The sequence below is a fragment of the Homo sapiens genome, chromosome 9 (assembly GCF_000001405.40).
Source record: "Homo sapiens chromosome 9, GRCh38.p14 Primary Assembly".
Classification (NCBI taxonomy): Eukaryota; Metazoa; Chordata; class Mammalia; order Primates; family Hominidae; genus Homo; species Homo sapiens.
Genome location: NC_000009.12, coordinates 89,888,720 through 90,177,077, shown reverse-complemented (window position 1 = coordinate 90,177,077; position 288,358 = coordinate 89,888,720). Strand labels below are relative to the sequence as shown.

At 43.2% G+C, this 288,358-nt stretch overlaps 3 long non-coding RNA genes, 1 other non-coding gene and 1 pseudogene across 4 annotated transcripts, besides 19 other annotated features; 3 read left to right on the top strand and 2 right to left on the bottom strand.

The window, feature by feature from the left end:
* Positions 1,016 to 1,075: a silencer, noted in NCBI's record as "silent region_20020". NCBI's record gives its function as "represses an Ori minimal core promoter by ATAC-STARR-seq in GM12878 lymphoblastoid cells {active_cell/tissue: GM12878}" and the evidence as "EXISTENCE:reporter gene assay evidence [ECO:0000049][PMID:35858748]".
* On the bottom strand, positions 15,850 to 18,268 carry LOC105376142 (uncharacterized). Its single transcript, XR_930109.1, has 3 exons — positions 18,091 to 18,268; positions 16,576 to 16,762; positions 15,850 to 15,883 (listed from the first exon to the last, which is right to left on the bottom strand). It is a non-coding gene; the product is annotated as an uncharacterized LOC105376142 (long non-coding RNA).
* Positions 26,571 to 27,203: an enhancer, noted in NCBI's record as "NANOG-H3K27ac-H3K4me1 hESC enhancer chr9:92912157-92912789 (GRCh37/hg19 assembly coordinates)". NCBI's record gives its function as "activates a minimal SCP1, AML or CMV promoter by ChIP-STARR-seq in primed H9 embryonic stem cells {active_cell/tissue: H9 hESC(primed)}" and the evidence as "EXISTENCE:reporter gene assay evidence [ECO:0000049][PMID:30033119]".
* Positions 81,159 to 81,208: a silencer, noted in NCBI's record as "silent region_20019". NCBI's record gives its function as "represses an Ori minimal core promoter by ATAC-STARR-seq in GM12878 lymphoblastoid cells {active_cell/tissue: GM12878}" and the evidence as "EXISTENCE:reporter gene assay evidence [ECO:0000049][PMID:35858748]".
* Positions 81,269 to 81,388: an enhancer, noted in NCBI's record as "active region_28569". NCBI's record gives its function as "activates an Ori minimal core promoter by ATAC-STARR-seq in GM12878 lymphoblastoid cells {active_cell/tissue: GM12878}" and the evidence as "EXISTENCE:reporter gene assay evidence [ECO:0000049][PMID:35858748]".
* Positions 83,425 to 83,594: an enhancer, noted in NCBI's record as "experimental_108944 CRE fragment used in MPRA reporter constructs". NCBI's record gives its function as "activates a minimal promoter by MPRAs in K562 erythroleukemia cells, with activity observed for the non-introgressed 9:92855851 or rs7857974 variant allele {active_cell/tissue: K562}" and the evidence as "EXISTENCE:reporter gene assay evidence [ECO:0000049][PMID:34662402]".
* Position 83,509: a transcriptional cis regulatory region, noted in NCBI's record as "Neanderthal adaptively introgressed variant 9:92855851 (GRCh37/hg19 assembly coordinates) or rs7857974 in the experimental_108944 CRE". NCBI's record gives its function as "modulates activity of the experimental_108944 enhancer by MPRAs in K562 erythroleukemia cells {active_cell/tissue: K562}" and the evidence as "EXISTENCE:reporter gene assay evidence [ECO:0000049][PMID:34662402]".
* IL6RP1 (interleukin 6 receptor pseudogene 1) lies at positions 94,392 to 95,808 on the top strand (annotated as a pseudogene).
* Positions 99,248 to 99,307: an enhancer, noted in NCBI's record as "active region_28568". NCBI's record gives its function as "activates an Ori minimal core promoter by ATAC-STARR-seq in GM12878 lymphoblastoid cells {active_cell/tissue: GM12878}" and the evidence as "EXISTENCE:reporter gene assay evidence [ECO:0000049][PMID:35858748]".
* Positions 113,642 to 114,841: an enhancer, noted in NCBI's record as "BRD4-independent group 4 enhancer chr9:92824519-92825718 (GRCh37/hg19 assembly coordinates)". NCBI's record gives its function as "activates an origin of replication core promoter dependent on BRD2, P300/CBP, MED14 and CDK7 cofactors, and independent of BRD4, by STARR-seq in HCT116 cells {active_cell/tissue: HCT116}" and the evidence as "EXISTENCE:reporter gene assay evidence [ECO:0000049][PMID:35650434]".
* Positions 115,647 to 116,846: an enhancer, noted in NCBI's record as "CDK7 strongly-dependent group 2 enhancer chr9:92822514-92823713 (GRCh37/hg19 assembly coordinates)". NCBI's record gives its function as "activates an origin of replication core promoter dependent on BRD2, BRD4, P300/CBP, MED14 and CDK7 cofactors, with strong dependence on CDK7, by STARR-seq in HCT116 cells {active_cell/tissue: HCT116}" and the evidence as "EXISTENCE:reporter gene assay evidence [ECO:0000049][PMID:35650434]".
* On the top strand, positions 135,579 to 156,424 carry MIR4290HG (MIR4290 host gene). The gene is made up of 4 exons (NR_038882.1): positions 135,579 to 135,785; positions 140,947 to 141,030; positions 150,979 to 152,515; positions 155,533 to 156,424. It is a non-coding gene; the product is annotated as an MIR4290 host gene (long non-coding RNA).
* Positions 142,357 to 142,894: an enhancer, noted in NCBI's record as "NANOG hESC enhancer chr9:92796466-92797003 (GRCh37/hg19 assembly coordinates)". NCBI's record gives its function as "activates a minimal SCP1, AML or CMV promoter by ChIP-STARR-seq in primed H9 embryonic stem cells {active_cell/tissue: H9 hESC(primed)}" and the evidence as "EXISTENCE:reporter gene assay evidence [ECO:0000049][PMID:30033119]".
* Positions 152,142 to 152,191: an enhancer, noted in NCBI's record as "active region_28567". NCBI's record gives its function as "activates an Ori minimal core promoter by ATAC-STARR-seq in GM12878 lymphoblastoid cells {active_cell/tissue: GM12878}" and the evidence as "EXISTENCE:reporter gene assay evidence [ECO:0000049][PMID:35858748]".
* Positions 153,543 to 153,637, top strand: MIR4290 (microRNA 4290). The gene has a single exon (NR_036253.1). It is a non-coding gene; the product is annotated as a microRNA 4290 (primary transcript).
* Positions 156,765 to 156,934: an enhancer, noted in NCBI's record as "experimental_108919 CRE fragment used in MPRA reporter constructs". NCBI's record gives its function as "activates a minimal promoter by MPRAs in K562 erythroleukemia cells, with activity observed for both the introgressed and non-introgressed 9:92782511 variant alleles {active_cell/tissue: K562}" and the evidence as "EXISTENCE:reporter gene assay evidence [ECO:0000049][PMID:34662402]".
* Positions 162,032 to 163,231: an enhancer, noted in NCBI's record as "BRD4-independent group 4 enhancer chr9:92776129-92777328 (GRCh37/hg19 assembly coordinates)". NCBI's record gives its function as "activates an origin of replication core promoter dependent on BRD2, P300/CBP, MED14 and CDK7 cofactors, and independent of BRD4, by STARR-seq in HCT116 cells {active_cell/tissue: HCT116}" and the evidence as "EXISTENCE:reporter gene assay evidence [ECO:0000049][PMID:35650434]".
* Positions 177,124 to 177,213: an enhancer, noted in NCBI's record as "active region_28566". NCBI's record gives its function as "activates an Ori minimal core promoter by ATAC-STARR-seq in GM12878 lymphoblastoid cells {active_cell/tissue: GM12878}" and the evidence as "EXISTENCE:reporter gene assay evidence [ECO:0000049][PMID:35858748]".
* Positions 177,264 to 177,313: an enhancer, noted in NCBI's record as "active region_28565". NCBI's record gives its function as "activates an Ori minimal core promoter by ATAC-STARR-seq in GM12878 lymphoblastoid cells {active_cell/tissue: GM12878}" and the evidence as "EXISTENCE:reporter gene assay evidence [ECO:0000049][PMID:35858748]".
* Positions 177,324 to 177,393: an enhancer, noted in NCBI's record as "active region_28564". NCBI's record gives its function as "activates an Ori minimal core promoter by ATAC-STARR-seq in GM12878 lymphoblastoid cells {active_cell/tissue: GM12878}" and the evidence as "EXISTENCE:reporter gene assay evidence [ECO:0000049][PMID:35858748]".
* Positions 177,434 to 177,603: an enhancer, noted in NCBI's record as "active region_28563". NCBI's record gives its function as "activates an Ori minimal core promoter by ATAC-STARR-seq in GM12878 lymphoblastoid cells {active_cell/tissue: GM12878}" and the evidence as "EXISTENCE:reporter gene assay evidence [ECO:0000049][PMID:35858748]".
* Positions 189,592 to 207,662, bottom strand: LOC101927847 (uncharacterized). Its single transcript, NR_109791.1, has 3 exons — positions 207,595 to 207,662; positions 198,646 to 198,802; positions 189,592 to 189,897 (listed from the first exon to the last, which is right to left on the bottom strand). It is a non-coding gene; the product is annotated as an uncharacterized LOC101927847 (long non-coding RNA).
* Positions 207,573 to 207,622: an enhancer, noted in NCBI's record as "active region_28562". NCBI's record gives its function as "activates an Ori minimal core promoter by ATAC-STARR-seq in GM12878 lymphoblastoid cells {active_cell/tissue: GM12878}" and the evidence as "EXISTENCE:reporter gene assay evidence [ECO:0000049][PMID:35858748]".
* Positions 255,733 to 255,902: an enhancer, noted in NCBI's record as "experimental_108797 CRE fragment used in MPRA reporter constructs". NCBI's record gives its function as "activates a minimal promoter by MPRAs in K562 erythroleukemia cells, with activity observed for both the introgressed and non-introgressed 9:92683543 variant alleles {active_cell/tissue: K562}" and the evidence as "EXISTENCE:reporter gene assay evidence [ECO:0000049][PMID:34662402]".

Genomic DNA, 288,358 nt, shown 5'->3' with positions numbered 1-288,358 from the left:
GTATTCAAACAAGTGGAGTAGAGGCGGGAGCAAAAGGCCTGCTGGGATGGTGTACATAAAGGCTTGCTAGTAGGAAGAAGCAGATGTGTGTTCCAATTATTCATAATGTCCAATTCGACAGTTGTATTAAGTGCAGGGTGGCTGGTAAGATGATGCTATGGTTTAAATATGGTTTGTTTGATTTGGCCAAGTCTCATGTTGACACATATTCCCAATGTTGCAGGTGGGACCTACTGAGAAGTGTTTGGGTCATGGGCTGGATCCCTCATGAATGGCTTGGTGCCATCCTCATGGTAATGATTCTTGCTGTATTCGCTCTTGCAAGAGCTGATGGTTAAAAAGAGCCTGACACCTCCCACCATCCCCTCTTGCCTTTTCTTTCATGTGATCTGCACGCTGGCTCCTCTTCACCTTTCACCATGAGTAGAAGCTTCCTGAAGCTCTCAACAGAAGTAGATGCCAGTGCCATGCTCCTTGTACAGCTTACACAACTGTAAGCCAAATAAACCTCTTTTCTTTGTAAATTACCCAGCCTCAGATACCCCTTTATGGCAACACAAACGGACTAAGACAGATGAAGCTACTTTCCTCACACATAAAAAATAATACGTTTGTTTTTTGAATAGCCTTTCTTTGAAGAAAGGTGAGCATACCATATACTTTTGTAACTCATAAATGTTTTACATTTAATTATAGCTCAGTTTATTAAATCAAAATAAACTAAGTCAAATAAGATATAAACAGAAAACATTGCAGATTCTTTTTATGTGAACAAAACTTCAAATAAGTTACCTGTGCTTGGGTTTTCCACAAGACTGACAAGATTGCACTTAGTCAAATGCAGGAGTTCAGTCCCATTCCTGGGTGCTTCCCCGAACCAGCCCACACTGGCCTCAACAACAGAACATACGCTGAATACACATCACACACGACTGTGCCAGAGAATGAGCAGGTAGCTGTGGCAAAGCAGACCAGCACTCATAACTGCTCATGGGACCAATGCAACCTCTAGAGAGAACAGCTTCTCACATCCTCCTCACCTGCAAGGGACGCCCACATTCACCACCCACCACATGACCAGAAAACCCCCAAGCCAATCTTAGGAGACTAACAGCAGAATCTGCCCCCAGCTACATGATCTGGATTTTGAGTTACATTTTTCTAAAAAGAAAAGCCAAGCTATACTGATGGTTTCAGGTTCTATTTATTTTCATGGGAGCATCTCCAAGGCAACAAACTATTGGTTGCACCCAATTTATAAATCGTATTTTAATATCTCATTGGAGAATTAAGCTTATACACACTCTGCGTTTGTCCTTAAAATCCTGGAAAGAGAATAGAGCGGGAAGGTGGAGGCAGAATACAAGCAGAAAAATTGTTAAGAGAGAGAGAACACAGTCTTAATCTCTTGCCAATGAGGCCTCACATTCCAGAAGAGCTTCAGCCACAAGCCTGACTGGTCCTGAGGAGTATTTCCCCCACTCAAGGCAAGGTTTCTTTCCTTTCTAAGCCTGGGATTCTGAGCCCAGAGTCTCTGCACTGTTTACCCACCCACACTCATCCGCCCCTACCCACCAGACCCACCCATCTCCCCAACCCCCAGATACTCCCAACTCCCACCCTCCAGATACACGCAATCCCTACCTTCCAAGGCTCATCCAACCCCAACCTTCAGGCACAGCAACCCCATCCCCCAACCCAAGGGCAGATGGTTGAAGTAAGATTGAGGGATGATTAGTGTAGGTATCATTGAATAAGCAATGCAGAGCGGTGGGAAGTTTGCTGCCCCATCCTCCTACTTGTGGTTAGAAAAAACAGGGCATGTGGAAGGAGCTGGAGCTGAGTTGGGGACACTGCCAGGGTCAGCAGAGAGAGACAGCAGCAAGGAGAGGAAAGGAGCTTCCCACTGTGGGAGAGGTGGCCCATCCTATAGTGATAATCCAAAGAGAGAAATTCTTTTTTTTTTTTTTTTTTTTTTGAGACATAGTCTCGCTCTGTTGCCCAGGCTGGCATGCAGTGGCAGGATCTCGGCTCACTGCAAGCTCCAGCTGCCGGGTCCACACCATTCTCCTGCCTCAGCCTCCCAAGTAGTGGGGTCTACAGGCACCTGCCACCATGCCCAGCTAATTTTTTTTTGTATTTTTAGTAGAGACGGGGTTTCACCGTGTTAGCCAGGATGGTCTCGATCTCCTGACCTCGTGACCTGCCCACCTTGGCCTTCCAACATGCTGGGATTACAGGCATGAGCCACCGTGCCCAGTCTCCAAGGAGAGAAATTCTAATGAAGACTTTGCTTTAATAAAAATCGCATTAACTTTAGCAGCTGTCTAGCATGAGTCGGTAATAGAAAAATAAATTAGAAGGAAGTTATGTACCTGATGAAGTGATTTTTACATCTGTAGCATATTTCAGGTATCCTGACTTTTTATCCATCCACACACCCCTGATACGTTCACCCAGTGTGGACTATCAGCAATCCTGAAACCGAGAGCCATAAAAGTGACACCTCATGCCATCAGGCTGACAAGTGAGTACAGGCTCTGCCTAGTTTCTCTTTGGTTGGCGAGCACCTTCAGAAGGAAGTAGGAGGTGGAGGCCGGGTGCAGTGGCTCACACTTGTAATCGCAGCACTTTGGGAGGCCGAGGTGGGCAGATCACCTGAGGTGAGGAGTTCAAGACCAGCCTGGCCAACACGGCGAAACTCCGTCTCTACTAAAAATACAAAAATTAGCCGGGTGTGGTGGCGCATGCCTGTAACCCTAGCTACTCAGGAGGCTAAGGCAGGAGAATTGCTTGAACCCAGGAGGCAGAAGTTGCAGTGAGCCGAGACCATGCCACTGCACTCCAGCCTGGGCAACAGACCAAGACTCTGTCTCAAAAAAAAAAAAAAAGAAAAAGAAAAAAAAAAGAAGGAAGTAGGAGGTGGTGCTGGCAACTGCCTGGAAGTGCCTGCATCTTGACAGCCATCAGCTCCAGTTCCTCTATGCACAGCGGTAAACACACCTCTGGACAGAAGCTCTAGTCCGTAGAAATGACAAAGGATATGCATATACTATCCCATTTCTTCCAGGAATTAAATGACCATCTCTGCAAACCTCACTTAAAAGTGTGTGCATCAAAAACTTGCAGAGAACAGATGTCTGAATACAGCCAGCCCACCTCTCTGCCCACTCCACCACCCACTAAGCAAGGAACTCTGGGAGGACTCTGGAGGCCAGCTTCATGGCCACGATGAATCTTCTACATAGCAATAAGGATACACTGGCGGCCGGGTGCAGTGGCTCACACCTGCAAACCCAGCACTTTGGGAGGCAGAGGTGGGTGAATCACCTGAGGTAAGGAGTTCAAGACCAGCCTGACCAAGATGGCGAAACCCTGTCTCTACTAAAAATACAAAAAAAATTAGCTGGGCGTCGTGGCACGCACCCGTAATCCCAGTTACTTGGGAGGCTGAGGCAGGAGAATCGCTTGAACCTGGGAGGCAGAGGTTGCAGTGAGATGAGATGGTGCCACTGCACTCCAGCCTGGGCGACAGAGTGAGACTCTGCCTCAAAAACAAAAACAAAAAAAACGAGAATACACTGGCTTCTCTTCATACCATATTCTACATCACATTATTCTCTAAAGTTCTGATTAGAACAAGTTTCTAAAGGAATTTTCACATCCATGAATGAAATGAAAAGTAAAGTGGCAAAGAAAACCGTTTATGCTGCAGGACAGTTCAACTTATTTTCTCCTGGATCTAGTACCTAAAGTTTTATAAGGCAGGCTCTGTGTTCTGAGACTTCTCTGAGAAAAAAAAAAAAAGTTGAATCTCCCCTACATACTTCTTTGAATTTCATGTTTGCTTTTTATAATCAGATTTTAGATGTTTCTTTTCTCCTTTGAAAGTATTTCTCTATGAAAGTCTTAAAGGCAACTGGCCAAGATTGAACATATCAAATTAACCAAAACCTGTGTGATTGATCAGCCATCTGGAACAACTAAGTAGGCCCTTCAGAGAATCATCTTCCAGTGGAAACATCAGGCCTGATCTGTGCTCCTAAACGCTACATTTATCTAGGCTACTTTGAAGCCTGGATAGCTCTTGTCAAGGATCCATCTTCTACACAACCATTTTAATCCAATATCTGAGTGCATAATATTAGGGCAAGAAATCAGGAATAAATGTTTCTTCTTAGTTAAACAAACGCCCTTTTCATTCACAGACAGAAAAAATTTTTAAAGATTTTCATTTTTTAAAAAATATTCATGACCTGAGGATAACATATCTAGGTCATTAGACTAAATATGTTAATCATGTTATTATTTGGCCTTTTTGTAAAATCGAAGGTCCGACTAAAAGGAGTGCTCTATAGTTTTATTTATCAATGGATGTCTAACCCCAGGCAGGACACAGATGGGGCTCAAAAAGTACTTGTTGGCTAATTGGTAAAGTTACATGAGACTCTGAGAGTCCTAAGCCCCATCCTGAAGCTTGCTGCCAGGTAATAAAAGAGCAAAGTCTGGAACTGGAATCCCACTCCTCTTTGCCAGGTTTGACTTAATGGCTCCGTAAGCCTAGCCCAGTAGACTAGAAAGCCTACCAGGACCCAAGCTACCCTGCCTGTCTTTGAATCAACATGATTGTTTACTGACCATATGAATACATTGTTTTATTTTACTGATTCCTCAAAGTAATTTTTGTCCAAGTATATTTGTTATTTCTTTCTTTGATTTTCATTGAAGAGCTAACCACTATTTTTTTAATGTTAGCCTTGTATTTGATGAGTAGCTTCAATTTTTTTTAATTGCACTAAGACAAGACCTTCCCCAGGTATTTGCTGAGGTCCATACCTCTCTTACCTCACTCAGGATCCATGTTTCTTTCTATTTCAAAGTATAAGGAAGTGTCACCATGTCAGCTTAGACTCCATTCTTTCTTCTGCCCACCAAAAGATTGAGGAATACATTGCCCTGACCAAAGACAGTCTTCTACTCTACCAGAGTGTCTTCTAAAATGTTGGCAGCCAGACTTATTATCAGTTTTACCCCTGCATACAAAAACACACTCCAAGAAAAAGTGATGAAACAACGGAAAGAAATCCCTGCAGATTAAAAAATCTGACCCGTCTCATTACTGCCACGCACAAAAGTTCTGCAATGACTAACTCACCCATGCCCATGGAGTTAAGGATTGATGTTTTACTGCCTTACACTTAAATAAAAACCAACAAATAAGAGTCACCAGAACTTGAGGAGAACCTTTAACAAAACCTCTAACAAAAAATATGGAAATGAAGACAAACAGAAAAAACATAGAAAACTCAGAAGAGAGATATTGTAGGGAGCCAAAGAAATCTTCAAATTAACAATAATTCTACTCCTAAGCAAGGCAAAATAAGATAATGTGTCCTTGGAAAAAGAAAGATGAAGACATGGGTTTTGGGAACCAGGATCCAATGTAGGAGAGCGGAAAAGGGAATTCCCAGGATGAAACTGGGATGTCCAGGATTGAATCTGTGCAGTAGGCCTGTGACATCAGAGAAGGGAACAGGGGCTTTTGAAGAAATGTCTCCAAGGGGGAAAAGTAATCTGACAGCTTAATTAATATGTTTGACTTTATTTGAAGGAGCTTTTCAGTTTAATCAAAGGGTTTAGGAACGATATACACATTGGGATTCATAGACTCTTAAGTGTTTCTATTATCTACAGTTGTGTAACAAACCCCAAAGCTCAGTGGTTTAAAATCATAACTTATTGTTACCTCTCAAGCTTCTGTGGGTTGACAGGGCTTGACAGGGCTCAGCAGGGCTCACTTGAGGGCCTCTCCTGTGATTATAGGCAGATATTGCTGAGGCTGGAGTCACCTGAAAGGTCAATGGCTGAAGATACCAAATGATTCACTCACATGTCTGTGCCTGGGTGCTTCCTGGAACAGCCAGAGAATGGCCAGTCTTCCGTTTCTGTTCACACAACCTCTCCACATGCTGACTTGGGCTTCCTCACAGCATGGCTGCCAGGCATCTCTTTCTGTGCACACAGTCTCTGGACATGGTAACTTAGGCTACCTTCCACTACAGCTATGGGTGGGAGGGTAGTCTCAAGGTAGTCATAATCCATCACAGCAGCTTCCTCCAGTGTATTCAAGGCACCTGCAAAGTGCCTTGTGATGTAGCCTCAGAAGGCCCGGAAGGTCACCTCCACTACACTCTTTGGTCAAAATCTAGCTCTGATTCAAGAGGCAGACTACACAAAGGCAAGAAAACTGAAAGGTGTAGTTCATTGGAGGCCATATTTGTAAACAAGCTCCAGTATTAACTGAATAATCAAATAATACAATTACCCCAAAAAATATAATGTTAATGTGAAAGAATATGTACATATGATTGCATAGATTAGGACAATTTTTACAGGAACTAAGTAAACACTAAATATTGATTTAACTTAAAAAAATGCTGTGGTTATACTGACAGAATGGGGTTAAGGATGGCATCTGTGAGGGAAGGGAGGTGGAGTGCAGCATAGAGGACCCAGAGAGGATGATGCCAGGGAGACCAGCAGGGCCCAGAATTGAGGGGGCCCATTCTCAGGTTCACACAGGGGCAGGGCGAGCACCGAGTGACCCCTTCTTCCATTCTGCTCCAACACCGTAACTGCCTTGTATTAGTCCCTGCCTAAGCAGTGAGAGGAGTTTATTTCTGATTTTCACCTTCCATGTAAGAAATCAGTAGGCCATAATAAAATTTAAAAATTAAGGAATATGGGTACAGGGTTTCAGTTTTAGAAGATGAAAATGTCCTAGAGATGGAGGGTGGTGATGGCTGCACAACATGTGAATGTACTTAATGACAATAGGCTGTCCACTTGAAAATGGTTAAAGTGACCAATTTTATAGTATGCATATTTCACTCTCTATATAAGTAGCATCTTATCTAGCATTAAGTAAAATATTAATATATTTAAATTCATCTATTTGAATATTTTTAATGGTTTTAAAAGCTTCCAACAGAAATAAAGATACCATGGGGAGAGGAAAATCCAGGAATATCTAATAAGGTATGTTATCTAAGTAAAAAAAAAAAAAAGGTAAATAGCTAAAATGGTTGAAAATTGCCTTCTCTAGAAAGAGAGAATCAGTAGTATGGCAAGAGATTACTGTTTCTTGTTCCAACATTTGTGGCACTGTTTAAGAATTTAAGCCATTTTCATGTATTACTTTGATAAAAACAAGAACTTACAATGAAAGTTAAAACTAAATCATTTGAATAGTAGGATAAATCATCCTGGTTTCTATACTTTATCTCTAGGAAAAACAAATGACCTGGATAATCTAGAAAGGGTTAATTTAAACTTTTGACTCCATTATCTCTGCTATTTACTTTCACTTACGTGGATGCTATTTCAAGGGCCTACTCCAGAACAATGACCTTCACTCTCTGGAAGACACACCTTGGTAGATGTATAATAATTTACAGAAACAAGCAAGTTGAAGAGCACAGTACACGATTCATAAGAGCAATGGGCAGCACTTAGAAAAATAAATAAATCCTTCATGGTAAAATAAGATGCTTTTCCTCATGAATTTCAAGTTTTTTTTTTAATGACAGTTATAGTGGATATATGCATTTTACTAAGAAAAAAAGATAAAGCTTCATAAACTTGCTGAAGGAGATACCAATTATTGTGATCAGTCGTATGCCATGAATCAATCCCTAAATATCATAAATCCACTCAATAAAATGGAAGTTTACCCGAATCTAGTTGGATTTTACAACATTTGCATGGCTTGGTGAATTATACCTGAAAGAATTGTGGAGGGTTTTATTACTAACAATGTTTCTAAGTGTCACACTAGGGAAGAGCACATTCTTTCTAGAGTTGATTTACCTCATAAAAGTCTATTATCTGGGAAGAGGATTGTCAATCACAAGTTGCACTTTATTAATTACTAAGTCAAACTGAAACTTTATTCACTTAATGTGGTCACAAAAACATATTCCTACCTGAAATTGAAAGGATTTAAACACAATATAGCATCCAAATATATACATTTTATAACAGTCTATTAATATTTATCATTGTCAAAAGAACATATTTCCAGGGAGACATATAAACAAACGGTACTAAACTAAGTTATATTTGCCTGGCTTGAGTATCTGTATAATCTATTCACAAGCCTGTGTAAATTTTCAATTCCAAGGGCTATATGGTTTTCATTAATAAAGGGAAATTATACTCTTTTTTACAAAAATTTTAACTAGTAAATCTCAGTACTATTCTTCCCCTGATTAAAATGGGGCAAACACATTCCAGTCTGTCTCTCCCACTGAATACAATATTGACAATAGCAAAGAGGTGGAAGCAACTCAAATGTCCATCCAGGGATGAATGCACTGCAAATGTGGTTATTAAGCATGCAACGGAATGGTATTTAAAAAGAAGAAAATCCTATTAACTTTCTCCAAAATGAATGAACCTGGAGGACATTATACTAAGGAAAATGTACCAATCACATAAAGGCAAATAATATGTGATTCTACTTATACGGAGTATCTAAAATAGTCACATTTCTAGAGACAGAAAGTGGAATGGTCATTTCCAGAGGATAGAGAGAGGGATGAATGGGGAGTTGGTGTTGAATGGGTACAGAGCCTTAGATTTGCAGGTGAAAAATTCTGGAGATTGTTGCATACTTATGTAAAGATACTTAATACTGCTGAACTATACACTTTATTATGTATGGTTAAGATGGTAAATTGAATGTAATGTGTTTTTAACTAAAATAAATAAGTAGTAAAGGGTAGCTGGCAGATTGAGAAAGTAGACCAAAATTCCAAGTACCACAAAGCTGGTGGAGAGTTTCCCATTTTTTCTCTAATATTGCCCAGCCTAAACTCAAGGGATCCTTAAGCTCAGAAGTGGGAGCTAGAGCATGGAAACAACGAGCTCCAGGAAATGCACAGCAGAGTGGTATAATTGACACTCCAGTTTCTGGCTAGGGTGCAAGAGGACTGCTGCAAAACCAGAAATTACCAGGGAGATTGTGGAGAGGAAGTAGCATGAGAAAAGATTCCATAAACTTGTTTATGAACTCTTGGCCGCATCCTCAGGAATTGCACAAATGTGGATCTGATCCTAACTAGCAGAACAAAGCCTTTGAGAACTAAACTACAGGATAAAACAACACACAGGTCCTCGGCTGGTCCCTGGGTGGTGCATGCACAGGAAATGTCTGAATGTAATGCAAAGTCTCTGATAACTGGACTTGTATAGGAATCAAAATCCAGAGGAGGCCAGTAGGAACCTGCAGCCTGAACCCAAACACGTGTGATGTCTACCAGAACACATATATGAACTATCCTGATAAGATATAAACAAGATCCAGAGTTTCATAACATAATACCCCAAATGTCCAGGATACAATAAAAACTTACATTGCCTAAAAAGAGTCAAGAAAATCTCAACTTGCATGAGAAAAAGCAATCAACAGATATTCATGTCAGGATAACATAAACGTTGAAATTATCTGGCAGTTACTTTAAAATCATTAATACAAATGTTCCAATAAGAAAAGGTGAACATTCTTGAAACAAATGGAAAGGGAAAATGGCCCAGCAAAGGAATAGAAGATATAAAGAAGAACCAAATGTAAATTTTAGAACTGAAACATATGATAACCAAATTTTAAAAATATATTGGATGTCAAATAACACGGAAGTCAGAAAGAAGTTGATGAAATTGAAGATAGAGCAAGAAAATTACAAATCTTAACAACACCAAGAAAAAAGATGGAAAAAAATAATAGAGCTTCAAAAACTTATGGGACTAAAGTGGGCCAGCCCCTCCGCACCTGTGGGTATTTCTCATCAGGTGAGACAAGAGACTGAGAAAAGAAATGAGACACAGAGACAAAGTATAGAGAAAGAACAGTGGCCCAGGGGACCGGCGCCCAGCATACGGAGGACCCATACTGAGGCGCCAGCCTCAGTATTTATTGATCATTATTTTTACTATCTTAGCAAGGGGAGTGTAACAGGGTTTATTGATCATTATTTTTACTGTCTTAGCGAGGGGAGTGTAGCAGGGCAACAGGTGGGGAGAAGGTCAGCAGGGAAACATGTGAGCAAAGGAATCTATATCATGAATAAGTTTAAGGAAAGGTACTGTGCCCGATGTGCATGTAGGCTAGATTTATGTTTCTCTTTACCCAAACATCTCAGTGTAGCAAAGAGCAACAGAGCAGTATTGCTGCCAACATATCTTGCCTCCAGCCACAGGGCGGTTTTCTCCCATCTCAGAATAGAACGAATGGGAATGGTCAGCTTTACACGGAGACATTCCATTCCCAGGGACAAGCAGGAGACAAAAGCTTCCTCTTACCTCAACTGCAAAGAGGACTCCCTCTTTCACTACTCCTCCTCAGCACAGACCCTTTACAGGTGTCAGGCTGGGGGATGGTAAAGTCTTTCCTTTCTCATAAGGCCATATCTCAGGCTGTCTCAGTGGGGGGAAAACCTTGGACAATACTCAGGCTTTCTTGGGCACAGGTCCCTGCTGCTTTCCGCAGTGCATTGTGTCCCTGGTTAATCGAGTATGGAGAATGGTGATGACTTTTACCAAGCATACTGCCTGCAAACATATTGCTAACAAGGCACATCCTGCACAGCCCTAAATCCATTAAACTTTGATTCAATACAGCACATGTTTCTGTGAGCACAAGGTTGGGGCTAAAGTGACAGATTAACAGCATCTCAAAGCAGAACAATTTTTCTTACTACAGATCAAAATGGAGTTTCTTATGTCTTCCTTTTCTACATGAACACAGTAAAAATCTGATCTCTCTTTTCCCCACATGGGACAATAACAATCTAACAATGGAGTCATTGAAGTCCCACAAGAAAAAAAGTGGAGTGAAGAAAATAATATTTCAAGAGATAATGATTAAAAATTTCCCAAATTGAGCCAAAGGTTTGAAAATTACAGGTAAAAGCCCAGCAAATGCCAAACCAGATGAACTCAAATAGTTCCACATCTAGACACATCATAAAAAACTACTGAAAAATAAACACATAGGAAATGGTCCTAAATGCAGCCAGAGAAAAATAATGCATTACTATTTTGTTTGTATGACCTTGGATTTCACACCAAAAACCAGGAAGGCCAGAGGGAAGAGGAACAGTTTTTGTTAAATGTGTTGAAGGAAAAAAACTGCCAATTCAGAACCTATATGCAGTAAAAATATTCTTCAGGAATAAAACTGAATGTAGACACTCTCAGATGAAGGAAAATCACCAGAATGTATTGCCAGGATCCTGCTGTAAAGAAAGTACTAATGTCAGAGGTTAGGGATTTGGCAGGAGGGAAGTGAGTAGGATTATAAGAGGGCAACATAGGAAATCCTCGTGCTGTGGCACTGTTTTGTATCTTGACTCTGTGCCCGCATGAACCTATAAAGACAATAAAATTGTATGTAACTTACACACTCACATATACACACTGTCACACAGATGCGTGCAAGTGAACTGGGGAAATCTGAAGGAGACGAGTGGCTTGCATCATTGTCAAGCACACCACATACCTACCACACCACACACACACACACGCACTCACACACACTCATATATTATATACTGTCTCCCCACTTCCCTGTCCCAGCAATCAAGAGACAGACTTTGAACCCTGCCCTCAGCAGCCATGAATGCACCCCACCAAATCCTTCCGTCACATCCACCCACGTTATTTTGCATTTGATTGGTCCTTCAGTGAGACCAATGGTCAGAAAGTCAGCAAAATGTTACATTGGAGGAAAATGGGCAAAGTATACAAAATACTTCTCTGTAGTGCTTCTTCCAACTACATTTTAATCTACAATGATTAATAAAATGTTAATTTTAAAATGTAATTTTTTTTTAAAAAAGTAAAAGAACAGTAACTGTCCAAGAGGCTGTCCAAAAGGAGCCTGGGGAGGCATGGTAACTGAATGCAATGCTGTATCCTGGATTCGACCCTGTGACAACAACACAGACAGACAGAAGTTAAAACAAAGGAAATCTGAATAAGTTACAGATATTAATAATTATGTATCATATGGACTCATTAAGTGTAACAAATCTACCATACTCATGTATGACATTAATGATAAGAAAAACTGTGTTTGTGGGTGGGGGGGGTTGTATATGGGAATTGTCTAACATCTTAGCAATTTTTCTGTAAATCTGAAATTGCTCTAAAATAAAAAGTTTATTTAAAAAAATAAATGGATATATATGGGCCGGGCATGGTGGCTCATGCCTGTAATCTCAGCACTTTGGGAGGCCAAGGTGGGCGAATCACCTGAGGTCAGGAGTTTGAGACCAGCCTGGCCAACATGATGAAACCCCCTCTCTACTAAAAATACAAAAAAATATTAGCCGGGAGTGATGGCGCGCACTTGTAATCCCAGCTACTCGGGAGGCTGAGGCAGGAGAATCACTTGAACCCAGGAGGCGGAGATTGCAGTGAGCTGATATCACACCACTGCACCAGCCTGGGCAACAAGATTGAAATTCTGTCTCAAAATATAAAATAAAAAATATATAGACTGGGTGTGGTGGCTCACGCCTCTAATCCTAGCACTTTGGGAGGCCAAGGTGGGCAGATCACGAGGTCAGGAGATCGAGACCATCCTGGCTAACATGGTGAAACCCCGTCTCTACTAAAAACACAAAAAAATTAGCCAGGCGTGGTGGTGGGTGCCTGTAGTCCCAGCTACTTGGGAGGCTGAGGCAGGAGAATGGCGTGAACCCGCGAGGCGGAGCTTGAAGTGAGCAGAGATGGCACCACTGCACTCCAGCCTGGGTGACAGAGCAAGACTCTGTCTCAAAAATAAATAAATAAAAAATAAAAATAAAAAAATTTATATTTTTTCTAAAAACAATCTTGCGTGGCTATACTAATATCAGACTAAGTAGACTTTAGAGAAAAGAAATTATCCAGGACAAAATGGGATAGTATATAATAATAAAAGTGTCAATTCACCAAAAAAAACTATTGTAGCCATCCTAAATGGGACACACCTGACAACAGAGCTTCAAAACACATGGAGCAAAAACTGGAAGAACAGAAAGGATAAATAGTCAAATCCACAATGGTGAGAAATGCCCACATTCCTCTCTCAGTAAATTGATAGAACTAGTACACAAATATTATTAGCAGTTCTACTCAGGATTACCGAAAACTGAATCCTTTACATGACATTCTCAAAAAGACAAAGTTATCGTGACAGATAAAAGATCGGTGGTTGCCAAGGCTTAGGGGACGGGGGAGGATATGATTAGAAAGGGGTTGTACAAGGGACTCTGGCGGTGGTCCTGTCCTGTATCCTGATTGTGGTTGTGGGTACATGATACTGTGCAATGTGCTAAAATTCATGGAACCCTACATCCAATAAAGGTCAATGGTATTATTTAATAATTCAAACATTTTTTAAAATGTTAATACAATTGGACAGAAGCTGCCTTCATACAGAGTAATTCTAAATTGTTTGACCTGCCTGGCATCTAGTAGGCACAGAGCAGAGGCTCAACAAACACTAGTGCACTCACTACTCACTCTGCCCATTCCATCAAGGTCGATGAAATATTAAGGTTCTTTCCAGCTTCTTTTGCTTTCCCTGGGGGACCTCTCTCACTCCTGGGCTTTCAATGCCATCCACATTAACATTACATATAATAATAAAATACTACGATTCTGCAAGAAGAGGCATTCTTAGATTGGGTTGGCTTATTCTATTTCAAAGGGTGGGGAAGGAGACAAGGTGAGGAAGCAACCACTGGGTTAAGAATGAGTTCCCTCCCCTCTCCCCCTCCATTCCTCTTCCTTCCTCTCGCCCTTCTTCCCCTTCTTCCTTCCTCCCTTCCTCCTGCCCTTTCTTGTTTCCTTCCTTCCTTCCTATGTTTATTTTCGTAAAGACAGCTGACTTTCTGGCCATTGCTCTCACTGAAGAAGGACCAATCAAATGGAAAATAACGTGGGTGGATGTGAGTGAAGGATTTGGTGGGGTGGAGCCGTGGCTGCTGAGGGCAGGGTTCAAAGTCTTTCTCTTGGTTGCTGGGACAGGGAAGTGGGGAGACAGTATATAACATGTGTGTGTGGTGGGGGGGTAGGTATGTGGTGTGCTTGTGTGTGTGATGTGTATGTGTGGTGTGTGTAGCATATACATATGTGTGTGGCATGTATCTGTATGTAGGGTTTGTCTGTGTGCAGTATGTCTGTGTGTGTGGTGCATGTTTGTGTGGGGTGGGTGTGTGGTGTGTGATATGTGTCTGTGTGTGTTGTGCATGTGGTACACATATATGGTGTGTGTGTGGTGTATATGTTTGTGTTGTGTTTGTATGTGCTGTGTGTTGTGGTATTTCTGTGTGTATGGTGTGAATGTGTGGCATGTATGGTGTGGTGTATGTGGTATGTGTGTTTGTGGTGTATGCGCTGTTTGTGTGTGGTGTGGGTGTTGTGTGTATAGTGTATTGTGTGTGGTGTGTGGTGTGTTCGTGTACATGTGTGGTGTGTGGTATACATGTGTGTTGTGTGTGTATTGTATGTGGTGTGTGTGTAGTATGTGTGTGGTGTGTGTGTGTGGTCCGTGCATGTGCATTGTATGGTGTGCGTGTTGTGTGTGGTATGTTGTATGTAGTGTGTATGCGTGCATGGTGTGTTTGTGTGTGGTGTGTGTGGTATATGTGTGTGTGGTTTGTGCATGTGTATTGTGTGGTGAGTGTGTGTGGTATGTTTGTGTGTACAGGATGCTCCTGTGGAGGAAGAGTTGGACCCATGAACTCTGGGGATAATCCTCTAGCTCATGGTTGGCTTTTGTTGTGCTTTGCGGTGTATTTCCCTTCCACTGATGCCAAAGACCCATTAATGTTTTTGATCAGGCTTTCGGTCAGGTGTTAGCATACAGTGGAGGACTCAGGAAGGGGCCTGTGTCTACTACTGATGTCGTGCAGGAGACTTCCTTATGTCCGACACCCTCCTCTACAGCCAGTGTAGGAAGCCATGAAGTGGAGGAAACATTTGCAAGGCGATGATGCTCCAGGTGTCTCACGACTCCCATCAAGACTGAGGAGAGGGCCAGAGTGCACACCATGGTTTGGGCAGCTGGAGGAAATGCATGACTTCCTCCCATGCCCACCTCAGATACAGGAAGAAGTAAGCAACTGGCCAGATTGGAGACAGGCTGTAAGGTGCAGCCAGCCGACTATGAGCTGCCCACACAGGAAAACGGCAGCTCCGAGGTGGTTAAACGTACCTGGGTTCCAGTGCCTGTCTTTGCTACTTACTAGCTGCGGGATCTTGGCCAAGTTAACTTCTTCTCTGTGCTTCAATATATTCATTTGTAAACAGAGACGGTAATGAGGGTCCACTACCTTTTTAGGTAGTTATGAAAAATAAGTGGGTTAACGTGCAGCAAATGGGTCAGAAGAGTCCTGAAACTCTATTACTTGTATTATTGTTTTGCAATCATAACTCTGATTTTAAATCTTTTTTTTTTTTTTTTTGAGCCAGAGTCTTGCTCTGTGGCCCAGGCTGGAGTGCAATGGCGCCATCTCGGCTCACTGCAACCTCCGCCATCCAGGTTCAGGCGCTTCTCCTGCCACAGCCTCCCAAGTAGCTGGGGTTACAGGCATGTACTGCCACGCCTGGCTACTTTTTTGTATTTTTAGTAGGGATGGGGTTTCACTGTGTTGCCCAGGCTGGTGTCCAACTCCTGAGCTCAGGCAATCAGCCGCCTCACCCATCCAAAGTGCTGGTGTGTCCGGAGTTTGTTCCTTCTGGTGGGTTCACGGTCTCGCTGACTTCAAGAATGAAGGTTACAGCTCTTAAAGATGGCACAGAACCAAAGAGTTAGCCGCAGCAAGATTTACTGTGAACAGCAAAAGAACAAACCTTTCACGGCAGGGAAGAGGACTTGAGCGGGTTGTCACTGCTGGCTGGGGTGGCCAGCTTTTATTCCCTTATTTGTCCCTGCCCATGTCCTGCTGATTGGTCCATTTTACAGAGCGCTGATTGGTCCATTCTACAGAGCACTGATTGGTCCATTTTACAAACCTCTAGCTAGCTACAGAGTGCTGATTGGTGCGTTTTACAATCCTAGCTACAGAGTGCTGACTGGTGCATTTTACAATCCTCTTGTAAGACAGAAAAGTTTTCCAAGTCCCCACTCGACCCAGAAGTCCAGGTGGCTTCACCTCTCAGTGGGATTACGTTAACTCTTTATTTATAACTCAGTTTCTTAGTCTCCCCTTACTAACTTGTGAGCTCCTTAGAGGAGGAAACAATGTGTTCTTTTTCTTTGTATGTCGACTTTTAATTATTGCCGGCATTTGGAAGGTGATCAGTAGAAATGGACTAAGTGTCAATTGTATTATTGTAATATGGATTGTACGGGCATCTATGTATATGTGTAATGTGTGATGTGTACATATTACATATATGGAATATGCATTGACTGTTATATTTCAATAAGGGATGATTGTCAACAGATTAATCTCACACTGCCTGAGTTTGTCTTTTTAAATGATGGGCTCTGAGTTAGCCAGTGCGGTGGAAACATACCCCCACCTCCAACATCCTGCTGTCACAGGGGTGTTCACTTTCTGAGACAGGATGGGCTGGTCTGGCCTGCCAGTTTCCCATGAATGATGAAAGCTGTGGATCCTTCATTGACATTTTCTATGTTCCAATCCGAGATCGATATCTCTTGTGCACTGCATTCATCCCTCCTTTATCAGAACAGCAAAGACTAAACCAGGAAGAAGCAAAGACAATGAGCCAGGCAATTCTCTCTCTCTATGAGATGATGCTAGAACCTTGGGTGCAGAGTGCACATTTATTAATAATATCTAAATGTCTGTAGGTGTGCAGCTATTTTTTCTTACAAAAATGGGAATGAGATTTAGAGCTTGCCACTGCAATGCAGCTGTCCTCATTGTTCCCTTAGCTCTTTGTAGACTCCCATGTTTTAAAGTCAGCCTCATTGACTTTTCCTTGCCTACCACCTGCTAACAAATTCTCTAGAAGAACTAAGAATCCGTTGTTGCACTGCCTTGGAAATCAATCCAATTAGATCATTCAGCAACTCTCAGAGAATAAAATACTGAATGCTTTTTTAAAATTTATTTTGAATAAACGAAGGTTTTATATCTTTATGGTATACAATATTATGTCTTGATATATGTATACCTTGTGGAATGGCTAAATCAAGCTCATTAACATATGTAGCTTATATATTTATCTTTTCCTTTTGTGGTGAGAACACTTAAAATTACTCTCAACCATTTTCAAAAAATATAATTTTTATTAACTATAGTCACCATAATGTACAGTAGATCTCTTAAACCTTACTAAAAATTTGTTATCTTTTGACTGTCTCCGCAATCCCCCCAGCCCTCGGAATTTTTGCAATTCACATTTTTCATTACTACTTTTTCTTTTCCTATGCAATAAAGTGATTACAGATTTTTAGAGAATCATGCACGTGTGCATTTGGCTCTAGTTCTTACAGAACTAAAAAAATCAGAATCTCTGAGGATAGAACCGAAGATGGATGGATAGATAGATAGATGATAGATGGATAGATAGATAGATAGATAGATAGGCAGTATGCTCATTAAGTGAGTGACTTGCCTTAAAGTCTGGGAAGGAAGAGAGGGAATTCATGTGTTGAAAAGACTCTTGGAGTCCCTGAGGTGGAATTTAAAATTAATTTCCTACACAGATACTTTTCCTCATGGAAACAAGTTCTTTTCATAAGTCTTTCAGGTCCACTTTAAAATCTTGTTTTTCTATTCATAAAACTAATAACTGTTTAAAATAATAGTGATTTATTTTTCTGACTAATTAATTTATATAGCTATTTAAGAAATTAAGTTCCCCTAAACAAGTAACCTTGACTATGAAAGTTTTTAAATAAATTTTCTTAAAATATTAAAACCATATGGACAAGTAATTTGACCCTGTAATGGTAGACCCAGATAGTTCATTACTGATATCTTGGTATGGCATCCATGGTTTTTCTGTCATTTGGGGGTTTTAGAGATGTCATTGCATAATATAAGACTCAGTTCTGACCATTTCTAAGGCACCACGCTGCCCTCCTATTTCATTTCAGATTCTTCCCCCAACCCCTCACTGGTGTGGTTGGGGTAGGGTTGCTCTGAAGTGGCCAGTCCTTCTCCCTCTAGGCGCCTGCTCCTCCAGGCCAGGAGCAGGGAGGAGGGCTCTGGAAGGAGGCAGTGAGTGCCTCACATGGCTGCTCGCCTGCTAGGGGATGGAGGTGGTCCTAGTCCTTCTCTGTTTCCTACTGGGTCTGTGTGATGTCACAAGCGTCTACTGATGTGCAGTGTGACAGCACAGTGCTGATGCCCTCCCCACTAGGATGCCTTCCAGAGAGGCAGTCACGGCTCTCTTTGGCCTGACCAGAGCATACACACCCCAACTCCTTCTTCTAGTTGGATACCCCATTTGTGTGTTCAGTTCTGAGTTTCTCTTCTGCACTGTCCTGTGCTTTTGTAGAACTGGGAAGGGAGGAGTGATACCCCCATCTTCCCTGGCACATATTTATCATCCTTCAGATCCTCCTAATACAGCCTCCTCCAGAACACTGTGACCTTCAGCAATCTTGAGACAGTGCATTGTCAGTAGCCTTAGTGTTGAATGCCACCAAGCCCCAAGCGATGCAGGTCAAGCTCCCCATGAACTCCATCGCCGGGCTACTTCATGTCTTGGCACCAGAGACTTACAGATCCCAGTAGTCAGCAAGAACTCAGCTGAGGATGGAGGTGCCAGTCTCTGCTTCTTGCAGAACACTCTGATGTTGACAAGTGATTTTCTCAATGTTCCAACAGGGCCACAGGGAGAAAACACTTCCCTTTCTCCCCTTCCATGACATGGAGAGGAACAAGAATGGCCTCCAACTGTGAACACAGCATGCCCCTCACTGTAGCCCACTTCCCAGTCTCCCTTTTATTTCGTCTAGAAGCCAGGCATGAAGCTCTGATCTATAATCTGTGAATAAACTCTTGGGAAAGCGGCTGCTTCCGTGCACTGGCTGTTCTCGTGAAATACAGAGTGGTTTTTGCCTTTAGCCTCAGCCTTATCTATCATTTCAAGACAACATGAGAAATCCCAGTAGACGTTATGCTAAAGAATTGAGTCAAATTCTTATAGCTTTCAAACCGATATCGCAAATCTAATATCAATTACCTAGTTTACATTTAAGTCACAATTCTAATTTGACAGATTATCCAGTAGCTTTGATACATTCAAATAATGTAAGTAACAATTACACAGACAGTATCCCAATGGAGATCATGCATGCCCCTAAAGTTAACACAGTGGAAACAATGCCTTTAATTGGAATAACTTCATCAGTTCCATATTCTTATGCCTTCTGAGAGTTATAAACTAAAAAGAGACTTGCCATCTTATGTGGGCTGAGGTTCCTACTCCACGGGGTGATGATAAGTTTATTTACAGGCAGATTTTGTGCTGCGATGAACTTGGAAGCTTCTCACTCTCGGTATAATTCTTCCTAAGCTGCAGATGGACATGCCCCTTCTTATAGCTCACCCTTCTGTTCTGTCAAAGGGAAACGCTCAGCTCATGCCTTTACTCAGGGTTTAATTTCACAACCCAATGCATTCTGTACACCAGGTAACATTTTCAACTTCGTGCTTATCCAATTCTTATTGTAATCTCTCCTGAATTTGGTTAGATAAAAACATGCACCTCTATCTAAGGCGCAGTTATCCTCCATGACTCGATGCAATTCAACTGACCTCTTTACTGCAGTAATTACAGGTTGCATTCTTCTTTCTAATTTCTTGTCTAGTATAATTTGTTGTCATCTTGTCTATTGCTTGCACACCACAGTTTGACAGAAATCACATTAGATATTTTGTGTACCTATTAAACCATTGATTAAAACTGATATTTAGGTAGTGGCAATCTGAAAATATCAGTAGCCTTTGGTTCACCTTCTTATCCAAATTAATTCTATTTAGTCAGAGTGTGATGCTAATAGAGACAGGCCCATGGCCAGATCTTGCTGCTACACACAGCTTCCTCTTGAAGAATGTAGTATAATAATTCAGTCACAAATCTAGCCTGTAAATATGTTTTCTTTCACCCACCTAGTGTTTTAAACATGTCTAAATTGGACCCCAGGTGACCACAGTTCCCTTCATGGCATTTTTGACTCTTTTAAGTGTCTGGCAGCCTGCTACTTACAGGAATTTCACTTTGTGACTCTCAGATTATGACGGAAAGTAGACATTACTGGTTTTCACACTTCAGTGTATGTAAGAATGACTTTGAAGAGCTCTTCATATATAAATTTTCTGTATTCTAAGGCAGTAGATTTGGAGTGGGGCTTGGAAACACATTTTTAAACTAAAATATCAGGGGATTCTGATGTCAGTTGTCAACAGAGCAAACTGCAGAAAAATTCTGCAGCACAGGCTTTGGACTTGAACAGATCTGATTAGAATTTTTATCTTCTGAGTTATTTGCTTACTGTCCTAGTGTCCTTGAGTATATTATTTCAACATGACACAGAAGCCACTAATTTCTTTGGAACTACGTAGGGCAACATGACCTCTCCATCTTCATTCTAGGAGGATGACGCTTGCTATTTTACAAACAAAGTAGGAACAATTTTAGGAAATTTTCTACCTCCTCCCCATCATACCCACTGTTTTCTGCTGCCTTAGCATTAAACTCCTGAAAGACTTAATTATAAATGCAGTCTTGCTTTCCTCTCCTTCTATTCTCTCCTAAACCCACCATGATCATGTTTATTTGACCATGGCATCAGTAAAAATCTAAAGAATGGTTTTTAGTACTCTTTTACTGTTTTTAAGCAGTATTTGACACAGTTAATCATTTCATTCTATTTTTAAGTATAATTTGGAAATATATATGTAAGTATATATGTCAATATAATACACACATACATATACTTTCCTAGAGACATATATTTTGTACATAAACATGTTTTAAAGTATGAAAGAATGTATAAAACACAACAATTACCTTGGTTTTCTTTTAGGAGTGGTTGGCATTGATAATTTGGGAAAAAGGCACTTTGGCTTATCTGTAACTTTACTTTGATAAAGAGAATAGGTTCATACATTATTTCTGCAATTAAAAATGCTTTCGATGCTGAGAAAACCAAAGCTTTCCCACTAAGATCAGAAACAAGGCAAGGATATCCCCTGTCACCACTGCTTCTCAATATCATACCAAAAGTCCTAGCTAATGCAATAAAACAAGAAAGGGGATAAAAGGTATACTGATTGAAAAGAAAGAAAGAAAACCCTCTTTGTTTGCAGATGATGTAATCTTTATGCAGAAAATCTGGAAGAATCAACAACAACAAAAAGCCTGGCAATAAGAAGCAATTTTTTTTTTATTTTATTTTATTTTATTTTTTTATTATACTCTAAGTTTTAGGGTACATGTGCACATTGTGCAGGTTAGTTACATATGTATACATGTGCCATGCTGGTGCGCTGCACCCACTAATGTGTCATCTAGCATTAGGTATATCTCCCAATGCTATCTCTCCCCCCTCCCCCGACCCCACCACAGTCCCCAGAGTGTGATATTCCCCTTCCTGTGTCCATGTGATCTCATTGTTCAATTCCCACCTATGAGTGAGAATATGCGGTGTTTGGTTTTTTGTTCTTGCGATAGTTTACTGAGAATGATGGTTTCCAATTTCATCCATGTCCCTACAAAGGATATGAACTCATCATTTTTTATGGCTGCATAGTATTCCATGGTGTATATGTGCCACATTTTCTTAATCCAGTCTATCATTGTTGGACATTTGGGTTGGTTCCAAGTCTTTGCTATTGTGAATAGTGCCGCAATAAACATACGTGTGCATGTGTCTTTATAGCAGCATGATTTATACTCATTTGGGTATATACCCAGTAATGGGATGGCTGGGTCAAATGGTATTTCTAGTTCTAGATCCCTGAGGAGTCGCCACACTGACTTCCACAATGGTTGACCTAGTTTACAGTCCCACCAACAGTGTAAAAGTGTTCCTATTTCTCCACATCCTCTCCAGCACCTGTTGTTTCCTGACTTTTTAATGATTGCCATTCTAACTGGTGTGAGATGATATCTCATAGTGGTTTTGATTTGCATTTCTCTGATGGCCAGTGATGATGAGCATTTCTTCATGTGTTTTTTGGCTGCATAAATGTCTTCTTTTGAGAAGTGTCTGTTCATGTCCTTCGCCCACTTTTTGATGGGGTTGTTTGTTTTTTTCTTGTAAATTTGTTTGAGTTCATTGTAGATTCTGGATATTAGCCCTTTGTCAGATGAGTAGGTTGCGAAAATTTTCTCCCATGTTGTAGGTTGCCTGTTCACTCTGATGGTAGTTTCTTTTGCTGTGCAGAAGCTCTTTAGTTTAATTAGATCCCATTTGTCAATTTTGTCTTTTGTTGCCATTGCTTTTGGTGTTTTGGACATGAAGTCCTTGCCCACGCCTATGTCCTGAATGGTAATGCCTAGGTTTTCTTCTAGGGTTTTTATGGTTTTAGGTTTAACGTTTAAATCTTTAATCCATCTTGAATTGATTTTTGTATAAGGTGTAAGGAAGGGATCCAGTTTCAGCTTTCTACATATGGCTAGCCAGTTTTCCCAGCACCATTTATTAAATAGGGAATCCTTTCCCCATTGCTTGTTTTTCTCAGGTTTGTCAAAGATCAGATAGTTGTAGATATGCGGCATTATTTCTGAGGGCTCTGTTCTGTTCCATTGATCTATATCTCTGTTTTGGTACCAGTACCATGCTGTTTTGGTTACTGTAGCCTTGTAGTATAGTTTGAAGTCAGGTAGTGTGATGCCTCCAGCTTTGTTCTTTTGGCTTAGGATTGACTTGGCAATGCGGGCTCTTTTTTGGTTCCATATGAACTTTAAAGTAGTTTTTTCCAATTCTGTGAAGAAAGTCATTGGTAGCTTGATGGGGATGGCATTGAATCTGTAAATTACCTTGGGCAGTATGGCCATTTTCACGATATTGATTCTTCCTACCCATGAGCATGGAATGTTCTTCCATTTGTTTGTGTCCTCTTTTATTTCCTTGAGCAGTGGTTTGTAGTTCTCCTTGAAGAGGTCCTTCACATCCCTTGTAAGTTGGATTCCTAGGTATTTTATTCTCTTTGAAGCAATTGTGAATGGGAGTTCACCCATGATTTGGCTCTCTGTTTGTCTGTTGTTGGTGTATAAGAATGCTTGTGATTTTTGTACATTGATTTTGTATCCTGAGACTTTGCTGAAGTTGCTTATCAGCTTAAGGAGATTTTGGGCTGAGACGATGGGGTTTTCTAGATAAACAATCATGTCGTCTGCAAACAGGGACAATTTGACTTCCTCTTTTCCTAATTGAATACCCTTTATTTCCTTCTCCTGCCTGATTGCCCTGGCCAACACTTCCAACACTATGTTGAATAGGAGCGGTGAGAGAGGGCATCCCTGTCTTGTGCCAGTTTTCAAAGGGAATGCTTCCAGTTTTTGCCCATTCAGTATGATATTGGCTGTGGGTTTGTCATAGATAGCTCTTACTATTTTGAAATACGTCCCATCAATACCTAATTTATTGAGAGTTTTTAGCATGAAGGGTTGTTGAATTTTGTCAAAGGCTTTTTCTGCATCTATTGAGATAATCATGTGGTTTTTGTCTTTGGCTCTGTTTATATGCTGGATTACATTTATTGATTTGCGTATATTGAACCAGCCTTGCATCCCAGGGATGAAGCCCACTTGATCATGGTGGATAAGCTTTTTGATGTGCTGCTGGATTCGGTTTGCCAGTATTTTATTGAGGATTTTTGCATCAATGTTCATCAAGGATATTGGTCTAAAATTCTCTTTTTTGGTTGTGTCTCTGCCCGGCTTTGGTATCAGAATGATGCTGGCCTCATAAAATGAGTTAGGGAGGATTCCCTCTTTTTCTATTGATTGGAATAGTTTCAGAAGGAATGGTACCAGTTCCTCCTTGTACCTCTGGTAGAATTCGGCTGTGAATCCATCTGGTCCTGGACTCTTTTTGGTTGGTAAACTATTGATTATTGCCACAATTTCAGAGCCTGTTATTGGTCTATTCAGAGATTCAACTTCTTCCTGGTTTAGTCTTGGGAGAGTGTATGTGTCGAGGAATGTATCCATTTCTTCTAGATTTTCTAGTTTATTTGCGTAGAGGTGTTTGTAGTATTCTCTGATGGTAGTTTGTATTTCTGTGGGATCGGTGGTGATATCCCCTTTATCATTTTTTATTGTGTCTATTTGATTCTTCTCTCTTTTTTTCTTTATTAGTCTTGCTAGCGGTCTATCAATTTTGTTGATCTTTTCAAAAAACCAGCTCCTGGATTCATTGATTTTTTGAAGGGTTTTTTGTGTCTCTATTTCCTTCAGTTCTGCTCTGATTTTAGTTATTTCTTGCCTTCTGCTAGCTTTTGAATGTGTTTGCTCTTGCTTTTCTAGTTCTTTTAATTGTGATGTTAGGGTGTCAATTTTGGATCTTTCCTGCTTTCTCTTGTAGGCATTTAGTGCAATAAATTTCCCTCTACACACTGCTTTGAATGCGTCCCAGAGATTCTGGTATGTGGTGTCTTTGTTCTCATTGGTTTCAAAGAACATCTTTATTTCTGCCTTCATTTCGTTATGTACCCAGTAGTCATTCAGGAGCAGGTTGTTCAGTTTCCATGTAGTTGAGCGGCTTTGAGTGAGATTCTTAATCCTGAGTTCTAGTTTGATTGCACTGTGGTCTGAGAGATAGTTTGTTATAATTTCTGTTCTTTTACATTTGCTGAGGAGAGCTTTACTTCCAACTATGTGGTCAATTTTGGAATAGGTGTGGTGTGGTGCTGAAAAAAATGTATATTCTGTTGATTTGGGGTGGAGAGTTCTGTAGATGTCTATTAGGTCGGCTTGGTGCAGAGCTGAGTTCAATTCCTGGGTATCCTTGTTGACTTTCTGTCTCGTTGATCTGTCTAATGTTGACAGTGGGGTGTTAAAGTCTCCCATTATTAATGTGTGGGAGTCTAAGTCTCTTTGTAGGTCACTGAGGACTTGCTTTATGAATCTGGGTGCTCCTGTATTGGGTGCATAAATATTTAGGATAGTTAGCTCCTCTTGTTGAATTGATCCCTTTACCATTATGTAATGGCCTTCTTTGTCTCTTTTGATCTTTGTTGGTTTAAAGTCTGTTTTATCAGAGACTAGGATTGAAACCCCTGCCTTTTTTTGTTTTCCATTGGCTTGGTAGATCTTCCTCCATCCTTTTATTTTGAGCCTATGTGTGTCTCTGCACGTGAAATGGGTTTCCTGAATACAGCACACTGGTGGGTCTTGACTCTTTATCCAACTTGCCAGTCTGTGTCTTTTAATTGCAGAATTTAGTCCATTTATATTTAAAGTTAATATTGTTATGTGTGAATTTGATCCTGTCATTATGATGTTAGCTGGTGATTTTGCTCATTAGTTGATGCAGTTTCTTCCTAGTCTCGATGGTCTTTACATTTTGGCATGATTTTGCAGCGGCTGGTACCGGTTGTTCCTTTCCATGTTTAGCGCTTCCTTCAGGAGCTCTTTTAGGGCAGGCCTGGTGGTGACAAAATCTCTCAGCATTTGCTTGTCTATAAAGTATTTTATTTCTCCTTCACTTATGAAGCTTAGTTTGGCTGGATATGAAATTCTGGGTTGAAAATTCTTTTCTTTAAGAATGTTGAATATTGGCCCCCACTCTCTTCTGGCTTGTAGGGTTTCTGCCGAGAGATCCGCTGTTAGTCTGATGGGCTTTCCTTTGAGGGTAACCCGACCTTTCTCTCTGGCTGCCCTTAACATTTTTTCCTTCATTTCAACTTTGGTGAATCTGACCATTATGTGTCTTGGAGTTGCTCTTCTCGAGGAGTATCTTTGTGGCGTTCTCTGTATTTCCTGAATCTGAACGTTGGCCTGCCTTGCTAGATTGGGGAAGTTCTCCTGGATAATATCCTGCAGAGTGTTTTCCAACTTGGTTCCATTCTCCACATCACTTTCAGGTACACCAATCAGACGTAGATTTGGTCTTTTCACATAGTCCCATATTTCTTGGAGGCTTTGCTCATTTCTTTTTATTCTTTTTTCTCTAAACTTCCCTTCTCGCTTCATTTCATTCATTTCATCTTCCATTGCTGATACCCTTTCTTCCAGTTGATCGCATCGGCTCCTGAGGCTTCTGCATTCTTCACGTAGTTCTCGAGCCTTGGTTTTCAGCTCCATCAGCTCCTTTAAGCACTTCTCTGTATTGGTTATTCTAGTTATACATTCTTCTAAATTTTTTTCAAAGTTTTCAACTTCTTTGCCTTTGGTTTGAATGTCCTCCCGTAGCTCAGAGTAATTTGATCGTCTGAAGCCTTCTTCTCTCAGCTCGTCAAAATCATTCTCCATCCAGCTTTGTTCTGTTGCTGGTGAGGAACTGCGTTCCTTTGGAGGAGGAGAGGCACTCTGCGTTTTAGAGTTTCCAGTTTTTCTGTTCTGTTTTTTCCCCATCTTTGTGGTTTTATCTACTTTTGGTCTTTGATGATGGTGATGTACAGATGGGTTTTCGGTGTAGATGTCCTTTCTGGTTGTTAGTTTTCCTTCTAACAGACAGGACCCTCAGCTGCAGGTCTGTTGGAATACCCTGCCGTGTGAGGTGTCAGTGTGCCCCTGCTGGGGGGTGCCTCCCAGTTAGGCTGCTCGGGGGTCAGGGGTCAGGGACCCACTTGAGGAGGCAGTCTGCCCGTTCTCAGATCTCCAGCTGCGTGCTGGGAGAACCACTGCTCTCTTCAAAGCTGTCAGACAGGGACACTTAAGTCTGTAGAGGTTACTGCTGTCTTTTTGTTTGTCTGTGCCCTGCCCCCAGAGGTGGAGCCTACAGAGGCAGGCAGGCATCCTTGAGCTGTGGTGGGCTCCACCCAGTTCGAGCTTCCCGGCTGCTTTGTTTACCTAAGCAAGCCTGGGCAATGGCGGGCGCCCCTCCCCCAGCCTCGTTGCCGCCTTGCAGTTTGATCTCAGACTGCTGTGCTAGCAATCAGCGAGATTCAGTGGGCGTAGGACCCTCTGAGCCAGGTGTGGGATATAGTCTCGTGGTGCGCTGTTTCTTAAGCCGGTCTGAAAAGCGCAATATTTGGGTGGGAGTGACCTGATTTTCCAGGTGCGTCCGTCACCCCTTTCTTTGACTCGGAAAGGGAACTCCCTGACCCCTTGCGCTTCCCAGGTGAGGCAATGCCTCGCCCTGCTTCGGCTCGTGCACGGTGCGCACACACACTGGCCTGCGCCCACTGTCTGGCACTCCCTAGTGAGATGAACCCGGTACCTCAGATGGAAATGCAGTAATCACCCGTCTTCTGCGTCGCTCACGCTGGGAGCTGTAGACCGGAGCTGTTCCTATTCGGCCATCTTGGCTCCTCCTCAATAAGAAGCAATTATAGCAAGGTGCAAGATTAATATACAAAAGTCAAACACTTTTCTATGGATCAGCAATAAATACATAAAATTTGAAATTAAAAACATATTACTATGTACATTTGCACCCCTAATAATGAAATTCTTAGGTATAAGCTGTAAAAAATATGTATAAGATCTATATGAGAAAGACTACAAAAAGATGATAAAAGAAACCACAGAATAACTAAATTAATGAAGAGATATTCTGTGTTCATGGAAAGAAAGAGTCAATATTGTCAAGATGTCAGTTCTTCCCAACTTCTTTCTAGAGACATATATTTTGTACATAAACACGTTTTAAAGTGTGAAAGACTATATCAAACACAACAATTACCTTGGTTTTCTTTTAGGAGTGGTTAGCATTGACAATTTGGGAAAAAAGGCACTTTGGCTTATCTGTAACTTTACTTTGATAAACAGAATAGGCTCATACATTATTTCTGCAATTAAAAATGCTTTCTATAGATTCAATGCAATTTTCATCAGAGTCACAGAAAGTAATTTTGTGAATATCAGGAAATTAATTTTAAAGTTTATTTGCTTTTAATTTTAATTTTAAAGTGTATATGCTTTAAATTTTAATTTTAAAGTTTATATGTTAAATTTTAAAGTTTATACAGTTTATATAAAAAGGAAAAGGACTCAGAATATTGAAGGAGGAGAATAAAGTTGTGGGACTGATACTGCACAACTTCAGGACTTACACTGATCAAGACCATGTGGTACTGGCAAAAGAAGATCCAAATAGATCAATGGAACAGAATAATAACAAGCCCAAAAATAAACCCACATAAATACAGTCAAATGATCTTTCACAAAGGGGCAAATATAATAAAGCAATGGAGAAAACACAGTCTTTTCAACAATTGGTGCTGGAACACTTGGACATTTACATGCAAAAAAATAAATAATGAGTCTTGACACAGACACCCTTCACAAAATTAACTCAAAATGAATCACATAAATAAGTATAAAAGACAAGACTATAACACTTCTCAAGGGTAACTTAGAAGAAAATCCAGATGACTTTAATTTTTGTGATAACTTTTTAGATAAATCACCAAAAGCATAATCCATGGAAGAATTTATAACCTGACTTCATTAAAATAAACAAAGTCTACTCTGTAAAATACACTGTCAAGAGAATAAAAAGACAAGCCACACACTTGGAAACAATACTTGTAAAAGAGACATCTGATAAAGGATTGTTATCCAAATATACAAAGAATTTTTAAAACTCAACAATAAGAAAAAAATCTGGTTTAAAAATGGGCCAAAGACCTTAACAGACACCTCAACAAAGAAGAGATACAGATGGTACATAAGCATATGAAAAGATGTTTCACATCATATGTCACTGTGAAAATGCTGATTAAAACAATGAGATACCACTATACACATATTAAAATAGCTAAAATCCAGAACAGTGACAGAAAATGATAATGAGGATGTGCAACAACAAGAATTCTCATTGCTGGTGGGAAGGCAAGACAGTATAGCCACTTTGAAAGATAGTCTGGCAGTTTCTTACAAAACTATATACACACTTACCATAAAATCCAACAATCATGCTCCTCGAGATTTTACCAAATGATCTGAAAACTTACATCGACACAAAAACCTTCACACAAATGTTTATGGAAGCTTTACTCAGAATTACCAAAACTTGGAAACAACAAGATGTCCTTCAGCAGATGAATAGATAAGTAACCTGTGGTATATCTAGACAATGGAATATTATTCAGCACTGAAAATAAATAAGCTATCAAGCAATAAAAATACACTGCAAAATCTTAAATACATATTAACAAATGAAACAATCCAATCTGAAAAGGCTACATGCTGTATGATTTTAACCGTATGGCATTCTGGAAAAGGCAGAACTACAGAGACTATAAAAAGATCAGTGCTTGCTGGGGTTGTGGGGAAGGAGGGATGAATCAGCAGAGCACAGGGGATTTTTAGGGCAGTGGAACTACTCTGCCTCTTAATGGTGAATAAATGTAATTATACATGTGCCAAAACTCAAATATACAATACCAACAGTGAACTCGAATGTAAACTATGGATTTCAGGTGATAACGATGTGTCACTCACTGTAGTTTAACCCATAGTAACAAATATTCCACTCTTGGTGCAGGATATTGATAGTGATAGTGAGGGTGCAGGATATTGATAGTGGGATATTGATACAAATATGTGGGGAGGGGTACATGTGAAATCTCTGTATCTTTTGCTCAATTTTGCTGTGAACCTAATCTGCTCTAAAAATAAAGTCTATTTTAAAAATATATATGGAGAAACCTTAAAAACATATGCTAAGTGAACAAAAGCCCACATAAAAAGACAATACACTGTATAATTCCAACTATATGACATTCTGGAAAAGGCAAAACTATGAGGACAGTTAAAAAAAAAAAAAGTTCAGCGTTTGCCAGAGGCTTGTGAGAGATATAAATAGTGAAGCACAGGGAATGTTTAGGGCACTGAAACTGTTCTATCTGATACTGCAACGATGCACACATGTCACTGCACATTTGTCAAAGTGTATAGAACACACAACACAATGAGCAAACCCTAAAGTCATCTATTTACACTATTTAATAATAATATATCAATATTAACCCATCAATTATTTTTAAAAGTACCACCCTAATACAAAATGTAAATAATAGAGAAAACTGAGTGTGTGGGGGGGATTAGGAACTTTCTAGACATTCTACTGATTTTTCTATAAACTTAAAACTTCTCAAAAAATTAAAGTCTTTTAAAATTATCTATAAAAATAAAAATAAGAATAGAAAGAAGCAGATAAGCATGACAGATAATGAAGAGAAAAATCAACCAATCAAAACTGATGCAGGTATTAGAATTAGTAGACAAGGACATTGAAACACTTATTATAAATGGATTGTATACATTCAAAATGTTACAAACATGAAAGACACAAGAACCACCCAATCAAACTTCTACAGATGAAAGCAGCATTGTGTAATGAAATTGTACTGAATTAGGCTAATGTGGATTAGATGTTGCAGAAGATTGACAGGTGAACTTGAAGAAATGAAAACAGAAATCAGTCCAGGCATGGTGACTCATGCCTGTAATCCCAACCCTTTGGGAGGCCAAGGTGGGTGGCTGACCTGAGGTCAGGAGTTCAAGACCAGCCTGGTCAACGTGGTGAAATCCCGTCTCTACTAAAAATACAAACTTAGATGGGCACAGTGGCACGTGAGAGGCTGACGTGGGAGAATCACTAGAACCTGGGACGTGGAGGTTGCAGTGAGCAGAGATCGTGCCACTGCCACTGCACTCCAGCCTGAGTGACAACAGGGAAACTCCATTTCCAAAAAAAGAAAGAAGAAAGAAAGAAAGAAAGGAAGGAAGGAAGGAAGGAAGGAAGGAAGGAAGGAAGGAATCATACAAAATAAAACACAAAATGAAAGAAAAAAATAAAAAATGTATAAAGCATCTATCAGCTATAGGAGTGTCAACTAGCCTAGTATACATGTAATCAGATCCCACGAATGACAGAATAAAGTGCAGAAAGAGACAAAAATATTGTTTAAAAAATCCCTTAAAATCTTATATATATATGATAAAAACTAAAATTCCACAGAAGCAAACAAACTTCAAAAACAAGATATGAAGAAAACAATAGGAGTTTCAGTTCTTTGACACCTTTTTTGAGAGGCCAGAAGACCATTTCCCAAGGAAGGGACTCAGATAAAACAAAAGTTTCAAGCTTTAAGATCAGGGAGTCAATTTCTATGATAAAACAAACAAACAAAAACTATCTATGGGGCTATTAGGTTGAGTTTCAAAATCATGGCAAGACAGGCATGTCCACATTCACAACTTCTATTTAACATTATACTTGAGGTATACTTGAGGTTTCAGCCAGTGTAGTAAGATAAGAAAAATAAATAAAATGCATTTATATTGGAAAGAAAAACATAAAACTATCATCATTCACAGAAGCATGATTATCTATGTTAGAAAAGGTAATGAAATATACAATTCTACAAAAGTAATAAGTGATTTAACAAGATTCAGGATACAAGATACAAAAATCAATTGTCTGGAAATACAAAGAACCTAGACCATCCAAAACAACCTGAGAAAAGAATAAAGACAGAGGAATCACAATATAGAATTCAAAGAATTATTATAAAACTGCAGTAACCAAGACAGTGTGGTTTCAGCAAAAACATGAATACTCTTTTCAGAAAATCATGTTGGAATAATTTTATATTCATACACAGGAAAGAAAAATTGGCCTATAATTTGCTCCATAAAAAAAGAACTCAAAATTGTTAATAGACCAAAATTGTTAATAGACCAAAACTGTAAACCTAAAACTATAGAACATTTTAGAAAAAAAAATAGGAGAAAACCTGTGACTTTGGCTTAGACAAAGATTTCTTAAATACGACACCAAAAATAACATCCATAAAAGAACAACTTGATAAATTAGTTTTCACCACAATTAAAACTGTCTGTTCTTCAAAGGATACTCTTACAGATACTGTCAAGAGAATGAAATGACAGGCCATAGACTAAGAGAATACATTTTCAAAACATATATACAGTAAAGAAGTTTACTCAGTAAATATAAAAAAACTCTCAAACTCGATACTAAAAAATAAATAACCTAATTTTTTTAATGGGCAGAAGATTTAAACAGATACTTCACCAAAAAAGATGCATGTTTTGCAACCAAGCAAATGAAATATCATTAGTCATAGGAAAAATCAAATTAAAACCACAATGAGAGGGTAGTATGCACCTAATACAATGGCTCAAAGTAAAAGCACGGACCACACCACATATTGGAAGAGGTAAAGGAGCTGGAACTCTCCTGCTGGTAGAAATGTGAAATAGTATAACTGCCATCAGAAACTTTCTGTTGATTTATGAAAAGGTTAAATGTTTCACATTGTTAAAAAGATTCTACATGTAAGTGAGATGTAATGTTTTTCTTTCTATATAAAAAAATGCAAGTATACAGAGACAGAGAACAAAATAGTGGTTACCAGGGGCAATGGGTGGGGGGCAGGGAGACATGGGGGTCGGGGGAGTGGTAATGGGGAGATGTAGGTCAGAGGATACAAAGTAACAGATATGTAGGATGAACAAGTCTAGGGATCTAAGGGAGAACATGAGAATTATAGGTAATAAAATCGTGCGATATATGGAATTCATGCTAAATGAGTAGATTTTAGTTGTTCTTGCCATGCACACACAAAAAAATGGGTAACTATGTGAGATGATGGACATGTTACTTTGCTTCAGTACAGTACCCTTTTTACTGGCTATATGTGCCCCAAAATGTAATGTATATCTTAAATATGCACAATAAAATTTATTTTTAAAAAAATTGAATGTGCACTTAATATATGATCCCTCTCCAAAGCATTTCCCTCAAGGGCAAAAAAAAAAAAATGGGTTTGTACAAAGACTTTCACACAAATACTTACAACAGCTTTTTGTAAATACTAAAAACATTAGAAGCTATCTAAATGTTCATCAAAAAGTGAAAGGATAAACAAAATGTGCTCTATCACACAATGACACAAAGGAATGAAATATTAATACATGCAACCATAAATGAATCTCAAAAGTGAAAGAAGACAGACATAAAAGTATATATGTAAAATTCTAGAAAAGCAAAATTAATTCATAATGAAAGAAAACAGATCAGTAGTTCCTTGGCCATGGAAGTAGGAGAAAGGAGGGAGGTACAAGGGGTACAAAGAGGTACAAGGAAAGTTTTTGGGGTGTAGTTATGTCAGCAATCTTGATTACGGCGATTGATTTATAGGTGTGTACTTCTGTCAAGGCTTTTTAAATTGTACACTTTAAATATATGTAGTTTCTTGCATATCAATTATACCTCAAAAAATTATAAAACCATAAAAAAAAGCACTGGGAAATTTTCATTTGCTAGTTTCTAATAATCACATTTTGAAGGCAAGGGTGCTTACCAACAGGGATTTTGTAAAACAGCCACAAAAGAGAGCACTATGAAGCTTTAAAGAATGATAAATATCTCTAGACTTCCACTTGTAACTGTGATAAAATAGGTTTATCAGATCACCATTGCCACCAGGAACAACCAGAAAACCTAAAATGAATATGTGTCGTTCATATATTACACAGATGTTGATACATAGATTCTATCCATCTATCTCTATATATCTATCTCTAGACAATGATGATCTGATAAAACTTATTTTATCATGGTTACTAGTGAAAGTTTAGAGATATTCATCATTTTTAAAGCTCCATAGTGCTCCTTTATTGGATCCTACCATATCTTTAAGAAGGGAAATTGTAATTTTAATACCTGTACTACAGAGAAGACATATTGTAAGCACAGATATTAGATTTTCTACTTAGTATATGTGTAAAGCCCTTGGGTCATGGTAGGAGGAACAATGCCTCACAAAAGACAGAAAATATGAGCTTGAGGAGGCCTGACTAGGAATGAAGACCTCGACTCATCATTGCTCTCGGGTCCTCACTAGGAAAGCATTCAAACTCCTACCTAAGCCGGCAAACATAAATGTAGCACAGCCAAGTGTTAAATTTTGAACATTTTCAACTTTCTGTACTCCCGTGGATGGATTCCTGCTAAACCATTGCATTTTCTTAACTCTGAGCATTGGCTGTTTTTATTCTTAACAACTTCCTTACAGCATACGTATGTCAAATTCAACCATTGCTTAGAGAGAAATCATGGCAAGAAAAATCAACATTTCTTCATCTACCTCTGTTTTATTCTAGGGCGCCATCTGCTGGCCAATACCTTTCTTCTTACTTTCAAAAATTGTTCTGATTAATGACACTGGGCAAATTCACAAAGAAGAAAAATTAGTTTGGTTGAGTCCATCAGCGTCCATCCAGGAATCTGGCCAAGCTGTTTTACCATTACCTCTTTGGAAGTAAAGTCAGAAGACTAAGACTCCTTAACGAGAAAAAGACACTGATCTAGATTTGGCGAGGGTGGCGGGGAGAGGGGGGTGGGAATGAGAGGCAGGGACCTCTCAGATATAGCTGTGACAAGCAGGTACATGCTTCATCCATTTTGTAAACAATGCAACAGATCAAGAGTCCTAAAAATGTCCATTCCTTTTGATTCTCAAATAAAATTCTGTGAATCTATCTTTCAAAAGGCCAGAGATGCGGGCAAACAGGTACATGTATGACTATAAATGTCTTATTTATAAAACCTTCACTATATCTATGGAGATATAGAGGCATATACAATATACATCAATTATAATTTTATATTACAATTTTAAAGTCTTGAGAATAATGTAGAAAAATGTCTAGGATACAGTGGTAGGTAAAATAAATTAGGGAACTAAACGATTTTTTAAGTATGATGCCAATTAACTACAAAATATATGAATTTAAAATAAATTGCAGAGAAAGAGTGGTTAGCTATGAATGTGGTATAGGCATTACAGTTTAATTTTAGTTTGTTTATCTGACTTTTGATATTTCCAAAAGGATATATAATAAATATTTTCCACTTTTGTAAAAACTCATATATTTAATGTGAGCCCGTTTACATTTGAAACACGTTGCAATGGTATGGGAAAAAGAAAATTGCATACTTTACTTCCACCTAGTGGATTTAGGAGAAGTTGCAATCAGAAACCCAACGCTTTCTTTAAAAGGTAAAACATTTAAAAACAAAACCAAATGTAAGAGCAGAGAGGATAGTGCAGAAAAGGGGAGAAGAGGGGAGGGAAGGGGAAAGGAGACTCAAGGTGGGCAGGAGAGGGGAAGGGAACAAAAAAGGTCATGTGCGCAGCGGCTGTATAGAAACATGCAAAATCTAAAAACATTAACATTTTAAGCAAAATGTCACCACTGGTATTTATACAGATTAAACAAGCTCTGTTTAAATAACAAGTCTCAATACATCTTCTTTAATATGATACTAGATTACCTCTACTTGTTCCGTCCGCAACCCCCAGCCCCCACTATCCAGCAACTGCTCCCTACTGGCTGCCCCAGTCTGCCCAGGCCTAAACAACAACGCCCTGCTGCCTCTGTCCTGACCTGTCACTTTTTGCTGGGGTGCCTGGCCTTCTTCACATCTCCTTTAAATATCCTGCTGCCCGAATGAGTTTTCTTTTGAGAGTTCTCTGTGCCCTTAAAAAGATCAAATCTATATTCTAACACGAATCCTTTCAAGTCGTTCCCTTGTTTAAAAATCCTCAAATGGTTCTTGTCACTGAAACTAACATCTAAATTCCTTAGAGTACTATCAGGGGCACGGGATGACCTCAACCTTGTCTCCGTTTGCAGATCCACCTCCCTTTACCCACGGTCCCCATCACAGCAGGCTCTCTCCAGCTTCAGGTGCTTGCCTGCGCTGTGCACTTTGCCTGGAATGCCTTCTCACTTTACCAACTTGTCATACCCCTGTGCACAGGCACCTGCTCCTTTGTGAAAACGAGTCACCTGGAGAATTGTAGATGTATCTATAATGATGGAACCCTAAGATATGATCTTTCCAATGGCTAGAACTAAGGGAAATTTTATGTGCATGTCTGTATCTATATAAAGATCTATATCAAGATCTACATGTATACTGACAGAACTAACTTTGGAATTAGAAGCTATGCTGCTGACAGGTTACATATTTCTGGAAAGTTATTTGCTAATTAGTGCCAGATATGATGTTAACATATCTGACAAAAAAAAGTGCGTTTTTTTTTCTTTATACCTGCAGGTTTTACACTTGGCTTAGAAATGAAAGCCAAGGTTATAAATTTGAGTTATAAGTACCTGACCGGGGAGAAAAACACAGAAGTGTTCAGAGAAGAAGGATGAAAACCAGGAGCCGAGAGTCCTAAGAACCAGGGAAGGGTTCCATTAAGCAGAGAGGAAGTGGTGATCCATGACAAAGCCAGGGCCCAGGAGGCAGGGCTGAGAACTCTGCACTGGGCAGCTGGTGGCATGCACAGAGAGAGGAACCTGGCAGAGAGATTAACGCAGGAGCAGATTCAGCAGGATAGGAGAGCGGCAGCTGAGGAAACCAAGGCAGCCAACGTGGGTCCCTTGCTCAAGAAGCAGGGCGGAAGGAAACAGTTCCCTTCCAGGCTGAAAGGACTATCTGAAAGATCAGGAAGAAGAGCAGTCTCTGGCCCGACTCCACTCCTCTGTCAGGGTGGGATGTGCAGAGCTCAGTGTCCCCCAGCCCTGGCTTGCAGGGGCAGGGGCTGTGCCAAGGTGGGGGCCACAGTGAGTGTAGGCAGCTCCAGAGTCCTGCAGCCCAGGCCTCAGCCCTCTGCCCAGACCCAGGCACAGCTCATAACTTCCTTGAGATTTAAAAAAATAAAAGGCCCCTGAGGGACACACAGAGTGTGTGAGGTACACTTACTGCCACCACCAAGGAAAAACAGTGAAAGAAAAAAAAAAAACTTTTACCTCTCTACCCCAAAAATGTCTTCCTTCCTTAGTATTCTCCAATCTTCACTCCCTTCACCACTGAATAAGAGGAGTGAAGACAGCCCCAAGAAGCTGCACATGATCTGTTTAAACAAGAGCTCGCTTGAAATTCAGAAAGAAGCCAATGGCCTTTAAAAAGCCAAACAACCGGCCAGCCTCCGTGGCTCATGCCTATAATCCCAGCACTTTGGGAGGCCGAGGCGGGCGGATCACCTGAGGTCGGGAGTTCGAGACCAGCCTGACCAACATGGAGAAACCCTGTCTCTGCTAAAAATACAAAAATTAGCTGGACATGGTGGTGCATGCCTGTAATCCCAACTACTCGGGAGGCTGAGGCATGAGAACTGCTTGAACACGGGAGGCAGAGGTTGCGGTGAGCTGAGATCACGCCATTGCACTCCAGCCTGGGCAACAAGAGTGAAACTCCGTCTCAAAAAAACCAAAAAACCAAAAAACCAAACAACCAAAGCACCCTATCCTGTCCCTTCTTACCTGAGGTACCTCCCTGTATTAGGCAACCACATACTTTGAAAATAATGACTTAGGAGGAAAGGAAGGAAAGAGCAACCCACGTTTCTTTTCCTTGAGTGCTTCTCACTCATTAGTCAGCCAAAGGTAGAGAGTTGGTAGAAAGTGTGCATATCATGAAGTGAAATAAAAGCAATTGACTTTATTTTGTGCAGCATTTCCACCATTCTGGTAAGAATGAAATACATATGCATGTATGAGCTACAAAATGCAACTGCCAATTTTATGTAAAGATGAATGGTAAAATGCATGCTAATAATTAATAATGGTAATTTGTCTTTACTTATTATGACATTAAATAGCACATTTGAAAACATCATGATAAGTCAAGAGAAAAACTATGGAAAATGTAAAAACATGATATGTTAGCACCTTTAACGGCACTTTTATTCATGTATTTTGTAAAAGTGTTCATATTTTCATTTTGTTCTGAATAAATTACGCATTCAGTTCTGTCCACAATCAGCTTCTTACCAAAGCCACCAGGAGCCGTACTATGTTCTTTTACGGAAACAAACACAGAGCATTACAGACAAATCCTCACTCTTGCCACATGAAATATTGGCCACAAATCCCTATCTATTCTCTTGGCTGTGAATGAAGCTGCACCACGGGTGACTTTGAGAAACTCTTAGATTAAGGCCCGCATTAAAACATTCGTGCATGCAGCCTGCTCCTTGCCTACTCTATGTGGAGCTCCACCATTCCCACTTAGCTTCCAAAAGGTGAGGGCATCTTGAAGATGAGAGGCACCTCCAGGCCCCATTTTATCACTCAGCTGCAAAGATGGCAGGACAAACTTCAGTACCCAAATGACAACCCAAGAAAGAAGTTGCCCTTGACCATTTCTATTTACAATCTCTTTCCTCTGTCCACTAAAAATACCACCACCTGCCACATCAGCTACATTATATATCCTTTTTAAATACTAATGTTATGTATTTTGGAACAGATAATATATAAGCATGATTCAAAAGTACTGATTTTAGAGGAAATTTTCTCTGACCACAGTAAAATTAAGGTAGAAATCACTAATTTCAAAAAAAACCTGAGTTTCTTTATAATTGGAAATTAAGTAATACAATAGTTATATTTTGAATTCCCCCAAAAGCAGATCTGGAGATAAGAGCATAGTATAGAGAGTCTATTTGGAAGGTGCTCTCTGGAAGCAGCAATGAGAGAATGGGAAAATCCAGACAAGGAATCTGGGAAACCCAATGATGTAAAGTATCTGGTTTGTCCAATGATGACTTGATTGCTTAGGAACCTGTGACAGGCATAAAGCACCCCAGAACTTACCAGTGAAGGAAAGAAGGCTGAGACATTTATATACCAGCTCCACTTGACCATGGATTGAGTGGCCTTAGAGGTCAATTTCCCTCCAAGGAAATTTGAAAAAGGCAAACTCCTCCAAGGAGTTTGAAAATGGTAGATAGAGATTGACTTCCCTGTATTGGACAACTGGATTTGTGCACAAGTCAAGCAGCCTCCCAGAGAATCTGAGTTGTCCTGGAGCAGAAGTAGAGAGTTACACGGGTCACACTTGAGGTGAGAGGCTGTCAACAAGAAAGGAGCTCACTGCAGCTGCAGCTGAAACCAGAGCAGACTGGGAGATGAAATGTTGGCACCAGAAGCATCAGACACAGCTTCTAAATCATCTACTGGTCAGAGAAAACAATAACAAAGGAAACTAGAAATGCTTTCAACTGAATGGTGATAAAAATACAGTGTAGAGCTTGTGAGACACAGCTAAAGCTGTATTCACATGAATATATTATAAAATTAGAAATTTTAGAAATTAAGGGGTTTAATATCTAACACTGAAAGTTATAAAGTGAAGATCAAATTAAATCAACGATAGTAGAAGGGAGGAATTAATAAAGATGCAAACTTACACTCTGGTTTCTCTCCAGATCATATAAATTTCTCGCCTTTTCTAAAGATGCAAACAAAAAATAACAACATAAAAAATAACTGCAATAAAATAGAAAATAACTACAAACAAATTCAAGAAGAGAAAGAATGTACAAATTACCAATTTGGGGATTAAAAATGGAATACTACTACAGACCCTACATACATTTAAAAGACAAAATGATTGTATGCAAAACTTTACACCAATGAGTTTGAAAAAGGTAGATAGAAATTGACTAAGGTCCAGAAAGCCTCAATTATAAAATTAACACAAGAAACATAGAACCTCTGAATAGTACTAAATCTATGAGAGAAAATTTATCAACAATTAAACATTTTTTTCTACAGGAAAAGAAATTCAGGCCTAAATGCTTTCACCAGTAAATTTACTAAAATTTTAAGATAGAAATGATACCAAATTATTCTCTATTTCTTTTATGCAAAAACATAACTTGATATCAAATCTGACAAGTACATTACAAGAAGGTGAAATCACAGATCAATCTTCTTCATAAACATAAATGTGAAATGCAAAAATCTTATAATATTGGCATCATATAGACATCATAACAAAGCTGAGTTTATTTCTAAGACTGCAATAATGGTTGAACATTGCTAATCAGTCAATGTAATTCATTAATGGAATGACAGATAATTCATCATAATTATATTATTAGATGCAGAAAATACATGTGAAAAAATTCAACATCTGTTCATCATTTTTAAATTAATAAAAAATAACCTAGCAGACTGGTAATAGAAAAGAATGCCCATAATCTGATAAATGGTATCTACATAAACCTACAACAAACATCACACTTAAGTATAAAAAGTTGAAAGCTTGCTCATTTGAAATAAAGAGGAGACAAAGATTACTTCAATTTGACATCATCTTTGAGGCTTTAACTGGTGCAATATGGCCAGGAAAAGAAATTAAAATTGCAAGAATTAGAAAAGAAGAAACACAACTGTCATTATTTGCAGACAATATGTTTGGGTATGTAGAAAATAAAAGTGACTCTACAAGCAAATTATTAGAATTTAGAAGTATATTTAGCAAGGATGCTGAATACAAGAATAATTAGCAAATACCAATTGCATTACTATATACTAACAAGAACATTAGAAATTAACGTAAGCTATTACTTATAAACCATCCTAAACTTGCAAATAGATCCAGTGAAGCAAGATTGCCTCACAACAAGCTATAAGGTATTACTTGTAATACCTTACTTAAGTAAATGGCAGGCTATACTGTATTAATGGATTTGATGATTCAATTGTATATAGAGGCCAATGGTCCCCCCAAATTATTTATAGATTCAACACCATCCAAATTATAATATCAGCAAGTAGTTTTTATAGTTATTATCTAGCTGATTCTAAAATTTGTATGTGTATAAAGTGTCAAGAATAGCCAAGGAAATATTGAAAAATAATAAAGTTGGAAAGCTTCTTCAAATATCAAAATGTATGATAAATTTACCTTAGTTAATAAAGTATAGAAATTGGCACCAGGAAAACCAAATAGATGAATGCAAGAGACCAGGGAGTATAAAAACACAACTGCACATATGTAAATTTACTTATAAAAAAATGAAACTGCAATTCAGTAAAGGGATGATATGCTTTCAGTAAATTTGATGAGTCAAATGGTTATCTGCACAGAAAAAAAAAGAAAACATAACCCACCTCATACCATTCAAAAATCAAAAATCAACTCCAGTTTATTTGCAGGTCTAAATGTAAAACGTAAAAAATATGAAAGTTCTGAAACACAACATGGAGAAATATCTTCACAATATTGTTATGAGGAAATGTTTTAACCTGACAGGAAGCAGTGAACATAAAGGAAAAGATCGATAAATTGGATTACTTTCAAGATTAAAAAGTTCTGTTCATCAATTAAGAGAATGAAAAGGCAGGTCACCAAGTGGGAAAAGGTATTAGCAACATATAATACCAAAAAAGACTGGTATCCAAACTACATAAATTGTTTATAAATCAATAAAAATACAACTAAATAGATAAATAGGCAAGAAATTTGAACAGGCACATGACAAAAGTGAATATTCAAATGACCCCAACAAATCTTGTTAATCTGTAAGGAAATGAAAACTAAAACCGCAATGAGATACTGCTACATACCTAAGGCAAAGTTTAAAATTATAAAGACTGAAAATTGTCAAGGATGTAAAGCAACCGAAACTCCCATAAACCTCTGGTGGTAATGTAAATCTGTTTAACGACTGGAATTGTTGGAAAAAATTGGAATTACCTTGTAAATTTGAAGAGTAACATACCTTAAGCCACAGCAATTTTATTGCTTGTAATATACCTTAATGCTAATTGAATACCTAATATATGCCAGAAATTCAGTTAGAGTTTCATAAATGTATACTCATTTATACATCCTAAGAAAGCTTTACCATGTATGAAGCAGCTAAATAGCTGGTTGAATGTCATACTGCTAGTACCAATAGGAGGGAAATTCCAACTTAAATCTGTCCAACTTCAAAGCTCAAGCATTACCCTGCATTCGCTACATGTGTGAATTTAATTATATGAAACGAGCATTTTCTTAATATGTTATTTGTAACAAGCAGCTATGGTGCTCACCCATATCCCTGCTCTACTCCAGCTCGAGCCTCTGCAGCTCCATCCCTGAGGGCTTCCTCTTGGCCTTCACGTGGAGCAGAGCAGAAGAGCCACAGAGCTGAAGCCTTGCCAGCAGCCCGCAGCCAGCGGGATGGGAGTTGGAGGATGATCTTCCTGCTTCCTTGTCCCGGGGGTGGGTCACGTCAGGTGTGCTCCAGTCTCCCTGAAGTACTGGAGCCCCGGTGGCCGGGCGCGGTGGCTCACGCCTGTAATCCCATCACTTTGAGAGGCCGAGGCGGGTGGATCACGAGGTCAGGAGATGGAGACCCTGCTGGCTAAAACGGTGAAACCCTGTCTCTACTAAAAATACAAAAAATTAGCCGGGCGTGGTGGCGGGCGCCTGTAGTCTCAGCTACTCAGGAGGCTGAGGCAGGAGAATGGCGGGAACCTGGGAGGCGGAGCTTGCAGTGAGTCGAGATCGCGCCACTGCACTCCAGCCTGGGCAACGGAGCGAAACTCCGTCTCACAAAAAAAAAAAAAAAAAAAAAAAAAAAAAGGAAGAGAAAGAGCCCGGGTTACCTGCTTCCCTCCCATCCTTGTCTCACCCCTCCCCTACTGTGCTTTCCGGGTATCACCTACCAAATCAACCCCTTGACTGGAATTGCTGTCTCAAAGTCTGTGTAGGAACCCAACCCAAGAAAACAATCTGACTTAAGGATAGTAACCAACTCTTTAGATTAACACGTTAAGTATTTTAAAATGCTGCACACCATTTTATATTAATAGATATCAAGACCACATTACTCATTATACATTGAAGGAATAAGAGTAATCTGTGAATTATCACCCTTTGTTCCTGTAATATCTCCTCCAGAAGTTTGTCAACATGCCTAAAATTTCTACGAAAATGTATGATGTTGGCCGGGCACCATGGCTCACACCTGTAATCCCAGCACTTTGGGAGGCCAGGGCAGGTGGATCACGAGCTCAGGAGATTGAGACCATCCTGGCCAACCTGGTGAAACCACATCGCTACTAAAAATACAAAAATTAGTTGGGCATGGTGGTGCATGCCTGTAATCCCAGCTACTCAGGAGGCTGAGGCAGGAGAATCGCTTGAATTAGGGAGTCGGAGGTTGCAATGAGCCAAGATCGCACCACTGAACTCCAGCCTGGGTGACAGAGCAAGACTCCGTCTCAAAAAAAAAAAAAAAAAAAAGAAAGAAAGAAAAGAGAAGAAAACACGAAAAAGTAAAGGTATGATGTTGCCCTTAAACAAGTAGTTTTTAAAGTTTTTTAAAGTAACATACACCTTTCAAAAAATGTAAGCAAAACCTCGATATATAATTCATAGAAAAGCAGTGATTCTTTCTTTTTTAGAAAAGAAAGTGAGGGCTCAGCATTTCAACCACTAAAGCATCATTCTCTTAAAACTCCTCTATTCCAGGGTATAAAGTCAGAACACCTCTGTGTTTGGAATTACATGACTAAGAAACTTTTGTTTTTAATGTGATACTTCTGGAAGAGTTAATGCCTTTATCTGTTAAAATGTAAAACTCCAAAGGAAAAGAGAGAGAACATTGACCACTGTGCTGATGGAATTATTACCAGAATCTTTGTTCTTTTGCACCTAAAAACTCTGCAGGATGAAAATTATCATTAAATAGTTACAAATAAGAAACAAGTCTGGGAGGGATTAAGAAACATGCCCAAGATAACATGGATGATAAAGTGAGAGTGAGACTTGGATTCTATTCTTTGCAGTTTCAAAGCTTATCTGCTTGATATTACACCACAAGAAAGCTAACTATTGTATTAGCAAGAACATGGGGAAAGGAGACCATTAGACTTAGCTTGTTATTGGGGTGATTGAGCAAACATGGAGCCAGAATTGAGCTGAAATGGGAAAGCTGAGAAAGGAAAAGGTGAGAAGGCTGGACATCAAGAGTTCTATTTTGTCTAGATGCCCCCAGGCAGACACATGAGATGCAGGATAGGCTGTTGGAAGCAGCTGTGGAGGAAGAAGGGGTCAAGGAAGATTTGTTGTTACAATGAACAATACTTAACCCAGTAGAGGAGCAGAAATGATGATGTAGGGCAAAGAGCAGATAATTGTTTGTAGAGTCTCACTTGAGAAGCTGAGGATGTAGGGCAGCCAAGATGTAAGTGTGCATTCAGAAAGGAGCAGAGATGGATCCATCATCACAGGAAATAAGTGAGAAGGCATAGCAGGCACTGATGCAGATAGGTTGGTGGATGAACAGTGCAAGTAGAAGGAGTTTTATCTTATTGCTTCATATTTATCCTACATAAATAAGGCAAAGTTATCAGCCCAGAATCAGCAGCGGAAGGAAGGTGGTGTTGAAGGATGGAGGAACAGAGAGGTGTGGAAAGTTGTTTTGGAAACTGGGTGAATGAGCACCCTAGGGTTTGTAGCAGAATGGCTTGGCAGTCGGAGAACTTACTTAAATTTGAAGTAAAAAGTTTGAAAATAAAACCATTGACTACTGACTTATTTTTTCCCAACAAGTCCAGGTCATTTGGTGTATATCTGCAATAGTTAGACAGTCAACAAGTATGACAGAAGGAGAGTGGAGGGAGGAAGTTAAAGGAGTTTTTCAGGAGTAGGTTAAGGACAGTACCATAGACTGATCTGAGTAAGGAAGAAGTGAATATCTTGGTGAGGCTAGCAATAATAAAGCCTAGACATCATCCCACTTAGATCTCCATCTCCAAGGGCTGGAGATGGAAATGAGGTCTGGGAACTGCCGGTGGAAGTATGAGGGAATGTGAGCTGGAGACTAGGGGAAAAGGTAATGGAAGGGGATTGGAGCTCTGTTCTCAGGAGTGGTGATGTGATGGTGTGAGTTGTCATACTGGAGTGAGGAGCTGATGTGGGCCGGGGAAGAGGCACTGGGAAATTATTGTGTGGGTGACTGAAGCCTGGGGACACTGAGGTTATGAAGCATGGTGGCCAGAGCTGAACAGAGAGGAAGACGCTGATTCCAACATCGTCCTTGTGTGATGAGCAGTGACCGGGCTGTGTGGGCAGTGAGGAAAGAGAGTGGAAGGGGATGTGTGTGTCAAGGAAGCTGTCACATGAAGGGGTGCGGAGGAGGAAATTGTGGACACTTACCTGTGTCTGTGACTGGAGGGATGTGGGGTGGAAGAGCAAAAATATCTCCACTTGCATGAGGGGACGCTACAGTTTCAGCTGACATGAAAAGGAAAATCTGAAAAGAAACTGAGGATACCAGATAGCCGTTGTGGACCATGTGGAATTCCAGGCTGTACAGCAGCATAGCACGTGGCAGGGAAGGGTGGGGCATGACGTCTGATGACCGTATTTCAGAATAGAGTAGGTAAAGCTCTTAATTGCGATAAAGGTGACCCCCAAGGTTTAGATTTGTGGTGGGGACTGAGGTGAACACAGACCAAAGATGCAATTAGTCTCAGAAGTCTTATTTTGAGAAGGTGAAAGTCTAAGTTTGGGGCAGCGAGGTCTCCTCACTGGGATGGCCCTCCTCTCCTCCTCTAGGCAGACCAGGGAGGCAGGATGGAGCAGGAGGGCTGCTGCGGACACTTGCATCCTGCAGAGAAGAGTTAGTGGCTCTCGAGAGCCACCACCCTGGAACGAGGTGATTTTGATATCTCACCTACATTGTACAACGTGACAGCCACTCACCACATTTGTCTTTTTACTTTTTTTTTCCTTTTCTTTTTTTTGAGACACGGTCTAGCTCTGTCATCCAGGCAGGAGTGAAGTGACACAATCTCGGCTCACTGCAGCCTTGACCTCCCAGACTCAAGAAATCCTCCCACCTCAGCCTCCTGGGTAACTGGGACTATAGGTACATGCCACCACAGTCGGCTAATTTTGTTCATTTTTGTAGAGACAGGGTCTCACTATGCTGCCCAAGCTGGGCTTGAACTTCTGGATTCAAGCAATCTTTCCGCCTCGGCCTCCCAAAACACTGGGATTGCAGGCATAAACCACCTCACATTTAAAATAATTTCAATCCTCTGTCTCACTAGCCTCATTTTGAGCACTCACTAGTGGCACACGGTGCTAGTGGTTACCACGCTGGGCAGTGCAGAAGGGACATTTCCATCACCCCACAAAGTTACACTGGATAGCACTGCTGTAAATCTATGGGCTTCTTTATCATTCCAGGGATGTTCAGAAGTCACCTAGCTGTCCTCATTTCTCTTTTCTAATTTAAAATTGCATATGTACACTGTGGAATACTATACAGCCATAAAAAGGATGAGTTCATGTCCTTTGTAGGGACATGGATGAAGCTGGAAACCATCCTTCTCAGCAAAGTAACACAGGAACAGAAAACCAAATACCACATGTTCTCACGCATAAGTGGGAGTTGAACAATGAGAACACATGGAAACAGGGAGGGGAACATCACACACCAGGGCCTGTCGGGGGTTGGGGGTGCTAGAGGAGGGATAGCATTAGGAGAAATACCTAATGTAGATGACTGGTTGATGGGTGCAGCAAACCACCATGGCACGTGTATACCTATGTAACAAACCTGCACGTTCTGCACATGTACCCCAGAACTTAAAGTATAATAATAATAATAATAATAAAACTACTTTGCACTCATTGATTTGTTTTTCATCCCCCCTCGCTTTTCCAAGGTTGGCATGCATGCTCATGCTACTTATTTCTGACCTCTCAATCCTGGGTGCTAATGTGTCAGTTAGGCCAGGCTGCCTCCCTTCCCTCTCCTCCTTCATATGTTATCTTCATGTTGGGTTTCTCCTTCCCCGTTGTGCATGGTGTCTCCTGTGTAAATTATGCTCAGGACTGTTCTAAAAGGCCATGAAAGCAGTTCTAAAGTGAACATTTTTCACGTCCTGATGCCTGTCTCCTGATAGCTTCTCCTTCCTGTCCAAATATTAAAGTAGTTATCTGCATTCATTTCAGCTTCCTCCCAATCTGTCCTCCAGCTCTGCAGTTTGATTGAAATTCTTCTTCCAGAATTGGACAGAAACCTCAACAAGGGCAGAACTTTCCCCAGCCCTCCTGCTCCTTTCCTCCTCTGGTGACTAGGCACACACGCAGCCTCCATGGATCTCTGTTTCGTGGGTTCTCCTCCATTCTTTCTGCCTCCTTTCTTGACCTGCTGCCTCTTTTGGTCTTCTTATTGCATGGTCCCCAAAGCCTCTTTCCCTCATTTCCTGAATATTCTCTAATGGAATCCTGCCAAATCCCTGCCTTTCCCTGGATTTCACTCCTGAGCACCCAGCCAGAACTTTCCTGTTGGTTTAATCATCTGGATGTGCCAGAGTGCCACCAGCTCATATACCCTCCTCTCCATGAATCTACCTTGCATTGAATGGGCCACTCCGCAGCAATGCCAGCCTGTTTTCTCTCAGCAAACATGCCCTCTGCTCTTCTGTTTCCAGAGCCGAGCCATCTGTCCTTCAGATATGGAAGCCAGAAGATCACTTCCATCGGCACAATGTCCACTTTACTGCTGACCATAAGACGAGTGGTCTCTGTGTTTGCTAATCTGTGTTATCAAGCTGTTCATGCATAAGGACCTCCATGATGCTAGATTCCATCCATTTGCACACAGTTTACCACTCCATTACTAGTTATCACTGCAGAAAGAACTTGGTCCAGGTTCTATTCCATCTGGAGCATAATTTTGAAAGACCTTCATATTCCCAGACAATCAGTCCTGAGGAATGAACAAATACATGCCCTCTATGGCCTGAGATGGCCACTAATAAGGGTCAACCCCACATGGCTGGCGCCTAGCTACAAAAGAAGGTCACACTAATCAAGGCCAGGTAGTGGTCAGACAGGAGGAGCCCAGCCCTTCTTGGGGAAGGACATGCAGACCTCTGGAATTAGGTCAGAGTGAGAGAACTAGATTGTGGGTTGTTATACAACCACAAATAAAGAGGAACAATTCCCAACATGTCATAAATAGCAACTGAAAACAAATATGTCAACTTCGATTTCCTGGGAAATACTGTCCTTTTTATCTGCTGTTTATTGTGTGCTCCAAAACGCTCGCCTGAAGACATTTTTAAAGGGATTTTTTTTAGAGTACTCTAAACAATGTAAAACTGAATACATTCTATATTTTCAACCCCTATGCCAATCTTCAATTGGAAAAAGCTTTCAGGTTAATCAGCAGGAATGTTCCCAATTCAACAGGCGATTCAGTGACTGTTTATATGGGTTGCTTTTTATAGCACACGGCTTACTATGTACATGGGCAGTGGGAACAGTAGTCCATACCAGGGACAGAGCATCCTGTCGCTGGCACTGAGGAGCCTCCTCCAGGAGAGGAGAAGGGCTGCTTTCCCACCTATCTCTTCATGCCTTGGGGCAGGATGTGGGATTTGAGTTGCTTCTCCATTTATGGGGACAGGTCACACCAAACTTTGTGCACCCTCTTGCCCTGCCCTGTTTGTGATTGAGGCACTGACCGGAATCATGTCCTTCATCACACCCAAACCCTTGGCACTGGGGACCTAAGAGACCCTCTGAGCCCCCTCCTTTCATGTGTGCTGGGGGGTGGGGAGGCTGCTAAACTCATTCAGAATAGAGAGGCTGAAAACCTCTCAGAATGGCACTGTGAGATCAAGCATTTAATCCTACCTCCTTCGCCCACATAGAAATCATAGGTAACACAAAAAATAAGGTAAAAACAGGCACACATAGTTTCATGGATCAGAAATGGGTCAGAAACATAGAGGGAAGCTTGAGGCCTGAGACAGCAAGCTGCAGCCTCATAGCCTTCAGAAGTGGAAAGAGACAGAGGTGTGATCTCTTACACTCCTGAGAGACAACCACACTGAAAGCACGCTGTTTGTGTGGAGGATGAGAACTAGGTGTACTGCATAAGGCTGCTGAAGCTAGCGCTGGTGACACAGGCCATACCCGGGGAGCGGAGGGCACAGGCTGCTCAGCAGACACATGCATAGTGCCAGGACCTGGCCAAGCCACTGCTACCTCGAGAACTTGATCTCAGATATACTGAGTGTCACTCCAGGACAGGAAGCTCAGGCTGTCCATACAGGAACTGTGGCCTTTATGAAGCCATAGGGATAAGGTGATGAGAGCAATAATGAAGCTTCTAAAACATCTGGGGTGATTACAGAGAAAAAACTAAAATTTCTTCTTCAAGATGCATTTGCAAAATAAAATTCTGACCACACAGCAGAAACCAACACTAACCAGGCAGCAAATACAGCAGAGTATTCACTCAAGACTAGCAAAGTAGCCCAACACAGCTGTATATTACAGCTGTAATATAATTTTTTCATATCTTCTGAAAGACAAAAGAGGGATATAGCTGCATTGAAAAATATTATGAAGGAAAGCACAGGGAACATGTGTACCTAAAAAGTAATCAATTAGAAATGTTAGAAATGGCAAATATAGTCATTGAAATTTAAAAAACTCTTGAAAGACAGTATAAACATTATCTATCATTTTTCTCTTTAAAAGAAAGAATATTCAGGCCAGGTGTGGTGGCTCACTCCTGTAATCCCAGCACTTTGGGAGGCCGAGGTGGGTGGATCACGAGGTCAGGAGATCGAGACCATCCTGGCTAACATGGTGAAACCCCATCTCTACTAAAAATTCAAAATAATTAGCTGGGCATGGTGGTGGGTGCCTGTAGTCCCAGGTACTCAGAAGGCTGATGCAGGAGAATGGCATGAATCTGGGAGGCGGAGCTTATAGTGAGCCAAGATCGCACCACTGCACTCCAGCCTGGGCAACAGAGCGAGACTCCATCTGAGGGAAAGAAAGAAAGAAAGAAAGAAAGAAAGAAAGAAAGAAAGAAAGAAAGAAAGAAAGAGAGAGAGAGAGAGAAAGGAAGGGAGGGAGGGAGGGAGGGAAGGGAGGGAATATTCAGTAAATAAGAAGATAAACTAAATAATATCTGCCTACACAGCACAGAAAGAGAAAACAGTTGAAGATATAAACTCATGTTTGAAAAACTCACTGAGAATTTTTCAGACTGGAGGAAGAAATGAATAACAAGGTAAAGAAAAATTAGCCTAGTCATATTGGGGTAAAGCAAAAGGCTATTAAAGAAAAAAAAGTTTTTAAAACTACCAGAGAAAAAAGACCCACAAAGGACTGGCAATTAGCAGATTTGTCATTAGTGGCAATAGATACCAGAAGACAATAAAATCATTTCAGTCTTAAAATCACCACTTCCAATCTAGAATTCTGTATGTTGAATAGAAAGCATTAACCAGAGAAAAATCTGTTGAACAGGAGAAGGGAAAAATGCATCAGGATTAGAGAAGAGAAACTGAGAATTAAAATACATAAATTCAAGAGAATCTAATCTTGGAAAGGGAGAGAAAAAGCAAGGAGGGAAAATAGGCGAAACTGGAGAGTGCCTCTCATTCTTTTCATCACTATAGAGATGGTCCCCAACAGCATATAGCGTCTCATGAAGCTTTATTACATATTCACGCTCTTTTTGACCTTGTAACTTGACCCTGCACCTTACTATAAAAGCATTATAATAATAATATGTCCACATGAAAATGAACCAAACAATATTTGGGAATTAAGCAGCACTCTGGAGAAAGGTCTAATTTGGAAGACGTTCATATCGTAGACCCAGAAGGAGATCATAAGGAAATGATATAATGTATGTGGCAAAAGGGGTAATTAATTCTCAGTGCTTGCTCACCTGCTTCATGTTTAGACAGAAACTTCAGGGCTCAGGGACAGGAAAATTCAGCTGCTTCTCTCCTGGGGCTTTGTGGAGGATTCAGAGCAATGCAAGTAGCCTGTTGTTTGAATTGCATTCTAGGGTCAGGGTTTGTCAAGAAATACAGAAGTAGAGAGCGTCATTGTTAACCCTGTACCTACTTAAACTATCTTTCAAGAATGAGGATGAAGTAGAAACATTTTCAAACATAGAAAGATACAAAGTAGATTAACATCCAGAAAACCTTCCTAAAGAGAGGGTAGAGAGTTCCAGAGAAATGAGTGAAATACAGGTAACACAAGAAAGAAAAGATTTTGTAAACCTTTTTGTAACATCTAATGAGCTCATCATAGTTTAAAAAATAGTAATAACAGCAATTTTGTTTCGAAGAAACAGTAAAATTAAAATTTTTTGAAGTAATAAGAAGATTTAGTGGATAGTAAAAGCACATAAAGTTCCTTGTTTGCTCAGAAGAAGGATCAAGGATCTAAAATAAAAATATGTTTCCCCATTTAGGCATGCCTTAAAATCTCATCAGCGACTGTTTTCTAGGTAGAACATTTAAATTTCATAGAATGAATATCTATCTGTATCTATATAGATATATATCTCATACTTTGGTTAATGTTTATATGAATAAAACTTGTATTTAGATTCCCTAAATTCAACATAGTATATTAACCAAAATGATATATAGCAAAAGCCTTGGGTTCCCTTCCAAATACAATTGGTCTAACATGATAGTCATCTTTAGCCATTTTAAAAACCCTTCAATGTGCACTAGAGATGTTGCAAATGCCAAGCAAAGACATAATGCTGAATTCAAAGCAACTGTTTGCTAATTATCATGTTAATTAGTAATCCAAAAGCAATACTTTAACAATTTTGCATCTTAACACCAACTTCATTATTTATTGGATGTGTGTGTGTGTGTGTGTGCACTTTGCTTTAGGACATTCACTAGTGGTTTTAGTTGATGTGTAACATCTTATACTTTTACCGAATGGAAATAATGAAAAGGAAAATTTGGAGAAGATGTAAGAGTAGGAAGTGCCAGAAATCTGTCTTCTCACTAGACAACAATTTCACTGGCAGAATCTGTCTGATGTAACTATCTTGCAACTCTGGAATCAATTAGAGGCTTGCAGCTTCCAGGGGAAGGCTTGGATGGTAATTTGCAGTTAATTTATGTCAACTGTAGCTCTTAGCACTGTAGCAGCAACCCATCCTCCACCCCACAGCTGTCCAAGTGTTTCTCTGCCAATTTGCACACAGCTTGCAGAAGCCAGTGTGGTCAAAAAGGACCCTGTCCTCCAAATGTTAATTTAAGAATCTATGGTCTGATCACTAGTTGCTGCTTCTGATTACCAAAGTGCAGACAAAGAGTCCAGTGGCCATGGTTGTTGCACCTTCATGGTTTGGGTCACTTTTTTCTATGGCTGAAGTGACTTTCTGGGAGTTTAAAAGACCAAGTCCCCTTGTACCTCTTTATTTCCTCTTTTGGTAGACAGATACTGAAGATTAGGAGATTCAAAAGTCTCCACTTACATGAGGGAAATTAGGGAATAACCACAAATCTCCAGAGGAAGATGAAGGCTCAGAAAAGACCCAAGATGACCTTAAGTTTATATGTCAAGATAATCCTTAGCAAAGACACAAGCTACACCAACTTTTTAAAGTAGCAAAGCCTGGGGAAGGGAGTGAATCTGATTTTCAGAGTTAACACATTATTAGATTCAAATATGCAATTTTGACAAAAAAATCACAAAGTATACAAAGAAGCAGGATAATATGGTCCACTCAAAGATTAAAAAAAAGTGAGCCAACAGAAATTGTCCCTGAAAAAGACCTGATGGCAGAGCTACAAGAAAAACTTCAAAACATTTGTACTAGAGAGTCTCAAAGAACTAAAGTAGGACATACAATGGTCAAGAAAACAATGTATGAGCAAAATGGAAATATTAATACAGAGATTGAAAACCTAAAAAGAAGCCAAAAAGAAATTCGGAGCGGCCGGGCGCGGTGACTCACGCCTGTAATCCCAGCACTTTGGGAGGCCGAGGCGGGCGGATCATGAGGTCAGGAGATCGAGACCATCCCGGCTAAAACGGTGAAACCCCGTCTCTACTAAAAATACAAAAAATTAGCCGGGCGTAGTGGCGGGCGCCTGTAGTCCCAGCTACTTGGGAGGCTGAGGCAGGAGAATGGCGTGAACCCGGGAGGCGGAGCTTGCAGTGAGCCGAGATCCCGCCACTGCACTCCAGCACTCCAGCCTGGGCGACAGAGCGAGACTCCGTCTCAAAAAAAAAAAAAAAAAAAAAAAAAAAAAGAAATTCGGAGCTGAAAAGTGTAATAACTCAAATAAAAAATTTACTAGAGGGCAGATTTGAGCAGGTAGGGAAAGAATCTGTGAACATAAAGACAGAACAATGGAAATTATCCAGTCTGAGGAACAGAAAGAGAATATTCAAGAAGTGAATGAAGCCTAAAGACCCTGTAGGATACCATCAAGCGGACCACATATGCATTGTGGGAAGCCTAGAAGGGGAAAAGACAGAGAAAGAATCAGAGAGAATATTTGAAAAAATAATGGTCCACAGCTTTCTAAATTTGATGAAAGACATTAATATAAATATCTAAGAAGCTCAGAAAACACAAATTGGATGAACTCAAAGAACCCACACCAAGGCACATTGTAATCAAATCATCAAAAGACAAAGAGAATTTTGAAAGTGGCAAGAAAGGTGGCTCATTATATATAAGGGGCCCTCAATAACACCATCATATTTTACATCAGAAACTTTGATAGACAGAAAACAATGGGCTAGTATATTTAAAGTGCTGAAATGAACAATGGCAACAACCCCCCCCCCCAAGAAAGCTGTCAACTAGGAATTGTATATCCAGCAAAACTGTCCTTCAAAAATCAAGGAAAAACTAGTCGGGTGCAGTGGTTCATGCCTGTAATTCCAGCATCTGGGGAGGCAGAGGCAGGTGGATCACCTGAGGCCAGGAGTTCAAGATCAGCCTGGTCAACATGGTGAAACTCTGTCTCTACTAAAAATACAAAAATTAGCCGGGTGTGGTGGTGTGCACCTGTAGTCTCAGCTACTCAGGAGGCTGAGGCATGAGAATCACTTGAACCTGGGAGGTGGAAGTTGCAGTGAGCCAAGATTGCACCACTGAACTCCAGCCTGGGTGACATGGCGAGACTCTTACACAAAAAATAAAAACAAAATAAAACAATAAGAATAAGAATAATGGAAAAACTAAGAAGTTGCAAAAAAACCAAAAGCTGAGAGAGTTTGTTATGACTATACCACCTCTAAAAGAAATGATAGAGGGAGTCCCAGAGGCTGAAATGAAAGGACACTGAATAGTAGCTCAAAGCCATATAAAGAAATAAAGTTCCTGGTCAGGCACGGTGGCTCATGCCTGTAATCCCAGCACTTTGGGAGGCCAAGACGGGCAGATCACGCGGTCAGGAGATCGAGTCCATCCTGGCTAATATGGTGAAACCCCGTCTCTACTAAAAATACAAAAAATTAGCCAGGCATGGTGGCGGGCACCTGTAGTCCCAGCTACTCGAGAGGCTGAGGGAGGAGAATAGCGTGAACCCAGGAGGCCGAGCTTGCAATGAGTCAAGATCGTTCCACTGCACTCCATCCTGGGTGACAGAGCGAGACTCTGTCTCAAAATAAATAAATAAATAAAGATCTTAGAGAAAGTAAGTGCAAGAGCAATTACAAAAGCTAGTTATTTAACTCCACTTTTTGTTTTCTACATGATTTAGAAGACTAATACATTTAAAAAGTAATTATTAGCCTAAAAGATAGTATTATGGTCACCTTGATTTGTAACTTCACATTGTTTTCTAAATAATTTCAGAAACTGATGCATAAAAATTATTAATTTATGTTTTTGGACAATGTACAAAGTAATAATTTTGTGACATTAACAACTGAAAAGAGTGTAGACAAAGCTGTTAAAAGAACATATTTTTGTACATTATTTAACTTAAGATAGTATATGTTCAAATGAGAGTATTATAACTTTAGGATGTTAAATGTAGTCACATGATAACCGAAAAATTGTTTGAAGAATATACACAAAAGCAAACAAGAAGTAAATTTAATTCACTACAAGAAAAAATGTAGCTAAACACCAAAGAAGACAGTAGTGCAGGAAATGAAGGATGAAGAAGCCATGAGCCAGGGCACGTGGTGGCCTCTAGAAGCTGGAAAAGTCAAGAAAACGTTTTCTTCCAGGGCCTCTAGAAGGAAATACAGTCCTGTCAACACCTTGGATTTAATCCACTGAAACTCATTTTATACTGCTGCATTCCAGACTGTAAGACGGTAAGTTTATATTATTTAAGCCACCGAGTTTGTAATAATCTGTTACAAAAGCAAATAGAAAACGAGTATAATGTGTCAACGTTCAGAAAAATAATGGAACTAGGTTCATAGTCAGCATTTTCATGACGTACATTTGGTTTTTGGCTTACTAATATGAGTGGGAAATGCCCATACAAAGTAGTCTCAGCTACTTGGGAGGCTGAGCCATGAGAATCACTTGAACCTGGGAGGGGGAAGTTGCGGTGAGCTGAGATCGCACCACTGAACTCCAGCCTGGGTGTTGGAGTACAAGTTAAAATTTTAAAGATAATCACACATACACAAGAAGTATATTTGATAACTTCCAAACCAGAATGAAAAAAAAAAGCAGAATAAAGAAGACTTTAAATATCCAATGGAAGGCAAGGAAGAAAATGAAGAAAAGCAAAACAAAAGTGAAAAAGTTTTAAAATATAAAAATATTATCAGTGATCACAATAAAGCTAAGAAGATTAGATTAATCTACTTTAAGACAGGACAGTTACTCTTAGACTGGATATAGTGACACAGATAATTGAATTATTATTTTTTTTTTTTTTTTTGAGATGGAGTCTGGCTCTGTCACCCAGGCTGGAGTGCAGCGGCGTGATCTTGGCTCACTGCAAGCCCCAGGTTCACGCCATTCTCCTGCCTCAGCCTCCTGAGTAGCTGGGACTACAGGCACACGCGAACACACCCAACTGATTTTTCTGTATTTTTTAATTAGAGATGGGGTTTCACCACGTTAGCCAGGGTGGTCTCAATCTCCTGACCTCGTGATCTGCCTGCCTTGGCCTCCCAAAGGGCTGGGATTACAGGCGTGAGCCATTGCACCCGGCCCAGATAATTGAATATTTTTAAAAAAAGCAAAATGTCAGCAAATTCTTATAGAAATAAAGCTGTTGTGCGTATATTTATATCAGACAATACAAAATTAAAGGCCTAAATTATTAAAAAGGGACAGTATACAAAAGCAAACAAAAATAAATTCATCAAAATATACAAAGAAGAACTGGTATGCATCAAAGTTTCAAAATACAAAAAGAAAAATAGAACTGCAAGGAGAATTTAATAAATCCACAGTCATCAAAGGAGAAGTTAGTTCAAATAAATCATAAGCTGATAGATCAAATACGCTACATTTTATAAAGAGGTAAGCTATATCAATGCAAATAATAAATCTGATATGTATTCATGGAGAATATATAAACATGTAGAAACCTGCCCTTATCTCATGGAGAATACTTATCTTTTCAACATGAAATATTTGCCAAAAGTGGCCATGTACTAGTTTACAAAGGAAATTTCACTAAATTTCAAAGAATTGCTATCTTTCAGATTATAATGCAATTACATCAGAAACTAACAATACAAAAATAGCCTTTTAAAAATCTATATTTAGATAATAAGATAAGTTTTTAAGGAAATAAGGAAATAAAAAGGAAATTGCAACAGAAATTATAGAGTATTTAGAAACAAATGATATCAAAATTGAGCTTCCTATACTTGCTCATTTATTTTCTCAAAAAATATTTATTGAGTATCTACTGTCAGCTAGGCACAGTGCATACTGGTGTAAACAAATCAAAGATTGTTTTCATGGAGTTTATATTCTCACATATTTGAAAGTCAGCTGATAAACGATAAATAAGTAAATATTTATTATAATTTCTAATGGTGATAAATGTTACATGGTGAGGGAAGCAGAGTAAGAAGATGGTAGGTGAAGGTTGTGCAAATTTTGGACAAGGCAGTTAGGGGAAGCTTTGGAGGTGACACTTGAACAGGCATAGATGACACAAAGCTGTAAACCAAGTGGGTGTCTGGAAGAAGAACAGTTTGGGTGCAGAAAACAGCAAGGATAAAGGCTTTGAGGAAGGAGCCAGGTTTGCAATGTTCATACAGCAACAGTTAGTCACCAGCATCCCAGCAAGGTAAGCCAGAAATTGATAGTAAATGAGGTCAGACAGAGAGGCAGAGGTTAGATGTGGGGCCTTGCAGGCTCTGGAGGAAGTGTGGATGGTATTTTGGATGGTATTTCAGTGGATTTTTACCTATGCACACATCTCAAGTCAACATATAAGATGTCCCTAACATCTCCAGTATTCCCTGAGCAACTACAACTCAAGGAGGCAACTACAATTTAGACCTTTGTCACCATCAATGAATTCTGCTTGTTCTGGAACTTCATAGAAATGGAGCCATAAATATGTGACTTTGATTTCCCACTCCTCATTATGTCTGTGAGGCTCATTCATTCTATTGTACATATCAACAGTGCAATCCTTTTATTACTCTGTAGTATTACATTGTAATATGCCACAACTAATTTATCCATTCTAATATAAATAGACATTCATATTGTTTCTGGTTTTCAGCTATCATAAATAAAACTGCTATGAACAGATTTGGACATTTTGTGTGTATGAAGATATGCACTAATTTCTCTTGATTACCTAGAAGTAGCATTGCTGGAATTAAGAGGAATTAAGTGAGTAAAAAAGGCAAGCTACAGAGTGGGAGAGGATATTAAGGATACATGTATCTGACAAATAATTTATACAGAATATATTTTTAAACTCTCAAAAATCAATACACAAAAGACAAGCTACCCTCCAAAACTGGCAAAAGCTTAAAAAGACACTTTTAAAAGAGAATATTTAAATAGTTGGCCAGGCGCGGTGGCTCACACCTGTAATCCCAGCACTTTGGGAGGCCGAGGTGGGCAGATCACGAGGTCAGGAGATCGAGACAACCCTGGCTAAGGTGGTGAAACCCTGTCTCTACTAAAAATACAAAAAATTAGCCGGGCGTGGTGGCGGGCGCCTGTAGTCCCAGCTACTCAGGAGGCTGAGGCAGGAGAATGATGTGAACCAGTGAGGCGGAGCTTGCAGTGAGCCAAGATGGCACCACTGCACTCCAGCCTCGGTGACAGAGCGAGACTCCGTCTCAAAAAAAAAAAAAAATAGTTAAGCAAAAGAAAACCATAGTTATTAGACAAATGCAAATTAAAACCACAATAAGATACTATTATCCACTCAGCAGAATGGCCAAAATTTTTAAAAAGAAAAAAAACTGTCCAACAACTGGAAATCTCAAGAATTGCTTGCGGCAGAGGAAACTGTTACAAACACTTTGAGACACTGTCAATAGCTATCAAGCGAAACTTTTGCCTACCTTATGACCTAGAAATGACGTTGTAGGGAATGTATATTTTTAAAGATCACTCTACTAGGTAGAAAACAGATTATACTAGAGCAATAATCAGAGCTGGAACCTGTTAGAAAGTAACAAAATAACTATCTAGCTAAGAAATGATATCGACTAGGATGGGTGCAAAAGATGATAAGAAATGGGTAGATTTTTTTCATATATTCTGAAAGTAAAGTCAGTAGAATATTCTGATAGTAGATTTTAAGGTGAGGAAGAGAGAAGAATCAAAATTAATCCTATGTTTTAGTCTGGACAATGCAATAAATGGTGGAGTCATTTACTGAGATGGAGAAGGAGTGAATTAAGAGTGGGAAGGGTCAAGAGATCTGCTTTTAACATGTTAAGTTTGACATATCTGTTAGTGTCTAACAGACATCCAGGTGGATTCGTCAAATAGGCAGATCTATGTGTGTGTCTGGAACTCACAAAAGAGTTCCAGGAAAAGCTAGGACTCAAGATAGAAATTTAAGAAGAGCTGGGTAAAGGACAAGATATCAAGAACCACAAAAAGATGATAGGTAGGGTGACCACATCTCCCATCTTGTTTACCATTGAACTCATCTCTTTCAACTTCAAAAATGTCCCCATATTAAATGATACATTCCTATAATTGCCTACATAATAAGTTTGAGAAATATTGATGACTTTAACCTCTGTGGCTGCTAGATGAAGCCTATGACTGCAGGAGACCCTTGGCCAGTTGACTCCACTGAATGCATCTTTGACCATTTTTTCACAGTGTGTCATAAACGTACCATTACTTTATGTAAGTGTTGTGTTACAAAAAGTTGGAAAACAAATATTCTAGAGAATGAGTGAAAATAGAGATGAGAAAAAGGCTAAAATCCAAGCTCAGGGAACTCCAAAATTTGGAAGATTCCAAAAGGAGAAACTAGCACAAGAGACTGGAAAGGCTTTTTCAGGAAGGCAGGAGCAAATCCAGGAGGGTGAGGACCTCAGACTGCAGCATTTCATAAAGGAGGGATTGACCAGATGAGCCAAATGTTGCTAAGAGATCATCAGGTGAATACTGAACAATAACCTTTTGAATTCATAATGTGGGAACTAGATTGTTTGTGAACTTAACAAAAGCAATTCTTATGGAATGGTGATATAACAAACAAGTCTGATTGTATTGGGTTAAAAAAAGAACGACTTTTTCTACTTCATTTTTATAATCAAGATTTGGTAACTGGAGAAGTAGTTAGGAGAGTAGAAAGGACATTGGGCTTTCTGGGGGTCTATATTTATTAATTAATTTGATAGGATATATTACAACATGTTTCTGTGTCCAAAAGTAGATATGATTTTACTCCATTTTTTAGAGATAAAGTAAGGAAACTTAGAGAGAGCAGGAAGGGGAGTGTTCTCATCTGTTTTGTGCTCTTTAACAAAATACCTAAGATTGAATAATTTAAAAAGAACAGAAATCTATTTTCTCACAGTTCTGGAGGGTGAGAAGTCCACAGTCAAGGTGCTGGCATCTTGTGTGGGCCTTCTTGCTGCATTCTTACATAGCAGAAGGTGACAAGGCCCAAGAGCAGACAAAATCCCTCACTGAAGCCCTTTATGAGGGCACCTAATCCATTATAAGGGAGGAGCCCTCATGGTGTAATCATCTCTTAAAGGCCCTTTCTCTTAATACTATCACATTGTCAATACCGGAGTTTTGGAGGGGACACATTCAAACCATACCAGAGAGTTTTGCAGATTTGGGGAGTAAGAAGGATGAGTTGTCTGAGAGAGAGAGAAGACAGATAAAGAATTTCAGGCAGCCTAGCCAGGTAGTGCTGAGAAATCCACTTGATGTTGGTGAACACGAAGTTAAAATGTGGCTAAATGTCATGGCTGTGTGCTGGCTGCTATCATGTTCATCTCATGGGATCCTGTCACAGATTAAGCAGATTGTTTAACCAGTGCTGGGGATTTCATGGGCAAGTATACCACAGGGAGAAAGAGGCAAGAGCATTCAGATTATTTTCAAAGGAATGATTATTGTGTGGCACCAGAACATTTAGCCAGGAAAGTGTATACATGAGCAAGATAATAGATCAATAATGGTCAATGGCTTGGTGGGTTCCATGGGGAAAAATTGTTTGCAGTTGTTGTTTCTCTAGTTGTTGAACTAGAGAAAGTGGTCTGGAAAACTGAGAGGTTGTGGTCAAAGAGTAAGAAGCTCACATTTAATAGTTTGAAGGAAATGCTGCTATTGACAATCAGGTCTAGAATTTAACCATGGGACTGTGTTTCTGAGATGAGGTGGCAGGAAAGAGCATCACAAGGGAGAAGATGCAGAAATGAAGGGATGTGAGTGTAAGACACTTTTGTCTACATGACTGCTGAAGTCGCCAATTATAATGACAGCATGATTGAGAGAAGACAGAAAGCCAGATACTAAGCTCTTTAAGGAGTAACAGGGAGCAATATGCTAATAATTACCAAAATAAGGGCCAGAAGGCTCTGGACTCCTATGGCATGGGCTTCAAAGTCAGAGGCTGGGTAGTGAGGGAGGAGTGATGATAGTCATGAAGTCTTAATAAAGAAGAATAGACACATTTTCCACTTCTGGGCCCAGGGAAGGAGAGTGAGGGAAATAAACACCACTTGAGATGACCACAGGAAAAGCAAAGCCCGTAAAGAAGAAACAGTTTTCAGTTAGTTAGTTAGTTAGTGAGAGACCCATTTAGAGCAGAGGTTGAGGCTTCATTTCTGTGGTTTCTGCAGACATGGAAGAGTCTGGGGAATGAGCAAGGCCCCTGATCATTGCAATGTTGGTCTAGGGAGGGTGGCTGAGGTGTCCAGGGCTGCAGAGCATCACAGAACTAATAAGACTAATCTGTTGGGTGTATGTGGACCAGCAGTTCTAACTGTGGCTTCTTTTGTGAAATTAGACCATATGGTGGGCAGTATTGTGGCCAGAGGAGGAACTGGAAGTGAACGACAACCAAGGTGGAGGCTATGTTGGGGAGGTAAAGAGAGAACATTTGGCAATGTTTCTAAACTGGGTCCTATGGCTCTAGACTGGGTCCTAAGCTAAAGGGACCAAGGGTGGCCTGGGGTCCACAGAAACTCCAGTTCGGCTGACTCAGTGAGTAGAAATTCCCGGCTTGTGATATGAAGCATGCATTTGCTTGGTGCATTCTCTATGATATATCTTCCTCAGAGTCTAATGTAAAGTCTCCGAGTGTCAAATGTTTGGAATTTGCATTGGGGCAATCCTTCTTCCCCCTGGGAGACACAACTAGCCCTGGGGTCTTCTGTCCTCTGCTCTCCTTTAAAGTGTATCATCAGAGGCCAGAATCATGCTCCGGCCACCCCAAAGTCATCTTAATGCCAGTGGCTCTCTCTTAAGCCGAGACCCCTCTCAATCACTCTTAGGACATGACGGATGACCAGAATGAAGGGGAACCCCAAGATAATCCTGGCTGAACCCATAGGCATGCAATGTCTGCAATGTCTGGACTTTAAATTAAACTCAAGGCCAACAAATGAACAATTCAGGGAATGAATAAGAGGGTAGGTTTGGCCAAGTTTCAAATAGCCAAGCCACACTTGCTGGTGGAACACTCAGTACTATTGTACTTCAGACTACATTTTGAACCACTGATCTAAACTACTTATGCACAAGAAATCATGCACACATTTATCAATTCAGCCTTCTCTAAACATGTATTTTCTGTTCCAGGAAACTGGTAAGTCAAAAAATATAACACAGTAGTCCCCCTTTATACACGAGGGATCTGTTCCAAGATACTCAGTAAGTGCCTGAAACCTAGGATAGTGCTGGTCCATGTATGTGTGTATGTATGTGTGTGTGTGTGTGTGTGTGTGTGTGTGTATATATAAAATGTTTCTTTGATCTGATAACTGAGATAGCTACAAAGTGACTAATGGGTGTATTATATAGACAGCATTGGAACACTTCACAAAGGGATGATTCATGTCCCAGGCAGGATGGAGCAGGTTGATGTGAAATTCATCATGCTGCTCAGAACAACATTCAATTTAAAACTTATAAATTGTTCACTTCTGGAATTTTCTATTTCATGTTTCTGGACTTTGGTTGACTGCTGGTAACTGAAACCACAGAAAGCGAAACCATGGACAAGGGAAGACCAGTCATCCAATATCTTTTCCACTGCTAAAATCAATCAATCAATCAATCAATCAGGGCCTTTGCAGTGATCTCTGAAAACAAAGTGCTAATTGTTCCAAGACTGCTTGGCCAAAGGCAATACGTCAATGTTAATTATCCATTTTAAAGGCCTCATTCCCCATTCCCAGTTGAGTCAGCTAACAGGGAACATCTCTACTACTTTCTACTTTCTCTGTGCTTATTAATGATGTCAAAGGTCACTTAGAAGCTGTCCTTTCCGAGACCTGCACATACAGAGAGCAGGTCCAACCATTGAGAGTGTTCCAGGCATGTCTGCTGGCCTAGTGGAAGTGCTCGTGATTCTCTTAACAGTGGGATGGCAAGCAAAACTTATGGCCAGTGATTGTTAGCTGTTATTTTGCTCATTCCCTGAAAACACTGCAAATGCATAACAAATCAATGGGGTTGCTGAACATTTGCTGGATTTATCTTGCTTCCAGTTGGCATCTTTATTTAGAAAGACGTATGCCAACCTTCTTATTCTTTGTTCTGCCACAAATATCTTACAGTGTTTACGCTTTCTTGTCTAATGCTTTCACTGGATTTAGGGAGGTGTCATTTATTTAGTGGAAATGCTAATAATTATCTTGGATGATGTAGATTCATGAGGTGTTAAAATTTCTCTTTAATCTGTTAGCATCAGTCTCTCCGATCTTGATGTCAGCTTCAGTGGGTGGTATTCAAGGAATAAGTATATAGAAATTTCTTCTCCCTCTCTCTTTCTTTCTTTTAACATACCCACATGCATGCACACGTCATGCATGCAGACTAACATAAGCATGGGTGTATTCTTGGTGACCGATGGTTATACCAGAAACTATGCAAGCCTCTTTTGGCACCAGGTGACAAACGAAACAATTGAGAATGTGTCAGAGAAAGGGATGTTGCTGTCTGTATCTGTTAGGGTCTAGGCTGAAAAGAGGTGGCATTCTCAAGCAGTAATTTTTAAAAATTTGATTAAGTGCTTTCAACAAATACACGGGCTTGATTTTGAAAAATTAGCACAGGAGAGTGGAGCACCCTTGGGCTATCAGCTCCAGCCCGAAGAGTCAACAGGAGGGAGTAGCTACCATCACCTGGTACCCCAATGACGGTGGCTGTTTGGAGAAGACTGTCAGACAGGGCTTGTGGCCTCCAGGAGTGGGAATTGCCAGCCTGCAGCAACCCAGCAGTGAAAAACTCAGCTCCAGCCATTGGAGTTTCTCAGAGCAACTCCCCATGGCCACAGCTGACTGGAGCCAGAAGATGGAGGAGACCCTGGTACTCAGAGAGAGTGGAAAAGGGTCTACAGTGACGGAGGGGATGTTCAACATGTGTTTCTCTGCTCCGGGATGGTATTCTGTAAGACTGGTTAGTTACTTGCTGTATTACTCTGAGATGGCTTCAAAACTATGCAGGACTGGGGCATTCAGATAAGATAACACGTGGGATCACTCTCATCTGCAACAGCAAGTTAAGAAAAGAGAATTCCTGACTCCTTTTGCTATACTCAGGAGGTCGGATCTGTTAGTAATAACAAGATGACTCAACAGCATAAAAATCCTAATAGCCAACAAAGGGTGTTAATTTCTTGGCCAAGCATCTGGGATGTCAAAACTCAGGATAGAAATGATGTCTCCAACGTAGCATTCTCTTGTTTCTAACTGTATTGCTTAGCACAAAGGCATCTCATCTGGATGCTAGCACACACACACTCAGGGTCTCATCACTTATGTTATTTCCATGATGACTAAGACTTAGAGGGCCGGACACTTTACAATGATTGGAGAAACACTGAGCACATGCCAAAGCTCTACCTCAGCTTTATAGAGAAATATAGTGTCTGGAAAGCCACCTCTTCTGCATTCTGCATTTGGAAATTAGTCCAAACCTGAGAAGACCCTGAAAGTAATGTCTCTCTTTGTAACTAAACAAATACGGAATTCCTAGAACAAATTTTGCATTAAATTTAATGGATGATATATACATAGGAGTTTTGTTTGTTTGCTTGTTGTTTTTATTTTCTGCAAAAAAAAAAAAAAGTATCTGTTGTCAATACATTTAGATCTCACTTTGGATCAAAACAGCAAAAGCTACCGAGGACAAAAATGTCCTAGCTGCACCCAGGTCTGGAAGCACAACGAGGAGATGGGGAACCTTCTCTTAGGTCATTTATTCTCCTAAGACAGCTTTACTGCGTTTCCTGCCAGAGAATGGGGAGAAGATGCAGACCTTGGGAGGGTCGTTCTGGCAGAATCAAGAGGAGCAATACTCAAACTATGTTCCTCTCCCCTGAGTGATGTCAGTAGATGTTACCAAGAAAAGTGTGCAATGGTTAGACAGGTTGAGAAATGTTAAGTTCCATGAAGTTAAAATAGATTGCTTCATTGAGAACTTTGTGAATCTCCAATAGATTGACATGGTACATACGAAATTATCCAAATTCACTTAGCTATGGAGACTTTTTATTTAATTTTTAAATGAAGCTTCTAGAAGAGAATAAGGATCCCTAAAACATGGTTTGAAAAACACAAATCTGAATTTTCTCAAGACTCTGATACTAACAGCCTGCCCAACAAACACAGCCAAGATAAGGAAAGAAGCACTTACTGTTTGTGGAAGCAAAAGAGCTGTCAGAATCGACTTCTTGAAATAGCTAAGATACAAGCATTTTAAAAGATGTTACTCATGAAACAAGGGCAAAAACATGGGACATGTGTTATACTTTTTAAATGGATGGATTAAAATATTGACATTCTAAGGCAAGTCTGTATCAGCCTTGTAAAAGTCACCTGGAAACACCTGTGTGTCCACACAGCAGCCCTGTGTAGTTCTGGGGTGGCCATTTAGATTCTCATTGAGCTCTTCTAGGCATAGTTGAGACCCCTGCACCTGGCCCCAAACAAAGAATCCTCAGCCTGATGTGTGATTTCAGCTTCAGCAGAGAGGAGGCCACATCCCTGTTCTCCCAGCCCCGTCTCAGCCTTGTGGCCATTGCATCACATGTGGCCCAGTCTCAAGTCCTAGTAAACCAGTGGTCCCTCCAGACACAAGGAGAGAATTAAGGGCACTGCATAGTGTTTTTAATTTTAGAAAAATAAAAAAAAATAGAGTGAGCTTTAATGTTTACTGTTTATGAGTATCTGAGGATTTGGTAGTAAAAAGTGTGTGATGAAACTACCATAGAAAATTCTTTCCTGAAGCCGGAAGCCTTTCATTCCTGGATGACCCTTGACGAAATTCTCCGTATAGTCCTGAAAGACTATCTTTCCTTCTCTTCAGCACATTGACCAGCTGCTGGGAATGAAAAAGGAACATCAAAAGTCTGGTTCTTGTATAAACAGCAGATGATAAGAACATGGAATATTTGCAAATTCTTTGCTAGAAGCTCTGCTTTCTCTTGAAATGATGCTTGCTTGCTTTTATATGTTTTCATAAAGCCAATTCTTAGAGTCCTCAATGAGGTTGGAGTGTTAAGACTTTTAGCATAGGCTCTGTCATCTACCTTTGGTCCCTTCTTGCTGTTATAACAAAAACACATTAGATGGGATGATTTATAAACAATAGATTGATTTCTCAGTTCTGGAGGCTGGGAAGTCCAAGATCAAGATGCTGGCAGTTTGATATCTGCTGAGGGATATTACTTCAAGATGGTGTCTAGTTGCTGTGTCCTTCCCTGGTGGAAGGACAGATCAAGAAAAGGGACAAATACTCTCTCTCAAGCCGTTTTATAAGGGCACTAATCCCATCCACAGGGGTGGAGCCCTCAGGGTCTTATCACCTCCAAGGGCCCCACCTATTAATATTGTCACCTTGGGAATTAAGTTCCAACATATGAATTTTGGAGTGATACATGCATTCAAGCCATAGCATATCCCCAAAGTAGTAAAGACAGCCAGATCAAGGGCCTGGGGCCATTGGACAATTGAAAATCCTCACCTTTTGGCAGGGGTTGTAACCAAAAATCAGGCAATATTTGCATATCATCTGGCAATGTTTGCGAGCAATAAAGAGACAATATTTAAAAATATATAATGGTGATTTTTGTCTCTTGGTGCCCAAACTTATATCTTTTTATAATAAAAATAATCAGAGTAAGGTGCAGAGAGAGGCAAATTATTGCAGATTTTAAGACAGAAGTGAATCTCCGAAAAGTGTAAAAAAATGTATATTTGATTTTAGAGATTCTGTCATTTGCCCAGAATTTATACATCACTTACCATGTGCCAGGCTCTTTTGGGTGCAAAGGAAAAGAATTAGACAATCGCTGTCCTTCATGGAACTTCCAGTCCTAGAAAGGAGAAAAATGTATTTAATAAATCACAACATATTAAGTGATGGTATACAGAAAATGCTGTGAGAATACAGACAAAGGAGTGGGAAAGCCAGCATCAAGTAACAGATAAGACTTCCTGAAGATGTCACACTTTTGGATACAGTTTGAAAGCTCTCTAGCAGTTCTTCAGGTCAAGAAGAAAGGAGCAACATTCTAGGCAGAGGGAAAGGAGGGCATGATTGAGTTTGTACTCCCCTAGAAGCAGATCCCAGTACAAGGATGTGCAAGTAGTTTATATGGGACTGTAGGGAACACAGGGAGGTAAATGAGAAAATGTTGAAGAAAAGAAGGGCAACTGGAGAAAACATACAGCATAAAGTTAGCAAGCAAAGTGAGCATTTGGAACCTAATTTCACAGGGAAACTGGGAAATGGTGAAGAGCACACACCTAGAGGAGAGGGAGCTGGGGTATTTATACAGTCATATACTGCAGCCCATTGGCGATGGTCATACCTGGCCTTTCATTAGAAGGGCAGTGTAGTTTTGACTTGGCTTTGGAGAATTCCTAAAGGCCCAAATACACAGATACTGGCAGTCAGAAGTCACTGGAGCATTCTAAATAATAATGCCTGAAAAATTTCGGCAGGGCAAGAGCAGATTCTGCTACAAAACATGAGCCACTGAGATGCAAACAAAGCAAGTGTGTTCACAGATCATTCTCTGGGGTTGGTCAGAGCAGCCCAAGATAAACCTGGAAATGCTGTTGTTTATTTCCTTCTTTATCATACTTCGACAGGTGGGAACTGCTATGGTTTGAATGTGTTCCCCAAAAGCTCATGTGTTGGAAATTTAATTCACAATGCAACAGTGTTGGGAGATGGGGCCTAATCAGAGGTGATTGGGTCATGAGGGCTCTGCCCTCATGAATGGTTAATCTTTGGAGTGGTTAGTCAAGAGTGGTTGTTATCAAGTGAGTCTGGCCTGGTTCTCTTTTGCAAGTGCTCAGTTGCCCATCCACCCTTCCACCATGGGATACCATGGGATAATGCAGCAAGAAGGCCCTCAGCAGATGCAGCTGCCCGATCTTGGACTTCCCAGCCACCAGAATTATTAGCTAAGTGAAATTCTATTCTTTATAAATTCCCCTGTGTGTGGTATTCTGTTATAGCAACACAAAATGGACTAAGATAGGGGCTCATGACTGGGGAGAGACTGCTGCTCCCAGGGCCAGCCAGTTCTCACAGACAGCAGACTCTCCTGGGAATGGGCTTTTTATACACAAACCAATGAACCCAGAGCCCATGTTCCATACCACCTCCTCTGTCTGACTGTTATACTACAGGAGGCAATGTTCCTCTGCCCTAGTCATCCCAGGGCCAGCAGCAGACAACTAGAGACATCCCTTATGCTCAGAGTTCATGGGAATTAAACTAGAAAATTCTAGGCTGCTTACTCTGCCTTGCCCATTTCTTCCTTTGAAAACCACAATAAAAGCACTTTCCCATGTTTTTCCCTCTATCCTCTCTGCCTCCTGGCCAAGCCTTGTGCCTCCCCATGTGGCCCAGCATAGAGTGCTTCCTGTTTCTAGGGAACTATGAGCAAAAACTTCTTCCTCCATATCAGTCATTTCTGTGTTGTTTGCCCTACCACACCTGCTGAAGACAAATTTCAGGTACATTTTAACACAGAAGACACAGTGCAAACAGCCATAGGGGGCCAGGGCAAAAGACCCGGAATGTCTCCTCTGTGTCCCTGGAGATTTTATTCTTGGTAAGTACACACACTTGCATAGTAATTACCCTTACTAAGTTGAAAGACGAGTTTGCTCAACTGGATACAGTCTCTGATGACAATTTTCTTGGATGTCTTCCCTCTCTAATAGCCATAGGACTCTATTTTCTTTCTGGCATTCAAGTTCCTTTGATGTGTCTAAATGCAGCCTGTTTCCTCCAACCAGCCTGTGTTTATGCTGGAAATACAGATCTGGGGGACATGGGGGTTGGGGCTGACATTTGCTGTGTCCAGGATCCTGGTCCCATATGCTGCAGTGTGAAGTTTTCACAAAGACAGTGGCTTCCCTAGATGGACTTCCTGCCTGAGCAAAAACGGGTCATCATCAATAACAACAATAAAAATCAGCAAAGTAGTCATATACACATAACAGTTTTCCTGAGTAGAAGATCAGTTGGAAGAAGGACAAGCAAAGACTCTCCTGGGAGTGGGTTTTTTATACACAAACCAACCAACCCAGAGTCCATGTTCCAAGGGCTGAGTCACTGCAGTAGGTTGTTGTAATTGTCCAGTGAGAGAGAGCGTAGCCTCTAGTGGAATGGCAGGCCTAGGAAAGAGAGGCAGGGAAACCAATGCCAAAGGGTTTAGGAGGTGTCTGCATGGAAGAGTGCAACTAGTGGGCACGTGGAAATGAGAACGACAAGGAGGAAGAGGAAGAAAGGATGATTACTAAAAGTCTTGCTTAATTAGGTAGTGCTGTTTCTAACCAAACTAGAGACTATGGAGAAAGAAGCAAGTTTAAAGAAATAAAAAAAAAATTAAGTTTTGGACGTAGGTATCTGTGTTAAAACCAAATGGTTATGTCTAGTAAGCTATCTGAATTATGAAATATGCATAAATATCCACACTTTGGCTGGAGATTAAATTTGGAAATATCCCATGGTAACTGAAATCCTGGCTGTGTACAAAGTCCCAGAGTCTGAAATGAGAAAAGAAGAAAGCAAAAGGTATTCACACTGACAGCTCTGTTGTCAAATGGAACTCTGTTATTACAGCTCCTTGGCTGAGTATAGAGATGTTCATGTTAACTGGAAAAAAAATAACATGTTAACTGGAAAAAATAAGTATGGTGTATCAGACTAGCCAGTGCTATCACGGAAATCTTTGTCATGTTGGTTGAGAATGAAGTTATTCTTACTTCAAGAGAAACAGAGGCCTGAGGAGCACTACTTTTAAATTTGTTTTCTAGGAGACCCATGCTATGTTGCTAATAAACAGTTTTGTTTTGACAGCTTCCATTTGCTATAAATATAGTTCCAAGGACAGTGTCCAATATTTCCTGATTCGAATCCAGCCTGAGCAGGTGTGTTCACTGCATGAGTCATGCCATTAGCTGCCAGGACTGTGACTTGGCCACAAAGGCACTTAACGGAATAAAAGCAAGCTGGGAAGAGAACAAGGCTTCTGGGATCACCGTTGCTTGGAATTTGGAGAGTCTCTGATAGGTTTGCTTCTTTCTTTTCATTACTGTTAAAAGCAATAGCACCAACCAGGGTTCCAAGGAGAATTTCTACATTAATAGATAAATATTTGATCAAACACAAGACCTTTCTTATTCCCTTTTTAATTCATAGTGTTACTGCATTTGCACTGATATGCTGCTCATGCTAGTTATGCCACTCAAAATACCCACTTTACCAAAAGTAGGTAACTTCCTCAGAGGAAGCTCTTTTTTTTTTTTTTTTTTTTTGAGACAGAGTCTTGCTCTGTCGCCCAGGCTGGAGTGCAGTGGCACGATCTCGGCTCACTGCAAGCTCCGCTTCCCAGGTTCACGTCATTCTCCTGCCTCAGCCTCCCGATTAGCTGGGACTACAGGCGCCTGCCACCACGCCTGGCTAATTTTTTGTATTTTTAGTAGAAATGGGTTTTTACCATGTTAGCCAGATGGTCTCGATCTCCTGACCTCGTGATCCGCCCACCTCGGCCTCCCAAAGTGCTGGGATTACAGGCATGAGCCACCACGCCTGGCTCAGAGGAAGCTCTTTAATGAAGAAGTAACATATTAAATATAACTACATTAAGAACCTTTCACTTTATTCTACATAAATATACTCACAATTTAATTAGTCATTGAAATGAGGAAGTCACATGCAATGCATTTCAGTTGAAGGTGTCTGTCTTAAAAGAGTGATGTAAGGGGGTCTTATAGTACCTTTATGGATGACAGCAGTGTCTGGGACTAAGGTCACAGAAGTGAAGATCTGAGCCCACGTTCAACAATCTTATAAATTACAAAGGAATGTTTAGACACAAAATCTAGACAGTGAAAACAGAGATGCTGCAGTAGCAGGCCTAGAAGAGAAGGAGGAATTTGCAGTCCTTTTTCAAATCACCTTTTCATAAATGAAAACAAACTCATACAACAACAAAATAGGGCATGCATTCTGATTCAGGATGCTGTTTTAAAGTTCTGTTCAGCAGTTTACATGGACTTTGATATCATAACACTCTGATTCAAGTGCTAAATATAAATAGGGTAAATATTTCTTGGCTTCCAGTGGGGTAATGGTAAACCCAAATTAGAGGCAGCACCACGGTAAAGAGCTATGTTGGATGAAATCCTGAACCACATTTGTGGGAAGGACACAGGGCTGGCCCAGTGAAGTCACTCTTCCAGTGAAACAGCAGAGCTAACATCATCCTTCCAGGAATCCTGCAAAAGAAGCCACCTGGGATGCAGTAAGATGACAGTAGCTTTCTGGAGCTAAGATGACAGACAGTTTTTTCTTTGGCCACAGGTTCTGATTACAAATCAGCAAGCAAATGTGTTCACACAGATGAAATAAGGGTATAGAAAAGGATGATGATTTGTCCCATTTATTCCAGCCCTTTTTACTGGCTTTTACAGTCCTTTTTACGTGGCTTTCATTCATTCTTCTTTCTGCCCATGAAGCTTATCCTAGAGAGAATTTCTGAGAATAAATGAAGCATAGTGAAGCTTCTAGAAAATAGTGTAAAATGCTAACATTGTTATTATTGTCAAGTCATGTTTATCAATATGTGGATCATTGATGATAACTGAACTATTCAAGAAAAGTTGTTAACTAAATGGCTGTATGACTTTTGGTGGGAGATTGTATCGTAGCTCAGGAAAAATTTATTCCCCTTGCGGTACCCGCACCCCCACGCCCAGGAGGAATGTACATCCTTGTCCCAGAAGCAATGGGCTGGGTGACTTGCTTTGGCTTGTTGGAATGTGAGTGGATGTGGATTTGCCTGTCCAAGCTAAGAGCCAAACACACATGGTGCATTGGGCTCACTCTGTGTGCTCTTATCGCATCAGAGCCATGCGTCCCAGAGAGTGGTTGTGCCTTCTGCCTGGAAATGCAGGAGAATCAGATCTCTGCCCTTCCCACCTGCGGACTTCAGTAGAACTGCCACGGCCCACCTGCAAACTCAAGAGTGAGAAATAAAGAAATGCTGGCAATTTCACACCTCACTGACAGGTGAGTCCCCACGCACAAAGGAACTTCAGTAAGCCTAATGGCTGACTACTCATAATTGTGGAGGTGAGCTGGCATACTCAAAGTGTGGAAAGAAAGAAAAATCTGTCAATGGCGAATTCTACATCCAGCAAATCCATCCTTCAAAGGAGAAATTAAGACATGCTATAATTTTAAAAAGAAAAGGTGAGCTGAGAGAATTTGTCACTAGCTGACCTTCTCCCAAGAAATGCTAAAGGGAACACGTCATGTTGAAATGGAAGGAAATTAGGTAGTAACTCAAATCCACACTAACAAATAAAAGGCCCTGTTAATGTGACAACATAGGTAAAAGTAAAAAACAGTATAAAGGTACTTTTGGTTCATAACTTCTTTCTTTTTTCCTTTTTTTTTTTTAGATGGAATCTTACTCTGTTACCCAGGCTGGAGTGCAGTGGTGTGATCTTGGCTCACTGCAACCTCTGCCTCCTGGGTTCAAGCGATTCTTCTGGCCTCAGCCTCCTGAGTAGCTGGGATTACAGGCACACACCAGTGTGCCCAGGTAGTTTTTGTATTTTTAGTAGAGACAGGGTTTCGCCATGTTAGCCAGGCTGGCCTTGAACTCCTGGCCTCAGGTGATCCACCCGCCTTGGCCCCCGAAAGTGCTGGGATTATAGGCATAAGCCACCGCACCCAGCCATTTCTTTCTTTTTTTCTGTCTGATTTAAAAGACCACTACATAAAACAGTAATTCTAAATCTTGAGTGATGGGCACACAATGTATAAAGATGTAATCTGTAACAATAGCAGCATGAAGGTGGGAGGGAGGATCAAAGATCATAGAAGCAAAGTTTTTGTATACCTGTGAAATTAATTTGGCGTTAACTCAAACTAGACTGTCATAAACTAAGATGTTTCTTAACGGGAGAAGCAGGGAGGAAAGAGCACCAGAGATTCTGGTCTACATGGTCTGTGCTGAGGTCTCAGTTGTATTCATTTCCTGTTGCCACTGTAACAAATTACCATAAACTTAGTGGTTTAAAATAACAGATTTATGATCTTGCAGTTCTGAAGGTCAGAAGTTCAAAATTAGTTTCAGTGGACTAAAATCAAAGTGTTGGCAGGCTGCATTACTTCTGAAGGATCTAGAGGAGAATCAATGTCTTTGCTTTTCTCAGTTTTTAGAGGTCATCTACATTCCTTGACTCAGACCTCACATGACTCTGATCTCTGCTTCCATCTTCACATTTTCTCTGGCTCTTAACTGCCTGCCTCCCTCTTATAAGCAATCCTTGTGATTTTATTTAGTACCCACCAGGTGATCAGGATAACCTCCCCATCACAAGATCCTTAACCAAATCACATCTGCAAAGTTCTTTTTACCATGTAATTGTCTTAATCCATTTGGGCTGTTAAAACAAACGATCATAAGCTGGGTGCTTACAAAAAACAAACTTTCAGCCAGGCGCGGTGGCTCATGCCTGTAATCCCAGCACTTTGGGAGGCCAAGGTGGGTGGATCATTTGAGGCCAGGATTTCGAGACCAGCCTGGCCATCATGGCGAAACCCCGTCTCTACTAAAAATACAAAAATTTGCCAGGCATGGTGGCACGGGCCTGTAGTCCCAGCTACTCAGGAGACTGAGGCATGAGAATTGCCTGAACCTGGGGTGGGGGCGGGGAAAGGGGGTAGTGGGGAGGGATGTGGGCGGAGGTTGCAGTAGGCTGAGATGGCTCTACTGCTTTCCAGCCTGGGCGACAGAGCGAGACTTTGTCTTACACACACACACACACACACACACACACACACACACACACACACAATTATTTCTCACAGTTCTTGAAGCTAGGAAGTCCAAAATCAAGGTACCTGGAGGTTTGGTGTCTGCTCAGGACCCACTTCCTGGTTCACAGACTGTGCTTTCTTCCTGCACCTTCACATGGTGGAAGGAGCAAGGCAGCTCTCTGGGGCCTCTCTGACAATGGTACACATCCCATTCATGAGGGAAGAGTCTGCCTGAATTACCTCCCAAAGACCCCACCTCCTGATACCACGACACTGGTGATTAGGTTTTCAAACTACAATTTTTGGGGGGACACAAATATTTAGACCACAGCAGTAACATATTCATAGGCTCCAGGCATGCAGAAGTGGACATCTTCGCGGACTTTATTCAGCTCACCACATGAGACACAAGTGGTCTATAAGTCTCCCTGTGCGATGCTGAAGTGCAACCAGGGTTTAGAATTACCCAGGCAGAGTCTGGGATGCTCACACCTAACAGAGCCTTCAAGCCTCCAGGAGCTTCATTAGCCTGACCCACACCCACTCCAGACTTCCAGAATCAGGATCTCTGGGGGTGCAGTCTGGGACTGTCACTTTTTAAAGTTCTCCCACGTGATTCTTATGTGCCCAGGGTTGTAAATCCTCTCAGAGGAGACATCAGCAGTCCATACAGCCCAACACACCACAGAGTAAAGTCCCCTGAGAAGTTTCAAGAATCCCTGGACACTTGGTGACATTCAGAGGCCAGGGTTCCAGGTAGACCTGCACCTGCTCCTTCAGGCGTGTCTTTTTGGCAGAACTTCTCAGGTAATTCTGATGCCCATGAAGGTTGACCGGTTGTCCTGTGGAGGGCAGCACTGGCCTACAGATGGATCTAAGCAGCCCCAGCCAATCAGGCTGTTTATATGCAGAGTGACGCATGTGGCCAAGGAGATGTTACACGTGTAAAGGCTTTGCTTTGGAGCGAGCTCTTAAAGGAAATGATTTCTTTCAGAGCCAAACTCAGACACCTAGCAGGGAACAGTTTGAAAAGGTCACCATATACTTGACCCTTGGTAAAAGATAGGGAGCCTCCAAAGATGGAGATGTGTCTGCAGGACTTAATTGTTGAAGAATCACAAAGATCCTCTCTAAACTATTTCAAAATAATACCATCTAGTGTTGCTGTAATTTGTGCTATTAAAGGAAAAGTTACATGAAGGGGAATATATCTTAGCATGACAAAAATGCAAATTTAGAGTGTGAAGTTAGTTCCATTTTTTTAAATTCAGAATCACAGTAGAAAAAAATGTAAAAATTATTTAAAAATTAGAGATAGAAAAAACTCTGAAGACATCTTGTAAAACAGATAACCTGCCTCATAAAGCTACATGGTAGCTTCTCAAACTTCTCTTATTCTATCTGAAAATGGAAACATGGCTCCTTGTCCAGTGTACTCATATTGAGGTGTAGTGAAGATCAATAAGGGATATACAAATTAACCATTCAAAGTATTACAAGCAAAGGGCAAACAATGTGTCTGTCATTTAAAAAGTTAGGATTGGCCTTGCGCAGTGGCTCATGCCTGTAATTCCAGTACTTTGGGAGGCAGGCCCAGGAGGGCGGATCACGAGGTCAGGAGATTGAGACCATCCTGGCTAATACAGTGAAACCCCGTGTCCACTAAAAATACGAAGAATTAGCCGGGCGTGGTGGTGGGCGCCTGTAGTCCCAGCTACTCAGGAGGCTGAGGCAGGAGAATGGCATGAACCCGGGAGGCGGAGCTTGCAGTGAGCCGAGATCGGGCCACTGCACTCCAGCCTGGGTGACACAGCGAGACTCACTCTCAAAAAAAAAAAAAAAAAAAAAAAGAATTTATCGAGATAAACAGGGAAAACTATATTTTAAAGATCATCTGCTTATTTCCACATTTTTTAGTTGGATATATGAAATGTGCAATTAACTATCAACATAAAAAGTTGACTAAGATACTCAAAACTGAAAATCCTAAAATACCTACAGAAATAAATGAAACTAACATGGTTCTTAAGCCCCAAACTTAAGCAAGCACTCACATATTTGTCTCTGGCAGCCTGGCATATCAGCCATGTCTGAACGCCGCTAAATTTGATTCTTACTTTACCTACAGGCAAATAGCAGCATATGACTGTCTCTACAACATTCTTGACCTATAAATCTTCAAAGCAACAATGCTCTACTACAAAAGGAAAAAAAAACCAAGACCACGAGTAACCCATCTTCAAACTGTCACTCTAATCCTTTCTCTGACTGTCAGATTAAAGGTTGCTGCTGTCTGGAGGTCTGTGGCTTCAAATTAGAGATGAGATCATCAAAAAAGCTTAAATTCAAACTTCAGATTGCTGGCTTCACTATGCTCCTTGGTGAGAAAATAAATACGTAAATAGTTACCCATTAGACATGCTATCAAGAATAAGAATGAATCCTGCATACATGTAAAATATCAATAATAAGATATCAATAAACTTATTGACAATATTACAGGACACTCATGTCCAGTGGTGGTTAAAAATCCAGCCTGACCTTACAGTAGACATTGAGCTACATGCCAGTCAGTGATCAAGATCAAGGGAGGCAAGCTCTAGCCCCCACATCCAAATCCAACACAGCCTACTTGTGTATACAGCCTGTGAGCCGAGATGCTCTCTGGATTTTCAGTGAATGAAAACACATGAAAAGAACAAATACACTTTATGACCAATGAAAAACAAATGACATTCAAATTTCAGTATCCTTAAAGTTTTGTTGGGACTCAGTCACGTTTATATCTTTGGAGATTATCTATGGCTGGTTTCAGGCTATAAGGGCAGAGTAGCGTAGTTGTGACAGAGACCATATGGCCTACAAACCTGAAGATACTTGCTATCTGAGCTTTTATGGAAAAACATTGGTTGACCCCTGTTATAGACCATGGGCTTCAACCCTGGCTGGACAATGCAATCATTCTGAGAGTATTTAAAAGAACTGATGGGCAGGCCCTTCAGAGAAAGCTTTATACTAATTGGTCAGTTTTGATCTGGAAGCCCATGAAAGTTGATCGGTTGCCCTGTGGAGGACAGCACTGGCCTGCAGATGGATCTAAGTAGCCCAGCAGAACAGGCTACTTGTCGAGAGAACCAGATAAGTAAGTGTAATTTCAAGTTGCCCAGCCCTCCCCTTGGCCCTCTTCCCACCACCCTTGGCTTCTGAATATTTCCTTTGTGAGATTCTTTCTACAACAATGCCTTCCCAGGGAACATCCTTTGCTGCCTACCCTCCTCCGACAGATGTGCAAAGATGTGCACACTCAAAACACACCATCTCTCAAACATGCACGTGTGCACACGTGCACATATAAACCTGCAAACACACATGCATATATATTTACACACACACCGCTTGTGTGATCTCTGGAGCTCAAAAAAGTGGAAAGAGGATTCTATTAAATTAAGATTGTGAGTTTCTTATCCAAATTACGCACATCTCCTTCCCCTCATGGAATCCTCCTGGGCCCTTGAGCTTAAAAAATAAGCAGCTGTTCCTTGACCCAGATCATACTTATTTTAAGATCCAAAGCAGGGGTGTGCAATCTTTTGGCGTCCCTGGACCACATTTGAAGAATTGTCTTGGGCCACACATAAAATACACTAACACTAATGACAGCTGATGAGTTACAAAAAAATCGCAAAAGAATTTCATAAAGTTTAAAGAAAGTGTATGAATTTGTGTTGGGCCACATTCAAAGTCAGACAAGCTCGGTCTGAGGTTGTTTTCCTTTGAACTGGCTCTCTCACATTTGAACCCTTAGGTGGCAGTGGAAACTCACAGTTGAAATGCTTCTCTTTAAATGAGTGGTTTGTGGTGTGTGCTGTGTTGTGTGTGTATGCGTGTGGTGTGTGTAGTGCAGTATGTCATGTGTGCGTGTGCATGCTGTGTGTTTTGGTGTGTGTGTGGTACCTATATGTATGGTGTGATGTGTTTGATGTGTGTGGTGTGTGTTGTTTGTGTGGTATATGGTGTATGTATGTGGCGTATGTCTGTGGTACATCTGTGTGATGTGATGTGCTTGGCGTGTGTTGTGTGCAAGTATGTATATACCACATACAAGTGTATGTGTGTATGCCAAGTATGTATGTGGTATATACATACACATACTTGCACACAACAGTGTGTGGTGTGTTATGTTTGGTGTGTTGTGTGTGTGTGTGGGGTGTGGTTTGTGTGTGTGGTATGGTGTGGTGTATGATGGTATGTGATGTGTATGTGGTGTGTGGGGTATGGGGTGTGTATGTGATGTGTGCTGTGATGTGTGCGTGGTGGGTGGTGTGATGTGTGTGTGGTGCACATATATATGGGGGGTGTGTGGTGTGATATGATATGTGTGATGTGTGTGTGGTTCGTGTATGTTGGGTGTGTGGTGTGATGTGGCATGTGTGCTGCATGTATGTGGGGTGTGTGATGTGATGTGTGAGTGTGGTGTGTGGTGTGATGTGGGATGTGTGGTGTATGGTGTGATGTGGGGTATGTGGTGTGATGTGAGGTGTGTGTGCTGTGTGGTGTAATGTGATGTGTGCTGTGTGTGATGTGGTGTGTGTGCGTGAAGCACAGGTGTTCTGGGGAGCCCTTGCCTCACAGACACCACAGGGAGGAGAGGAGCGGCTGGATTAGGAAGCAGTGCCTGCCGGGTCTCGGCACTCAAGTGAGAACAGCAGACTCAGCCCTCAGTGAGTCCAGCCCCTGGAGACCAGGGCCCATGCTTCTCAGCAACAGCACAGAGAGGCCCGAACCCTGGGCAGCGACAGTTGCCGGGCATCATTGCCGCCCAGCCTTTCACTCCCAACCTTCCCATCTGGGTCACCGTCACATGGAGAGGAGCTGGGCTGGTGTGTGTTTCTATGGAGGCTCCTCGCAGGGCTGGAGGGCCTTTCTCCTCTAAGCTCCTGTGCTTTCTGTCATTGTCACTGGCCAGCGAGAAAGCAATGTGTCTTGCCTTTAAGTCTGTTTTTATGAACTCCCATTGATTGGGGAAAGCTAGCTGAGTATGTGGCACCACTCTCCGCTCTCACCTGTGGACAGGTGAATGTGCAGCCGCACTCTTTCAGGGTTCCACTGCCAGCTGCCCTGATGTAACCTCTCTGCTGGTGGTGGGGGGTAATTATTACTGAGCTGATCTTCTTTGGAAAGGACAATGGAAAAATCTGGCCCCAATCCTTTAGCCTGGGGCATCTGATAAGAAGGTTCTGGGACAGGTTGATAATGAAGTTCTTCCAGATATAAATGCGAGCTGGTTTACAGACAAGCAAGGCGTTGGAAGAAAGGAAGGATACACCCACAAACACCTAGGTGCCTTTGTGGCCTGGAGGGGTTACAATGCCCAAGAGCACACTTTGCTTGCTGCTGTATGGGTCTCTGGGAGCCCCACTTCCTCCTCTATAAAATGGACACATTGCCTTACCTACCCCAAGAGCATTAGGAGAATTAAGTGAGATCATGTGCCTGGGAAGGCTTTCTAAGCTAAAGCAGCGTCTGCTGATGCTGCCGGCATGGACAGTGTTTTCTGGGAACCGCTGTTGCTCTGGCATCCCCTCATCCGGGCTGATGCCTGCTCTTTCCTCCTCACCTTCCAATAGCCTCTCGGAGCTCAGCCTGCAACCCAGGGAATCTGGCATTTCTGCCAGTTGGAGGGCACAGTGCATGAGCATCCACCCCCCGCCAGCTCCCTATGCCAATGGCCCCCCAGTCCATCGTCCAGTCTTGCAGGAGTTATTCTGCAGGCTCCTGGCTGCTGGCATGGCCCCTTGGTCTTGTGGAAAGTGAGACAGCATAAGCCACAGCAGCTCTGCAGAGCTGGGGTGTCAACACTTAACTGTTCTAATAGGAACACTGAGAAACTTGCCCCTGAGTGGCCTCTCGGTTCCATCCCTAGTGTGCATTTGTTTATTTTGGAGCCTGGGAGACAGCAAGCACTGTGCTCGTTCACCCACATTCTGGGCCTGGGCGCATTGTGCCAATGTTACCCCTTACCTCGGAACAAGCCTGCTGGTGCCATTGTTCCTTTCGTTTAGCCCTGGGGACGCAGCATGTCCCCATTAGCTGGACACAAAACCAAGGCTTGAAAGAAGGGACCTCCTTACTCTGCAATGCTTCTTGGCTGCTCCCAAGTGAACCTGACCTTTTTCCTTACTTATTTGTGTCACAGTCTATACATATCCGGTTTCCTCTTACTCCAGGGTCAGGCCGCAGGTGAGATGCCCTGGCTTGGACACATATAGATACACTGAACACGTTTGTTAGACTCTAGACACTATTTATCATGGAAGGGAACTTGTTCTCCCAGAAAGGCAGCTCCTGACTTCTCGCTGCCCTCTGAGGGGCTGCCAAGCATGCCAAGACATTCAGGTCTGCCGCCAAGGTTTCTTTTCAAGACAGACACCTGTCTACAGAGCTGTGGTTACTCAACTTCTCCACCCCATCAGGCGCCAAAGAGCAGTTCCCATAACTTCAAGTTCCGGAGACCAACAGGGCATCTAGAAAAACTACCTGTGTATGCATCATTGGAGGGATTCACATCTCCTTCAAGGTGCTATCTTCAACCATACAACTCTCAAGCGCAGACCATGCCCTCTTCCCTGCTCAACCAGGGAAAAGCAATCATCTGGAAGGCACTGGACCTGCTTGGAGCCATGGTTGATATAAAATGAGGTACAGGAGAATTTCACTCCTCTGAGGTGTCTTGCCTGGGGTGTAGGTAACTGTGTGGCCCCAGTGCACACACAGGCCAGTTTGCAAACTGTGTGAGCTCTTTCGGACAACTCACACTGAACTTATTTGCATATTGAACAGAAAAAGATAGTTTTCTTCCCCTCTTATTCAGCTTTTTTCCCACACATTCAAACAATAATAATACATTAATAGTAATGGTGTTTGTGTGACCTAACTCCAGCAAAGAAACTCAAGCAAAGGGGAGAAAGGTGGACAGGTGTACCCCAAGCTCGCCAGCCGAGCAACTGCTGTCTTCCCCAGGGCTGCTCCAGGACGTCTTCTGATTCCGTGAGGGGGCAGGGTCCTGAGTCACAGCCCCCCTGGGGGCCTCGCACCTATCCAGGGCTTGGAGGGCATCTGCAGGTTTGACTTTTTCTGAGACATCCCTGTTCAATGTTAAATAGGCTCTACATAAGAAAACCAACAGTGTGCAGGATGTAGTCCTCATTGTCACTAATAATTGCTACCAAAACAGAGAAAGGTGTCAGTGCCAAATTTCCTGAGAGTTATATTAAGATCAGAAGTGTCTTTGTGCAACACTTCTCTGCGAGTGTCCACAGGCAGTGGGACAGAGCTAGGGAGGAAGAGGACCTCGGGGCAGGTGCTGGGTAGCACCTGTCAGACTTGTGTCTCAGCAGCGACAGAGCGGCAGCCGGCGCGGTTTACTGTCGCGGGCAGAGAGGAGCTGTTCACGGCTGCTAGCTTAGTAATTTGTAGATAATGAGCTCCTGGTAGAAGCCTGTGGGTTTCAGAGCATATGCTTCAACAGATGGGCTGGCCTCAGCAAGGGTGGGGGTGCACTTGGACCTGTCAATCACTGGCTTCCAGCTTCCGGGAGGGAACAAGCCTGGGAGAAGGCAAAGTTAGCTGCAGAAGCACAGTTTCACACAGGCTGGCCATGGCCCACAGTGATCCCCTCACCTTGCAGGAGCGCCTGGAGCCCTGGGCTCAGCTTCAGATCAGTCCTAAGTCATTTCATGAGGGGAAAACTCTTCACTAGATCTATGGTTCTCCAAGTGGGTCCCCAGATGGGGAGCAGCCCCAGTAAACCTGTCAGATATGTGAATTCCAGCCACTCCACACCTGGTGGGTGGGAAACTCGGGTAGGTCCCTCAATCTGTGTTGGAACAAACCTCTCAGAGGATTCCCAGATGAGCTGAGGTTTGAGAAGCACTGAACAAGCTCATTATCCACATAAGGCCCAGAAGTGTGTGATCTCCTCCTTTCCACCCTGATTTCTTAAGCCCAGTGTATTGTTGGACACAAAATGTGATCCAAGTGGAATTTTTAGAGGGGCTGTAGAAGGAAAGGGACTCTGTGAAATAATTTCAGCTTCACTCCTCAAACTTATTTCAGATTGTATTAAATCCTCAAACATTGTATTAAATCCCAGAAAGAGAACATCTGGTAGGGGAGGTTATTTTCCACACTCAGCAGCAGGACCAGCACCTGCCCCTGCAAGACCCCTAGAAAAGCAAACTCTGGAAAGAAATAAAGGACTAACTTCAGCTCAGTCTTGAATTTGGGAATACTCCTTTTATTAATAAAACAAGATTAAACCTACAGTGCTATGGATCTTGCTAATTAGAAAATCGGAGCAAAGAAAAAAAACATCAGAAAACAAGCAAACAAAAAACCCAAATAGTTACTGAAGAAATTGTTGCAGAATCAGTGCTCTAGGTTGGATTGGTGAGACTTTCATCACTAACCCTGCAGCATCGGAGTCCTGCAGAGGCTGCTGCAGAGGCTGCTGCAGAGGCTGCAGGCCGTTCTCAGGCACAGGCTTTGGTTTAGCCCTGGGGACGCAGCATGTGCCCATTAGCTGGACACAAAACCAAGCCTTAAAAGAGGGGACTGTCTTACTCTGCAATGTTTCTTGGCTGCTGTCAAGTGAACCTGACCTTTTTCCTTACTTATGTAAGGGTCTGGTGGAGACCCTGAGCCGACCCAGGGTCAGGAAGCTCCTGCTACCCGCCCCCCGCCCACCCCGGTCCCGCCGCCCCACAACCCCACCCCAAGCAGGGGACATGCCCACTGCCTTGGAAGTCGAGAGAGGGACAAGAATGATATGGCGCTATATGCCAAATTGGCTTTTATTAGGTGAAGTGTTTCCCCTAGTCAGTTATACTGACTGAGCTTTTAGGTTCTTCATCTGTAAAATGGAGCTATTAATACCGCTTTCAAATACATTTTGCGGGCGTTAAATGAGACGTGCTGCAGGTAGCATCTGGCCCAGACTGATGCCGCGGTTTTGAGAATGTGGGTTGCCACCCATTAGTGGAAAGGAAAATCAATCCAGTAGGTCATTGTTCGAATTGATTTGTTGTTGTTGATTCTAAATGATTTACTGGGGGTTTGTATTTAAATCTTCTGTGTCATATTTGATGTTAACTTTGTTATAGTTTTTCTTTATCATACATAGTGAGGGTAAGCTTTTCATGACACTTTTGTTTCCATTGTATCTCATACACAAATGTATTTCTTACTTGGGGCTGTAGATCCCAAAAATGGAAAAATATTGTATTAGGTGGACAATAAATATTTGTCTCTTTCCTCCTTCCTTCTTCGTCCTTTCATCTGTCCCTCAGAAAGTCAGCGTGACCACCTCTGTCCCTCTGGCATCAGTGTTAATGGTGGATGCAGTGAAACGGAGGGAGGAGTCATCTTCACTGGGTCAGGGTGTAGATCATTACCTCGGCATGCAGCATGGCTGTTTCTCGGCTCTACGGAAGGGAAGTCGTGGGCCAGCACACCACATGTACCCAGCCAGCCCCTGAAGGGCCGGTGGGACCACAGGGGGCCCCAGAGCGAGGAACTGGGAGTGCTAGTGGGCAGCTTATGGATAAAGAAGAAGGAATGGGGTACCCGCCTTACTTACTTTCTTGCCATAGCATCCTACCATGCAGGTAGTTAGAAAAGAGTCCAAAACTCAGAGGACATCAGGAGGTAATGTTGTATGACAGAGAGTGTCTGTGTGTGTGTGTGTGTGTGAGAGAGAGAGAGAGAGACATGTGAGGGGTGTGAGTGTACGTGAAGGAGGCCAGGGAATTCTTAGCTAGGGCTGCATGGGGAATTCCAACTAGTGCTGCATCACCTGTCTTAGTGTTTGAAGAAAAAGCAAATATGAGTGGCCTGAACAGACAAAAAATGGAATGGATGGATGGGTGACAGCCCGAGATGAAGGGTCACTGGGCTGCAGGGGCACGAGCCCATCTAATTAACTAAAGACCCTGTGTTGCCAACACTCTCAGAAATAGTGACTGCCCCTGGATGGTGGCTTCAGCCCCTCCCCCTACCCCAGCCCTGCACAGCTGGGGACACAGGCCCAGCTGTCACAGCACACTGGCCTTCATTCCACTGAACAATGACCTTGACTCCTGGGAGCAGGAGCCACAAAGATTTAATACATGTCCCACTCTCCTCTTGGTGGGCCGGCAACCTTCCAGCATGGACATACTGCCGGAGCTGCCGCTCTGCCACTCCCTTCCCTTCACTTCCAGGGAAGTCGTCCCTCTCCTGTTGGTACAGTGGAGTCAGCTGGGCCTGGAGCCATGGAACAGACCATGGTCATTTGGGCAGAAGCTTCCTCCCTCCTCCTCTGCTGCTGGTCCATGGTGCAACTCCCCAGGCCTTATTCCTAAGAACTACGACCATCTATCTGGCCTGAGATGCCAGAAGGGAAGCCTGCTTTCCAGAGAATGCAGCTGGTGCCTGACCTTGTCCAGCTCCCCTAGGCTGGGCTGCGGGGCAGGACAGCATCCAGGTGAGCAGCTGAACAGCTGCTTCTGTAGCCCCTTTCTCACAGCTCAGGGCAAGCTGTGTTTTATGACTGCTGCGGAAACCTAGCACCTTGAAGATGGTGGCAGGAGACCTGGTAAGATGTTCCTCCCCACTCCGGGGCGATGCTTTTCAGGGGTTTGAGGTTTCTCCCTTTGTGGTTTCTACTAGAAGCCTGGGGGAAGCAGGATGTCTAGACAGAGGGGGAAATACATATCTTGTTTTCCTTTTATTCTTTTTTATTTCCTTTTTATTCTTTTTCTTTCTTTTGGCAGTTGGAGTTCAAAAGAAATAAATTGATATATATCTGAAGACAAAAGATCTTACCCAATACATTTTCATTGCAAAGGCATTCTGAGAAACATTTTGGGGAGAAACTTACGAAACTGTGATGGACTTACATTAAGCATTTTAAAAATGATCTGAATAAGTTAAAGTCACATCTTAGAACTTGCATTTTCCTCTTCTCATCCCATCAGAGTGTATGTTAGCTAAACTGGCAATTGACTTAGACTTTGAGATGGGAGTTAAGCTAAAACCAGACTTTGCTTTCAGGGCTGCAGATGACACACTGATATTACGACTACTTTCTGAAACCCCATTGTAAAAATCCCTTCAGTTTTAATATCCAACTCCACTTTTTTCTTAAAAAATGAATCTGAATTTTTTTGCATGGCACCCAAGAACACTTCATTATGAATCCATCCATTCAATAATATGAATGGAGTGGTGTTAACCCTTGTAATTCCAGCAACCTCCCTCATTAGCAGTGTGATGAAAACATTAGGACATCGGCTTACAATCTTGGTGGTACATCAGAACCACCTAGAAAGCCACCTAAAATTCCCAATGTTTAGGTAATCTTACCTCTGGGTATTTCCCTAAATAATTTTTTTTTGGGGGGGATGGAGTTTTGCACGTCGCCCAGGCTGGAGTGCAATGGCACGATCTTGGCTCACTGCAACCTCTGCCTCCCAGGTTCTAGCGATTCTCCTGCCTTAGCCTCCTGAGTAGCTGGGATTACAGGCAACCACCACCACAGCTGGCTAATTTTCGTATTTTTAGTAGAGACGGGGTTGCACCACCGTTGGCCAGGCTGGTCTCGAACTCCTGACTTTAGGTGATCTGCCCGCCTAGGCCTCCCAAAGTGCTGAGATTACAGGCACGAGCCACTGCGCCTGGCCTGCCCTAAATAATTGAAAGCAGGGACTTGAACAAATATTTGTACACCCATGTTCATAGCAGTATTATTTACAATGAACAAAAGGTGAATACAACTCAGGTGTCCATAGATCAATGAATGGATAAACAAAATGTGGTCTGTCTATACGATGAAATGTTATTCAACCTTAAAAAGGAAGGAAATTCTGACACATCCTACAACATGGATGATCCTTGAGGACATTATGTTAAATGAAATAAACCAGTCACGAAGAGACAAATATTATATGATTTTACTCATATGAGATACCTAGAGTAATCAAATTTATAGAGACAAAGTATAATGGAGGTTGCCAGAGTCTAGTGGGAGAGGAGGATCAGGATTTGTTATTTAATGGGTACGGAGTTTCCAATGGGTATAGAGTTTAGTTTCGCAAGATAAAAATTGTTCCAGACTCGGATTGTGGTGACAGTTTCACAACAATGTGAATGCACTTAATGTCACTGAACTGTACACTTAAAAATAGTTAAAATGGCAAATTTTATGTTATGTGTATTTTACCACAATTTTTGAAAACCTAATGTTTAGTCCCTACCCCTGATTAATTTGATTCCTGGAAACAGATCCCAGGTACCAGGCTCCAATGTACAGCCTAGATGGGGAGCTCGTGCCTCAGGTGATTTCACGGCTATGAGAGGTCAGCGGGTTTCCATGGGGCTGCAGTGGAGTTGAGGAGGCTTGCCTTGAAGAAGCTGATATGCTGCAAATAGGTAAAACAGAGGAATTCCGACCAGATCTCTGGATTACTTGTGGAAGTATTAAGGTCTTCTTTGGGGGTCCACTTCTGAATTTACATGGATATTCACCCTCAGTTACCTATGGTCACTTGATTTAATGAATGTGTGTTGAGGACCATGATGCTCCCACAAAGACCCCTGCCTGCATCCTCGTCAGGGAGACAGACAGAGTTTAATATCTATGCAAGTTTACACAGTACACTAAAAGGTGGTAACTTTAATGAAAAACATTGAGCAAGTTAAAGGGAATTAGGAATGGGAAGATAAGGTGGTAGAATGAGGCAGTTATTTGGAGGTTATTATTTTTAAAGGGGAAATTTTGACTGGATACTGTAAGGCTAAAGACAAGAGGTTTTAATTACATAAAACCAGTACTCTACAGGGTTTATGTAGAGTTAATTACATAGGACTGTACTCTAGTGAATACATTTGTTTCTCACAGGAGTAGAGATTAGCGATTCTGAAACAACTTTACCTGTGTACTAGAATTAAACAGGTGAGTAAATAAATTATAGATCATGAGACCCAGGATTCTTACCCACAGAGAAAGAAGTTACAAGTAAGCAAGAGGGGAAGAAATGCTAGGATAAACTCTATTCTTCTGGTTTGCAGTTGGAGATATTAATATGAATTCTGTTTATTTTAATGTGTCTACAAATGAATATACAGAAATAAATACATATGTATGTTTACACATGGGTTAATATACATACACTTTTTTTTTTTCTATTTCTGCCTGCTGAGAGGACTTAGAAACTGTGACATCCTAGTAGCAATAAGCACACACCAGCACCTAGAATTTGGTGTCTAAAATCATTCTCCAATAAAAAGAACCAGGACTCCACAGACAATGTCTGATGCTAGGGCTGGGGAAGGGAAAATAGAAGGTGAGCTTGGAGCATCTTATTGTGCCAGAAAGTGAGCAAGTGATTTAAAACAATTGGAGGTTGGAGGTGGTCATAGGAGTATTTCAAAAGGAACAAACCTGAAGGAGCTACCAATGGTCATAGCTGCAACAATTTTAGCAAGAAAAAGAAATGATTATTGTATTTGATTGTAACCCAAAGAATAAAATAAATAGCCATGAGTTCATGTTGATATAAATAAATGACTACATAAGTAAGATGGGAGAGAAGAAACACATTTTTCCTATTGAATAATTCCAATTAATAAATGCAAGAGGATTGAGAGAAATGGAAATCACCACGAGAATCCCACAGCCATAATTGCAGCAGGGAAGACCCACTGATGAATGCTTGATATTTCCACAATCTCAGAGTATTTACCCCCAAATATTTCCTAATTACTGTGGTAGTTTAAAAATATCTCCCCAAATACTTTAGCATTCTTCTTTTCTGGAACTGAAACTTAGTTGCCCTCCCCTAAGGAACAAAGCATGGTAAGGGAAAAATAGTGACTTTTCAGTGGAGAATAGTGACTTTTCAGTGGCTGACACCACCTTAACCAAGTGATGCGGGTGAACAGGCAAACAAGTGAAGGGGTGAACATGACATTAACATCACAGGTGGTTGATATCATTCACCCCTTCATGTATGATGATAAAAGGCAGACAGACACAGCCCCCCTATGGAATTCTCCCTCAAGATTCACGACTTCTGTGGCACCACGAGAAAACAACAGACAACCCCAGTATGAGGGAAAGTCTGCAAAATACTTGATGAGTATTATTCAAAAGTATCAAGGTCACAAAAAACCCTGAGGAACTGTCACCAATTCCAAGTGACTAAAGAGACATGACTACTAAATGTGGTGTAATATTCTGGATGGGACTCCGGAAGAGGAAAAGGCCAGAGCAAAAAGCTGGTGAAATCTGAATAGTCTGTAGTTTAGTGAATTGTGTTGTATCAATGATGAGTGCACCGTGGTTTTGTGAGATGTTGACATTAGAGGGAGCTTGGGAAGGACCAGAAATTCTCAGCACTATCTTGTAACCCTTTTGTAAATTTGAAATTATTTCAAAACAAAAAAGCTACATAAAAAGAGAAGGAACCACTGGCCTTACGGAGATTTTGACAAGTAATAAAAAATAATTGCCTGCATGAGGCCAGACTTCCGCATGAGAAAGCCCAAAGGCTGGTTCCAGATGCTCCTCTGTGAGACCAGGCCGGCCTGACCCCTTTTGTGTGGCTCTGTGGCAAAGGCTGACAACTGTGCCTCTGGTGATGGGTGAGAGAAAATGAAGGCGGAGGGACAGGTTTCTTTCCACCACAAAGCTGAATCAGGGCTGGACCACGGCCCCTTCCACAGCAGTGAGTTCCAACAGCACAAATGCAATCTGTAGACATTTTCTTGGCTGGAAAAGAATCAGGTCCAACTGGAGGCACCTGTCAACTTGAGCTGATTACAGATCAAAACGGGATGGTTGTGGACTCCTGAAACTGCTGTTGGGGTTTTCAGTTTAGTCTTGGTGTCTTCACGTTTTTTTCCTTCTGATTTCATCTCTACATCTCGGGCAAAGTAATCCATCCACAGCAAGGAGCAGATGCACCCTGCTGGCTAGTAGAGAGACGCCCTCACTCATCAAGATAAAAACCAAACTGCAGGAGAGGACTGCTGCCATCTTGACATAAGCATTGCTTTAAGTTTGACCATCAGTTTCATCTACATGAATTTCATGTAGACATAACCTTGTAGAAGACTACAGGGGCAGAGGAGGGCAGTCAGGGTTGGGGGAGGGAAGAGACAGCTCTGATGACCTGGAAAAAGATTCATTGGTAAGCTGGGTGCGGTGGCTCACCCCTGTAATCCCAACACTCCAGGAGGCCGAAGTGGGCAGATCACGAGGTCAGGAGATCGAGATCATCCTGGCTAACACGGTGAAACCCCGTGTCTGCTAAAAAAGACAAAAAATAAGCTGGGTGTGGTGGCACATACCTGTAATCCCAGCTACTTGGGAGGCTGAGGCATGAGAATCGCTTGAACCCAGGAGGCAGAGGTTGCAGGGAGCCGAGATCTCGCCACTGCACTCCAGCCTAGGCAACAGAGTAAGACTCCGTCTCAAAATAAATAAATAAATAAAATTAAAGTTTCATTGGTGATTCTAGGATTTATCAAGATACCATCTTTCCTCTTCCTCCCAAAAGATTACTGAGTGTAGACAGTCATTGACATCATATCTGTAATGGAAAGGATACAGGAACACAGGAGACCTGGCTCTAGTTTGAGCTTTACGGCAACCTGTGTCTCTGGATAAAGACCTCAACTTTTCTAGGTGTCATTTTCTCACCTATTAGCCAGCAGGGTTGAATAATGGTAACTTCTGGGGCCTTTCTCCTGGTATCTCAGGTATAATTTTAGGAACCCGTGATGGGACTCAGTGGAGTTATAAGCAGAAAATTAATGAGTATTACAGATTCTATCTAGCCCATTCTATCTAAAGTGATTAATGCACACTGTACACTACACACAAAAATAGAGGTGAGTTAATGCAAGCACTTTCTTTAGAATTTCTCAGTAAGCCCAAGATGAAAGTTGGCAGAACATTTATAAAATTTTTCCGTATGATGTCAACAGCCCTTCCTTCCTTCCTTCCCTCCTTTTCTTTTTCCTTCCTTCCTTCCCTCCTTTTCTCTCTCCTTCCTTCCTTCCTTCCCTCCTTCTCTTTCTCTCTCCTTCCTTCTTGCCTTCCTTCCTTCCTCCTTCCATCTCTCCCTCCCTCTCTCCCTCCCTCCCTCTCTCCCTCTCTCTTTCTCTTTCTTTCTCTCTCCCTTTTCCTTCCTTCCTTTTTCTTTCTTTCTTTCTTTCTTTCTTTTTTTCTTTCTTTCCTTTTCTCTTTCTTTTTTTTTTGAGATGCAGTCTTGCTCTGTTGCCCAGGATGGAGGGCAGTGGCTCAATCTTGCCTCACTGCAACCTCTGCCTCCTGAGTTCAAACAATTCTCGTGCCTCGGCCTCTTGAGTAGCTAGGATTGCAGGCTTGCCCCACCATGTCCCACTAATTTTTGCATTTTTAGTAGAAACGGGGTTTCATCATGTTGCCCAGGCTGGTCTCGATCTCCTGGTTTCATGTGGTCTACCTGCCTCCACCTCCCAAAGTGCTGGGATTACAGGCGTGAGCCATCGTGCCCAGCCAGTCTTTCCTTTCCTAACAAGCAAATATGTGGTATGTGTGTGTGAGTGTGTTAATCAAGTAGGTCAGTTTATTGCTGTCTGACAACCTCCTAGAACTGACTCTTACATAAGCAATGTTGAATCCTTTGGGTTCAAAAAGCATGATTCTAAATCTGAATGATTGGTTTTGGCCTCCTTTCTTTTCTAAGACAAGAGACAGCCCTCTAATTATAGCATACCACAATAAGAAAATCAGCCTAATTAATTTAGTTGAAAATTAATTACCTTTCTGTACCCAGGACAGGGAGTGAAAGGCTTTGCTCTCAAAAGACCACCCCTCCCACCCTGACTGAGGGCTCTAGGGACAGGATGAGGAGGCACACCCCCACTGGGCCAGGCTGCCACCCCAGTACCATATGGGCTAGAATGACTTATGGGGTAAAGAGACATGAAGCACAGGAGCCCATCACAGAATGCATGGCTGGGCCCTGCTGGGCCGTTGAGCAATATTGTGCTTGCTGTGTGTGCAAAGCAGCAAGGCAAGAGGAAGCTTGGCTGAAATCAGCGCAAAATGCAAAAACACTTCCTTAGTGACCTGGCTTACCCTCATCAACATGTGAATTCTTATTGTTAGCAAAGGGTTCCAGGGTGCTCTCAAACATCAAACACTGCACAGATACCAAACCCACACTTTGACAAGTGTTAAGGAGAAACAAACCAAAACCATTTGCTCATAAAACACAGATGGATTGAAAAGACTAAGAGGAAAATAATCTGGGCAAAATACAATTGGAGTTAGTAAACACAGCACATGCAAAAACTGTTTGAGACACTGGGAACAAAAAGACTAGGGTCAGATCACCCAGCCCTGTTGTTAAACCTCTTATCTCCTCCACGAACAGCCAATGGCAGTGCAAATCCCACGTAAGGCAGGGTGCATTGCCCATTCAATAAAGGAAAGCCTAGGATGTGGGCCACTGTGGGGCAGGAAGACCCTTCAGAAGCACAGTGCATGCACACAAGGTACTTCCAGTATGCAAGGGACGGCTGTTTCCAGCCCACCATGCCTGCCACTCATTTGTGTCCACTGTATTCCTATCAACTTATGGCGTTTATAACTAGACCAGAGGAGGGTCTAATAAATTTCAGTCTGAAAAGAGAGTCATGTAAAACAGTTATGAGAATTGCTAGATTTGGAGACCATTCTTCAAATATATCTCTTTCAAAATATTTGTGGTATTCTTAAGCATTGGGCAATGTTTTAACATTTGAGTCTCAACTTTACAACTCGCTTATTGGGAGGTCCTTGCATTTACCAATATTTTAGCCATTATGAAAATAGAGTCTGGAGGGCATTTTCCTTAATATCCTTCAAGATATATGCTATTTTATCAATTATTTACTCAGAGTAATTACACCAAGAAATCATTGCCCTTCATCGTTTTAATCCTAAATAATAACAAATGCATGGATTCACTTTGGAAGAATGTCTCAAATTTTATAGTGAAAAAACTCCAAACATACAGTCAGTAGGAATGCTAATATTTACCCTCAGCAAACCATTTGACATTCCAGATTAACTAAAATAATATGGTGGCTTAAAGTTGTAGATAATTTGATTATTTTGTGACTGTTTTCCTGCAACAAAAATAAACTTAGGTATCAAAATTGATGTACATTTTCTCATCAATAGTCTGAGAGCTATTTTGAAAATGAGCTACATACAACTCACTGTACTTGCTATACTCAACTCTACTTGCTACAAACTGCCCTCGTTACCACTTGTTCTGTAATCCAAACTGCTCTGTCACCATCTGTCAGCAAGGAGGTGGCTTGTTGAGGTTATAAAGCAGCAGGAGGCAGGACAGTGCTTAAGATAATCAGAACCTGCTGGGCGCGGTGGCTCACGCCTGTAATCCCAGCACTTTGGGAGGCCAAGGCGGGTGGATCACTTGAGGTCAGGAGTTCAAGACCAGCCGCCCAACATGGTAAAACCCGTCTTTACAAAAATACAAAAATTAGCCGGGTGTGGTGGCGCTGTAATCCCAGCTACTGGGGAGGCTGAGGCAGGAGAATCGCTTGAACCCCGGAGGCAGAGGTTGCAGTGAGCCGAGGTTGTGCCATTGCACTGGGCGACAGAGTGAGACTCTGTCTCAAAAATAATAATAATAATAATAATCAGAACCTCCAACCCCACACCCAAAATACATTATTTTATTTCTATTCTTCCTAATAAGTCTTAGATATTTATCCTACTGTATGGTCTAAAATCATCCGTCCTCAGAGCTGCCCCATCTCCTTGGAAAAGAAATGTAACCAGAGACTGGGGTTCTGATTGAACTTGCACTTGATCCTGAGGAATCCCTTAAGAAAATGGATGTTACAATCCCACATTTAGGTTGATGTTGTTATCTGTTTGATCTCTCTTTACAAATGCTACTTCCCACCATGCTCCTTCCTCCATTATTTGACACATATTTCTTGTACTTCAAGAGGCAGCTCAATATTCAGTTCTAGGAAAAATGTTCACGGTTCTATTATCTCATTCTAAGTTAGAATTTTTCTCATGTGCTTATATAAGGTGTGGTGCTTACCTCTATCTCAGTACTTAACGTATCATTTTGGAAATGGCTATTTGTTGATTTTACCCACTAATTTCAGTGGAAGTCCAAAGATAAATCATTTATTTCTGGAACTTTATGCATAAATAGTACTGAGCTTGGACTGAAAGCCTCGTAAAGGCAGCCATGCTGAGCGGCTCACTCCTGCCATATCCCTACGCCTGGTCTATTCCTTGTCGTTTGCCAGACACTGAACACATTTTTATCCAATGAATTAATGAAGTTGCACTTAGTATGAAAAGCATAATATACTTTATAATTGATGCAGGCATAATTGCACAAATCTCTTGTAGGAAAAGCTATCCTACAGCAGAGGTTGGCAAACTATAGCGCAATTGCTGCTTTTGTATCCTCTCCAGAGAAGAACCATTTGTGCATTTTCAAATGGTTTTTTTTTTAAAAAATCAAAATGAGAGTAACATTTTATGACATGTGAGAATTACGTGGAATTCAAATTTGGTGTCGATAAGTAAAGTTTTATTGGCACACAGTCTTGTTCATTCACTTGTGTACTGTTCATGGCTGCTCGCCCAGGGCAACGCTAACAACAGGGCTGAGCAGCTGCGGCCAAGACCAGATGTGCGTTCTCCTTGCCTTGCACTCTGGTGCACTACAAATTGCAGTGACGGCCTTCCAGCGCTGCTTGCGATGCCATCCTATGGCATTTTAGTCATTTAATTTCAATGCATCTTCTTACGTTTGCCAAGAGAAGAGGAGAAAAGCGGACTCCAAAAGTCACACTTTCAAGCCAGAGTGGAGTGTAGATCATTTTGTTATGAGATTAGAAGGCAAAGCATGTCTTTGTTATGCAATGATCTTATAGCTGTGCTAAAGAGTATAATATACACTGACTTTACCAGGCAGAGCACTTAGCATGGTATTCCCAACTGCAGGCAGAAAACTGATAAAATTTAAAATAGAATAATACCTTTTCCAGAAAGAACACTTGTTTGAAGAGTTGAGAACATTGAAAGGAGCCTCGAACGTTAACTAAAAAGCAAGGTAAAAAAGTATAAAAGTATTATAAGCAATTATAACAGGCAAAATTATAAACTATTAGATGATGATGGAAGTTATCTGTATCAGCTTGGGGATGAGAAAGCTCTTTAAACAAGACTCAAATTTTACAAACTCATAAAAATATTTAAAATGTTCTACTTCATTAAATGAAGAACTTAGATTGTTCAGAAAATACTAGAATATCATTATAAAATAATGCAAATTAAAATTATACCTGTTAGACTGGCAAAAAATCAACATTTCGTATCTCACTAATAGGTCAAGACTGGGAAGAAACAGGTCCTCTTTTTCACTATTGATGGGAAAATAAATTGGTCTAGCCAAGTCACTTTACAAAGTGAATTTCAAGATGTTTTCCTGCATTGTCAGTACCCGTCACTGCTCCAAGTTATGGGAGTGGGAAATCGCACTGACCCCTACTGAGCCAGGCTGGGCGGGGCCAGAGGGAACCGAATGGGGGCTGCCCCCTGTCCTGAGCCCACCTGCCCACCTGTCACCCTGCCTCTGCCTCCTGGTTCCCACCAGTCCATCCACCTCTCTGGGACCACTGGGCATTAGCCAAGAAGGAAGCATGCTGGCCATCAGCTGAGTGCTGCTGGCCACACTGCGGGCAGTGCTGGCCCAAGAGGCTGCCCTACGCTGGAGGCAGTGAGTGATGTGCTGACCAGGATACTGCATTCCCCTGACCTGTCCAGAGGGAGAACCTGAAAATCATGCCACTGTCCACTGGTTGCACAGGACTCCCAGCGCAGGCTCACGCCCCAGCAGATGGGCTGGTGTGGGAAGGAGGCTGCTTCTGAGGTTGGTGCAGCTCTGCGACTCTGGAAACTATTCTTGCTGCCGGGCTGGCTGCCCAGCAGGTCTGTGCTTTGTTGGTGGATGTTTCTCCTGAGGAGCCTCAGCTCTCCTGCTTCTGGAAGAGCCCCCTCAGTGACATTGGTTGTGAATAGAGTCCTTGGAGTCAAGGTTCTGAGTCAAAGCTGTGCTATTGCTGAGAAAGTTTCAGAACTGTCAGGCAGAACTCTTCCAGGAGCCGTGTCAGTATTCTCAGGAGTCCCAGAAGTTCTGCCAGTTGGCAGTGCCAGAGGGAGATTACTCTTTCTATACAGTGTCCCTGTGTGTCACCAACAGTATTGGGAGCAAGTTCAGCAAAACCCAAATATTAGAGGGTTATGGAATCCTGCAGTCCGACCCACCTGTCAACATCACAGTCATTGCTGTGGCCAGAAAGCCCTGCTGGCTCAACGTCACCTAGCAAGACCCCCACTCCTGGAACTTATATTTCTACAGACTATGGTTTGAGCTTTGATACCTGGCTAAATAGTCAAAAATGTTCATAACATGGATGGCCAAGGATCTCCAACATCAGTGTGTCATTCACAACACCTGGAAAGGCATGAGGCACCAGACACAGCTTCAGGCCCAGGAGGAGCTGGGGCAAGGCTTGTGAAGTAAGTGGAGCCCAGAGGTCATGGGAATCCTTTGGGCAGACTCCAGGAGTCCTCCAGCTGAGACCACCTCCATGCAAACACCTACTACTAATAAAGATGATGATAATATTCTCCCCAGAGATTCTGCAAATGCAACAAGCTTTCTGGGTTAAAGAAGACGTGGAAGTTGCAGGGTCTGAAAGAAGATAAGATCAGGATGCACTGGTTGTGTTCTTTGGGGTGGCTGGTCCTAGAGAGACCTAGAACCACCCCAGTGCTTGTTCCTCTCATCTCCCTTCAGTGTCCCCCAGCAGCCTTGGAATGGACACCACCCCCAGCCACGGCTGACCAGATGCCAGGGACCCGTGGAGGCCTTATGACATCAGCAATAGAGATTACTTCTTCCCCATATAGCAGGCCAGGTGGCACCTGGCAGGTTGGGTGCGTAAACCAAAAAAGTATCTGAGACAGCTCCCAATCAGTTTAAAAGTGTATTTTGCCAATGTTAAGAACATGCCTGGAAGAAACAAACACGGAATCATAGAAACAGTTTGGTCTATGTCTTTTTCCAAAGATGCTTTTGAGGGCTTTTGAGTATTTAAAGGGGACAAGCAGGCTGGAGGAGAAAGAGGGAGGTTATGGTCACATAACAGAATTCACATGTGGCAAGAGAAAAGGAGCAGGCAGAGGAATAGTCCATGACATATTAATCTTGGGCTCAGTAAGTCAGCACTTTACATAAGATATGGTGAACATAGAGCAGCTAACTGTGGAGATGTTTCACCTTGATCTGTAGCTGTCTGCTGAGGAACAAAAGGAAAGGCAGCTTCTTGCATGCCTCAGCTTTCTGCTCATGTTTTTCCTTTTGGCACTGTGAACTGGGGTCCTGAGCTCTTATTTTCCTTTCACAGGTGTCAGGCATGCTGCACCATGTGGATGACAGAGTGCAAACAGGCTCAGCAGAAGCTGCCTCTCACTGCCCTACCAGCTCATCTCAGAGCATGGGGCCTTCGGCTTCACTGTTGTGGAAGAGCCTGGCAGAATGTTCTAGGCCACATGAAAATCAGGCTGCTGCAGCCATTCAGAAGGAAGAAGTGGTTGAGTTTTTAAACCTGCTTTCCCAAATGCCCTGTTCAAGAGGGTTAGAGTGAGCTCAGGCCACCATGAAGAGAGTTGTATCAACACGCTGTTGGACACTCAGGCAGGCAGAGCCAGGCAGCTGGGAGCGGGGGCCTCTGTGTGAAGAAGCTGCTGGCTGCCCACCCCCAACACTTGTACACAAGCTGCACCATTGGGCAGGTGGGATGCATTTCCAGCCAAAGCCTCCCTCAGTCACCTTGCTCCTGGCCCCCTGTGCGGTTACATCTTCCAGCTCAAATTCTGAAACCTAAGTGCCTTTGCAATTCTGTTTTTCTGGGCCTGAGGATGGCTTTTACTTAAACCACCTAGACCAGAGAAGAACCTCTTTCTGCCTTTCTTCCCCACACTTAAAAAACAACTGGGGGGTGGGTGAGTGAATAATACAGTATCTCGGGGTCTAATGGTTTTAAATATGGAATTATAATTAGGTCCTCATTAGCATTTTGCTAAATGTAAATGATAATCCTAGGCATTTGCTGAATACAGAAGAAGCAAATATATTGGCTTTGGGTTTCAGGACTTCAGGAGGAGAGAAGCAGAGGAAGGAGGAGAATAGGGGACAGGGTCTTCATGGACCGCCTGTAGTAGGGAAGCTGAGAGGGACCCCAGCCTCTGAAAATCAATGTTCTCTGTCTCCCACCTTCCCCAAAGGAGAGCTGGCAGTAGGGAGGGCTTCCACCAACACTGAGATCAAAACTGCTGTACTTCAGCTTTGTTTTCAACTGAACCGGAGTAGCTAGGGAAGATATTCTAGTATTAGGGAAAATGATGTGGAAAAATAAAAGAACCTGGCAAGAATGCATTTTGATTTGCCTTTTTAAAAGACCACCAATTTCCTTCATCTTTCTCTTGGGAAGGTGGAAGATCCAGTATTCACTGTGTCAGTATAGAAATAACTTGGTGGGGGAAGCAGAGGAATCTTGTTTAGCCCAAAAGCAAGTCAAGTGAAAAAGGAGGAGGAGAAAAAATAATTTTCCCTATTAGAGAAATATTCTAGTTTCATTCTGTATTTATAGTCTGCCTCTTCTCTAGGGGAAAAGCAGTTGTGAACTCCCCAAGGTGGTTATGAAGGAAGAGTGTCCCACTCCCTGTCCTAGTGCTGAGAAGTCTTCCCCTTCTACCAGACAGGGTCCTAGAAATTCACCCCCCTGAAATCTGTGAGCCCTCAGCTGTCAAAGGGGAAGTTCATTAAAAAAAAAAAAAAGCCCTTACTTCTGTGCCCTCCCCTTTTGGTTAGGTCTTTGACTTGGATTCAGCTCAGCTAGAATGAAGCACCCATTAACTGTCCAGCCATGACACGGTGACTAACCACTTCATCTGAGTTTTCTGTCCAGGATTTGAAGATTCAGTGATATTACTGGGTACCCAGACAGTTAACCCTCAGGTATTGGGGTATCCCAGAGTAGAGATGTGATTAAAATCAGTCGCGTAACCACAGACCCAAAATTTACCAGACCACAGAAACTTCGGAGTACTCTACCCTTTTAGAAAACTAACCACCACCACCAGATGGGTATAAAAGGATGAAAATGACCCAGTCTTATTTACTGTTTGCCAGGTTCAAGCTGTTACAATCTTCCTCAAGCAGTGATTTTCATTGCTGGGTTTGTCTGTACATTTTAGACTCTGTTGCTGCTTGAGGCAACTTATCAAGTTAACAAAATTCAAGCAAGTGTGAGCTGTTTTTTTTAAAGCAAAATGAAAAATAAAGATTGGCTGGGTGAGATGGCTCACATCTGTCATCCCAGCACTTTGGGAGGCTGAGGTGGGAGGATCACTTGAGGACAGGAGTTCGAAACTAGCCTGATTGATATAGTGAGACCTCGTCTCTACAAAAAGAAAAATGTTTACAAATTAACTGGGCATGGTGGTGTGCACTTGTAATCCCAGTTACTCTGAGGCTGAGATGGGAAAATCTGTTGAGCCCAGGAGTTCAAGGCTACAGTGAGTCATGATTATGTCCTTACATTCCAGCCAAGGCAACAGAATGAGACCTTGTCTCAAAAAAATAAATAAGTAAATAAATACATAAATAAACATAAGCTCCCTGTTTCTAAACTCCTAAGAGATTGTTTTCTTTACTCCTCTGCATTAAGAAAACTGAAAGAATTTGCTTTGAGGGACACAAAATCTTTAGAAACTGTTGGTCTCCATTTATAAAGATGAGGAGATAATCACATTATTTAGGTCCCTGGAACCAGATGTCTAACACTCTTCCCAAAATTACATGAGAACTTGTTAGGGTAATTGTGGGTTTAATATAAGCTGATATCAAAGGGATGTAGTTGTTATACATTAGCAAACATTCATGACAATAACAACACAGCAATGCAGCTAACATGTATTGGACTGTTACCCAATGCCTCTCCCATAGCTAAGCACTTCATAGTGTGGGGAGAAGTGATTGGTTATGATTTCTTGATGCCCAAGGCTTTCCTCTGTAGGCACAACCACCCCATCCTGCAACCTTTCAGCTTGGTAGGATTGACACAGATGGTATTTGGCTTTCCTTCATCTTTATAAACTGACAGTAGTGTATCCCCACCCCCGTCATGGGGGGGTGGTGATCAGTGCATAAGCCAAGACAAAACAAAACATGAGAAGAGCATGAAAATATTGAAACAGACAAGCTGACAATTTTACATTAGCCTAATTTAATGCTCCAAATTATCCTCTAAAATCAGTACTGCTGTTATCCTCACTGGCAGTCAAACATTAGGCATTGACTCCCTCCTACGGCTCATGCTAGCACTTCTCAGTGCTGGTTCCTTTTCCTGGCATTCAGCATAGGACTTTCATTTCTTTTCTTTCTTTCATTTTTGTTTTTGAGATGGTTTTGCTCTTCTCACCCAGGCTGGAGTGCAGTGGCACTATCTCAGCTCACTGCAACCTCAGCCTCCTGGGTTCAAGCAATTCTCCTGCCTCAGCCTCCTGAATAGCTGGGATTACAGGCGCCCGCCACCACACCTGGCTAATTTTTTATGTTTTTAGTAGAGACAGAGTTTCACCATGTTGGCCAGGCTGGTCTCTCTGACCTCAAATGATCCACCCACCTGAGCCTCCCAAAATGCTGGGATTACAGACGTGAGCCACCGCGCCCAGCCAGGACTTTCTTAAAGCAGCACCTTCAATGTATGTGAGGTTCTCCAGAACAGGTTCTGCATCTGTTCTCCCCACTAGAGCAGTCCCACTTTCCCCTCAAGCCACGTCAGTAATTACATAGAACAGCAGAAGTCACACAACTCCAAGACCTCCAGCATGTGAGATAAGATGCTTCAGATCAATGTTTAAGATGGTGCTTTTTCTCCAGCAATAAATTCGAGTCATTGCACATTAAGAAAGTATTACACTGTCTCCATGTTATCTGTTAAGAACGAAATAACCCTTCTTTAAAGTAGTCCTCAAAATTAGGTCTTCATTGCACATTAAGAAAGTATTACACTGTCTCCATGTTATCTGTTAAGAACAAAATAACCCTTCTTTAAAGTAGTCCTCAACATTAGGTCTGCCACTTCCATTAAGGGTATAATCTTGGTATTTTATTGCCTTTTAAAGTTGCTTGTTACTTTAACTCCACCATTTTACAATTCGATGTTGCTTCTATAAAACCAAAGGTTATCATAGGAGAGGCTTTGTGAAAAGCCTCTAAAGGACCCTGACTCGTGGTTCCCTCCCTATCAGGGAAAACACCAAATCTGAAAGGACACTGTGAGAATCCCTTGAGGTGACAGGTTCTGTCTTCAGCTTGCTTGCGTAGGGCTGGTGACTTTGGCAGCCAGACCCTCATAGGAGAGAAACATAAAAAATGGAGCTTTGAAGTTTTCCTCCTGGGACTTGGCACATCTGCCCTGGGACACAGTGCCTGTGGGACTCTGGACCTCAGCACCAGATGTCCTTCTGAGAAAAGCCCAGTGGCGGAGAGAAGTTCCAGAGGAGGGGAGGGATGGAGCCAAGAGAAGAGCTGGGGAGATAATGGAGGAGGCAGCTCCAGAAGTAATTCAGAGCAGAGGGCCCTGCTGTAAGGGCGCATTAGGGACATTTTAACCAGCATATTTTCCCTTTTATGTGTGTATAACCATACCACTGCACCAGAACTCTACACATCTAAAGAAGACTAAGTAAAAGATCTCTATCAAATATTTTAAAGTAAATATTCTAAATGATCAAAAATGCATTTGTTATAGGTAAACTGGCAGCCAGCAGCTTTTATTATTTCTTTGTAATTTGTAAAATAATTATATGTCTTTTAAGCAAGAGCAACTTAGATTTCAGTAAATCTAATCTCTCTCTCAACACATGCACACATTATATTACAGATATATAATGTTTACAAATTTGGGGAAGGATATTGAAGTGTTTGCCAATGCATTTGAAAACTGAAATGAAATGAGTTATTTCCTAAAGATGGTTAAATTGGCAACATTAGCATTAAGAAGTTATAGAAAGGTAGGGAGGATTTTTAAGATAGAAAAATGAAAAAGAAGAAGAGAGTCATGTGAAAATTCTGCTTTTTACGAGATCCAGCACACATGATTTTAATGTTGGCTTCTGTTTCTTCCAGATTTTCTCCAGAGAGAGGAAAGATTTCAAGTTCATTATTCTATGAGGCTATCATAATTTGGATATCAAAAGTAGATGAGAATAGCACACAAAACAAAACCTGTAGACAAACTCTACTTCTTAAAATAGATGCAATAATACTGCCATAGATGCAACTACAAGAAAAAAACAGCAGCATAGTGAAACAATCATATCTCATGACCTAAAGGACTATCTTGGGAATAGAAAATGGCTGATTATTAGAAAGTGTATTGATAAAATCCACTATATTAAGCAATTAGAACATCTTAATAAATCTCCTGAAAAGAAAGCAATAGGTAAAATTTGACATCGATTCTCATTGTTATACAATCAAACAAGGAAATCCAGGATAAAATACAACCTCTGAACCCAATAAAATGTATATACCAAAATCTGCAGCAGACATCAAATTTAATAATTATTTAAAAAATATTCACCACAAGTGTTTAATCTAGAAATGGGATCATATCTGTAAATTAAGAAACAGCCATGTGTGTTGGAAAGAACAAGACTACGTATCCTGATTTGCAGCCAAGATTATACTTTAACAGTTCAAGAGAATCAATTGAATACATCTTAGAATAATTTACTAAGAATGTCCCATTCATGATAGCAAATAGCAAAAATCCTATCAAATACTTAGTAAGAACACAATAGCACATGTATGAGGACCTATTATGAGAAAAAATAGAACTTTTTTGACACAGCAGAGGGGAGAAAGTGTATCCTTTCGGTATATTTCGGTATAAAGCATATTTTGTTATAAAGCTTCCAGTTTAAAAAAAGAAATCTCCAGTAATGACTTCGTTTTCTGACAAAATGTCAGAGAAAAAAAAATCTCCCTTCTACTTCATTAGTTCACGCTTTCTCTCTCTCTAATGGCTGTTAAACTCACCCACTAATTTCTCTCAGTTTCAGCTGCTGTATTTTTTTATTTCCAGTATGTGTATTCTATTTTTTTATATGTTTGTCCTCTACTAAAGCATTCAATCCTGTCTTTTAATGCCTCCAACATATTAATTATATTTGTTTTAATGTCCCTGCTTGATAACTTCATCATCTGAATGTTCTGTGGATCTCTTTTCATTGTTTCTTTTCTTTTCTAGTCGGGTCAGGTTTTCTCTCCTTGAATGCCCAATTATTTTTGATTGAGTGAGAAACACGGTGATAGAAAATTGTAGTGCTCATTCTGGTCTCTAGAGGATAAAATCTTCCTGCAGGAAGATATTGCTTCTGTCAGGAAGCTAGGAAAAGAAGCATTAGCACTCCTGCATCACCTTCATCCAATTAGAGAACCAGGAATTCAGGAACCTGAACCTTTGGAGAGGGCTGTTTCCAGGGCATTCTCACTCCTAAGGTGGAGACTTCTGAGTTCCAACCAAAGCCTAGGGTGTTTACCAAGGCTCTTCCTGGTTGCAAGTTCCTGAAACCTGTGAGCATCTATAGAAGTTCAACTTGGTGCTACAACATCATGATGTCAGCGCAGGGAGTAGTTTAGAAATTACTGATGGATTTTTTTTTTTTTTTTTTTTGAGACGTTGTCTCACTCTGTCACCCAGGCTGGAGTGCAATGGTGCAATCTCGGCTCACTGCAACCTCAGCCTCCTGGGTTCAAGCGATTCTCCTGCCTCAGCCTCCTGAGTAGCTGGGATTACAGGCACCTGCCTCTATGCCCAGATATTTTTTGTATTTTTTTTTTTTAGTAGAGACAGGGTTTCGCCATGTTGGTCAGGCTGGTCTCAAACTCCTGACCTCATAATCCGCCTGCCTTGGCTTCCCAAAGTGCTGGGATTACAGGCATGAGCTACCACGTCCAACCTACTAACAGATATTTTAATCAGATAGGCTGAACTAATCCCCTGATCCTCAAGGTGGTTGGGTGATAAAATTTCCTGTTTAAATGGGACTCTGGCTGGATCTGATAAAGCAGTTGCCCACACAATACAAGTATAAACACACCACATAGGTAGTTTCAAATTTCCTAGTGGTCATATTTTAAAAATATAGACAGAAACTGGTGAAAGTAATCTTAATGCTATATTTTATTTAACCTAATATATGCAAAGTGTTATTATTTTAACACAAAACCAATCTAAAATGCATTGATGATATTTTTTACATTTTTATCTTACCAAATTATCACAATTGGTAGTTTCTAAATGACAGCACAGCTCAGTTAGGACTAACTGCATGTTAAGTTTTGAAAAGCCACATGTGGCTAGTGGTACCACAGTAGTCATCACAGTCTAGAACATTGAAATCAATGCCAAACACTAAAGCAAGGAGTTACATCAACTGTGGACAACCAGCTAAGGTTTGTGAATTTGAAACTAAGATAGTCAGGTTCGGCCAGTCACCCACTTGCAGGGTCTAAATGATGAAAAAGGCTGGCATAGTAAAGCATAATTCTTCAGAAGCTGTCACTGTGCCACTATGCACTCTCCATCAGGATGAGGAGGGCGCTTGCATTCACCCTTCCCATCAAGCAAGGGGGCTTCCAGACACCACTGAGAGACACTGGCTATCCCTCCTGGAACTTGAGAGCCATGAGACCTGGTTTCTGAGACTTGTCTGGAAAAAGCACAAAGGTCAGAGATTGTGGCTGATGATGCCCAGCTCACAAGGGTAAAGACAGCAACCTTTGGAGCAAACTGCTCCTTTTCTGATTTCGGGCCTCACTAGCCTGCAGGAGACAGTGCATTGAATAAAAGGACCCACCCACACCTGTCTCAATTCCCTTGCAACTTTCTAGTCCTGAAACAAGCCCAAGTTGGCAAAGAAAACATTTTTTTTTTTTGAGGTGGAGTCTCGCTCTGTTGCCCAGGCTGGAGTGCAGTGGCACGATTTCGGCTCACTGCAGCCTCCACCTCCCGGATTCAAGCAATTCTCCTGCCTCAGCCTCCTGAGTAGCTGGAACTACAGGCGTGCGCCACCACTCCCGGCTAATTTTTGTATTTTTAGTAGAGACAGGGTTTCGCCATGTTGGCCAGGATGGTCTTGATCTGCTGACCTCGTGATCCGCCCACCTCGGCCTCCCAAAGTGCTAGGATTACAGGCGTGAGCCACCCCATGCCCAGCCAGAAATCAATTTTAATGTGATAATAATGGAAGTTTGATCATTACATTGGACTGACCAACACAATTACTGAGATGAGACTGTTCCTATAACCAAAGGCACCAGAAAGCCACAATACCTATCCAAGATGTTAATTGAGAGGTAAGCAGAAAAGAAACAGGTTCACAGAGTGAATTTTGCATGCAGGGATTAGACACAATAAAGCTTCTCTGGTATTTTCCTGATCTGAGTCCTCTTCATTCAATAAACTGGTTACCTGAGGGGGTTTTTGTTTCACCTCTTGTGGCCGTAGGTAGGGGACCAGAAAGAGCTAAGAGAACCTGAGAATCAGGTGAGATTTGGGCTCATTCTGCACTGTGGAGGATGCTTCCCCAGAGTCATACGCTTCATCAGTGGGACCAGCACAGCACCCAGAGGGGCAGATGGTCTTATCGCACTTCAGTGGTCTGGTCCGTGTTGCCCAGGGACCAGACTATCAGCTCTATCAGGTCAGAGCCCTGGTGTCATCCAGAAGCTCCTATCATTCAGGGCTCACTTCCTGGGCTGTGGAATCTTCTCTTGCCACTTCGGAAGGTGGAAGGAGATGGGAAACTTGGAGAGAAGCAATCAATAGCTTTGACAAGCAAGTTAAAATTGTATTTTTCTATTTATTGGTGAGGGACTAGTTAAACTGGAAGAGATTCGAATTTTGGGTAAAAAACAAGTTTTTGTTTTTGCTATTAACCAAAAATAAAAAAATGCTCTTTCCTTTAACCCAAATGCCATCACCATGAGTCCAGAGAAAGATCATACCAGCTACCTAAAATAAAGGGTGCTGCACACATAGGCACAAGCTGTATTACATTTTATAAAGGAAATCAACAATTTCCTTGAGAGCGTGATATTTGAGTGGTATCAAAAGAAGCATAAAGGTTAATTTTTGTGGCAGGAGGATGAAGGAAGCAGATAATTATAGGGAAATATAGCATAAGCTATGGGAGAAGAAGTCAAGCTGTTGGAGTCAGGAAGCTATAATTTTGGAGACAGGAGGGCTCATGGTGATTGCCCAGGCACCTTTTATTTTGTAGATGAGAAAATTCTGTCAAATGATTGCAGAATGTCTCACAATTAGTAGTCAAGCTGGTGGAATCCAGTGAAACTTAATTCAGAGATTTTCTTCCCCCACCAAAGCATGCTCTAACTTTTCCCCAGGGAACTGTTCTTCATTGACTCCATTTTTCTTTTTGTAATTCAAAGGTAATTCAGCACTATATATTTGCTGTGGTTTGAACGTCTCCTCCAAAATTCATGTTGAAACTTTATCCCCAATATGGCAATACTGAGAGGTGGGACATTTAAGAGGTGATTGGGTCATGAGAGCTCTTCCCTCATGAAAGAATTATTCCACTCATGGGTTAATAGGTCAATGGGTTATGGTGGGAGGGGAACTGGCAGATTTATAAGAAGAGGAAGAGAGGCCTCAGCTGGCACACTCTGCCCCCTCACCATGTGATGCCCTGCACTGCCTCAGGATTCTGCAGAGAGACATCACCAGCAAGAAGTCTCTCACCAGATGCTCCCTGTTTATCTTGGACTTCCCAGCTTCCATAAGAAGCAAATTCCTTTTCTGTATAAACTACCAGTTTCAGGTATTCAGTTATAAGCAAGAGAAAATGGACTAATACATTATTCTATGAGATTTTGGCTTTAGGAAGCTGAGGTGGGTGGATCACGAGGTCAGGAGTTCAAGACTAGCCTGGCCAAGATGTTGAAATTCTGTCTCTACTAAAAATACAAAAAATTAGCCACGCGTTGTGGCGGGTGTCTGTAATCCCAACTACTCGGGAGGCTGAGGCACAGAATTGCTTGAACCCAGGAGGTGGAAGTTGCAGTGAGACAAGATCATGCCTGGGAGACAGAGCGAGACTCCATCTCAAAAAAAAAAAAGAAAAAGATTTTTTTCCTCTCCTTCTTCTTCTCCTTTTTACTTTTAATGTCACTGGCTTGGGAAGACTGTATTTATCAATGACAGACCCAACAATATCCTGTTATGATGGAACATTTGGGTCCTCTGAAATTAATATGCTGGAGCCCTAATTTCCAATGTGGTTTTATTTGGAGATGGGGCCTTAACTAATTAAGGCTAAATGAAGAAATGAGATCATAAAAATGGAGCCCTGATGTGATAGAATTGGTGTCCTTCTTATAAGAAGAGGAAAATCGCTCTCCTCCCTGCTGCCACCCCATGTAAGGATACAGTGGGAAGACAGCCACCTGCAAACCAACAAGAGAGCCCTTACTGGAAACCAAATTGGCCAGAACCTTGATCTTGGACCTCCAACCTCCAGAACTGTGAAAAATAAATTTCTGTTATTTAAGCTACCAACTCAACAGTTTTTGTTATGGCAGCCCAAGTAGTTTATACACATCCCATCCTCCATGCTCTTCTTCAATGTGGCCATCCTAGTCCCCACTAAAGCCACCCTGCTGAAGCTGGGCTGGCCTCAGGAACTTGGTCAGAAAGCATGGACCTCAGCCCGGTTCTCTTGGGACACTTGCTGTCTGGACGATCCCTTTTGAAACCCTCCTTTTCAGAGCTCAGCCTCCAGGCTGTGAGAAACTCAAGTCACATGGAGATGCCATGTGCAGGCACAGAGCCCCAGCTGATTCCAACCTTTGAATCATTGCATTCTGGGCACCAGACATGCGAGTGAGAAAGCTTCCAGATGGTTCCAGCCTCTAGCTGGCCAAGCAAACCACAAAGTTCCAGGTTGTCCCAGCTGAAGCCCTAGACATCGTGGAACAGAGATGAGCTATCTCTGCAGCACGTGTCTGAACTCCCAATCACAGAATCTGCAAGTATAGTCAAATGGTCATTTATGCCATCAAGTAGGGGCATTTTGTGTGTGCATCCATGGTAACTGAAACCTGACATTTCTTTCAGGGAAATTTCCTCAGTGGGTGTTGTCTGGCCAACTCTATCAATCCCACCCTGTCTGACTTGTGAGACGTAGGGAGAGCAGAGATAAACATGGGAGAGAAAACCTCCTGGGGGTGAGCTAATGACAGCTTGTAGAATAGAGTTCACAGTGTTTCTTATTTATGTTCTTTCTCCCCATTTTATTATTTTTATTATGAGATGGGGACTTGCTCTGTCACCGGGGCTGGAGTGTAGCAGTGCAATCGTAGCTCACTGCAGCCTCGAATTCCCGGGCTGAAGTGATCCTTCTGCCCCACCCTTCCAAGTAGCTGGGACTACAGGTGTAAGCCACCATACCTGGCTAATTTTTAAAAATTCTTTTCAAAATTTATTTATTTATCTCTCTATTTGTTTGCTTACAAGTTCTCACTAAGTTGCCCAGGCTTGTATTGAACTCCTGGCCTCAAGTTAATTCTCCTACCTGGACCTCCCAAGTAGCTGTTTACAAGCACGAAATACTATGACCAGCCCTCCAACTTTATTCTTGATGGTAAGTTTCCAAATTGCTTACTTTAACTACAAGTGCCTCTGAGCTTCTAACTTGGGTTATACTCAAGACTATGTTTACTCATCACAACATTGAAAGTTGAATCCGTCAAAATGTTCAAAGCACTCCATGCTGGTCCTTTTGTTCAAGTTAGACCAGCCCAAGTCACTACTCTTACCAGACAGAAACCAGAGTATCTACAAGGGAGTAAAAGCATCAAGTGGAAAGACAGGAAAAGCAAGAGTCAGCGTGGTCTCTCCTTGGAAAAAGGCAACCAGGACTCAAGAACAGGCTTCAACTAGCTACTTGCCTGGTAGTAGGTTGATTATAGTACAGTTTATTGTCCAAACAGGAAAGGGATGCTCTTCATAATTACACTGGAACAACAAGCATGCATCTGGTGTAATTCCATTTATGTAAAATTCTAGGAAATGTAAACTAATGTATAGTGACAGAAAGTATCTTAGTGTCTGCCTGGGGTGGGGAGGAGGGTTGGGCCGGAGGGAGTAAGAGTAAGCATAAGGAGACTTTAGGGAAGATTGGCATGTTCTTCACTTGGATTGTGGTGATGGTTTCACAGGTGTACACAAATGTCAGAACTTTTTGAGGTATACACTTTAAATACATGCAGGTTATTGTTTGCCAATTATATCTCCACAAAGCTATTAAACAGTCTATACCACAGCCAAGATTATGTTGCTGGACGTTCTGATAGTATCTTTTTGTAAAAGAAATGAAAATATTGCAAAAACATCTTTTCTAACCTCCTAACCTTCCCTTATTCTCTCACCTCCTACGCCATTTCCCCAAAGTAACACCTATCAAGATGGTAGCGTACTTTCCAGGCACAATTTTATACATATTCTGTGTGTACATATCCATTAAGTTTATTTGTTTTCTTTTGTGGGCGCAGAATCTTTGCATAAGTATTATCATATTGAGGAAATTATCTAATTTGTGACCACCGGGAGAAAAAAAAATTCTCCTTTTGCTGTCTTCTCTCCAGATCTGAGTGCCAGCTAGCCTCCTGGGGTTGCTTTTCAGGAGCCCTTAGGTTATGACCCCTGTTTATTAGAGGCGTTGTATTCTCCTTGGTTGCACTCCTTTTGTTTGTTTTTGCAACAGTGTATTTTCAAGAGATCTTAGAAAATATTTTTCTGCACCTTCAGAAAAGTACATAGATGAAAAGTAAACTTTCTAATCCTTCCCCGAATGTCTAAAAGTGTATTTTAAAATTTTTTTCAATTACATTTGATCTATAGTTTGACTGGGAATAAATTTTAAGTTCCAAATCATTTTCCTAAGAACATTCAAGCACTGTTCCATCATCTTTTAAAAACTAGTGTTACTGATGGAAACTTTTCTACTAGTCTTTTTCTTCTTCCATTGCAGGTAACATGCATGTTGCTTTTAGAATGTTTTAGTGTCTTTGTTTTATTCTTAGTTTTCTGAAATTGCCTTAGGATGTGCCTAAATGAAGATCTAGTTGAATATGTATATATTCCTTTTTTCTATCATTGTTTAAAACATATAATAAACTCCCCCTTTTTTCTCTCTCTTTTACTTTTGTAGACTCCTAATAGAAGATAGCATTTCTGAATGAGCAATCTCTGTTCTCTGTCTCTAGTTTTCTCTGTCTCTAGTTTTCTCTGTCATGTTTCTCATCTCTTTGTACTGAGACATTTCTTACTTTATAAATTAGTTCTATTGAACTGTTTTCTTTAGGTACAATATTTTTAATCCCATGAACTGATTCTATGTTCTGATTTTATACCTTCCGAACAATAGTCTGTTCTTAAATTGCGAATGTAATTTCTTCTCTTCTAACTCTGAATAGAGGTTTGAAAGTACCTCTTAGTTCTCTGGATTGTCTTTGTTTCTTTTCTTTTCTTTTTTTTCTTTTCTTTTCTTTTTTTTTTTTTTTTTCTTGAGACAAAGTTTCACTCTTGTTGCCCAGTCTGGAGTACAATAGCACAATTTTGGCTCATTGCCACTTCCGCCTCCCAGGTTCAAGTGATTCTCCTGTCTCAGCCTCCAGAGTAGCTGGGATTACAGGCATGTACCACCACGCCCGGCTAATTTTTTATTTTTAGTAGAAACGGGATTTCACCATGTTGGCCAGGTAGTCTTGAACTCCTGACCTCAGGTGATTCACCTGCCTCGGCCTCCCAAAGTGCCGGGATTACAGGCATGAACCACCATGCCCGTCCGATTATCCTTGTTTCTTCTGGGATCAATTCTATTCACTCCCTCCTAGACCCTGTTCTTTTCTTTCATTTTCCTTTGATTCTTTTTCTTGGAGTATGAGTTTATAAATAAATCATATGGATGATTTATTCAGAGAGTTCACAAGGTTTTCTTCTACCATTACTCTCATTTTTTGGTCCTTCTCCAGGGTCTGAGGGCTTCTTGCAAGGTCTGACTACAGGTAAGATACATCACCTGGTGACTTCTTTAAGGGTATAAATAATGATAAGGGAAATTGGCAGGCCTACTCAAGCATCAGATACAAAACTGGGCCGTATCTCAGGGCCTCTATTGTTTTAGGAGCCCTAGCTTCTCTCCTAAGCAGGCATTTCTGCCTTTAGTCTGGGAGTAAATACTGGCTGTAGGAACAAAAGGTGGAAAAGCCTACCATGACCCCAATTCTATTCTCAGAGTTGCTCTAAACTTATTCTGTTTATATATTTCAATCCCAGGATCATGACCCAAATAAACTACATGCATTGAATCTGCTCTCAGTTCTGGTTCTGGAGGAACACAAAGATATTCTCCTGAATTCAACACTTGCCTGCAGAATCCAGAGATTTCCTTTCTTCAATTCACCAACTAAGGGTTTGTAAATATATTACATGTCACTTTGTATTTTTACAGAAAAATAGTGTATATAAACTCCAAAGCTGCCAGAATCACCGCTGTCCATTTTATGACACTGTAAAATGAGGAAGGTTTTTGCATAGATTGCACTGCACTGCCCTTCTTGAATCTTTCATGCACTAACCCTGACCTTGCCTTCCACAGCAGACCAGAAAAAAAATAATTCTATAATCTAATAGTGTCCACTTACTTTTGACTTCTGGACAACCCTGGTTTTTATGAAAGATTTCCCTCCTGTGCTTTAATAATTAATAGGTTGGTGCAAAAGTAATTGCGGATTTTGCCATTAAACCTGCAATTACTTTTGCACTAATGTAATAGCTAACAAAATAATGCATTGCATTGTATCTATTCATCAAGTTAGTTAAATAATGAGTGACTGATCACCTATTTGGTGCCAGGCCTTTTAGAAGATATAACATCCATCATCACAGCCCATCACAAAGTTTATAGTCTAGTGAGAAAGACACACAAACGATAATTATGATGCATGAGATAAGGGCCATGAGAAAAGAATGCTCAGCACTGTGACAGCCCAGGAGGGATGCGGGTCCCTGACTTCAGCAGCAAAGAAGCTTCCCAGGATGAAGTGAACTGAAGGGTGAAGAATAGAGCTTTGCTCATCAGAAGGACCAGGTGTCTTGAGCAGAGAAAGCAGCATTTATGAAATACACCCTTCCATCTGCTAGATCAGTGATTTTCAATTTTTTTTTTTTAAAGAAACAGAACAGGCCAGGCCTGGTGGCTCACATCTGTAATCCCAGAACTTTGAGAGGCCTAGGCAGGTGGATCACTTGAGCCCAAGAGTTCAAGACCAGCCTGGACAACTTCGCAAAAACCCATCTCTACTAGAAAATACAAAAAAACAGCCTGGAATGGTGGCGCGCACCTGTAGTCCCAGCTACTTGTGAGGCCTAGGTGGGAGAATCACCTGAGCCCACGGAAGTCGAGGCTGTAGTGAGCCATGATCAAGCCCTTGCACTGTAGCTTGGGCAAGGGGAGTGAGACCCTGTCTCAAAATAAATAAATAAATAAAATAAAGAAACAAAACAATTGCTTCAAACACAAGTTTCTTGGAATGCCCAGTAGGTACAACTGAGAGGCTCTGGGAATTTGAGGAGTGGAGCTGAAGAACACCATCCTTCCCTTTGGAATAATCTCCTTGTCAAACTCACAGTCTCAGTTCAAAGTTTTCTCCCAACTCTGGCAGCATCACGTCCTCTTTTGTCCAAGGCAGCCCCAGTGCAAGGGCATCCCCTTGTGCTATGAGACATACACTCTCTTCACTGTGAGTCTACATGACTTAGATACCGCTCCATAAATTAAAGAAAATTACTCCTACCACCAGCTGTCCTGAGAAGGACCACTCCAAAACAACGTAGGAGGAACATTAAGAGCTGGATCAAAATGCCTTTTTGGAAGGGGCTCCATTTCCACAGCTAGTGACTCTGACTCACATGCACAGCTAGTCAGTCAGAGAGGGAACGAGTCAGCAAGAAATGGGAAAGCAAAGGAAGGAATTACTCTCCCTAGGAACATGAGATTTTTGAAAAATGTATGTTCAATTTTATTTATTACTTCTTAGATGTTGGGAACTGAGAAGTCAGAAATGGAGCAGAAAGATAGGACGTTGCTCTGGAGGCCAAAGCTCCAGCTGGCTGAAGAGGCAACAGGTCATTAGTTGTTAAGGGGCACCCATGTGTAATATTTAGTTTTAAGTTTTTTGTAAAGCATCCTGGTTGGGGCAGTGGAGCCTGAAGTCAGCGTGTACTGGGTCACAAGAGCCAATTTTAAATTGTCAGGAATTTTACAGGCTAGTCATTAAACCTAGCAAGTATTCAAGATTAAATAACAGAAATTTTAAATTAAATAAACCACATTTTTAAGAAGATAAATACTCAAAACGTATCAGTTTCTAATAATTTCACTACATTGTAAACCTATGCTTTTGAGATTACTGAAATCTATACTGTATGTCTGGGGGAAACACTGTATAATATGATAATAAAGTATTATATAGTAACATAATGCACTCTAATTCCTCCCGGACTCTGCTCAGTGATGTCATATTGGTAGCTTGAAGGATTTGTATCACAGGATTTGGCAAATGCTTCAAACCAGGGCGTTTTTGTTTGGAGAGCAGGTCATTAAACTTCCACCAGTGAGCCAGTGGGTCAAGGGCACAGTGTCTGGAAGCAGCCACTTGAAGATCTAGCTCAGTCAGTTGCTGGCTGTGTGACCTGAGCAAGTCATTTCATCTTCTTCTGCCTCACTTTTCCCATATGGTTATTTTGAGGACTGCATCAATCAAAAATTGTAAAACACTTAGAACATTACCTGGCACAGAGTACCTATTATATAATTGTTACCCATTATTGGTGCTGTTGTTGTTAGATTTATTTACATAATAATAGTAATACACCTCTTATAAATGCCTGACTCCTTCCTGAACCCTCACAAACACACACAAAAGCCTGGCTTTCCCAGTATCCATCCACTGAGTCTACATAGTTACAGGATCCCCACCTATTACCTGAAAACACAGCGCCTATCACGAGGCCAGCCTTCCCTGCTTCCTTTGACAGATCTGAGCAAAGTTTTGAAACCGTATGTGTCAAGGAACAGCTACCTATAGCCTTTCTTAAGAGATATCTGAGTGGCAGCCTTGCCTCTGCCTCTTCACCCCTCTTCTTTCTCTGCAGGCTGGATCCCACAATGGTGGGATCCCCAGCAGCCATTTTGTACTCTGAGGTGACTTTGGGAATGCAGGCTCCATGATGGAGCAACAATATGGAAGTCACCTAGGTCCCCAAGGACTCCGCACCAGGCCTTTCCTGGGAAAGAGAAATGAGTTTCTGTGTTGTTGATGCCCTTATAGTGCGTTCCTTGAATCAGCAGATCCTTTCAGGTTTTAGAATCTCACTCTTCCTCAAGTCTGCTGAGGTGCACAGTAATAAAATCTGCATTTAACACAATCATGGGGTGTTTCCTGTGCGCATTAAAGTCTGAGAAGCCCTGGTTTAAGCTGCTATAATGTCGGCCATTCTAATTCTCAGCTGAGCTCTATCCTAACTGCTTTAGCCCTGTTAGGATCAAATCTGTGCATAGCAACCAATAGAAGGGGTGGTGCACACCGGGGTTCTCAGGATGAGAAGGAACAAGACATGGCATGGTAAAGACAACTTATCAGAGGCAGGAACCTGGAGCCAGTGCCTCAGCAGAGAAAAAGTTCTTGGTGGGTAAAAAGAGGAGTGACTGGCTTTTGTAAAAATCTTGAAATACAAAGTTATACCAGTCTCCCCATTAGTCTGGCCCACGTGGCATCTGGATAACAGATTTAACATCTAATTCCCTGTTAGTCAACAAGCCACTCCTCTAGGAGCCTGGATCTTGGAAATCCAACTCCCAAGGCTGAGCCACTGTTTCTGGCACCACATTCTGACATTATCAGATTACAGTAAGTTATTTGCTCATTTCTCTCTCCCCTCTCAAGCCTGATGAATGGACTTTCTGGGGAGCTTCTCATTTTATGTCTTGAGTGTAAGTTGAATTAATTTTTCTCATCTTATTAATTTTAGTTTCTATCTAGCAACAAACTGTGGGCTTCTTCATCACCTTTCTCTCTCTTCAGGCCTCCTCATCACAGGATAATGATGCCATCTTGTTGACCATCTGGACTTCCTCCACAGCTCTCTGTCTTCCTTAGCCACTTTGCCCATCAGCTTCCTTTCCTATTTTGGGTGGAGGGTTGCACAAGACAAAGGCAAGACACTTTCCCTGGTAAAGAGAAATCCTAAAGCTAGCTTGGGAAGTGTTTTAAAACGCAGGTTTTATTATGATTCAGGTAAGGCGAGGCCAACAGATGTAGAGATGACTTCCATTAAAAAGATAGTATTTTGTACTTACAGATCCCAAGTGGGGTCACGCCACGCCACCAGGGCCACATGAGAAAGCATGGGGTCCGTAAGGAGACAGAGAGAGTGAGGAGAAAAGGTGGGTAAGAGCTTTTATTGTGGTTGTTGTGGAAAGAAATGGACAAGGCAGAGTAAACAGGCTAAGCAGATTTAGGATCATCTGGTTTGAATAATTTCAATGTGTTTCAGGTACAGGCTTTGCCTTGAGTTGTCTGGTCCCTGGTCTTCAGGTAATTAAGGCAGAAGAAGATTGGCTAGAGTGTATGAGCAAGATTGGGCTCTGGATTGGTTCTTTTGCATGAGAAAGGCACACTCTTGGGAAGTGTTTGCTACCTCTTAGCTGACTCTAGAAATTCTCTCCACAGTCAGCAGGACCCCTGAATCCAGAGCATTAAGACTACAGAAAATAAGAGACTATAATGAATACAGGAAGGCTTAGCAGAGACAATGATTTGGACTTGAAGGAGTATGTGGCCTAGAAAGGTAGAGAGATGATTCTATGCCAAGTAAAAGCGCAAAAGGCCTGTCTGAGAAAGATGACAGTGAGTGCAGGATAGGGAAGAGGTAGGTGGCAGGAACTGTCAGCTGCTTGCTAAGAGCTATGCAGCCACTCTTGTGGTGGCCAGCTAAGGCAGACAATGATAGAAGGTGGAGCCAAGGACCTTCAATCCATTGTTGAATTCCAAAAAGAAATGTGTACCTTCTCATTCCAGACTCCAAGTTCTACGACATAGCAAGCTGCCCTCTTACTGAAAGCAGTTAGTTCCAAGCTTCTCTGACATGTGAGCCAAAAGCACTGCAGACTGATACAAGGCTGGTGTAATGAAGGCAGAGGGCTGGCCAGACTGGCCATGTCTACCAGAATACCAAGCTGAAGGGCAACAGGAAGAGCCATGATCATAACATTTTAAAGAGATGACTTAAGATATTGCATAATATTTAAAATATGCATATATTTAATAATTCTTATAAAATATATAATAAATTGCATATGTAACAATGCATAAAATGGACTCAAGGGGAAATAGAATCAAGAAAAATATCAAATAGAAAGTAACTAAACTCATGAATGGATGAGCATCCAGATTGTGAAAATAAAGAAGAAAAGAGAAGTCTAAGAATGTTTTAATAGAGTGGCCACTGCACTTGGCAACATTGGATGCAGCACTGAGAAGGTAAGCTACTTGGAACTCCCATGACCAGGACAGTAATGGTGCCTTACAGCGAGAGCTGTCAATAAAACAGGCATGGCAGAGCCATCCAGACCCCAGCAAGCACATGCAGCCTGTGACTCAGGTCTTTGTGCAAGCTGACAAGCTGCTGTTCACAGACAGAAGTCTGAATATTACTTGCCATAACAGATGAAACAAATCTTTCACTCATGAAAAAAAAAAAAAAAGAAGAGACTATTTTTGAGATTTGATGATAAATATATTTTTGAAGTAAGGAACTTGGGTTTCTAGAGCAGTGATAATGCCATCTGATATTTTTTCTTACCACAGCCATGTTTGGTTATTATTATTCTTCACAACTTAATTATGAAGAAATGAAGGCTTAAAAAGTTCAAGTACAATTTACTTGTGTTCACACAACTGGAAGTTATAGAGCTGGTAGCTACAAACACATGTTTACTATAAAGACAAACAAGCGGGGGGGGGTGATGTTTTAAACTAAAAGTCTTTTTATTTCTTTAATCTGGCCTCAAAATCTTCACCTACTATTTAAATAATGTTAAAAGCTCCTCCTGAATTAGCCAGTAACTAATTTTACTCCAGTATTTATAAATAGATCTGACAATTTTTACCAGTTTGGAAAATAGAGCAGAACAGATAATCTCTATAAACACAGGGATTAACTTTTTTTTTTTAATCTTTACTGCAGGACCTGGATCAAAAGTTCCCATGAATTTAGGGTACTACATTTCAGAGAAGAGTTGGAAAAGAGCGCTTGCAAAAATGTGGGTGATATGGACCTCGACAGGCAGGTATGGAATGTGGATTTATAGGCTGTTGCTCACCTTAAGACTCCCAGAGTGGAATGTGAACCCAACTCACACAGCGGTCAGGTTAGTGACACTGGCAAACAGCCCTGACCCCACCCATGGCACACAGCACTGGGGGTTTTCTCCACGTGGATCCATGCCTGGATGGGACCAGAGACTGTCATTCACTTCATCTAGATCGGCCACCTCCTGAAGCTCTGTTCAAGGTAAGCATCGTGTCACGCTGGGCAAGTACAGCTCATCCTCTTTGCTCCTTTCTGGTGGTGCGAGGGATCTCCTGCCTGGGCAGGAAGGGACTCTGTCTTCACTGTGCATCATATATGATCCTTGCTCAGGTATGGGTCCTGGTAAAACACCAAGGAGAAGGCATCCAAAGGAGTTCTGTGATCCACATTCTTCGAGCACGGGCCACTGACCACCAATATCTACCAACTAAAATGCAGGGCACGAAACCCTGAGTGAACAAAAGACAGAACACCTTTTTATAAGGAAAGACGATTCAAAGGCCCTTTTCTAGATTAACCATGTTAAATCAGTGTATGTCCTTCAGAATATAAAACAGATAGCTCTGAATATTGATTTTTAAAATATCATCCTCCAAGCAGCTTTTCAAGGTGGCTGGCCTCACTCTCTGCCTTGTTTCTAATTGTGCAATGTCCTCATTCCCAGAGCTGCCCCAGGGAACCTGTGCTCCTCCCCACTCCAATGCATTGCTTGAAGGCTTCCATAGCACTTGACGGAAAGAACATCCCCCTCCCCACCCGAGACCCTCTCCTAGTGGGCTCCTATAATCCCCCAGTGGCTCCAGCCTTAAGCAACCCGAGACATTGCCTGATCCCTGGCTCCAGCAAAGCCACACGGGACCAGTACTATAGAGGACTCTGTTTCCTGAACCCAGAGGAGTGTTCTGCCATAAGACCCAGATGGTCGCTGCAGCCTCCTGCCTGGCTTGTGGGTCAGATCCTGCCTGATATAATGTGTCTAAATCAAAGCTTAGTTCCCAGGTGCCTGCTATCAGATTTGCCCATTTTAGTCCTACGTTTTCTGGGTCAGCCGGATAATGGACCTCATTTACCGGTTGGTTATTACCGCTTGGCTTCATCAGGCCATGCATTTGCTTCCTGTGACTGCTGTAGCACCTTACCACAAACTGGGCGACTTCACCGAAATGCACTCTGTCATACTCTGGAAGCCAGATGTCTGCAGTCAAGATGTCAGCAGGACCATGCTCCCCTGAAGGCTCTGGGGAGGACCCTTCCCTGCCTCTCCCAGCCCCTCCACGCTCCCTGTGTCAGCATCATCCCCTCTCTGCCTATCTTCACATGGCCATCGCCTCCCGCGTGTCTGAGTCTTCAAGTCTCTCCTTGCAAAGACACCCATCATTGGAGGCAGAGCCTGCTGTAATCCAGTATGACTTCATCTTAACTTGGTTACATCTATGAAGACCCCGTTTCTAAGTCAAGTCACATTCACAGGTACTGGGAGTTAGGACTTGAACCTACATTTTTGGGGAACTCAGTTCAGCCCGTTGCAGGCTACATGCCCCTGGCCTGGCCTAGGGAGCTGGAACCACTGTTTGCTGTGTGCTATGTAAAGCCATCTGCTAGCGTATCAGAGATCCATGCAGCCCTCTCCGCCAACAAATCAGGAGGGGCTATGTGGATGGGACAGATTTTGTCACTGTTTTTTGTTGTTGTTGTTTATTTCATTCCACTCACTGTTTTTATTTTTTTAGAGGGAGGAATGGGAGGAGGTGGAGGTCGGGATGACCTCTCTGGGCTAACCCGGGCTGCCCTCATGTCCCTCAGTTCCTGGGACCCAATGTGGAACCCCTGATAGCTGCGGCTGGAAATCCAGGCTGGTCGTGGGCCTGAACCCCACCCCTGGGCAGATCATAGCCATGGTCCCTGCAGCCACTCTCTGCCACCTTCACTCTGGGGATGAAGTGCAGATTCCAGGATGGGAGCCGGCCCTCATCATGACCACCATCATGGACTGTCTAGGCCCTCAGCCCTGGAGCAGTTTCTCCCAAACTCTCAGATAATAAAAATCCACTGTGGGACTCAAACAAACAAACAAGCAAACAAACAGAATAGGACGTCATGACTCATAACCTCCCAGAAGGAGCTGGGTGCTGTTTATGTTGGCATTTCTTCTCGTGATTCTCCTCATCCATGACTTTGGAACCACTCTTAAAGGAGCCTTGCACCATCTGATATGGTTTGGATGTCCCACCCAAATCTGATGTTGAATTGTAATCCCCAGTGCTGGAGGTGGGGCCTGGTAGGAGGTGTGTGAGTCATGGGGTTGGATCTCTTATGGCTTGGTACTGAGCTCCTGATAGTGAGTTCTCAAAAGATCTGATCATTTAAAAGCGTGTGGCCTCTCCCCACTCCCTCTTGTTCCTGCCTTCCTGATGTGATGCGCAAGCTCTCACTTTGCCTTCTGCCATGAGTAAAAGGTCCCTGAGGTCTCCCAAGAAGCGATGCCTGTGCTACGCTTCCAGTGCAGCCTGCAGAACCATAAGCCAATTAAACCTCTTTTCTTATAAATTACCCAGTCTCAGATATTTCTTTGTAGCAATGCAAGAATGGCCTAATACACTATCCTAAGGCCTGGGCTTCTGTTCAGTGTCACCCAGCCAAACTTTGTTTCTAAGTGATTGGAGTTTAGTCACAATAACAGCAACACCCACTCCAATAGACCATTCCTGCTGCCCAGGGCCTGTCCTGGTGCCCAACTATGGCTCTGATTTTGTGAGTGGGCCTAGGGCTTCTAATGACTGTTGAGCTCAGAATTAAAAGTGGAGTCTGGGGTGTGTGTCTGCATGCATGTGTATGTGTGCATGTGTGTGCATTCAAGAGTGTGTGTGTGCATTCACAGGTGTTTCATTAATGACCCTGTCTGACACGAGACGGGGGAGATGAAGACTGAAACAAAAGTAAGACAACCATAGTCACCCACTGCAGCCTGCTGGGGAAAGGGTGGTTTATCTCCAGGTTACTTGTCCTGTTATAAAATAAAATCCCACTGGGGGGGGATTTGGAGACCCCTGAGGCCCTGGTCTGGAAGGAGAAATGGACTGACATGGAGAGTTAAACTCCTGTGCCCAAGAGGTTAATGGCAACATAGGAACCTCTGGAGCAGAGAAGAGAGCAGCAGGGTTTGTGTGCAGTGGAGACTGTCCCATCAGCAGTCTGCTGGTGGACTGGGACCAGAGACACTGTGTTGGCCTTCCTTGCATGGAAGAGTAAATGCTGGTCTCCTGAGAGTGGAGAAAGCCGTTCCGTGTGCCTCTGGGGAGGGTTGCCTCATCAAACACAGATGTCCCTGCCTTGTGAAGCCTCCACTTAAGATTTTTAGACTTTAGGTGGTGCGAAAACGACATGGCATTCCATAGAAAACATTCTTTGAGTACTCATACAAACATTCTATTTTTCACTTTCAGCTTAGTATTCAATAAGTTACATGAGATACCAACACTTTATTATCATATAGCCTTTGTGTTAGGTGACTGCCCATGGTAGGCTAATGTAAGTGTTCTGAGAACGTTTAAGGTTGGCCAGGCTAAGCTAGGAAGGCCGGTAAGGTAGGTATATTGAATGCACTTTCCACTTATGATATTTTCAACTTATGATGGGTTTATCAGGAAGTGACACCATTGTAAGTCAAGCAGTGCATATTGGAATTTTGCGTGGAACACACCTATACAAAGACATTATGCCTTATCTATCTGGAATTCACATATCTGCCACCCTACCTGTAAGGTCCCCCAGGACATGTCAAAGACAGCCTGTGGGTGGGTACAGCCCATTCTCCTCCTCCCACTCCAGCATCCGTGGAGACCACCAGGATGGTGTGGGAACCAATTCCATTAGACTCTCCAGATACCCAGAGCTTCAACACATTTAGTATTAATAGGGGGAGAACACAAGAGGGAGAGAAAACAAACCCTGTCCAGTACCAGGCATCTCACTAAGTGAGACACCCAGCATCTCAAGAAGTCCTCCCTCGGAAGACCCCTAAGCAGAAGTGGGGAAACGAAACCTCTGCGGTAGGAGGGGATTAAGTTATTTGTCAAAGCTCACATCATTAGTAAGCAACACAGGTGAGGAAGGGGCTCAGGGTGTCTCACCTCAATTGTTTTACTCCATGACCAACCTCACTTGTCTACCACATTTCTTCTTGAGTTGCCAGCACAATGTTCCCACTCTCCAAGTGGCCCAGGTTGAAGGCTAGCTGAGGTCCTAGCTCTTGCTGTCCCCTGTCCATCATCCATTGCTGACCAGCATCCCAGGCATAGACATAGTGGAGAGAGTCTCTGTCTTCAGCAGTGGGAGAAGCAGTACATGTTGAAAGGGTGCTTTAATGGGAATATACAGAATTACTGGATGAGAACAGGACAAGCAAGTAACAGTGTTGTAGGAAGGCATGATGGAAAGATTTTCTGAAGATCTGATGTTTATGCTGAGCCTCAAAATTGACTAGGAGTTACTTGGGCCAACACCTGAGGGAAGGGGCATGGGAAGCCTGAGATATAAGGAGCAGCAGGTGCAAAGGATTGATAGGGGTAGGGGAGCCATGGTATATTCCAAGAGCAAGGCCAAGGTGGCTGAGACAAGGAGGGAGGACCTAGTGGCCAGGGATGAATTAGAGCCTCAGGGTTGAGGTTCCTGATGCTGGATTTTATTCTTAGTAGAATAGAGCCCGGAAAGCTTATAGTTGCCCTCTAGCGCCGAGGCAGGCTGCCTGGGTTGGCTGCATTTTCAGAGCTTCTGTATTAGTCTGTTTCACGCTGCTGATAAAGACGTACCTGAGACTGGGTAATTTATAAAGAAAAAGAGATCTGATGGACTCACAGCTCCACATGACTGGGGAGGCCTCACAATCATGGCGGAAGGTGAGGGGAGAACAAAATCACATCTTACATGGTGGCAGGCAAAGAGAGAAATGAGAACCAAGCAAAAGGGGAAACCCCTTATAAAACCATCAGATCTTGTGAGATGTATTCACTACCACGAGAACAGTGTGGTGGAAACTGTCCCCATGATACAGTTATCTCCCACCAGGTCCCTCCCACAACATGTGGGAATTATGGGAGCTACAATTCAAGATGAGATTTGGGTGACGACACAGCCAAACCATATCAGCTTCCCAACTTTCCATGTCTTCCTCCAGGGCCACCTGACAGGGTCTCCCAGCTATGACCTCCCACGTACCTTGGAGCTCCTGGCTGAGGGTCCTGGGCTGGCCTCTGACAGAGTCCCTGGAGCCCATCCCTATAACCTGTCCTGCCCCAGTGAGAAGGCTTCTGCCCCATGCTGGGTCACTGTCTCCTGCAGGTTCTGAGACGTATTCCTACCTTGTGCCTAGGCCTAATGTCTGATTAACCCACCCTCCTTCTGGAAAGCATCTCTAAGACTCACAGAATATCTGTCAATTTTGCATTTTTCAGAACAGAGAAGAGGAGAAAAGTAAAGAGAATTCCCCAGCTGGTTCAACATGATTCCTGGCAGAGCAGTCTTTCTAAGGAGGACAGATAGGACCATGGGCCACATAGTTACTTTTGGAAAGAGCTGTCATTGCCTGGAAGCTGGTGGCAGGATGGACTCAAAATCCCAGCAATACCATTTGCTTGTTGGATGATTTCCCAGAAATTATTTATTTTCTCTGTGGCTCATTCTCCCCACCTGTAAGACAAGGTCAACTACAATGCCTACTGCACAGGGCTGTTTTGAGGACTGAGGGCAATAAGCCAAGTGTAGCCTTTAGCACAGTCCTGGCCTGTGGTCTGCACCCATTAGACATTAACCTGGTATGAACTGGGAGCTGGCTCTACCCTAAGCCTCACATGAGGGTGAAAGACAGTAGAACAGGGGCTCCAACACTTCTATATTGTCCTGGTCATCAAATGGAGTGGAATGTACATCCTTCAGGAGAAGGCTGCAGTGGAGAACAGGATAGTGGGAGGTTGGGTCTTAGAGGAAGGGGAGATGAGAACTGCCATGCAGGGGCAAGAAAGCAGGACATTGGAGAAAAGAGATGTTGGATGTGTGAAACCTTAGCCCCTCAATTAAAAAACAAGAATCACAGAAGTGTGAAGGAAAGTGAAGAGGCTGAGTTCTGGATCCTGGCTATTCAGTCCATGATATTGCAAGCAGAGATGAAAAGCTCACCTTCCTCACCAGGGGGTGTGTGTGGGCATGAACTGACTACTCTCTTACCTAAACACCAGCCAGACCCTGCCTCCAAAGTGCACTTTCTTCCTTGAGGAACACTATTGTTCAGCTATGTGTGGAGGAAGTGAAGACAGTCAGAACAATTGACCATGGCTTGTGTCCTGTTGCATTTTTCCAGAGGCAGAAAGTCGGGGCTGCACCAAAGATGCAAATATTTATTGTAACATATTCTGTGCCAGCACTTTGCCCTAAAGCATCTAGGGATAAAAAGACCATAGAAGACACAGGCACTCCCTCATGTTGCTCGCAGTGTAATGGGGGAGACACATTACTAAACTCATCAGAAGAAAGACTGTCTCAGAAATCATAAGGAATTTGAGGCGGGCAGGGTGGTTGCCCATTTGCCTGTGGCCAAGATGTGGACCCGCCTGCAGGAAGCTGATGCAATTAATCCCAAGAAGAAAAGGTAAAACTAGTGTGACGTGAGCAATACACCTGAACCAAAAGCACAGAGTTGGGAGGCTGGAGATGGAGTGCAGGCTTCCATTTGTCCCTCTTGTTCAGGGCTCAGCAGCTCAAAGTGCACATCAGACCTGGCTGGAGAGGAGGTGGGAAGGTGCAGACAGGGGTCAAGCAGGCTTTGCACCCTGAGATGGGCACAGCCCCTACCAAAGAGTGAAGCCAAATGCCACATTGGCATTCTTTAGAGAGACCTGGACCACAGTTGTAACAATGTATGAATCTTTAAAAAATGATACAGACATCTATCATCTGGCAAATATGAGGACTTGGAAAGGGTGAAGGGCCCAAGCACTTCGACGAGGAAAGGTACAGAGATGGTGGGAAGGCCAGGGGCAGGCATGGCCACCAGTGCCCAAGGTGAGCAAGAAGGTGATGCCAGGTGCTGACAGTGGCCCCATGTGTGTTAACCCCCTGTTATAGGCTAATTGTGGCTCCCAAAGTTCATCTGTTGAAGTCTAATTCTCAATGCTTCAGAATGTGACCTTATTTGAGGATAGGGCTTTTACAGAGGTAATTATAAAGTTAAATAAGGCCATATGGATGGGCCCTAATCCAATCTGACTGGTGTCTTATAAGAAGAGGAGATGAGGACACAGACACACACAGAAGGATGACCATGTGAAGACACAGGGAGAAGACGCCATCTGCAAGCCAAGAGAGAGGTCACAGGAGAAATCAATCCTGCCGACACCTTGATCTTGGACTTCTAGCCTCGAGGACTGTGAGGCAATGAACATCTGCTGCTTGAGCGCCCCCATCTGTCATGCTTGTTATGGCAGCCTAAGCTGAGGACCACAGGCTCCTTCCAAACAGCCAAGGGCCAGGGTTCCCATGACACCACACTAGATTCATAAAAGCACATGTTTAAGATTTTATTTTAGCTCAGAATATCAGCTCTTTATCTGATTAATAAAAGAAATAGCTGTTTAATCGTATGTTACATAAACTCTCCATTATTGATTAAATAAAAGTAAATAAATATATAAAACTCCCAGAACATATTGTCCAGATGAAGGAAATAATAAAACTCTCCTTGGGGGTAAAAGAAGAAATAGAAGCTGGAAATAATTCACTTATTTGGGGACATTACCCTAAACAGATTAAGCTCTTTTAAAGATTAGAATCTCTTCTCCAAAACAATTTAATTTATGCTGTTGGTTCTACTCATCACACTTAACTCTCATAAGGAGATAGCCCAGTCCTCAGGTTTGCTCATTCCTTTTCCTTTTCCCTATAGTGATGTCCAGAAGCAGATACAAATGGAATGTATTACTGTATTGGGTTTTGCTATGCTAGGGAATTTTTTCCATCTCCCAGTTTCATCTGCTCTGTGCCATCTTCTGAAAATTCCCCTTTGAAAAACTGTATAGTCCCAGCATTGCATGGCTTTTGCTTGGCTTCAGAATAAGCTTATTTGACTTCTGCTTCTGTGGAGATGGAATAGATAGATGTACACTTCCCTATTCCTCTCAATAAGTGCAACTAAAAACCTTGCATATTATGTTAAAAAAAAAACCTAACAAGAATATGAAAAGTGAAGAGAAGAAGGCAGGCCAGCTATGGACCTTGGGACAGGAAGATCAACATGGTGACATTCCTAGGTCTTCTTTTTGCCTCATATAACTCTGAGTTGGAGTGGAAGAAGGCATCGATAAAAACAATACCTTAGCGGAAGCCTGCCATCTCTAGCCGAAGGACAAGGAAAGACACAACCTAGCCAAAAAGAACATTTTGGAAAATAAATGCTCAACTCTTAGCCAAATTCTACCAAAAAGCTGTAGCTAAAACCCCACCCATGCCAGCAAAAAATAAGTAAGAAGTGTAGACTTCCAGCCCCTCTGGGAAGAAAAGAGGCACCCCAAAATTCCCTACCTCGCCCTTTTCCCGCTAGAGTGGTGTAATAAAAAGACAACTAACACAGAAAGCTTAAATAAGATTCAACTTCTCATTCCACAAAGCCCACATTTCCAGTTTTCAATAAAAAATCACTCATCATACCAAGCACCAGGAAGATTTCAAACTAAATCAAAAGGACAAAAAAAAAGATTCCAACGTCAAGATGACAGAAATGTTAGAATTCTCTGACACATATTTAAAGGCAGTCATCATAAAAATGCTTCAATGAGTGATTATGAACAAGCTTAAAAACCATGAAATAATAGAAAGTCCCAGCAAAGAACTAAGAGATGTAAAAAAGAATCAAATAGAAATCTTAGAACTGAAAAACACAGTAACCATAAAAAAATAAATAAATGGAAGAACTCAACAGCAGATGGAGGGAGCACAAGAAAGAATCAGTGAAGTAGAAGAAAGAATGGTGGAAATGACCCAATCTGAGAAACAAAGAAAGAAGACTTAAAAAAAAAATGAACAGTTTCAGGGACACATGATAACCCTACAGATTTGAGAGGCTGATTAAATCCCAAACAAAATAAACTCAAATAAATCTACACCAAGACACATCATAGTCCAACATCTGAAAACTGAAGATAAGGAATATATCTTTAAAGCAATGACAGAGAAATGAAACCTATCCACAGGTGAAAGTATAGCGGCTTCTAAAAAATTCTTATGATGATGGACTTTTCATTAGAAACCATGGAAGCCAGAAGGAAGTAGCACTGTGTTTTTCAAGTGCTGAAAGAAAAGAATTGTAAACCCAGAATCCTATGTTTTCTATGTAAATTATATAAATGAATAGATTCTATACATGATTGAAGAGAAAGTCAAGACATCCTTAGAAGAAGGAAACTAAGCTAATTTGTTGCAATCAGACATACCCCAAAAGAATGACTAAGGGAAGTTCTCCATACAGGAAGGAAACAATAAAAGAACTTTGGAACATCAGGAAAGAAGGAAGAAAACAATGAGCAAAAATATGGCTAAATAAAATAGGCTGCCTTCTTCTTCTTACGTTTTCTAAATTATGTTTGACAATTCAAGCAGAACTTATAACCCTGTTTGATATGGTTCTAAGTAAATATAGAGGAAATATTTAAGACAATCATAAGAAAGTGATGAGAAGAGTTTGTAAGATTTCTAAACTTCATTTGAACTGATAAAAAGGCAACACCAGTAGACTCCGATAAGTTATATGTGTATAACGTAAATCTAGAGCAATTACTAAAAGAGGTATATCAAGAGATAAACTAAAAAGCACAATAATTAAGTGAAAACAAAATATTTTAAAAAATGTTTGAGTGATCTGCAGAAAGGCAGGGAAAAACAAGAGAAAGGAACTGAAAGGATAAACAGAAAAAATAAAATAATAGACTTAAATCCCTAACCTAATGATTACTTTAATTATCAATAGTCTAAATATGTCAATTAAAAGGCAAAGAATGATGAGATGGATTAATGGCATTACCAATTTATGCTATATAGATGAAGTTGTGTGCACTTTAAATAGATAATATAGACATACTGAAAATAAAAGAATAGAATAGCTTATATTATGCAAATATTAAAGAAATCAGTAGTGGTTACATTAATATAATATAAAGCAGACTTCTGAGAAAAAAACATTATTAGACATAGAGAGGGTCATTATATAATTAAAGAAATCAGCCAGGCATGATGGCTCACCCCTGTAATCCCAGCACTTTGGGAGGCCGAGGTGGGCAGATCACTTGAGGCCAGGAGTTCGAGACCTGCCTGGCCAACATGGTAAAACCCCATCTCTACTAAAAATACAAAAATTAGCAGGGCATAGTGGCAGAAGCCTGTAATTCTAGCTACCCAGGAGGTTGAGACAGGAGAATCCCTTGAACCTAGGAGGCAGAGGTTGCAGAGAGCTAAGATCTCACCATTGCACTCCAGCTTGGGCAACAAGAGCAAAACTCCATCTTTAAAAAAATGATAAAAAATTAATCTACCATAAAATATAGCAATCTGAAATTTATGTGCACCCAACAACAGTATGGTAATATATGTGAAGCAAACCCTAACTGAATCAAAAAGAGAAGTCCACCATTACAATTAGCAATTTCAACACCCTTCTCTCAACAATTGAGAGAACTAAACAGAAAATCAGTGTGAACACAGAAGACCTCAATAGCACCATCATCTCAGTTCAATTTGTGCTTTTAAAATAAAATTCCACAGATTGGAGATTTTATTTAAGAAATTATTTTGTCACAGTTCTGCAGCCTGGAAAGTCCAAGATCAAGGCATCAACATTTTGCAAGGGCCTACTTGCTGAATCATCACATGGTAGAAGGGCAGAGACAAAAGAAGGTTGGACTTGCCCTTTTATAGTGGCATTAATCCTGCCCATGCAGGTGGAGCCCTCATGGCCCTATCACCTCCCCAAAGCCTCAATTTCCAACACCACCACAATGGCAACCAAATTTAAACATAAGGTTTGGAGGGGATAAACATTCAAACCATAGAAACCATCAATCAACAAGTGCTAATCCATATTTATAGAATACTCCATCCAACAACAATAGAATACAAATTCTTTTCAAGTGCTCACATGATGTATATCAAGACAGATATCCTGGGCCATAAAACAAACCTTAGAAAATTTAAAAGATTTAAAATCAGGTAAGGTATGTTCTCTTAAAAGAATTAAAATCAGATAAAGTATGATTCCCACAATGGAATCAAATAAGAAATGAATAACAGAACAATAAGGGAAAATCTTGATATACTTACAAACTAAATAACACACTTCTTAATAATCTATGGGTCAAAGAGGAAGTCTCAAGGGAAATGAGATGCACAGAGTTGAATGAAAATGAAAATACAACATAACAAACTTTATTAAACATCACAAAAGCAGTGGTGAGAGGGAAAATTGTAGCACTACATGAATAGATAAGAAAAAATGAAAAGTCTCAAATCACTAATCTAAGCTTTCACTCCAAGATCCTAGACAAACAAGAGAAAAATAAACCCAAAGAATGCAGAAGGAAGAAAATAATAAAGATAAAAGCAGAAATCTGTCAAATAAAAAGCAGGAAAGCAATAGAGATAATGAATGAAACAAAGAACTGGATCATTGAAAAGATCAATAAAATTGACAAACTTATAGCAAGACTGACAAAAAAAAGATAATAAAATTTATAAATAAAAATAATGAAGCCAAGGATATCACTACAGACCCTACAGATGTCCAAAGCATAAGAGGATACTGTGAATAGCTACACACATAAATTTGACAACTTTGATGAAATGGACCAATTCTTTGAAAAACACAAACCACTGGAGTTCACAGAATATGAAATAGAGAATTTGAACACTCTTTAGGAAATTGAATTAGTAATGTTAAAACTCCCTCATAAAAGAAACCTTTGAGTCCAGATGGTTTTACTGAAGAATTCTGCCAAATATTTCAAGAATTAACACCGATTATACATAGTCTCTTCCCCAAAATAGAAAGAATGGAAACACTTCCCAATGAATTTTATGAATCCAGCATTATACTGATACAAAACTAGACCAAAAGTATACCAAAAGGAAAACTACAGATTAATATTTGCCATAATTATAGATGCAAAAAATTTTAACAAAATAACAAATAGAATTTAGCAATACATCAAAATAATCGTACATCACAACCAAGTGGATTTTGTTCCTGAAATTCAAAGCGAGTTCAATATTCAAAAATCAATTACAGATACTTTTCAGCTTACCATGAAGTTATGGCCCAATAAACCCACTCATTAGTTGAAAATATCGTTAAGTCAACAATGCAGTTAATATGCCCAACCTACCAAACCTCATAGCTTAGCCTCGCCTACCTGAATTGTGCTCAGAATATTTCCATTAGCCTACAGTTGGGAAAAATCATCAAACACAAAGCTTATTTTATAGTAAAGTATAAAATGTCTCACATAATTTACTGAATACCATACTGAAAATGAAAAACAGAATGGTTAGATGGTTTTGTACTATTGTAGAGTCAAAACATTGAAAAATTTTAAGTCATACTATTGCAAGTCAGGAACTGTCTGTGTGTAACTGACCACATTTACAAGCTAAAGAAGAAAAATCACCTGATGACATCAACTGATGTAGAAAAAAGCATTTGGCAAAATGCAACACTGATTCATTTAAAAAAAGAGAGAGGGAGAAACAAAAAAGAAAACTTTTAGAAAATAGTAATAATAGTAATAAGGGAGAAACAATAAAGAAAACTTTTAGAAAATAGTAATAATAGTAATAAGGGAGAAACTTCCTCAACTTCACAAAAAGCATTGGTAAAACCACAGCTCACTTTATACTGCATGGTGTGAATGCTTCCCCCTAAGATTTGGAGCCTGGCAGGGATGTCTGTTCTCATCATTCTTAGTGAATACAGTGCCAGAAGTTTTAACCAGTTCATTAAGGCAAAAAAAAAAAAAAAGAAAAAGTAAATAAAAAACAGAATGCAATGAAAGAAATAAAACTGTCCCTACTTGTAGTTGGCTTGATTGTCTACTCACAAAATCCTAGAGAATCTACAAAAGCACACCTAGAAGTCTGGGCGTGGTGGCTCACACCTGTAATCCCAGCACTTTGGGAGGCTGAGGTGGGCAGATCACGAGGTCAGCAGATTGAGACCATCCTGGCTAACACGGTGAAACCCTGTCTCTACTAAAAATACAAAAAATTAGCCAGGCATGGTGGTGCACGCCTGTAATCCCAGCTACTCAGGAGGCTGAGGCAGGAGAATCGCTTGAGCTGAGATGGCGTCATTGCACTCCAGCCTGGGCAACAGAGTGAGACTCTGTCTCAAAAAAAAAAAAAAAAAAAAAAAAAAAGAAAGAAAGAAAGAAAAAAGCACACCTAGAACTAACAAGTGGACTCAGCAATATTTCAGGTTAAAAGAGAAACATACAAAACTCAGCTGTTTTTCTGTACTCTAGAAGAGAACATGTAGTCACAGAAATTAAAATATAATACCATTTACAATAGCTAAAAGAAATGAAATACTAAGGTATAAATCTAACAAAGTATAAACAGAATTTGTACCACAGAAGGCTGATAAAAGAACTCAAAGATCTATAAAAGTAAATAGAAATACCATCATAGATTTAAATAATAGATTTAATCATGGATTCAAAGACATAAGAGAGTGAGGATGTCAATTCTTCTCAAATTGATCTATAGGTTTAAACAATTTCTTTCATAATCTCAGTAAGACTTTTGTAGATTTGGACATTATTCTAAAATGTGTGGAAAGGCAAAAAAAAAAAAAACCAAACAGCTAGTATAGCTAAAAGAACTTTGAAAAAGAATAACTTAGAAGTAATTAGTCATCAAGACCAGTATGGAAATCTGGGTTTGGCCACCCACGGGCCCCATGTGCTGCAGCAGATGGCTCGATCTCACAATCTCAGTTTCCCCAGATTTAAAACTGGAGGTAGGACAGTAACCTCTCTATCGTGCTCCTGTGGGGGTGAAGTGAAGTGATGCACGCAGAGCCCCTGTAGCGTGCATGGCCCACAGGGAGCATTCCACAGCTGCTGCTTCTTCATAAAGCATCATGTGCAGGCAGCCACTGCCCCTGGCTGTGCCCACCAGGTTACAGAACATGAGAGCACGGGCACCTCACTCGGGCACACCACCCTAAGTATGGTGGGCTGTGGACATCCCTTCTCCACTTGTCTCCCTCACACATTTCTCCAGAAGTGCTCTGGGCCAACATCAGAAACCAGGATTCCAGCTCCTGTTGGAGATGAAGACCTGCATCTGATTGCTGCTGCCTGCAGAAAGGACAGGGCTGCCTCAGTAGGACCATGCTGACATGAGCCTTGATCTGCCCCTGCTCCCTGCCTCCTTCCACCTATCAAAGAGGTGATGTCACATTCATGAAGACGATTCTTGTCAGAAAAGAGGGAAGCCAAGTCCCAAGGCACTTTCCAACTTGCTCTATCTCCCTGTGACCCTGTTTCCAATGATTTGGGGCTAGTGCATTTCTTCTTATAATTGTAGTAGAAAGCGTCTAGAAGGACCCCAGTACATTTGGTATTCACACCCTTTGTGATACCTTCTTCTTGAGTGAGGGTGGGACCCAGTGACTTGCTTCTAACAGAGACCATATGGCAAAAGTGATGGGATGTCACATCTATGATGAGGTTACAGAAAGACTGCATTCTGGCTTGCTCATCCTCTCTTGTCTTATGCTCATAACTGCAGAAAGTCAGCTGCCACAGTGTGAGCTGCACTCACAGTACAGACACACCTTGCCAAGGGACACACAGCTCCAGCCGACAGACCATGAAGATCTGAGACCCTCCATCCAACATCTGCAAAGAATGGCATCCTGCTCCTACCCAGGTGAGTGAGCTTGGCAGCAGATCTGACCTGTTCCTCAAATCTCAAGATGGACGCAGACCCACAAACATGCAGACTGCTACTCTGAGACCCTGACCCAAACCACCCAGTGAAGCCACACCTGGATTCCTGACACTCGGAAACTGAGATACTATAAACGTTTGTTGTTTCAAACCACTAAGATTTGTTATGTGGCAATACATCACTAATATCATTGTGTTAGGTCTTAAATCATCCTAAAAAGCTTCTTAGGTGAATCCTTTATTTCCACTGAAATACTCCCATTATCACAAATAAAGGGACGATGAGAAATTGACATGAAATTCCTAATGCCTATACAGTAATCTTAAGTGTCCAACACTAAACCTGTATTATATACCAAATACTGTATGCATTTCATACACGGCCCATGAGACACCCTATTGCTTCCTTAATCTACTTTTCTACTTCTGATTTATTTTTTAAATGGAGCTAGGCTTTAAAAAAAATATATTGAGTGGCCCCTTCTACAAATTGCCAGCTATCCATAAATTGTTCCAGTGCTGATAAATGGATGCATGCGTGCCCCTAGGAAGCTGCAGCCTGTGGTGAGTCACTCTGTTGCCTTCCTCTGAAGCGTCCAGGACAACTGTTCTGGCCTGAGATGAATTGATCATCATCCAGGCACACAGGGCAGAGGGAGGCCCTTGTCTCCACTGGCCCGGCACACCGGGAACAGTTACGGTTTTTCTTTCATTGTATTCCCCTGACTTTGGAGCTCCAATTTACCTTTTCATGAGTTTTTCATTCCATTGTTTGCTGTCATTTCTGTCACTTCCTCCTAGTTGTTGTAGCACAAATGGAAATGCACCAGTCACCTGCTCTCACTTCATGTCCCCCGCCTCCTGGAGTGCACAGCTAACAGACTTTAAATGACTAATTTTCTGTTTACAATCGCAAAGGAGGACAGGAAGAGAGCACTTAGTCACCTCCTTGTAAACCAGTTTCAAAATATTGTTTCCATAGACATTTTATTTCTTTTCTTTTAAATTGTGATGAAGTACACATAACATAAAATTTACCTTCTTAACCATTTTCAAGTGTACAGTTTAGCAGCATTAGGTACATTCACATTTGTACAACCAACATCGTTAACCGTTTCCAGAACTTTTTTTTATCATCCCAAACAAAAGCTCAGCACTCATTAAACACTCACACCCCATTCCTCCTCCCCCCAGGCCCTGGAAACCGTCATTCCACTTTCTGTCTCCATGACTTGAACTTCTCCGGGGTCCTCCCATGAGTGGAATCAGACAGCATTTGTCCTTTTGTGCCTGGTTTGTTTCACTTGGCATAATGTCCATGACACTTATTTACGTTGCAGCTTGTGACGTGATTTCCTCCATTTTTAAGGCTGAATATTCTCTTCCTCCTTCTCTTCCTTGTCTTCCTTCTTTTTTCCATCATACAGGTCCAAGACACTTAGCTGGGAACCAAGGGGCACAGAGATGAACACACAGCATCTGTGTCATGTGCTCTGGGTCAGAAGGAGATCACCCCTACACACACACACACACACACACACACACACACACACACACACAAGTTGTGGTTATAGACTTATAGTTGCATGGTTGCTGGGTTGAGCTCTATGGAAGAGGAATGGGCCAGCTGGGGGCACGAAGAGACTGATCAGTAACCAGAAGATGTGTGCAAGTATGGCCTAGGACCTTCACAGGAAATGAGGCCAAGACTGATGGATTTGGAATCAATGTGGGAGAGGTGGAAAAGGATAATATGGCATCCACACGATGAAGCATTGCATCCCAAGTGGCTGAAACATCAAGAAGGTGGGTAGAGAAAGGGAGGAAGACACGCCTAATGAGACAGGGAGAATTGAGCACATCAAGAAGGACTCTAAGTGTCTTGCAAAAATATCTCACTTAGACAGCAATAAAGTCATTAAAAACATTTTCTACTTTATTGCAAACCTACATGAAAGTAAAAATGAAAGTCCTTAAGGCAAAGAGGCAACTACAATAGTATAGCCCAATTAAGTGTTAAAAAGCCATCCTAACATGACTACACAACAAGCCATCAGTATCATGACACTATAACAGAGCAGGTAGTGGTGCCCTGGACTGGATCCTGGAACTAAAACAGGACATAATTTAAAAAAAACTGATGAAATCCAATAAAATCCACAGTTTAGTTAGTAGTAATGTAACAATGTCAATGTCTTAGTTTTCACAAAAGCACAGTGATAGCATCTGATATTAATGATGGGGGAAATTCAGTAAAGGGTATATGAGAAGTCTCTGTAATATCTTTGTAACTTATCTATTAAATCTAAAATTATTCCAAAATAAAATTTATTTTAAAATATTGAAGCCCTAAAAGTCCACAATGATATCCTTTAATCAAATCAATGTTTTTCCTCTTCCTGTGCTTGCCTGTAAATACGGTGCATATTCATTTTTATGTATGTGAAGAAAGATACTGAATAGATATTATAATTGGCTGTTTTACTTAACATTTATTAATATTTTATGTATTGCTTCCTTCTTCCCTCATCCTTCTAACACAACCATGGAACCAGTATTGAGGGCCTGGCGTGTATGTTACACAACTTCTGCACGGCCAGGCCCTCAGATACAAACATACACACACATACCCGTGGATCACAAATGTCTCCCCTTCTTCATCGTGTTATTTATTTATTTTCATGTTTATGTTTTTCTGAGACAGAGTTTCATTCTTGTCACCCAGGCTAGAGTGCAGAGGCATGATCTCGGCTCACAGTAAGCTCCGCCTCCTGGGTTCAAGCAATTCTCCTGCCTCAGCCTCCTAAGTAGCTGGGATTACAGGTACCTGCTACCACGCCCAGCTAATTTTTGTATTTTTAGTAGAGATGGGATTTCACCATATTGGCCAGGTTGGTCTCGAACTGCTGACCTCAAGTGATCTGCCCGCCTCAGCCTCCCAAAGTGCTGGGATTACAGACATGAGCCACCGCGCCCAGCTCATTGTTATATTTATATATCTGTCCAACTTATTTCTTTACTTCATGGCATGGGCATCCCTATAATTCGATGAATGTGGATCTAACTCAACATGCTTAATATCTGAACGATACTCTATATTAGGTGTGTAGTCAACTTATTTAAGCATTTTCCTGTTGGTGGACTTGCAATTTTGTGCTGGAATATGTCTCATTGTACCTATGATATGCGCAAATGACTTCATTTCTGCAGACTAGATGAGCAGAAATGGAACAGATGGATGTGTGTGCATGTGTGTGTGCATATGTGTGTGTGTGTGGATGGGAAAATATAATAAACAACATATAAAATGCTCTCTCCTTTACCTCCTCACCAACGTGGATAATATTAATATGATGGTTTTTCCAATATGATAAACCAAGATAGATGTAATTATTTATTTTCATTTACTTTTTGATGCTTCCATATACGACTTGATATTTTTAAAAATATGCTTATCAACCATTTGCATTCACCTGTCTGTGAATTGCCTATGAATAGGATTCACTCATTTTTTTCTGTGTTATTTCACTTTTATTATAAGTTTGTAAAAGTTATTGATATGTTGTCCATATTAACTCTTGTTATAGCTCAAGTAATATTTTCCCCAGTATCCTTGCCTTTGTTTTGTTTGGGGTATCCTTTGTTGTAATTAAAAAAACAATCCTATAGTCAAGCATGCATAACTTATTGACTAAATGGAACTTGGAGGGCAGAATTATGAAATAGACTTTTTCCCTTACACAGCACAAGTCAAATGTTTCTCCCTTCTCAGGTTCCAGAAGGCATCTCAGGCACTATCAGGATCAACCATTACGGTCATCTCCGGTTATCATTCCCCAGTCTGATGATCAGATATTGAATGTCCAGCCTAATCTAAACCTCAGTCTCCCACTCTCATCTGAGGAAGGGCTCCCCCAGCCATGGTGAGAAGTGAAGCCAGCTGGACTTCCTGGGTCGAGTGGGGACTTAGGGAACTTTCCTGTCTTACAAGAGGATTGTAAAACGCACCAATCAGTGCTCTGTAAAATGCACCAATCAGCAGGATTATAAAAGTAGCCAATCCTGGGGAGGATTGAAAAAAGGGCACTCTGATAGGACAGAAAAGGAACATGGGAGGGGACAATAAGGGAATAAAAGCTGGCAACCCCCAGCCAGCAGCTGGCAACCTGCTGGGGTCCCCTTCCACGCTGTGGAAGCTTTGTCCTTGCAGTCTTCACAGTAAACCTTGCTACCACTCACTCTTTGGGTCTGTGCCATCTTTAAGAGCTGTAACACTCACTGCGAAGGTCCACAGCTTTATTCTTGAAGTCAGCGAGACCATGAACCCACCGGCAGGAACTGACTCTGGACACAATGGCGGCTCCTGACCAGACCCTCAGAACCTGAGGACGGGGTGAGTCCTGACCTTATTCTTCCTCATGCCCATTCCCTGTGTTGGTCTCCACAGATGGCCAAGATGGTGGGCCAGTGGAGAGGGCCTTATCTCATTGGTGACATTTCAGTTGGACATTGGTGCCTGCTGGACAGTAGATGCCAACACTTGGATTCTCTTTCTTTTTAAAATTGTGATAAAATATACATAACATAAAATTGACCATCTTAGCCACATTAAAGTTACAGTTGAATGGCATTAAGTGCATTCACATTTTTGTAAAACTGATACCACCATCCATCCCCAGAAATTCTTCATCTTCCCAAACAGAAACTCCGTACCCATCAAACACCTCCCTGTTCCCCTTTCTCCCGCTAGCGCCTGGTGACCACCATTCTACTTTCTGTCTTGGTGAGCTTATCTGACTCTCTTTTCCTATTTGGAGCTCCTGCAGGTTCTCAGAAGGCAGTCCCTGTGGCCCTGTGTCGTCTAACCCTAGCAGAGTCAGGCACGACCTGGGGCTATCCCAGGCCCTGCTGGTGGCAAGGTTCCCAGGGTCCTCTGTGATCCATGCCTGAGATGCCCATCTGCTCTCAGGACACAAGTCGCTCTGTCTCTCCCACTCTGTCCTCCCAGGAAGCTCTAGGCAGCTTCTGACACTGTAAATTTTGCCAAGCCAGGGGCAGCTTTTCAGGGAGTTCTCTCCAATCATCCTCATTTGGCATGAGCTGGGGAAAACACACCTATCCCCACAGGGAAAGGTGACAGGTGAAGTATCTGCATAGCTTCTTCAAAGAGACCTCGTTGCACCCTCCTCACAGTCCTCCTTTAGGGCCCAGGAGGCAGAACAAATTTTGTTGGGGCTGCCCTTCACAAGTCTTTCCGGGAAAGCCGCTCACTCTGGTAGGATATGTGACCCTTTGCTCTTGGATGCAGCTTGAAATCAGAAGAGCCCCTGTGACTCCCTGCTGCACAGGCTATCCTATCCTTTATGGATTAAAAAAAAGAGATTTTGAGAATCAAGTCAGAGGGGGGTTCCGGGAGGCCCAGTAGGGATGTGACAAAGAACGTCTCCCCAACCCAACTCTACTCAGGCCTTCCTGAGCTCTTTTCCGACTATGTCTGACTTTGCGACCCCCATGTTCGTGTCTGCATTGTCCAGTTTTAGCAAGAAACCTGCTAAGTCAGTTTAGCCAGGAACCCCACCCTCGGTATCTGATCAGGTTCCTTATCCCCCACCACTCCCAGATGATGTCTGGTCACCCTGGTTTGTCTTCAGCAATAATCCTCTCAGGTCAGTTAAGCCAGAATCCCCCCACAGCCCTGATGTTTCTTCTGAGTAATTTTCCATCCACTGACCCCTGTCCTACTCCTTGGTGATAAATTCCCACTTTTCCTTGTTGTGTTCAGAGTTGAGCCCAGTATCTCTCCCCCACAGCAAGACCCCACCACAGTGGTTCCTGTACCTATCATAATGGTCCTAAATAAAGTCTGCCTTATCATGCTTTAACGAGAGAATGAATAACTTTGTCTTGAATAGATGTTCCAGATCTCTCTCCTCTTGCACAAGCAGGCCTCATGGTGTGGGTGTGAAGGTGCCTTCTGGGCAGGGAGCCCCAGCAGGAGAGCAGTGAGGAGGCTATTGCAATAACCCAGGCAAGAGGCTGGGAGCTGTGGCTCATGCCTGTAATCCCAGCACTTTGGGAGGCCAAGGAGGGCAGATCATTTGAGGTCAGAAGTTTGAGACCAGCCTGACCAACATGGTGAAACCCCATCTCTACTAAAAAATACAAAAAATTAGCCAGGCATGGTGGTGCTTGCCTGTTGTCCCAGCTACTTGGGAGGCTGAGGCATGAGAATCACTTGAACCTGGGAGGCACAGGTGGCAGTGAGTGGGGATCGCGCCATTGCACTCCAGCCTGGGTAACACAGCAAGACTCTATCTCAAAAAAATAAATAAATAAAATAAGTAAAAACAACCCAGGCAAGAAATAACTAGGCTTGTGGGAATCGTGTTACCCTATTCCAGAAAATCATTATTTAATCCATAAATCATACTATAGTTCCTTCAGAATCATTTTCGAATTCAAGAACCCATCAAGTCATCCTGGAAAGCGCTAGTTATGAGGACGTAAAAGATGAAGTCCCTGCCTTCTTCGGAGGAGACAGCTGGACCAAAACAAGGAGATGGACAGTCAGGGCGTGGGCGGGCCTGCCTAGCTCGGCCCTGCTCCGGAGGCTTTGACTACTGGATCCACAGCCCAGCTCAGAGCCATGCCCCTCCCCTTGGCATTTCCAGGTCCAGTGTTCTGTGGGTGATGCTCTCTGGGGGTGATGCGTGCTGCATTCCACAAACCGACCATGCTGGTTCCTCGTAAACACAGGAGGCCAAAGAGAGTGAATTAAGGAGGCTTGTTAAATGGGGCATGATAAATGTCATTTAGCTGGAGCATTTGAGCTCTGGCGCCATCCAATGAATGCATCAATTGTCTGCTTGAGGCTGTTAATTTGCTAACACCTGGAATCACAGGCCATCAACCATTTCTACCACAGACTCGGCACGCCATGAGAAGTGAGCACACCGGTGCTCGGCGGCTCTAGCAAGCTACTAAAATGCATCAAAACCTCACTACATACCCCATAAATACGTACAATTTAATTATATGTAAATTTACAAATAAAATTAAATTAATAAAATGTAAAATAAAAAATAAATAATTTTATACAGGCATTCCTGGGAGATAGTGCAGGTTAAGTTCTAGACCACCACGATAAAGTGAATATTGCAATAAAGCAAGTCACGTAAAAAATAATTCCAAAATTCTCACTTGCAGCTATGTACACATATGTATATGTGTGTTTATATGTATGTATATCTATCTATCTGTTTATCTATCTATGTCTGATTTTTGCACTGCTTACTGACACAAAGCAAACTCCACTTCTTTTCTTATAGAAGCTGGCATAAAAAGGCCTGGTTCACTCATCCCCACCAGGATCTCACTTCTTCAGTTTTAATTACCCCACAAAATAGATGTTATAAAATGTAGTCACACTTTATATATTCCTATGATGATATAGGACTATATAATCATGTGGCCAGATTGAATAGATAGAAGTGTTCCACTGTGGGGAACATGCTCAGGTTTCATTTGCACATATCAAGCATCCCCAAAAGAAAACAAACCAACAGGGAGACAGAATTGGTGAGTTGTTCCAGAATAGCTGCCATTCCCTGCCTTCAGCTGAGACAGGCATCCAGGCCTCCCTTCTACAGATGAGGAAGTGGAGTGTGGAGATGCTGCCATGCCCTTGCACCCCTGGGCTCACTCCCAGCTCTGTCTGAACCCCTTTCTCAGCCATCCCAACACCTGGACTTGAACCCCGTCTCTGCTATCAGTTTGGTGTGGGATAAATATTCTGGGATCCACAACATCCTCTTGAGCATTGAATGCTTTTGCTCTTTTATGTTGCTCATCAATGATGTTTTCTTCCTGCATCTCAGATGCCACCTCCAGCATTACTCTCATAAGAACACATGACTGCCACACAGCAGAAGGTTGGCTGTGCAAATCCTGATGCCAGTGGGAATTCTGGTAAGGCCAGCAGCAGCAGGAAGAATGAGGCAGGACTGAACCTCCCAGGGTCCTGTCCTATGTATGAAGAAGGGAAGGGCTGGCCCAGCCTTCCATGGGGAAGGGCAGAGCATGCTCTGAGCATTCTGAGGAATGCATGAGTGAGCCGCGCCATTCGGTCCTGGTAGCAAGCAAGGAAGAAATGAGATGAGATTCCAGTCTACGCGGTACCTCGGAATCAGTCGTCCTCCTGAGCGAGAAAAGGGTTCCTGGATCACGGTGGCAAACAGATGAATACAAAACTCCTCTCTTGCAAAACCCACAGTAGGGGGCAAGCAGCTGTCAGCACACCACGCTTTGGTAGAGGCAAAGCAGCTCAGAATGCTTAATGTCCCCTAAGGATCAGCAGTGCACATGGAGCCTGCTTCTGTGAAAGGGCTGGAGGACTCCACTGCTCCATGACTAATTAAAATGCACCAGAGCTTAGGTGCCATGCAAGTTGTCTAAGGGTTTGCTCACATTGCTCCCCATGGGCAGCCCCAACAGAAGTTGGAGGAGGCAAAGCCGGCAGATCCACATCCTCAGTGGAGGTGGCCTCTGCTGCCTACACAGGCCAATCCAGGGATGAGCCAGGGAGTGGTGCAGGAGCCAGAAGGTACTGGGACACAGCTTCTTCTGCAGGTTCCAGATGGAACTTCCAGAATGCCAAGAAGGTTTTTGGGAGATTGGGGACAATGTTAGTTAATAATAATTGTTAATTAACAGTGTGTATTTCTCATTCTCATATTTCTAAAAGATTAGTGAGGCAATTGCTCTATGGGAAAATCCAATCATTTACTGACTGTATATTGATTGTCAATCATTAATTGCCTCCATGAAAAACCTCTGCAAATCTCCTATAGCAATTTCTCCTGGAGCACTTAAAATATCATCAGATTAAAGAACTGTTTCTATACTATTTCACATTCAGGAATATATCTGCTTCTCCCAGGAGGTGTAGCAGTCCATACAGATATAGTCTCTACCCACAGTAGTAAACAAAATTAAAAATGTCCCATTTAGCATAAGTGAGAGAAGGGCAGGTTCCCTGGCCCCAGCATTACTGAGGGCTGGTTGACTTACACACAATGTCCATTTCCCTCTAGGAAAGTGGGAATAATAACAACTGTTTTCTCCCAGGTAAAGCAACACAAGATATGCTCAACAAAGTGTTTAGAGTTCTTCAGAGGAAAGCTACAATAAAATAATATAGTGCTTAGTGCTTCAGCTGTTTTCAGCCTAGTGCTTGTAGACTGACTTACCCACATCTGAGCTACCACACAATTTAGGAGATGAAAAACATCAGTCCTACTCAAGCATTTTAGGTGAACATTTATTTAAGGAATTTAACAGATAAAAGAAAAGGATTTAAAGAGTTAAGAGAAACTGATTGTGTTTGTGTGCGTGCATGTGTGTATGTGTTCGTATTTGGGCATATATCTGTGAGTAAGTGCACATGTGTGTGTGTGCCTGTGTGTATAGTTATATCTCTGTACATGAGTGTATGTGTGTGTTCATGTATGCATGCACACATGTGTGTGTGTCTGCATTTTTTTTTTCTCCAGCAGTGATCATTTCTGGTCCAGTGTCTTGACTGGCACCAAGTCAAGCATTGTCCTCCACGTCATCAGCTGCAGGCCAGATAATCTAAGGTGAGACCTGATCTTAGATTTCGTTTACTTTCTGGAAAAGTCTCCTGTGTCCCTTATTATTTTAAAAAGACTATTCCTTAGATTCAGCTAATTGTGTCATGTGCAAGAGTACTCTTTGTTACTGATGATGCTGACTTAGCTCTGCAAAATGCCTGGAGTTGCGAGCCTCAACAGAAGACTTTCTCCCAAGCCCTGTATCTATCCTGCAGTTTACACAATGAACACCTTGTATGCTGAATGCTGGAAGCTTCAGCACATGACTGGCTGTCCACAAATGCTACCAGCTCACTGGGCCTGCCAGAAGCCCCTTGTCCTACCCACTCCACTTCATTCTGGTGTCAGTTATAGACAGTGGGTTCTTGGCTGGTGAGAGCTTCCACACTGGCCTTCCTCGTTTTGCTAAAGACCAGGTGGAGGTACTGGCGTGGAGGACAGTGGATGAGAGGTCTTCTATAATAATAAACTTGTGAAGCCTGGGGACAGCACCCTAGTTATAGACTTCAGCACTGTAGTGAGAGAAATGCACTCTGTACTTAGGAATCATGTGTTGCTCTGTATTTCAACCAGATATATGGAATTAACTGAGTCCTATCCAACAGAGGCCACTTTATAACACAGAAGCCAAGTTAAACCCTTTAGATGAATGTCAATCCCATTAAATCCTATAAGAGGAGGGAGGTTTAGTTGAATGTTAAGGAAACTGATAGGGGCTTTTCTGCAAAGAAAAGACATAAGAAAGCTGTTCTTTGTAATGCATAGTTATAAAGAGTGAGCCCAGAAAGAACTTTATCTTAATAATTAATAAAAGGCATGTTAAATAAGTGTCACTGGCCCTTCAAATAAATTGCTTAAAATGCAATTATTGCTCTTAAATGAATAAATGGCCATAAAGACCTTCAGTAATCCAAAGGAATGAAGACTAGGGCTGATACGGATCACAGAGCACTAACAACCTTTATTTAAATAGTAGTTTAAAATAGAAATGTTTTGCTAGATGTATTGTAAAATCTTTAGCTTCAGATATTCTCAATAACTGCATTATTTATTTCAACCTGCTTATTTGATTTGTCACTTAAAACTGTTACAAATGCATATTTTAAAGGCATAGGACATGATGGAGTGAGTAGGGACATAAGTCTGAACACCTGGCTCATGAGCCCACAGGCTCGTGACCCTGAAAACAACTTTATTTCTCTGAGCACGAGGGTACCTTTCAATAAACAAAAATACTGGCCTCATTGAGTTTTCAGCGTGTTCCAATGAGGTAAGAAATGTGAAAATATCATGTGCTGTGAATATTATTAGTCAGAGTTAATATTAATCATTGCATTTTAAACATGATATATTTAACTCCCGCTCCAAACTGCCAACCACAATGGTAAACATGCTAAAGTATCTACGTATGGAACAACAAAACCAATCCTACATTTGGCTCTGAAGTTAGCACTTTCTTTTGAAGCATTGACATGCTAATAACAATCAGTTCAGTCAATTTGCAGGAAAAAAACATTTGGACATGATGTTTTGATTGACTAAGAGAAAACAACAGGTCACCTGTCTGAATCACACTGTTCAGTGGGGCAGTTTTATGTCTTCTTGTTTTAAATGCAGTTTTGGAACGAATCAAAGCATTAGAGACATAACTGCTTTTCCAGGGGCATAATATTTCCAACTGTGAAGATCCACAGGTCTCAGTAGCTGTTGACTCCTGTGATGTGAAGGAGGGAGGGGCTTCTCTACTCAGCTCATTCACGTTGACACAGGGCACTGACAGTTGAATCATCTCAGCGATTTCGTTTGTTCACGGGCTTTGCAGGCTATTGGAGTATGTAGGGCCATGTGTTCAGATTCCAAATGATTCAACTGAGGCCTGGTGAGTAAAATGAGGCCATGGAACCTCAGAGTCAATAAGGATCCAGAATCCAGTCACTAACTTTTAGCCCAGTACACTGTCTGAAGCCCTGTGTGCTGAGTCTCTGCCTTGATATAGTCAATATGCAGTCAATACAAGGCCAGTACTTGAATTTTTTAAAAAGAGATAAAAGGCCAGACGCGGTGGCTCATGCCTGTAATCTCAGCACTTTGGGAGGCTGAGGCGGGTGGATCACCTGAGGTTAGGAGTTCGAGACCAGCCTGACCAACATGGTGAAACCCCATCTCTACTAAAAATACAAAAATTAGCCAGAGGTGGTGACAGTCACCTGTAGTCCCAGCTACTCGGGAGGCTGAGACAGGAGAATTGCTTGTACCTGAGAGGTGGAGGTTGCAGTGAGTCGAGATCGTGCCACTGCACTCCAGCCTGGGTGAGACAGTGAGACTGTGTAAAAAAAAAAAAAAAAAGACAAAGGAAAACAGAAACAAGAAAAACCTGGAAGACGAGCCATATACACTTAGGACAGAAGTGGCAAGGATGGTAGGCAGGTGCAGGGTTTACTGTGCAATGCTTGCTCTAACATCAAACCTTCCCAGAGATGGACTGAGAATAGAGGACTATTGTTGACAGTCAGACAGAGCATGCTCTCAGTGTCTGCAGAAGCTGGGTTCCTGGCTGTTGGGCCAGTGAGACTCCTCACACCACCTCTCAGGAAAGTCACAGGGAGAGTATTGGCAGCTGGGCTTAGGGCCACACAGGGCTGGGTGGATTGGCAACTTGGAACCTATCCCTAAAGGGCCAACAAGTGACATGCTAACAACACCAGTATCCCACAGAGGAAAACAACACATATCTTGAATTTCAAATCTGGGTCTCATTGAGCAAACTGCAACCTCCAGTTGGCTCTAGGGGGAGGCGTCTATGATGGAGAAATGCAATATGGTATTGGACCCAGCGGTGGTGTGATGTGACCAGCAGGTCACTGTCGCAAGAGAGGAGCTGGGCCTGCCACCACCAGGAGGTAAGCTGCGGGCATGGGCCCAGTTACCCACCACCACAGCGTCACACGGGAGTGCCTCATGCTTCCCGCCTCACTTCCCCACTCTGCAGCTTTCAGTGGATTCCCCTTGCAGCTCTGTAGGTAAATGAGTTAGTGGATTCCTCTATGAGTTATTTTGTTGTTGTTGTTGTTATTTGGACAGGCAAAACTTTCCTTGCTCTTCTCACCAAAAAAAAACTGGGTTCCCATCTATCAAAAGGCATATGTCTGTAAAGCTATGAGTCAATTAAATTACAAATCAAAGACTATTTCTGACTGAGTCATGTCGATGCCTTATAAGAACTTAGAGCAGGTCCCCAGGAAGTTCCTTTCTCAGGGAAAGAACTGCTTCTAGTCAATCCTTGTTTCTGAAAGTTAGCTTTCTGTATATTGAATTATCCTGAAGCAGGGAATCCCTGGAACTGAATATTTTGTCTGAATTTGCACCCTGTAGTGGGAAGGTGGGCAGTGCCCTGCACAAGGAGCTCTGCCCTGTGGTTCGGCAAAAGGAGGGCAATTCAGGCCAGGGAGCAACGTCCTCATGTGGGGGCGGTGTGGCCTCAACAACCCCAAACAGACGCGCAGCCTAAACTACACAAACACTGACCTGCATGGCACAAAGCAGGAGATTTCTATCTCTTATGAAAACAGGCAAACAGCCAATCACCCTCCATGTTTCATGTTAGCAAGATCACCGTCCCAGCAGGTGGTTAATTGGCATGTTGTGGCATTCCTCCGTGGTCCAACCCACCATAACAAACCAGGGTTGTGGGTGACCCCAGGGGAGGCTGGCTGCCTAGAAAGGGAAGAAAGTGCATCGTGGACTCTTTATCACTCCAGAGGAGAGTCATTGGGTTTACTCCCTGCAGTGGTTTTCATTGTCATTAAAAATAATAACAATAATAACAAACAGAAAATTAAAAATAAAGCTTGCAGCACCACAGCCATTGGTGCAGCATTGTGCAGTGGCGCAATGTTAGCAACCAAGCGCTATTTACCCTCTGACTCTTTCAATCTATGTGCATTTCACAAATATTTACTAAGTATCATGGATACACAGATAGAAAGTTGTGATTCCCTACCCTTGAGGAGCAAGCAGCCTAATGAGGAGATAGATGCATAAACAGACAATTTCAACACGATGTCAATGCACTATAATAAACACATAGACAAGGCCCAGCGAGAATGCAGGGAGGGACCCCCTGAGACTATGCATGGGCAGGTGCCTCGGGGGAGACCCCCTGAGACTATGCATGGGCAGGTGCCTCGGGAAAGGCTGGTCAGAGGAGGGGAGAGGAAACGTGGCTTTTGTGGGGGACAGGAGGTCCCAGAAGCATTCAGGCTGGAAGGATTCCATGCAGTGGAACAGCTCGTTCAGTGTCTCATGGGAACCGCAGACCTGTAATGTTTGGGCAACCAGGCATAAAGGTGGCTGGGACATGGGGAAGGTGTGTCAAGCAAGTGGGAATAAGCTAGACAATGGGGGAGTCTCATACAGACCTTGATCAGGGGATGCCAATACCTTGGAAGCCAGGGTCCTCTGGTCCGGTGGGTTGGTGAGATTGGCAATTGCAGCCTCAGAAGCAGAATGCCCAAGAGGGCGGTAATTCCAAGCAACACAGCCAAGCTTCAAACCACGGCCCCCATTCCATCCAGGGCAGCCTTGAAAGACAGAAATAGAACACGAGAGACATCTGCAATTGTACGTTTTCTAGAAGCCACATTTTCAAAAAGTCTAAAGAAGCGGGTAAAATTAATTTTTATAATAAAAATGCTTTTGCCCACTATAGCTAAAATATTATCATTTCAACATGTAATCAGTTCCCAAAAAGTATTAATGTATTATTTTTCTTTGTATTTTCCGTTGTAAGTCTTCAAAACTCAGTGTGTATTTTACACATACAGCACGTCTCAGTTCAGAGCAGCCACATTTCAACAGCTCCATAGCCACACGTGGCTGATAGTGGCCATGTGGGCCAGCACAGGTCTAGAGTCTGAAGTGTCCGAGACACATGTTCTCCATTCAGGCCATAATTGGACTGAACACCATACTTGCTGGTATTTCTTTTCCAAAAGGTACATAAAAATGAAACAAGTACCCCTGCCAAAAGACATATAGTCATCCAATATTTCAACTGCAAGCTATAGGACTAAGTTGGTGGGAAAAGTTGTCTTAAAATAAACATGTACTGCATACTTCTCTTTGATTTCCAAAGCTTGAAGAGGAGAGGGTGGCATAGGATAATTTGCATTTTAATAAACACAGCCTCTTGCAAAACAATGCTCAACATTCTTGATGAGCGCCTCCCAATAACAATAATTACCATCAGAAGATGCCATGCCAGCATTCTCTAATGACTGTCTCCCAAGGCAGGCCATGTTTTGATTGACTTAAGGCAAAGCTGTTAAGTAACTTGCATGGGGCCATCCAGGGCGTTGGGTTTATGCAACTTGTTTCCCAGGAGGAAAGCAGTTTAATTTCCCTTAATTGGGCCACAATAGAGTTGGCATTAGAAGTAGGACTACAGCATGGGAATGTGTACACAATTTTTCAGTACTTAGGACCTCAGAGGGTCCCTAATTGTCCTTTAAAGCACAGGGTAATCAGTGGTGATGTCACCAGCCTCATGTATCGTGTCAACTCTGCCATATTGCCCCATCCCATGCTGGATGGCTCCGCTCTACTCAACTGAGGATGGGTGTATGTTTGGTTGAAGATTTAGCCACATCCAAGGGTCTGCTGGGTCCTGTAGGTTTTCACAGCTTAATCCCTCACGTCCTCAGGCAGGCTTGTACCTAGCTTGCAGAATTCCCATCCCAAGCGCTCTGTGGTCTTGGGCTCCTTTCCAATTCTCAGTTTTGACAACAGCACTGTGGTGTTTGCAAGCACAAGATAACCCCACACGCCCTGCCAGGGCCTTATAACAACTTTATAGAAAAGCACTCACAAGAGATGCTCACTCACTCTGAGTCACCATGCACCAAGCACCAAACCAAAAGCTGTGCCGGGATGAGATCAGTAAATCTTCTGTGCCACTCCATGAAATGGGTCTGGTCATGATCCACATCATACAGACGGGGAACCCAGGGAGGTTGTGTAACTTGCTTTTGCAGCTCAGTAAGACCTGCCAAAGCCAGTTGATTCCGGGGGGCAAAGATTTAAGCTACTAGACATGGCATGCTTTATTTGGCTGTGGTTAATTTCTTGTCTTGTATGGTTATAAAATAGAAACACCATAGCAGGCAGAATTCTACAGTGACTCCCAAGATTTCCACCCTCTCACATCCATGCCCTGTGGAATCCCCCCCCTTAGGTGAGGGAGAAACCCATGAATACGACGGAACAGCAATTTCATAATTTGATCAAAACTTGGCTGACTTTGAATTGATTAAAAGAGACTATCCAGGAAGGCCTGACCTAGTCAGGTAAGATTCTTAAAGGCCCTTTCTGAAGAAAGAAAGATTCTAAGCATGAGAGAAGCTGTGGATGGGGCCAAGTAGCAAGGAACCCCAGAAACCTCCAGGAGCTGAGAGCAGCCCCTGGCAAGCAGCCAGCAGAGAATGAGAGCCTCAGTCCTACAACTTTCAGGAACTAAAGAGGACCCTGAGCTGCAGGAATGAATGCAGGCCAGCTAACACCCTAATTGTAGCCAGTTGGAAACCCTTCACAGAGAATCCAGCCTGGATTCCTGACCCATAGAAATGGTGACGTAATAAATATATGTTGTTTTAAGCCACTGAGTCTGGGGTAATTTTTTACATAGCAAAAGACAACATATCCACATACTTTTCCATCTGCAGGTGGACTTATCTGATTATCAATACTTGCAAAAGGGGGCATTAGAAATACCTTCCTTTAATTAGTTGCTCCATTTCTGCAGGCTCTTCCTCACTGGCAATATTACTATTTTAAAAATAATTAATAAACTTTATTTTTAGAGCAGTTTTAGGTTCACAGCAAAATTGAGTGAAAAGTACAGAGATTTCCCATTTACCCTCTGCCCCCACACATCCACAGCCTTCCCCATTATCAACATCTCCCCACCAGAGAGGTTCATTTGTTACAATGGATGAATCTACATTGACATATCATTATTACCCAGAGTCCATAGTTGACATCGGAATTCACTTTTGGGGCGGTACCGTCAATGGGTTTTGACAAATGTATAATGGCATGTATCCACCAGTATAATATCACACAGGGTAGTTATTTTCATGCCCTAAAAATCTTCTATGCTCAACCTATTCATCCCTCTCTCCCTTCTAACTCCTGGCAACCACTGACTTTTTACTGTCTCTATATTTTTTCCTTTCCAGAATGTCATATAATTAGAACATACAGTAAGTAGCCATTTCAGGTTGACTTCTTTCACTTAGTAATATGCATTTAAGGATTCCCCCATGTCTTTTCATGGCTTGATAGTTCCTTTCTTTTTAGGGTGGAATAACATTCCATTGTATGAATGTACCACATTTTATTTATCTATTCACCTACTGAAGGACATCTTGGTTGCTTCCAAGTTTTGGCAATGATGAATATAGCTACTATAATCATCTATATGCAGTTTTTTTTGTGTGGACATAGTTTCCAACTCCTTTGAGTAAATACCAAGGAGCATGATTGCTAGATCTTATGTTTAGTTTTGTAAGAAACTGATAAACTGCCTTCCAAAGCGACTGTACATTTTGCATCCCCATCAGCATTGAATGAGAGTTCTTGCTGCTCCATGTCCTCACCAGGATTTAGTGTTGTCAGAGTTCTGGGTTTTGGTGTGTGGTGGTATCTCATTGTTTCAATTTGCAGTTCCCTAATGACAATGATGTGGGGCATCTTTTCACATGCTTACTTTCCAGCTGTACCTCCTCTTTAGTAAGATTTCTATTAAAGTCTTTCACTCATTTTTTAATCTAGTTGTTTGGCTTCTCATTCTCTTGATGTTGTCTTTTGCTGCACAAAAATGTTTTATTTTACTGAAATCCAGTTATCAATTATTTCTTTCATGGACTGAGCCTTAGCTGTTGTATCTAAAAAGTCATCACCATACCCAAGGTCATCTAGGTATTCTCCTATGTTATCTTCCGGGAGTTTTGTTTTACATTTTAGACTCAAGTCTATTGCCTACTTTAGTTAATTTTGTGAAGAGTACAAGATCTGTATCTAGAACTTTTTTTTTTTTTTGGCATGAGGGTGTCCAGTTGTTTCAGCCCCATTTGTTAAAAAGACATTTCTCCATTGTATTGCCTTTGTCTTAGTCAAAGTTCAGTTGACTATATTTATGTGAATCTATTGGGCTCTGTACACTGTTCTGTTGAGATGCTTGTCTATTCTTTCACTGATACCACACTGTGTCAATTACTATATGACAAGGACATATTTGTATCCCTCCAAAATCCATATATTGAAACCCTAATCCCCAATGTGAAAGCATTTGGTGATGGGGTCTTTGAGAGGTAAATAGGTCACAGAGTGAAACCCTCATGGTGAGATTAGTGTCTTTACAAGAACTGACTTGAGAGAGCTTGTCTTTTCTCCCTCTGCTCTCCACTGTGAGATGACTAAAAGATGACTATCTGTGAATGAGAAAGAGGGCCCTTACCAAGACCTTGACCATACTGGTACCCTGATCTTGACTTCAAGCCTTCAGGACTGTGAGAAATAAATGTTTATTGTTTAAGCCACCCAGTCTATGGTGTTCTGCTATGGCAACCCCACTAGGTTACATATGAGGCTGGTGTCCTGGCTGCCCCTTGTAGGGCTCAAAGGTTGGACCACAGACTTGATCGGTGTGATTCAGTAACATGTCCTTGTTCCACAGTATTCATTTAATTCTAAAAGGAATACTTTAAAAACTCACTAAAGTCTTCCATCCCTTCTTTCACACAAACCAAAGCAGCATTTTCAGCACTGCGGTATGTGATGAAAATATGGCACCCCAGGGGGCAAAAGAATCTTTTGTGCAAATGCAGATGAAACATCAGTTGTGATTTGCAGGACATAGAAGGGCCTGGATCTCAAAGATTGCTTGTTTCTTTTGCAAACTACAAAGTAAATTCTGTATCCCCCAACTGCCACCTTCTGACTTCTGTTCACAAACATTGGGCCAAGAGAGGCCTGAGGTCAGTATACATGCCTGCAAGTGGCCTTCTTGAAGGCTTGTTTGCTTCATTTTTATGCCTACAAGGTTGACATAGAATTGAGTTGTCCTCTGCATGGTTGCTGAATCATGATATATCATTTAGTAAGAAGAAAATTGTGACCAGGTGCTACAACAAAGTTAAGGGATGATGAAGTTTGTGAGATATGATTTATGAACACAGTTAAGGGTGGATGGACACACTGGAGAATTTGCAGAAATAGGCTGGTGAAGGAAGGCATTGGAATCTACCCATGGACTTTTATAACTAAAAGATTGAAATTGACTTTCACCTTTACCACCCCACCCCTTCCTCACCTCAACTCCCCTACACCATTGGAGGGTTACAGGAAGCAAAATAGAATGTTCCAGGTTGATCTACCTGATACCTTGAGGAAAAGGCACTGGTAGGTTCTCACTAGAAGAAATATCAACAGACCACAGATCCTATTCTTCCCACCCACATTTCCCTTTTAAAAGTGTAAATTTTGGAGTTAGCTCTGGGTCTGAACCCCAGCCTGTCACAGTAGGGACAAGTTACCTACATGCTCAGAGCCTCTGTTTCCTTGTCAACTAAATCAAAATAATATAGTTGTCTCTACAGCTGAACTTGAGATGTTGAAATAATATAGATACAGAGCCTGACAAATAAGATGCCTTCAAATCATTTCTCTGATTTGGACAATTTTCACTGAGTTATTTTATTTAGTATCTGTGTGGACCTGTCTCTGTGCTAGGAACTTTCATGCCACCATCTTGTAAGGTTAGTGAGCCCCCAAAACTTAAAGAAAGGGATGCTATGTCTGCACCAAGAAAGCTAAGAGGCAATTAAAAATACCTATAAACTGGCAAGCTACAGCTCCTGTTTCTTTGTTCACCTGTTTTGTTTTGTTTCCACCCAGATGATGCCAAACAGTCACTGCAGAAGAATTTGCTGCACGGAGCTGTCTGGGATGCCTCAGACCTGCCAGCGGTAGAGCTGCCTGCCTTGCTTCCTCTTGCTTACTCACAGCTCTAAGTCTGAACTTGGCTGCAGCTGTCCTGAACAGCCCAGGAGGAGCCTAGGCAGGAGGAGGCTTCTCTCCTATGCAATTTGGCTGAATTTTAGTTACTCAAAAGAGCAAAGGAAGCACTTCTGAATATTCGTCAGGAGGAGCCAACCACCTTAGCTTGCTCCCTGATGGGTTTTGTTCAGCCCCTGCCTTACTGTTGTCAGCCTGGACTGTCTTCTGGGCTTGGGTTCACCATGTGTCTGGACCACGGGAGTGTCTCTAGGTGTCTCCCTTCCTGTGCATTTCTCCTGGGCATAGACACCCATCCTGTGGAACACTGGGAGGAGGGTGCAAGACCCCACTGCACCCAGGCTTGGTTCCTCTTGGGTGCAGCAGCCTCATCCCCTTGCAAGCCTTCCTCCCACTCCTCCCAGAAGGCTCTGCTTCCTCCACTTGCTCCTCTCCTAGGTGTGAGCCAGCAGGGTTTGGTCACCCAGATATGAAGTATTAATGTTGGACTCCTGTCTGGAGTCGGGAGTCTATTAAGGAAGACGTGTGGGAGAGGCCTGTGTTCAAGGCCCTTAGAACCATTCTGCCTGAGCCATCAGCTCCTTAAAAAGAAATCACCAAAGATCCCAAACAATGGCAGAGTCCCCCTCCCACCCTTTGGGCTACTTGGTAAATAGGCCCACCAATTCTATCTCCAAAATATCTCCCATCAGGACCATGTGTATATTGACATCTTTATCTTCCATCAGGTCAGGGTTGCCACAAAAGCCTCCATCCAAATTTCCTGAAAAAGCCCAGTTTCTCTAAATGTGTGCATGAACACGGTGCTGGGCATGGCCCTCTCCTCTCAGTCCTTCTGCAACGCCCAGTGCCTTCACAGCCAAGGCCAGACTTCCTAGTGGAAGAGCAAAGTCCCTCCTGACACGGCTTCTGCTTGCATCTGCAGCCCCACTTCCCCCACACCACGCTGCACCCTGAGCTCCTCACGGAGAGCCACCGTGTTTCACACCTGCCGTGCTCTGGGCCAGGTCGCTGGGCTTGCTGGTCCTTAGACTTGGAGCACCTGATGCTGTTTGCCCATCTGTGTCCTTGTCAGCCTTTGAGAATTGGATCTGGCAGCCCCTCCTCAGGAAGCCCATGAGAGCCTCCGCCCCATACTCACACAGACCCTGAGCTAGGTGGCCCCTGCCTGTGTCCCTCAGCTCCCAGCCCAGCTTCCATGCAGCTTTAGCACAGTTTACCAGCACCATCAAGACCCCTCTGGGAGGACAGAGAGCTCTGGGAGGACAGAGAGCTCTGAAGGACAGAACACGCATGCCTTTCTGGTTGTTCCTCTGAAGCCTAGCACAACACTGACACGTGAGAAATACTGGCTGAATAAAAGGTGGAAGTGAAAAAGAACAACACTGACACGTGAGAAATACTGGCTGAATAAAAGGTGGAAGTGAAAAAGAAAGACAAGAAAGGAGGATAGAAGGAAGCAGAGTGGTTGGGAGGAAGGGAGGGGGGAATAGCTTTTCAAGGAAAAATGATGGATGGTATGAGAATGAAGGGGAGATGACTATTTCCTACAGAAAATTTCTATTGTCATTAATAATGACTTTTGGCATCACTCTTTTGTTTCTCATTTTCTAGACTCCACATTTAAGGCCTATCTAGTGTAAATCGAGGGGAGAAAAGGTACCAGTTCAATTGCCAAGCAAACTTAACATATAAGTTAGTCGCAGATCTGGACTGGAACACAGATCTTTCTCTCATTTTTGAAGCACTCAGGGTTGGGACTTTGACTATCAAACTTGTCTTCTTAAATAAGGTCATGCTTACCTGGGTTTCTTCCAAATCATCACACCCTCACTCAAACTGTGTTTAGAAAAGAAAGGGGAAATTAGCTGCTTGTTGCTCAAATATTAAGAGCTCCTTCCTGCAGATTGACGCTACTTTGTAGATCAGGCCACGCCTGGCAAAATTCTTGGCAGTGTTGTGTCTACACAGGAGAACACCCTCCTAATGGGCCGTGGGTTTACATTTCCTGTAGAGAGATGTGACTGCTATGCATGATACCCTGAAAAAGTGATGCTGTAGGTCTAGCTACCTGAACAATGCAGACTGCGTCCCTTCGCAGCTGTGGAGTGGGGAGTACTGGTCCCACACTGAGGACTGAAGGATTCTCTGCTTTCTTGCTTGAACTGCAAAGGATGCCTTGACTTTGGGCTGCCAGGAGGGGGACGGTGTGCTGGCTTTCACCTCGCCAATTGGCAAAGTTGGCTTGGCCAACCTGATGGGTCAAACACACCTGGGGTCAAAACAGAATCTCTAGCTCTACCCTCAGCCCTCAGTCCCATAGCCACATGAACAGTCTGAGCAGTGTATTTGCTGGTGTGAACTGAAATAGGAGGACAAAGAAAGAGGAAACGAGGGAGGGATTTGAGCAGAGAGGAACACAGCCCTTGGCCCCATGGTGGGCTGCCACCAAGAAGGTGAAGGGAGGGTCAGTCCCAATCTGAATCCCACCAAAATAGGTGGTAGAGGGTTGCCCTCCTTTCTTCCCTCACCTCTGACCCCGCTCTTCGAAGCCCTGGTCCTGTCAAGGCACCTATCCCATGGCCCATGTGGCAGTAGCTTGTTCCCAGCGACCACTCAGCTTTCCACTGAATGGAAGCAGAGAGTGAGTCCAGGTATCACTTACTCAAGGCAGAATCTTCCAGAACCTTCTAGACTCAAATGAGTGAAGTGGTTAAAGAGAGAAGAGAAATCACTGGGAGCAAGGTCTCTAGATGGGGTTTTCTTCCCCTGTCCCCACAAGTCCCATGCCATAAGTGACCATTTTATAAACTTGCTGCTGGGACAGCTTCATTCCAAAGATATTGTGGTTGGGCTGTGAACCCAGGAAGTTTACATGATCAACTTTTACCCAAAGGATTGTCACATGACCCCCAGTGCTGGGATGACACAGAAATACAATCTGTCAAATTTATATGAATCCAAAGGGAAATGAAACATGTAAAACTGAGACTGCAGCCCAGTTTTTTGTTATGGCTTCAACAAAGCAATGCCACATCAGCCTGTCTGAGCATAGCACATTGTCTTCATGTTGATGTGCAAGATTCCCTACAGACTGCAGACCAGGGCTCAGCAAGAACATGGAAGGAAAATGTCCCACAGCAAAAGGAGAAACAAATACAGATTAGAGTGTTTAACAGGGCCAGGCACACAGCAAGTCATCACTGGATGGCAAATCTAAACTCAGCAAGTCATTACTGCATGGTGAATCTAAGTTCTTACAGTTATCACTAGTACTGCAGACACCTAGTGGAGACGTATGCTTACTCATGCAGTGTGTGAGTAAGCTCAGGCTGCCAGCACAAAATACCATGGACTGGGTGGCGTAGACACCGCAATGTATCTCCCACAGTTCTAGAGGCTGGACATCCAAGATCAAGGTGCCAGCAAGGTAGATCTCATTCTGAGGTTTCTGCCCTTGGCTTGTAGGTGGCCACAGCCTCCCTGCATGCTCATGTGATCTCTTCTTTGTGTATGGAGGAAGAGGTGGGGGAAGCCTTCTGGTGTCTCTTACAAGGACACTAATCCTATTGGATCAGGGCCTCACCCTTATAACCTCATTTAACCTTATTTACTTCTGTAAAGGCCCTGCATCCAAATACAGCCACACTGGGTGTTCAAGCTTCCACATATGAATTTTGGGAGGATACAACATTCAGTCTATGAGATGAAGGCACAGTCCGGTAGCACTACTCTGAAGTTATCTGATGCTGTGCATCTTTATCTACATGGTGACACTTAATTCACAATTTATCCCCAGGACTCAGGCCAGCTAGGCAGGCATTATTAAAGAAAAGTCTGTCTGGTTCAGTAAAATCTTAGGATAGAATTCTACTAAGCCTATCAATTGGCTTTTGATTCCAGAACCATCTTTGTAAAAGGTTGTAGGGAAAATTTGTAAAAGGTTGTAGGGAAAAATATGTGGGGGAAAAACATTTAAATGAAATCATGGTCTCCTTTGGAAATCCAGGTTACAGAACATGGTGTGCAGGCATGAGGGTCACCAGGTCTTGCTGGATTGCAGATGCTCATGGTGAAGACAGGAGTTTACAGGGGCAGTGGGTCTGCCCACATGTCCCAGCACTGAGCCGTTGCTGACTCTCAGAACCTGGTCATCCAGGTGCTGTGTCCCCTACTCGTTTACTGTAACTGAGAAATTTTCCAGGCAAGGTGGAGCTGAAGCCTAAATATATCTTCAAGCCCTCATGCCTGTCTGCTTGCAAATATTTCACCCTTCCTTCTTGGCTATTTCCATCAATGTTGTTTTGTTCTGAGAGTGAATGCCCAGAGAGAGACATTCTGTACTTAACCGGTTTGTGTTTTGTGATTTTTGTGTTGGTACTAGCTCTTTCAGCACAGTGAAATTTTAAACAAGTAACTCTCTCTGCTTACCAGGCACTGTGCATTCCCTGCCCATGAGGAAGGAAGCAGCTTATTCCATTTTCACCCCAGCAGAACCCCTGCATGCAGGTTTAGGTCAACACTAGCTGCCAGCAGGATGGAGACCCAGCAGCATGCGGCACACGGGAGTCTCGCCGCGGGTCCTTGACAGAAGAGTAACGAGACTTTTCTTGAAATAGTGTCCTGAGTTGAGATCTGAGAAGAACCTGTTATGCATCCTAGAACACAGTGCATTTGCAAGTCATAAGATGTTAGCACCGATTATGGAGCCTCGTGTGTTCTTAGGGGCTATTTCCGTGACCTCGTCGGGGGTTCAATGAGCAGCTTCAACAGAAAACTGGATTTCCTTTTCCTCCAAGGCTGTCTTATTTCCAGATTACTCTGGACCTAATTTTAATCGTGCACACCTACCATGGCAGGCTGTTTTCCTGTCCTCCCAATGATCTCCATACAATCTCACTGCTGGGTAGCACCTCCATTCCCTTGCTTACCTAAGCCATCAAAACCTGCAACAACTCACAAAACCACAAAAAGCAACAGAAAATATCAGAAGATAATCAAATGAATCAAGACCTCCAGAAAACTGTGCATAATTCAGTTTTCATTTCATTTAATGATAATGTCCACAGTTAATCAGGCATTCCTTATCATTTGGATCTACATGTTGAATAAACACAACATCCCTAGACCTTTGAGGGTTTTCTAAATAATCTGCTGTTGATTTTCTTAGGTACTGACCAGATTACTATGAATATTCCTGATAGAATATGCTGACAAGAAACAAACAGGACAAGCCTAAAATAGAGGTTCTGGTAAACATTCAGGGAAAAGTTTATTACTGACATGTGAGAGCTCGGTTTTCAAGGTTAATAAAATAAAGTTGACAGAAGTCGTGATGCCTCACATGACTCAGACCCATTTCTCCTTTCCTTCGTAGCAGATACCAGTGGGCAGACAATTCAATGAACCATCTTTGAATTCTGATTCCTGACTCAGAAAGAGAAACAAACCCCTAGAGCAGAAAACTTGTTCAGTGACAGGAAATATTCCATACATGTTTGTGTAACACTGGAATTCTTCTAATCGCATGAGGACATGACATGACATGACAGCTGGCATGCTGGGCACTGCAGTGAGTACCACAGGAACAGCCTGCACCAGTCCACGTGCAAATAAGAAGGAAATACAACCTTCATTCTAAGAGGTTCTCCGAGGTCATGCGGGCAGCTTCTCCCAGGCTGTTTGTGAAATATGGGGGGAAGATGCTCTCGGAGGACCCAAGCAAAGAAGCCTATTTATCCTTGTTATTCTGCATGATCTAACGTATTTGACCACACATACTCACCTTTTACTTTTCTAAAACTCCTGCTACATCCTCTGAACTAAAGTTTCAGAGTACACAGAGTGGGGCTTTTGCTGCACCATAAGCAACAGCAACTCCTCCAGCTTTGTGCTTTTAAAATTCTGTCATGACACTAAAGTTTTCATTGAGAACTTTATCTTGTTAAAGTTCTTTAAGAAGCCCCAAGTCCTGAATTCTTTTTTTCTTTTTAATTTTTTAAAGACAAGCATTAAATATTTGAGGTTTATTCTTACACAGAGTGACTCTAACCTTGAGAAGTTTAAATATGCACACTCGTACATGCTTTGGTTCGCATGCACAGGGGCCTGGCAGATGCAAGCCTCATGGTAGACATTGACCAGCAGCAGCTGCTCTGTTCCTCTGGGAAGCGGGTGCCCAGGATGGCATGCAATGCATTCCCCTGCTCAGTGCCACAAAAGATCCAGAGGAGCCGACACGGTCCATCCCACTCCTGTGATGCTGCAGCTCTGGGGGCGTCGCTGGAGAGGTCAATGTGCTGGTCACGGACTTCCCAACATTCCGGCAGATGACAGCATGAAAATTCACTTTCTTTGTGGGTCATTGATTAAGGGATGGGCATAGGGCCCAATTCAATCCCATGAGTTGCAGGGAGACTCCCCTTGGAGATTTTTTTCTGGAGGGATTTATGGCTTCAGTTGGGTTCCCTGGAAATGATTTATGAGGGTGTTTTCTTGGGAACAACAACCATAAGTCAGGAAAGCAGGATTGGGCAGAGGCATTTCAGGTGGAATGTGGTCTCCACAAGGACCTCCATTCCCCCAAAGGCAGCAGTGGATCTGAGATAGCCCTTCAGAGGCCATCACAAATAGAAGCCAGGCAGTGGGCATCTTCCTCCTGCGTCTAGTCACTGGTGCAGGCTGTCCCTGGAGAGTGGGCATCACCTGGGCTATGTGTCCCCTTTCCTTAGAGAGTCTCAGCTGTGAGCCTTCAGCAGCTGGTACCACCCGCAGTGGGAGAAGGAGTAGCTACATCCTGATGAGGTTTCCTGGGTGCTGCATCACCATCCACTACAGATCCCTGCCCTGCTGGGACTCTCTTGCTTTGTATGGCAAGTCCACTCCATCTGGGAGCAGCTCCTCTGGTGTTTTTGTCTATCTTCTTCCTGAGGAAACAACCAAGAGATTTAGTGGAAAGAATCATGGCTGCAGCCACTGCAACTCCTCTCCCCACTGATGCTTCTCAGCTCCCTCGTCCACTAGCCATTGTATGTTCTCCTTGCTCTTGGTCTGCTGAGAGCTGGTCCCTGTGGCCCTCCTAATGTGGTGACCCACATCCTCTTTCCTGAAGTCTGAGGTTCTATTTACCAAGCACTTCTCAGACTCTGGCTGCAGTGCTTGTTTATTTGCCATCAAAATGAGGCAAGGGAACACCAAGTGGTGCCTGGGGATCCCCTGAGTGCCAAACATTTTCCTCCCTGCCCCTGTCGTGTGAGGCAGCCCTCTCTTCTCTGGCAGTCAGAGCCTGTGGCCCCCTCCAGGAAACGGACTCCTCTTCTGCCTCCTACTTTGTTGGATGAAAACCTCAGAAGTTTAAGCAAAGTTTAAGCTTCATGGATTCTTGCTGTGACCCCTGATGGAAGCATTCCCCCTTTGGGAAGAACATCTCTAGATCCATAGAACCTTAAATTGCTGGGAGGGGAAACAGAACTTATTCCACAAATAGGTCTGGGGAGGGATGTAAGCAGATCCATGCATACTTCCACTTCTTGGATCCTAGACCTGCGTCCTGCTACTCAGGGTTGGGGGGATGCAGCTCCATAAAGTGATGCTGGATGCGGGGTGTATTCTGCATTCTGAAGGATGGTGCCCTGGCCTTGCCCAGGCTCATCTCTAAGCTGGCACTGCTCTGGGCCTCCTCTAGTCTGTATAACTGGGCCTTCATGTCAGCAGCTTCTGGGCAACGTGGGAGGTGAGGACCAGAGGACCTAGGTGCGTGTGCCTGCTGCTGTACTACTTTTGCTATAAGGGTGTCCCTTGGTCTGAGAGGATGCTGCATAGTGTTTCCTGCAGGTCATCAGATTTTCATTCTGGCAAAGGTGCACATGCAGGAACATCAAACCCATAACTAGAATATAAATCAATTTCAGTCAAGAAAGATCTCTTTTCTTCTAGGAAAGGGATCCAAATGTAAGCAACTTGACACCCGATGATTGGTTGGCCTACTTGAGGGACGGTGCCATGTTCCAGCATCAGGCGGATGTTTCACAGAGACAGGAGCTGGTCAGCCCTGGGGAGTGGATGCCTTCCACAAGGCTCACGCATAAGCCCCATCCCTAGCACCATGGCTACTACCTGCATGTACCTTGCATGCCAGCACTGGGGTCGCCAGTATCAGAGGCTGGCTGATGCCACCTGGCTTGTCCTTCTGTCCAGCTCGTCGTTTGGTTCCTCCTACATGGCAATTGCTCTCTGGTGGGTGTTATCATAAGATACAGAGATTTTCACACTTCATGCCCACCTCCATAGACCCATCCATGCCTTCTCCCCAGACCACCTCTTTCCCACTCTCCTAACCCATCTCCCTTAAGACTCCCAAGCCAAATCACACATTACCCATAAATTCAAGTATAGTCTTACATCGAACTTCTTCTTTCTTCACACAAAGATTTCCAAGTGAGCTACTGAAAACTCCAACCACTGGGAGAATCTCTGCCCACCAGTGTTGATAAGTCCCCCCAAGGAGGGATGTAAGCAGATTCATTCCTACTTCCACCTCTTGGTTCCCAAAAATATGTTCTACGACTTTGGGAGTAGAAGGGCAGGTCTATAAGAAGATTCTGGAGGAAGGGTGTATACTGTATCCTGGAGGACGGTGCCCCAGCCTTGGTCAGGGTCATCTCCAAGTTGGCACTGTGGAGGCTACAAGGTCCTTTTTAGATCAGTCTGAATTGGTTTTGTCTTCCTTAAAGATGATAGCATTGTGACTGGTACATGTTATTTCAAAATTGAACTTAGAGAAAGCTCAAAGAATGGACGGAAAAAAACAAAAAGAGAATTAACAAGACTGATTGAAATTTTTTCTGACCTTAGTCTTGTTTTTCAAAAAAAAATGTAGAGAGGCTATAATGAAATGGGGACAATATTGTTGAAATATATTGATGTCCTTTTCTCTTTTGCATTTGTTTATACTGACCTTCTTCTTACTATGTTGGTGGCATTCAATTGCTTCAGGGATATTTAGGTTTGCTAGTCTATGAATATGAAGAAAGATTCCATATTATATTCTGACATCTAGAACATGATTTTTTAATCTGCAGCAAAACAGTTGTTTTATAAGTCAAGGATTTTCTATTTTTTTTTCTGTTTCTGCTAAGATCCAGGCCTGGACAATAAGACATTAAGTTTAGCATTATCCAGGGCTGGAGAGAGAAGGACATGATAGAATCTATCCCTTCAGATCTCCTTGAAGTGAGAGCGAGAGAAAGAGAGAGAAAGGAAATCAAGCAGAGAACCATATGTACCCTGCCATTCCTCCATGTGGTGAAGTCAGGGATGTGAGAAGGCACAGCAGACATTGAAACAGAAAGCTCAAAACAAAGGAACTGTCTCCCATTTCCATGTGGAACCCCAGGGTGCTGCTCAGTCAGCTATGAGTGACACAAGGAGCCAAAGGAGCTTGTGGGTGTAGATACCAGAGGTCAAAGAGTGACACTCAAGACCCCCAGTGAGAAGTGTGAACACACCCCCCAGGAAGCCTGTGGGAATGCATCACACTTCACCAGATACAAGCCATGGATCAGCCACAGAAGAAGAGAGACAAGATCTGATGCCCATTCCTCTCCCACTAGGAGGCTGAGAAAGCTCCTCTGGTGGCTTGCTTTCATATTGGACAGGGGAAAGGGGACGAAGGGAATCTAAAAGGCAGAGCACTTGCAAAAAAGAGACCATACCACCAAAACAATAGGATTCAAATCTAAAGAGACAGCGACATGTTAAACATGCAATGTGATGTCTGAGTATAGCTGACTCTGCAGCAGCCTGCTCAGATCATCTTAGATCCTCTTCCACTCCTAGCCAGAGCCCACTCCAGCCATGTGTGGAGCAGGTCAGAAAGTACCAGAAAATCAACACCCTGCGGGAGCAGCCCTCGGCTACTGACAGTGGGAGAGTGGGATGGGTGTATTCATACCCCAGCTCCTCACCTCAGGAAGGATCATTCTAAGGCATGTTCTATACTGTCTTCCAAAGCTCCCCAGTGGGGTTGGGCTCCAGTTGCCCACGGTGCTTAAAGTTCTTGCTAACACATATTTTACTGCCTGCTTTCCCATTGCAGCTTCCCAGGATGATCTTGCAAATAAACTACTTGCACTCACAATCTTGTCATTGAGCCTTTTTCTGAAGAACCTGAACTGAGAGGATGGACTCCTATCTCCTCTTTACCTGGTGAGATGGGAGTCAATGAAGAAGATGAAATCTTCTATTTTAAAAAGAAACTGTATTGGATCTGCACAGCCAAGGCAATGAGAGTAAACATTCATACCATTATAATAATAACCACACTTAATACAATTTTTTGAAAGCTGGAAGCATCATTCACTTGGGCGACAAATATTTATCCACTTAAAATTATGCACAAGGTGTGATTTATAGGCCAGCTTGAAATGTGTTTTGGTAACATGGGATTGAAAAGCACAAATAATCTCAGGGCCACATTCAAACAGCAGCTCCCATTGTCTTCCCCAACGATTCTCTTCTGAACTAACCAGTCTGGCTCATCTCCTTTTGGGTTTCCTGTTAACTTCTGGCAAAGGCACCATGTTGTTCAATCTTAAACGACTAAAACAAACAAAGGAAGAAAGACAAAAGTATTGAGAGGCGCTGATTAATTTATACTATCATGCATTACACACCATGTATCTAAGACCTACCATGAGACAGTCTGCAGTGGCCTGGAAATAGAAAAGTGAATAGTAGGGTCTCTCTCCTCATAGAGCTCCATCCTAGAAGATAGGTGCATGCCAACTGTAAACGGAACACAGTGTGATGAGCACCCACAGCAGACAGAGCACCCTTCCCCTCGGGACATGAAGGGTTATTTTATTTTTATTTATCTATTTATTTATTTTGAGATGGAGTCTCACTCTGCTGCCCAGGCTGGAGTGCAGTGGCACAATCTCAGCTCACTGCAACCTCTGCCTCCCAGGTTCAAGCAATTCTTTGTGCCTCAGCTTCCCGAGTAGCTGGGATTACAGGCATGCACCACCACGCCTGGCTACTTTTTTTGTATTTTTAGTAGAGATGGGGTTTCACCATGTTGCCCAGGCTGGTCTTGAACCCCTGACCTCAAGTGATCTACCCACCTCGGCCTCCAAAAGTGCTGGGATTACATGCGTGAGCCACTGCGCCTGGCCAACGTGAAGGGTTATTAAGGAGAAGAAACATATCAGTGAGCTAGTTCTACAATAGTGCTGTGGATAAAACTCAGTGGCCTACAACAATAAGCATTTATATTCCTCTCTCGCCGGTAAGTAGGCTGTGGTTTGCTGGCTGTGCCTTGAGGCTACGGCATGTGCCCAGGTGTGTTCTCTGTGCCTCACACTCCTTGGATCAGTGACTCAATGAGGCACCCTTCCACTGTGAAGGCATAGTATAATATGCCAAAGGGCAAGCCAGAACCTGCAATGCCTCTTCAGGCGTCAGTGTAGGACGGGCAGGCTGCCTTTTTGGCCCACATTGCATTGGCCGAAGTAGACACATGGCCAATCCGAAAGACCCTGCATTAGGAATGTGAACTCCACACTGAAGACCGGGAGACTGGGTGTCTATGTGCCATGATCCCATCTATCCCAAGGAGTGAAGGAAGGAGAGGACACCCCAGGTAGAAACAGCAGCAAAATGTGATCATCCTTGAAGGTTCAAGCCACATGCTTAGTAGAAACATAGGGTAGGCGTGTGTAAGCAACGCTTCAGCGTTTTTAATCACTGCATACCCACAGTTGTCATCCCCAGTAGACCCCAGAAGGCTTTTAAGCAGCTTCAAATGGTCACCTTAAAGGTCAGAGTGGCAGAAAGGTGGACCCAATGCAACAGTCCTGTTAACTTAACAAGGGGCATTTCTGTATCAGAGACCTTGAGGGCTGCCGTACTTACACAGAAGGGCACTGTCGGAGGGTGAAGGTTCATTCGAATTGGAACCATGAGAGAAGTGGGGAAGCGGTGCTGTGGGCCCCTGGACAGCTCCTGATGCTAACCTTTTGTTTTCTTCCAAGGGAGATGCCACCAGCCAAGCGGCCGAATTCTGTGCCTGGGGCACTAACACGGGGGCATATAGCCAAGACTGTGGAAGTGAACACCATCAGTGGACAGAGGGTTTTCTCCGGAATTGCTTAGGATCTGAAATTTCACCTTCCTGATGTTTCCTACCCCTTGTGCACCTATAGCCACCTGTCACCTAGCAGAAGGGAAGAGGCTACAAATTCAAAGGAGGTAAAGCGGAGAGTCGGTGAGTCCAGGAGACAGGTTCATGCTATGGCTCACCAGGTATAAAACCACCTAGGCTTGGCTGCATCGTTTCAACACTCCATCACTGGAAACTTTGAAGAGTAGATCACTCAATTTCTAATGTGTTTTAAGTAATGGAGCTCTTATTCTCAGACCACACTTCATGAAGGGTCTTCAAACAGACAACAAATGAAAACTTAGCTGCTTTAATTTGAGGAGGATTTGGGAATGTTAAAGCTCGGACTAATTCATCCCACCCCTTCCCTTGGAGGTCATGCATGTGGAATTCCAGAGTCCTGGGATCAGAAAAGCACAAGCAGAAATGCACGGGAGAGATAGCATTTTAGCCCCTTCCTACTCCTACTCCACGACAGTCTGAATGTGGAGTTCCACATTCTGCCAGGAGTTCCAAGTGATAGAAGTTAGAAAGGCTGGGCATGAGGAAGTGTACACTTTCAGTTTTCAGGGGCCTCCTGCCTTTTGTATTATGGCAGCAGGCCATGGAAGCAGGTGGCAATTTATTAACTAATCACATGCCAAAGCAATGCCATTATTCCTCTGAAAACATTGCTTATTTCCTGACTTATGCCATTCAGGCTGTTGTGGCAAAATACTGTACACTGCAAGGAATAACAAACATTTTTTACAGTCCTGGAGGCTGAAAGTCCACAATCTAGGCTCTGGCAAATTCAGTGTCTCATGAGAGCCTGCCTCCAGGTTCATAGACAGAGCCTTCTTTCTGTGTCCTCACATGGTGAAAGGGTCACAGGAGTTCTCTTAAGCCTCTTTTTTTTTTTTTTTTTTTTTTTTTTCAGAAACAGGGTTTCACTATGTCGCCAAAGGCTAAAGTGCAGTGGTGTGATCATAGCTCACTATAGCCTTGACCTCCTGGGTTCAAGCAATCCTCCTGCCTCAGCTTCTCGAGTAGCTGGGACTACGGGAACATGCCACCATGCCTATCAAATATTTTTAAAACTTTTGTAGAGATGAGGGTCTCACTGATTGCCCAGGCTGATCTCAAATTCCTGAGCTCAAGCGATCCTCATGCCTTGGCCTCCCAAAGTGTTGGGATTGCAGGCTTAAGCCACCAAACCTCTTTTATAAGGGCACTAATCCCATTCATGGGGGCTCCACCCTCATGACTTTGTCACCTCTGAAAGGCCCCATCTCCTAACATCATCACCTGAAGTGTTAGGATTTCAACATATAAATTTTGGAGGACACAAACAGACCATAGCATTTTCTGTTCTGATCCTAAAGTATTTTTCTCAAATCATATGACTTTAATCAACACATAATATAATCAATTCTTTAAAAATTTTTCTAATGTAATACTTTTTTCTTTTTTTCTAGCTCAAGTCACTGGATATTTTTTGAGTATTCATTATGAAATTTGAAATAAATCTTAACAGAGATAATGATACCAATTATGATTCTTGTATTACCACATCAGTACATTAACTGAACACTTAACTATATGCAAGACATTTCAGGGAGGGCTCAGCATCTATATTAACTCTCGTTCTCATAAAACTCTTGCTAATTACTTATCATTAATCCTAGTGTATAAAACAAAATGAGAGCTTATGACAAGTATTCATGATCATAGAGCAGGGAAACTTGAAAAAGCTATTTTGGGCCAAGCGCGGTGGCTCAAGCCTGTAATCCCAGCACTTTGGAAGGCCGAGGTGGGCAGATCACGAGGTCAGGAGATCGAGACCATCCTGGCTAACACAGTGAAACCCCGTCTCTACTAAAAAATACAAAAAACTAGCCGGGCGTGGTGGCGGGCACCTGTAGTCCCAGCTACTAGGGGGGCTGAGGCAGGAGAATGGCGTGAACCCGGGAGGCGGAGCTTGCAGTGAGCCGAGATCGTGCCACTGCACTCCAGCCTGGGTGACAGAGCGAGACTCCGTCTCAAAAAAAAAAAAAAAAAATAAGAAAAAGTTATGTTGATTCCAAAGCCTAGACCTTCTCTTGACACTCAGAAAACCAAGCCATATAAAACAGCGTAGATGCAGGGCTGAAATGTGCAGAGGGTTCAGTCCACAACCACGCAGAAGAAAACAGCTGGCCAGAGGCAATAGGAAAGTCTTCGCGCAGCAGCCTAGACTGATCCGAGGTAGTCAGTGCTTTTTAGGGGCAGAAACGTCTATGTCTTTCCCCCCAGAATGGCTCTGATGAAGAAGCAGGTGAGAAAAAGTGTGATTGCCCCACGCCTTGTTGTCTGTCTGAAGCACTGTTTGCTTTCTCTTTTTCTGCCCTGAATATAGCTTTAATTTAACTCAATGGAGTCCTGTGAGCTGCATTAACAAATGATACCCCAGATAGCTTAGGGCCGTGTGCTAAAAATGAGTTCCCAAAGAGGCTACAAACCATGGAGGGTGGAAATATTGGGAAACTCCTCATAATACATTACTTTCTTAGATATTCATATTCCACATCGTGCACTAAACATCTAAGAAGTCCTATAGTCAAGAAACTTGTTAGATTTAACTGGAATTTCCCAAACTTTCATCATGGCTGAACCATCTTTCATACAATGCCCATTCCCTGTTAATGGAATGAACACAGAATCCTTGTAGACTAGAGAAGCAAACACGCAGTGTTCTGGTGTGCCCCTAGAGGATGTAACCACCCCAAATCAAGGGCCATCATTACAAGACGAAGGGTCCATGCAGCCACACTCTGCACCCTGATGTCTGGTCGGACGCTGGCCCGTGAGTGCCCCGGGAGCCCGGGTATACCGGATGAGGTGGCTACCGCAGAGGTTCTGGATCTTCCCCCGGTCCCTCTGATGCTGGGCCCTCCTGCTGTGGTGCCGGGCTCTCTCTTCCTTGTGCTTGTCACACCTGGCCTGCATTCTCTGTGTGCTTCAGAGCAAGACTTCAGTGAGGCCACCAGACTGGTTTTCAGGTTGCATTTCTGTCCTTGGTGCCATCTACTGGGTTGTCCCTCAGCCCTGTGCCTTTAATCTCACAAATCCACCCTGCCTAACCCACCCCCAGATTCCTGATGCGCGCCGCAGACTCTACCTGCTGGAGTCTTCCGACCTTGATGGACTAACCATGGCCACCAAATATGTTTCTATAACTATCCTGTCTTCCTTAAGGGCCAGACAGCTCAGCCTTCACAGTGGAAAACATGTTTTCTAGCTGCTATTCTTCAGCTTGTTTTAACCCATGGCCCCTTTGGTAATTACAAAATATCATGCCTTTCATTAACTTCCTTTGAAACTTTAAAATTAATTAAATACAGGTTGCGATGAGCCAAGATCGCGCCATTGCACTCCAGCCTGGTGACAGAGCAAGTCTCGGTCTCAAAAAAAAAAAAAAAAAAAGCCAGTGGCGGTGGCTCATGCCTGTAATCCCAGCACTTTGGGAGGCTGAGGTGGGCAGATCACGAGGTCAGGAGTTCAAGACTAACCTGGCCAACGTGGTGAAACCCCGTCTCTACTAAAAATATAAAAATTAGCTGGGTGCGGTGGCACGTGTCTGTAATCCCAGCTACTCAGGTGGCTGAGGCAGGAGAATGGCTTCAACCCGGGAGTTGGAGGTTGCAGTGAGTGGAGATCACACCACTGCACTCCAGCCTAGTGGACAGAGTGAGGCTCCATCAAAAAAAAATAAATTAAATTAAATTAATTAAATATTACAATGAAAAACAAATGTAACTGACGTCTGCAACTTACTCCAAAATACAATGCATAAGAGGAATTCATGGGTGGATACAGGCATGGCTAGCAGCACGCACGTGTGATAAAGCAACTACTATGTAGCAAAGGAGCGATTTAGGGTGTGGGTAAATGGTGTTCACTGTAAAATGATTTCAATTTTTTGATACATATCAAATTTTTCACAATAAAAGGTTAGGCAAAAGTTCAAGTAATGATAATTCTACACTATTTTTTATCAACTGGCACAGAGCACCCACTATGCTCACAGACAGATGTGGGTTCCAGGGAGGTGGGACTGTGGGTGTCTGTCCAGCCAGGAGGAACTGCTTCTGCTGTTTAAGTCTCTGTGGGAACTATGGGACTTCCTGCAAACTGCTGTTTGGGGAAGTGTTGCACCTGCCCCAGCTGAAGCCCTGCGAGCCGTTCCAGCTCATCTGTGGGGTAGGAGGCCGACACATATGTTCTGCCAGGGCTGACCTCTGCAGACTGAGATCTGAGCTATGCTCAGCTAGCCCAGCTTGCCTGGCTGCCATTCATGCCCCCACATCTCGTTGTCCCTGAGCCTATCCTTCCAGACCCCACCTGGATCATGCACTAGGTCCCACAGGAAGAAAAGATTGTTGTTCCATGGGATGCTTTCCCAATCCAGTTTCCATCTGTTTGCCACTGGAAGGGAGAGCAGAGTCAACATCACATCAAGAGGAAAGATGGGCTCCTGCATGATGAATTTGCTTAGGAAGCAAATTGTGCCCAATCTACACCTTGGTTAATATTGGTGTGCTACAAAAATGTGCATATGGAAGGGCTACGAGAGCTGCTTAAACAATTCCTGCTGTTACTCCCTTCTGCACAAAGAGATAGAAGACTTACAGTGCAATGCATGGGGAGGGGAAGGCCCAGGAGAGGAGAATGCAGGGAACCTGCCCTTCAACGGAAGCATCAGTGATCCTTAAAATCACAGGTTCGGTGTTGTAGGGGCTCTTCTGAATTCAAGAGAACTCCTAGAACTGCAAGAGGTCACTGTATTCTCAAAAGTAACAAATGCATTTCCACAAAAAACAGCTATACGCAGCAACTGCCTAAGTCTATTTTAAGGGAAACAAAAGGTCTTAAAGGCCCACCCCCACACCCCCAGATTAAAAGCAGCTAGGTGTGGAGTGACAAATAGCCAAGAAAGCTGAGGGGACATCAGGCTCGCCAGGAATGTGTACAGAATAATGGCTATAAGGCTGGTTCCTCATATCGCTTTGAATATCTAACCAGCTTTGTATTCAATTAATACTTAATATATGGCCAAAAAAAGTCACTAAATAATTTTGAACCATAGAGTATCAAAGTGATGCTCTAGAATCTAGAGGGAAAGAGTTTGTAAGTGAGATATGGTGGTTCATTTTATTTACCAACTTGACTGGATCATGGGTCAAGCCCAGATATTTGCTTAAACATTATTTCTGGGTGTATCTGTGAAGGTGTTTCTGGAAGAGATTAACATTTGAATTGGCAGAATGACTTAAGAACATGGCCCTTCCCAAGGTGGAGGGGCCTCAGCAAATCAATTGAGGGGCTGAGTAGAGCAAAAAAGCAGAGAAAGGAGGAATTTACCCTGTGTGCTTCCTGTCTGCCTGCTTGAACTGGGACATCTCATCTCACCTTCTCTGACCCTCAGACAAGGATTCGTATCATCGGCTCCCCTGGTTCTCAGGCCTTTAGAAACAGATTGAATCACACCATGGGCTTTCCTGGCTCTCCAGCTTGCAGACCCAGGGACTTCTCAGAATCCATGATTTGTGTAAGCCAATTCCTCAACATAAATCGCTCTCTCTCTTTACACACATACACACACACACACACACACACACATACTCTCTCTCCTCTCTCTCTCTCTCTCTCTCTCATCCTCATGAAACCTTTGCTGGTTACTTATCATTAACCCTAGTTTACAAAACAAAATGAGTTACAAAACAAAAATATGTATGGTGTGTGTGTGAGAGAGAGACAGAGAGCGAGAGAGAGAGAGAGAGATCCGGTTGCTTCTGTTTCTGTTTCTGTGGAGAACCCTGACTAATACATGAGGAATTATTGGCTTCTAGGGCTTCTCTATGACCAGAAAACGCCATAGCCTGTGTGGATCCCCAGCCCAGCTTGACTGGTAAATGCTGACCACAAGTAACACTTCATCTGACAAATGGTGGGACCAGAAACCCAGAAACCAGTGTGGGGACACAGCCAGCAGGCCATGGTCTCTGGAGGGATCATAGTAGAAATCCTCTATCAAACATGAGAGGAAAACAGGCAGCAGCAAGACTCCACAGCGGCTGCTCTCTGGTTAGCTCCAGTGAAGTCATTAGCACCAGGAAAGCAGGGGAACTAGCTTAGGAATTCACCGAAACCCACCTCCAGGCCTTGCAGCCTCACAGTAGAGAGAACAACTGTGGCTCCACCTGGCCCTGCCCGCAGAGGCAGTGGAATGTGTGAGTATTTTGTTTAATACTCCACGTCGTTGCTCTCTGCCTCCCACAAGGGATTTAAGATGGCTTACAAACATGGCCACAACATTGGCAATGAGAATAAAATAAAAATAGACGATATAAGTAAAGCAGAAGGAAAATCAGGCAGGGGTGTAAGATGAAGTGAGGAATGAAGTCAGCATCTGAAGCAGCCAGATTTAACTATATGGAAGCACATGAGATATTTGTTACAAATTCAATGTCCTGGGGAAGTGGAACCCCAGTGTCCCAGTCATCCTAACATCTGAGAATTATTTAACCAGACACGTGAAAGAAGGAACCATGAACTTACTTAGTTGTGGGTTCTTAATGCAGAATTTGAATCTTCTGAAAAGAAATGAGATGCCTGTGTTCACATGCACTTTTCTTTTCTACTCAGATCATGTAAATGCTCATCAAATTATCAGAGGACTCCAGGACCCAAAACCCATTCACCATTAGTACCACTGCTAACCTTTCCAGAAAGCCATGGAAGGATGGAACCATGATCGGGGATACTAGATGTGATATTGTTAACCGCACTGGATACTTACTAACGATCAGCATCTGGGCTAAGCGTGTCCCATGCACTATCTCACTTTAGTCCTGGAAGCAAGCACTATAATCACTGCCATTTTATAGATAAGGAAGCAAAATCTTGGAGGTTAATTTCCCCCACAGTTATGCAGTTGGTCAATGTCAAGATTAATTTCCAGGCAGTCTGGCTTCCAAGCAGCAGGTACAACTGCCATAAATCCAACTCACCACATTGCAGGAGAGAAGGTTTCCTGATGCAGAAACACACCAGGGTCTTAGGGGGAAGCTCCGCTGTTCCTTATTCTGAAACCAAAAAAAGACACTGTGAACCATTGTCAAGTAAACTATTACTCTTAACTTCTGATTTGTGTTGTATCTGCACAATTCTTTGAATGAAATGGACTCTATTCTGTAATTTTCTGGCAGCTGGCATATTTTTGTCTTTTCTTAAAAATCATCTTCAAGGTAGAGCTCATTCTCAGAAGAGCTCATTCAAGGAAATATCTAAATCCCATTTCTGCCACTTATTGACAGTCTGACTTTGGGCAAGTTATTTAGTTAGCTTTGTTATTCTTTTTCTTATTCTTTGTATTATTATTATCATTCCAGTGCTCTGTGTATGTATTTTTCCACAATATAAAATAAATAAAATCAACTAACTTTATTTTGTGAAGCATGTAATACTCAGAAACTAAAATAATTTTTTAACAGGAAGAGAAATATAAACCCTTTTTAATAAAGAACATAAAGGTAAAAATTTTCCCCAAAAAGGATAGTGGTGGGAGATCGAATTGTGTAGCTCATTATCAAAGTAACTCCTGAGCTAGAGTAGAGAAGAGGCCCATGGACAGAACATATTTGTATTCCAAATAATAGCTGGGGACAAAATAATGATCCTCTGCATGACATTACTGTTTAGTATGACTGCAAATGCCCTGGGCAACACCGTGGCAGGTAAAGCTAAGTGGTGATTCTAACTGTTACACAGGAGGATAGAATGCCATCTTGTTTTCAGTCAATGTGTCCACTTAGAAAACCCAAGAGAGGTAAATAAAAATCTATTGGAATGAATAGAACAAAGAGAATTCTATACAATAGACAAATTTAAGGAAAGTATACTAAACATAGGTTTAAGGTATAACTAATCAAGATATCTATTGAGAGAAAAAAAATTCTATTAAATATAGCATCAAAATATAAACTATTCCAGAATTACTCTTAACACAAAAGTGATAATACATAAAGAAAAGTACAAAATAACTGAATGCCTACTAGAGTCCTATGAGTGTGCAGCCCCTTCCCCTGTCTTAGTTTTCTTCAGAGAATGGAGCCCCCGAGGTGTCCTGGGCTTGCATGAGGGTCTCCATTGCCTGTCTCAGCTCTGTGGGTGGGTGCTCCACTAGCCCAGGCTCCTCTGTGGGTTGCTCAATGGTGTAAGTCTGGGCCAGAGCAGACCTGACCCACAGAGAAGCATCACTACAGTGCCTACAGCCCCACTCGTTCCAGGCACTGCTCTGTCCTAATCCACTCAGTCCAGGAGAAGGAGAGGTCAAGGTTTCCCTTTTGCAGAAGAGGAGATAGAGGCACCGCCTAAGGGCTCACAGATGGTGACCATGGAGGTGTGACCTGAACCAGGCAGTCTAGTCTCAGATTTCATGGCCACCATCATACTCCATAGCTTCCTTTTTATCGGGGGAATGAAAAATGATGACAATTACGTTAAAACTGTATGTACATATAAAAGTACATAAACATCAGGATAATTTATTGGGTTATTAATCTGTAGTGTTTTTTGACTATTCCTCATTGCATATTTTCCTCCCTGGCATCAGGTTTGTGAATGTATGAGCTGTGCTGTCATATGATGTCTCTCACCTGGTTTAATACATTCCTAATGCTGTCCTGGAATTCTTAATACCTTTTCTTTTTCAAAAAAGATCTTGCAAATTATGTGGCAGTTCTTTCTCTCTCCCATTTCAAGCCAGCATTCTGGACTCCCTCACCTAAGGGGTAGTCAGGTTGCAGGAAAATAGTAGAAGTTTCCAGAAGGTTATAGCACATTCTGTCTCTGGAGGGAGACAAAAATGGGAAGGAGGGAGAAAAGAAAAATGAGGTGAGAAGCTGGGACTTAGGAGAGACTCCTTCCAGCTGGGGAAGGCAGGGAGGTTAGGGGTTCTGCCAAAGCACCACCTCCTCCACCACCACAGTATCTCACAGAAGCTTCTGGTCCCTAGTGGACAATGGCTTAGTGTCTGCAGTTTGTGTGTGTGCTTAGCCTGTCTCCTCGACACCGAAAATCTTCCAGGGGCATAGGCTCGTTCTACATTTTGTTCAACACTGCATCTCTAATATCTAGGGAAGGGTAGCCCCTGGGCCCAGAAATCTCACCAGAAAAATCTTTCCTGTAACTAAAAAGCAGCATAGATGGAGGACTTCAAGGCCCCTGTGGGCACAGAGAGTCAGGGATCACTCAGGGACCCCAGTGTGAGCCTAGGACCTGGAGCCCCCAAATACATTGTTCTGTTCAAGAACCCTGAGAAATATGTGCAGAGAAAGACACTCCAGAACTGATTGAGATTTAATTCAGAACTGGGATCTAATTTTACTTAACAAGTAAATAAGGACATAGGACATTTTTTGCACACTCATGTGTGTAGCTAAGATTTATACACCTGTCCTATCAGTAGCCCAGGGTGCCACTCCTCCTCTGTGTGTGAGGGAGCCCTTGACAGGCGAGGGGAGACAGGGAGGTCACGTGAGCTTTCTCCCTCATGGCTGGGCATGAGGTCACTGCAGCTGGTGGTCTTGAATGCACAGAGTCCTCCAGCCATGCCCCCAGCAGTCCGGGAGCTGGGGAGAGTCATCCCTGTTTATTCTCACAGAGTGCCTCCCCTCCCAGTCCTCACCTCACAAAACGCGCACCCGATTGCCTTGCTGGGGGAGACAGCATGTTTCTGATGGAACTCAGAAAGCTATTGAGCTCCCAAGGGGAAGGGTGAGATCTGGGAGAGATGGAGGCACGGAGGTTCCAGTCCCCTTGGGATGAGCTGTCCCTCCCAGGCAGGCACTCATGGTGGCTTTCCTAGACTCCTTTGATCAAAGCATGCTCTTGCAGCAGCACATGCACGGCCTTATCCTGCTGCCTGTGAAATGTCCAGCTAAGCTGCCCTCTCTCCTTCTGACCCTGGTTGTCACTACAACTCAGATGGGGACCCAGCTTCCAGAAAGTTCTTCTGAACCCCTAAATCTTCCCCCTGGGAAAAGACTACATCTAAAAATAGGTAGAATCATCAGTTTTCGATGGGGAGATTATATATCAATTATGCATATTTTTACTTAATTACTTTTGTTTGTTTTCCTGGTTTTCCAAAAGTTCGTGTCCATTTTACATTTGAAAAAGGAGAATATATATTTTGGCATCATCCTTGAATGGCATGAACAATCCCTTGTGAAGAAGCCCCAGCGTCCTCCCATGAGTCCGGACCACCACCAGCACCAAAGACCTTGCCGGAGAATCTGGGCTTCGAGTCAGCTGAAATGTTAAATGGGCCTTTTTGCTATTAAAACTTCCCCCCCGCTTTGACTTAAATATAGTGGTGAGTAGCGCTGGAATGAGGTTTTTGTTCACCAAAAGTTTCTCCCAGAATAGAAACTGCCCCCAGTATTTTTCTTGGGAAGTACATCTATCTGGCAATGGTCACTGTTGACATTTTAAGCTAATGCACTCTGCTATGCAAAGTTAAGCCCAAAAAGCAAAGAGCTGTTTGCCATTTTGTGTTTCTTTTTTTTTTTTTTACCCAAACTCTGCCAGCTGGGGTAAAGACACCCTTACTAGTCAAACGTGCTCAGCACTTGGACTCTTTGCTTGTAAATTCCTGACACTCCAGGCACTGCCCGGGTTGGTTTGGCATCGTGGCCTTCAAGCTGGGGCAAGTGGCCCAAAGCCTTTCTTATCCTTCTCTCTGGCACTTGCGGCCTCCAGCAAAAGAAAAATTAGGACAGTGTTCTTTGCATGAGGATAGAGTTTCACATGCTCTGGTCTCTTCAGAGGGGCACCACTCCACAGATGAAAAACAGCCAGCCAAAAATTAAGCAGCTGGCCCCTCTGTCAATCCAAGTTCTGGGGTCTGGGGCCTAAAACACAGCACCTGTTGCAAGTAAGCAGTTGCAATGGTCCTGCAGCTGTGGGTGCTGTTATGCAGCCATCTCGTAGCAACAACACAGCAGTCGTTGTCAGTCTGACACGTGAGGATGGCATAATAAATGCATTTTGTCACAGCTCCTGCTGCCCCCCAGAAAGAAACCCTGCACAATTTAACAGGATCACTACAAGTCATCATAGAGAAACACTCATTTGACTGGGTCGATTAGCCTCTTGGACACCTTTCTACTAGGTTTCTATGGTTACCATGTTCATTATTTTTGTAGAACAAAACAGCAATTCACAATCTGCAAACCACAATCTCCATCAGATGCTGCAAACCCAACCCCCAACCCTTCCTGCTTTCCTCTGGCATCAGTAACCAGGATGATAGGAAAGTGCCCTGGAATGAAATCACTAAGCATTTAGGCACTTCACATTCTCTGTCCCTGCCGGGGAGAAGCCTGCAAGCACAGAGACAGGCAGGGATCCCAGGATCAAGGGGGCTGGAGAGGGGCAAGGGGTCGATATCACACCCAAATCTTTGGTAATACTTGTATGTTCATCTTGGCTTGGGATCCAGAGTAATTATTTTTTATCCTATCTACCTCTGTTGACATTTTGGCTAGATTGCTTTTCAGATGAAAAAGTTTTATTAAAGAATTGCTTCTGGAAAATAATTTTCAAACCAGTTCTGTGCATGTCGTGATCAAATTCAGGATAACATTGCAAACAGAGACTGTGAATTCCTGAAAAGATTTGGAGTGTGTATTATTATCCGTGTCTCATCTGCCACTTGAATGCAGACGCGGAAAATCTTGGGCAGTGGCCCTTTTGTCAGAAGGAACTAAATGGTACCGCCCTGCTGGAAATGATCCCGGCGGCAGCCCCCAGGCTCACAGCTAATTCAAAACATGAAATGACACCCCAGCATCCAGAATTGCAGGGCCTGTGCTCTGCTGCCTGGGCCCTCCACCAGGTGCCCCTTTCTGTGGCCTCTGCTTTGTCAGAGACATGCTGTGTAGAGCAGGGAACAGGCAGCCTTGACATCCTTACAAAGCACTCTCCTTGGTATTGTTCCTCTTATTTTATTAATACAAACTCTCACGCCTGTAATCCCAGCACTTTGGGAGGCAGAGAAGGGCAGATCACAAAGTCAAGAGATCGAGACCATCCTGGCCAACACGGTAAAACCCTGTCTCTACTAAAAATACAAAAAAAATTAGCTGGGTGTGGTGGCACGTGCCTGTAGTCCCAGCTACTTGGGAGGCTGAGGCAGGAGAATCACTTGAACTCGGGAGGTGGAGGTTGCAGTGAGCCCAGATCACGCCACTGCACTCCAGCCTGGCGACGGAGCAAGACTCCATCTCAAAAAAAAAAAAAAAAAAAAAAAAAAAAAGACACTGAAAGGGCACTGTCTTTTTAATTAAGTTGTTCTCTCTCCCCCGTGTCTTTAGTTCTATACAGAAAAAATGTCATATTTTATTATGCTCTGAAGTCTCTGTTTTAGTTTACTCTGACAAAGCTGTTGCTCAGAGTAAAAGTCAGCAAGTCACCCAGCCATAACACACATTGTCTATACCAGCAGGGCAAAGGTGAAATAATCCAGGGATTGTCCCCAACTCTCTTCTGACATGACGGATGGTTGGCCCAGTACCTGATGGTAACAGGAGCTACGACAAGCAGGAGTACTACAAGATGAAGGGAGATTTGGGACGATGTTTGATCTTTGAAGGTCACCCTTCCTGCGTACGAGGCAGAAGTCAAGCTGACGTCTCTAAGCTCCTCTCCTGGTTTTGAGCAAGCATGTTCCAGGAAGCTGATTTGTTATTTTGGCAAGTGACTGTTTATCATGATGCATTTCGGGGGAGTTGGGGGTCAGGTTTCCTGTTGCAGGGAGTTCTGATAGTTCCTGATATTTACATACATAGGTCTTCAACTATTGATGAAAAATGTAATGTGGGAAGGTGAATTTCAACCCTATGTGGTTGAAACTCAACAAAAAGAATATATAGAGATAAAAAGCTGGGGAGAATGTAGTCTGTATATTACGAGGATTCTTTGAATCCATGCATAGAAATTTGTTGTCTCCATTTTTCTTCCACACAGAACACTTAAAATTCAAAAGTCAGGAGAGGCAACTTTGATGCTGAGAGATGAGCTCTCCATGACATCTCCCTGAAATAGTTCGGATTTATCCTGCAGCCGCAAATCAGAGTCATGCATTACTTCTTTCTGAAAAACAAATTTAAAACCACCCGTCATTCCTCATCATTTGTACAAAAATCCTTATGAAAATGATTAAAGAAGGTAATGGAAGCACAACTCCCGCGTTGGTAAGGACAGAGCAAAGACCTTCCATAAAAGCTAGTTCCCTTCTCCTCCTTTTGAAAACCAAACCAAACAAAAATATCTGGCTGAAACGACAGTGAAACAGCAGAAAATTATTTACCTTCAAAATTGCAGACAAAATAACCCCCCACACACAGTTCAAAGAAATGAACTTGTAAATATTGTGACTTATTAAAACAACAAGGCTATAATTCACTTCACCTCCAGAAAAAAATCAAAACAGCACTTGCTTAACCTCCACAAGAACCCTGAGAAGTTGGCAATGCAAAGGACAGCTCTTTCTGCAGGAGCAGCAGGGAGAGGGAGACTTCGCCTCATGCATGTTTACACAAGGCTTAAAATAGATTTTGAGTGCCTAACGCTGCTCAGCGCCTTAGTGTAACTCCAATGCCAGCCTTCCCAGCAGCCAGTGGACTCCGACCTTGATCCCTGCACCGGTGCCAGGCAAGCCCCAGGAGCATGTGCTACGGAGCCAGTCCACAGAGCTCCCTCCTCAGGGACCCGACACCAGAACTGGACCTTCATCTGGCTGTCCCCAGTCACTCCCAGCGCCTTCTCAGGCATTTTCACTTTCTGGGCAGAAGGAGAGGTGGGCTGTCTCTTCAGTCTCAATACCCAGCTGTCCCAGCCAGGCATGGAAAGTGAAAGCTTGCTGCTGAGAACCACCCCGACTTACAGGAAGGAGCCCTGAGGTTTCTGTGACCCCAGGCCCTTGACTGGAAAGTGGCTACTGAGGCTGAGTGTCTCCTAGCCCTGCCCTGGTGTGTGCCTCCCTGGGGCAGAGGGCACATCTCAGTCATGCCCCTCTCCTCGGGAGGGGGAAGGCCCCACATGGCCCAGAGGTACTGGGGGACCAGCTCAAGCTCCTTTTGCCACAACACTTTTCACCAGAAAACTCTAAGCCTGCAGGGGCTGCCCCTCAGCCAGCTCCTGTGCACAGGTCAGGAAATCAGAGCCGCTGTCAGGCAGGGCAGGCCTCAAGTCCGTGAGCATTTGCCAGGTCAGAGCCTTCTCAGAGCTGTGGCCTGCTACACCCTACCTGCTAAACCTGCATGGAACCCTGGGCTGATCCCCCTAGGTCCATTTAAAACCTGGAGCTCTACTACCAGTTCTAGCCCAGGCAGCGCCTGCCAGCCATCGCAGAACAGCTCAGCACAGCCTGGCAAGGCCAGCAAGCCACTGGGCAAACCGGTTATCTCAGCAGGGCCCAGCAACAAAACTTTCTGCCAACTCAGGTGAAAGAGAGTGAGTACATGTCTGTAATGTCTCTGTGTATGTGTGTGTACATACAACACACACATACAGACATATATATACATATATATTGAGGTATATCTGCACATATATATGAAAGTATATATTTAACAGTAAATGTCCCACAAGTACAGGAAGCTGCATAAAGCAAACATGAAGTTTAATGAAGTCCTATAAGGCAAAAATGCTTGTAACCCCCAGCACCCACTCTAGAGCCTTCCCACCCCCCTACAGAACCCCACTCCCAAATCTCTCCTCCCTCCTGGGGCACAGCTGGGCTGAGTCTTATGGCCATTAGTTCTCTAGTTTTCTTTGTCATTTTATTACCCAAGTGAGATTCATCCTCCATGGAGCATAGTGTTGCCTTTTATCTTTGGCTATGCCTGATAAGTCAGCAAGTGCCCACGCCTGAGGTAGACATGGATATACATATATGCATGTGTGCATATGCATGAGTATGAAAGCAGATGCTGTAACATGCTTAGAACAGAATCCACACTCCTCTCCCGTTCAGGCTAGTGCCCTGCTATTTGGAACGCCATTTATTGGATAAACAACAGACAAGTATAAATTAATACCATACTTTAAAAAAAAAAACTGCATGTGGTGCCTCAAGCCTGAGCCATTAGAACAATTCCCCGAGTATGAGTGTGAAGCTACTCCCAGAGCCAGGAGGCCTCCATGTGTATCTCCACCACTCCCTCTGCAGCCCCATGGGTGGTGAGCCTGGGGACCCCAGTGAAACCATCTCCAGCTCCTACCAGATTTCCAGCTTCTTGAGGAAGGAGGCCGGCAGGGCTCAGTACATTGGCCACAGAACGCAGCCGGAGAAGGAATCCAGGGTGGTCTAGGCCAACCCGTACCCCCTTGATGGGGTCGATTGCCAAATGTCTGTGAATTTCGGGACCAGTTGTTACACACAGCCATTATTAAAAATTAAAATGAATAGATTTGCAATAAAATAAATTATATTAAAATTCAAGATAATAACCCCCACATTGTGTTATTATCAGTGTTCTCTAGGCTGCGTGTCTGTTTATCTGTCTGGTGATATATGTACGTCATCGTACTTAAGGTAGTGGCTCTGCACACCCTTTCCAACTCTGTTTTTGGTGACATGGCATTAGCTTTCCATTGGCTGTCATGGGAGGATTTATACCACAGACAATGACAAATATTACAAACCAGGTGTCCCATACATAAACACAATATACATCCATCCATATGCATATACCAAGCACACATATACTTACATGCCACACTTATATGCATGCACCACACAACACACACACACCACACTACACACAATACACTGTTGGTTCCTCCCCCAAATCCTCTAAGATTAAGAACTGGAAGCCAAGCATCTTTTAAGGCGGCCTTCCCAACCTGAGACCTTGGGTGGCCTCCCAGGTCTGAGAGAAGTTGGGATGTCTCATCCCCACCACAGGGAGGTGGCTCTGGGCAGGGCCAGAACCTGATGCGGGGCTAGTGGAGGCTGCAATGTGGTCAGGGATGGCCTGAGAGGGCTCAAGGCCCTCTGAGCAGAGCCCTGCTCACACCCAGGGTCCTTCAGTCAGGCAACAGTAGCCCAAGGTTTTCTTGGGCGATCTATGTCCCTGGCAGCATCTGCCCCCTTGGAATTGCAGGTGGTCTGCAGCACCTCCACACCTGGAACCCCACGAGGAGCCTTGCCTCTGCCTTCACAGCCTGTTTTTTGAGGACAACAAGGGGGCTCTGCCTGGTGCTGGGGATAGATCAGGAAAATGCCCCTGTTCATCCATCTACCTCCTGATCTCTTTTCATCCCAGACTGGCACACAGCTCCTGGAACCCTGGGAGTTTGCTGTTTTCTGTGTGCTAATGAGATGGTGGGTGGCTGAACTCTAGACAGTTTCAGGATGGCGGCTAGTGGCCAAAAAGACCAACCATGATGCCACTTCATCCCCAACCCAGAGAGGGGGGGAGCAGCTGGAGACTGAGTCAGTCACTAATGGCTAATGATGTATCAATCACACCTACATCATGGAACCTCCACAAAATCCCCAAACAAAGGGGTTTGGGGAGCTTCCAGGGTGGTAGAAGCATCCACATGAAGTGGGGAGCTGTGCACTGAGAGGACAGGGAAACTCCACACTTGTTTCCCCAATACCTTCTCCTATGCTTCTCTTGCATTTGGCCACTCCTGAGTTTATCTTTCATAACAAAACCATAATTGTAAGTAGAGTGCTGCCCTGCATTCTGTGACTCATTCTAGCAAGGGATTAAGCCTGGGAGAAGGTCATAGGAGCCCCTGATTTCACAGCCGGATGACCCTTGGGCCTTGTGGCTGGTGTCTGCTGTGGGGCAGAGTCATAGGACAGAGCCCTTCACCTCCAGTGTTCATGGCATGAACTTGTTGGACACCCAGGTGGCGCCGGATAACTGGAGAACTGAGAATTGAGAATTGCCACTTGCAATGACACCAGACAAGTGCAAAGTCAGACAAAGTCCTGTGTCCTCTCTAAGAAGGCCAATGCCCCTAGTTATTCTTTAAGCCTGAATCCAAGGGTCTCTACTATGTCTCCTTCTTGGCTGTGGAAGACAGCCCCCTCCACCCTCCCATCCCACTCCCCGGCAGTCCCCAGAACATTTCCATGGCATTTATCACTACAGAGAGGTTTGGATAGGTCTAGGAAGTTAAGACCTCCATAGGCCAGGTGGACCTGGGCTCACCCATCCTTTTCCTGCCACCTGTGCCCCACCCACATCTCCAGAGCCCAGACCCCAGGTCTGGAGCCTCTTCTCACAAATACACCATGCCCAGCCGTCACACCTGGGACCCCATGATGCTGTATGTTTCCTGCTGTGTCTCCCAGCAGACTCTGCTCCACCACTGCCACCTGGGCAATTCGCAGCAAGTGCATCCAGACCACAGGCATTGGCAGCAGGGAGTCAGGCCCGGGGCAGAGACAAGAGCCAAATCCTGATGTTGACATGCAAAGGATGCCACACCTCCAGGGACATCCAACAGGCAGCCAGTTCCAGCCAGTTCCAGCCAGTTCCAGGGGATGAAAATACAGAGATCCTTTACCCGCCTCCACCCCCTCTCCAAGCAAAATTGCCCAGTGCTCCTTTGAAGACTCCGAGGTTGCATCTAAAATGCTTCTGGAAATTACTGTTTGAGGTGTCACCCACCTCCCACATCCAGCCCCTCACAGGCACCTCAGTTGTGCAAGAAGGAGGAAGAGCTGGGGGAAAGATTAAATAGAAGGTGTTGGCGGGAGTAGGGGGAAGATGAAATGACAGGAAGATAAACACGGGGTCCTACACCAATGAGACCCAGGGTTGGGGCTGGGTGACCACAGCCAGCCACTTGATGTCTCCAGCTCTCTTTAAAATAGAGACGGAGTGAAATCTTTCTTGTTGTGGCAACAAAGTGAGGGAGGCACGAAGAACCTCTGTGAATGTGATGAGCCCACTGAGGAGAGGCGAGACCACCAGGGCAGGCGGGGCTGTCCTCACCAGCTGGCCCCCTTGGGCCCAACACCCCCCTGCCTGCCCTTCGGCCCCTGCCTGAGGGAAAGAGGAGACCCCAAGAGCAGCCAAAGACACTGAAAATGAAACACAGAACAAAAACATCAAGACCAAAGCAGAATGGAGCAGTAGTGTGTGAGTCTACGGGGCCATCCTGAAGGGTGAGGCGGTCACTGACAGCGGGGGTACGGAGGCACAGCCGCAGTGTCAGATATCTGTGCCTTTGTCTCATCCTCTGTGAAGTGCCGATAAAACACACATTCAAAATGTGACTTCTGCCCTGTCAGTGACTCCCTAATCTGGGGAGGCAGGCTTCAAGATGCTTTCAGTCCCTGGGGATGTTTGCAGACAGAAGTAGAGAGACATTGTCCGTGGAAAGCCATAATCATCTAGTATTTGAATGTTTCCGAAAAGGCTTGTTTTCGTCTGAAATGACATAGCTGCCCCTGTCGGTTTTGTCCACCCTGTATGTCCTGTTCCTTTCATTCTGGAAACACAACAAACCGTGCGTAAACAAACGTGGGCAGCTCTCTACGCAGTGTTCTTTGAGCCTGGTTCACACTGAGCGGCTCCCACAGCTGATGCGGAGTCCGTAGCTATGGATCCTGGACAACAGGTCACATGTTCCAGGAGGATTCTAGCAAGTTCTCCCCATACCCAAGCAGCCTGTGAGGCTAATGTTCAGATGAGACGGCTCTGTGGGAGGCCACAGCCTGTGCTGTGGGAGAACTTTCCCAGGCATGCAGGGCAGGACGGATCCATGGAGCCCACCATTTATGTTTCTTAGTATTCTAACCAGATCCCTCAGAAGTCAGATGCAGAGAACACAGAAATCAACCTGTGTTTCACAGCACACTGATCCAGCTCTCTGCATAAGGCAGTGGTTTTCAGACAGGTGCATAAAGGGCTGTGCGAGTGATTGCTAGAATGCAGATTCCCGGCTCCTCCCCCAGAGATTCAGACTTGGCTACTCTGGAGTGGGGCCGTCCTCATTCATTCCCCGCTCCACCACTGACCTGCGTGTTTCTGTGTAACCTCTGTGCACCTGAGGTCTTCTGAATGAGGGGTACTGACTGGACATGGAGATACTAAGGGCCTTTTAAAAATCTATTTTCCAGGTGCTGCGATGGTTCAGTAATGTAGTATCTCAGGCCTGGTGCACAGTATGTGGTCAGGGTGCATTGCTTTTGTTAGCAAGATAAGGTGTCACATGCTTCTTGGATTCCAGGGATTCTTTCCTCTATCTGTCTACAACTGTCATCCTTACCCTGGTTATTGGATTGATCCCATACATGGATTTTGGGAGAAATCCTGTTGAGACAGTGTCCTTGCAGTTTCTGTCTCTTAGCCACAAGCCTGGCCCTCTGCCCCTCCCCGACAGTGACGAGACCTAATCTGCCCTTTGCCCTGTCAGGCCACCATCAGGAAATAATTTCACAATTCTAGTGGAACAGCAGGGGCCCCTTCACAAGACAGTTATGTAATAGAGCTCGTATTTGCAAACAGCCTGCCTCCCTAGCTGACTTAAGCAGGAAAGGAATTTATAAAATGACATTAGAAAGCTTCTATCTCAGGAGAGCTCGAGGATCACATGAAGACGCTCTGGGCCCTGGTGACACAGGTGGCTCAAGTAAGGGACACTCCCCTTTGGCCTCTGCCACTGCTGCCCTTGAATTTCCTGCTCCCCTGCAGGAGTCAGGACTCTGCCTCCCAGGGTGTCAGGCAATCTGGACTGGCAGCTTGCAGGGATCATGTGGGGTATGTACCCCAAGAAAAGTGGGGTGCTATTGCTAAAGAAAGGAGGCAGAGGTGCTGAGGCCACACACACATACACATTTGCACACTCTCATACACATGCATGCACACACACATACACAATCATACACCCCCAATCACAGACACACTCATACCCTCATGCATGTACTCATATACACACAATCACTCACTCATACTCACACACATACCCATACACACTCATGGATATACTCTCACACATTCATGGTCACACTCACATATACATACTCTTATACATATGTTCACACACTCCCTTACACACTCACACACACACACCTACACACTCATACTTATACACATGCATGCACACAGCCATGTACAATCATACACACACACTCATGGGCACATACTCATGCTCACACAATCCCACATGCACACAAACATATATACAACATACCCATACACACGAATGCATATACTCTAACACTCATGCTCACACTCACATACACACTCACGTATACACAATGACACACACACCCCATATACACATTCCTCATACACACTAATACACACACCCTTATGTACCCTCACACACAATCACATATACACAATCACACACGCACACATGCCACACACATACATACCCTTATACACACTTACACACATACACTTCCTCATAACTCACACATACCTGCTCACACACAGTCACAGATACATACACAGACACACACCTGCACATACACACATACACACGCTCACACTCATGCCCTCTCCAGCCCTTGCTGTGCTCCAGCCCTGGGCACGGCTCAGGTGCAGGCTACAGTGGATCTCCATGACTGGAAGCCGGTGGCTGAGGGCTGCGTGGAGCTGACAGTGAGGCAGCCGCTAGAGCTGAGTGTGGCCCTTGTGAGGACCAGAGGTGCCACTCGTTTCCAGGGAAGGAGAAACAGAGAGTGGAGCAGGATGGATCTGTACCACCTGCTGGCTTTCAGTAGACAAAGTAGGTCACACGACTGAGAGACTGTTGAAAGTCCCTCTGGGAAGGCAACAGTCGGAGACAGCACTTAACGGAGGAGGGGCCCTTGGGGCCCTGAGTGAGGGAGGAATTGCTGAGCAGGGACGAAGCACAGAGCCCAGCCCGCTTGGGACAATTTCAGGATTTTTCTAAGCTGTTTGTGAAAGTTGTCTATTGTTGAAAATTAAATTATACAAAGTTACAACTAAACACATTATATTAAAACTTCCAGCTTGGTGCTGACCTTGACCCGGTGTGGCATGTCAGCATCACGGCTCCTCCTCCCGACTCTGCCGTCAGTGAGGGAACTGGAATCACGGAAGTCAGCAAAGGCTACAAATTAGGACTTCTGTGCTCTTCTGGAGAGCCAGTGAGACTCCTTGATCAGCACAGCCCTGGCTGGAAGGCATATTATTGCAGGTTACCTTCAGCTGTCCCAGTCATTCCCATGGCCGGCTTGGGACCTAGGCTTTGGGCTCCCAGCTCCCTTCTCATGACTCATGGACTGGAGCCTGTTCTCATGTGGGATGGGGGCACTAACTCCCCTGCACTTCAGGCCTTCTCTGTGCAGGATCTGAGGGCTCCAGCATCCAGAGAAACCCCTCAGGCCAAGAGCCAGAGGCTATGGGCAGGGTACGGGCAGCTTCAGCTAAAAGGACCTTCTCCAGTTCAGCCTCCACCTTTCAATGTGCTTTCCCCCTTTTATCCCTTTTGTGTTCCTCCTGTGACCTGACACCATCCACAGGTACCATCCATTTACAGGACTGTTCACATCCACTCACCCCTACTTCACACATGTGACCCAACTGCCCATTGGCTCAGCTCCCTCCTGGCTGCCTCCTGCGGAGCCCTTTTCACAAAGGGAAATCTGTGCCCTGTGGTCACAGCAAAGCCAGACATCAGATTGTGCAGGTGGGATGGAAAGAATTGAGCTCAGAATTCTCTGGGGGCTTTACAGATCACAGTAGACCTGAGCACAAAGAATCCAGCACTTTCCATCAACTTCATATGCTTTTATGTCAAAATGGTCTCTAGCTGAGCACACTCCCACACTTCACTTACAGACACACCAGCATTGTAAGAAGACAGCAGACAGCTAGTGAGGGGCCAGGTGAAGGTGACGCTCCTGGCAGGGACCTGGCCAGGCTCAGTCTGCAGAGGTCAAGCACATCCTCTTTCAATGTATTTCTCTCTCATCTAAGAGCACAAGCTTAAGATCATTATTTGATTCAACCATGACTTTTCTTGCAGCCCTAGTGCAATGTGTTAACAAGCTCATTCCATTAACTAATTTTCTTCTTTTTACAAAGAAGTACAGTAGCCCAGGAGGAAAAAAAAAAAAAAAAGGATGCAGCACTTGACTCAGAGGAGCCACACTGGGCTTTCTTCCAATGCAACTGCAGGTAGCACTTTGAGAAAATAAGGCCTTTGGATAAATTTGCCTGAAACAAGTGATTCCAATTTCCCCTGTTACAGACGTGGTTCTTGACTCTCTTGGCAGGTGAGTGAGTCAGATGGGCAAATTAATCAGATGGTGAACGCCCAAGACCCAGCTCCAAATTCAACAACACCAGTTGCCCTGAAACTATCATTACATGCTACAAACCCAAACAGGCCTGAACTCCACAACCCATTCCCTGGGCAGGCACCAGTGCCAGGCGGAAAGTTTCAGGGAGTCAGCCCGTCAGAACGTGACCTCCCTGAGTCCACACACACCCAGGCGCCTCAGACACAATCATCATTATTATAAGAGCAGCAACAACAAAGCCTGCCTCTATAGGCTCTCTGCCTCCTCCAAGCTCGGACGCATATTAAATTATTAATGCTAATGGGGCCTCCCATGTTGCAGATGAGAAAACAGAGAGGTGGTGTTTTCTGAAGAGCAAATTGTCGATTGCATTACAATGATTAGAAATTGTGGCTGATATACCCCGTGACTAGACTCTGCAGTGATTTTAATATTTGAAGACTTAAACGTCTTAATTTCAAGTTAGAGGCCACTGCTAAAATTCTATGAGGACTTATATGCATGTATTACTCACTATCAAACTCCACTTGGTCCCTGATTTCAGAATGCAAGAGATCAGACGTCTGTTTAAGTGATAATCTGCTTTTTTATAGCATTGTGATATGGCAAAATCTATAGTAATTTTAACTTATTGGTATAAAGGGCAAATAATCACTAGTGATTTCATTCTGACCATGACTCTTATCAGTCATGCTGTTGTTGCCAAATAAACCCAGGCATTGGCTATTTGCTCCAATCAGTACTCATTTCCTTTCTTCTCCTGCATTCAGATCCAATCTTTCCACTTTCTACTTTGCCTTTCATTCTGTCTTTGTTTTGTCTTTTGACTTTCTAAGCTTGTATCCTTTATAACCTATACTCCATGGAAATAAGAACAGGTCTAAGCAGGAGATGCTGATGTGGAGATTCTGAAAGAGACTTTTAAGCCTCTTCCACACTCTATCTTCTTGGTTCACAGAAACCTTTGTTAGTCTGGAAAGTGGTCCCCGTCTCCCACAGGAAAACACTTACACACAAGTGAACAGGAGGACAAGGAGAGGCCCCCCTCTGAGGGTGGGCATCCCCTTTCTTCATGCCCACCTGCCTTCAGGAGAGGCCCTTTGTGGTTCAAGAGCCTCTTTCCCCAAGAGTGACAGGAAGGAGGGCAGGGAACGAGGAGAATTTGGAAACATGGAGGCAGAGGGGTTGGCCTGGAGACTGGGGATATCCCTGATTCTGGGAAGGGGTGTGAGTCTGGGGGAGCCTCTTGGGGAGGTCGAGGTCAGTGCTGGAACTCATAGGACCCCAAGGGGAGAGACATGGCTGCCTTGTACACCCAGAGGGCTGGACTGGGCTGCCCAGGCTGCAGACCCAGACAAAGACTTCCGTGCCCACATCAAACCCGGAAGCTCTGTCTCCCTCTGCATGGGCATCTTAGCAGCCATCCTGATGGGCCAAATACCATAGTCCCTTACTGTGTTTCCTGGGCACGGTGTCAGGCCCAGAGGTACACATGGGAGCCAGCTGCACATGCTGAGACTGAATTTCTTACCAGTCAGCTTAGTGGGACTTATAAATATGTTTTTTTGTCATTTAGAAAAATAATGTGACATTTCTTGCTTTTGAGTACAGTGGAATGTTTTAACTAGGATCAAATTCAACTACATGGAACTAGAGTGACCTGATAGCAGCTTAAAGAAGAGAGGGATTATTTTTGTCTCATATAAAGAAGTCCAGGCCTGGTGGCTCAAGCCTGTAATCCCAGCACTTTGGGAGGCTGAGGCGGGTGGATCACATAAGGTCAGGAGTTCAAGACCAGCCTGGCCAACATGGTGAAACCCCGTCTCTACTAATAATACAAAAAAGTTAGCCAGGTATGGTGGCGGGTGCCTGTAATCCCAGCTGCTCAGGAGGCTGAGGCAGGAGAATCACTTGAATCTGGGAGGCAGAGATTGCAGTGAACCGAGATTGCACCATTGCATTCCAGCCTGGGCGACAAGAGCTAAACTCCATCTCCAGAAAAAAAAAGAAAGAAAGAAAGAAAGAAAGAAAGAAAGAAAGAAAGAAAGAAAGAAAGAAAGAAAGAAAGAAAGAAAGAAAGAAAGAAAGAGAAAGAAAGAAAGAAGGAAGTCCAAAGAAGGAAGTCCCAGGTTCCTTCTAAAGTTCTTTCACCATCCTCAGCGAGTTACTTCTGACCTCAAGACTACTTCATGGACTGCTGAAGCCTAAGCCATCATGTCTGCATTCCAGACAGGAAGAAAGATAAAGGCGAGAGGACTAAGGGGAATGTGCCAGTTGCCTTTCCCTCTTTTAAGAGGCTTTCCTGGAAGCCTCAGCCAACATCTGCTACTTAAATCTCAGTGGCCAGAATTTAGCACAGTCACAAGTGTCTGCAATGGGGGCTGAGAAATTTGAATTTTGTAGCTGGACTCATTGTTATTTCAATAAAACAAGGGTTCTGTGGCTAAGGAAGAAAAAAAGAGATAGGTACTAGATGGACAAATGACACTCTGCCCACAAAATTAAAATTAACATTCATATGTGTACGTACAAGTCTATTGGCCTCAGAAGAAAACCTCCTTACTTAGTGATGGATAGTTCTTCATTACCTTACTTTATTTTTATTTCAGAACTACTTGAATTATGGTGGTATTACAGAAAAGATTCATAACATTTACTTAGCTATTGATAGTGGAAATGACTTACACTACTCATCAAAAATATCTCCAGGATTCTGTGTTGTCCTCAGTGAAGAGAAGTTGTCCTCTAAACTAGCACGGGGCCAGCAGCAGACAGCAAGACCAGGATACATTTTGTATCAAATATAAAAAAGAAGATGCTTTCAATTCCTGACATGCTTTGAGGTGGTGTGTCAGTCCTATACTTAAACCATGATAGGAGTAATATTCTGATTCAAAAATAGAATTGAGTGAGAAAAGGAAGACAGGTTTTACTCAAGTAGTTAGATAAGATTTCAAAGAGAAAAAAAATGAGAAGAAAAATATTAAAGAGAATATTTTTGCCCAAGTGAATATTTAGAAGTGAAGTTAGTTTAACTGTGACAGAGCAACAGGGGCTCAGTCATTATGTCCTTGAGGGGGAAGGGAGCAGGGAGGTTGAGGGAAGCCCCCAGGCAGAGCGCTCCCCAGAGGGTTGGTGGTGGAAGGGAGCAGGAGGTGGTGTGAGCCACTGGGAAGGCTTGGCTGCCACCCTCTCACCTGGGAACAGCCAACCCTTCCTGGTGCTCCTAGAAAAGAAAAGCCACAGTCTCTTCCCATTTACAGAAAGGAAAAATCCAGGTGAGTTTGTATTCAACCAAATGCCTTTTTGCCAACATAAACTCTTTGCATTAATTTTCTGGCATCTGATATGCCTTTGAAAATTGCCAAATACGTTCAAGGAGAAGCTATTTCTGCTCCTTGAGAAATCCTCCCCTGTACTCACACAAGAGTAGCTATAGCTAAGGGCCTCTTCTTTGTCACTGGGGGCCATGCAAAGTATCTCCTCCTCACCCCCCATCACATACGATCAGTAGGTGGCTGGACATTGCCTGGGGGCAGACATAGAAATTGACTTGCACAGCAGGCATGAGTGGGTGCCATGTAAGACGCAGGAGCCTCATTCCCAAGTCTCACCCCATAAGCTGCTGCACCTAAAACCACCTTTCCTCTTGCATGGTGAGACTATCATTGCGACTTGGAGGTGGGTTTGGGGGACTTGTTCTATTGGTTCACTAAAAGTCCTTTTATTGGGACAAATGCATACTCCCATGGAAACATCTTATTACTTCGGCACAAAATAGGAGAGTGGAAGAATAATGATAACAGAACAAAACAGGAGCAGCTAAAACTATGCTGAAGGGCCAGGAAGGACCAACTTCCTTTCAGATAAGTTTGTACTTATTTTTAAAAACCTCATGTCATAATACAGGAGTGCAGCAGGTGGGGAAACAGGTTGCCCGTAGCAAGTTCTACTCCTACCCAACACTGATTAAGAGGCAAGTGGCACCCACACCATAGGTCCAAATATTTTAAAGTTATCGATCAAACTTACAAACTGCTAAATAGAATATGTCCTTTTCTTCCACCTTGACAAATATGCCTTCATAATGACTTGGACACCCAGAGCTGAATCTAGAATTTTCTTTCCCACTGGAGGTGTCAGCATGGGAAGATCCAGTCCTCAGCTCTCTGGAGGGGACAGTTTGGTGAGGGAGAATGGTCTAGAAGGTGACTGCAGGTTCTTCGTAGGCCTCTTCCTTGGGTTCCATGGATGCCTCACTCAGTGGTCTCTCTTGCCAAGGTCTAGGGATGATACTGTCCTGGAAGATAGGATAATTGCAAGAAAGCCCGTGAGTAGCTGCCCAACCTGTTGTATATGCAAAAAATTGAATTCAGCGCACTCACCCATATCACCAAGGTTGGAGGAATCTCAAAACCCTCCACAAAAGTGATTTAGCTAGATGTTAAAGGATGGATAGACCTGAGAAGGAAGGCTTAGACCCCCAGGCAGGGAAGTGTTCAAGCAGTCTGGCTACCACAGGCGTGGTGGGAAAGCGTATTGGAATTCAGAATATAAGATGGAAAAGGAAGGTTGGAAAACCTGGTGGAGAGCCTGGGTTGCTCAACTGTGGGAGTGTTTTGAGCTGAACTGCACCTCCTCCTGAGATACGTATGTTGAAGTCCTAACCCCCAGTGCCTCAGAATGTAACCTTATTGGGAAATAGGCTTTTGCCAATGCAGTCAATTTAGAATGAGGTCCTGGCAAGTGGGTTGGTCGGGGGCAGGGGCAGAGGGGTGGGTGGTTAATCAAATATTACTAGTGTCTTTGTAAAAAATGGGAAATTCAGACACAAGGACAGACACAAACACGGAGAATGCCAAAGACAGAGACAGAGGTCAGGGTGATGCGTTCACATGCCAAGGAACCCACAGGCTGCCAGCAAACCCCCAGAAGAGAGACCTGTGCAGGTTCTCTCTCACAGCCTCAGAAGGAACCCACCCTGCCAACACCTTGATCTTAGACTTGCAGCCTCCAGAGCTGGGAGATGATGAATCTCCGTGGTTTAAACCACCAGGCTGTGGTGCTCTGTCACAGCAACCCTAGCTGACTGACACAGGGAGTTTGCCTGTGCTCTCAAAGCATGGAGAACCATGAGAGGAACACAGAGGTGACATGTGGAAGTCATTTTCTGGGATGATTCATGTGGCAGGTGTGAACAAGTGGAGGGAGCATGGGTGGAGTCAGCAGTGGTGTCTGGCTGGTCTCCCAGCATCAGCAGAAGGGTCCGTGGCTCTCTGCAGGTGGAGGGAAGTGAAGGCCAGCCATGGCCGGGGTGGTTCCTGTCTGCTCATTGCCTTCCACCATGACCATTAGCACCCTGGCAAAGAGCAGAGCCGGCAACAATGGTGTTTATAGCAAGCATAAGGCCTTGGAAATGCAGAGCGGCTCACTGCACCAGCAGTATCACAGCCCCTGATCCCTTAGCCTACAATTGCCTTCTCTGTGGATGTGGTGATGGAAGTACCAAAAAACCTTCCATAAAGCAGGCCATTTAGGAGGGCCTCACATCTTCAATAGCACAGGATTCAGGGCTGTCTCACTGCAATGTCAGTGCAACAAGAATGGAGTCTGGCAGAGAAGGGAGACACCACAATGGCATCTTACCTAAACTTGCACTGTCACAGGCTTACCATGAGGGTTACGGCTACTCGCCTCCAACCAATAAGCAAATAACTTGGGTTGACTCCCAGTGCCTGTTGGAAAATCAACTTGGTTCTCTGTCTTCACATGAATGTGGGTCCATCAAAGACTTTAAGAGGAGGGGGTTATGTGAGGATGGTTGGTATGAGGAGTTTGCAACACTCTCCTAAAGCCAGGGAAGAATCAGTAAGACCGGATTTCACAGCAAGAGCAACAGCAGCATTTGTCACGTCCCTGCCTAATGAGCGTCTCTGACCTCCATCACTGTAACAGGCACCTGATATGGCAGAAATTTGATAATGCCTTGGGAACATAGGACTGAACATCTCAGGGTTTGGAACAACCAAAATTTAATTCCAGCCCATGGAACATGACAATGCACATCGCCAAGGCTCCCTGCTCATCACTGCTGCTCAGAGGCCAGGCCAAAAGGCCCCAGTTTGAATGCTGGCCATGTGGCAGGCCAAAGAGCTCTGTGTGACCTCACATTGAAAATCAAATGCACATCCTTGAGGTGCTCTCTGCTCCTATCTCATGACCACAATGAGTCATGTGGCACCCCAACACCCCAACAAAGCCAGAAATAGCAAGTCTTTGAGTCTTCCTCATGGAGAACAGAGGTCAGCAAGGTTTTGTGATCAACATGGACAACATCCCCATAATCCTGCAAGATTGGCATTATCCTCTTATTTCACACAGGAGGCTCAGAGGAGCTACGTGACTTGCTTGAGTGAACATTTAAAGTCAGGCCAATGGATTTTTTCAAGTGCATCTTTTCATTCTAATTTGCTTCTCTCTCTCTCTCTCTCTCACACACACACACACACACACACACACACTTCATACATATACCCATATATTCTCATTTCCTTTCCTTTTCATTGTGTTTGGGCAAAACAGGATTCCTAAACTTTAGATGGGTCTCATTCCTCTGGAGGTTGCTCTGTACTGAGATGTGCATCTTTACAAATTGAAACTGATCTTGAAATACTCAAAATACTGAACTCAAAATAGCTCAGTTCAAAGTTCTGTCAACATAAGAAAAAATAAGAAGACTCTAATTTTGCACCATATCTGGGAGTGCCATAATTTTGTGTAGCATCAAAAAAATTAAGAGTGAAAATAGAACAAGTCTTAACCCTTGCAAATGTTCACTCTTTGTACAGTAAAAAGGTTGTGGCTTGGTTCTTTGGGCAATTATGTCATTCCCCACAGGACTGACTGTCTGGTTCAAGTGCTGTTTTAAAACTGAGCCTTTAGTAGATGTAAGCAGGTTTTAATTTCAAGGTAGAAAATTGTTAGGAATGATGAAATCCAAGCCAGCATGTGAAATATTAGGAGTATTTGTGCTTTAACGTGTATAGCTCCATTGTCAAGGAACCAAAGGCAGTGAGGGAGGATGACTCAGAAAATACATATTCTGAATAATCCTGACATCAGAGAGAGCTGACAGGAAAATGCCTTTGATTACTCAAAGACAATTTGGAAAATATCAGCTGTCTATTCTTGCCAGAATTGCAAAGGACTTTGAAAAGATCCTTTTGGATGGAGTGGTATGAAGGGAAACAAAATCAGGGTGGGATGGTGAGTGAAGCTCTTCTAAGAAGCATTGCTGCAAAATGTCAGAGAGATGAAAAAGTAGTGAAGGGGAAGGTGAGGTTGAGACAGGAGGTTTTCTTTTGCTGCTGTTGTTTTTTAATGAGTAATATTAGATTTTGTATTTTATGACTTCAAGTGAAATGTGGAAACCTAACTTCCATTTAGGCCTCTTTATGGTCCCATTTTTAAATATCATCTTGAGTATCAGATAGTGTTATGTTGGTTTCACTCATCAAATATGGTTTCTAAAACTCACAGATAAAAGCCTAGTCTCGTTTGTGTCTCCGTCTACCTGCCTTTTCCACTGTTCCTTCCTCCTTTCCGATAACTCCAAGATTCTTCGTTTCAGCTTTTCCTTTCTGCTTGAAGAGCTACCTTTATCAATCACTTGGGGTAGGTCTTTTAGAGACAATTTTTTTAGTTGTCCTTTATAGGAAAACGTCTTTATTTTCCCGAAGGATAATTTCAGTGGGTTTAGACTTCATTATTGACAATCCTTTTCTTTCAGCCCTTGAAAAATGCTGTACCACTTTCTTCTGGCCTCTGTGGTTTCTGATGAGAAATCTGCTGTCATTTGAGTGGGTGTTTTCCTACAACTGATGTGTCATTTCTCTCTCTCTGCTTTTAAGAGTTTCTTCTGTGTCTTTGGATTTCAAAAGTATAATTATGACGTGTCTTGGCATGGATTTCTTTAGGTGTACTCTATTTGGGATTTGTTCAAAAAGCTGAACAAAATATGTAAACAAAGAAAGAGTATTCAAACACACAACAGCAGAAAGTCCCCAAATTTGGCAAAATATATAAACCTTATGTCCCTGAATACTCATTCAGCCTCATGGTCTCCTTTCCTTCTGAGACTCCCAAAATATGAATGTTGGATCTTCTGTCAGAGTCCCACAGGTTCCTGAGGCTCTCTTCATTTTCTTTTTTCTAATCTATTTTCTTTCTGTCGTTCAGATGAGGTAAATTCTATTTCTCTGTCTTCAAGACCACTGCCTGACACACTGGCAGACTGCAATTGGGGGAACCTGAATAGGATTGGTCTGTAGAATCATTGCTCATTTGAGATTTATAGTCATGATTTAAGATGAAACCAGTCAGTCCGGTTGAGTGATTGATACTTTTAAAATCAAGTTCTGCTTGGACACAGACAGAAGGAAGAAAGATACTTACACTAAAGCAGGTTAGGGTTTGGCAGGGAATTCTACTGGAGTAGAGGGCATCGGGAAGTTGATTGTAATAACAGTCCACAGAGGGAGTGAAGGGATTGTCAAATGGAAGATCTCAGTGAAGTTTAAATTGCTTTGGAATTGAAAGAATAGGAGGTAACACTCATGTTTTGAATGCTCAGAGTTGAGATCTTATATATTGGTAAGCCCAAGATCCCAGATATGATGGAGGAGTGACTGGTGGAAGTGGGAGGGAGGAGAACATAGATGAAGAGAAAGCAGTGACAGAGGAGTAGATATCTGGCCGACCACAAGACCACCACTATAATTTATCTTCCAAATGGGGAGGCATGAGAATGAAAGTGGTGCCGATGATAATTACTTCAGGACAATAGGCCTAAGCCGGGACACTCCTAGAGAAACCATGACATATGGCCACCCTAGGCATCCATGAGGTTGGAAACAACAGTGTAGATGATGATCAGAATGTAGATCATGATCAGGATGGAGTGTGCACAAAGCTGTGGCTGGATCTAGTGTCTGAAATGACTGAGAAGGACCAAGTAAGGAGACAGTGGCAATGACCAGGGCAGGGGACGGCAGAGGCCAGTGACACACATCCTTGAGCATCAGGGACTTCTGGTTAGGAGAGAGGGAGAAGAAAGGTTTGGAAGGAATATAAGAAAGAGGAGAAACCAACTCCACTTCCTAATCCTGATATAGGCAGTGTGTGAGAAAAAAACCCTGCATCTGCAGTGACAGAATGTTCCCAGAGAACAGCCAGGTGTCAAAAGGTGAGAGCAAAGATCAGAGGAGAACTTGATGGGACACAGGGCAGAATCCTGGGGACATGCACTGTACTCAGGCTGGCCAGAAGATGGGGGTGGAGGGGAGGGATGCACCGTAGGGTCAGATGAGAACTTGCACAGGACTTGGGGGCATGACATTTGGAGTAGCACCCTCGGACGTCTATTGGGGATGGATGTAGATGGGGATGAGGCATGTGAGCCACAGATGGGATTGATCAGTCTGAATGCTGAACTCAGTCATGTGGCTCCTATCATGCTGAGCAGGAGCCAGGTGGTGTCCACCAGAAGAGCCCATGCTGTTGTGAAGGCTCAGGGTGATGTGTTCCAGAGTAATCCTGGCCTTCTTCATGCCATCTATTAACTCAGCATTTTTCTTTAAATCCTAAAGGGAAGCTACTTGGGAGTCTGAGGTGGGAGGAACACTTGTGTCCAGGAGGTTGAGGCTGCCATGAACACTGATAGCGCCAGCACACTCCAGCCTGGGCGACATGGCAAAACCTTGTCTCAATAATAATAATAATAATTATTATTCTAAGGTAATGCTCAGTTTCTGTTTTGTTCTCCAGGCATATTTTGGTTTACCTTTAAGTGAGCTATGGTGTCAAACATGTCCTCCTTGCCCTCAGGCTTTATTTTCTTAGAATTTGGGGATTTAAGACTCACCTGTTACAGCAATATAACCAAAAAACAAATTTTAAGTAAGCCTACAGGATGCTATTTGTCTGGCTGGCTGAAAAAACCTAAGTGTTCTGAGAAACCTTTCCATCACCACCAGGCATGGAACTGCTACGGAGAAACTGCCAGATGGGAAAGTGTTCATTAACAAGACTTTAGCATGTCGGGCTGCACGATATAAAAGAATATTGATGTCTTCCATCGAATGCATCTCCCAAGAGAAATCAGAATAAATAAAACCGTCTCTTACTGGCTCCAGATAAAAATTTCCTGATTTCCCAAATCACATTTGAAGGGAACAAGGCAGGGTAAATTCTGTTGGTCCCCATAATGTGGTCAGGACTTGGTGAGCAGATGGAAGGAAGGGGATGCAGTTTCCAGGAGCTGCTCCTCCCTGGCATCTATTCTGTGTGAATGGCAGCCTCTCAGACAATGGTTGTGAATGAACCTAGTTTAGGATGCTGGTCTCAAAACAAATCACTTTCTACCTGCCCATCCTCCCTAAGTCATTGAAGACACTTATTATTAGACAGATTCCTAAATCCTGAGTGTTCTTCTTCTAACCTTGTGGAAAAAGTTATAAAACTGGAAGCTCTAAATATTTAAGAACAACAAGAGTTATTTTAGCTGACTGTTTAAATTTTTCTTCGTGTTTATTTAATTTTCAAAGGCCCTCCATCATTGCCCTGTTAGCTGCTCCCACCTCCTAAGCCTGCTCAGTCTTTGTGACAGCTGATGATGGATTGTCCCTATAGACAGTTTAGTTAGCAATTGCAGATTGTAAATGGCACTCGTTCTTCCAAATACTTCAGTCGTCTAGCCATGTACACCAGCATCATTCTGCAGCACACGAATGAGGTCATGGCAATTCTAAAGGTGCCTGTTACCTGGGCATCCACTTCAACACCCACGTGATCCTAATGCTCTGAGGAGGTGTCAGGCACTGGGAATTTAGAGATGGAATACACAGCCCCCATTCCCACCATCTGGTGAAGGTGCACACCTGCTTTGTGGTCCCTGTCCTTAGTGTCTTTCTGGGACCCAATTTTAATGACCACATGAAATCCCATAGCTTGTCTGTCTAATTTCCAATGTTCGCCTCTTTAAACTGTAGTCTAGCTACACTTATCTGCTTATATGGTTCCATCTCTATTGTATTTCATCTATCCAACCCTTTTGTGTAAGAAGGCAGGATATGAATGAATTCAATGTAAACAGATACTTTCAATACAACTTGATAGCTGCTATAATAAATGAATGCCTGGAGAGATTTCAGAATCCTGGGGACTTGCACTGCACTCAGGCTGGAGATAAGGGAATGTCTTCCCTAAGGATTTCATACAAATGAAGGGTAGTGTGTAAAAGGGTCAGCTCTTGAAGACATGCTTTCATGTTGCAGTAGCTGGGAGCACTTCTGTAAGGGTGCTGTATACCGCCAAGGTAAGCAAATGGCAAGGTGGGAGTCTGGATTGGAGGACAGATCTCTGATCACAATCAGTCCTAAATGCCATTGCTAGAAAATATAAATATCGTCCAAGGGTGCAGGGCAGTCATTAAAAAGATGCAATGCAGAAGGGTGGCATCATCAGATCTGCACCTTGGGAAGATCCTTGACATCGAAGGTGAAAGGAAAAAGAGAAGGATTCATTTGCTATTGCAGAAATCACTTAGGAATTCATGCTGTACTTCCACTGCAGGTAGTGGTAGGGTAGGTAATTGGGACCATCCCCAATTGAGATTGGGATCCCACTCCAAGGAATGCACCCTAGGTTTCTCAGACACATACCAGGGAGTGGAACTGCAGTGCGTCCTGAAGGCAGTGGTGTTATGATCCACTCTAAACTAGGAACGACCTAGTGTACCCCAAGTGACAAATGGGAAAAAAGCATGCTCTGTATTAATGCCATGGAACCCTACACAACAACGACTGTGCTTCGCTGCATAGATGAATCTCAAACTCATAACTGTGAATGAAAAAATAAAATGAAATGAAAATGAAGGAAGAGAATACATACCGTTCACAGAGAGGGAAATTCAGGGCACGTGTCAGAGAGGAAACTAGGAGAAAAGTAAAGAAGTGATCACTCTTAAACTGGTCTAGGGATTGCCTTCAGAAGGAGGAAGAGGATGTTACCCAGAAGAGAAAACTCAGAACCTTCCAGAATTCGAGGAATGTTCTTTTGCTTGACCTGAGGACCGGTTACTTGGCTGTTTCTGATATACTATGAGGTTGGTGCAAAAAAAAAAAAAAAACAAAAAACAAAAACATGATTACATTTGCACCAACCTAATATATATGTGAATTTTATGCTATTTTCTTGAGTGTTGTATGTCATGGTTATTGTAAATGGTTTTTTAAAATGTGAATGGTAAGAAAGGGTGGGAACCCGTAATAAAGTAATAAAGTGAGATATTTTAGAACAGAATCCGTAGGGTTGGGTGAGTGACTGATGGAATCGAGAGGCTAGGGAGCAGCACCTAGAATCACCCTGAGGTGTGTTATTGAACAGCAGGTGGGATGGTGGCTTTACTCACCACATATGAGTTATGTGTGTAAAGGGTCAGCTTTAGGAGCAAGTCTAGTGGACTCAAACAGAGGAAATCATGAGTTAGGTTTTAACTTGTCTAGATCCAGATGCTCAGGTCTACTAAGAAATTGGATACTGGCCTAGGGCTTGAAACAAAAGTATGGTTATGAGTTTTCGATTTGAGAGGCATCAGCATTGGCAATCAACATAAGACGTCAAGAATGCAAATGGCTAAAAAGTGTGTGTGTGTGTGTGTCTAGATTGATTAATAGAAAAAATATATAAAATCAACATAAAAAGCTCTTGAAGAACTTCTGGAGTCTAAACTTCTAGTTTGTAGTGGAATGGTGGAGACAAAAACAGTATATTACAGAGCTAGAAATAAAGGATCAAAGTGAAAGAGGAGAACAAAATAGCTGCTTTTGAAGGTCCCTAAAGGGAAGGAGAGGGGAGGGGATGTACCTATGAAGGGGTATGAGTTCTCAGGAGAGTTCTTTCTGGTCTGTCTTTAGCTATGGCAGAGGCTGTTACTACTGGGCAGAGAAGATAATGTTGCAGAAGGGGCAGGAAAAGATGGAATCCAAACCTCAAGTGTTGGTGCTCCTCTTGAACAGGGAGAGAAACACCCTCTTACTGCGGAGAGAGGAACAGCAGCTTGGACAGCCGATGCAAGAACAGGAAATGGGATCCTAAACCTTTCTGGCTGATTTTAGATGGCTGCAGGAGGACAGAACGTAGAAGTCCTAGGAGATAAAATCAACAACTTAAACGACTTTGAGCAACTTCACTCCCTTCCAATCTCAAGTCTGTGTACTTCCAACATTACAATTTATGCGAATTGCCACTTTGTAAGGGAAATGAATATTTGGGAAAAGAAATAGTGTAGCATCCATGGTGACCTAGTTGTTGTTTCTAAAATCCAAATAATTTAAGTTTTGCAAAACACTAGTGTGGTCAAAGAACAAATATGCACAGTAAAAAGCAGCAGATTTCACTTTAAATATGAAATATTGAAAGAAGAAATGAGCAGCGTTGCATCTGCTCTTTCTTTCTTTTATTTCTTTCTTCTTTTTGTTTCTCCTTCCTTCCTTCCTTCCTCCCTCCCTTCCTTCCTCCCTTCCTTCCTTTTTCTTCCTTTCTTCATTTTTCATTTCTTTTTTTTTTATTTAGAAAGTATGCATTGTTCCAAATTTTCCCTTGAAGTCTATTCTCAGGTTTGCAGTTGACATGTACAGAAAAAGGAATTGATAACCTCATGAGAAAATGGAAAAAGAAAACAGATGCTTATTACTGTCTCACAGCATTGCTGTCCCCAAATTAATTAGACCAGGAAGCTTGTAGGTTGACAGCTTATCTACCTTTTAATTCTGACCAAGGCAAGACTGAAATTCCTTTGAGAGAACAGGGGCGAGGGGGCCACTGAATGTATTACAAATGACCTGCCGTTTGATGTGTTACCAAAATCACTGTCAATTTTTTATTCACCTTGGATGAATTGTATTGCAGAAAAGACACATGCATTTAATTACTGGAAGTTTGGAATCTAGGGATAAATTTTCATGCATTCATTTGCCATGATTTTGAAAAACAAAAACAAAGTAAAAACTCTAGTACTACAAACAGTTTAGAAACCAAAATGAATCACGTTTTCAGAAAACAGACCCACTGGATGGTAGAATTAAAGGTAATTTTAATTTGCTTCTTTATGCTTTTGATTATTACATGATTTTCTTTTTCAGCAAGTATTGTAACTTCTATAATGGAAAGAAAGAAAAAAGAAAGCAGCTACAGTAGCCACATTCTGGATTGCCTTCCACTCAACCAACCCAGTCAGATGCCCCACTGGTCCTCTGAGATGCTTGCACACCTGTGTTCCAACTAGCTGGGCTGCTGTTGTCCTATCCTTGTAGAGCTCCTGGATGCTGACATGCACCTACTTTGTTGGACTCACAGGCATGGACTTCAGCAGCTGAATGGTGTGCTTAGTGTGAAGGATATTAACACAGAGGTGTGCAGTGGGCAGAAGGGCCCTGCACACAGCCAGATCCTCCTGCCAGCTGAGGACACCAGACGAGTTGGCAAGAAAGCCCATGCCACATCTAAAGCCCTGATGGTGCCAGGACGATGTTCTCCAGGACTCACCAGCTGCCCTTCCTACATCTGGCTGGAGCATCGCAAACACTTATCTGAACATATCCAGCTTACATGGGTGAAGGACTTGAAGGACTATGCTAATGGCATTCACAGTCTGGGTATATTTCCACATCAATACCCATGAAGCCCTCAATTTAGGTTTCCCAAGAACTGGTTGTGCTTTTGCTAAACGCGCTTATGCTGCTTCTACTTGATATTGGTATTAATTCAGATAAGCCAATAACAGCGGTAATAAATACTGAATGAGTGCTTACGGTGTGCAAAGCTAACAAAATTCATTTAATGCTCATAACAATTCTACTATGTATGTACTATTGCTTTTTTTTCAGATGTAGCACATCTGAAAGTAACATGCCTAAATTCACATGGAGTGCCAGGTTCAAAACCCAAGTGGTCTGGTTTGAGTTTCCCCCTGAAACACCATGAAGAACAGAATTAAAGCAGTTGGGCTGTGTTGCATTTTTCCCTCTATTATGGGAGGGTGAAGGGAAGGTCCTAGAGGAAATAAATTAAGGCATAATTCTGGGCTTTGGGGCAAAAAGACTAATAATATTTTGCTTGGAGAATATCTATCTGTGGAATACTTCAAGCAAGATATCCATGACTTACAACGGCTTGTGTAATCAATTTACATTCATGCAGCATGGCTTCTGGGGAGAGGTCACACAGGACTCCCCTCTAGAGAGTATCCAATGAACTCATAACTTACGGTTCTCCCCGTTATGTACTACAGTTGTTTTTGCATCTCCTGCAGCTTCCTGTTAATTCTTAGTCTTGTTACCATTCAGGTGAAGAGTTCAGCAAATGCTTGTCTTCACTGCCCCCCTCCTTCCCACCCTGTTCTCTGCAAATGCTGTCCCCATCTCCCCAGTCCTTAGGTCCAAAGTCTGTTTTTAGGTCTGTGAGATTTCTGAAAGCTCTGCTGGCTTCTGGGCCTCTCCACAGCCTGCTTCTGTCCAAGATGGTGATGTTCTCGGCCTCTTGCCCCATCTGCCAAAATTAACAGATGTTCCAAAGTAACAAGCAGCCCATTAAAGCTCCTCTTCATGCCACACACTCCTCTCGGATGTGGGCTCTGAGGAAGTGGCTCCTGGGAGCTGCCTCTATGGCTCTTCAGGGCATTTCAACAGCTTCTTACATTTTATCTGGCTTTTTCAGTGGCTCTGGGCAAGAACATTGGTCTGCTACAAACTATTTCATCACAATCAGAAGCAGAACTCCTATATTTCAATTTGGAAAAAAAAATAAAAAAGAAGTGACTTATCTACTGTAGTACTTCTACACGTTTTAGGTTCCACGAATGCAAATATATTTCATTTTCACTTTGAGTTTTTTGTTGATACAAGGTTATTGTTCTTGTTTTGAAAAACTCACATGATCTTATTGTCCCTAAAAATAAGACAATTACTCTACGGAGTCATGAATTGGTAGGGCTGGAAGGAAACTTGGGGAAATTTAATAAAATGTTCTCATTTTTAAGGTAAGAACTGATGGGCCTAAAACACAGAAAACTGAAGCATGATAAAGCCTCAAATGTTTCTTCTACTTCTCTAGCTTTCAAGTTCTTTTCTCTCTCTTCATGTCTTATGACTTCAAACATTTGAAAAAATAGTTCATATGGGTCATGAATGAAGTCATCACGTGACTTAGCAAAATGGAGGGTGAAATACCAAATAGAATGTCCCTGTACCTCTGGCCTATTTTGCATATGCTGTTGTCCAGACACCCCTATGGCCAAACAGAGTTGCCACTGAGCACCCCTACCTGCAGACATTTGTTTACACAAGAGATCCTCTAACCCATAGGTTTAGGGAAAAGCAAAGGTGCTTAAGGCAGCCAGCATTCTTCAGCTCTTGGACTTAGAAGCAGGAGCAGGGTCTCAAGCCCACAAAAATGTGTTGTGTGTGCTGGGCCTACCTAAGCCCCCATGCTGGGGAATACAACAAAGTGTTGTAGACTAAAAGAAACAGGAAAGAAGGACATCATCTTCATCTCCTTCCTCCCTTACTTCCTGCTTCCAATTCACCCCCAAGTCCCATTTTAATTGCAAAATTAAAAAATAAAATTAAACTATATTTAAAATTAAATTACATTAAATATATTAAAATTAAAATTAAAATATATTTAAATTGCAAAATATATCTCAGGTTCCCCCACTTTTTCCCAGTACCACTGCTGCAACCCCAGATCCATCCTTCTTTATCTCATGCCTGGACTGTTGCAGTAGCCACCTAATGACCTTCCTGCTTCCATTCCTGTTCCCCTTCAAATTATTCTTCTCCCACGTTAATATTTTGTAACATATCTACAGTCTTGCCACATCCTCACTTAAATTCTTCAGAATATGCTTTGCATATGGAATATCCTCCAAGTTCACACCTTGGTCCACCCTTCCCCCTCCATGCCCATCTCATGCCACTGTCCCTGCAGGGCACCTGCGTTGTGCACCTGCCATGCCAGCCTCTTCTGTGCCTTCTGTATGCTTTTTTCCACTTCAGCATATTTTCTCTAATGAGAAGCCCTGCACCCACACCAAAAACACTCATGTGCATGCCTTGCTCCATACCCTACCAGTCTCAGCTTAACTATCATCTTCTCAGTATACCATCCTTGACCCTCCCATTGTCTCTGTCATTGACATGGCCCATTTTTTTCAGAGCCTGTCTCACACTCCTATTCCTTCACTTTATATTCCATCTAAGCCATTCATGTTTCATGATGTCAGGAGCATGTCCATTTTACCGCCTTTTGTGAAACAAGCCCCCTATTGCCTGGCGTTCACTAGGTACTCTCTAACGGAATGCACTTATGGATAAATAAATGCAGGAAGATATGGGAGGATATGCTCTTCACTTCCAGAGTTGACTGGATTGGGTAAAGTTTTCTTCCAGAAATACTGTTCAAAGGTCTGGAATGACTTGCCAAAAGATGGAAGCAACCCAAGTGTCCATCGACAGATGGGTGGAGAAACAAAATGTGGTCCATTCATACAATGGAATATTATTCAGCCTTTAAAAACATGGAAATTCTGACATATGCTATGTAACATGGATGAACCTTGAGGACATTATGCTCAGTGAAATAAGCCAGCCACCAAATGACAAAGACTGTATGATTCCACTCATAAGAGAAAAGTCAAATTCACAGAGACAGAATGTCGAAGGGTAGATCCCAGGGGCTGGGGCAGTGGGGAAACAGGTGGTTAGTATCTAGCAGACATAGAATTTCAGTCTTGCAAGGTGAAAGCATCCTGGGGATTGGTTGCACAGCAGTGTGTATATACTTAACACTGCTCAACTATACATTTAAAAAATGCTTAAGATGGCAAATTCTACATCATATGTATTTTACCACAATTATAAACAAAAATGTAAAAAAAGTGATGAATGACATAAAAACAGACATTCTACATATTACATGTTTGTAAGAATATAGAGAAAGACATAGGTCTCCTGACCTGGAGAAGGAAGATTGAGGAAGGATGAGAGGAATCTTAAGCATTTTATTTATACTGCCTATATTGTTTGATGATTACAATTTGTTTGTTCACATTCTTAGAAAAAAGTCCTCAATAAAGCCACAGATCCCATGAGAAAGTGGCAGAGGCACAAGTGAAATCAGGTTTTAAATGCATTCCTTTTACTCTCTTACCAGTAGACACACTCACAACTAATTTTTCATAACAGGCCATGTCACAACACTGGATAGGTTCTCTTGGCCTAAAAATGCCTATTTTGGTCACATATTGTATGGGCCTTCCAGTGAAGAAAGGGACTTCTCACCCCTGTCGAGAGAAATAAGTGTACTAGACTCATTGAGTAGCAATCCCCAAGTTGGAGAATATTCCTGAAGAGAAACTTCAGGAAACTGCAGGTCATTTTTTGCCCCATGTACTGATTAAAGCCCAATGCCCATGTAAGATGTATAGAGGTCTAACCTGCTACCCCACTGAAAGAACGAATCTCATTTCTCCAAAGTAATATTACCAGCAATGCAGAGCCTCCAGAACAAGTGGGCAGTAGGTATTTGAAGTCTGCCAAGGGGAGTTTGTAAGTTTATTTTTTTTTCTCAGGAGTAGGAAAATTCTATTCTACCCTACTGTTTCAAACGCAGTTTCAGGATGAGTAGATTTTCCTGCTAAACTGCTGAACATGATTTATTTGTTTTTGCTTTTGTTTTTTGAGACAGGTTTTCTCTCTCGTTGCCCAGGCTGGAGTGCAATGGCACAATCTCAACTCACTGCAACTTCTGCCTCCTGCGTTCAAGAGATTCTCCTGTCTCAGCCTCCCGGGTAGCTGGGATTACAGGCATGTGCCACCACACCTGTTTAATTTTGAATTTTTAGTAGAGACAAGGTTTCACCATGTTGGTCAGTCTGGTCGCGAACTCCTGTCCTCAGGCAATCCATCTGCCTCGGCCTCCCAAAGTGCTGGGATTACAAGTGTGAGCCACCGTGCCCAGCCCCTTAAAGTTATTAATATACGGGCCATCTCCCTGTGCAGAACTCCTGTGTAGAGATGGCAACGATTCTTGCAGCAGGGATAACCCCTGGATTAGGAAAGAAGGGAGGGAGGGAGAAAGGAATAATAGCATGCACCAGGTAAACAGGTTGGAAAGGGGGGTAATTCTGGACAGATAATCGTATAATAATCATGGTCCTTTAAGAAATCTTATAAAATAAGTGCTGCTTAGCACAAGATGTGTAGGAAAGGGAAGAAAGTTAAATGAGGCATCTAGACCCAGGCATCTACAAATTTGGCAGAAGCTTCATTTGTTTTGAAAATTAAAAGAAAATAATTTGTGGCCAGGTGTGGTGGCTCACGCCTGTAATCCCTGCACTTTGGGAGGCCAAGGCAGGTGGATCACGAGGTCAAGAGATCAAGACCATCCTGGCTAACACGGTGAAACCCCGTCTCTACTAAAAATACAAAAAATTAGCCTGGCATGGTGGTGGGCGTCTGTGGTCCCAGCTACTCGGGAGGCTGAGGCAGGAGAATGGCGTGAACCTGGGAGGCAGAGCTTGCAGTGAGCCAAAATCACGCCACTGCACTCCAGCCTGGGCGACAGAGCAAGACTCCATCTCAAAAAAAAAAAAAAAAAAAATGGTGCAGCACACCAACATGGCACATATATACATATGTAACAAACCTGCACGTTGTGCACATGTACCCTAGAACTTAAAGTATAATAAATATATATATATATATTTTTAATTCTAAAAAATAAAAAAATGTAAAATTTAGGAAGAAAACTCCCTTTGGAGTCTTAAAATTTTGTGTTAGCAATTGTTTAATTTCTAATTAGGTTAAAATTAGGAATTATCAGGGGTAACTTTTGTACTCCTAGATTTTCCCAACCACTCAAAACTTACGTTTTGTCTATTTTCAAGATTGATTGTATTTTAAAAATCTTTATCTGTAGTTATGTTTGACTTTCGTTTCTAGTGTTGTTTATTTGTGACTTACCCCCTTTTAAACTCCATTTTGCTAGGACTGGTCTGCCGATGCTTGCAGCTATCACCTTCTGAATTCCCTTCCTTCCCCATCTCCTAAGTTTGCTGGGTTGTTCATTTTCTAGTCTTCTGAGTTGGATCTTGGCCTGTGAATGTCCGTATTTCTTTTTTGGCTTCATGTTCCTCTCCACACACCTCTAGCTGCATCCCACATGCCCTGACGCAGGGGTATTTTCAGTGTCATTCAATGCTAAGTATTTTGTCCTCTGCAATTGCCATGTAGCATTTTCAGTTTCATCGCAACAAACCAGGATTTTATGACATGAGGGCTTCGTGTCTGTGAGACACGCACGTGTACGGCTGTTCCCACTTCGCTCAGCCCTTCACCCTCGCCAAGCCCTGGTCTTCTCTTTGGGCCTGGTCTTGTTTTCCACACAGATGCCTGGACGGAGCCATGTGTCCTGGCCGTATTGCTGGCCCACTGGGCAGAGTGCTCAGTCCCATCACCGAAGCGGCAGCGCCTGCAGCCCTGCCTTCATGGGACACAGCTCCCGCCTGCTCCTTGCTAGTGTCGACTAAAGGTAAAATAATCAAGCTTTTAAAGAATTAAAGTGAGTTTTATTCAGAAGTCTCGTCGAGGGCTACACACAGAAGCCAATAGCCTGGGAGCAGCTCTTTAGAGAGGATCTATCAATGGCTCTGGCCAGGGTTTCAGCCCATAGCTCAGATACAGGTGGTAAGGATTCAGTACGAGCAAAATCCCATCAAACTTGCTCAGAAGTTATATTAAAGCAGAGCCAAATCAAGGCTTAAGTGTAAGAGTACACTTACAGGTTATACTTTACAGAGGCATAATCACTCACTGGTCAGACATTATTTTCTTTTCTGAGACAGAGTCTCCCTCTGTCACCCAGGCTGGAGTGCAGTGGCGCAATCACGACTCACTGCAGCCTCAGCCTCCTGGGCTCAAGTGATCCTCCCACTTCAGCCTTCTGAGTAGCTGAGACTATAGGCATATGCCACCACGCCCAACTGGACATTATTTTATGTGTAGGAAAAGGCAAGGACTAGGATCATGTGTGTTTTGACTATAGGAATGTAGGGACTCAGGTGAGAGACATGGAGGTGCTCTGTGCTCTATTCTGTTTTGTCTTCAAAGCAACCCACCAGAGAGCTCCACGTTGTCACAGTGTCAGGGGCTTTGTGGAATTATGCTGGCCAGCAGAAATGAGCAAATGTGGCTTCTTACCTGTGCTACTGTGTCTCACAGTGAACAAGGCGGCCATGTCCCTCTCTGAAGCCTGCCCGGATGGACTCCACCCCCGAATGGACTCCACGCCTGACCAGCGCCTAGAGATTGCGGGCAGCAGCTGGAGTTTGCCACTCCAGGGCTCAGTGCTCTTTATGCTTTTGCTGCTGGGCTCTTGTGCGTATTTTTGAGGCATCACATTTTATCCACATCTTCATGAATTTCTCATAGGAGGAGGTGGGCTCATGTGAGCTCCTACTGCCCTGTGGTTACTGGAAAGTGAAGCCCTAACAGCCACCTTCCTCTGCCTCCACCTATTTGAGATCTCAGTAGGATTGGCAGTGTCTCTACACTGGGAACCTCACTTTCCATTTGATTGATATTTTTGAAGGATGAAGAGAAAAGGAGAAGATTGTAATACATGGGTGAGGATGTGTACATATGTGTGTGTGTGTGAGAGAGAGAGAGACTAACTAAATCCTTAGTGTCCAGGGAAAAGCCTAATGCTGGAAAAACAGAGTAATGAAGCTGAGCTCCCCCTCTTTCTCAGCAGCTTTATTGATTTACAGTTGACATACCATAAAGTTCACCTTTGTAAAGTGTATGGTTCAACCGTTTTGAGTATATTTACAAAGCTATGCAATTATCACTGCTTTCTAATTTTAGAACAATTTCATTACCTTGTACCAAGAAGAAACCTCGTACCCACTAGCAGTGGCTCCTCCTTCCTCTGCACTTTGCCTTCTCCAGCCCCAGCAACGCCTACTCCACTGTCTGTGAATTTGACTCCCCTATTACCTCATAGAAGTGGCTTTTGTGACTAGCTTCTCTCACTTTTTGGCTATGATTAATAATGTTTCTATTAATACCCATTTACAGGTTTTTGCATGGTTGTGTGTTTAATTTCTCTTCATGTATACCTAGCAGTGGAATTGCTGAGTCATATGGTTACTGTGTTTAACATTGTGAGGATCTAACCAACTGTTTTCTAAACAAAGTGGCTTTTTAAAAAAAAAAATAATTTTATTTTATTTTTATTTTAAGTTCTGGGATACATGTGCAGGACGTGCAGCTTTGTTACACAGGTAAACATGTGCCATGGTGTTTTGCGCACCTATCAACCCATCACCTAGGTATTAAGCCCAGCATGCATTAGCCATTTATCCTGATGCTCTCCCTCCACCTGCCCCTAACCACAGACCCCAGTGTGTGTTGTTCCCCTCCCTGTGTCCCTGTGTTCTCATTGTTCAGCTCTCAGTTATAAGTGAGAATATGCTGTGTTTGGTTTTCTGTTCCTGTGTTAGTTTGCTAAGAATGGCTTCCAGCTCCATCCATGTCCTTGCAAAGGACATGATCTCGTTCCTATTTATGGCTGCGTAGTATTTCATGCTGTATATGTACTGGCTTTGTATTTTAAGGACTGTTTGAGATTGCACCCCTCATGCACTGCTGGTGCATGTGAATGTGAAGTAATACAGCTGCTTTAGAAAACAGCCTACCAGCTCCTCAAATGGTTAGACATAGAGTTACCACATGACCAAGAAATGTTACACCTATGTATATACCCAGGAGAAGTTAGAACGTGTATCCCCACAAAAATGTGTGCACAAAGTTCAAAGGGGTATTGTTCACAATTGTGAACAAGTAGATAGCATCCAATGTTCATCAACTGATGAATGAATAAATAAAAGGTGATAGATCCACACAATGGGATATTGTTTGGCACGAAAAAGGGGTGAAGATGCTACAGCATGGATGATCCTTAAAAACATTCTGCTAAGTTAAAGAAGCCAGTCATCAAAGACCACATGTTGTATGAAACTATTTCAGGAAAATCTCCAGAAGAGGCAAATCCCTAGAATCCGAAGGTGGAAGAGTGATTGCCTAGGGCTGAGGTGGGAAAGAGGGGGAGGGTTCTTTGTTTTGACATAATGCAAATGTTCTCAAGCGAACTGTAATGATAGATACACAACTCTATGAATACATTAAAAGTCATTAAATCGCACACTTGAAATGAGTGAATTGTATGGTGCATAAATTATATCATAAACACACGGAAAAAAAAAACACAACTAAAAACCCTTCTGTTCAGTACCCTATATCCTGAATGCTGTCACCCTTATGTGAATGAACCACCCTGGATGGAAACATTCTCTCTTCCCTCTTTCACATGGGTTGAGACACATGGGAACTTGCTTTCTCTACCCCAGCAGAGAACTGCTTTTTAACCAGCATTTAGCATTGCTGGCTAACTTTGAAGATAAATCCAATTTATCCTGCATGTAAGAAAAATTGACTATTGCCAAGGCCAAGTTTGAGAGAACAAAACTATTTCTGACTGAAGCCCTCTCAAGGATATGCCAGCCCAGCTATACTGGGGGCCTGCCTTAATCTTCCCCACTGTGAGGCAGACAGTGTGAGTACCTGTGCCTGCCTGTGGGTGGCTGGCTGAGATGGGGCAAAGGAATGGGAGGAAACTCCAGGGTGATGGACCGCTAGGACCCTCACTGCCACAACACAGGACATCAAGTCCCTGTCACTGCCAGGTGCAAGAGTGAAAGCCGAGTGGAGGAGCTGATGGAAAGGAGGTGTTGGCTGGGGGCTTCTCAGCTCTCTGCTTACTGCTGCAACACAAAATTCTGGAGATGAAGACACCCCTGTTCTCAGCCACTGACTTTGCTAATGAAGTAATCAAGGCCCTGAGAGTTGACCTGAGGTCCCAGGTGGTAATACGACTGACAGTCCCAATGTGCTGTATTCCAAAGAGCGGGTGACAAAGAGGGTGTCCTGAAACACCAGCAAGTTTCCCAAGGGTTTCTTTTTAACTCTGAACATAAGAGGTCTATATCTTTCTCTCCAGATCAAAGGGATATAATAGAGAGTTTAGAAATAAACTCATCCACCTATGGTTAATTGATTTTCAACAAGGATGCCAAATGCATCCTTATTCAATGGGTAAAGAATATTCTCTTCAAAAGATGGTGCTGGGACAACAGATAATCCACATGCAGAATATGCACAAAAATTAACTCCAAATGAATCAGCAGCCTAAACAGAACAGCTAAAACCATAAAACTCTTAGAAGAAAACATAAACATAGGATGATTATTTTTGATAAATATCTCTACGAGGAAGTCATGAAATCTGAAATGACTGAGAGTTAGTGGCCAGGCCAGATCAAAAATAATTTTTTTTTTTTTTTTTGAGACGGAGTCTCACTCCTTCGCCCAGGCCGGACTACAGTGGCGCTATCTCGGCTCACTGCAAGCTCCGCCTCCTGGGTTCACGCCATTCTCCTGCCTCAGCCTCCCGAGTAGCTGGGATTACAGGCGCCCGCCACCGCGCCCGGCTAATTTTTTGTATTTTTAGTAGAGACGGGGTTTCACCTTGTTAGCCAGGATGGTCTCGATCTCCTGACCTCATGATCCACCCGCCTTGGCCTCCCAAAGTGCAAAAATAATTTTTAACAGCTTTGTTGAGATATAATTCACATACCAAACAGTTCACCCAGGTAAAGTGTCAATCAGTGATTTTGGTATAGTACACTATTAATTTTCAAAACTGTGGTAAAATAAAATGTAACATTAGCCATTTTAGCCATTGTAAGTGTACAATTCAGTGACATTAATTATATGCCCACCGTTGTGCAATCCTCACCATTTCCAAAACTTTTTCATCACTCCAAACAGAAACTATGTATCCATGAAGCAGTAACTCCCCATTCTCTCCTCCTCTCAGCCCCTAGTAACCTCGAGTCTAATTTCTGTCTCTATGAATTTGCCTATTCTAGATAGTCCATATAAATGAAATCATATCATCCTTTTTTTCTTTTGTGTCTGGCTTATTTCACTTGACGTTATGTGTTCAAGTTTCATTCATGTTGCTGAATGTATCAGAAAGGCATTTCCTTTGTTTCTGGATAATAGTTATTATATGTTTTTGTTTATCCAAGTATTTTCTCCCATTTTGTAGGTTTTATTTTCACTATCTTGATTATGTCCTTTGATGCCCAAAAGTTTTTAATTTTGATGAAGTCTAATCTATTTTTTTCTTTTGTTATTCATGCTTTTGGTGACATATCTAAGAAGGCATCGCTAAATATTAGATCTTAAAGATGTACTCTTGTGTTTTCTTCTGTTTTATGGTTTTAGCTCTTCTGTTTTGGCTGCTAATTCATTCTGAGTTGATTTTTGTACATCTTTTGCATGTGGATACCCTGTTGTCCCAGCACCATTGTTTAAAGAGAATATTCTTTCTCCACTGAACACATTTGACATCCTTGTTGAAAATCAGTTACCATAAATGTGAGTTTATTTCTGAAATCTCAAATATGTTCCATCAATCTTGATGTCTATTTTGGTTATTATATCGTTTTAAATCAGGAAATGTGAGTTTGCCAACTCTGTTTTTCCTTTTTAAGATTTTTTGGCTACTCAGGTTCCTCTTGCAATTCCATATTAATTTAAGGATTAGTTTTTCCATTTCCGCAAAATGGCCGTTGGAATGTTGATAGGGATCTGCAGGTCTATGGATCGCTTTAGGTGCCTGGGACACTGTTGAGTATTTCTAGCTATGGCATGGAATGTCTTTCCATTTATTTAGGTCTTCTTTAATTTCTAACAACTATTTTTTAAACACTTTTATGAACCCATGTGGGATCAGAGAAAATAGAAGAAACAGCCCCTGTCTTCTAGAATGCCTCTAGGAACAAGAGAGACCATATTTTTTCCTATTTAAAAGTTAAAGCCATTGTTTGTCTCAGTGCTTTTTGGCAAGTCTTTTACTTCATATGAGCAGCCAGTAATCGTTAAAGAGCAAAGTATCAAGATGTTAGCTTCCAAATGGTTATTCCAGCATTGGAGGAGCATAAATAGAACAAGACAAGAACACCAAAAGCAAGTTGCCCCACTGTTAAAAGAAGAACCCTTAGGCAAAGCCAATATGGGAAAGATGAAAACATGAGACCACATGAAAAAATTAAAGTCTGTATAGGGGAGCAAAGTTGCAAAAAAATAGTGGTCTGTAAAAAAAAAAAAAATCTGACATATTTGACAAGTAGCTATTGTTTTCCCCAAGGTGATTATACAAATCCCTGAGACAAAGATGAACCACCACAAAGAAAACTGAGTGGAGGCTATTTGCAAATGACATGTAAAATTGGCTAATAAACAAATAAAGATGTTCTAAACCTCATTATAATTCAATACATGTGCATCTTAACAACAAAATACCATATTTTACCTATCAGATGGGCCTTGATTAAAAAGTTGACTAATGCCCATTGTATGGGTGATGCTGTAAGGAATGAGCGACTCATAATCTGTTTATGGGAATATAAATTGGTGCAACTCTGGAAACTAATTTGGCAACACACATTTTTTAAAAAAAATCCTTTGACTCAGCAATTTCTGTTAGGAAGTGAACCTACAAGTATGCTCACAAAACTATGCCAAGGTACACGTGGAAGGATGCTGTTTTCGGTATTGTTTGTAATGGCACAACTAGACACAGGACGCAGGGTAACTAACAGCAGAGTTTTAGTTTTTTGTCTGTTTGTTTGCTTGTTTTTTTAACACACAGTCTCACTCTGTTGCCAGGCTGGAGTGCAGTGGTGCAATCTCGGCTCACTGCAAACTCTCACTCCCTGGTTCAAGCGATTCTCCTGCCTCTGCCTCCCAAGTAGCTGGGATTACAGGCATGTGCCACCACGCCCAGCTAATGTTTGTATTTTTAGTAGAGACGGGGTTTCACCATATTGGCCAGGATGGTCTCGATCTCCTGACCTCATGATCTGCCCGCCTCCGCCTCCCAAAGTGCTGGGATTACAGGCGTGAGCCACCGCACCCAGCCAGAATTTTGCTTTTTTAACCATGTGTTTGAGATATAATTTACATGTGCAGAAAATATTGCACATTTTATGATGAAAATTCAGTTATTTATTAACATATTTATTGAACACTTCGGTTGATACGTATGTTATGGATGTAGATGAAACTCAAAGCTAAATTATTAAGTAAAAAAAGCAAGTGGCTAAACATTGTGAATAATGGTGTAAAATCATTCAGTGAGTGTGGATTTTTGCAGCATAGACACACATGGGCATATGTACAACATTTCTCTGGAGGTTTACATAGGAGGCTGTTAAGTAATGTCTCCCTTTGAGTGGAGGGACTAGAGCTGAGAGTGGAGGGAAGTTCACGAAAGAAACTTTTCTATGTTTCTTCATTTCCTTCTGTACTCTCTGAATTTTTACCATGTAAGCCTATGATACTTACATTAAATAAAACTTTGTAAAACAGTCAGCAAACTAGCTAAAAATGACTACTTTCCAAATTTATGCAAAATAATCATAGCTTTGGGCTAATTAGTTGACTTTTTAACATGCAAAAGTTTGTAACAGGATTAAGACCTATTAATGTGATTAATTTAAATTATTAAAAGGCACATACATGTGCACATATACATACACACACATTCATTGTTCTCTAGTTGTGTTTGATCTATGACTATAAGAATGCTATGTGTGTATGCATGTGTGTGTAAGTGTGTGTTGTATGCATATGTTTGTGGATACATGTGGGGTGTGTGTGGAGATGTGGTGTGTGGTATGTGTGTAGTGTGTGCAAGCTCCTGTGTGTGTGCATGTGGTATGTGTGGTGTATGTGTACACGTGTGTGCACATGCAGGTGCATGTGGTATGTAAGTGGAATGCATGTGTGTGTGTGTGTGTGTGGCTGTGTGTGTGGCTATGTTTGTAGATAAGCATGACTGGGGGGCTTCAGGGCGAAGAGTAGGATTACCAGCAGTCCAGGGAAAGGGGCTCCCAGGCAGAGGGAGTGACCAGGGAGGAAAGGGAGGGTGCCTGGAAACGAGCACTTACCCTGTGGCTGGGCCTGGGGACCCTGGCACTGCCACCCCTGTGCTCACCGCTGAAAATGAGCGCCACATGATCATCGGCCCTTGGTGTGGACATCAGATTCACAGTGTAGGTGGCCGTGGTGCAGGAGCATGACGTGACGGTGCACAGCCATGCCACGAAAGACAAGGGAGTTATCCTGCATGTGCCTGTTCTTCCCTCTACCAACACAAAGAAATGCAACAAAAGAAAGGAGGCAGCCATGGGCAAGCTGCTGCCAGGGCTAATTTAGTCAGAGTTCCATGATGCTTTCAACCCTTTTGTTAAATGAGAAGTTGTACCGGATGGTTTCTCAAGCCCCTTTGAACTCCAAGGATAGAGAGGCAACCTAGGACTCTTAAGGAGCACAGTGACCATTTCACCACCAGTGAAAGGGAGGAGAACAGTGGCAGAGGGTAGCCCTGCTGCAGCACTGGGGCCTGTTGGGCAACACATTGATTGAGAAACTCAGCCCCAGGCCCCACTGGGGTCCCGATAGAAGCTGCAGCCACCCTGAGCCACTAAGGGGGCCCCAGCTAGGGCACAGCAGACCCTCGTCTTGTGAGTGCTAGCAGCTCCGGAGCACAGGACAGCCTTGTGACATGTAGCTGAAGACCTCAGACAAGACCCCGAGCCTCTCAGGCCTTTACCTTGCCTTCAACAAGCTGAAGTCAGTGCAGAAGCTCCCTGGGAGCACTCCATCAACTCTGTAGTGACACTAAAAATTGGTGTCATTGGTCCCCCTTGACTTGGCCTGTCACATCCACCCAATGGTGTGGACATGGCCTTGGGCACTGATATGATGTAGCTGGGACCCTGAAATCTGGAGACCTCTCCTCCATACCCCCAAATCCAAACAGGAACACTGAATGTCCCATCTTAAGGATGTAAATGTTTTCAGCAAGAAGTTAGGAGAAATGGATGACAAGTTTCACTTCCAGATATCTGTGAAGACAGGACCTCCCAGTAAACTCCCAGCAACAGCTGCAGCGGTGGACACACAATTAAGTGCTTACTGATGAGACTGGAATCCTATTTCCAGTCAGCTGCTTGGCTCTGTACATGTTTTTCTTATGGTTTATTCTGCATAATTTCCAATCTAGCTGCCTGTTTTGAAAAAAGGGAAAAAGTCAGATCTAGAATGTTATCCAAGGAGTACTTTCACTTTCACTGTGGTTTGCTCACTTAACTCTAAACAAAGTAAGCCCACAGCACGGTGTTCAAATGGGTAGTGGGATCCTGGAGTTGGACACACCACACATACCTGCGTTGGATGACTGCTGTCCAGCCCTGAGTCCAGATGCGCTGGCCTGGGAGCCCAGAGCCCAGTCCACAAGCTGTCCTTGGAGTAGCCTTTGGACCTTTAGGGCAGCCCTGCACCTTTGAGCATTTGAGGGAGAAGCAAATGTGACAAGCTCGTTTCTAGACCCTATTTCAAAGACACAGGAAGCTGTGATTCAGTCAGAAGACGGCCCTGCTGACCTACATGCGCCAAATGAAATCTCCTCACTTAGAAGACGGCCCTTGCCCCTCTCCTTCTCTTCACCTCGGTGAGAAAGAGTCCAGAGCCTCCTGGGTCCACAAGATCTGTTCTGTCTCTGCCCTAGATTGGTTCCATGGGCCTTGGCCTCAAGGTTGGGGAAAACACAAAATAAATCCCCCATTATTTTTCAAAGCCTCAGAGCATCCAGCAACATAGGGATGTCAGACAACCCAAAGAGAAGGAACCTCACGTCTACACCCACTGGGAAGAGGGTTTCCAGTGTTTACTTCATGTTGGCCCTGTCCATGCAGAGATCCCTGAGAGGCACACAGTGGCACCAACATGACCTGCACCATACCCAGCTAGTCTCCAGGCATCCACCGTGACCCCGGACTGTATAGGTTCCAACTCCAGGAGTTTACTGGATCCTGAACAGTCTCTCCTCTCTCCTGTCACGCCCTCCATTCCTGTCTCCAGGAATCCACTGTGAACCCAAGTGGGCCCCACCCCAACTCTAGACATCCACACTGACCCCTTACAATCTCCACCCCATCCCTAGGCAAACAGTGGACTTTTTTTAGCATAGACAGACAGTAAGGCTGTTACCAGGAGAACTGCAATTTGGTCCTCAAGAAGGGAGATGGGTTATGGACCTCCATGTGCAAGCCTCATAAGGGCAATGGCCCTGCCCTCCCAAAGGTTCTGTGTCTACAGAATGGAGCTGAGGCTGTCTGTGGTCCAGGGAGGGAAGAGATGGGTCAGGAAACACTTGAGGAAGCAGCTCACCTGCTCAAGGACTGGAGAAAATTCCACATCTCAACTTCCTCCTATAAATTCACATTTTAAGAATGCACTTAAACCAATACACCTTCTGTTAATTCTTTTGTTTTGATCCTTTTTTCCTTTCTGGAGAAATTTCCAAGAACCCTGAGATAAATGCCAAAATGAAAAACTTTTACATTCCCACACAACAACTTTAATTAGCTCTGAGGTTTGGCTGTGGAGAAAGAACCAGTAACTGGTTGTATTTGAACTATATGGCCACTGTTAGTCCAGCGTCTCTAGGTGTTTGCATAGGAAGACAGGCTAAAGGAGAGCTAGGGACACTGGTAGGAAGGTGTTTCTGTTCTTCCGTTTTCTTTGGGCCTCTCCTCACCCCACTTCCAAATTGGAGACAAGCCAATTTTGTTTTACCCTTTAGTTCATTTTCCACATTAAAAAAATATGTTGTCCCAACAATGCAACCCACCTGAAATTTCTATTGTCACCTGGAGCAGGTGGTGAAGCCCAGCTTGTGGGAGCCCAGGACATCCTAGAACCTTGGGCTATGTGTAGTGTGACCTCAGCGAGCCACAGGGGCTGCACAGAGACCCCGACTCAGCTGTGCACACTAGATAGGTAGGACACACCTGCATAGGTCGGTGTCCTCATCCATAAAATAAAATGGAGATGATAGTAAAGGTCACTTAAGACATATATTCTGCGGTTCATACAAATAGAGGGATAGGCTGGAAGCTGACAGATGTGAACCCTAAAGCATTTTAATTTCCCAATCACATGGCTGTGTTATACATTCAGAACACAAGTAAATAGAAATAAAGTAATACATTTGTAAAAGATAAGCCACGGCCAGAGAGATTTGCAACATTGATCATGGACAAAGCAGTCATATAGAGAATTAATCAATAATTCCCTCAAGACCGGGCGCGGTGGCTCACGCCTGTAATCCCAGCACTTTGGGAGGCCGAGGCGGGCAGATCACAAGGTCAGGAGATCGAGACAATCTTGGCTAACATAGTGAAACCCCGTCTCTACTAAAAATACAAAAATTAGCCGGGCGTAGTGGCGGGCGCCTGTAGTCCCAGCTACTTGGGAGGCTGAGGCAGAAGAATGGCGTGAACCCAGGAGGCGGAGCTTGCAGTGAGCCGAGATCCCGCCACTGCACTCCAGCCTGGGCGACAGAGCGAGACTCCGTCTCAAAAAAAATAAATAAATAAAAAATAATTCCCTCAAGCCCATATTAAAGATATGAACAGTGAATAGGAAAATGGGCAAAAGATATGAACATGAAATTTGTCAAAGAAAAAACTTTCATGTTCAATAAAATATTTGAAAAGATGTTTAACAGGCTCGCCCAGCCCTGGCCATGCCCCTAGAGAGAAGGCTCCCGGCCGCTGTGGGGTAGGACTGGGCCAGTGCTCTCCACGCTCTCTGGCAGACTGTGAGACCTGTCACTGCTCACCCATCCTCACATTTTATTTTTATTTTTTATTTATGTTTATGGTTTTTTTTTTGTGAGATGCGGCACCCCCATGGCTCACTGCATCCTCAACCTCCTGGGTTCAAGTGATCCTCCCACCTCAACCTACCAAAGTGCTGGAATTATATTCATAAGCCATCACACTCGGCATGCCCACATTTTAAAGAGATTCATTCAAGCATTGTTGTTAACAATAAGAATTTTTGAAACATTTAAACATCTATTAATAATCAATGAATACAGCTTTTATACTTGTATGATAGAATATTTGCATCAGTAAAAATAAATCATTGTGTAGCAGCATGGATAAGTCTCTAAAACATTGTGCTCGGAGGAGAAAGCAAGTGGAAGAATGATACCTACAGTTAATGCCATTTCTGTAACTTTTTAAAACGTGCAATTATTATGGACTATATTTTCTGTGACATTTTAATAACTTGCTATAGTTCCATTATAAGTAGGAAACATATTAAACCGTTGGAAAAGGACGTTGTACCAGTGGAGTGAAAATGAGGTTGTCTGTCAGGAGTTTATTAAAAGAACTTCAGGCTGGGTGCAGTGGCCCTCACCTGTAATCCTAGCACTTAGGGAGGCCGAGGGGGGCAGATCACCTGTGGTCTGGAGTTTGAGAACAGCCTAGCCAACATGGTGAAATTCCCTTTCTACTAAAAATACAAAAATTAGCCAGGTGGTTTGGCGTGTGCCTGTAATCCCAGCTACCTGGGAGGCTGAGGCAGGAGAATCACTGGAACCCAGGAGGCAGAGGTTGCAGTGAGCCGAGATCATGCCACTGCACTCCAGCCTGGGTGACACAGCGAGACTCTGTCTCAAAAAAAAAAAAAAAAAAAAATTCAGCTCTGCATGCCATGATTCATTTCTTGGAAGGAAAACATCTGAAAACAAATATGGCAAAATATGAACTCATGTGAAGCCAGGTGGTATGCATAGGCATGTTGGTTCTATTCTTTCTGTTTTCATAATAAACTTTTAAAGGGATGGTGGCATCAGGACTTGGAGATGTTTGTGAACCTGCAATCCAGATGTGGGAATAGCTGCAGGCTTCCAGATCCAGGGGAGCAGAAGGGCTTCACCTGACTCTGGGGGCTCTTCGTTTATGTCTTTGAACAACTGTTCTCTCCTAGCCCTCCCCAGGGATGCAGCCTGTGCATCACCGTGCCTCCTTAGAGCTATGAGTTCTTTGGGAATTGGGATAAACACAGAACTCGCCCCCCTTCCCCTGCCACACACACGCACATACACACACGCTCGCACGCGATGTTCCAGCATCCCGAATTTCCAGTAACACATGCATCTCGTTCTGACTCTGTCCCTTTGATCCAGGGCTCCCCTGCCTGGTACACCCTCTTTGCTCTTCAGCTGAGCCCCTGTTCACGTGACTCTAGCTAATTCTTACCAATGGTAAGAGTTAAACCAGATGCCACCTCCTCCGGGAAGGCTGCTTGGCTTCCAAAGTGGGGTTTGTTGTAAGGTGTTACCCCATTGTTGATAATGGCCTGTTAATGCATTTGTCACCTCCAGTGGGTGGGTGTTCCCTGAAGACAGACCTGTCTAAGTCACCATTGTACCATTGTACCCCAAATCCAAGCAAAGGGCCCAATGTAGTAAGCAGATTCAATGTGTATTTCTCAAATGCATGTACCAACCTTTTTCAACCTCCTGTTCCAAACATCTGCAACATGAATATGTGTCTACCTGTCAGCACATTTAAGATAAATTGATGGTCTGTAGTGAGCGAGAGCTGAAATCATCCCCAAGTGTCTACAAAATGTCACCTTCTTCTCCATGGAGGCAGCCTTTAGGAGAAGCTGTACACTAGAACCTAACAAATCCCTGGGCCTACAGGCAGCTTCATACTAGAAGTCCTCACTCTGGCCTGGGAAACTGATGCTCTGCTGTTATGTCTCATCACCTGGGACACCATTCAGAAAGAGCAGGAGCCCCTCTCTGCCTGCAGCCCCCAGGAGCCTCCCACTTTCATGCTAGCCTACCCTTGGGCTCTAGCAACTCATCAAAATTTCTAGCTTAATGTCTCTGCTGGCTTATAAGGTGACTTCTACCCAGGTACGCAAATGTCCGACTCCTGTGTCCCTTGCTGGCCCCTGTCACTCTTCACAATGGCCGTTTGTCCTGTGATCTCAGTTCTCTGACAGGTTCATGGAAAGCTGTAAATTTTCTACCTGTCTAGCTTTTTCCCCGTGGTAAGGATAGAGCTCACTACATGTGGAATTGGACTCTACCTAGAGCCAACTATCTGTGTGAAAGTCCTTTGGCCACTACAGCACTCCCAATAAGTATGATATTACAGTGGTATATGGAGGAACGAAAGGGCATCCCTGGTGCCCCATCACCCACTCCCTCAAGCCTGTGTTTACAACTTCTCACACCAGCTGTCAGAACACCATGGGTGGCAAAGTCAGACGTCAACAGGTGCCTGGCCCTGGACATGCAATCCACCTGCTTTGGAAAACAATTTGGCAGTTTCTTAAGAAGTTAGACGTACACCTATCATGTAACTCAAGAGTTCCTCTCCTAAATATTTACTCCAAAGTACTGGAAGCATGAAAGGGTTGTGCAGGAATGTTCTCAGCAACTTTATTGGAACAGCCCAAACTGGAAGCAACCCAAATATCCACCAACAGGGAGTTAATAAACACACTGTGGTGTCTCCAAACCATGGAAAACTCATCAGCACTAAAAAGGTATAAACCGGAAATACACACAAAAATGGATACATCTCAAAGTAATTATGCGGAGTGAAAGAAGTCAAAACAAAAGTACACCAGGTGTGATTTTTCTTTATATAAATTATAGAAAAGTCACACTTATCTGCAGTGTCGGAAAGTAAACCAGAAGGTGGCTGAGAGTGGAGGAGGGGATAGGAAAGGGCCCGGGGCATTTTGGGGGGTGATGAATATGAATATGTTCATTTCCTTGGTTGGTGTGACGATTTCACAAACATGTACATCCATCAAACTCATCGCATTGTATACTTTGAATATGTGCCATTATTTGTATGTGATTATAGCTCTATAAACCTGAAAGAAAAAGTGCCGGCAGGGAAAATATTTAGGTGGATGGAGGTAGAGAGGAAGGGGGTACACTGGTCAAATGGAGCCCTGCAACTGAGCCCCAGCTAATTGTTACCATACAAGACAATGGGCATAATATTGTTAGTGACCTATTTTCCAAGAAAACCTAGAAGATAAAATAAATTTATGTATGCCTCTTTAAAATTATTGCTAATTCTGTCCCCCCAAAAACACTGCAAGCATAAAAAATAAAAAGATAAAATAAAATAAAACATTAGAAGTCAGCAGGCCACCTGTTTGTGCCTTCTAATATAAATATTAATGCATGTAAAACACACTAACTTCTCTTCTAATATAAATATTAATGCATGTAAGACACATTAACTTCTCTTCTAATATAAATATTAATGCATGTAAAACACACTAACTTCTCTTCTAACATAAATATTAATGCATGTAAAACACACTTCTCACCTTGCAGAGACAGGGGCACACATATTGATATATATTTCTAAGAAGTCACTATCTACCAAAGATTTAAGAGGCAGAAGGTTCAGGCAAGACAGCAGAGTGGACATGCATGTAAGCTCCAGAGTCTAAATGCCTGGATTCAAACTTCAGTTCTGCTTCTCACTTGCTGTGTGACCTCGAACAAGTTACTTAACCTCTCTGTGTTTCACTTTTCTCCTCTGTAAAATGGAGATAATAACCATATGGACCTCCATAGAGTTATAGTCAGTTTAGAATGCATTAATACAGCTCTATTATTTGGAAATGTGCCTGAAATATTCCACATGCTCCATAACTGTTATTGCATTTTGTTATATTATTATTGTTGTTATTTCTTCCTACAGGCCTAGTTCCTATATTTCTCTTCAAGAAATGATATGCTCTCCTTTCCCCCTACTCCAACGTGAAGCAGTGTGTTCAGATATTTGGAGTTTAAATTCTTGCACCAAAAATGTGAACTTAAATGAGATGTAAAATGCCCTTCTGATAAGTTTGAGCCATGTCTCTTGTTGGGTATGACATTGGCTAAGTGTGAGATGGGAGAAGTGGGTTTGCTTTTTGATGATTGCTTCATATTTTGATCCCTCATTGCTGTAATCTCCACTGCAAGAGTGAGGAAAGAAGGTTCAGGGCTGAGTGCTTCCTATAAACCAGCCCCCTGGGGAAGGTCTTGCTCTCAGCCCACTCCATTCATCTGTTAAGAAATACTATTTGGCATTGGCTGGGCCCCCACTCAGCTCAGACATTGGCAAGGGCACATTCTCTGACCGTCAAACATCTATCTCCATTTTGCCTCGGGTTTTTAGGGCCCCTCCTCCTCTGCGTCCTTATGATAGAGGCAGCTGAGCACATTGCTCCCACTATAGTGGCCTCGCAAGTTCCAGAAACACACCCACCTGACTCAGGTCTGCAGGTAGGTAAGCCTGCTCCTCCCTATCCATTGGCTGCTGTCTGGATCCGCACTCCCCAGTAGAGCTCTCTGCATGGATGAAACTGTTCTCTATCTACCATACCTGTCACAGTACTTGCTGCTACATGTGACTATTGAGCATGGAGGTATCAGTGTTTACATTTATTTCACTTTGTCAAAAGTAAATAGCCACCTGTGACTAGTGACCCTGGTATTGAATCCATAGATGCTGAGCGCACGCTCTTCCTCCTAGCACAGGTATTTAAAGATGGCTCACACCGAGTGCTGAGATGTGCAGTTGCAGGCTCCTGGGTGTGCAGTTTTGCCCCATTAACTAAGAGAAGCTGATGACATCTGGAGTGGCACCCACTATGGCTGAGGTCTGTTCCAAGCATTTTCAGTAACTTACCTGGTTCTCCTAACAGTCCTATAGGTTATCATCTTCATTTTCTGAGAGAGGAAACAGAGACAGAGTGAGATCAGGCCATTCTCCCATCATCAGGCAGTTATGATGGTGGAGTGGGGTCCCATATAGACAGTCCGGCCGTGCTGATTTCACTGCGGCTGCAGCTCGCTTGGCATGAAGCCAGCAGGCTTCCCATTTCCTTCCCAGGCGTCTGTTCTTACGTGAAGCCGTGCTCTCTCTGAGCTGGCCTTCCCTGGGCATGGCCCAGGCTTATCTGGGCAGCATCTGGACTCTTCTTTTCAGGTCCCTTTGTCCCCTGGAGAATGTGGCTTCCACCCAGAAAGTCCCAGCAGCACTTTTGCGGGACACATGTTTGGCTCCCAATGTGGCCTCTGGGGCGTCCAGGGCCCTGAGAGAGACAGCCAGAGCCCTGGCAGCCAGAAGCATCTCGGAGCCTCCTTTCTTCTATTGTCAAGAAAAATAAGGAGGGGGGGCCTGCCTGTGCCATGGGTCTGACCCAGAGGATTCTAGAGGGAGCAGATGTCCAATCTGGGGCTTCCCAATAAGCCCCCCTTTGGCTTGGCACCTGTGCCCTGCTCGAAGGGCCCGATTAAGCAGCAGTGCCACCGAGCAGATGGACACAGTTCAAGGCAGGCCAGCAATTGCACAGTGTGACTAAACGCGTGTGCTGTGGGCACCACTCCCAGTTGGCAGGGCTGTGCAGCTGAGGGCCCCTCGCCCTGCTGACCCTCTGCTTCAGATCATGGCAGACTCTGTCTGGTGTAGATGGTTTTGGCAATCACTACTGAAACCATGTTTTCTTTCTCCAAAAGGCTTTTACTTTAGACTGTTTGTGTGTTTGGGCTTCTTTTGCTTTTGTTTTCTTTTTTTTTTTTTTATTATACTTTAAGTTTTAGGGTACATGTGCACATTGTGCAGGTTAGTTACATATGTATACATGTGCCATGCTGGTGCACTGCACCCACTAACTCGTCATCTGGCATTAGGTATATCTCCCAATGCTACCCCTCCCCCCTCCCCCCACCCCACCACAGTCCCCATAGTGTGATATTCCCCTTCCTGTGACCATGTGATCTCATTGTTCAATTCCCACCTATGAGTGAGAATATGCGGTGTTTGGTTTTGTTTTCTTATCAGGCTTATTGACACGCCCAAATTGTGGGTGCTTTCTAGATGTGGGAGCTTGGGTTGATGAATCAGAAACAGCCAATTGTCACCATTACCTGTGCTGTCCTTTCTCCTGGCACATACCTGCATGGCGTTTACCAGTGTTTTAGTCCATTTTTGTTGCTATAGTGGAATACCTGAGGCTGGGAAGTCTATAAAGATAAGAGGTGTATTTGGCTCAGGGTTCTGAAGGTTGTATAAGAAGCATGGCATCAGCATCTGCTTCTGGTGAGGGAGGCCTCAGGCTGCTTCCACTCATAACAGAAAGGGAAGGGGGAGCAGACATCTCACAACAAGAGAAAAAGAGAGGGGAGGGAGGTGCCAGGCTCTTTTTAACAGTCAGTTCCCTGGGAACTAATAGAGAAAGAACTCACTCATCACCAGGACAGCACCAAGCCATTCATGAGGGATCCACCCCCAGGACCAAAACACCTCCCAACCGGCACCACCTCCCACACTGGGGATCAAATTTCAACATGAGATTTGGAGGGCCAAACATCCAAACTATACTAACCAGCTTCCCTTGGGGTTGAGTGAGGCCATGTGCCCTGAGTTCTGGCCAAAGGAGTGTGAGCAGTAGTGTGCCCCATCTCCAAGACCTACCCATGAAATCTCTCACATGTAATCCCTGCTCTCTTTTCCCATCTGCCAGGTGAATGGAGAGAATTCCAGGAACCAAGAGGAAGGCCAAATCACAGATAGAGGAAGCCTAAATTCCTGAATGACCATGTGGAGAAGAGAATCCTCTCCAATCCACATACGACTGTGTTGTGAGTAAGAATTACATTTTTATTTCATTAAGCCCCTGCAATGCAATTTTGACTCATCTGTTGTAGCCGTTAGTCCACTCTGACTAATACTCCTAAAATCACTAATCTTGCTATGTTTTAGTCACTGTTTCTTTCTATAGAATGCTTAGAAATGAGCTTATTACAATAAGACAAACTATGTCAGCTTCAGAATAGTGCTGGCCAAATTTTGCTTTCCTTAGACAAAGTTTATTTACGTATGATCTTAACAGCAGCCAGGATGTAAGGGAGCTATAAAGCGCCTTAGTGGTTAATAATAAGGGAAGCAATTGAATCTTCACAAGAGGAAAGATGTGTGCTTCTGACCCTCAATCCCACCACTGCTCAGTCTCTGGCAAAAGACCAAATAAATTTCTATTGACATGGTTTTGGGAAAACACTATGGATATATAATACAAATGATATATTAATATAAATGATATATAAATACAAATGAATATAATATAAATGAGTTTGGAGTGGCCTTCCCCTTTGCAAGGATGTCATAGTTATTATATCTATAGAAACAAGAGAAATCACATTTCTGCAGAGCAAATATATGCAAGTTCGCTAATGTAGAAATGAGTTTGGAGTCTTCAAGCCATCCCGAGAGGACCAGGAGCTGAAATGTGATAGATACAAGGAAGAGGTGCAGCGTAGAGGTGGAGGTGGCAGGGAATACGTCATGCTGAGCCTTGGAGGTCATTTGTAGGAGTTCACACTGTTTTTCTGAAGCACAAGGAAGAACCATGGGAAGGTTTTAAACATGACTGGATTTATGATTGCAAAAGTCCAGCTGGTAACCCAGTTATGAAAGAATTTGCTGTGAGTCCAGCATGAATGTGGCCCAGGCAAGAGGCAACTTGGGTTGGGATAGAGCAGCTGGAGAAGCTGGAGAATGGGGATTATTGTTGTCTTTTAGGGATAGGAGATACTAAAGCACGCTTTAGGGGTTGAAAATGAGCCCATAGCAAGAGAAGACCTGTAATTCCTGGGAAAGCATAAAAAGAAGGGTCCTGGGGTGCATGCCGAGAAATAGCATTTTTGGTAAGAGAGAGGGAAAGTTAGTGGCAGCCAGAAGAGAAAAAGAGGTGATGCAGATAAATTCAGCTTTGAGCATCTGATGATGAGGAGGTCATCAGAAAGGACACTGACTAAGGGTGCAGAGAGGTGGTTTGAGGGGAAAAAACACAAAATAATTCAATAAAGGACCAGGAAATCTACTGGGTAATTTAGCAAGGCTCACACAGTGTTGCTGTAACAGACCAATAGGTATAGTGTCCCCTTTCATCCAGTACTTGGTTCATGCCCAGGCTCCTGGTGTAGCCCCAGCACCAGCATCTGAGTCTGTTTGCTGGGAAGCTGCCTACAGGCTGCTGGAGCCCACCCTCCCCACTCCTGGGAGCTGGAAGTGCCTGAAGAATTTGATCTTTCTCCCTGTGTCAGTGCCCCACCTGCCAGGTTTCCTTGTTTCCTGATGGGGACAACTCTGAGATGTGACTCACAGAGCTCTGTGTGGGGCTTGTTTGACTTGTCATCCAGCTTGATATCCTCACCTTCCTGGTCCTGCATCCTCAGTTTTCTCACAGGTGAGCCTCTTACAGGAATATAAAAACACCGAAGTTGAATTCTCTCCTGGCTTTAACCTTATTAAAAAGAATGATGAGTTGCCAGTTGGTATACAGAAAACCGTCCAGAGATGGATATGATTTACACAGGTCATAGAATCCTGAGTTTGCCAAGGAATTATGCCAGAGTCCTTGCAGGAATAAGAAACTTACCTTCTGCAAATAATTTCACAAGATCCCTAAACACTCTTCAATGACATGCTGAGAAACCTAGAATACATATGAGGAATCCAGTCTCCCCTGTACTCATGTAGCTATTGCAATGGAGAATCATTTTCTTGAACCATCTCTTGCATTCATAGCAAAGAGTCCCAATACCAGGAGAGAGAGGACCAGAAATCCATACAGATCATTTCTGGGAGCCAACAGTCAGAGTGATAGAGCTCCACAAATGTTGGGAGACCCTGGCTCCAACTCTCTAAAATGTAACTTTAAAAAGGGCATTTTATGCAACTATCATCTATATATTAATTGTGTCCCACACTCAGAGAGCACATGAATCTGTACATCCACTTTACAGATATGCAAAGTAGAGGGATTTTCTCAAAATCAAGACAGGCGTCATTAGAGCAGCCAGGGGCAGAACAATCCTCTTGTTCTCACCATCATAGATGGTTTATACGTCCACCCCTCAAATCACCTATGATCTTCTTAGAGCAGGGACAATTTCCATTCATCTCGCCGCCCCAGGATCTAATCTGAAAAGCAGGAAGAACTCACTAAGAGTGTCTGGGGAGGCTGTGTCTCCATAGTGGCCTTTGTCACACGGTCCTCCTGGATGTTCCATCACCAAGCCCCTCCACCACACTCCGGATGTGGTATCATTGCACGAATCACTTCATGTTTAATTATGAAGAGCTTTGGCCTGAACTTCTTTGGACTTATCCTATTTGCCAGATTTGGGGAGTTTTCAACTATTCTTTCTTCAGTTACTGTTTCAATCTCACTCTCTAGTCTCTCCTTCCAGAGCTCTGATTATATCAATGTTAGTTCTTTTGTTATTGCCCCACAGATTCCTGAGATAATTTTTGTCTTTTCCCCCAATAGTCTATTTTCTTCTCATTGTTGAGATGGAGTAAATCCTATTAATCTGCTGTCAGATTCACTGACTCTGTCTCTGCCATCTCTCTTCTTCTGTTGAGCCCATTCAGCAAGTTTGTTTTTGTTTTGTTTGTTTGTTTGGGGAGGGGAGGGGTTGGTGATAGTATTTCTTCAGTTATATAATTTTCATATGATTATTTTTATATTATCTATTTTTTGGCCAGCATTTCCAATTTTTTAATTTGTTTCAAGATAATTTGCAGTTGCTTGTTGAAGAGTTTTTATGGTGGGTGCTCAGATATTTCCAGCATCTGATTCATCTTGGTAATTCATCTGTTGGTTGTCATTTCTCATTCAAGTTGTAGTTTTCCTTGTTCTTGTTATGGTGAGTGACAAATTAATTGTAACCTCTGCCTTTGGGTTCGGACTCTGGATTTTACTGAGTCTTCTTTTATTAGCAGGTAGACCCCCTGCTAACATGCAGAGTAAGGGCCAGGTACATACATGCAGCTTCCCTCTGGGTGTTCTCTTTGTTCATAGGTGGAAAGGAAACTCAACTCTTTCCACACCCCACCAATGCTTTCCTGAGAAGTGGAGACCAATTCACACTGTCACATTGCCTCTGAGGGAGAATGCAAGTTCAACCACCCACTGGGTGCTGCTGATAACAGAGAAGGGGAGGGGAAAAAAAGCCAACCATTCCCACCTCCCTCGAACCTATTCCGCTTCACTGATGTTGAGTGGGAGTGAAGGGTCAGCTCTCCTGAGTTATGTGTGGTTCACGGATCAGCAGTGGTGGCATGGCCTTGTTAGAAATGCAGAATCTCAGGACCTGCCCCAGGCCTAGGGAATGGGACTGCATTTTGACAGCAGTCCCAGATAATTCTTGTGCGTATTAAAGTTAGAAAGCACTGATCTAAATACTTACAACTGTAAGTGAGAAGCAATGACCCATCTAAAACTTCTGCAACTACATTTACTTTTCTGCAAACAGTTGAAGGAATCTCCAGGCCACAGACACTGCCTTGCCTAAAGAAATTTTGTATTCATCTGAAGATGTCCAGAGACTGGCCTCCACTTGTGGTTGCCTTTTGGGTATTATAGAAGTTAGCAAACCTCTGCTCTCATTCACTCATTGATTCCAAATGACAGTGTTATTAAAGGCCAAATTTCTGCAAGAATACTCTCTTTGAGGTGTAATTTTTACTTTTTAAAACATCTCCCAATCTAACAACAAAAGAAAAAGTCCTTGAACATAACGTGAGCCAGAAGTTTTTAGGCCCAGACCTTGAGGCATGGGTTATTGTCCGCCTCACCATTAGTCATTATGTGGCTGATACGGTTTGTTTCTGTCTCCCCACCCAAATCTTATGTTGAATTGTAATTTCCAGTGTTGGAGATGGAGCCTGGTGAGAGGCGATTGGATCATGGGGGTGGTTTCCAGTGATTTAGCACCATCCGCCAGTGCTGTCTCATGATAGAGTTCTCATGAGATCTGGTTGTTTGAAAGGACGTAACACCTCCCTCTTCACTCACTTGCATGTTCTCTCGCTCTCTTTTTCATTTTTTTTTATTATACTTTAAGTTCTAGGGTACATGTGCACAACGTGCCCGTTTGTTACATATGTATACATGTGCCATGTTGGTGTGCTGCACCCATTAACTCATCATTTACATTAGGTATATCTCGTAATGCTATCCCTTCCCCCTCCTCCCTCCCCCCACCCCACGACAGGCCCCGGTGTGTGATGTTCCCCTTCCTGTGTCCAAGTGTTCTCATTGTTCAATTCTCACCTATGAGTGAGAACATGCGGTGTTTGGGTTTTTTTTCTCTCTCTCTCCTGCCCCACCATGTGAAGAAGGTGCTTGCTTCCCCTTTGCCCTTCCACCATGATTATAAGTTTCCTGAGGCCTCCCCAACCATGCTTCCTGTACGACCAGCAGAACTGAGTCAGTTAAACCTCTTTTCTTCATAAACTACCCAGTCTCAGGTAGTTCTTTATTGCAGTGTGAGAATGGACTAATAGAGTGGCTTTTCATGTGCAGTGTGAAGGGGAATTACTCACATCCCCCGATGGCTTCATGATCCTTTCCCACATCCACACAGCAATTTTCTCACACATGTTTGAAGTGTTCCAGAATCCAGCATTAATTATCAATGTAAGGAAAAATACAAGACTTTGGAATAAGCAAAAATATTACTGGGCATCCTCTCAATGGATGAGGGTGTCCCTCGGATGATCTGGACCTTAGGGATCAGAGACTTTTCTCCGAGCTGTTTAACACTACTGTAGATATTTTGGCTAACATGTGGAAAATTGATAGTAATGCAAATAATTGTTCATAGACATGCAAATCAATTATATCCCAAAAAGAAACAATGACTTTCCCTCCAAGCCAGTTTTGCTTCCGTTTACAAATTTGTTTCAATATTCTTAATCCATAAATTATTATTGGATTATCCTTTGAAACTTTTGTGACATTTTACTAGCTTCTTCACTTCAAAATGAGTTAAATAATTTGCACAGCCCTTGGTGATGTTATTACAGCTCATGTTTGATTTTGTCCCTGATTGTTAAGTGCTTCATAGGCACTCTGAGAGAAAGCAGTGCTATCTCGATGTAAACTCTTTGACGGCAAGAATGGGGTCTTTATGCCTACAAATGTCACCCTAAGAGTGTTGAATACAGAGGGAGACTCACCTGACCTTTCAGGTAAAATCTTATCAGTGAAAATCCCCAAAGCCCCATCGTTCACACTTGCCCTCCTTACAACCTGTGCCTGGGATCGCAAGCCTGTCCAGACATCATCACTTGTTCTCTTAACCTTTGCAAGTCCTTTGGAGGGAAATCTAGATAAGCACAACACACATTTTTGATGACCTAAGGATGACACCTTTGACAAATTTGTATTGCCCCTTAAATCACAGTATCTGACAACTCTTGTCAAAATTTGAGTTCTTGGCCTGCTGCCGATTGTTTTTGATAGCCTCCGTAGTCTTGGATTTAAGAGCTACTGTCAAGCAGTATCCTTCCTGTCTTTGTTACACAAGAAATCTGCTTTGCATTAAACTCTCTTTGAAAAAGTGTTTTGAAATATCATTAAAAAATGCTTTGTGATTGTACAGAGAACAGACTGCAAAGAACACAAACGACTCTGTTCTGGCATACCTAATTCCTCTTTGCTCTTGCATATTGAAAACATTACTGCAGGTGTCTGGATGCAGCAGCCAAATGATTCAGGTCAGCAAAATTCACCCTTGAAAACCCTCATAAGCCAATTATTTTCACCCTTCTCTCTTTCCTACTCAAATGTTGGAAGCACTGTTGGGTAAAACTCAGTGTTCAGAGAGCTATGAAAGCAGCACAGGGCCTTAGGTGTTCATTGGTGAGACTTTTAGAGCCAGACTGGTAGATATGTAAGTGTCACTTTGCAACCACTGCTTGCAGTTGCACCTCCCCAGGGATCTGACAGAAAAGAGATATGAACAGCAGAACTAGTAATAAAACCAAAGTCTTAGCATAGTTGGGGTAAGTTTGCATGTATAAGCAGCTTTCTCCTAAAAATGACAAGAGATCCATGTGGAGGAACTTCTGCCACAACCTTGAGACCAGAGCAGCAATGGGTCACTTGTTTCATCTCCTCTCTATTAGCCCATCCCTGCCTAACAGGTGGTCCTCTTGTCCATGAGCCTCTGGGAAAGACAGCCTGACAGCCTCCCCTAGAAAACCCTCGGTAGGTTCTCCAACGCCCATGTCCTATTTTGTTGTTTGATTTTTGTTTTTCTCTCCTGGTACCAAACTCTAATCATTCTGGAGCAATTTAGAGTCATTTCCTTTTGTTCATTCTTCTGTGGTGTCCAATCTTGCACTGCCCTCTGTGTGGATGATTTTAGTCCACGTGAAGATCATACAAGTAGACTCATTTCAACTTTGCATTTGAGGCAGACAACCTCACTTCTCTTAGTGTTCTGTTTGTTTTGCAGAAAACAAGGACACATTTAGCATCTTGGAGTGTCAAGTCCTCACAATGGCCTCTGCTCCCAGCTCTCTATTGGGGTGCAAGTGCAATATTTACCTTTGAGGGTCTGGTTTTCCATTTGTGAGATGATGTCATCTACACTGTCATACCTCCCAGAGATGGTCTACGTTCTCAAACAAAAGTAGAAAATGGGATCTGGGTCCTAGGGTGGCTTGTCCAAGTGATGGAACTGGATACAGGTGGAAGAGTCTTTAAGGAGGCAGCTGGGCCCTACTTCATTAGGAAGAGAAAGAAGAAAAGTGAACCACAGGGGTCTCTGGTGTGGCCTTGTGTTATCTTCCTTGTGTTCAGGGGTAGGTTTTTCAGGAAGATGCCAGGCTATCCCTCCACTTCCTGTGCACTCATGAGCTTTCAGGGCATGCATATCTAGGTGATCATAGTAGCCACCTCTGGGTGAAGGCCTACTGTGGGCTTGTTCTCCCTCCTTTCGCACAGGACCATCATGAGCCAGGCATCACCCCCTCCACTTCTGATGGTGAAGATGAGGGGAGAATGGGAGTGAGCTAGCAGCATCTGCATCTCCATGAGTAGTTGAGCTGGATGAGGCCTGGGGAGAAGAGGTGAGACCAGGCATGGTGACTGGGCAACGGGGCAGGAGAAGCTGAGGCTCCGACCGCAGTCAAACATGCCACTGACCACTAGGGGAAGCATGGTCTTGTGCGTTTCCAGACCATGCTCTGCAGAGCAGAGGAGACCCTCAAACCTTTGGAAAGGTGAATGGGGAAGAGGAAGGCTGAGGACCCCCACCTTTCTTTCCAACTGAGCCCCTTGGCCTCCAGTTCACACATTGGGCTTGTGTTCATGTTTCACCTAAAACAAAGTTCCACTGACTTAAAAAAAAAAAAAAAAAAAAAACACAACAAAAACAGTCTAAAGCACTGGGCGCAGTGGCTCACGCCTGTAATCCCAGTACTTTGGGAGGCTGAGGCAGGCAGATCACCTGAGGTCTGGAGTTTGAGACCAGCCTGGCCAATATGGTGCAACCTTGTCTCCACTAAGAATACAAAAATTACTCAAGCGTGGTGGCAGATGCCTATAATCCCAGCTACTCGGGAGGCTGAGGCAGGAGAATTGCTTGAGCCCAGGAGGCAGATGCAGTGAGCCGAGATCGTGCCATTGCATTCCAGTCTGGGTGACAAGAGTGAGACTGTCTCAAAAAATTTAAAAAAATTTTAAAAAGTGCCTGGTCTGAAGGATAAAATCCAAAGTCCCAGGGTAGCAATGCCTGGCATGCCTGGCTCCCATGCCTCAGCTGGGCCCTTCCTCTCCCTCCACCCCCCTGGGCTTTGCAGAGGGTTCCCTGCTCCCTGCCTCTGCACCTCTGTGCATGCCCTTCCTCCTCCCCTCCCCTGTGATGTCATTCTTGGGAGGCGCTCTCCAGCCTGCCTAGGATGAGGTAGCACTTCTCCCTTTGCTGCCTCCATAGTCCTCTGCAGCTTCATGGTAGAATAGTGGCTTCTCTCTGCTGTCTGGAGTGTGAGCCCTCTGTATTCCCACTCCTGGCATGGGCCTGGGACCTGGCACAAAGGAACAGCCTGTAGTTGGCTATGCATGGATGTAAGAACCTAAGGTGGGTGCATAGACTTGAGAGGGATGACACATGGACTTGCAATAGTCTCAATGGGTCTTCTATTCAGGAACCAGAAAAGCAGCCCAAACATAGCCTTTTCCGAACAGAGCTCACTAAAGAGGTTACTTACCCCAACACTCGGTAAGCTTTGAGTGACTTGCCTGATTTGATTAAATGCCTATGCTTTAATGTTATTTCTTTCTAAACATACTTGATTTATTCAGAAGGAGGAGCTGAAATCATAGAAAAAAACATTTTGTCCTACAAGGATTTTTTCAATGTCATAAATAAAATACATTTACAATACTTCAACCTTTAGATGCTTGGAAAACAGACCCCCGGGTGACAAAAAGAGTTGTAGCACATGAATATCGGTTTGTGTTACAAGCCAAATATTAAATAAAGGTAAGGAGTCATAAAATAAAAATGTTTACAGCCCTTGGCTGAGTCTGTGAATTTCACACACCTAATAGATCATCTGAAACACTCCAGAGGAAGACGAGACCCAGAGAGCAGACCTGACCAACCCAAGCCAGCAGAAAACACAGTCAAGGGTACCAGATGCTATAAGGAAACCCAGTCACCATGTGGGCTATTGGAACCTCTGCTTCTCCCCATAGCCTGTTTTCTCTAGCAAATGCCCTTGAAAGCTAATCAATAAAGAAAGTCATACATGTTATTCCTCCTGAAAAAAAGTAGCAGCAATAAGTAATAACTCCAATGTCTGGGGAGGGAAAGAGGTGCAAGGTCCCCCCAAAGGTGGGGCAGGGAGGGGGACATGATCAAAGAATCATGTCCCCAAGATCAAAGGCATCCTCTGGAGCCCTGACTGCAGGTGGGAGGATACAGCAGGAGCCCCTGTGAGTTGTGCTCTCACAACCACCACAGGCGCAAAGGATTTCCAGCTAGGATGAATGCTCAGAGGCACAGCCCCAAAGGCAGGTCCCACCCAAGGAGTCTGTGTTCCTTTTCTTTTTCTCAATCCACGTCCAGTGCATTAGAGTTGGTGCAGGGGTACACAAGACAATGCTGGGATTCCTTAGGGGGTGTTTGCTTTGCAAAGGAGGGTAGGTAACCTGACTCAGGAGGTCTTCAGGGTGCAGACACATGGAAATGCTATTTTAAGTCTAGCAGGTGGTGGAAACCACGTATAGTAGGAACAACTTCAGGGCTCTCCAGACAGCCACTGTCTTACTCAGTGGCCCATTATTCTCACCTGGCCTGTTCTAACTGCTCCTGTCATACCCCTGGATCCCTTCTCACACATGCCCACTGAAATCTATCATCACCACGGGCTCCTCCTAGAACATCTGGGCTTTTTTCGCTCTATTGCTCTAAAGCTGCTGCAGCACACACATTGTTAAAGAGACATAACCCTCCTCCTAATCTGTAGGACACTGCACAAAAAAGTCCAGTTGCTGAGCTTGGGGGAGGCTGGTTCGCACCCCGTCATTCAAGACCCTCCTCTTCAACTTCCATCTATCCACAGCCAGCCCCGCTGCGCTTCCTCAGCTCCCACACTCCAGCCTTGTGCCTCAGAGTCTGGCCCATTCCTTCTTTCCTCCCTCATCTTTCTCTCACAGCATCTCTCACTTTTCTGGATTTCTGAATTTCTGTGTCGGCCCGGGCTGCAGTCATCTTGAGACTTGCCTTGGGGAAGATCCACTCCTGAGGTTCACGCATGTGGCTGCTGGCAGGTGCTCAGGTTCTTATGGCTGTTAGCAAAAGACATCAGCCCCTTTCCACATGGGCAACTCACAACATGGCAGTGTGATTCAGTAGAGCAGGTGAGCTGTGAAGACTTGATGGGAGAGGTGGGTGCAAAGAGGGACAGACAGAGGGAAGTCACAGTCTTTCAATCACCTACTCTCAGATGTGACCTCTCTTCCCCTTTTCCGTATTCTATGTTAGAGTTAAGCCATAAGTCCTGCCCACCCCCATGGGGAGGGAACCCCAGGACTGTGAGCATCAGCGTAGCTTTCCCCGTCATTCACTCCAAGCAAGGTGTAGGGGTCTCCTTCACAGCCAAGCGCATCCTGTGTCATGCTATCTTTCACTCTCCAGTCCTTTCTGGATCTCCCTGCTTTCTCTGGGGCCAAATACCTTTCTTTATTTTTCCTTTATTTCTGAGTTTCTGGCTTCTGCCCTGCCCAGAACCCCTAGGTCTGCTAGAAAGCTGCCTTCCACACTTCCACATGGCTGGGGTGATGATAATACGACGGTGAATGTATCTGGTTTATTTCTTTTAGAAGCTCCCATACATTCCATATGTGTGATCTCATTAGCCTCCTAGCATCTCTGCAAACCAGAAGAGTGACAGGTGTTTACAAGGAGGGCATGGGCCTTAAGTAATCTCTTCAAAATTATAGGGTGAGTCACAGGGAGCACAAGGACTTAAATAGAAACTGCTTGGCTTGCAATGTGGTCCTTTTTCCACTCAGTTGATTGGCAAAGAGTTATTGCTTTTCTTCCACCAAGAAATGGGTGTTTACACCACCCAGATAAGCATGTTCCAAAATCTCCAGCACTCACCGACTGGGGCCAAGACAAAATCACCATTTTTTAGCCTGGCACAGTAGGTTCCCCATGCAATAATAGCTCTTCGTCCATGACAGGCCTCCCCACTTTTATCAGCCCCTTACCCACTATTTGAACCCTATACTACAGCTGAATTGCTGTAGCTCTTAGGGATGGTTGCTGCACCTGGACTGCCTCCCAAGACCCAGGATCATGGCAAACTGCACTCTTCCTCCAACCCTCAGCTCAGATGCTAAGCCCTTTCTCTTCCAGGACCAGTTGTAATGATTTCTGTCCATGATTTTAGTCATGAAACTGAGAGCAAAGCATGTGCCTTTTAATCTGCAATTTCAGCTTAAGCAGTGTTCTGCTTATTAGCTTTATTTTGCTAATTTGTTGTTGTTGCTGTTTGTTGTTGTTGTTGTTTGTTTTTTGTCTGTTTGTTTGTTTTTTGAGACAGGGTCTCACTCTGTCACCCAGACAGGAGCGCAGTGGCATGATCTCAGCTCACTGCAACCTCTGCCTCCCAGCCTCAAGCGATTCTCCTGCCTCAGCCTCCTGAGTAGCTGGGATTACAGGTGCGCACCACTACAGTCCGGCTAAGTTTTTGTGTTTTTAGTAGAGATGGGGTTTCACCATTTTGGTCAGACTCATCTTGAACTCCTGATCTCAAATGATCCACCCACCTTGGCCTCCCAAAGTGCTGGGATTACAGGTGTGAGCCACCCTGCCCAGCCTATTTTGCTCATTTGTGAGTCAGGAATTTGAAAAGAGCTGGCTGGGAAGCTTTAGCTTAGAGCCTCTCATGGGTGACCATCAGATGTCATCCAAAGGCTTGGTGGGCTGTCCTTGCACGATGTCTTGCTCACATGGCTGGCAGGTGCACAGGCTGCTGGGTGCAGCTGGACTGGGGCTGTCAACTACAGTGTGTACCCATGGCATGGTGATCTTAAAGTAATCATACTTCCTACATGGATTGTGGCTTGTCCTGGTCTTCAGAGAACCAGGCAGAAGCATGGCTTTCCTGACTGAGCCATGAAAGTCATTCAGCACCAATTCCACTGCATTCTGTTAGTCACGAGTGAGTCACGAGGCGAGTCCAGATTCAAGGGGATGAGAACGAGGCTTCACCTCTTGATGAGGAATGTCAAGGTCACCTTGCAGAAGAGCACATGAGACAAGAGAAATTGTTGCAGACTTCTTTGGAAAATATAATCTATGATGAGTGGCATGGTACTTTTGCTTAGTAATTACTTTATAAATATTGAATGACCATAAATGAAGCTTTTCTCTACCCTAGCCACTTGGCAAAAATGAACTGTAACAGAGTGCGGTGGTTCCAGCCATTCTAGATAGGCTTTCTCTGTGCTTGCTGCTGAACCACCATCAGAAGTCCCAGATGCTGCTTAAAAAGGCAGATTTTTAGACACCACTCCAGACTCATCAGCTGGCGCCTCTAAGGGTATTGTCAAACGTGTGTATTTTAACCAATCTCCTGCCCCAGGACAATTCTAACGTGCTACCCAGAGGAGATGGAGGAAAAATTCCACAAGAGGTTGTATTAGTTACCTATTGCTGGGTGGAACATGCCTCCAGGACTTAGCGATTTAAAGCAGCAACCACTTATTATATCCTGATTTCTGTGGGTCGGGAGTCTGGGTGTGGCTTAGCTGGGTGTCTCTGACCCTGGGTCGCTCACAGGGCCACAGTCAAGGTGTGGGCCCAGGCTGCAGTCATCTCGAGGCTTTTCCTCAGGAGGATCTGCTCCCGAGGTCACGCATGTGGGTGCTGGCAGGTGCTCGGGTTCTCACGGCTGTTGGCAAAAGACATCAGCCCCTTTCCACATGGGCAACTCATAACATGGCAGTGTGATTCAGTAGAGCAGGTGAGCTGTGAAGACTTTAGGGGAGAGGTAGGTGCAGAGAGGGAGAGACAGAGGAAAGTCACAGTCTTTCTATAATCTAATAGCAGATGTGACATCTCTTTCCTTTTACCACATTCTATTAGCGCTAAGTCATAGGTCCTGCCCACCCTCGTGGGGAAGGAACCCCAGGAGTATGAGCATCCGGAGTTGAGGATGACTGGGCCAAGCCAGAGGCTGCCTGTCATAGGGTTAGAGAAGCGTAGGACTGGGTGCAGACCACCAAGGAGTTGGTTGAAGGAAACTAGAGATGAGCAGAGCCGGGCATAGCCGAGGGCAGACTTGATTGATTCTGAGAACAAAGGGCCAAAAGGGTCTGGACACAGGAGAACCAGAGAAACTGTAGCATCTAAGACATTCCCGAAGCTTACGGTTGCAGGGGAAGTCTTGACTGCACTTTTTGAACAGGACAGGACTTGACTAGGCCGAGAGGAGAGAGAAGGAAAGGACAAGTCTCATTGATTTTATGAGGACTGCTTTCCAGATCCTGGGGGCGAATGTTAGAAACTCTGTTTTGGCATGTTAGAAGCATGACCCAGCAGTTTCTGTGTCAGAAGAAGCCCAGTGTATCATAATAAAGTTTGTGGTCCAAGTACCCCTTCCCCCACGTTCTAAAATACATCCCATTAGTAATTTGCTCTTGTGAGATAAGAATATAAGAAACCCGACCTCCTAACCTAATGCTATGAACAACAAATGACTTCAGAAAGGGAAGAAAGAGGCAGAGACTGAGAGAAAGGGGACAACGGAGCAAAAAGAACGGAGGTTTCCAAAGACCTGCCCAGGTTTGGTTTGTGAAGTCCAAGGCAACTTTCTACTTTGTGAATCAACAACATCATGAAAAATAATATTTTCATCCCCAGTGTGGAGAGAAGCAGCTCCAACACACCATTTATTTAAGCTTTCTGCAGGAAAGGAAACAGGAAAGTAAGAAAGGGCAAAGAAAGACAAAAAAACTGTGAAGAACAAAACAATCTAATCTGGAAAAAAACACAAACTGAAAACAGAAGTTTCCTCGAGTGTTCTGAACTGCAGGGTGAAAAAAAGAAAGGAATGAAAAAAAACACAAACTGAAAACAAGAAGTTTCCTCGAGCGTTCTGAACTGCAGGGTGAAAAAAAATAAGGGAATGTGAATTTAGTTATTAATAGAAGTTTCACATAAGGGATTTCTTTTTAAAAGAAGTGAGAATTTGGAAATAAGGCACCAAATTGAGGCTTAAGCCACCATTTACAGAGTTAATAAATTAATTAAGAGCAACAGTAGATAATATACACAAGTAAAAAAAGAAAATCACGTTATATTAACTGTAAAAAAAACTTGTTAACCTTCTTATTTACTCTCTCATTTTTGGGTAATGGCAGACCAGGTAATTTAGACCAACGCTTCTGTTGGAAACAACCCGAAAATGCCAATCTATGTCTCATCCATCCATATCTATATGTAAATACATATGTCTACATCTATATCCATAAATATTTATTTCTATCAATATCTATCTCTCTATAAAGGCTTAAAGGCAGTAAACAGCTAAGTAGATGGTGAGAAATTAGCCAACTGAAATCCAGGAAAGTTCTGGAATCTAGCAAATTGAGTCAAGCACTTGAAGCTAATTTTTGTCCTGGGGAAATTTCAAAGTCTGGAAGCAAGAGTTTAGAATCTGAGTTATATTCTTGCTGACCTCATGACATTAGAGAGACAAAGTTGCACAGAGGTGCCCAAGGACCTGGTAAAATAACCCCTCAAAATGACACTGAAAAACACCAGGAAAAGGTACTTTTTATGGTGTTAAAGAATTATTTACCCCTTCCCAAAATCACCAAGATTACCCAGTGTCACAGGTGAATTTTTTTAATGTTTGAAGTAACAGAATATTTTGGTGCATTTAAACTATTTCAGAAAGCATAGCAAAAATAAGAAAGTTAGCACAATTTTTTTTACAGTCAGTGTAACACAATTTTTCTTTTGTAATTAATAAGCCTTGTCTGGGCAGTAGCTCACTCTTGTTGTTTTCTTCTTTTTATTTTTCTGTATTAGACAATTCTACTAAGTGATTAAAAATACATTAAATATGCCTAACATGGAAGATCAAGGTAATTAATAAGTTTACAAAGTGGTAGGATAGGCAAGATTATCTATTCAATTTCCAAATTTGGTCAAAAAGTCATAAACTTTTGAACCACACAAATTCAAAGTATGTGGAAAATCAGATCTTAAAATCCAAAATCATGTGTGTAGAAGGTGCAAATAGGGAGGGTAAAGCAAAATACAAGAGCCTGGGAGAGTGAATGGCCTGATCAGGAGACCAGGCAGAGGTCACTCTTAGCTAAAAGCCCTGTGTGTCTGCCCAACTCCTCCACCCCAACAGACACAGAAGATTCATAAACCAGATAGTGCCTTAAAAAAGAGTGATGATTCTGCCACGGCTCTTTGACATACTTCTGGACCATTTTTTGTCCTTCTCTTATGCAAATATTAAGCTCCTTCTTCTTTCAGATAAATAATTCAGTACTTTTAAATGTCCTAAAATGATTTGATGTTAAGTCTGTTTTAACCAGCAAAACAAGCATTCAGTGAACATGCACCTTGCACCAGGAATATGCTAACCATTTAGCTAAGAACTGGTTCAAGAGGGACATAGGATCACAATTTTAAAAATCGTGGGAGCAAGGTCCGCTTGACCTGTCTACCATGGAGGGCTGTGAAAGAGCAAAGCCTGGCTGCCAAACACCCTTCACCCACTTCTTAAGCTCACTCAGGTGCTTGAAAAGAAGAAAACTACTCCATGACAGCCCCTCTGTAGTAAGAACAAATAGTGAGAGGAATCCAGAAGCTCTGTGATTGTAGTTGCTTCACATAAAGATCCATCTCAGAGACTTGGGATCCTTGGCACTTTGACCTTAGGAAGAACCAGTGAGAAAATATAAGGCAGTGACATTGACCTAACTAACCAACTAACCTTACTAGTTCTTTTTTTTTTTTTTTCCTTTTTTGAGACAGAGTCTTGCTCTATCGCCAGGCTGGAGCGTAGTGGTTCAATCTTGGCTCACTGCAACCTCTGCCTCCCAGATTCGAGTGATTCTCTTGCCTCAGCCTCCTGAGTAGCTGGGACTACAGGCATATGCCACCACGCCCAGCTAATTTTTGTTATTTTTAGTAGAGATGGGGTTTCACTGTGTTGGCCAGGTTGGTCTCGATCTCTTGACCTCATGATCCGCCCTCCTCGGCCTCCCAAAGTGCTGGGATTACAGGTGTGAGCCACCGCACCCGGCCCTAACCTCACTAATTCTTAAGAATAATAACCTTTCATCAACAAAAGAGAGACCTTTTCCCTCAACCTGCAGTTTCCAGCAAAGCTCCCACAGTTCTGGAAGATCTGGAAGATCTGCAATCTTCTGAAGCATTCTCAATCAATATCCAAAATTTGGATCATTCAAGGGCCCCAGTGAGTTCTTATGGTGTGCCTTCCTCCCAGCAGGCAAGTCAGCTCAGAATGGACAGAGTTGCCCACCCCCTTCTTTCTCTCATGGCCTGAGTTGTTTGCACTAGGCTGAGGGGGCAGCCTCTTCAACAGATGAACAAAGAACACAGAAGAGCTGCTGGGTGCTTTCTCAGGAGTGAGCAGGTTCTTGATCCCCTTGTCTGTTATACTCCTCTGTCCTCTGAATCCAGCCCAGCTGCTTTCATAAAAGCCTGAAAGCATCCTTCTATGTCTTTGCCTATTTTGTGATAAATTATGCTCAATTTCCATTTCTTCTTTTCATCAGAGCATTTGACTTCCTCCAAATATAAAACCCAAGTTCGTTTCAGTTTTAGGCTGATAAAAAGTTAGTTTCATGTGTGCATTCTTCTTTATCCACAAGCCTCAACCCAAGGTTTAGGAATAAGGGTTCCACCCTGAGTGAAAGTAGGTCAATTGAGAATTGTTCCCTGGCTCACTGACAGTGTTGATTTATCCAGGGGATGCCTTTCTGCTAGTTCAAATGAGAAGCTGATTCAGAGGCTAGTAAACTGTGTGTAGATACTGATGCCCAGGGATGGAGAGAATGTCTGTTTCTTAAACTCGTATTCCCAGTACACACATTGCTTCGGGCATTACGGCATCCAACAGGGTTAGTGGTGCCATAGCATTGAGCCACCAGGAAGCAAGAATTAAGGAAACAGAACACATCAATCATCCAAACATTGTAGGGACCTGTCCCATGTTCTTTGTCATTCCCAGTATGAGATGGAGACATTTTATAACACCCTCAGTCACTCTGAAGACAAGGAATAGGAAGAAACAGACTTGGAGTAGAACACACTGCCAACCAAGGTAGGAATGTGGGTGCATATCCTGGGCTGGTTTTTGTGACTTTGATGATTAGGTGGGATGATTGGGTGGATGTACTTGGGAAGCGACGAAGCACCAGAGAAATAGGAGCTAAGGTGGAAATTCAACAACTGGGTTTCAGAAGAGCTGGGCTCAAGTCCAAGTTCTGCCCAGTCCATGTGATCTTAGGCAGGCAAGATGCAGTCTGCATGGCCTGCAGTGTTCTCAACACTTCGCTTTCCTGGCTTCACAATGTCTACCACGACTAGTGTCTGAAGTGGGCTCTCCATTCCTCTTGGCTTTGACACTCCAGTTCTGAACTGTCCCCCATTTCCCAGCTACAGAGTTTATACAAACAAGTGGTGCTCGTCGGAGAACCTCTCCGAGTGCTTGGGCTGACAAAGCAAAGCACAGCCAGAATGCAGGCAGCTCCAGCCTCCAGCATCCTTGACCAACTTCACAAAGGACTGTAGAGGAAGCGACATTAAAGCAAGGGGCCATTGTGAAAGCTTTTCTATTGACTGTAACTCTCCCTTTGAGTTAGAAATAGACTTTGAAAGTGGGGCCATTGTCTGACCAGGCTCCCTGTTAGTGCACATTTTACCTGGACCCAACAGGTCTCTTGTCTCCTACAACAAATATTGTGCCATACTGGGCAGCTGCCAACCTCAAAGCACACGCCTTCCTGCCAGGTGTGATCAGGTACAGTCCATATTTATGTCGAGAGATGGAGAAGGGAACAGTCACCCTCCGCCTGGATTCCAACAAGTGTGCCTGGCACCCTATGCAAGAAAGAAGGGCTCGCTGTCCAGGGTCATCATGGCCAAAAGGGCAGCTGGGGCCGGGGTATTCCCAGAGTGGGCTGAGCCCCTGGGAGGGCTGAGCAGAGGACGGCCCCATGACATGCAAGCTGGCAAAGTCAGGGTTCAGGTTGTGGGTTCTAAACTCCTGACCACGGATGACATGGTGATATGACCTTGAATCTGGAGTTTGGAGAAAGATATTTCCAACATACCTCACGGAAACATGCATCAGCAGCCAACCTCATATTGCCGTCACTTTTCCCCACCCTCTCCCTCTCCTTCCCTCCCTTCAAATGTGTCTTATTCCTCTTATGCTCAAGGAATCAAGGCTTTCTTACAATAAGGGGTTGGAGCAAAAAAGCAAGAGGCATTTAGAGCTAAAACAGCCAGTGATGACAGGGAGACAGACAAGGCTGGGAAGATACAGTCACTAATGCAGAGCACAGCAGGGCTAACGAGCATTTTGGGTGGGAGTCCGGCTGCCCTGGAGCACCCTTCACCTGGTCCCTCTTCCTGGGGCCAAGTTACATGGAGGAGAACACACTGTCCAGAAAGAGGCCTGCAGAAGGATCACCTTCTCTCTGAGTCCGCACACCTGCATTTCAATCTGTCATCTGAGGTTCTGAGATTGAAGAAGGAGCTGTGCATATCCATTACCAACCAAATTATGTCTAACAGCAGGGCCCCACCTGTCTGTACGTGGTTACGGCCAGACCTGGACCACTCAAGGGGGAGAATAGGAATGTGATTCATTCATCCCAAGTTTCACAGGGAAAGGACCAGAAACATTTCCCCCTCCCAAAACACCCTTTTTGGAAACGCTTCTTCATACCTGGCCACTTGTCAGCAGTCAGAAAGTGACCTTCAATCTCCAACACGAATGCTGTGTGAATACCAAAGTCTTTTGATATTCTGGCAATAAAAAAATAACAAAAATAACAAGTACTGTAAGTGCATTTAAGCTGGCACAAGCACAAGCATTGGTGGCCAATGACCCATGTTGCTAGCAAAACAGAAACATTTTGTACCAGCATGTGCTAAGGCCAGCTCAGTCTACTCTTTTGTTTTGAGGACAACTTGGTCAGAGAGCAAACCCCTGGGTTCTGTTGGTGCTGCCTCACTAGAAATGTGCCATGGCTCGAAATCAAGGAGAAGGTTTGGGCAAAACCATCTGCCTCACAACTGTGTTTGTCACAGCTCTGCAAAGCACGGGCAAGAAAAGAAACGTCCTTACTTGGAATGCAATGTTCTTTCCCTTCTCCAAAGCCCCATGTGTGCTTGCCCTCATCATGAGCAAACTACTCCATACTGCAGGCACTTCTCTCCTCTGTGGACTTTCTCTCCTCTTCCCTATCTCACATCAGCTGTTCCCTGAGGACCCACTTACCCAATACCTACCTCCAGGACCTGTAGATGCTCAGGTTCCTTGCCCACAGCCCTGGATCCAGAGATGGAGTTGGAGTTCTCCTTGCAGAAGCTTCATTGCTCCTCCAGATGCTTATTTATGCTTCAGCCTCTCTAGGAAGCCTTTGACTCCCATTCCATTGGACCTTTGATTTCCATCCCATTCATCCCTACCACCCTCTTCACCTCCTACTGGGGGCAGAGGCCCATCCTTTCCTGGGCTTTCCCACCCGCTCAGGATGAGGAAACCTGCCTCAGAGTCCTTTTCTCCCACCATTGTCTCACATAAACTCAGCACTCCTACTGCCACCCGTCTCTTGGTGCCCTTGCATTTATCTCCAAAGACCTTATCTTCCACTCCAGAGAAGCTTCAGTTCCTCATCCTGCTCCATCATCCTGCTCAGCCATAAGAAGCAACTTCTCATACATTCAGGTTTGGTCATGAGGTTGTAGCAATTCGGTCCCATCTTCAGGCTCCAACCTCTTTGGTTTTGTTTGCTTGTTTGTTTTTGAGATGGAGTTTCGCTCCTGTTGCCCAGGCGGGAGTACAATGACGCCATCTTGGCTCACAGCAACTTCCACCTCCCGGTTTCAAGCGATTCTCCTGCCTCAGCCTCCCGAGTAGCTGGGATTACAGGCATGAACCACCACAACCGGCTAATTTTGTATTTTTAGTAGACACAGGGTTTCTCCATGTTGGTCAGGCTGGTCTCGAACTTCCGGCCTCAGGTGATCCTCCCACCTCAGCCTCCCAATGTGCTGGGATTACAGGCTTTCTCTTGCTATTTCCACCACTTCTGTAGTGTATTCCTCCCCCGAAGTCCTGAACCTCTCAAAGTCATTTATGAGGGTTGAAATCAGCTTCTTCCAAACTCATATTTATGATATTTTGACCACCTCCCATGAATCATGAATGTTCTTAATGGCGTCTAAATGATGAATTCTTTCCAGAAGGTTACCACTTTTTCTCTTGAAAGATGCTATTTCTAAGTTGTAATTAAATCAAGTCTTGACCATTTCTAGCTAGAAATCCTTTCCTTGCTGTGTTCCCTGAGAAGCTCTATGGGTTGCATTGTTGGAAGAGGAGGAAAGCTTTGCTTCAGAGAGACAGCCACTTCCTTTGCCTTTTTGGAAATGGGCAATGGCTCTGTTTGAACTTCTTTTTATGAGACTTGAATCTGTAACCTCTGGATCCTGCGTCAACAAAGACTTCTGCAGCATGGAGGCCCCTGGAGGGTCAGAGGAGAGAAGCAGGGTGGGGGCTCAGTCCCCCAGCTCCAGAGCAGGCCACACCCCACCCGAGCCTTGTTCCAGCACAGCCCCTGGCACAGCAGGCTCTAGGCCTCTGCTGTGTCCACAGACCCACGCAGGTCACGCCGTCTTCCTCAGTCAGGATGGTTCCCCCTGCTCACACACCTGTGCAACGCAAGTCTTCCCACAGAGACTTCCAATGTTGTCTTGTGGGAAAAAAATTGTATTGAAGTGTTTTGTGTGCACATATATATATGGAAAAGTATAACTGAATTTTCACAAACTAACCCCACATGTGAAACCTGCACCAGAGGAAACAGGACATTTACAGCTCCCAGAAGCCCCTCACGGCCCCTTCTCATCACTAACCCAAGGGGAACTGCTCTTCAAACTTTCAACAGCAGGATTCACTCGACCTGTGTGTGCTACATCAAGGCAATCATACAGTAGGTGCTGTTTCACTCACACCTGCCTTCCAAAAAGTACATTTTAATACAATCCATACTGTTCCTTCTTAAGGCAACCCAAGTTTTAATTCCAAGAGCAGTCATGCCAAAAGCCGCTGTGCAGAGGATTCTCCCTCCCACGTAGGCAAAATTTGAATTTACCTGCACTGTGGTCTTTCTGCCTCTCCTCGGAGGAGGGTCGTGCAGGTGATGGCACTCTTGCTCACAAAACAGACAAACCAAGGCAGACTCTCGGAGTCCGTGTGGGCTTTACTGGTATTCCAGACCTGAAACCCAGGTGAGACTTTAGGGCCTTGTGGAGACTAGAACCCCTCAAGAGGTACTGAGAGTGATAGAAAATGTAGAGGCACCCCAAACAGGAAGCCTGAGCTTCATGATGACTCCCCTCTTTCTTCCCTCCCCCTCTCACCCCATGCCTGCACTCTCCCCATGCTCTGCAGCTCTGTCCTCTCCCCTTCCTGCACCTCTTCCTGCTGCCATCTCTCCACCACGTTGCCCGGCCTCTGTCCTCGCCCAGGTTTCACCTGATGCCAGGGACCCCTCTGGCAGCCTGCTTACCACTAGGCCACCTTGCCCCAGACCTGCCGCTCTCTAGTCCATGCTCCATGGTGTGCGCAGAGGGATTTTTCTAACACAGAATCTTACCGTGTCACCAGGCCATTACAGACATTAATAGCTCCACATGCCCCTAGCACAGCCTCTTCCTCCCCAGGCCGGCCACTCATACTCCATTCTCAGCCACATTCTGCTCCTTGGCCTGTGGAGAGGCCATTTTCTCTGCCCAGCATAGTTTCCCTCCCTCATGTCCCTTCTTCTCTCAGTCCACACATGGATGCTTCAGCTTTCTCTCCACGCAGCCTCTGCTTCCTATGGGCCCCAGCCTTATGCTCACGAAGTGGCATTGTAACTGCTGGCCTCACCAACTCTCTGCACACCGCCTAAGGGCTGGGATTAGGTTTCTGTGCTTTGCTGCTTTTTCCTCCACAAAAAGTCCTGATGTATACTAGACATGCAAGAAAGACTAATGGAATGAATGAATGAATGGATGGATGTACTGTCAACAACGCATCGAAGCAGGTCAGTGCAAATCTATGCCCGGCTCTCCATCACCTGCCCAATCAGACCTTACTCCACAGGCCCTATACCTGAAGAAAGATGCACCACTTGTACCAAAAGTTATCAGAGTGAAACCAGGGTCTTCGTCAATAACATAGAAAAAGTAGTAGCCTCAGGGTGGCTGCTGGTTTCTAAGAGGCAGAGGAAGCACCCTGGTGCTGAGACAGACGGAGGAAGATCTGTGTGATGATTTCCGCCCGGTGTCCTTCCCGCTGCTGTCTGTGCCATACCCTTTAGGGGCTAAGGCTCCACAAACGCAGACAACAAGGAAATCACAAAGGATGACTGCCAGGAACAGGAAGTGGGTATAAAAATAGCTTCAATGGGACACAGCTGCCCCTAGACTGTGCAGCAGTAGGGGAGGGAGGGGGAGCAGACAGATATGTGTGTATATCCTGTGTGTTGTGACCAGCTGTAAATATCTGGCCCTATTTTTTTCCTACAGTGTCTCCTTTTCCATTTGGCAACCAGGAACTTGTGGCCAGAGGTGGGAGGCACCTGGGCATCAGCTTCCACCAAGAATAACATAAAAGACGTTACTGTTTCAGCAAATAAATTAACATCATCATGAATTTGTGATTCATTATTATGAATCACAAATGTTGCAAATTCGTGACCATATTCAGAGATTGAGTGTCTCAGAGGGAATATTGCAGAAATCGCAGCCAGGCTGTGCAAAACTGTGGGATGACTGAGCAGTGGACTTGCACTCTAAAACAGCCCTTCTCCCTTCCTCTGCCCCTGCTCCTTTCCCCAGCCCCTGCTCCCTTCCCCAGCCCCTGCTCCCTTCCCCAGCCCCCGCTCAGGTTGGATTTCCATTGACACTTCAAGCCTGGATGTAATAAATCAACTGCTGGTATAAGTAACAATCTGGAAGCCTTTGCTTGTGATCAAAGCAGGAGCTAGACCATTGACCTCCCCAGTATAACAAATTACCCGTAAGGCCTGAAGGCTGAAGTTTACAGCAAACCTCTGTTCCTCATTCTCCTGAGACTATCTTTAATAAGTAGCAAGACCCCTGACCCCATACTCCAGGCTGGCATATGAACGCTTACAGCTTGTCCTGTCTCTCCTAAGTGAAAGAGGTTGGACAGCATTCCACAGGCTGGGCCGGGGCACTGGTGGCTTGCTTTGTTTGATTGGGTTTCTGTCTGAAGACCCACTTTTCAGAGCCTTTGAGTCCTTGCTGACACTTTCACCATGACCACCCTAGAAGTGCCTGTGTCACCCAATGCATGGAGATGCATAGGAGAAGACCACCTATCACTTTTGCCTCAAATCTTCAGAGAGGCAACCCAAAGGGTTATTCAGGAATAGTGGGCTACATGGTGGAAAGGTCTGGGAAAGCTTCTGGGAGGCTGGAATTTGAATGTTTGCCCCTGCCTGCTTTGTGAAAAGGACCTTTAGCTGAGACTCAAAAGCTCTTTGTCAGTCTAGAACTATCTAGGACAAGCATGCAGACCACCTGGCTTATGAGGACAGCTGGGCTGGGTGCCAGAATCAGCCCCTTACTGCGGAGGGCCATGGTTCTGGACTGCGCTGTTCTATGCTCAGTTTGGTTGAGCTGAAAACTGGTCTCCTGGAATCCTTTCCTGCATGGACTGGGGACAGAGTTGGCCAAAAATGGACACTGGCCTAAGGTCTGGAAGCAGGGTGGGGCAGCTTATGTCTCTGGTGGACAGGTATGGAGGGGCTGGTGGGTGCAGCTCGTCATTGCACTCCTTTGCTCTGTATCTGGTTCTTCCCACCACCTGGCAGCTCCAGGCCACCCACAAACATCTATTGCCCAGTAGTGGTAGCTGCAGAGGCAATTGCTCTCCATAGACTCCTCCACCAGCACCGCTTGGTGGTCTCCTGCATCTGGGCACACCCAGCTTCCCAGATTTCCCTGCAAGCTCTGACTCGGCCACCCATGCCAGTGGTTCATGAGGTCTGCTTGGCGACTCTCCTAATTCTCCAACATTCTCTTCATGCCTTCACTTCCCCATCTTCTGCCCCAAGTGTGGGATTCCTGGTACCTATAGGAAACCCTTATTCCATGACCATTACTGGGGCTTTGCTCTCTTGATTGAGCCCTGACTGATGTGACTCCAAGCCCTCCAATGAGTTGGAGAAGAGACTGTGTGGGAGTGTTGGGCTTTCCCAAACCAGCCCCCTAAGTGTGAACATTCCCTGCCATCCCTCCCAGGCTCATGCTGCCCCACAGTTCCTAAAGCAAGTGTCCAAAACTGCAGGCTCCTTGAAGTTGGGTCCCCTGACTTGGACTCCTCTTGCCCAGATGGTTGTGTGGCTTGCACTCCCACATTGCTTGGTCTGTACCCAGATACAGTTGCTTCCAGCTGGCCCAGAGATGTCTTTGCTTTTCCAAGTCCTGAAGGTCTAGGAGGGCAAAAACCTGCCCATGCTGCCAGCCAGGAGAGGCCCCCAGGAACCCATGTCTAGAACTCTATCCACCGGGCAGCTCCTATGCCTTCCAGCATCTCTCTTTTTGTGCAGTCCATCTTTGCCAATCTGCTGAAGCTACCAACTCCATGGTTTCCTTGGGGTCTTTTTAAAAGGCTTCATTTTATTAATTTTTCAAAATAGGCTTGAATTTGAAAAATGGTGAGTGTTCCAAAGGTCTGGGGTTTCACTTCATTTGATGTGGTGTAGTCTCTGAAAGGACATCCAAAGGATTGTTTGCTTTGGCTAAAGGATGCTTCATTTAGTGTTATCCTAAGGCTTCGCTGCAACACTAGCTAGGTAAAATCAAAATATATCCACTGTTACTCTGAAAAGAAGAAGAGATGGCCAGGATCCAGAATTCCCAAACCCTGAAAGAGCAAGAGCACAAAGATCTCCACGAATCACATTGCTGCCTAAAACGGCACCATGATTCTTTGTCTTCTAACTGGGTGGATGTCAGGCACAAAATCTGCTCTGCATCTGCACAACTCCCTCATTCTGGTGCAAATCTCCAGTCCAGCCATTCCAATCAACCAGCAGTGGCATTCACGCTCTCCTTACCCTTTCTCCCCAAGCCAACCCCCTGCGTGTCACTGGTCTACAGCGGCCCTACTTTCCACAGTGAGTTTGGGAAGGGGAAGTTGGCAGGCTAGTAAGTGGAGACCCCATGTCTCCATAAAATCCCTCTGGTCCTGACTAATGTTGTCTGTCCTCAGTGGGGAGGACAGTCAGAGGACATCCTGATTGAGAACACCAAACAGGAGGGCTTGAAGACATCCATTCCAGGAAGGCTGACGGGTGATTAAAGTGTGGGGCATAGACACACTGGTGAGTAAATGCAGATGGGAGAGAGGAAGAGTGATGGAGCCATAAGATTCACAGTAGACACTGAAATTTACAAGTTGTCCCTTATCCTAGAAGCTAAAGCTTTATAACAGCTGCTGTCAATTAAGTAGCATAGTAGAGAGCTGCAGCTCAATCAAAAGCATCAGAGAAACACCGTTTCCTTTCTCACCCATTGACAGGTGCTCCCAGCACCCCTGCGCTGCCTCCTCTGCAGGGAGAAGCATAGCTGTCGCTCACCCACCTCCCACCTTGGGAACCAGGAGGGCAAGGTGTTAGTGCCCTAAGCTTCCTGCTACAAAGATAATTCCAAGATGATGCTGACAGTTGGAGAGGTAGGGCTCCAAGGAGCAGGAAGATTTCCTCCCAGTTCTGAGCATACAGGAAAAACTCCATGGGCTGATCACGCTTACAAAAAGTCAACACAAAATCCTGCCAGAAAGACTTTCCCTTTTTGTGAGCCTCCGCAAGCTTGTGTGTACACATTTTTCTCCCCGCCTTTCTGCTGTAAAGTTATGCTTCTACATTTAGCAAAGTACGTCCACACAGTGAAAGCAAAGAGTTCTAAGTAGCTGATGTTAAAAAAGTGTTGGGCCCAGTGCCCAAACCTTCCCTGCTTCATAGAGGAAAGCACTTTCAACTTTTAAAGATATATTTTCCCTGGTATCTATTTCTGCATATCTCTGTAATATACTATTCTGCTATTTCTTGATTTTTCAATATTTTAGAGTATCTTATTGGTTTTCTGTTAAGAAAGGTGCAAAGTCAGTTCCTTCACATCACCCCAACCCCAACCTCTTTGCCTCCCCTCCCCACAGGCAGAGTTTACGTTATTAATGTGAGGTGCTGATCGTACCCCACCGAGGCCAGTGGTCTGCCATGAGAATGCCTCCTCTCTCACACCACTCTATGTTTGTTTTTCCTGGAGTTAAAAATTGCCTTGGGCTTTTGTTTGCTCAGTTTTCCACGTGCTTCTTGCTAACATTTCTAAAAATTTTAACGCATCTGTTAAATGCCTAAACACACTTCCAAGTACTCAAATACAGTAGCTTTTTTTTTTCTTAGAGACTTTTGAGCCTTCCTCATCTCTCTCTTGTATTGGGTCCTCTGTTTCCAGAATTCCATGTTATCTAGTTTTCTCCCTTATTTTACTGAAGTGCATTATCCAGTAGTTTTCAAAGAAAGTACTCAGGCAAAAAGACAGATGGATAGATAGTGATGAATGAATATGTATATAAGTAGATGGTAGATAGATAGAGGATTAATAAATAGATGAATGACATAGGTAGATAGATGATTGATAGATAAATCTCATTTTCGTATTTAAAAAATATCTATATTCTCTCCAACCCTCTAGACCAATACTTAGTAATTTTATTTAGTACATTTTTCCTTCTCTACAGATGCAATACCATCTTTGATATCTGAGAACATAAAATATTGTTTTTCGATTATTTAGCCCCCTGGTTATTTTTGTTTCTTTTGCATACCTGCTTTGCGATTTTACCCCTTAGTGTCTGTCTTTCATGTAAAGACTTTCTCTACAGCTTCTGGTGACCTTCCGCTGCCCACTCACATTGCAGAATGGGACATTAAAGTAAGTGTGGATTGGAGTTTGGGTGGGGAGGTAGAAATAGCAGAGGGCTTGCAGACTGATGCAATGGGAGCTAGTCTCAAGCCAGGACCCATCCAATGCCAATTCCTGCCAATGTTTTCTCTGGGAGTTTTTCACTTTCTCCAAGGAGGAGTCCTCCACACTTCTCCCCAGGTGAGGGCAGGGTAGACCTGTGGAAGCAGAGTGGGAAGAAGAGCTGAGGGTCCCAGGTTCAGGAGGCTGGCTTGCATGTAATCTGTCTTTTTAGCCCCAAAGCTCCCCTCCAGCCCTCTCTGGGTCTACCATTCCCAGCCTAGTGGGACTGTCTGTTCCTTCAGCAAGTAAACATCCCACCTAGTTATAGGTTGAATTACGTTCCCTCCAAAATTCACAGGTTGAAATCCTAACCCCCAAGTCCCTCCGAGTGTGTGTGTAGATCTGGAGATAGAGCTGTTACAAAGGTAATTATTTAAGATAGGATTGCAAGGGTGGGCCCCAATCCAGTATGATTCATATCCTTATGTAAAGGGGAAATTTGGACATAGATGCATTCGTACACGTAGAGAATGCCATGTAAGGATTGGAGCTCTGCTGCCACAAGCCAAGGAACTAACAGAAGGTAGGAGAGAGGCCTTGGGCAGAGAGAGTCCTGGTGCCTTCACGGGGAGTGGGGCCCTGCCAACACCTGGATCTTGGATTTCTGGCCTCCAGAACTGTAAAACACTCCATTGCTATTGTTCTAAGTCACCTAGTGTGTGGCACTTTGTTATGGCATCCCCAGTCAACTACCACCTCCTATGGGGACTGTGTCCAGAGTAGCCACAGGGCATACAGAATGGGAGAGGGAACTGTGGTGCCTGAGGTCCTCCAGGCAGATACTGCAGGGGCCCTGCCATGAGCCCAGGGCTTTGTCCACCTCCGTCTGCTTGCACCTTCCAGTGGGTGGCAGGAGAGGGGACACTCCTGGTCAGGATCTGCTCAGATGAGGCACTTACAAAATGTGTTGTGATGCTTTACCCTTGGTTATCCCTGCTGTCTTTCACTCTATAAGTTAATAAGGCTTTTGTCCCTTTCTTGTCATTTTAGAGAGGCTGGGAGACAGAGGGGCGGCACCTGAGCGTAGCGAGTCCGCTCTCCCTAACTGGAGTCTTCTCTGGTCTCTGTAGAGCAAGCATCCATGGCACTAGTCAGAAGCCCCTCACCCAGAGGGTGCAGGTATCTTCACTGAGACTGCCAAAGTGGTACGGGTGACAAGGTATTACGGGTGAAAATGTCATCTTCCCACAGAGGGAAAAAGAAGCCTCATAACTAGCTCAATAACAATGACCAAAAGCATAATGTGAGCATTTCCTATTACTAGGGTGGTTTTAATGTACCTCACAAATTACACCAGGGGGTGTAGTTTCATTTCCCGCCCCTTGAGTGTGGGCAGGACTTTCACAAACATAAAAAAAGGAAAAGAAAAAAATAGTCACTAGACAGTGGAAAAACCTGGCAGATGTCGCCCAGACCAAAAGGTGAAGGTCAGCCTCCTAGGAATGAGTCACGTGGGTGTCATGCCTGCTTTGATGTGGAGTGATAAGTGAGACCGTTCACCTCTGTGCTGTTCCTCCGAAAACCGGTAACTGTGATCCAATCAGAGAAAACCTCAAGCCAACTCAGCTGGAGGAAAATCCTGCGAAACAGCTGGCCAGTACTCGTCAAAAGTATCAAGGTTAGAAAAGACAAAAGAAGACGGAGGAGCTGTCGCAGGCTGGAGGAGAGACGGGAGTCCTGACAAGTTAGTGAAATGTAGGCTCCTGGTCTGGATCCTGGAACAGAAAAAGGGAGTGAGTGGAAAGATAGGGAAACTCAAACAAAGTCTACCATTTGGCTAATCGTATTTTACCCACAATAATTCCTCAGATTTGACCAATGGGCCGTGTTGATACAAGATCTTGACATGAAAAAAGTATGTATGGAAACTCTATCCTTGTAACTTTTCTGTCTGTCCAACGTTATTTCAACACAGAAAGTTAGAAAAATGACCTTAAGCTCAAGCTCTCCGTTTTTCTTTACTTTTTTCTTTCATCCAACTGAGCTGGTTCCAGTGCGAGCCCTGCATCGTCTCCTCTCTGGCTTCCCCTTCCAAACTTCTTCCTCACCCACCATGGGCATTTCGGCCTCTATCTGGGGCTCTGTGAGCACTAATCTTCCATGCATGCGGAGCTTCTAGCTCCCTCCACACCCCCTGCACAACCCATCTCCACAAAGGGGGAAGGAATACGGCCTAGATAAAACCTCTAGAGTCTTCCTCTCACTGCATGAACCGCCCTCCCCACTTGCTGGGCTTCACTCTGGACACTCTTGCTGTGCCCCAGGGCCTTCCTGGCTGCTCCTTTGCTCCTCCTGGACAGCCTTTGGCATCAGCTCCGGGCTCCAGGGCCTCTTTCTGCAGGCTCCTCGGTGCTCTTTCCCTCCTGTAATTCCTGGTCATCGTGTTCACAGATATGTTCATTTCTTATTCCTGTGTCCCACCCAAACCCCCAAGCTTCATGACTCCAGGTTGAGGCCCATTTTTTTCATCAGTGCCCCTCACCCACCTCCTGGAAGGACCTGGAAGAGTGCTTGGCACAACAGGGACACTCACAAGTGTGTTGAGAGGATGAATGGCAGCGTGTAGGGCTGGGGAGGAGGCTGGCGCGCTCTCACAGTCTCTCTCCTGCAGGAAGTGGGTGCTTCCTGGGAGAAGCCTTCCAGGCTCTACTGCAAGAATTCCTTTGATGGTGAGGACCAGGGAAGCAGCCAAGAAAAGTGGAGAAAATGTATGTGGGGGATGTATAACGTGTGTGTGTGGTGCATATGCATATGCGTGTGTATAGGTGTGCATAGTATTGTGTGGTACGTGTATGATGTGTGTAGTGCGGTGTGTGTGCATGTATGTGCGTGGTGCGTGTAGCGCAGTATGTGTGCATGTGTGTGTATGTGTGTGTATAGGTGTGTGTAACATTGTGTAGTGTGTGTATGATGTGTGTAGTGTGGTGTGTGTGCATATCCGTGCATATATGTGTGTGGTGTTGTGTGGTGTGTGTGTGCATATGTGTGTGTGGTATGTGGTATGTGTGCATATCCATGGGTAGTGTGAGTGTGTGGTGTGTGTGATACAGTGTGTGTACATATGCACGCAGAAGTCTTTGACTTGGAACCAGTCAAAGAAGAGTTAATAAGAGAAATTCAAAGAGCTATGGCCTCCCCCAGCCCCCTGAGACCTCTAATAAAAGGCCATGCTGGCCTTGCAGGTGAGCAAACAGACACCACCAAGCTCCAGTGAGGCAGGCATTTTGGTGCCCCACTTCCAGCTGGACCTGATGTCACTCAGCCAGGGGTGAGGCACTTAGGCATGGCCCGAAGCAAGGGCAGGAGAGGATAAACAGGCCGGCCATCTGTACCATTCGAAGGAGCACTCACCACACAGCCTATTTGGAGGGGAAAGGGCTGAGGACATCCAGATACAATCGCTTTTCTCAGGCATGCTGATAAACTGTGTCCTGCTCATTAATTGCAAACTGACTTCGTGGAATGCGATGGATAGCTGAGCACTTGGGTTAATCAAAAGATAATACAGCGACTGAATGTGTTGGCCACTTTTAAAAGTTTAGAAAAGTAAAATGATGTTTATACTGAACAATATCTTGATGATAACTCAATCATTTTGTCATTTAGAAGTGTGCTCACACCTTGTAGTGGCAGAAGTACGTTATTTTGAATGTCATGCACAAAGACTAGCAAAAACTTCAGGGTAGGTGGGAGGGCACAATACTTTAACTATGAAGTACCCAGAAGAGCAATGCTTTAGCAAAACAAGTTAAAAGAGTACAGTTCATTACTTGCAAATAAAATATTGCTTTGATATTACCTCCTTCAAAGCAGAAAGCCCAATTCTCAAGAAGAACAAGTATTTTTCCGTTTTAAAAGCAGAATTCAAAAAATAGAAAGGTGTTGTGTTTCCATATTTGAAAGTTCTTGCACCCATTTCAGAAATAAGTGTATCTTGCTCTTCCTACTCTAACTGAAACAGCTTTTTAAAGAAAAATAGTAGAAGGAGACAAACACAGTCAAATCTCTGAATGACTCCCTTCATTTTAATGAGGACACATGAAGATGGCTCCCCAGGGGCCCCCTCCTTGCCTGCCCCATGTTCCTATGATAACCTGGGCTTTGTGTGATTGAAACCTTGGACCCTTGAGACGTTAGTTTTGATGGTGGTATTTCTGTTGCCATTAGCAAGGGAATTTAGAAATCCATGAACACGATGCAAGAAAGAGAGCGCCAGCATACGCGGAGCTCCGCTGCTGCCTCTGAGAGAGGCTGGTGTTTCAGGAGGAACTCAGACTCATACCCCTTTACCCCCATCTTCCAACACGAGGATCCCTTTGCACACTCACCCTGCTGTCTAAAGGTAGCGCCCTCAAATACTGTACATGCACACCGGTTGAGAAGGCCAAGTACCCCTTTTGTTTCTGTCTTGCTTTGCAAGGATTGAAAATTCTCCCTCCCTGAGCAATACAGCAGTCATCTTCAAAAGTAGGACAGATCTCAGTTGGGAAGCTCTGTTTCTGGGACACTGCCCTGAGGGTGTTTGTGAATGTGGTCGCCCTGTGAGGAGAACTGCAGCCGCCAGCAGGGACAGCTTCAGCGGATGCAGCCTGGACTCACAAGACGGGTGCCTTTTCCTTTTTATACCACTTGCCTGGCATCAATTCACAAAAGATGTTTCATGAACGAATGTTAGAACAGTGGGAGTTCAAAATAAGAGGCTGTATACCATCTTCGCCCCAGTGACACTTTCAACATTCCAGGAACGAGGCTGTATTTGTCTTCTTGGGCTTCCAGAACAAAACAGCATAGACTGCATGGCTTAAATGACAGACATTATTTTCTCACAGTTCTGGAGGCTGGAGGTCCCAGATCAGGGTGCTAGCATGGTGGGGTTCTGGTGAGGGCTCTCTTTCTGGCTTACAGATGGCTGTCTTCTTGCTTATCCTCAAGTGGTGAAGTGGGGAAGTGGGGTAAAAGGGAGGGGATAGAGAAAGAGAGGGAGAGAAAGCTCTCAGCTCGCTTATAAGGACACTAACCCCATGACAACAGCCCACTCTTACAATCTCATTTAGCCTTAATTACCTCCTAAAACCCTATGTCAAGATACAGCCATGTTGGGAGTTAGGACTTCAACATATGAATTTGGGAGTGACACAATTCAGTCCATAGCAAAAGTCTTATGACGTCTGCTCCATTTGACACTATTCAACTCACACACTTTCCCTCCTCATGCCCCAACTTAGGCTTCTCAGACAACACTCCCTGGGGCTCCTTCCTGCCTTTCCAGCCTCTCCTCCATTTCCATCCTGGCCACCGCCACCCTCCACCTGGCCTCCCAGCTGCCTTCTCTTCTCCTGCTGCCCTCCACCCCAGACGAGCTCGTTCTAACACATGGCTTTCTTGATGTTGTCTCTGGTATCAAGGAACAACATGAAGAGCTGTAGAGTCAGACCAACCTAAGCATGAATCCCAGCTCTGCCACTTCCTAGCTATGTGATCTCGGCCACATTAGCATCCCCACATCCCAGTTTCTGTGCCAGTACGGTGGGTAGAGTTCACTCCCCATTCACCCAATCCGGCATTTATTCCCTGCTGTCCACCCAAACTCCACCTTGCCACAGTCCTTGGCCTCTTGTCTCTTCCCATTTTATTTTTCAAATGTTTATTTTGTCATCATTTCCTTGCTTTTCTAATCTTTATTACATGCATATACATCCCTCAAAATATATACTGTTTAGGTTTGCATGCTTTCAACTTGAAAAAAGAATGGTGTTGTAAAGTACACATTGTTCCATGATACTGTTGATTGGCCCGTTTGTGTCTGTTTTTAAGTCTTATTCCCATGTATAAATATGTTGTTATCACTGTTTATAGGTATAACAAGCCTTTTAACACAAAATGGAAGTCAATTTTACAAAGATCTTGGTGCTTTTTCTCTACATGCCCATGGTAAGTCTGGCTGCCTAGGAAAACCACGGCTGCCCTAATGACAACACCTTCCTTGATGAGCAGCCCTGGCCTTTTCTTCAGCATTGCCTGGGGAACGCAGTGCTGGGGACTTGGCCTCCACAGCAGCATGCCATGGAGTAGGAGGAACCAAAAGGTGGCGGTTGTGAGTCAGGGTTATGGGAGGCTATATTAAGGGACCTTGAGAGGCCAACGTAAGGACATCCCAGCTCTGTCTCTACAGGTCTGGGGTGGAGGGACGGGGTGCCCAAGCAGACACAGGAAGAGAGGAGGGGATGTGAAGTAGGAAGAGGACTGCACAGGTGGAGACAGAGTGCATCAGAGCCTGTGACCTGCGAGCCGAGGGCACCAACCCAGCTGTCTGGATTTGGGACTGAGTTGAGGAGGCAGCACTAGGAGAAGCACGGCGCCATCCTATGGAGGCTTTGGGAACATCCTCTGCACTCTGCTGCGTAGGGCATAGGCTGGGCGGGAGGCTGGGGTGAAAGAAGGAAAGCCATCCCGGGCATGAGGAAGCACTCCTGCCCCGGGCAGATACCTGCTGCTCACTATTGAGTTCTCCCATGTGCCAGCCACATGCCTGCACCAACTGTCTTTTCTATTCCTCTCAGAAAGTCTCCACATTAACTACAGAATTACTTTTCTTCCCACGTTAAGGAGGGAGAAACTGAGGCTGAAAGTTTTTCCATCTGTTACTCACCGTCCCATAACTGTCCAAGGGTAGAACTAGGAACTGATTCTGTAGCTTGGGTTCCAAACCTGTCATGAAGATGCCCTGCTGGTTATGGAAAGAGGGATTGATATGTGAGATGTCAAGGGGTGATACAGACCAGGCTTGATAACCGATGGAAAAGAAAGACGGGGGAGGTGGGGCTGACCCTCATGCCTGGGTGAACCATCCTGTTATTTCTCAGGAGAGGAAAAAGGCTGTAAAAAAGGAAGGTGGGGCATTTGAGGGACTGAAGGACTTCTCTGTTAAAATGTCTCTAAAGGGGCTGGGCGCAGTGGCTCATGCCTGTAATCCCAGCACCTTGGGAGGCCAAGGCAGGCTGATCACCTGAGATCAGCAGTTCGAGACCAGCCTGGCCAACATGGTGAAACCCCGTCTCTACTAAAAATACAAAAATTAGCCAGGCATAGTGGCGGGCGCCTGTAATCCTAGCTACTCAGGAGGCTGAGATAGGAGAATTGCTTGAACCCAGGAGGCGGATGTTGTAGTGAGCAAAGATCGCGCCATTACACTCCAGCCTGGGCAACAAGAGTGAAACTCCATCTCAAGAGAAAAAAAAATGTCTTTAAAGGAACACAAAAGGGATTCTAGAGTTCTAGGGAGAGTCGGAGGTGAGCTATGAAAGACTTTGATGACTTCTCCCCCACCACTCATGTGGTACTCACTGTTGCCAGGGAGGGCACTGGATGCCCAGACGTGACCTTGCTGGACCCCACACTCCTATGAGATAGGTTTTGTCCCCCATTCATTCCCTCCACAGTGTGTGCTGGCCACTGCCCTGGCCAGGTGCTGCTCTGGGATGGGGCCATGGCAGCCGGTGAGGCAGGCCCAGCGTGTTCACCTTGTGAGGGTGAGCAGAGAGCACAGAACTTTCTGCAGAATCATCAGGACGGGCCCCTCTGAAGCAATGACTGAGTGAAGGGAAGAAGCCCGCCATGGAGGACACTGTGGTGTGGGCAATGTCCCTGAGGCAGGCGCCATTTTGCCGAGCCCGGGAACAGAAGGAAGCCTGTGAACGTGGAGGGAGCAGGTAAGCCCAGGTAGGGAATAGGATATGTGGAGAGGCAACTGGGCTGGCTGGTGGGGTCTTTGTAGTTTGAATTTATTCCAGTGTGTTGGAAAGCCATGAGAAAGTTTATGCAACAGAGACGTGATTGTAGAGATACAGTAAGAGACCAGTTAGCAGACCAGTGGGTAGTCCAGGCAAAAAATGATAATTGCTGAAACTAGAATGGCAGCATTGAAAATGAGGAATGTGGATGGATTTGGGAGGTATTTCAGAAGTAGGTTGGGATGGGAGTGTGATGTTAGAATAACAAGGTGGAAGAGCCCAGAGGAGGTTCCTTGGCTTGGGTCATGGCATATATTTATGGTATTAGTCTCATCTTATACCTCAGCAGTGATATTTCTATAAGATTTGTAACCATAACATAGCTACATTTGCATGTTACGCTTACACATTCATAGCATGTAAGAATATTTGTATAGTACTTGGAACAAATCGAATACTTCACAATTGCATTTTTAAGGAATTTAAGGTATGACAGGAAAAAACTACAAACTGTTTATGGTGGTTACCTAACTTGAAAACTAGTTGGGGCAAAAATTGAGTGAATAAGGGAAAAAAAAAGACATAATGAATGCTAAGTCCAATAAATCATGGCTAGTGTCAGTGATCCTGCTGAAGTTGATTGACAGCACGCTGTCTGAGGACCCTAGAGAGAGGCTCTGAGTCAACAGCCAGAATGGAGCTGTGCCCTGCTCTGACCAAGCCAATCCTCTACCTGGCCATTGTAGGAGAATTTCTAAAGGCTAGCTTGTTACTGTAGATCATATCACAGCAGGTTAAGGGGATATTTTAATTTTAAAAATCTTAACTACTGATCAAGTTTTTCCAACCACAGATGGTGGAGAATAGTGAAGGTTTTCTACAGCTGTGCATGTTATCTCACAAGAAAAACACTGATAAATCCCTGCCCTTTCTGACAAATCCCCTTTGTTTTTAGGGTCAGGGCCAGGAGTGAAGGGGTGGTGCAATGGTGGATAATTCTGGCATGACGGGAGAGCTGATGTGGAAGGGACCTCGAGTCATCCAATCCAATCCTGTCATTTTACATGAAATGAAAAGGGGCTCAGACACCACTGAAAACCTTTTATTTAGTAGAGGATATTTGTGGCAGAATGCAAAAGGAATCCAGACTTGAATTCATGTTATCAACAAGTCCACACTACTACCAAATAAAAGAGAAATGGGAAAGAATTAATTCACAGATTATGTGAGACCTCACCTGGATTAATCATTCTGGTATTTTCTCCTTATTTAGAAAAAAAAAAGATTGCTTTCCCAAAAAAGTCCATGAATTTTCCAAGCAGCCTTAGTACAGGAACCTGCTCCATGAATTTTTTTATTTATGCAAACCCTAGAAGAATTCAAGAGTGGAAAAGAGCAGCCACACCCAGGAACTTGGTCCTGCAGAAAGAAAATTCAAAAGAAATGAGGTCACTCCTGATTGCGGGGGAGGGGGCTACAGTGAGAACAATCATCCAGGGCCCTGCCCTTCAGAGTCCTGCTGTCCTTGTGCAGATGCACGTAGATGTCACAGAGACACAGGGGGAGCTAGGAGTGACAATCTACATTTTTAAAATACACCGTAATGGCGTGTGATGTTGTGATCTATGTGAGAAACATATATTTCGTCTCTGCCCTGGTTTCTGGCACACGCTCCTAAAACCTTTGGCATCTCCAGAGTGATAAGAATGTCTTTTGTGTGTTAATGAGAGCACTGGTAGCTGGGGGACCCTAGATAGCTTCAGGATGAGGCTGCTCTTGAGAAAGGAGAAAGGCCAAGCCATCATTAGAGAATTGGGACCTTCAGTCTCACCCAACCTCTGAGTGAAGGTTGAGTTTATCACCCATGACCAGTGGTTTAATCCAAGCTTGTCCACCCCATGGGCCAAATGTGGCCCAGGATAGCTTTGAATGCAGCCCAACACAAATTCGTAAACTTTTTTATGAGTTTTTGTTTGTTTGTTTGTTTGGTTTTTAGTTCATCAGCTATCATTAGTGTTAGTGTATTTTATGTGTGGCCTAAGACAATTCTTCTTCCAATGTGGCCCAGGGAAGCCAAAAGTTTGGACACCCTTAAGGAATCATGCCTATGTAATGAAGCCTCAAAGGACAGGGCTCAGAGAGCTTGTGGCTAGCAGAACACACACAGGTTCCTGGGGGTGGCACCTGGAAAGGGCATGGAAGCTCCACACTCTCCCCCATGCCTCAGCCCATGCATCTCTTCATCTGTATCCTTTTTACTATCTCTATAATAAATGGGTAAATGTCGGTAAAACATTTCCCTGAGTTCCATGAGCTGCTCTAGCAAATTAATGGAGGCCAAGGAGGTCGCAATTGTGGGAACCCCAATTTATAGTCAGTCATTCAGTATAGGCTGGGATCTGAAGCGGGGGGAGTCTTGTGGGACTGAGCCATCATTATCTCCAGGCAGGTCATGTCAGAACTGAATTATAGAACACCCAGCTGGTGCCCACTAGAAAACTGGTTGGTGTGTGGGAAACCCCCCACCCAACATCTGAGGTCAGAAGTGAGTGGTGAGTGGTGTGGGACAGCAGAGAGAAAAAGCAGTCAGAGGGGACCTTCCTAAACATGACTGGAAACCCATAAACCATGTAGGAAATAATCGACAATATTTTACATTTAAAATTTTAATATTTTAAATAATTTAAAATACTTTCAAAAAGTTTCAAATTTAATAATTATTAACATCAAAACATAATGAAATTTATATTAAAAAGCTAGACTGGGCCAAGCATGGTGGCTCATGCCTGTAATCCCAGCACTCTGGGAGGCCAAAGTGGGCAGATCACGAGGTCAGGAGTTCGAGACCAGTCTGGCCAACATGGTGAAGCCCCGTCTCTACTAAAAATACAAAAATTAGCCAGGCAGGTGGCGTGCACCTGTAATCCCAGTTACTCAGGAGGCTGAGGCAGGAGAATCACTTGAACCCGGGAGGTGGAGGTTGCAGTGAGCCAAGATCACGCTACTGCACTCTAGCCTGGGGGACAGTGAGACTGTATCTCCAAAAAAAAAACAAAAAGCTAGACTGAAAAATAATATTCTTACACATTTAGTAGAGAGATTTGGTGGGCTTAATACATACAGTCCTGTAAATTAATAAGGAAAGGCAGCCAGAGGAGAGTGACATGCAAATTCACAGATAATAGACAGGCTGATGACCAATTAACCTGTGCAAGGAAATTCAAAATAAAACAGCAACCACACATCATTTTTTGTTAATCAGTGCATAAAAAATTTTCAACATTGTAACAAGCTATGGTTGGTGGGAGTGTGGGAAAACAGGTCTCTCACATTATTATGGGAAAGACAATTATTGTAACTTTTCAGGAATTAGACAGAATTTAATAGTCAGAAGACCTAGCAGTCTTACCTCCAGAAAGTTCTGCCACAGAAATACAAGTGGCTATTTATAATGAATAAATAAGAATGGTAATTGCATTAATGCTGTTGATAGCAAGACCCTGGCAGCAACTAAGTGCCCGCCCCTACAGAAGACAGGTGAGTGAATTATGACATGCCCAATCTATGTCATAAGAGATTACATAATTAGTAAAAAAAAAAAATTTAAAAAAAAAGTAAAGAAGGCATATATGGATTGAATTAGAAATATTTCCTCAGGCTGGGTGCGGTGGCTCACGCCTGTAATCCCAGCACTTTGGGAGGCCGAGGTAGGCTGATGACCTAAGGTCAGGAGTTCGAGACCAACCTAGCCAACATAGTAAAACCCCATCTCTACTAAAAATATAAATATTAGCTGGGTATGGTGGTGGGTGCCTGTAATCCCAGCTACTAGGGAGTATGAGGCAGAAGAGTTGCTTGAACCTGGGAGGCAGAGGTTGCAGTGAGTGGAGATCATACTATTGCACTCCAGCCTGGGTGAAATATTTCAGCAATATTTTTTAATGGGAAAAAATTCTTAGAACAATGTATATCAAAATCCTCTATTTTGTGAAAACATAAAAAGCAGACATCTCTAATATCTCTGTGTGACTCTACATGCAACACATATAGAGAGATAGAAATGCTTTCTTTGGGGTAAGAATAGAAGATCTGCGGAAGGTTCACACCAACCTGTTGACTTTGGTACCCTTAGCAAGTTTGAAATACAGTATATTAATATTCATTAATGCTCCCTTATATCCCTGTATCATTTACACTATTTCCACAGCTGTATGTTAGTTTTATAATTCAAAATATAAAAGAAAATATATCTTGGGCGAAAGCAATCACTGATATATATGCACAGAAAAACTAGGGGGTTGGATTATATTGTTATTTTCTCTTTTTTGCCTGTATGTATTTATGAAAACATAGCTGCAATAAAAATATATTACCTTTGAAAAAAGAAAGCAATTAGTATAAGTATATACCACCCAAAACAAACGACTCATTTCTACACTGGAAGGTGCCTGCTACTTTTTGGTCCTGGTGAACAGAGGACATTACTCTCCCATGACCAGGTGTGAACTGCAAACACCTCCCAATTTTTAATGGGATGAGAGTAGTGAAAGGGCAGGTATCCTTATTCATGTCACTCACTTTTTCTGCACGAAACTTCTTCAGACACTATGCTGGTCACCTTGAGGCTGTGGAGTGGCAAGTGCATCCTCAGGGTACTGTACAGCTAGCCCTGCCACTGAGCAGCTGACAAACACAGCCCCTTCCAGATGCTTCTGAGTTTTTTTGTCTGTCACCCAGGCTGGAGTGCAGTGGCATGATCTTGGCTCACTGCAACCTCTGCCTCCAGGGTTCAAGCTATTCTTGTGCCTCGGCCTCCCAAGTAGCTGGGATTACAGGCACCCGCCACCATGCCTGGCTGATTTTTGTATTTTTAGTAGAGATGGGGTTTTACCACCTTGGCCATGCTGGTCTCAAACTCCTGACGTCAGGTGATCCACCCACCTCAGCCTCCCAAAGTTCTGGGATTACAGGTGTGAGCCACCATGTCTGGCGGTGAGTTTCTTTACTATTAGGGACAATGTAGTCATGCTTCTTTCAGATGCTCCTCGCCTACGGCAGCATGTTCAGGCTGCTATGATTCTGAGGCCACGCTGGATTAATAAACCTGGTCTGTGACTTTTGAAGAGCAATTCTGCCATGCAAGAATGAGCACTTACAGACAGAGGAATCTGGAAAGATCCTGAGGGCTCTCCAGTCCACTTTTGGAAGCCCAGGAAATAAGGCCTGGCAAGGTAACACAGCCCAAATACAGGGGCTGAACCAGAATTAACCCACATCTTCCGAATCTACATAGGACAAGGCACTATTCATCAGATCAATTGCCCTTCTCCTGGATGCAGAGCTGGCCACCCTCCCTGCTTCCTCTGCAGGCTGGAATGTGCATGATTGTGATGCTGGCCACCCTGAGGACCAGTCCTTCCAGAGCCTCCACACGAGCCCCCTGCCCTTTGCTCCTCACGTGTCCTCAAAAGGCATGTGTGAAAGATGGCGGGCCAGAGCTTGTGGGGAGGGAGCAATCACCACTGGCCCTCGGGAGTCCTTCAGCAGTTAGTGCTCTTGACTAACATCAAATGTCTCAGCATTTCCTCAGACTACACAATCACCCTCCTAGTACTGCATGAGAGTGTGGTCAGAATGCACTTGCTTTACTCCAGTTCATTCTTTCCACATGACCCATTTGGCCACACAATATGGGATGACAGAAGAAGTCTTGGTGTGTTTGCAGAAATGATTCTGACTGTAGAACCAAAGGAAGCTAACTCAGCCATCGCAGGATGAACAGTGGTATCAGACACTGGACAACCATGCAGCCACCAACCTAGTGACAAACAAGCAACACAGTCCTGTCATCTTGAAGCCACCTACAGTACTTGGTTACAAGCCCTTGCAGGAGGTGGAAATGAGGGCAAAGGAGTGAAGTGGTCCAGCTCCCCCAGCAGTCAGGAGGGCAGGTTGACAGCAGGCTGGAGCCCTGGCAGGCAGCTCGCCTCCTCCCCTTTCCATGGAGGGCCCCGGGAGGGGGATTTTAGCCCTTCTGTTCTCCTCCATGGCACCCTCAGCTCCCCTGCCATGGGGCCCTTCTGACTCCCAGCCACAACTGTCTCTCACTCTCTTCCTTCCCAACAGAATGTAAAATCAGAGCCGATTCGCTGAGAAAAGAATTATGCTTAGAGCCGATAAGGCAAAGATAAAGGAAAACTGGATGTCTATATGCAGAAGAACATGCAAATAGACCCCTATCTCTCACTATATACAAAGATCAAATCAAAATGGATTAGACTTACATCTAAGACCTGAAACTATGAAACTTCTAAAACAAACCTTGAGGAAACACTCCAGAACATTGGTCTGGGCAAAGATTTCTTGAGTAAGACTTCAAAAGCATGGGCAACCAAAGATAAAAAGAACAAATGGAATCACATCAAGTTAAAATGCTTTTGCACAGCAAAGGACACAATCAACAAAATGAAGAGACAATAAACAATGCCTGGAAGAAAATGTCTGCAAACTACCCATCTGACAAGGAATTAATAACCAGAGTATATAAGGAGCTCAAACAACTCCTAGGAAAAAAACAAGTAACCCAATTTAAAAATGGACAAAAGATCTGAATAGACATACAACTGGCCAACAGGTAAATGAAAAAATATTCAACATTACTAATCATCAGAGAAATGCAAATCAATACTACAATGAGTTATCATCTCACTCCAGTAAAAATGGCTTTTATCCAAAAGACAGGAAATAACAGATGCTGGCGAGGGCTTGGAGAAAGGGGAACCCTTGTACACTCTTGGTGGGAATGAAAATTAGTGCAGCCACTCTGGAGAACAGCATGGAGTTCCTCAAAAATGTAAAAAGAGAGCTACTGCCTGACCCATTAGTCTCACTGCTGGGTATACAGCCAAAAGAAAGGAAATCAGTATATCAGAGAAATATCTGCACTCCCCTGTTCATTGCAGGACTATTCACAGTAGCCAAGATATGGAATCAACCTAACTTCCCATCAATGGATGGACAGATAAAGAAAATGTGGTATGTATACACAATGGAATATTGGCCATATAAAATGGAATTCTATCAAATCCTATCATTTGCAATAACATAATGAAACTGGAGGTCATTATGTTAAGTGAAATAAGCTAAGCACAGAAGACAAATATTGCATGTTCTCACTCATATGTGGGAACTAAAAAAATATAAACTCCTAGAACTCCTAGAGATAGCAGAATGATTGTTACTAGAGGCTGGAAAGGGTAGTGGGGAGGGGGAAGAAGAGGGTATGGTTAATGGATGCTGAGATACAGTTAAATAGAATGAATAAATAGTTCTGCCCTGGCCAGAACTTCCAACACTATGTTGAATAGGAGTGGTGAGAGAGGTCATCCCTGTCTTGTGCAGGTTTTCAAAGGGAATGCTTCCAGTTTTTGCCCATTCAGTATCATATTGGCTGTGGGTTTGTCATAAATAGCTCTTATTATTTTGAGATATATTCCATCAATATCTAGTTTATTGAGAGTTTTAGCATGAAGGCTGTTGAATTTTGTTGAAGGCCTTTTCTGCATCTATTGATATAACCAGTGGTTTTTGACATTGGTTCTGTTTAAGTGCTGGATTACATTTATTGATTTGTGTACATTGAACCAGTGTTGCATCCCAGGGATGAAGCTGACTTGATCGTGATGGATAAGGTTTTTGATGTGCTGCTGGATTCTGTTTACCTGTATTTTATCAAGGATTTTCGCATCAATGTTCATCAGGGATATTGGTCTAAAATTCTCTTTTTGTGTGTGTGTCTCTACCAGGCTTTGGTATCAGGATGATGTGGGCCTCATAAAGTGAGTTAGGGAAAATTCCCTCTTTTTCTATTGATTGGAATAATTTCAGAAGGAATGGTACCATCACCTCTTTGTACCTCTGGTAGAATTCGGCTGTGAATCCATCTGGTCCTGGACTTTTTTTGGTTGGTAGGCTATTAATTATTGCCTCAATTTCAGAGCCTGTTATTGGTCTATTCAGAGATTCAACTTCTTCCTGGTTTAGTCTTGGGAGGGTGTATTTGTCCAGGAATTTATCCATTTCTTCTAGATTTTCTAGTTTATTTGCGTACAGGTGTTTATAGCATTCTCTGATGGTAGTTTGTATTTCTGTGGGATTGGTGGTGATATCCCCTTTATCATTTTTTATTGTGTCTATTTGATTCTTCTCTCCTTTTTTCTTTATTAGTCTTGCTAGCAGTCTATCAATTTTGTTGATCTTTTCAAAAACCAGATCCTAGATTCATTGATTTTTTGAAGCCTTTTTTTTTGTGACTCTATCTCTTTCAGTTCTGCTCTGATCTTAGTTATTTCTTGCCTTCTGCTAGCTTTCTAGCTTTTCAATGTGTTTGCTCTTGCTTCTCTAGTTCTTTTTTTTTTTTTTTTTTTTTTTTTGACATGGAGTCTCACTCTTTCACCCAGGCTGGAGTGCAGTGGCGCGATCCTGGCTCACTGCAAACTCCACCTCCCAGGTTCACGCCATTCTCCTGCCTCAGCCTCCCGAGTAGCTGGGACTACAGGCACCCGCCAACAAGCCTGGCTAATTTTTTGTATTTTTAGTAGAGACAGGGTTTCACCGTGTTAGCCAGGATGGTCTCGATCTCCTGACCTCGTGATCCGCCCACCTCGGCCTCCCAAAGTGCTGGGATTACAGGCGTGAGCCACTGCGCCGGGCCCTGCTTCTCTAGTTCTTTTAATTGTGATGTTAGGGTGTCGATTTTAGATCTTTCCTGCTTTCTCCTGTGGGCATTTAGTGCTATAAATTTCCCTCTACATGATGCTTTAAATGTGTCCCAGAGATTCTAGTACATTGTGTCTTTGCTCTTATTGGTTTCAAAGAACATCTTTATTTCTGCCTTCATTTCGTTATTTACCCAGTAGTCATTCAGGAGAAAGTTTTTCAGTTTCCATGTAGTTGTGCAGTTTTGAGTGAGTTTCTTAATCCTGAGTTCTAATTTGATTGCACTGTGGTCTGAGAGAAAGTTAGTTGTGATTTCTGTCCTTTTACATTTGCTGAGGAGTACTTTACTTCCGATTATGTGGTCAATTTTAGAATAAGTGCGATGTGGTGCTGAGAAGAATGTATATTCTGCTGATTTGGGGTAGAGAGATCTGTAGATGTCTATTAGGTCTGCTTGTTGCAGAGCTGAGTTCAAGTCCTGGACATCCTTGTTAACCTTCTGTCTCACTGATCTGTCTAATATTGACAGTGGGGTGTTAAAGTCTCCCATTATTATTGTGTGGGTGTCTAAGTCTCTTTATAGGTTTCTAAGGACTTGCTTTATGAATCTGGGTGCTCCTGTATTGGGTTCATATATATTTAGGATAGTTAGCTTTTCTTGTTGAATTGATCCCTTTACCATTATGTAATGGCCTTCTTTGTCTCTTTTGATCTTTGTTGGTTTAAAGTCTGTTTTATCAGTGACTAGGATTGCAGCCCCTGCATTTTTTTGCTTTCCATTTGCTTGGTAGATATTCCTCCATCCCTTTATTTTGAGCCTATGTGCATCTTTGCACATGAGATGGGTCTCCTGAATACAGCACACTGATGGGTCTTGACTCTTTATCCAATTTGCCAGTCTGTGTCTTTTAATTGGGGCATTTAGCCCATTTACATTTAAGGTTAGTACTGTTATGTGTGAATTTGATCCTGTCATTATGATGTTCTCTGGTTATTTTGCCCATTAATTGATGCAGTTTCTTCATAGCATTGATGGTCTTTAAAAATTTGGCCTGTTTCTGCAGTGGCTGGTACCATTTGATCCTTTCCATGTTTATTGCTTCCTTCAGGAGGTCTTGTAAGGCAGGCCTGGTGGTGACAAAATCTCTCAGCATTTGCTTGTCTGTAAAGGATTGTATTTATCCTTCACTTATGAAGCTTAGTTTGGCTGGATATGAAATTCTGGGCTGAAAATTCTTTTCTTTAAGAATGTTGAATATTGGCCCCCACACTTTTCTTGCTTGTAGGGTTTCTGCTGAGAGATCCACTGTTAATCTGATGGGCTTCCCTTTGTGGGTAACTTGACCTTTCTCTCTGGCTACCCTTAACATTTTTTCCTTCATTTCAACCTTCGTGAATCTGACAATTATGTGTCTTGGGGTTGCTCTTCTCAAGGAGTATCTTTGTGGTGTTCTTTGTATTTCCTGAATTTGAATGTTGGCCTGCCTTGCTATTTTGGGGAAGTTCTCCTGGATAATATCCTGAAGAGTGTTTTTCATCTTGGTTCCATTCTCCCCATCACTTTCAAGTACACCAATCAAACATAGATTTGGTCTTTTCACATAGTCCCATATTTCTTGGAGGCTTTGTTCATTTCTTTTTACTCTTTTTTCTCGAACTTTGTTTTCTCACTTTATTTTATTAATTTGACCTTTAATCACTGATACCCTTTCCGATTGAATCGGCTATTGAAGCTTGTACATGCATCAAGAAGTTCTCATGCCGTGGTTTTCAGCTCCATCAGGTCATTTAAGGTCTTCTCTATGCTGTTTATTCCAGTTAGCCATTCGTCTAATCTTTTTTCAAGGTTTTTAGCTTCCTTGTAATGGGTTCAAACATCCGCTTTTAGCTCAGAGAAGTTTGTTGTTACCGACCTTTTGAAGCCTACTTCTGTCAACTCATCAAAGTCATTCTCCGTCTAGCTTTGTTCTGTTGCTGGCAAGGAGCTGCAATCCGTTGGAGAAGGGACACTCTGATTTTTAGAATTTTCAGCTTTTCTGCTCTGGTTTCTCCCCATCTTTGTGGTTTTATCTATCTTTGGTCTTTGATGCTGGTGACCCACAGATGGGGTTTTGGTGTCAATGACCTTTTTGTTGATGTTGATGCTATTCCTTACTGTTTGTTAGTTTTCCTTCTAACAGTCAGGTCCCCCAGCTTCAGGTCTGTTGGAGTTTGCTGGAGTTCCACTCCAGACACCGTTTGCCTGGGTATCACCAGTGGAGGCTGCAGAACAGCAAATATTGCAGAACAGCAAATATTGCTGCCTGATCCTTCCTCTGGAAGCTTCATCCCAGAGGGGTAGCCACCTATATGAAGTGTCTGTCGGCCCCTACTGGGAGGTATCTCCCAGTTAGGCTACATGGGGGTCAGGGACCCACTTAAGGAGGCAGTCTGTCCATTCTCAGAGCTCAAATGCTGTCCTTGGAGAACCACTGCTCTCTTCAGAGCTCAGTGGAAGTGCAGAAATCACCCATCTTCTGCATCAATCACGCTGGGAGCTGCAGACCAGAGCTGTTCCTATTTGGCCATCTTGGAAAGCCCTCATCAGAATTGGAATGTTCTTAACACAAAGAAATGATAAATATTTGAGGTGATGGATATCTCAATTACACTGAACTTATCCCTACACATTATATTCTTGTATTAAAATATTGCATGTCCCCATAAATATGTACAACTATTAGTTATCCGTAATAACTAAAAAATAAAAAAATTAAAACTTTAAAGCAAGAACTAGTAAAAGTGCTAAAATGACCCCAAAAGGAAGAAATATTGGGATGGACAGAAAAGGCGTGAACCTCAGAAAAGGGGAGCCTGCTGAACTTGCACCTGTTCCAACCTGAGAAGGGGACAGGTCTCCTAGGGGATTTCTGCCACATGGCCGTTCCCATCAGACATGTGGGTGTAACTTCCTAGTGCAGTGTAGGTTACATGGAAGCATACAATTTGCAAGTCTCCTCTTGGGAGCCTGGGCACCCAGGGCAGAGTCTGCCCACTGTCACAAGCTCTGCAGGAACAATGACCTAGCTCTTGCCCTTGTCAGCTGCATGGTGGATAGCAGCAGATAGAAGTGCTAAAGCAGCTAAAGCTTCTCCCCAAGGCAATATTAACCCTCCAGTGGCTACAAAGTCAGTCTTCTCCCTCTAGGTCTCTGTCCCGTTAACCCCTCCCCACCTTCCCCAGAGTAGGCAGGAGGACTCTGAGAAAGGCTTTCCCAGCATTGAGCTAACAGCTGTTTCCTCCTCCAGTTCGCCCCCTTCCTCCTACCCTCCTAAATGGCTCTAGGGAAGACTATGAAGAGACATTGGGAGATCCAACAGGGGAGATATCCCTGGGATCTTCCACTCTGAGCAGCTGGGAAGTGTCGGGTAACAGGGTCTCCAGCATGACTCAGACCACCTCTCCACTCCTTAGAGCCTGGTATCAGCATCCCATTCGCATAAGAAACCAATTGCACACCATTCATCACTCTCTTATTGAGCAAGTTTTCTAATGTTCCAAGAATATGTGTTCCTAAAATCATATTGAAAATCCCAGGCAGACATTGAAGTAGATGAGACAGATGTGCTTGAATTGACTGGGAATATATTCAAGGTACTTTTTTCTTTGAAAGAAACAGGTTGTCATACAACATGTGTAGTATCATCCTATTATAGCATAGATGATGATGATGAAGACAGGTAGATGGATGAATAGATAGATATTTAATGTGCATACAAAAAAGGTGTGGAAGAAAAATACATAAAACTTCAGAGTGGGCAGCTACAATGACAATGGGTATGGAGTGAAAACTCCACTTATGTTGATCATTCCCATACAGTTTATATTTTTCCTACTATTTTTGCTATTACTGATTTTAAAAGTTGTAAATACTCGTCAAAAATTGAAAAAGTGCAGAATATTGTAAAGTGAAAGACGAAATTTTCTTTTCCTCCCAGGTGAAAGTGTCATTAACATTTTCTTATGTGTCTTTTTATAAAATACACAATTATACAAACCCTTACATATACATATCTTTATAGAATTAAATAAGTACATGCTCATATATAATCCGTACTATCCAGCTTTCTAATTTAATTGATAATATATCTTAAGTATTTTCCAAATGAGTACAAATAGATCTCTATACCCTTTTTTAAAAATGTGGCCTAACATTTTTTATGTATATAAAAATGTATTTAATCAGACTCTTAGAGATGGACATTTATATTGTTTCTATAATTTTAATTTTCAAACAGTGATGCAAAGTACACCCTTATACTTAAATACATGATTTTAGGGGGAGAGGGATTTGACCAAGTCAAATATATTTCAAGTATATCTTAAATCATCAAATCTGCAGAATTAAAGTTGTATGCATTCTTAACTTTGATAGCTATCGAAGAATGCTTTTCCAAAAATGTTCTGAAGTATATCCCACCCACACTATATCATGTGTCCTTAATTTCCAGTTGTTGAAATTTTAAAGTGGATCCTCATCTTTTTAGATATTCAGTGACTATGTGCATTTCTCTATAAACAATATTTTGGCACCCCAAAAAAGAAAATCTGGGTGGGATTTAATTCAGCTTTGCATACTATATGTGTGTGTGTCCGGGTGTTTCCTCAAGTTTTCTTTCTCATAGTCACTTTTATAACTATAAGTAATCTACTGTAAACTATTTCTGATTTGCAAAGTTTAGACAATCTCATCTCTATCATTTTTTATTATCAAATGTGAGTCCATCAGATCATTTCTGAGCCTATCCCATCCTCCCCACCCCTAATATCTAAATTGGGTGACTTACATTAGACCATTTTACACCATCCACGTGCATGACACTGACATTCTGCTGGGGGCAGGAAAACTGACCTCTAGTTGACGTGTCTGCATCAGACTCACTAAGGACTAATGTGGGACCTTGTCAAGTGGCTTAACCACTCTATGCCTCAGTTTCTCCTGACCTGTGAAATGGGGATAAACCAACCGCACAGATTTATTGCAAAACTAAACTTGTGGGCTGCTTGGTAAATCTTCAAACAGAATCTTAGTCCCAATGATTTAAACTTAGTTCTTTCTATGTGAAGTAAATCACCACCAGCCCACACCTATCCCATCCCTTCATACAAACTCTACCATTGCCAAGTTTATTATTTTCATTAAGCTCTTGACTCCATTTTTCATTCCAGTAGTATTTTCAAAAAGGTTCATTCATGTGACTTACGTATTGGAAAATGTCAAACAGCACCATATGCTTGCTGACCAACCATAGAATCCCTGATTCAATTTCTAACATCTCTTTAAAGAGATATTTTCTTAAGGAACCTGAAATCAGACTCACTTTTCCAACTTTTGGTGACTTTGGTTTTCTGTCTGGAAGCCAAGCCATTCCTTCTCATCCTCGACATTGACCAACTTCACAGGAGGGTCTTAGAGTTGACTGTTTTGCAGTTATCATTTCTAGCACATGACCATCCCTTCAACTTGTGGTCTATTTCTTGAACATTAATCAAATTGCACAGAAAATATTAATGAATTCTATGTAATGAAGCAAAATAATGTTAAACAGCTTTAATCTCAGCCTCTCTTTTCTCATGAACACTCAACACTCCCCATTGCCTCCCAAATTAAATAATAATAAGTAACATATATTTATTAAGCATTATCTACTTTCCAGGCATCACAACGTTGTAAGCACTTATTTTATTCAAGCTCCCAACAGCCCTATGAAACATGTCTTACTAATTAAAGAACAGAGGCCGCTGCCCTGTGCTTCTGAAAGCTGGTTGCTGTTCTGGTAGCTCATCTCATGGTGCAGGCCAGCAACTGGATAGGCTCTAGGCTCCTCCAGTTGCTGCCTGACTCCTGAGTTTCTCTGGGTCCTGGGCCAGGTTAGCAGGCTGGCCCTTGGCCAAGCACTCCACTTTCTTCTGCAGGTCTCTGGATCAGATGCAGTAAGAGAGAAGTGCGGGTGCCCACTTTGCCTTTGTGGGTCCCAGAGTGTTCTTGGGAGCCCCCAGGTTTCCCCCTCTCAAGGGCTCCTTGTTCTCCACTCTGCAAATGATCTGACAGTGACTTCAGGCTGAATTCCAGCAACCGAGCAATCCAGAGTATGGACTTCTTCCCCATAACTCTGCTCTGCTCTAATTGTCTGAGAACAATTATCTGCTCTAATTGTCTGAGCCTCCAACCAGACCCTCCCAGACCAATTGTTCAAGGTCCAATTCTTGACAGAAAAAAAAGGAAAGAAAAGAAAAAACCAAACCCTAATTCCACAGGACTCCGAGCAGTTCTGTTTTCTTGATCAAATCTATTAATAACAAAGATCATGTATTATTAATCACAAAAATGCATCACATTAAATTACAAAACTTTACCCATCTTCTTCCTTACAATGTCTTCCTTCTTATATTGTGTAAAGCAAAGGATATATTTACAACAGCCACAGGAATGCCAATTTCCCTCCCCACTGTGCAGGAAAGATGGATGACTTCCCATAGCACAAAGCCCGCCAGCACGTCTCCCGGAGCGACGGGACCAGGCAGTGTGTGGAGTGTGTTGGGGGGAGATGAGTCAATTCTGTGCTCTCCACCTCCTCCTCCTGCTACTCTCTTAAGGGAAGCTGCTCCTTGCATGCTCATCTACATCACCTGGAACTCGAGGAGAGCTCTCCATCCACAGATGGGTAGGAAGAATGTTAAAAATCAGCCCTGCTATAATGAGGATTGGACTCCAGTGCTGATAGAACAGGCTATTTCTGGGCAACACCAATTTCTGCTCTCTTTTCTTTTTCTTTTTTTTTTTTTCATTCATTCTCAAGGCTGCAAACATTTAGTGAGGAAATAAAAGTGAAGCATGAAGGATGAGCAGAGAGAGAAATCGACATCAGAGTGGGGTCATGGCTGGGTGGCAATCGTCCCCCACAGGCCACTTTCCTACAGGCCTTAGGCTACTCTCAAGAACATGTTTCAGGCTGTCAGTTTCCTTGAATTGTAACTTTGGTCATGGACCTCCATATAAGAGTAGGACCACACCCTTCCCAAGTAGGAAATGTCACCACAGCCCTTAAAACATGCAAGGGATCAGCTACAGCCTGGAGGAGCTCTGGAAGGAGGAAACCAGCTCTGCTTTTCTGCTTCCTACGAGTTAAAGATGAAGATAACCCCATTAAACAGTCATTTCTGGAGGAACGTTTAATGATGCTGGAAAGTAGACACCATATATTAAGTTTTAAAAACAAGATACAAGTGTTATAAAAATTATAAATGATGAGCACAAGGGTTTGTAAGACATCAAATACTACTATTCATTATTTCTGAGTAGTCAGATTTTGAGTTATTTTTTACTTTTTCATATTTTTAAATGTTTTACAATAAATATGTATTACTTCTATAATTAGAAAAAGTACTAAATGCTATTTTGTAAAAGAGAAAGAGAGAGATTTTTAACTTTGGAGAAATAAGACTTTACCCCTAAGTTGGGACTTAGTACCATGGAAATGTATAATTCACAAAAGTTCCAGAGGGTATTTACTTTTAACTCAACTTGTCTAAAGTTAAACTTATGATATTTTCTCCTAAACTTGGTCCTCTTCCATCTTTTCTGTATTAGTGGTTATCCTTCCACTCATTGAGTTTCACAAGCCAAAATACCTCCCTCTTCCTTACAGCCCCTTAACCAATGCAACATTATCCTGAAAGTTGACATCTTAAAGTACCTCTCAACTCCATTTCCTTCTCTTTTTACCTCCAGCCATCATTCCCACCCACCCACACCCTACATCCAACCTGGCATCATTTCTATTGCAAGAGCTCAAGATCCACTTCCTCCACTTTCCTCTGGTCAATTTCACCCCAGAGCCGTTCCACATCCCATATTGCTGCTGGTACTGATGGCAGTTCTCTACTGAACATCTGCCTCCAGTCAGGTGTCAAACCTGTTCCTTCCCTGCCTGGTCTTTACTATCTCAGAAAATTATAACATAATTCAATTAACTCATCACCAAACTCTGGAGAAACCCAGTTCATACATCTATGGAAAGGCTTGTCAACCACAACTCCAAAATATATCCTAACTCTGTCTATTTTGTTCCATCTCCATTGTTACCACCAGAATCCCAGCCAACATTATCTCTTGTCTACCATGCAGTAGTAACCTCCTAACTGATCATCTGTCTTCCATTCTTCACCCTACAATCTGCATATGATCCAGGGATATATTAAAGCAAAGTAGAACAAAAACATGATTAAAACCCTCCAGTGAATGTTTATTGTACTCACGGAAAAAACAATGGACTTCTTTTCTTGCACAATTTGTTGCTGCTCACTTCTTGGATGTCATCTCTTATCCCTTACCCCTTTGCTCACCTGGTTCCAAACACACTGATCCCTTTCTGTTGCTCAAACAGACCAATGCTGATCACAGCTAGGGAACTTGGTGCTCACTGTTTCCTCTGCCAGGAAGGTTTCCCTCTGGCTTTTTGTATGACCTGTCCTTCTTTATCTTACAAAGCTCAGAGCATACATAACTTCCTAAAAGAGGCTTTCCTGTCCTGCCTTCTTATAGAAAGGACCAACCCCCAGCCCTGTATCCCTCTCAATCACATGATCTACTTTTATTTCCTCCTTTGCATTTATCACCATTTAAATTAGTCATCTTAATCAAGGGTCTGTGATATTACTATCAGTCTCCTCCTACTGGAAAGTAAACCTCATTCTCTGTTTATTTCACTATTGTTTCCCAGGGTTTAACGAAGTGCCTGTGCTTATCAAATTTTTGTTTAATGAATAAATGAATGAATAAATTTCCCTGCCATAGATTTCATCGTTCAAATTTGGATTAATGTGTATGAGCTGAATACCTTACCACATTTTCCAAAGATCAAATGGTCTCCTTGCAGTGAGAGCTGGTGAAGACATTGGCCCCATTCACAAAAGCATGCTCAGGCTCCCTGTATTAGTTCATTTTCATGCAACTGATAAAGACATACCTGAGACTGGGAAGAAAAAGAGGTTTAATGGGACTTACAGTCCCACATGGCTGGGGAGGCCTCAGAATCATGGTGGGAGGTCAAAGGCACTTCTTACATGGCAGCAGCAAGAGAAAATCAGGAAGAAGCAAAAGCGGAAACCCCTGATAAACCCATCAGATCTCATGAGACTTAATCACTATCTCAAGAATAACATGGGAAATACTGGCCCCTGTGGTTCAAATACCTTCCCCTGGGTTCCTCCCACAACACATGGGAATTCTAGGAGATACAATTCAAATTTAGATTTGGGTGGGGACACAGCTAAACCATATCACTCCCTGGGCACCACATCTGGGAATCGACCGCTCCAAGTGGCCTGAAGATGCCATTTGCTGCTCTCTGGCATCTATGGCATGTGCTGGAGGAAGCAAACAGCTGTCACATGATAAAGCAAAGCAAACAGGAAAGGCTTCTCTTTTTGCTAGTGTGCTTCTGCCCTGATCTGAGAGTCATTCTTTGTCCTTCAGAGACGAAAAAGTTAAAAGCATTCCAGAAGATGAGGGGAAAGCATAGGTAGATGGGAGTGGGGGTAGGATGATGAGGCTTCTTTCCTATGTGCTCTGTCCTCACATGCCAATCTGTAGAGTGTTCTTACCAGTGCTAGCATTGTGCCTGGTGGGACAACTCTGGGTTGACCAGATAAGAGGTTTATAACCAGGACCCAGGGACACTGGCTTCCCATGTCCTGTCCATTCTCAGAAAGCAGCCCTCAGGGAGGTATTTTTGAGTGCAATGACCATTGTCAAACTACAGCAGCTTTCATCAGTGTGGCCAGTCATGAGTCAAACAGTCGAGACCAACAAAGCCCATTATCTCATCATTTTGCTTCTATTTCTTAAAGTGTATTTTGGACACACAAGCGTTCAAGGCATGGTGTATGAGAACAGAACATCCATGGCAGAGAACCAGACCCTAGGGTCAGAGAATAATCTGGGCCTCTTTGTCCAGAGTGAATTAAATCTTGGCTTATTCATGCCATGAATCATAAAAGTAATAGCTCCAGGTGCACACCCCTGAAGAGGGGAAGGTATCACTGAAGCAGCGACAGAGTGCTATGGAGTGACCTCCTGTCCCACCTGGTGTACTCCAAGAGTTATAAGGTCACAATCAAAATAGAAGGAAAACCACCTGGATGAAGCAGATCCAGGGGCACGAGTAGAGGCAGGTTTTCTAGATGGGTGGGGTTACATAAAACTCAAGTCCACAGCTGAACACCAGGGCCTTTCCACCCAGTAGCATGTTAGCCCCTTTCTAAAATCACCAGAATGGGCAAAATCCAGACCCCGGCTCCAGCCCATTCAGCTCATTCTTCTAGACAAATATTATTAGTCAGGGTAGTTGGCTTGTTAAAATTTGATCTCACAAGATAGGGGAGATGAGACAACTGAGGAGAATAACCAATATTATAAAAGATAATACAGGTCGGAAGTGGTGGCTCACACTTGTAATCCCAGCACTCTGGGAGGCTGAGACCAGAGGATCACTCATGGTCAGGAGTTTAAGACTAACCAAGGCAACAAAGTGAGACCTGTGTTTACAAAAACAAAAATGTAAAATTTAGCTGGGTATTGTGGCACATACCCGTGGTCACAGATGCCTGGGAGGCTGGGGCAGAATTATTGCTTGAGCCCTGGAGTTTGAGGCTGCAGTGAGCTATGATTGCACCACTGCACACCAGCCTGGGTGACAGAGTGAGACCCCACCTCCTAAAAAATATATGAGTAAATAAAAATTTTTTAAAGATAATACATTGGATAATCAGCATCAGATGAAGAGGAACAAATGGACTGAGAGAACTTAAGTATAACAAACATTCTTGAAGAGGGAAGAGAGGACATTGATGACATGACAAAGGGGCAGAAGTATTTCTAAAGAATAGCCAAGTAAAAATGCCAGGCTTGAAAAATATGAATACAAAAATCTCAATATATAGGATTAATTGTTGAATGAATGTAGCTAGAGAAGGAATGCATGAGTTGAAACATACATTCCTTTTAGGTGAAGAACTCCTTTTAGAAGGCATCATCGAGTAGCAAAAAGACAAGAAATGTAAATGAAAACGAATACATGTGATAGATTCCAATGTTCATATCTTTTTCATATACTATACAATATTTATATACTATTGAATATAGTATATACATTATACATACTACTACATATATTAGAGGAAAAATTATTGAAAGAAATAAAGAATGAAATTTTACTGACTTAAAGAAAAATGAAAGTTCTCAAGTTGAAAGGTCTGACCACATACCAAAAAAAGATACATATGGAAAAATCCATACTAGAAACATAGACAATATGTTTTCTATGTCTGTGATAACAATATGTGATAACAATATCACAGACATAGAAAAACTCCAAAAGTGTTTGATGAGAGGGGTTAGTCACTTCCAAAATATCTCAGAATCTGAATGTCATCAATCTTTCAATAATACCATGGAGAATAAGAAGACATTAGAGTAATGCTCAAATACGTGAAATAAGATAATTCAAAATGAGAATTATATATTTGGCTACACTCTCATTTAGATGAAAAGGCAAAAACAATGGTCTTAGGATTATGTTCCTCCTGGTTAAAGGATGAGGAAAAGAGTGGCTTTACAACAGAAAGTCTTTTTAACAATATAAATTACTGAATATTCACAATTTTGACCATGCTGGCCAAACATCAACAGGAAAAACCCACATCCTACTCTCCTGCCCCTGCCACACTGTGATTTCGGTGGACCAAGCTGAGAGCTGATCTTCCACTCCACATCATCTATATCTTACAGCAACATGAAATCTCTCTTCAGTTTCCCTCCCTTCAGTTCCCCTGCTTAGGAGTGTACAAGGGGCACCAGGAAAATGGGAATAACCACCAACTTTCACCTTCTGCTTGGTAGAGGCAGGTCGTGGTAGTGGTGCTTTGATTCCCCTACATGGGTAGCATCGGTAGGACGGAGCAGGCAGCTGATCTTCCATCTCCCCCCAGGCAGGGGCAGGTGGTGTTCTAACTCCCTCACCAAGGCAGTGTCCAGGTGGCAGGTGAGAGCCAGTCCTGCAAGCTCAGTCCTCTCCAATATCAACTAGATAAAATAAGGCAGTCTGAGTGGGGCCTGGACAGCACATCATTTTCCCCCCACGTTGGTATCAGTGGGGCCAGATGGGGAACCCAACATCTGCCCTCATCCAGCATCAGTGAGGCGGAATGAAGTGGTGGGAAGGGAGGCTAGTTGTCACTCCACTTCTCCCCTCTCCTGGTGTCAGCAGAGTCCAACAGGGAGCTAAGGTTTGCCATACTGTATAGCAACAAAGTGGTATAAGTCAGCCCTCCGCTTACCCTCCGCCTGGTTTCAGGGTCCAATGGTGTATTAGTCAGAGTAGCAGATACTCAACTGTTAGGAGTATCTGCTACAAATGGGGAGCTGAGCTTACACCTCTCCACTCAGAGGCAATGAGGTAACATGAGCCAATGTCACACATTTTGGGGAAAGGTGTCAATGAGGCCCATAGGGAAGCAGAACTTGCACCTCACCTTATCTGCAAAGATGCAGTGTTATTAAACAGTTAGTTTTTGCTAGAAGGATGTTGCAGAGCCAGGAGAAAGCTGAACATGCACACCCAACCAGCCCTGATGTTATACCTCAACACAATGCTACCTCGTAAAATAAATACACAAAAAAAAGATTGCATAGATTTCTGAGTTTCATAATTCAATTTCCAAAATGCCCAGGATACAACTGAAAATCACTCATCAAATTATTAACAGGAAAATCATAACTTGAAAGAGAAAAAACAGGCGACAGATATGAGCACCATGATGATTCTCGTGTTGAAATCATCTTATAACGATTTTAAACCAGCCACCATAAAAATGCTTCAACAAGCAATTATGAATTACTTTGTAACAAATGAAAAAAATAGAAAAATTAATAAAACAACTGGTGGTATAAAAAAGAACCAAAGGAAATTACAGAACTAAAAATGCAATCACCAAAATACAATTTAAAGAAACCTCGGTGGATGGACTCATTGGAAATGAGAGAGGATGCAATCAGAAAACTCGAGGACAGATGAATAGAATGGGTCCAATCCACACAACAAAAATAAAATAGACTGAAAAAAATCAGTGACACCTCAGAAAACTTGGGGGCAATAATGAAAGAAGTTACAATAACACCATCAAAATTTCAGAAGGAGAGGAGAGAGAGAATGGAACTGAAAGGGTATTTGAAGAAATAATGGCTAAAAATATCTCACTTCAGTGAAAGGTATGTCAACAGATTCAAGAGGTTGAGAAAATCTCAAATAAGATAAATGTAAAGAAATTCACACTAAAGGCACATCATAATTAAACTTTGTGCAACTAAAAACAAAGAAAAATTCTTTAAAGCAGCCAGAGAAAAACAGTATTCCTTATAAGAAAACTTGAGTTAAATGACAGTAGATTTCTCACTGGAAACATAGAGGCAAGAAAGAAGCAGAGCCACATTTTTCAGGAACTGAAAGAAAAGAACTGTCAACCCCAAATTCTAAGTCTGATGAAAACATCTTACAGTAATGAAGGATAATCTCAGACAAGAAAACTAAAAGAATGTGTTACAGCAAACCTGCCCTTAAAGAATGGCTGGAGAAATTTCATAAGCAGAAAAAAAAATAACAGAATAAATGTCAGAAAGAAAGAAAAAGACCATCAGAATGGGTCAAAATAGGGTTAAATATGATACACTGTTTTTCTTATGAGTTTTAAAAATTAAATTTGATGGTTGAATCAAATATAACACAATATAGTGAGGTGCTCATTGTACATGTTACACAAGATGATTATGTTTTTAATAGACAGATTAAAGGAACCTAAATGGAAATAAATTTTCTGTACTTAATATAAAGTAGTAAAACATCAGTACCAGCACATTATAATTATATATGTATCTTATAGTAGCTGGAGTAATCACTCAGAAAACAATACTCAAAAACACTACAAATAAATCAAGAGTATATCCTAAAAAATGTTTAAGCAACCTGAAGGAAAGTAACAAAAGAAAAATAAATGAGGGAGAAACTGAGGAAGCAAACAGAAAACAAGCAATAAAATAAAATAGAAGCCCTAACATATCAATAATTACCTTAAGTATAAATGATCTAAATATAACAATAGGAAGACAGATTGGCATAGTGGAGATATATATATATATATATATATATATATATATATATATATCACCTCATATACAAACATATAAGTAGGTTGAAAAGAAAAGAATGGAGAAAGATATACTATGAAAACAATGAAAAAACAAGAGTGGCTATAACATTAGATGAAGTAGTACCAAATAAAATTATTAGAGATAAATGGAGACATTATAAAAATGGTAAGAGAATCAACATGCTGAAAAGACTTAAACAATTCTGAATGGGTATGCACCAAAGAGCAGAGCTTCAAAATACACGAAGCAGAAACTCATATTAGCATTAGCCATTAGGGAAATGTAAATTAATGCCCTTACAAAATATCACTACACATTTGTCAACATAGCTAAAATAAAAAAAAAATAGTGATGGCACCAAACATTGGTGAGGATGTGGAGAAACCGGATCATTCATTCATACATGGCTGGTGGGAAAAAAAGTGATGCAGCCATTCTGGAAAACAGTTTGGCAGATTCTTAAAATGCAGAAGATGCAACTACCCTACAACGCAGCAATTATACCCCTGGGCCTTTATCTCAGAGAAATGAAAATGTGTGTTCACCCAAAAACATGTACCAGAATCTTTGCTTTATTTGTAATCATCCAAAACCAGAAACAATCTGGATGTTCTTTAGTGAGTGGGTCGTTAAACCATGGTCCATCTATACTATGGAATACTAATGAGCAATAAAAGGCAATGAACTATTCATATACAAAATAACTTGATGAGTCTCAAGGGAATTATGTTGAGTGAAAAAGCCAATCTTTGGTTACATACTGTATGATTCCATTTATGTAACATTCTTGAACTGACAAAATTATAGAGATGGAGAACAGATGAGTGGTTGCCAGAGGCTGGGCGGAGGCGGGAAAGGAAGAAGGGCTGTAGCAGAGTAGTATGAGGAATTCCTGTGGGGATGGGACTGTTTTGTACTTTGATTGTGGGGTAGTCACACAAATCTGCACATGTGATAAAATTGCATAGAACTAAACACACACACTTACACATACAACTGGTGAAATCTGAATAAAGTCAATGGATTGTTTCAATATAAATTTCCTGGTTGTGATATTGTACTAAAGTTATGCAAGATGTAACTATTAGAGAACTTGAGTGTAGGGTATGTGGAATCTGTATTAATTCTTAAAACTGCATGTCAATCTGCAACTATTATCTCAAAATAAAATGTGAAAGAATTAAGTATGTAGAGATCTGGTGATACAGCCTCAAACCTACATGGCTATCTAGTAAAATTAATATAACACCCCTCTCAAAACAGATAGAATGAGGATTCATAAAGTAAGCAAAGATACATGAATTGAATAATGTGATGACTAAGCTCACACTAATAGTTACACATCAAATGTGTATCAACAACAACAGAAATGGAGACCTTTGCTTTGCTCCTGTTATGAACCTCACATGCGGTGTTCTAACAGAATTCGCACATTCATTCAAACTGTTTTTCTGTGGAAAACAGATAGCAGAAGATATATGTAATATGTAAAACTGACTGGGTACACCTGGGATATACAAGGAGTGTCTACAAATGACCAAAAGATACCAATAAGCAATTCAGAAGTGAAGATGGCCAAATCACCAACAAGTGTACTCAGAGATGTTCAAAATCACTGTTAATAGGAGACGTGCGAATTACGAGAGCAGGGAGATAGCACTTTGGACCTATACACACCTCAGATTGGCAAAGCCACGAATACACTGAGTGACACCAATAAAAGATTAGTGAAAATGGAAGTTGCCATACTCATGAACAAAGCCACAAGTGTTGCTGAAAGCAGCCAGGCATTGCTTAGAAAACCAATCGTGTTTAGCACTGAGCCAGCAACTCCACTTCTGGGGTGGCTTCCTCTTCTGGAGCCTTCACCAACAGGTCTACATGAGACATCTTTGCAGACTTTCATGACTGCATTGTCAGTGGCAGTGGAGGGGAATGGATTAGCAAAGTGTGGGTGATGCAGACTATGTCAGAAGCAACAGCTAGATGTACGGACAGCCAACAGTGACATACACACACACAAGAACACGCACACACACGGTGACTACGTACACAGGAAGGAGCAGAAAAAGAAGCATAGTATTTACATTCTACATGGATTAAAAAGCAATGTAGGCCAGGCGCGGTGGCTCACACCTGTAATCCCAACACTTTGGGAGGCCAAGGCAGGCGGATCAACTGAGGTCGGGAGTTCGAGATCAGCCTGACCAACATGGAGAAACCCCGTCTCTACTGAAAAAACAAAATTAGCCGGGCGTGGTGGTGCATGCCTGTAATCCCAGCTACTCGGGAGGCTGAGGCAGGAGAATCACTTGAACCCGGGAGGCGGAGGTTGCAGTGAGCCGAGATCATGCCATTGCACTCCAGCCTGGGCAACAAGAGCAAAACTCCATCTCAAAAAAAAAAAGGTAATGTAAATGTACAAAACACCACTTAGCAAGGATACTTACACATTTATAGTGCATAGCATATGAGCATGACGGCCTCTGGAAAATGGAGTTGAAACAGGAATAGGGTATTGGAAATAAATGGGACTTTGCATGGATTGATGCTGCTGTCTCAAACTATAAAGAGAAAATAACATAAGACTATTATATAGAGGTAGAGCGGGGGAAGAAATAAAAACAGGAGTCTTTCCAAGCGCTTGCCTCTGGGTGGTTTCCCAAGTATGATTTCATAATTCTGTGTCCTCAGACACTCTCTGAATGCCACTCACTCTCTGGGGCTCAGAGAGCACACTCTCACCAGGACAAGAGCCAAGTCTGGGGTAAAGAGAAGCTCAGGGGACAGGGTTGGGGGCTTGGGGCAGAGACAAGCTTGCAGGGCAGGTAGGAGCAGGCAAGCCTGCTTCACGTCTTGGGTGTTTTCTCTTTTTCTTGCCATGACAGGGTGATGGAGACACAGCCCTGGTGTGGGCCAGAGTCCACCCTGGGATAGGAGGCCCTGCCAAGGCAAAGTGGCCTGGTAACTTGGCGCTGTTTCCTGGGGAAAATGCAACCATTGTTTTAACACAAAACATGCTTCTGTCCCTGGCCAAGGCCCATCTGTAAAAAGTTATTTTCTTCAAAAGCTTGAAGGAAAAGGCTGCAAGAAGTGTGCTCTGGCTTCAATCTCCCTATACACAGTTCCAGGCCAAGTACAGTAAGGCCAGCCAAGCAGGGTGACCCCTGACGGTGGAGGCAGGGCCAAGGCCCCCAGCAAACAGGAGCAGCATGACGTACCAGGGATCTTAGCCTGAGCTTGGCCACAGACCCATTCAAAGCCTTGGCTACTTGCTGTCCTCTGAGTTTTACTTTTCCCCACAAGCCAGAATATCACGATCAAATGGCTGGAGGCCATGGGCCCTGTGAATGCCTTCTCCAGAGATTGCCATGGTCCTTGAATGCCTATCTCCCCTGTCCTGCCCCAAACCTCCCACAAGCTGATAGAACAGACCATGGCCTCCACCACATCATCCCCAGACAAGAGCCGGGTGGGCCCTGTGGCCAGCCTCCCTTCTCATGGCCAGCCCCTCCAGGTCCAGCCAGATACGAGGCCCCACCCACCTGTCCTCCCTGTCCCTGCGGGAGGGCACTGGAACTGGGCCTCCCAGCCAGGCGAGCATTGTGAGTGATCAGATATGGAAATACTCCTACGATCACCAGGGCACAACCAGTGGAAATCCTGGTCCTGGAAAGGACTTTTAGTTACAATATTAAATTTGAAATGAAGAAATTTTACATTTTAATTCTCAGTAAGATATCTGGGTAACGCCGCGTTGCATTTTGTAAAGGACTGTGCTGCTCATAATCTTTCCTTACCACCGCCCAAGCCACCCGGCACTGTGTAGGTCAAGGTGCCAGTAGAACTGGCACCTGAGCCTGGAGGAGGGTCCCTCATGTACCAATGGGCTCTGAGTCCACTGTCATGCCCAGTGAGCCACTCAACCAGGAGCCAAGGGGCTCAGGGGCATCAGAATGTGTGACAACACCCCCAGTGGAGCAAGCCCATGGGCAAACACCCCGACGTCCTCCCTGAGGGCGGCAAAGTCAGGCGCAGTGGCTTGTCCTTCCAAGTTCCACAGTCAGCTTGGGGGGCATTCACGCCATCCTGCCTGCTCTCCTGGGCACCTAGCACAACACTGTGGTCAAGTTTGGCCTGAGCTGGTGCAGGACCAGCGTGTGGGGAAGGGCCCTGCCCGTGGCAGGCAAGGCTCTCTGGCCCCGGGTGCAGGAGAACCCTGAGGATAAGGCAGAGCAACCTGAGAGGCAGATGCCAGAGAAGGGCTCCCCAGCACTGGAGCGGGGCCTTCCAGGGGCTCCCAATTCCCAGCTTATCTATTAAAAACTTCATAACCCTGGCACAAGAGGTTTGCTTATTTACTTTGGAAATAGCCATGCCACCCGGGCTGGAAGCTCACACTGCAGAAGCCTCCATGGCTGGCCGTTTGCTCTTCTAATGACTCCAGAGTTTGGACAATCAGAGTTTCTGATGCTGACACCAGCTGAAGTGTGTCTCCAGCAGGACACCTGCCACTGGAGGCCATGCCTCGGCCCGCGTCTGTCCAGGGCACTCCTTGAGCAAGTAGGTCCAGTGAACAAGGGAAGCACCTCCTTCCACCCAGAAGTTAATGCTATTGTCCACCTCTTGGAGGCTGGGAAGGAGGACATCTTCCTTCAGCCTCATCTCTACAAACTTTCTCTCTTTCTCTAAATTATTTCCTCTTCCACCTCCACTGGGTCACCTCCCCAGGAGTGGAGGAGCTGTCAGGGCTACTACCCATCTGAGGGCCTTGGAGGGAACCAAGAGTGGGAGGAGGGAAGGTGAGGGTTACTCCCAGTGCTGGGGGAAGAGCCTGGCCGTAAGGGAGGAGCCCTGCCTTATTCCATCCCGCCATCTGCGCTTGGGGCAGGGAAGATCTAACAGTCAGCCTGGGCTGCTATAGCAAAGCACCACAGAGCTGAGGGGTGAAACTACCCGCATTTATCCTCTCAGCCCTGGAGGCTGGAAGTACCAGAGCAAGGTGTCAGCAGGGCTGGTTTCTCCAGAGGCCTCACTCCTTGGCTTGTAGATGGCGTCTTCTTCCTGCATCCCCACATGGTCATCCCTCCCTCTGTGGGTATCTGTGTCCTCATCTCCCCTTCTTATAGGACAGTGGCTATATTGGATTAGGCTTTGAAAAGGAAAATTAAAATTTGGGTCCACAATTTACTGTGCCAAAAGAAAAAAAAATTAAGCTGAAAGCTGAGTCGTGGAAGAAGTTGCCTTTCCTTTTGTTCCTAAGCAGATAGCTACAGATAAAAGGTTAAGTATCTCCACAGGTAGCTGCTCTATGTTCACCTTAACTTACATAAAGTGCTGATTTACTGAGTGCAAGACGCATACATAATTGACTATACCCCCACCAGCTCCTTTTCTCTTGCAACATGTGGATTCAGTAATGTGACCATACCCTCCCTCCTTCCCCTCCAGCCTGCTTTTCCCCTTTAAATATTGAAGCCCTCAAAATCATCTTTGGAGAAAGACACAGAACTGTCTCCTGAGTTATCAGGAGTTATGGGCATGAGTTATCAACCTTGGCAAAATACGCTTCTAAATTGATTGAAAGCTGTCTCAGATATTTTTTGGTTACAGGTCCACCCATACGAACTCACTCTAACTTAATTACCTCTTTAAAGATCTTGTCTCCAAGTACAGTCACATTCTGAGATATGGGGGTTGGAATTTCAACACAGGAATTTGTGGGGGACACAGCTCAGCCCATTGGTGGAGGATGTCTGCTAGCAGCACGTTCTGCAGGCCGGCCTCACCTGCAAACATGGTCAAGGTGACAAGCAAAAGCTGGCCTGGGGCAAAGTACTCTAAAGTCAGCCTCAAGGGTAGAGATGTTCTGCAAAGGGATTGAAAACATAATACATTTGGCAGAACTTGAACCTAGAGCATGTTTTCCCATCTTGTACACTAGAGCAAAGATCAGCAAATACTGCCCAAGCCAAATTCTACAGATCAGCAAATACTACCCAGGCCAAATTCTACAGACCAGATGAGCCACCTGTTTTGTAGGTAAGGTACTGGAGCATCGCCACACCCCTTCATGAGCCTGTCATCTGTGGCTGCTTTTGCCAAGTTGAGGAGCTGTGGCAGAGACCACACGGCCCCTGAAGCCTAAAACATTTGCAGAAAACATGCCAACCTTTGCACCGGAAGGTCAGCTCCCTATGGGCAGGGATTTTT